Raw genomic sequence first — 273,306 nt, forward strand, 5'->3', positions numbered from 1 at the left:
GTTGCCTATTTTGTTATATCTTTTTACTGGCACTGTATGAGCATTATTTGCATTGTCTAAAATTCAGGCCTTAACAGAGTACTTTTGATGTTGAAGGCGGTTAAGTAAATTAGTTGTGTGTCGTTATTATAGTCGATGAAATTGTTCTAGGTAATGCTTAGTTCCTGGAAACTAGTCTATATAAAATTTTCTCGCTTGAGGGGCTTGCTTAGAATGTGCTACAAATGTGGACATTGTGCATTATGCCTGGAGGAGTCGTCTATTGACTAGTCATGCTATCAGGCACCTGTTCATATATTTTTTTTGTACTTTCCACCGATCATGCCAGTATATATTCTATTCATAGGCCTCATTATTATGTACAAATGCCTTAAAGATTATGCACACTGGTGCACTCGTGCCCTTCTATGCGACGCATCGACCCACTTTTCTTGGCCAGTCCTTAAAAGGGCCTTGCAACACCTTTCAGGGTTATCAGAGAATAACCGTACCACTGGACTCTGTCGCCTTGTGAATCTCCTGCTGCCAAAACTATCTTGAATCCATTTAAATATAAGCCAAGTTATCGCGCAAGAAGTGATGCAAAAGTGCTGTTTTGAGTGTGAGCTTGAGCGCTCTGTTCTGGCAGAGCTACGCGAGTACCTGGTGCAGGACTTTGCGCTGCACCCACTTGATTGACGAATAGTAGCTGAATCCATGTTGTGCACTTTGATGTGCTTCCGATTAGCCAAGTACGGTACAGTGTCTGCCAAAGTGTCTAGATCATGAAGCACTTAAAAGAGAGCCTGCGTGCACTGGCAAGTGCAACTTTTGGAGATGACAGTGCGCATCTGTAAGCGCTTCCACAGTGAGAATAATCGAGTGATGGACTCGGGCACGCAGTGTTTGAAAGATTGCGTGAGGTGCTGGCTCACATGAATGTAGGATAAAATGAATCATTAGGCAGACGACCATTGATTGGAGTGAGGTCGTTTCGGTATGACGGATATGTATACCTTTTTTTGCTTATCTGAAAATATTTGCAATAATACTGTTACTGCGGGTGTTCTTGTGATTGTGATGTAAGCCAATACCTGTTGGGCCCATTGGGCCCACTTGCTGCGCATTTTGCGACGATACTGCGAAGGAGAGATTCTTGGGATGGGGTTTGTGACAAGCAACTGAAATTCTCTGCTGCGTGCACTCCTATAATATTTGGCTCACATATTTGCAGGAGCCTTGGCTACAGGTCGTTTTCTCACAGTTTTCAAAAAGTGTTGCAGGGCCTCTTTAAGTACAGTCACAAAAGCTTAGAGGTGTTTATATCATACGAAATATGCGTGCTTATTGTCAACGCTTTCTGCACTGTATAACCGGGGCTCAACGTTTTTGTGAAGGTACTTTTTGCGCTTATGAATATTTCTTGTACAATTGCAATGATGTCACCAAATAGCCAATAGCAATATTATGCAAAGCCTTTTAATTCACGCCGTGTAAATGTAAGTTGCAGTTGTTTTGTTGGCAGTAGGGGAAGCTTCTCTCCACTTTACAGATGTGACCTCCACATGCATGTTTCTGAAAGTGTGTCTACATTGTTCTATCCAGCTACCTTGTAATTTTGTGTATATATTTTCTTTATTTCTGTTTCACTTTAGGAATTTGTTTTTGTTCAACGTACTGCACTCATGCCGGAAAGTCAGCTCGCTTTCAGCTCTGCAATGCTCTTGTTGATTTTTGTTTATTCATCACGTGGCTTCTCTTTGGATGTTACAATATTACTGCCATATTTTGTATGTATTCAGTGTGTTGCACCTTGGAAGTATTAGAACTATTGCTCATTTGAATATGCCACAAATATTTCAGCATTTAAAAAAGTGCATAGGACAGTTGTGCCATGTTGGTGACGCATGAGTTCTTAGAAATAAGATTTTTTTGTTATCATTGAAATATTTTATGGCCAGAGTAAATTTCGCACTGACAGGTTTCACCTTTCAATTGTGTTAGTAGCTTGTAGAGTGATGCTACAATTTCACCTCTTGGAAGTGAGTGAAACTCTCTTTTCCTGCGTATGATTATCAAATGATTAAATTTCTGCCTTTTCTATTAGATTGTCTGATGCTTATGGAATAGGCTGTTATGTTCATTTAGTTCCGTTTGAAATGGCGGTGAACGTCGTTCATAACAGTGAGATAGCATTTCCATCACATTATTCCTAATGTGGCGTACGGGAGGTGTAAATAGATGATTGTGCACATTCTCTGCGATTCCAATTGCTTCGTTGCACAAGTGCCACACTTGACAAAACTGACAACCATCCCCTTGTGGAAACCAGAGGATTTTGACCTTGATTCCAGCTGTAGTGAGCCCCAACTGCTCTGAAAGCGCTAGTGCATTGTTCGAAAGCTTCAGAGCCGATTGAAAAACTATAGTTTGCGGATAGATTTTCTTTTCCTACCTTTTCTGCCCTCGCTATATCTAGCAGTGTAGAGTAGCCGACCGAATGAACCTAGTTAATTTTTTTTTCTGCCCTTCTTCTCTTGTTTTACATATTTCTCTGTAATGGTTAAGAAAACCATTTCGCATAATATAATGGTCTACCATGCACACAACAACACAGTCAATGTTTGCATTGTACTTTCGCCGTTCTGTAACCAAAGAGCTTATTTTTATATTTGGTGTACATGGCATATGGCGAGTGTCCATAATAAAATGAAATGGAACAGTGCATTTGTTCTTGAATTCCTGTGCCACTCATTGAAAACAATGTGAGAAAACTGTGATATCGGATTCTTTGCAACGCACCGACACATTTTTTAAAAAATAGCCGATGTATCAAAGGGATACATATTACAGCAAACTAGGAAACAAAGACTCGAAAAAGAAGTATGAGAAAGCGGAAAGGTTAGGCGCTTTGCGTCCTAGTTTGCGCTAATATGTATCCCTTTGATGTCAACCAACCGGCCTGGCAACAAATACCACACAAGCTTGTTGGAGTAGCCATTTCCAAAGGCTGAAGTCTGGCCGACTCTTACTTTTCATTCTATTTTATTTCCATTTAAAATGTGCAACCACGCAAATGAATCAACCTTAATATGCCACGTGGCGTCAATTTGAAAGATGGCTGGTACGTTCTTGGGGACGTTTTCAGCAAACACGGGAATAGCTTTTCTAACACAACCTTTGAATATAATGGAATGAAAATTTGTTGCACTTGAGACGGGATCAAATCACGGCCGCGGCGGCCGAATTTCGATGGAGGCAGAATGCTAGAGGGCCCTGCGCTGCAGATTTAGGCGCACGTGCAAGAACCCCTGGCGGTGAAATCTCAGGAGCCCTCCACTACGGAGTCCCTCACAATCATATCGTGGTTTTGGGACGTTAAAACACAACAATTATTGTTAAAGAAATTACATAAAAACCTTGAGTGATTTCGCTATCACAGATTACTTTTACTAATTAAGTTTCAACTCATTAAGTTTATGTGTGTGTGTGTGTGTGTGTGTGTGTGTGTGTGTGTGTGTGTGTGTGTGTGTGTGTGTGTGTGTGTGTGTGTGTGTGTGTGTGTGTGTGTGTGTGTGTGTGTGTGTGTGTGTGTGTGTGTGTGTGTGTGTGTGTGTGTGTGTGTGTGTGTGTGTGTGTGTGTGTGTGTGTGTGTGTGTGTGTGTGTGTGTGTGTGTGTGTGTGTGTGTGTGTGTGTGTGTGTGTGTGTGTGTGTGTGTGTGTGTGTGTGTGTGTGTGTGTGTGTGTGTGTGTGTGTGTGTGTGTGTGTGTGTGTGTGTGTGTGTGTGTGTGTGTGTGTGTGTGTGCATAGCCATGCTAGCGCAGCTTTTTCCATGCTCTCCTAAAGTCACATTATACTCTCCCTGCGGCCGGCGCCGCTCCGCGGAAGCTCTCCGTAACGTCTGCTACGCCAGGGTATCGTCTTCTTTATTACTTCAGTTTCACGTATTCGCAAAGACGAAATCAGAGCCACGCGAACAACATTTTTTTTTTAAATCACGCGAACAGCGCAGAGTGATCGCGCATCTCGCGCGCCTCAAGGCGCGCGGTAGGTCATGTGACTTTAGGCCAAGTCCTTGCGAACGCCATTAAAAAAAAATTAGTCACGTAAACAATGCAAAGTCGAAGTGACCGCGCCGCAGCTCGCGTGCCTGGTGCCACGGGGCGCGCGCTTTCTTTCTCTTTTTTTTTTCGATTCATACGTTTTTAACATCAGTGCTGTTTATGCCGGCTGTAATATGTCCAACGCGAACACAAAAAACTCTGCACCGCGATGACGTCACCAAGCGTTGCCTAGCAACCAGTTGCACAGCTGCGCGCCTCCAGCCCACCTGCTGCCGCTCGGTCGGCGCGCAAGACGTGACGTCACGGCCAACTGCGCATGCGCTCCTTCGTTCTGTATAAAGGCGGCGGTGCGGCGCCAGACGCAGACATGGGGAGACCGAAGGTTCGCACTGCCGATGAGGAAGCCGCTAACCGTGAATCGCGGCGCTCTGCCAAGCCAGACTGCAGGACTCGACTCGTTTAAAGTAGTCCACGGCGAACTACGTCCGGAACGGCGAAAGGCGATCTGTGTTGGATTCGACTGGTACTTGCCATTACTCTTTGTATAACTTAGCATCACTTGGAATCACTTCGTATACCTTGGCATCACTTCGTATGGCCAGGACCAGCTGAGAACCGATCAGGTCCGCTGTGCATTTAGCCTTGCGCCACTAGTGCAAGCTACGCCAGGTTTTTTTTTTTTTTTTTGTACTACAAGCCGGCTTTTCCGCAGGTGACCCTTCTCGTCAGACATTTAAAGCTCTCGCTTTCAATAAAGCAAAATTCAGCAAGGCCGTCGAAAAAGTCACGCGGTCCCTTATGAATTCGCCAAGACGACTGGGAGGCGAAAGCCATCTCCTTATTTCGTTTCTTCTTCTGAGTCGATTGCATTGATGCATCCACCCTCCCCCGAAAGCTTTCTGCACCTATCGTGGTTTTGCATTGCCTCCAGGATCGGAGGCATGGCAGCGTTCTGCGCCTCACGTGCTTTTGAAGCACTGCCTCCGAGGTCGGCCCACGTTTAGCCAAGCGACTATGTCGTCTGATGACGCCATAATGCGACGTCACGTTATGTGAGGTCATTGTGACGTCAACATTCTACAAAACCGTGACGTCATATGATGACGTCATCGCATGATTTTCTTCATGACTCCGTGTAGACGCCGCCGACGGTGACTTTTGATGTTTGATGAGGCATCTAAGGCTTTCGCCTTAAAGGGGCCCTGCAACACTTTTCCAAGTTATCGTCGAGTGGCTTCATTAAAGGAGTTTATGGCCTCACGAATCGACTGTCGCAAAAACATTTAGAATCCGTCAAGTACGAGCGGAGTTACAGGGTTTCGTCGCACGCTTTAAGCGCTTTCTCTCTCCTCTCGTACAAGCGAGCGCGCTGAGAGCTACGCAGAAGGGGATGACAGGGGGGGGGGGGGGAGGCAAGAAGCTACGTCCGCTCGTCAACGCGCGTCATGACCTTGAGCACTTCCTTTTCTTTTTTTTTCTTCGAACGTGCGACTTACTTTCAGTGTGATCGCGAGCGTGCACGTGGCGGCATCCCGCGGCGGCAGCGTTAACTATGCAGCGCACTATGCTCAAATGAGCCAATGGCCGTGGACTTTTGGGTTTATGACGCGGTCATTTGGGTTCGTGACATCATTTGTCGAGAGAAGAGGGAGCGATTTCTTTCTGACTTTGAGAAGTAATCGTAAATTCCAGGCCGCGTGCTGCGCTGGAATGTTTGGCTCGCGTGTTCTCAGGAGGCTCGGCTACCGATCGGCAGCGTGTTCTGGCCACGCTCAAAAAGTGTTGCAGGGCCCCTTTAATAGACGAAAATGTAGACATGCGAAGTGATAGTAAATTACCTCAAGAAAAAAAAAAGCCGAAGTATTAAAGAACTGATTCCCGCTCCTAGTATGACACGAAGTGTACGTAATGCTAATTTCTCCTTATTTCTTCAGAATGTTTGTCGGTTTGCGAAATACACGTATCATTACTGCTTACATTTTATAATTTGCATGTCTTTAGTGTCTTATTGATTCTCGTGATATTCTTTGAATCTATTGTATATTCGTTTGTCTCTTATTGTTATCGCTGTACTTGCCTGAAGTGCAGCTGCAAAGTGGGCAAATCAGGATACCCACAATGTACAGCCTCCCGTGTCCCTTTTCTGGGCATTGTAAAATGCCCGAATAGAACGAAAAAAAAAGGCATTGATAAATAATAAAGAAAGAAACTCACAGGGTCCCTTATGCATGCGCTTAAGATGACTTGAAGGCCAAAGCCATTTTCTTTTTCTCAGTAGATTGTATTGATCTTCCAGCACCCGAAAGCCTCCTGCGTCTAGGGTGTTTTTGCACTGCCTCCGGGATCGGAGGCATCGCAAGCTTTCTGCACTTCACGTGCCTCCGGGATTAACGCATGTATGCCGATGCAGTGATGTCATGTGATGACGCCATCATCTGATGTCACGTTATGTGACGTTACATTGACGTCACTATTTTTGGCGATCTGCGACGTCACGATGACCTCTGGGGTGACGCCGTCACATGATTTTTTTTTGCAATCACTCGCGTTGACGCCAACGGTCACTTCTCGCGTTTGATGAGGCATCTAGGCTTTCACCTTAATATGTGCCCACTTTACAGTTTTAGAGGCCTTGAGAGCTGCAGCCTAACAGGAACTGTTCCAAGGTGACCACACAGATTTTTTTCTTTTTGATTTTTTTTTCTGCGGAGGTTCGAGCCCTGCGCTGTCGCGGTCTGTGCTAGGCGTCTGGCCACGGGGCTTCGGGTTGGGCGTAAACGGGGCCTCCCGGTGGTGGAGGGGGCCCCGGCATGTCCGGAGGCATCCATGCAACCGGCGGGGGTGGGACCATATCCATGGGGGTCATCGGCACAAGCACATTCGCTCCCTCTGACGGCGGCAGCGTAGTTGTCACGTTTGGCGTCTGCGCCGCCTGCAAGTCTGTGACTCCACGCTTTGCAAGGAACACCTTATAGGCGCGACGGGTCTCGGGGTCCTTGGGACCCCACGACGGCCTCGGCTGAAGCGCGCTGGTCAAGTCCTGCGTTTGAGATGTCGTGTATCAAACAACGACCGAATGCCGAGCTCGTTGATATGGGTACATCTCAAAGGAAAGTTAAACCGGGGTTCCATCAAGAATTTACACCGACGTCATTTCCGTCGCGGAAAGAAGCGCTGGAAAGCAAATGACGTCATTTCCGTCACGGAACTGCGAGCTCGAAAGTAATTGAGTCATGTCCGTCGTGATGCGAGTAATATGAAGCGCACTAGTATTTTTCAGCACCGGCGCTAGATGTCTCTTAGCACGCTTCCGGTTTCAACATCTCCACACACGGTTTCCTGTTCCGGTTTTTTCACCGACTTCCGGTTTTTACTTCACATTATATAACAAAGCCAAGGTAGGCGTGTTAACACGAGCTCGGTCAGAAATGATCGAACTCATCCGCCGCTGTGGTCCGGTGATTATGGTGCTCCACCGCTGACTCGAAGGACCAAATCCCGGCCGAATTTCTATGGAGGCGAAATGCTAGAGGCCCGCGTACTTAGATTTAGGCGCACCTTATAGAACTCCAGGTGGTCGAAATTTCTGGAGCCCTCTACACGACGTATGCCATAAACGTATCGCAGTTTTGGGACGTAAACACCCAAAATTGCATGGCGTTACACAACGACCTAATGCCGAGCTTGTTGACATAGATTCATACGAGAGAAATCTTAAGCCGGGTCCCATAAAGAATTTATACGACGCAATATCCGTCATGGAAAGGTGGGTTGGAAAGCAAATGATGTCATTTACGCTACGGAAATGCGCGTTTTTTTTATAGATACATTTCCGTCGCGTCGCGAGTAACTTAGAGAGCGCTAATTCTTTAGCACCGGTGCAAGAGGCTCCTTATTCACTTCCGGCTCCAACGTCCTGTCTCTTCATTCCCGATTTCCTCTTCCAGTCTCCTCATTGACTTCCGGGTTCCGCTTTACTTCCCATTATATATCCAAGTCAAGGAAGGCCTATAACACAATTCGGTCAGAGGTGATCGAACTCGCGTAGAAAATTTGGTTCCAGCGACATTTCCTGCCCAACGATTCTCTCATCACTTCCAAGCTAATTTCCCAAAACTCGCCTGCGGCCGTCGAAAAAATTACGCGCAGTCTAAACCGACTTAAGGTCGCGAAGGTTGGTTAAACAGGTGGCGCATTTTCTCCGCATTCGCCAACGCTCGGCGCGCCCTCCCTCCTCTCTCACCAGCACCACCGGTGGGTGTTCCAGCGCGCGCTACCATTGGTCGACTCCTTTCACTGGCACAGCCAATCACGCTCCCGCTCTTTCCTCCTCTCTACACCACCTGCTCCGCTCCTGCCATAGCTTCGCCTTTGCTCTCCTCCTTCCTACGCAAGTTCACCATCCTCACGTCGCTACCCTTTCTCTGCCAGGATCAACTCGCTACACTAGGCTTCCCTCTCACCCACTTAGCTTTACCCGTGCTCTCCCTTTCGTCAGGCTTCGCTCTCGCAGCTGGGCTGGAAAGTGCGGACGACGGATTCCCAGGTATTCACCTCGGCTTTAAACAGCTCGCCGTTAAAAAAAAAAAAAAAAACGCCGCAAAGGTCGCGCAACGCCAGCTCTTACCAGTTTGCAGCTGAGCAGGTGATGGATGGACATGATGACGCCGATGAGAACGGGAACGAGCACGAGCGAGACGGCGATCACCTGAGCCCAGCGCGGGTACACGTAGTCGCCGAAAGACAGCGGTTTGTACGTGAATAGCTGTGTCGACAGGATGAGCTGCGTGCGTCCGGCGTTGGATAGCGTGAGCTGGTTTCATCTTGTAGGAGTAAACACCTGACTACTTAACGAACGCCGGATGTACGGTGCAGTTGTAGGCGCAGTCATATACCGCATTTTCTCGTACATAACCCGCCCCAGCATTTAACCCGCACCCCTATCTTTAACTGTACAAAAAGATTTAAAAAATATTCACATAACCCCTGCATATAAATCAGACCCCCAAATTTTAAGCACATTTTCCGTACTTTGGTGCGAGTTATATGCTAGAAAATACGGTATGTACTCAAGTGCGTTGGGGCGCTAATTGGTACGGCAATGAAGCTGAAATGAAACTGCGCAGGGGACGGAACACAAGTAGAAGAAGTAGACAGGACGAGCGCAGACAGCTGTGCTCGTCCTGTCTGCTTCTTCTACTTGTGTTACGTCTCCTGCGCAATTCCATTTCAATCATCTATATGACTTTGAGTTCAACCAGAACGTGTGAATCTGTAATTACAAGGACGGGTATAAATATGGCATTGTTGGTTCATCGTAAACTGGCGTGTAGCATAGCGCTTGTGTCCCTCTGTTATTTCATCTTCGTCCTCGTTTGTTTCCGCGCTATGCTGGAAGCCAGCTTGTGGTTGCAACGGCGAGTTTTTATGGCGCTAGCGCGAAGTGACATCATGTTTCTCAAAGAGCACACCGGAATTCGTCCACAGCCATCTGGAAGCCGAATGTTGGCTCGAACGCTACGAAACCTCAATGAAAAAATAAAAATAAAAAACTCGTATAAGAAGGAGGCAATGCAGTTAATATAGGATACATGTGGTATCGGAGCACTAGTTTAGTAAAGATGAGGGCCGATTAACTGTCAGAATTATTAATTAAAATTAATCGAATGAGTTCATTCAAAGATCATACTGTTTTCTTGTGGGTATGTGCCATCAAGATTTCATTTTACAAGTGCCCGTACGATGTTATCATTACGTCCCCACTTTCTGCAAATCACTGCTAAGTTTAAAAAAAAAGAATAAAAAAGATACTTCGCACCTTTCGGAGAGTGTGTGTGTGTGTGTGTGTGTGTGTGTGTGTGTGTGTGTGTGTGTGTGTGTGTGTGTGTGTGTGTGTGTGTGTGTGTGTGTGTTACAACAACAATCGTCTTCTGGCTTGCTCGCGTTTCCTTTTTTGAAAACTCGGCGCTCGCCACTTTCCCGCCAAGAATGCTATGTCACGCTGATAACGCGTGACAATCGATGTCGAGCGTCGATAACAGGCCTAAATAGGTGCAGCCATCTTTGTAGTAGTTTGACAACGGTTCAACTATCGCGAGCTCGGCTAGCGTTCTGCCTGTAAAGCGTGCACCACCGCACAACTATGTGCTCCGCGGCAAAGCCAACATTGTACTCAGTGGGATTGTGAATTGCGGTGAAGACTACAATGATATCCGCGGAAACGGGTGTTCGCGTTCTGGTGTGTAATCTCTTGCTTGTACGAAAACCCTTCGGCGCTTCTTATGCACCAATTGTTACAGCGCAGCTTACTTTTAATGTTACATCCTGTCGCGCCAAACCAGCGAAGGAACACCGGGAAGGTCATATGATCACACGTCTTCTGTTTTTATGTCGTCTCATCATCATCATCACATTCGGCCTGTTTTAGTCCACTCTAGGGCGAAGGCCTCCCCCAATGGTCTCCAGTTTACCCTATCCTGTGCGAGCTGGTTCCATTTCATGCCTGCGAACTTCCCATCATCATCATCATGCTACGTCTCCCATCATACCTTGGCACCCATTCCGCCGCTCTAACTGAAAAAAACGCTTATCCGTCCTTCGTATTACGGGACCTGGCCAGGTCCAATTTTTCTTCTTAAAGGGACACCAAACAAAAAAAAAATCAATTGGTGAAGACTGCAATAAGCCGCGCAAGGCTTGAAACACCGGAACTGGACGACTATGAAGACTAATCTGGTTGTTTAAAGGATGTTTCTAGATCTCAGCTGGGTGACAAAGGTTGTTTTCAGGTTGCTTCTAGGTCGTTGCTACAGGCTTTAGCTAGGTGATGCTAGGTTGTTGCTATGTTGATTCTCAACGCATAGAGGTTCGAGTTAAAACTACAGACAGTCACAGACACGACACGAGCACGTCGTCGTTGGCGTAGGCCTTCCATCGTTTCGGAGTCTTCTCGCAGCCGCCGTTGCCTTTGGCGTTGGCTAGTATTCTATCGTTGTACTGCTCGGGGTCATCGGCTCGCCGCCGTCACTTCGCAGCCATTTCTTGGGCTAACTGCTGGCTTCATTTTTAGTGGACCAGTGGTGAGTAGTGGGATTTACCCAATGTCCGTGGCACATACCCTTTTATGATTATGATAGTTTTCTTTTGTGATAGGCCGCACAGTGGCTCATACCCGACAGGTCGCACAAATTAAGGCTAGCCTAAACAGCGTCGCAGTTAAAACGATTTTTCTCATATTAGTAAATGACTCTTCCACAATCCCAAAATCACCACGCTTGCCGCGAGAAGACGCTTGGTTAGCGAAAAAACGCGCAAAAAGAAAATGCGGGTCGCAACGCCACTTTGAGGTTTCCGCAACAAACACCGCGGCGTCATAGATATCGACGGCGTCTACGAAATCCTACACAGTTCCTAGTGAGTAAAAATGAAGTACATTATCCTCTCAGGGGGCCATAGACTGAACAAACCAAGTTTCAAGAAATTTCGTTGGGCCAATGTGGCAAAAATACGAAAAATACTCTTTACAATCCATGACGTCGCGCGCGGATATTTCAGCGTGAAATTTATGAATGAAACTTTGACCTTGATTTTATCCCCAATTAATGGTGAAAATAACGACATTGGAGTTCTTAGAGTACAATTTATCAAAACAGACTAATTAGTTGTTTCTCTTTAGTGTCCTTTAAATTGTCAGCTAGAAACGTCGGCTGCCCGTGTTCTCTTTATGACACATCAAACCTTTTGTTACATAAATAGTGGACGCGTTGTTACTCCATAAGCATGGTTAAATCGTTGAACTTAATGGTTAGGCTCCATTTAGTGTAATTCTAATTCCATGTTGGCGCAAGGCGGCAGCAGTCATTGCTGGTGAAGACTTACGGTTAGGACTATGGGACAAACAAATTGCCAGCAGAACTTGACTGGCCATCCTGGCACGCAGTTCAGCATGAACTCGACGTCAAGTGACAGCCGGTCGACGCCTGTGCGAGTGAAAAGAAAACGAAATATTTATGTAATCAGCTACTATATTAAATGAGCCCTGCAATACTCCTTCAAGAAATCATTGAATGACCTCAGTATCGGAGTTTATTGTCTCACGAATACTGCCGCAATAATTTGTAGAATCCGTCAAGTATACGAGCGGAGTAACAAGCTTTTACTATATTTCTGTGAAGAGTATATTATATAATCTGCTCTTTTCGGTTTCATCGTTGCTGACGCTTTACATATAGAGCGGCATACGAACAGTTACCGGAATATCTGCGTGTCCTCTCCAGATATTCCGGCAACTGTGTTAAAAGATGGCGACGCCTGCGCCGCTTCTCACGTCTGCATCTCCAGTAAACCAGCATATTCCTCGAACGGTACGCATAAACAGATGCACAGACAAGCCCCATCTCTGTAATACAACAAGTCCAGTGTTATAGACGATTTTACATAAGAAACGCGGTCGCCGCCACCATGGGCTGGTAAACGAATGTCTTCTTATTCTGGTATATCGCGACGTGAATTAGTGAGGTCATGGAACCTCGAGTGCACCAATCCAACAATTTTAGTTAGTCTGCCTCTACCGTAGCACTGTTCGTTTAGTTGTTATGTACAGGGCGCCCCAGCTATCTTTAGCCAGAGTTCAGAAATATGCCGACACACTCGATGACGATGCGACCAAGTGCATGTTGTTGACTGTTGCCTGTAGTACGCCAGACTATTTTTTGCGTTTTGATTATTTGCTTAATTAGGCCTCTTTAACTATTGAAGCAACGAAGCAGGGCAAAAAGTTCCAAAGGTGCAAGTTGTACATCGGTTTGCAAAACGTCCGATTAGACAGTTTCTAACTTTCTATCCATTAAGTATTAGTGTTTTTCTGCTTACTACAGGTGCCCGCGAAAAAAAAAAAAAAAACACGTGGCATGCCCGATTGCGCGCCTATGCGCGCCGTGATTTTAGTGCTGCCTAACGTTCCACGTCCAAGCGATATGCTTCCCTCGCCCCGGTTCATGACAGCGATCAGCAGACGCAGCGGTTATCGCTTGTGTTGCCGCTAGCAAAATGTGTTCGTCGCACAGCCACCGCCATCGTCGCTGCCCTGTCGAGGCAGCACAACCGGGCAAATGCTATGGTCGTTTGCATGCGGAACGTTACGGATCATTAGAATCATCGCGCGCAATGACGCGCAAGCGGGCGTGTCACGTGGTATTCTTTTGTATTTCGCGGGCATCTGTAGTAAGCAGAAAAATACCAATACTTGATAGATAGAAAGTTAGAAACTTCCTAATCGGACGTTTTACAAACCGATCTGCAACTTTCTCATTGGAATCTGTTGCCCAGCTTCGTTCATTCAAAAGTCACGTAATAAAAGTGGCCTAATTAAGCAATTAATCAGAACGCAAAAAAATTGCCTGACTTACTCCAGGCAATAGTCAGCAACATGCATTTGATCGCGTCGTCACTGAATGCGTCGGGATATTTTTAAATGTGCCGATGCACTCAAAAGATAGCTGGGGCACCCTGTACATAAAATTAACGGAAAGGTTAACAGCCCAATATGGCTGCACCGAAATTCATCCGTAAAATAGTCTACACAAAGACCGAGTATTCAAACAGTAACGTGCCGTCAATTCACGCACCGTAGGACAGGGACACCGCAATGGACTCGAACACAGCGATGAAAAAGAGCAGCTGGCCTCCGATATACGTGTCCAGGAGGTTCAGGATATACATGCCTCCCTGCGTACGCACAAAGCCTCAATTTCTAAGGCCTTATATCTCATGCCGCACGAGAACGTGACCTCGAACGAAAAGCCGGCGTGTCGTACAAAAAATATAATAAATAAAACAAAACAAAAAACAAACGAACCCGCGGTTCTACCCCAAGTGAAAGCTGCACGAACTGCGGAGCAGTGATTCGCCTGTGTTTCCGACGTCTTTTATCTTGCGTTTACGTGTTATTTTGTGTTTAGTGATATTTTTTTTGCTATTGATATGTAACTGCATGTTTTTTTCAAAATGTTGCCGTGATGTGCAACACGATGAGGAAAAGCAGGGAGCGCGCACACCTGCTAGCACACAAACAGGCTCTTGTTCGACCAATCGACAGCGCCTGCTCCTGGTGACGTCACGACGAGCGCTGGGGATATCGGAAAGGCCCGGAGAGGACCACGGGATTCTTTTTTTTTTTATTTTGTGGTACGGCCGAGGCGCGTAGCGCTGCCACGTTCGGCATTGTTGATCGTGACGGCATTCTGAATTCGATGCGCGTGTTTAGTTGAAATGTTGAATAAAACAACGGAGGTGGTCGGAGGTGGTTTGGGGGCCCCATACTCCGTTTCACACATCAGGCGCAACGCTGTGGAAGCTACGCGAGAAGTTCGGCCAGAAGTGTGTGCAAGTTCGCGCGTCTCACGCTTAGATTTCGTCGTTGTAAACGTGGCCTCCGCGATTGGTTCCAGCTGCATGCTAGCAGAACTAATCGCGGAGGCCGCGATACGAAAACAAACAGACGCTAAGTTATCCAGAACAACCTATCGACAACCGTATAAATAACGGGGTTTGTTTATTTCTAAGGCACAAAACATCTTCATTTATTACCCAGTCTACAAAAATCGCGTTACGGGTGGTAAAATCATTGACGTAGTATTTCTTGGTGCGAACGCATCTACTGATAGAAGTCTCACTAGCTTTCATAGCGTTGTACCTGATTTATGAAACGGAGTATAGTTTACACGCAAACCAAACCTTTATTTTTTCTAGAAAAGACGGTTCGCTTATGGTTGCGTACTCTTGTAGTCATCGGAATTCCCAGAACAAATCCCAGCGCGCAGACGAAGAAACCGAGCGCCGTCAGGTGTTGTTGGAGCACAGGGTAGGCATCCTTCAGGGGCGTCAGGAAGCCCTCCACCAAGCCGAACTGCGGGAAGATGAAAACCAAGAAAAATTTAGGCAGTTTAGACGTCACGTGTCGGGGTCGTTGTGAAGCTAAGCTTTCGTCAGCTTGTCAATCAATTGTTTGCAAAACTAAACGCGAAAAGCGAGCAAGCGTCCTTATTAACGCAAAAGCCATACATGCCTCATCAAACACGAAAAGTGACCGTCCGCGCAAACACGAGTGATGAAAAAATCATCATCACCATCATCATGTGATGACGTCACCATATGACGTAATCATCATAACATATCCGGAAAATTATGAATATGACATCGTCGCTTTGTCGTAGGTGGGCCGATCCAGGAGGCACGTGAGGTGCGGAAACCTTGCAATGCCTTCGATCCCGGAGGTGTTTTGCCTTTTTTGAGAGGGTATATTGCTCGAGAAAAATCTTTTCTTTCTTTTCTCTTTTTAGTGTCGCTTTATGGGTGCCCGGTAAGACTTTTTCAGCATGGTCAGAAAACGCTGCCGATCGGTAGTCGATGCTCCCGTGAACACGCGGGCCAAACATCAAAGCGCAGCGCGCGACCTGGAACACTTGCAACCAGTTATCAAAGTCAGCTGGAAATCGCTCGCTATTCTCTCGACAACCCCGCCACGGTGGTCTAGTGGTTATGGCGCTCGACTGCTGACCCGAAGGTCGCGGGATCGAATCCCGGCTGCGGCGGCTGCATTTTCGATGGAGGCGAAAATGTTTGAGGCCCGTGTACCTAGATTTAGGTGCATGTTAAAGAACCCCAGGTGGTCGAAATTTCCGGAGCCCTCCACTACGGCGTCTCTCATAATCATATCTTGGTTTTGGGACGTTAAACCCCAGATATTATTATTATATTCTCTCGACAAATGATGCCGTAAACCCAAATGACCGCGCTATATACGGAAAGTCCACGATCATTGGCTGATTCGAGCATCGTGAGCTGCACAGTTACCGCGGTCGCCGCAGGATGCCGCCACGTGCCCGCGCGCGCGCACTCGCGATCACACTGCGAGTAAGCCGCGCGTTCCAAGAAAAAGAAGTGCTCAAGGTCATGACGCGTGCTGACGAACGGCCATGGCTTCTTGCCAACTTGTGCCCCCCCCCCCCCCCTCACGCGTTGCTTTCAGCTCGTTCGCTGGCACGAAAGGAGAGAGAAAACTTAAAGCTGGCGATAAATCCCTGTAACTCTGCTCGTACTTGACGGATTCTAATTTTTTTGCAGTATTCCATTAGTGAGACAATAAACTCCTTCTATGAAGTCATTCGATGATTACGTGGAAAAGTGTTGCAGGGTCCCTTTAAGAAGTAACGGACACACGCTGTTAATAAAAGAGTGTATTGTAGGTGGCGCCGTTTTTATTTACCGCTGCTATTCGTCCCGCATACCAGCATTTGAACTATATATGATGGATAACAAACGACAAAACTGTTGGCGTAGCCAGGCAAGGGGGAGAGGGATTCAACCCCCCCCCCCCCCCCCCAGAATTTTTTAAAGTTTGCATGTGTATATACAGACGCACACATACGAACGCGCACGCACAAACGCCTACAAGTTGCGTAACCCCCCCTACCCCCCTTTCCCGAAAAAACAATATGTTCTGCCACACATCTGGACAAAACTACATAACCTCACGGTCGGTGCTCAACCGCCGTAGTGGTCGAGTGGTTATAGTGCTTGACTGCTCACCTGCAGGTCGTGTGATGGAATCCTGGCCGCGGCGGCCGCATTTCGATGGAGGCAAAATGCTATAGAGGACCATGTGCTTAGATTTAGATGCACGTTAAAAAAAGCACTGGTGATCGAAATTATCCGGAGTCCTCCAGTACGGCGTCCCTCATAATCATATCGTGGCTTTGGGGACGTAAAACCCCAACAATTATTATTATTAACGGTCGGTGCACGTAGGTTTGAATCGCGGGCGTGCGAGCGCACCTCCGAGTCGATGGCGAGGAAGAAGAGCATGACGAAGAAGGCGATGGCCCAGAGATGAGGGTAGGAGATCAGGGTCACCGCCTCCGGGTACGTTATGAAGGCCAGTGCGAAGCCTGCGGCATCGTAAACACCGCGACCCAAGTGGCTTAGCGCTCGTTTACGGAGCCGTCATAGCGGAGCGGTATTCAGAACAGGCAAATATAAACAAACGTAGAAATAATGGAATAAGTTGTAGCGGTCAGCAGCAAGCGCAAGTACGGTGGTAGAAAGTCCAGAGGAATATGGGGGCTGGAAATCATGCGGAATCGTTGAATACGGAATGTCGCGTTTCGACAAGCAGGAATCTTCTCCAGGACTCTCACGATGTAAAGTCTTCTTGACGGAACGTCCCTTCAACTTACATCGCCTAGCTTTTCAACGATTTATCATGGCTCCTCCTCCTACTGCTACTACTACTACTACTACTACTACTACTACTACTACTACTACTACTACTACTACTACTACTACTACTGCTACTACTACTACTACTAGTATTCGTAGTAGTAGTAATAGCAGTACTCCTAAGCCCTTACAATTCTTCTTTCGTTCATTCATAGCGAGGGTCTCGTTCCGGCACACTTGATGCCTTCAGGTAGTATGCGAGGGGCTTATTGGTCAGCTGCCAGCTCGTAAAAAAGAACACGTGCTACGTGACATCTGCTAGCAAAAAAGTGTTCCACACTTGCCGTCATGGCGACGAGCGAAGCTGATTAACGCACTAAGGTTTACGTGCACAGATACCCGATAAAGTGGACGGGAGGACGACCGCCGCTGTAATTGGTAAACCATCGGACGCGTTATCCGAAGGTTGCAGGTTCGGTCCCCGCCGGCGGTAAGTTGTCTTTTCGTCCACTTTAATTTCTTCGCATTGATATCGTAATTACTACAATGCAGTTAAAAGACTATACGAATAACGTCCGCTATACCTTCATCGGCTTTACTGTCTGTTGGTTATCATTAAATCACCACTACTACTACTACTATCACTACTACTACTACTACTACTACTACTACTACTACTACTACTACTACTACTACTACTACTACTACTACTACTACTAGTATAGTAGTAGTATAGTAGTAGTATAGCAGTAGTAGTAGTAGTAGTAGTAATAGCAGTTGTGGTGAATTTTACTATTTGTCATATTCTTTCCCCTTTCCCTCGGAGCTTCTTCACTTGGTCACTGTAACAACAGGTATGCCTTCTGCGCCGTTGAAGCATTAAAGGTATAAGAGCTTCTAAGTGATTTTTCAAGTGAACTTTGTCGTTCGTGGTTTATTTTTTGCTTGTTCATTACCGATATTTCTCTCATATATCTCAGGAGAACCAGCACTCTTTGAGACAAATAGTTTGAGCACAAGTGGAGAGGAGAGTGTATATACCGACCTCCGGAGGCGACGTTGGCGACGTCTTCTCCCAGCGTGTAAGCCATGTTTCCCAGCACCGAGAAAACCACTATGCCAGCCAAGAAGCTGACCAGCAGATCGGCCACGGCAATGATGTATACGTCACTGAACGAAGAAGAACAGAGAGAGAGAGAGAGAGAGAGCGATGGAGACAGAGCCATAGAAAAGAAACCACAGGTTCGCCGCAAGGGCGAAGCAATGAATGCGATAGCAACAAACTGGAATGTTATACGAAGTAATGCTAGCAATTAACTCGTTTCAGATCCGATCTCGCGTAGCTCTACGAAACGCTGGCGTAGAAGAATACGGCCGCTCCAGGCAGCGAAGCTGTTTTCATGCTGTCTGTCGCCTCTGCGCCAAGCGGTGAGAGAACAGCACGTAGAAGGGTATACGAGCCGTTTTCTGATGCCCGTTGAGATAGCACGCGCGCTAGCGCTCGCGACCGTGCCCTTATGATCAAAGTTCACACTTACTGCTGGAGTTACGCAGAGATTCCCCCTCCCCCTCTCTCTCCTGGCGTCCCTTCATGCTCCCTGGCCTGACGAAAGACGGACAGGGCGTTTACTCCATGCTTGAGGAGCAGTCGACGGCAAACCTCGCACACGGGGTGATGCTAACGAATGGGCCCTCCGTGCGACGGAGATGTCCGTCTCGTTTCATCTCTGCTTCAGCCACGTTCGTCGACAGCGCTCGCGCACTTTTACTCGCGGGTAGAACATAAGATGCGCGGGGCGATGCTATTTTGACTTTCGAGCTGTCTATCACTTCATCGCAAACAGAGCGGTGGGACCAGCATGTACAAAGGTATAAACCGTCAGCTGATCCCTGTAAAGATAAAGCGCGCCCTACCGCGACTGAGCATAGTGCGGAGCCATGAAACTGCACCCCCCCCCCTTTCCCCAATGGGCCGGGAGTGCCCGCATAATTGCCGTCACACACACACACACACACACACACACACACACACACACACACACACACACACACACACACACACACACACACACACACACACACACACACACACACACACACACACACACACACACACACACACACACACACACACACACACACGCACGCACGCACACACGCACACACACACACACAAAACAGTAAATTCGCTTGGTTATTCGCATTCAATGGTGACTAAAGGGAAAACACTAGATTAGCTTGGACTAATAAATTATTCTTCAAGAACTCTAACGTCGTTGATTTCGCGACTGTGGTTTCTTTTTTTAGAAGAGAAAACGAAGATCGAAGTTCATTTCTGCAAATTCGTGTCGTAACCCACGACGCCGTGACGTCACTGTGACGTCTCAGATTTCCAAGTGTGCTTTTGTATTTTGGCCACATTTGCTCACTATACGTTCCCGAAACGTACCACGTTAAGTCTGTCCCTCCGTTCGAACACAGTGTAATAAGCTATTAGGTAAGCTTTGCGAGTGCCGTCGAAATCTATGACGTCACGATGAGCTGGTGTGGGAACTTCAGTGCGGGAGGTTGAGTACGAAAAATTCAGTGCGAGAACTTTAGTGGGGTAACTTTAGGGGGAGCACATTAGGGGGGAACTTCAGTGCGGAAATATCTATGAATAAACTTACCGAGCGTGCTCTCGCGGTATCAATGGTGTACATTACGGAACTTGACTACTATGAGAGAAATCATTTTTGTTTCTATCGTGTCCCTACAGTTTCTTACGTGATGAGCCATATAGACTCCACTGCAGACCGCAGGCACTCTTAGCAAAACCTCACTTGTAGAGCGTGTTCCTGAAGTCGTTGTAGCTGCCGATGCAGATGATAACGCCCTGGCTCACGCTGAGCGAGAAGAATACCTGCTGCGCTGCCTTCTGCCACACCTGCAAGGGTAGATAAGGAAACAAAGGGTGACCTCAGAGATTTTACCAGAGCACGGAGTGTGGATCTCGGAGGCCACGGTAATATTCCGAAGTTTGTTCCCTAAATCACCAGAGGGAACCTTGCTGCTAGCATTTATACGAGGACTATAAGTTATGGAGACCGCCTTCATCGACAAAAGAGGTGGGGGAGGGGACTTCACTGCGGAAATCTCGGAGGCCACGGTAATATTCTGGAGTTTTTTACTTAAATCACCAGAGGGAACCCTGCTGCTAGCATTGATACGAGGACTGTAAGTTATGGAGATCGCCTCTATCGAGAAAGAGAGGAGCGACAAGTATATCCGCCTCCTTGAGGTGGCCTAAAGAGACACCAGGCCGTGGCCTCGCGCAGAGCTCAAACGCGCAGTGTGCTCAGCCCCAGGAGACCAGCGGCCATCCTGAGGGATGGCAGCGTCTCGTCATGTACGTTTTGCGGCCTAGCTCAGGCGGGACGGGACCATATTCTACGGAGATGCGACCGCCCTCTGCCCTCAAAAGAGCCCCTCTCACCCGATGAGTGGGAGAAAACGCTGCGATGTGGAGAACAAGGCTCACAATCCAAGCTGGTGGAATGGGAATGCACGGCGACAGCCGCGGCCTCTTGGGTCTCGACCTAGCATCCCCCTATGACCTGGCTCCCCTTTCCCCCTTCCCTACTATAAATTAAGGTTGTTTCCTCCTCCTGAAGAATACTCCAGTTCAAACAGAGAGGAACTGATGGATATACATGTATACAAGATTCACCGCCGACAACCAATTCTCATGGTATCTGTTTTGTTTATCGCAACGGTAAGCTTACCCGTCAGTGTCTAATCACGGAATGGTAATGTGGAAAACGCCTTGAAACATATATATACAGAATTTTACGATCTGCGGCGGCTATGAAGTCGTGTACGCACGTCACATGCCGCAAACAGTGGGAGGTGGACGCGAAAGTGATTCATGTTCGTTCTCAGTGGTTGGCTGCGCATGCGTGCACTCGTCGAGCATGCGCCATGCTTCGACATGTTCCACTGTTGGAGCGAAGTCAGCACCGCTTATTAGCGTGTAACTCCTTTTACCTCGTAGGCAGCACACAATAGAGCGGAGATGGATAATAATGTACATAATCAAATTTTGAGCACTAATTATGGTGCCCATAAAAGCTACAGACTACGTACAGCCAGGTGAATGACTCCATAATCCAGCTCTTCCACTAGGCTGAGCGACATACCGGTTTTTTGTAGTTCTTTGTGACTTTTTAACGCGATTTAAAAATATAAATCCTACTCAGACCGCGAAAAGAACACTTGAATTTGTGACTAGAATTCACGGCCTTTTCATTTCCATTAACATCTATTTACACGTTCTGACCAGTTATCGCACCCTTTAATTCTCACTCGCTTTTATTTGAAAAGTCTTTGTAGCTAAAAAGTATTTGCACTGTGCAACGACAGATGTCACTCACCTCGAAATGCAACATCTTGGACCAATCGGGAATGAAGTAGAACTGGAGCCCCATCGAGGCGCCGGGCAGCGTCACACCGCGAATGAGAAACGCGCCCAGGATGAAGAAAGGCACAGTCGCCGACACCAGCACCACCTGCCGCCGAGTGACGCAAAAAGATCATCACATTGCGATGACGTGACCCTACAACATCATCATGACGTCCCTATGAGAGCAAATCTTTGGGCAAGTTGGTGATCCATTATGTGACTAACAGCGCAAAAAAGGACAAGGGACCAGGAAGAAACACAGACGAGCCCTATACCACACAGCGCTCGTCTGTGTTTCTTCCTGGTCCCTGGTCCTTTTTTGCGCTGTTAATCCCATAATGTCCCCATGAAGTTACGTGATGTTATCGCGTGCGAACATCGCTTGATCAAAGATGGACCGATCTCGGAGGGACTGTACAACCACGTGAGCGGCAGAAGGCTTTTGGAGATGTGTGTGTGTGTGTGTGTAGAGGGGGGGGGGGGGGGAGGGGGAGATCAATACAATGAATTGAGAAGAAAAAAAAGATAAAGGAGGTATTGAAGAGCAGCGCAAGAAACATGTATAAAGAAGGCACATGTACACAGGACGGTCGTTCTGTGTCCATGTGCCTTCCTTGTCCGCGTTTCTTGCGCCGCTCTTCACTAGTCAAAGTATGGACCAACTGGCCCAAACAAAAGCTTTATTGCAAGAAGGGGGTAGTTTTCGCCTTCGAGGCGTCTTAGGGAGCATGTGATTTTTTTTTGTCGATGGTCTGTAGTCATAGGCGTGCGCACGCGGTGGTCAGGGAGGGGGGCAGCGGTCAAACTTGGCCCCTCCTAATGGAAGCCCTGCGCACGCCTATGTTTGTAGTGTCGACGCAAAAGGCAAAAAGGTGCATGTGAGGGGCGCAGTCAGGCTATGATTTCAGGAAGGCTCCGACCCCCTGTCTATGTACGTGTGTATGCTAGTATGTCCGAGTGTATATACATGCGTACAAACTGCGAATGACACTTATCCTAACTGTTCGGTTATCCCCTCTCAGATTGACAATCATATCGTCGGTTGTCTCTACACAAACGTATTCCATCATGCAGGGAAGCTATACCGATTGCATATATTAGGATGCGCGAGTACCCGGCCGTGCTCACCTTGCCTGACGACCTGATTCCCTTGAAGACGCAGAGGAAGATGCAGACCCAGGCGATCAGCAAGCAGACGAACAACTTGGGTTGCACGCCGCCCAGGTTTTCGATGCCGTCGCTCAGGTTCACCACGTGTTTCCTGGAAAGCGCACCGCTCACTCTGTGTAGAGGCTTGTTACACCTGCGACTAGCACCGGTCGCAAGGCTCTTTCACACTGAAGGCGGAGCGGCAGAAGCGGACGAGCGGGAAAGACGGTACGATTTTCCATGCGATGCGACGTCCGACGCGGCGGTGGGGAAACCGGAATGGTGGCCTTTGATATAGCATCGGACAGCCACCATTCCGGCTGCCGCACCGCCGCGTCGGCCGTCGCATCGCATGGAAAATCGTACCGTCTCCATGCGGCGAAAGCTGGCGGAAAACGAGGCGGCGCGAGCCCGATCGCTGGGGGGACCAATTTTTTCCGTCCGCCGTAGGTCTCCGCTTTGCCGCAACCAGTCACAACGCCATGCGGCGGTGGCGCAAACATTAGGTTGAGCCGGAAATGGCGCGAGATCTATGCAGGCAGCTTGGGTGGACAAGCAGCGCGTCGTGATGACGACACGTCCGCAAAAGCGCGAGATGCCCCGCCTCCTCGGCCGCGTGGGCAGTCTGAGCAGGTACGCGCACTCATCGTCCCACCGCGTTGAAAATCCGCTTTCGACGCTCCGCCTTCGGTGTGAACCGCTTTGGTCGCAAAGCGACAGCTTTGGCTCAGTCGCTCACTGCTCGATTTTTCATTCGCGCGACTGCAGTCGTAAACCTCTGAACCAATGAGATGCGCAGGAACAGGAAATCGGCTTATTTTACGGGGCAATGGCAATGCGAGCCATACGCGAGCAGACGTTAATTCTGTGCGGCGACGAGCATAAGTCAGACGCAGATGTGAACATCGGTCACCTTGAGCGCCTTGAGCCGCTTTTTGGTCGCCAGTCGCAAACGGTCACGCTACCGCTGCCAGTCGCGTGTGTTGATGAGCCTTAAGAATGGCTGTCTGGACGTGTCGGCTCAGCATATTTTGAAGTGTAAGGGGCGACGACGACAACGGACAAAAAAGGAAGAGCCCCTGCATGCCTGCATCGTAAATCACGAAAATAAGTACGTCAGCTGTCAGACGGGAGTGGTCCACGAGATTCCCTTGTCGTGTGGTAGGAAGTACGTAGAACTGAGCAATGTCTGAATGATAGACTGAGAGAGCACAGCAACAGTGTTAGAAATGGCGCAGAGGGCCGCCTGACAATTCATTGCCGAGATTGCCAATGTAGTCCGAATTGTAAATCAGCCCGAAGCCACGATAAATGGGTGAGATTAATCATTCAGGCCAAGAGAATAATCGAAGCAGGCGATAAGCGTGTTAGCGCGGCGCCAATTTCATTATCACCAAAGCAGTTGTTACAGTTGAATGCGACTTCGTATTAATGATCTGTGACAGCGCGTTGTGTATATATAGATGTATAGTGTGGTCCTTTCTGAATATACATTTGTCGTCGTCGCGCCTTACACTTCAAAATACGTTTACTCTAAACAGTGCCGTAGCCAGAAAACTCCGTACCCGCATTCTATGACGGGTTACGATGAAGAATGTTTCTGAGTGAATCCAGCTAACGTATTTACACACAGTGGCGTACCAACCTGTTCGCAAGTGGGGGGGGGGGGGTGCAAGCCTACCTCACACGGTACACACACACAGAAATATATATATATATATATATATATATATATATATATATATATATATATATATATATATATATATATATATATATATAGATAGGGCGATAAGGAACTTCATTCGCACTCAGTTTGATGAGATTTTTCACATACAGTGAGAGAATTTGTTTAGCCGTGTAGAAAAAGTAGCTGCAGTTTTGCGTAGCATACACTGGAACAGCCGTACATATGCGTGTTATGCATGTGATAGCATTACAAGCAGCACTTTTATACATTAACCACGCAACTTTATGCATGCATACAATTAGGTCGACGGCGGCTCTCCTATTAGACGTTTATCATCCAATGAAATTTCGCGTCCTAGGTCGGTAGCATGCCCAACGAACGCCAACGGAACGCGATCGTGCAAGTGCTCCGGCTTCGCATCGCCTCATGGTCCCCTTTGGCGGGATATGGTGTAATTTTTCGTTGTCTAGCTTGTTGCAAACCGCCACGATCGCTGCAAGCTACCATATGATAAGCAATGCGAAGCGGGTCGAAGCGGACGCTAAAGCGTAAACCGTTTTTAGCTCTCCCTGTTCGGCCCAACTAAAACAGTTAACCCTTCCGAACACTCATCGACTCACATCAGCTCAGCGGTGATGTTATTCCTTTCCGACGAAAGAAAATTAATTTTCTGAAACAAGAGGAGCGTTTGATCGGTCCATTAGGCGTTTACTGGTTCCCGCCCGTATTTGCGTCGTCGATTATGTGAATTCCATGCCAGGCAGAGCAGAATGAAAGCATGAGAGAGTGCTCTAAACGTTATGGAGCCGCTGCTCAGCGGTAGCCTCCTCTGCAATGCAGGAAGTAGCTCAAGGCGCTACAGCGTCGCATAGGCGGCCTGCACCGCAGAGAGCTACAGTGCGTATTCGCGAGACAAGGAGGACAATCACTGCCGAAGCGTAGAAAAAAATTTCGTTATATAATTACGTGATTGCTGTGTTGAAGGAAAAATTCGCCTCAGTTGTTGGTGTCCCAGTGTGCTTCCGACAGACCGCTGTCGGAAGTGGGGGGGCTCCGCCCCCTTCACTTTTCTGAGCGGGGGGTGGGGGGGGGGGAGCTAGCACCCCTATTATCCCCCTGCCCCTCCCCGGCAGATACACCTATGTTTACAAGCGTACTACCAGTAGTGGTAAGCACTGGCTAATGTGGGCTAGCTGTTGGCTAATGATGGCTAATGCTGGCTTAACAAGGCTATATGATTGCCAATGTTTGCCTGTGTTACTAACCTAAGTATTGGCAAATGTTAGTGTTGCTAATTGTTGGCTATCCGCTGTTAATAATTTCATTCATTCAAGATTATTATTACTACTACTACTACTAGTAGTAGTAGTAGTAGTAGTTACTACTACTACTACTACTACTACTACTACTACTACTACTACTACTACTACTACTACTACTACTACTACTACTACTACTACTACTATTATTATTATTATTATTATTGTCTCCCTCTAGAGTCCTCACCAGAAGAACTGCTGTGTGGCTGGCTCCGTGGCATTGGTGCAGTTTGCGAAGGCCATCGTGTAGGTAATGTTGTCCACCATGACCACTTTGCCGTCGTGCCTGACGGGCACGGCGTCCTTGGCGGTCGAGTTGGCGTGCTCGAACGTTTCGAAGAGCTCCCGGTCGACTCGGTTACACGGTAAGCGCTGCCACGTAGACGCAATAAAACAACTGTTAGCGTAAATGAGGCTTTTTCCCACTTAATACGAGCTAGAGTCAGTACCAGCAAAGCCGCTCGTTCGCTGCGGAAAAGTTCATTAACCTTACCCGAGCTTAACCGAAATACGAAGTACTATGAGCTTGGGCATAAACATTTAGAAATTAGACGGACAATATCGCGGCTTAACTAAAACCTACAAAACAATCCTAAAATGTCTTATATACGGTCCCTTATGCATTCGTCTAAGACGACTCGAAGGCGAGAACCATCTTCGCGTTGTTATTATTTTTAAGGCGAAAGACTTAGAGGCCTCATCAAACGCGACAATTGATTGTCGGCGCCAATAAATAAAAGGAACACGAGCGATGCCAAAAACATCGCGCTATAACGTCATCATGACGTCACAGATCGCGAAAGTTTATGACGTCATCATGACATCACTATGACATCGAATGATGACGTCATCGCATGACACCGTCGCTTGGTCAAACGTGAGCCCATCATTGAGACAGTACAAAACCAGGTGCATGAGGTGCAGAAAGCTTGCAATGCCTCTGATCCTGGAGGCAGTTCAAAACCACGTTAGGTGCAGAAAGCTTTCGGAGGGCGCCAGGAGGATCAATACACTGACCGAGAACAAAGATGCCTTTCGTCTTCGAGTCGTCTTCGGCGAATACATAAGGGACCCTGTGAGCTTTTTCTCCTCAGCCGTATTGTATTTATCGTGGCCTTAAATATACGTTGTAAAGAAAGCTTTTAAAAACGTACTTTTTTCAGTATTTTAAAAACGTACTTTTTTCAGTATTTTAAAAACGTATTTTTTTCATTTTTTTCACATTTTCTAAGCTCTTGAGGGCACGGCCTTTAATTTGACGCGAAGAAAAAAGCAACTGAAAGTTTTCTTGCTTGTACCTATACAAAGAAGCATTCTTACCGCGTTGGCGCCTCGCACGTAGCAGTTCTTGTCGGCCCAGGCCGGGTCGCAGAATGACCAGGGCAACACCTCGAAGCACGAGTAGTAAGCGTACAGCAGCGCGTACGCCAGTATGACGTTGTAGTAGATGGCGATACCCAAACACGAATACGGCATGGCAAATCCCACAGCTGCGCAACGAGACCCGCGTGTACAGTTATGGACAAACTAAACGGGAACAACATATTACAAGGCCCAATGGGTTTCGCGAGTGATAGCTCGAGGGCGTGCCGCCATCACGTATCGTTAAAGGGCCGTTAAGAACGGCCGAAAATACCAACAACAACGAGCGCGTTATTATCTTCTGGCGTTTCCCGTCTTTTCGGCCCAATTAGTGACGCCAGTAGTCTGTTCACGTGACGTCATGACGATATCAGCTCTCGATTAGTCCATATGCGAGGGATATCAGTCGTGAATCGTCTCCTACCCTGCCTCGTCATGCAGTCGCACGCCCGTTATGCATCGTCTCGCATGACTATCGTGCGCAATTAACTGATTTCACTTCGTTTTGTGCGTTTCCGACTGGACAAGCGGATATGACTAAGGATTTCTTTGTTGTTGCTTTGGTCTCTATGTGGAAATGCGACGATACAGGCACCGTGCAGTGCACTGTGACTGCAGTGCCATAACGCACAGCCTAGCGGATAAAAAAAAAACCCGCATTTCCCCGAAGGGGAGTATGAGGAAGTGCGAAGCACGGGGTGATGCTATGAGGGGGCGCGCGCGACTAAACTGCAGAGCCGAGCGAAGGAGACGGCAGCGAGAGAGCACGCGCCAGCCGACCCACGGAGGTCTGGCCGTTTTTAAGTGCAAAGCACTTTTACTGATGATGATGATCTGTCTTCCGAACTCGTTCCAAAGAACCCGCAACGCGTTCAACTTGTTGGCGGCGTTGCGCACGCCCGAGATGGGGCTCAGGTTGTTGTCGAACCACAGTCGATCGCACACCGCGCAGCTATATCCGAAGCTGCGGTCCAGGAAGTCTCGCTGGAAGCGCGCGTCCGGCCGATCGAATTCGAGGGCCCGCGCTCGCTCACGCATCGCGCGTCCCCGCGCCAGATCGGCTTCGGGGTGCTCGGCTCGCTTCGCACGCTTTCGTTCGGCGTCTCGCCGCCGGCCTTCATCACCACAGGCAATGCGCGGGGCGCGCGCAGTCACGTGGGGCGTGACGTCGCTGCGCCGTTGCTACTGACGCTCCTCCTCCTCTCCGCTCTCCGCGGCGTTGCTATGGGACGGCGGATTCAGGGTCGCTTATAAAGTGCATTCGCACTTAAAAAAGCGATATTGAGATGGGGCCGGGCGAAATGGCACGCGATATCGCGCGCGTATCCCCCCTGCATGAGCGGGCGAAATGTGGCCGGGCTAGAGGGTGGACCCGTGCGGCCGTCTTTCTGCGTGCACCTAGCGGTCCATGTCAGCGAACTTGGGACGGGCAACTGCGAGCAACGCAGCTCCCGTTGGTCAGTGGACGGTGCCTCATTCGCGACTGCGCCTGAACGCTACGGTAGCGTTCCAGTGCGGCCGTGGCCCATTCCACCCACCCACTCGCCCAAAACGTGTATAACTATTCCGGCTGCGTTGGAACGCAAGCAGCGCGGCTAGCGCTTCTGCTGTGCATGACATGCACAGCCGCGCTGGTAGCGTTCCACCGCGGCCGCAACTCTCGCAATGCCGTGTGAGAGGGCACGCTACGCAGCACTGCGTGGGTCACACCCATTGAGTAAATGAAGGAAAGGAAATTTGAAGGCTCGCTTCTTTGTTGGACACAATCCTAATAAAACCAGCAGATAATGAAGTCAAGGAAGGTATAGGGGACGCTAATTGTAGTGTTTTAAAGGCCAACTCCGGCGATTTTTTGGCCATGTCAAAGTAATGGTGCTTTTATGTTCCTGAGACGCTCCTGTTACGGGCCCGATAGCAGAAATATTCGGCAAATTGGAGAATAATTTTAAATAAGCAAAAAAGCGCAACACCGAAACCGAAACCCAACCGAGTGTACTGTCTACGTATGACGTAGACGTTGTTACGAACGAACCGGAAGTCGTGCAAGGCATGCCGGTGACGCCGGCGTGGAGTATGAAAACTGTGACAGTCGGGACGACCAGCGAAGCGCCGGCCAAACCAACGCTGTCTGTCGCCTTGTGCACAGCAGACGCTCGCTGTAGCGGCCGAAGCGCCGAAGTTAGCGGTGCCCTCGGCTGCGTCACTTCCGCCACCTTACCAATACTGACGTCACAGACACAATGTTGCCAACAATTGTGGGAAGCCAGGAGGGTGTTTGCAGACAATCTTTAAAATTCATTTGCAAACAATCTGCGCATGTCTCACGCCTGTAATTTGGCATAAATGACGGAAACGTGCAGAGGAACGTACCCAGCGAATTTCATTGAGATCCATCGACCTCGAAAAATCACCGGAGTTGGCCTTTAAGTGTATCGTAGTAATTGTGATACAGATGTGAAGAAATTAAAGTGGACGAGAAGGCAACTTGCCGCCGGCAGGGACCGAAGGTTGCAGGTTCGATCCCTGCCGGCGGCAAGTTGTCTTTTAGTCCACTTTACTTTCTTCACATCTGTATAATACAATATACTTAAAACAGTACAATCAACGTCCCCTATACCTGCCTTGGTTTCATTATCTGCTGGTTTTTATTAACCCTCTCAGTAAGATGTACAGAAGCGCCGACCCCGCCACCGTGCAACGCATTCGCTCGGGAGAAACCGTTTAACGCGGACCCGGGGGGTCCAGCTGTCGTTTCTCCGGCTGGCGTACTTTACTCTCTCCTTCAGTTGCAACTCCTATCCACGTTCGATCACGTGACCTTCCCTTCCCCCAAGAGGCTCCTCCTTTCCCCCTGGTTACTCGACCTGGTTTAGCTAACGCCGGACACCGGCGAAGGGTCCGCAAAGATAGCTCCGCTGTAAATACCTGTGCCCGCGTCCATGAACAATGGCTATGACGTTCATGCATACGCTTTGGTTTCGGTGGCGATGCCACTTGACGAGGATCTCGTGGGTGCGCGTACCTTTTGCGATGGGCATCGAGTCGAAAGCGGATATGGGGCCCCTGCTGGAGAACTGTCCTAGCACGAGCTCCATGTAGTACATGGGCCGGCCGATGGCAGCCACAATGGCGACGTACGGGATCAGGAAGGCAGCTGCATGGAGACGCAGTGAAACACGCGATCTATTATGTATTTCGAAGAGATAGATAGATAGATAGATAGATAGATAGATAGATAGATAGATAGATAGATAGATAGATAGATAGATAGATAGATAGATAGATAGATAGATAGATAGATAGATAGATAGATAGATAGATAGATAGATAGATAGATAGATAGATAGATAGATAGATAGATAGATAGATAGATAGATAGATAGATAGATAGATAGATAGATAGATTCAAATGAGCGCTTCATATTGAAGATGCTAGCTACTGAGAGTGAGTAGTGTAGTGTTGCTGCCCTGCAACTAACGAATGGCATGACAAAGCAAGGAAACAATCCCTATAGCTTTGTTTTGAGGGGCATGTGTTTGCCTTAATTTTCTTCCTTGGTTGTTGCACAGCTAGCATAGCGTTCCATGCGAACTTCTCCTATGAAACAGTGCATCAGAGAATAGACGGCCCCCTGGCCAAGGGGCTGCTTGTATCTCGCCCAGGTACCAGCGAGTCCGGCTGCGGGATTCGCACCTCGCACAGCCGAACCGGGAATCGTATGCACTGGCCCATGGCTACAGTTTACTAAGCAATTTTGTCCAGTATAGTGCAACCCATACATTGTCAGTTTTTATCAACAGCGAAGCGCTGGTGGGCTCTCCAAGACGCGGGTCACGTGTAGTAATATACGTCATGGATCACTTGCCTCCACCATTCTCGTAGACGATGTATGGAAACCTCCAGATGTTGCCCAAGCCAACGGACAGGCCGATACAGGTGAGCACAAACTCGAACTTGTTCGCCCAGCGCTCTCGGTCGGCTCCCATCTGCGATGACGAGAGAGCCATGTTGTATGCTAATCTAACATTTAACTGTATGCTAACCTAACATGTCATTAAATTATTGTACAACTCTATCTCCTTCCTGTAAATTTATGTGTTATAATTGCATGGATTCATACTAGCATTCTGCTAAGGATCCAGATGCTTGTAACATGTTTCTGTTTGACCATACTTCGTTTAATGAAGTTAAATTCAATTCAACTTGTTGTTAACCGTGGATGAAGGCAAATAAGTTACAACGCACTGAAAACGAAGACGAAGCAACACGTGGGCGCAACACAAGCGCCAATACTTTCACAGTGCCAAGGTGCCACGGCGCATGCGTCCTTCCCCTAGCGGCAAGGTCGAGAAACTATGTGGTAGGCTCTCCGCACGCCTTTCGATCTCGTCGGTTTTTGCTCGTACAAGATGTTTCTTTTTCCTCTTTTTTTCTGACTCTATGAGGTCACCTGTTGGGCCGATACTGTGAGAAAACGAAACCAAACAAAACAAGCAAACAAGAAAAAACGAAGGGAACAGATTCGAAGACAGCTTGGCTCGCGAGGGCTGGATGTGTGACGTACGTAGCGCTTTATTTTAGTTTAATGCCCTCAAGTCGAGCTCCAAAGTTTCAAGAAAGAGAACGCAAGCAAGCCAGCGTTTATCCTGAACCACTGTTTATAATGAATCACGCCTAGTTGTCAGTTTCTTCCTGTCACGCAGCTTGCTCGGTCTTCTCGACTTCCGCAGAACCAGTACTGCCATTACTGCCCAGGTATACGTCATCGTACAACTACGCATGCTTGGCGTGGCCGAGTCCTCGAAAATGGTGGATGAAAACAAACCAAAAAAAAAAAGCGAATGTTATTCACTCACGCTGAAACGAGGTTGTTCGGAAGGAATGAGATCAGAGATGACGCCTGGTGAAGCGTGCGAAGATGCACACTATGTTGACCGTTGGATTGAGAGGGGAAGACGACGATGATTATGCTGGTGATAATGACGATGATGATGCGTCCTTTCGTGGTGCGTGAGGGCCAAGAATCGTGCGCGGCAGGAGGTGCAAGGACGAGGAAAGCAAGGACGAGGAAAAAGCTAGGGCACAAAAACGGTGGTTTAGTAACTTCCCCTCTGTAATTGCACCAGCCGTTACGCCATGTGAACTGCGTAACGAGTTGGTGGCTGAATGCTGCCAACCTATTACAAGGGGCTGAGCGAGAATTGATCATCAACACAATCATTCACAGTATAAACAAAAACGCTGACCTTGAAAGCGCTGCTTGCGGTACAAAAGCTCAGGGGCCCTCTTAAGCTCCGATGATGATGACGAAGGCTTTCGCCTTCAAGTCGTCTTAGGCGAAGGCATAAGGCATTTTATTTTGTCAAGTTTCATTTTTATGTCAAAAGGGGCAGAAAACAGAAACTAAAAACATTTAGTAGATCCCACGCCTTGTGGGAATCGGTTTCATGCGAAGCAGTCAGCGAGTACTTCTATGCTGCTTTTTTTTTTTTTTGGCTTTGAGCCAAGCGTTACGAGGTGGATCAACGTGTTTTTGTAGGTGTAGTAGTTGAGTGCACATCGTGGGCTTACAAGAGACGTCGACAACACTGGCGTTTAAGGGGTAACTTATGGTCTGACGTAACCTCAGCACTCACGTCAGAGCACATACGTCAGTATTATCGAAACGAAGTGCACTTTACGGTGCGATGATGTGAATATCATACGTAACTTTCGTTGGCGCATTCCTCCGGGGTCGAGCAACGCTTGAATATAGCTTGCTGAATCATAGAAATAAAAATGTAATGTTTATTAGACTGCAATGAAAGCGGATCCAATACTGGAACCACAGACGTTAACCTGACATGACGCCTGTATCGTAGGAGTACGTATGTAGTGTTTATTGCTTTGCCATAAGATTGGATAGCCAGCACCACAACCACAACTGACGTAGCACCGACATTCTGCCTGCATAGGCTGTTTTTCCAAACCAGTTTATAGACCTGGCGTGGCTCTGTGGTAGAATACCCGACCGCCACGCAGAATGCTTAGGTTCGATTCCTGATGGGATCCTGATTTTTATTATTTGCATTCGTCGGGTCAACGCTGCCGATGACGGTTTTTCTTAACGCTGTCGCATTTAAATGACCAATGTCTGTTCTCGCCGTTCCTCGGTAGATATAAACTGTCAATCACTTGTGGCGCATACCCGCATACCGCGTCCCGTGGTGAACAGGTATGTGTTACATCTGTATGGTGAAAGGGTTTGACGACGTACGCGACAGGATTTTCACGTTATTCATGTCATGGCCAACTAGTCATATTCGTGAAACCCTTTTACCCTCACATACAAGGAGGAATAAACTTTATTCATAACAAAGGGGAGTGGGAATGGGGGAGCTAGGCTGGACGGAGGGCTAGGTTGGGACCCAGGGGGCCGCAACACTGGAAGACCAGTCCGCCAGCCTGGTCTGTATAAGCCTGGGAGAGGTCCTTGAAGGGGAACTCCGGCCACTTTTCGACATTCATCAATTTCAATAAAATTTTCACACATATTTTCTCCGGTACCCTGATGATATGGGCCGAATTATACAACCGTAAGTCAGTTTTTTAGAAAACGATTTTATAAATTGGTAGCTAATTCCGGAATCACGCCTTTAAATGCAGGCCACCCTGTGTACGTGAAGCATCGTTTCTATCCCTTTCCTATACCCCGCCTCGCGCAGCAGACGGACGCAGAGAGCTCCAGACGAACTGGAGCTCCGATTAACCTTTATCCTCCGATTAAGATATCCTCTGACAATAGTAATTATGATCATATTACCCGAAAGGGTGTGGTGCATACCCACTAATGAGGTAAACATACGCAGTTTTAGTAGAGAAAGAGGAATATTCCGGCAGATCCAACACATCGGGAATTGCCTTCATGCGAAGCAGTCAGCGAGCACCTGGGTATGCCGAATTTCTAGGCTTTGAGCCAAGTATTATGAGGGGGATCGAGGTTTTTCTGTAAATTAAGTGGTTGTGTGGATATCAACAAGTGCTTCATTTGGGCGAGTTGGTTTATTCTTTCCTCGTCTCTGTTTGCTTTCCTACATTTGTTGTGTGCATATCAACAAGAGCTTGATTTGGGCGAGTTGGTTCATTCTTTCCCCGTCTCTGTTTGCTTTCCTACATTTGTTGCGCCTTACCCTACGATATTTGTGTGCATATCGTGGGCTTGGCGGGCACGTCGACCACACTAGCACGTGAAGGACATATATCTAATGGTCCGACGTAATGTTGGCACTCACGTTACAGCACACACGTTACTTTTTATCGATAGGAAGCGTAAGCAGAGCTCACTGGCGCATTCCTGCGGGGACAGTGGCTGCATTCTGCCCTTACCAGAATGCAGCCACAGCGGCCGGGACCGAACCCGGGTCCTCGTGCTCAGTAGCCTGATGTCACTGAAGTTCCGCGGTGAGCAAGTGGGGTAATTCGCAACGTGATCGCGAGAAAGACAGTGTATATGCGTGGATAAAATAAGTCAAGCGATTTTTTTATGTTAGGCTAAAGGAATGGTTATCATTTGTTTTGCATTGTACGTGTACGTCCATCTTCGGCAAAATCGCTGTCATGACGTGGCCGCTGAGTATTTACACGCGGAGCCGCCTTCAGAGCAACGTCAAATGATTTCGCACGGTCATATTAAGTAACCGTCGTTTTTTTTTTCGATATTGTTTGTGCTCCCTTTGGTAAAAATAAAGTAAGTACAAATAACGATACAAAAATGGTTCTTCGGCTGGCGCGTTGGCCTGTACACCTCCGTCCAGGTGTGCTATACACATGGCCGAATAGTTCCAGTGACCACGACGCTACAAGTTGCGACGTCGGTCACTCGTCGTCCTGGCCGGACGATGTTGACGCCCGGGCGATCGCTCGTAGTCGAGCCAGTTCTTCAGGGGAAAAAGCTCCCGACTCGCCGGACGAACGAGCCGAGCGGCCCCCGGGAGGGCTGCCGCCGCTGGCCGCCCCGCTCACCGACGACCGCGTCGAGGCCCGGCGGTGATCGTACGGCCCGCCGACGGAAGGCCTGGAAGAGGCGAAGAACAGTCTTCGCGGAGGAAGTCCGGGACCGATCACGGAGGGACGCGAGGCGGATAGCTCCGGATGGAGTCCGCCTGAAGGTCCGACTCCGCTGGGACGTCGAGGAAGACCTTCGTACGACGAGACACTTTCCAGGCTGACGGATCTCCGAGGATCTGCTAGACTGGAAGAAATGCTCATGGACCGTCGCGCGTCCGACAAGTCCGGAGGAACGCTGATGGAAGGCCGACCCAGAAGGAAGTTCTCTCCGCTCACGGAACGGCGCGGTTGAGGTCCTCCTTCGGGCTGCGAGTCGGCGCCTGGACCGCTGACGGACATCCTGGACTGCATCTTGCGCATCACGGCGATGGACTTTCTCCGAAAGTCTTTGACGACCCTCCTGACCTGTTCGGCCGCTTGCTTCTCGAGGTCGGGATCGGACTCGGACACGGGCTCGAGCAGCGTCACCTTGATGCTAGGTCTTCGCAGAATATCGCTGTAGCCCAACACGGGCGGACCGTGGATGGTACTCCTCCTGCGCGCGTACGCCGACATCTTGGGTCTGTCCTCGGCGTCCGGCTGCGGCGTCGGTGCGCTGATGGTGATGTGACCCTTGGCCTTACGCTTGGCGCGACCGCCTTCCAGGTGCGTCGCTCCCGGAGACACGGTCGCGCTGACTTCGTGCGTTTCCGGAGCTGGCGGTGGGACGCCTATAGGCGGCGCCACCGGAGGAGCAACCGGTTCCAGCCGGATCAGCGGCGCTGCCGTCGTTAGCGATTGTTCTCGTTCCGCAGCGTCCGGCGGAAGCTCGGAGCGTTCCTTCGGCTCCGACTCCGTGGTTTCCGTGGCCAAACCGGCGGACGCGTTCAACCTGCGTAGTTTACGCAGCACCTCCATTCGCTTCAGCTCGTTGGGAGTGTGGCCTGTCGCCACCGACATGCGACGGATGGCGGCCTCTCGGAAGGGGCGCGTTTCCTTCATCACGTCCCCTTCTGACACCGCGTCCTCGGGCAGTGCGACTCGGACGGTGCCGGCTTTAACCGGTTTGCGCTGGTACGCAGCCGCACCGACAACCGTTTTCCCCGTGCTAATAGTCGGGCTGCCAAGAGGGCTCGCCTGGCAGGTAAAGGAGAGAGAGGCTCGTATTAGCCTACGGTGTACCACAGACAAGTTCATTACGCAGTTTTAGAATAGGGTACGCAGAGAAAGCGTTCGTTGGGTACGATACGCCATTTTCGTCACTTAACACGGGTACCCAAGGGGATAGCGTATGACGCATGCGCAGTGGCGACAAAAGCTAACGCGAAGCTTTGCGTACACTGTTCTAGAACTCATGTTGTCTACAGAGGAACGGAAAAGTTGACTCTAATACGGGTTCTGGTGTTTAATAACTGACAGTTTTAGTGTGGAGGAATGGACCGAGCACAGGGAAAGACACCGAGAGAAAGCGATATATAAATGCGACTTTCACCTTGCCCTCTAGCTGAAATTTCGCTCGCTCGCTCGCTCGCTCCCTCCCTACCTCACTCACTCACTCACTCACTCACTCACTCACTCACTCACTCACTCACTCACTCACTCACTCACTCACTCACTCACTCACTCACTCACTCACTCACTCACTCACTCACTCACTCACTCACTCACTCACTCACTCACTCACTCACTCACTCACTCACTCACTCACTCACTCACTCTCACTCACTCACTCACTCACTCACTCACTCACTCACTCACTCACTCACTCACTCACTCACTCACTCACTCACTCACTCACTCACTCACTCTCACTCACTCACTCACTCACTCACTCACTCACTCACTCACTCACTCACTCACTCACTCACTCACTCACTCACTCACTCACTCACTCACTCACTCACTCACTCACTAAGCCGATATTAGTTGCAAAGAAAGTGTTCAGCGATAAAGTACGATCGTTTGGCAGGGCTTCGACAGGTAATGTGGATTACGCTGCTGTCAAACCTCACATCTGCATTATAGAAGTTGAGAACACGTTTGCTTTGAAATATGTTACCATAAGATCATTCTTCGACACAAGTCACGTATGATACAGATACAGAGGAGTGACGAAATCAAGGTAACACACTCTGAATGTACGACACATTCTGTATAGCACAACAAGCTCTGCATACTCAGGCTGTTGAAGTAGACGACGGTCTTCAAATGATTCCACAGAAATCCCGTGTTCGACTTTAGCTGATCATTGCTTAGGTTAGTTAAGGTTAGATGTTTGGTTACGTCAGAGGTTAGGTTATGTTGCGTTTAGGTTAAGTAGGTCAGATTACGTTGGTTTAGGTTAGGTGTGCTTTCTGCGAGTACGCAGTTTTCTGAACGTTTGGGGAAGGAAACATTTTTCTTTTTGTTAGCGTGAAACTGTACGCCGCACCTTGGTGAGGACGGTCAGAGGAGGCGACATCATCGGAGGTTTGATGCCGCCGCGCTTTCCGATGAACGCCAGGTATCCCTCGAAAAGTTCCGGGTTGTCGGGTCCCCATATCAGCTTGGGCCGACAAACAGCACCGAATTCCTGTGCCATTCGGAGAAAGCTAACAGATTAATCGCGTGGTTTCTACAGCTTATTAAAAAATAGTCAATAGAGATTTTACGTATACCACTGTCTATTAATAAAGACTACAAGGCCAATAGCAACAGTGCATCTAAAAACGAAGTTGAAGGATTCATTAAGAAGGTGTCACGTGGTTTATTCACGTACAAACGTGAAGGAACGACGAGGAACGTCGAGGAACGTCGAGGGTCCAAAATCCAAGCAAGCGCAAGCTCGGGTCGCGTGGCTACCACTCACGATGTGGCTTGCTTTCTTGGCTGCTTCGTCGTCGTCTGTATTGTTCACTACATTTGCCCTCGGTGAATAGCGTAGCCATCCTGGCGACCTAAGGCGTTGTCAGTATGGCGGGATCATAATAGGGCTTGAGGCGACTCACGTGGACGATTTCCCTACCACGACGACGTAAGTCTTGGGACGGTGTCAAAGGCTCGACCTCATAATTTACTGGGGACGTACGAGTGAGAATGCGGTAGGGCCCGTGATATCGGGCCAGTAATTTCGACGAAAGGCCAGGAGTGTTCGGGGGGATCCAAAGCCAAACCAGGGCACCTGTCGTGAAAGTAGGGAGAGGTCGGTCGGTGTCGTGCCTTAGCTTCTGACGGCCTTGGTCCTCGGTTGTCAGCGAACGGGCCAATCGTCGGCAATCTTCGGCGTATCTGGCAACGTCAGAAATTGCAGTGTACTCAGATGAGTCAGGCGTGTAGGGAAGCATAGTGTCAAGCGTGCATGATGGATCGCGTCCGTACAAGAGAAAGAAAGGCGAAAAACCTGTGGTCGCATGCGTAGCGGTGTTGTACGCGTACGTGACAAACGGAAGGACGGTGTCCCAATTGGTCTGGTCTGATGCGGTGTACATTGTCAGCATATCGCCGAGGGTGCGATTAAATCGTTCAGTGAGGCCATTCGTTTGCAGGTGATATGCGGTCGTCATGCGATGAATGATGTTGCACTGAGCGAGCAATGCTTGAATAGCGTCAGACAGAAAAACACGCCCTCTGTCGCTCAAGAGTTCACGGGGAGCACCATGGCGAAGGACAAAGTTGCGTAAGATGAAAAACGCAACTTCTCTTGCTGTTGCTGTGGGCAGGGCTGCAGTTTCCGCGTAACGTGTGAGGTGGTCTACGCCGACAATTATCCACCTATTTCCAGAAGAAGTCGAGGGAAGCGGTCCGTATAAGTCGATACCGACGCGATCAAATGGACGCGCCGGACAAGGCAGAGGCTGAAGTGTACCGGCTGGGCATTCAGGTGGAGCTTTACGGCGCTGACAAGCAGTACAAGCACGTACGTACTTGCGCACAAAAGTATACATGCCGCGCCAGTAGTATCGCTGGCGCAGGCGGTTGTAGGTCTTGAGAGCGCCGGCGTGAGCACTTTGCGGGTCGTTGTGAAAAGCAGTACAGATTTCCGTGCGCATGTGTCGTGGTATCACTAGCAGCCACCTCCGACCATCAGACGCGCAATTCCGAGGAGGTCGTCTCGAATAGTGAAATGCGTGGCTTGACGACGGATAGTTCTTGAGGCCGGACGTGCTAATGGGTCAGTCAGAAAGTCGAGAAGATGGGAAATCCACGCATCCTTGCGTTGCTCCAACGGCATGTCTGCGAAGTCAATTGGCGTCAAGACAGCTGAAGGAGCTGACGACGAAGCTGTGTCAGCCGGTAGCGGCGAGCGTCCGAATGTTTGCGGCCGGATCGGTACACAACACGAATGTCGTATTCCTGTAGGCGAAGCGCCCAACGACCGAGGCGTCCCGACGGATCCTTCAGCGATGACAGCCAACATAGGGCATGGTGGTCCGTCACTACTTCGAAAGGGCGGCCATAAAGGTACGGGCGGAACTTGGCCAAAGCCCAGATAATGGCGAGGCACTCTTTCTCTGTGACGGAATAATTACACTCGGCTTTCTTGAGGGTTCGACTCGCGTAAGCAACGACGTATTCTTCATATCCTTGTTTTCGTTGAGCCAGTACTGCGCCAAGACCGACCCCGCTGGCGTCGGTATGGATCTCCGTAGGCGCATTAGGATCAAAGTGACGAAGTATCGGAGGCGACGTTAATAAGCGCCGTAGCGTCATAAAAGACTCGTCACACTCCTGTGACCAAGCAGACAGGCCGTTGGAGGCTGTCAGTAGATTGGTAAGAGGCGCGATAATAGAAGCGAAGTCGCGCACAAATCGACGGAAATACGAGCACAGCCCAATAAAACTTCGAAGCGTCTTCATAGAGTTAGGCTTCGGATATTCGGCCACGGCGCGGAGTTTCGCGGGGTCCGGAAGAACGCCTTCCTTGCAGACGACGTGGCCTAGTATTGTGAGCTGGCGCGCCGCAAAATGGCACTTCTTGATGTTAAGTTGAAGGCCAGCAGAGGTGAGACACGTGAGAATTGCACGAAGGCGAGTAAGGTGAGTCGGAAAATCGCGAGAAAAAACGACAATGTCGTCAAGGTAGCAGAGGCAGGTTTTCCACTTGTAGCCGCGAAGGATGTTGTCCATCATCCGTTCGAAGGTAGCTGGGGCGTTGCAGAGTCCGAACGGCATGACGTTAATTCATACAGCCCGTCAGGAGTGACGAATGCAGCCTTCGATCGGTCAGGGTCGGCCATCGGAACTTGCCAATAACCCGAGCGTAAATCCAACGACGAGAAATATTCTGCTCCTTGCAAGCAATCGAGAGCATCGTCGATGCGTGGCAACGGGTATACATCCTTCCGAGTTATCTTATTGAGGCGGCGGTAGTCGACACAGAATCTAATTGATCCATCCTTTTTGCGCACAAGCACAACAGGGGACGACCAGGGGCTCTGGGATGGCTGGATGACACCGCGCTTGAGCATATCGTCGACTTGTTCGTTGATAATACGCCGCTCTTCCGCTGAAACTCGATATGGTCGTTGGCGTAAGGGAGCATTACCACCGGTGTCAATGTGGTGCGTGATGCTCGTTGTACACCCCAATGATGGTTGAGCGCAATCAAAGGAAGAGCGGAACTCTCGAAGAAGGGCTAAGAGTTCGCGTCGATGTGTCGGCGATAGATCAGCGGAAACGGAAGGGTGGAAAATGTCTGGAGCGGAAGAAGTGACAACAGGTGGTGTTATGGCATTCAGCTGGAGGTCGGGTTGGTTTTCAGCAAACTCCAGAGAACGCAGCAGGTCAACGTCTTGTATGTTGCCCAAACATTCCCCGCGAAGTAATGTAACTGAGGATGTCAGTGAGTTCGCAACCAGCATAATTGTAGCACCCGATTCAACGGCGAGTACGGCAAACGGTAGTCGCAAGCCGCGGCGGCGGAGAAATACCTCGGACGGGACGAACAGAACAGTTCCGTCTGGAGCGGCGCTACAGGTCAGGGCTACCAGGGTGGACGTTTTCGGGGCTATATCTGTGTCCGCAGCAACGACAAGTCTGTAAGCGTCGGGAAGGGGATCCACCGAAAGAGCTGTTTGCAGCGGCGTAAGGGCGACTTCTGCACGGGAGCAGTCTATCAGGGCACGATGACGCGAAAGAAAGTCCCAGCCGAGAATAACGTCGTGGGAGCATGACGCTAGCACGAAAAACTCGATGACGTACAGTTCACCTTGAATAGTGACACGCGCGGTGCACACAGCAGAAGGTGCTATGTACTGTGAGCTGGCCGTGCGGAGCATTAGTCCCGAGAGCGACGTGGTCACCTTTTTTAACTTGCGGCATAGGTTCTCGCAGATTACGGAAACGGCGGCTCCTGTGTCAATAAGCGCCTGTGCGGCGGTCCCTTCAACATTGACGTCGATAACGTTTTGCGGCGAAAAAGATGGAGGCCTTGAGCAGTTCGACTCGCATGCAGCTCTTGCCTCCGGAACTGCAGCGATCAGTTTCCCTCTTCCGTAGTAGGTCGGCGACGCATTGGTGACAGGGAGCGTCGTCGAGGGGATGGTGATCGGTGGTTGGCGTAGGATCGTTGATCGTCAAGTGTGTACCTTGGTGGCGCCCTTGACGACGACGCAACAGGCCTGCCCACGGCGTCAAATGGAGGACATTGGCGACAGTAGCGGGCGACGTGTCCAGCGATACCACAGGCGAAGCAGATGGGCCTATTGTCTGTCGTTCTCCACGCGTCTGAGCGGCGGTAAAATTGAGTCGAAGGTCACGCGAAGGTATGCGACGCGGCGTTCACGGTCGTCGGCAAGGGATGGGGTGCCATGGCAGGTCGAGAATATGGCGTAGGCTGCTGCGGGCGAGCAGCGACGGCGGCGTAGGTAAGCGGTGCAGTGACGGGTGCTTGTTGGAGAATCGGTGGGAGGGCCTCCGCAACTTCGGTTCGAATGGCGTGTTGTAGGTCCGGAGCCAAAGCCTGCGCAGGCTCGTGCGTGAGCGGCAGTAATGATAGCTGGCGCGCTACCTCCTCGCGGATGAAGTCCTTGATCGTGGACAAAAGCGGCTGCTGATCGGCAGGACGGGCAGCTAGCTGCAAGCTTGAGAGCGTGTCGGGCGTCGTGAGGGCTTGACGGGCGATCGCGCGCTGTCTACGCAACTCGTCGAAGCTCTGACAGAGTGAGACGAGTGGCGCGATCGTGGTAGGGTTTCTCGCGAGCAGCATCTGAAAGGCGCCGTCCCCGATGCCCTTCAGGATGTGCCTGATTTTGTCCTCCTCGCTCATGGCGGAGTTCACGCGGTTACACAGATTCAGGACATCCTCGATGTAGCCCGTGTAGTTCTCGCCCGGTTGCTGCGCACGTTGGCGCAAGCGCTGCTCGGCGTGAAGCTTGCGAACCGTAGGTCGCCCAAACACGTCTGTAACAGCAGTCTTGAAAGCTGCCCAAGTTGGAATTTCAGCCTCGTGGTTGTGATACCACAGCTGCGCGATGTCCGCGAGATAAAACGTGACGTAGCCAAGCTTCACTTGGTCGTCCCATTTGTTACTGGCGCCGACTCTTTCGTACCTCAACAACCAATCTTCCACGTCCGATTCACCTGAGCCGGAGAAGATGGGCGGATCTCGCTGGGGATACACGGCGCCGCAGGTGACGTGGACAGCCGAAGGTCCAGCCAGAGGAGGGGTCTCGTTGGCCATGTTGGTGTCACGGACAGGGGGGAGCTTGCGAGAGCGAAGTTCCAGGTTCGTACGGAGAATCCACGTACCTCCACCAAATGTCACGTGGTTTATTCACGTACAAACGTGAAGGAACGACGAGGAACGTCGAGGGTCCAAAATCCAAGCAAGCGCAAGCTCGGGTCGTGTGGCTACCACTCACGATGTGGCTTGCTTTCTTGGCTGCTTCGTCGTCGTCTGTATTGTTCACTACAAAGGCATTAACAGCGCATAGATGATAAGGGTTCAACTTAAATTGAGGACGACGCAGCGAACGATGGAAAGGAAAATGATAGGTGTAAAATTAAGGGACAAGAAGAGAGCAGAGTGGGTCAGGGAAGAAACGGGTGTTAATTAAGGATAACTTGGCCGAAATCAAGAAGAAGAAATGGACATGGGCAGGGCATGTAGTACGTAGGCAAGATAACCGCTGGTCATTAAGGGTAACAGACTGGATTCCAAGAGCAGGCAAACGCGCGAGGGGGAGACAGAAAGTTAGGTGGGCAGATGAGATTAGGAAGTTTGCGGGTATAACGTGGCAGCAGCATGCACAGGACCGGGTCGATTTGAGGAACATGGGAGAGGCCCTTGCCCTGCAGTGGGCGTAGTCAGGCTGATGATGATTGTGATGATGATGATGATGAGACGATAAGGAAAAGAGACGAGAGAAGTAGGGGCAAAGAGCATATATACATGACGAGGGAAAGGGAACGAAACAGGTAAAAAAAATGTGGGCACCAAACCTACAATCACACTTGCCCCAAAGTCCGGCAAGGTATTCAATTTCTTGACTCGATAAAGCAATAGAGGCTGCGCTAACACACGTGTCATCCAGCTTATTTATCAATTGCGCTTCGATAATTTTCGCGCGTTAACTTATTGCATATTGGGTGCTCGCCTACTTCAAAAAATTATGATTTATGGCGTAGTGGGCACCTTGCAAGTGTACTCGTAGTTGCCCCAAGAGAGTTTACAACGGGCTTTAGAAATCCCGCTCCTCTAGCTTTCGCTGTGACTGTGCTGCGTGTTCCACGCAGGCCTGGCTCTTTTTTAAATTCTTAGCGAACCTTTGCCACTTTGAGCGTTTCTATCTATCTATCTATCTATCTATCTATCTATCTATCTATCTATCTATCTATCTATCTATCTATCTATCTATCTATCTATCTATCTATCTATCTATCTATCTATCTATCTATCTATCTATCTATCTATCTATCTATCTATCTATCTATCTATCTATCTATCTATCTATCCGCGTACGTCTGGGTGCTCTCGTGATCGCCTCGTTAACTTAGAGTAGACCAAAATGGGCATGGGAGGGTAAGAGGATTTGACGAATATGAATGCCCGGTCATGACATGAATAACGTGAAAATCCTGTCGCGTACGTCGTCAAACCCTTTCATCCAGGCACGTGTGGCACATAGGTACCCGCTTACCACGGTGTATGCGCCGCAGGTGTCTGACAGTTTTATCTACCCAGGAACGGCGAGAACAGACATTGGTAGTTTAAATGCGAGAGCGTTAAGGAAAACCGACATCGGCAGCGTTGACCCGACGAATGGAAAGAATACAAATTAGGATCCCAGCAGGAATTGAACCTAAGCATTCTGCGTGGCAATCAGGAATTCTACCACAGAGCCACGCCAGGTCTATAAACTGGTTTGGAAAAACAGCCCATGCAGTCGTAATGTCGGTGCAACGTCAATTGTGGTTGTGGTGCTGGCTATGTAATTTTACCAGAAAGCAATAAACACTGCACATGTACTCCTACGATATAGGCGTCATATCAGATTAACATGTGTGGTTCCAATGTTGGCTCCACTTTTATAGCAGTATAAATATTACATTTGTATTCCTATGATTCAGCAAGCTATATTGAAGCATTGCTCGACCCCGGACGAATACATTAATGAAATTTCCGCATGATATTCACATCATTGCGCCATAAAGAGCACTTAGTTTCGATAGCACTGACAAATGTACTCTAACGTGAGGGCTGACGTTACTTCGCACCACAAGTTACCCTTTAAACGGCAGTGTTGTCGACGTGCATGGTAAGCCCACGATGTGCACACAGCTACTACACTTACAAAGGCACGTCGATCCACCTCGTAACATTAGGTCAAAGCCATAAAATACAGCATAGAAGTACTCGCCGACTGCTTCGCATGAAACCGATTCACACAACGCGTGGGATCTGCCGAATTTTTTTTTAAAGCGCGTAGCGCTTCAAAGGCCCGACTTGTCAACCATCCAGTGTCTCATGTCGCATGGTCACGCTCAAAATCAAGTGGTCTATACAGGCCTTGAACAGGGCTAGCAATGCTCAAAACCTGATTAAAATAAACGAACAATGTCTCAAGTAATACAATGAACAGAAATAACCAAGAAGTAACCGCAGTACCTAACTCAAAAACGCTAAGAACGCTTCGGAAACACGTGGCTGACACCCGCGCGTCACCTCCTCGCCAGCCGCGTTTGCTCCTCCCACTGGCGCTTCTCGGGCGCCGTTGTTACGAACTCCTGCGAGGGATCATTCAATAGACAGAAAAAACGCAACGGGAATCACTGGGTGCCCGTGCTACGCCCTTCCTTAGGATTCACAATAGTGGAGCTGCATTTAGCGCAGGATTTAGAACTACAGCAATCGCTACACAAGAACATCACACAGTTATAGTTTAGCGTTAGCGTGATAGCGGGGGTTAAGGGAGTAGCGTTACCATGCCGCAAACGTTGGATGGGGACACCGCGTTTTAGTTTAGCGGGATAGCGTTTAAGTGCCCAAGCTGGGACGGTGGCGTCATCTAGCAGACGGTGGATGCGTTAAAAAAAGTGAACAGATAAAAAAAGTGAGAATGCTCGCCTGTATCCCAGCACGCAGCAATATTACTGCTTTTTTTAGTAACAATAAAGGTAAATAAATATGAACCACGCGCAAAAAGCGAAAATGTTTATGTTGCAGATTTGTTTACACCGATCTCCTAGTTAGGCATAGGGACGTTAGAAATGGGAAGCGATCTCAAGAACTACGCTAAGTTATCCGTAATACTCGGGCGTCGAAGCTACCTGAAGACAAGCGAAGCCATTCTATACGCGGTCGCTTGCTGCGAAAGAAGTGAATCCGTCCGCATCAACGCTAAATTCAGTTCGAAGCGGGCGTCCAAAACCGCCGCCATGTTTTACGCACACTACGTTCACCACGCAAAGACGGTAACGCCAAATCTGAAAAATAGCGTGCGTATGGTAAACCATACGGGTCGTTTAGCGTACTGCGCATGCGCATTTCGATCCCGCTATTCCGCTAAGCCCGCTAAACTATAACTGTCTATTAGCGCTGGATTTGAACTACATTTAGCGCTGTATGTGAACGGCATTAGTGCTAAGTAATGTTGCTTACGAAGTGCGCCTGGTAGAGCTCGGCGTACGCGAAGAGCGGTATCTGCAGCAGCCCAAAGGCGGAGACGCACCAGCCCATCATCTTGGCGCCCAGCGGGTACCTGTAGCTCTCGAAGTATAAGTCCCGCTGCCGGCCGAACAGTGAGAACAGCATCGCGAACTGCAACGCGCGACAGAGTGCGGCACCCGGGTTATTGCACAGTCGCCAACCGAATCACGGCTGCTCGATGGAAGCGCCTAGTGTGGACCACGCGAGCGCCTGGCGAAATTTCCGTCAGTGTAGACCTTTTAGCGGAGAGAAGGATCAGCTCCTTTCTAGGCTATTGCACGGGAGTACAAAAGCTGGCGTCACAGCCTAGGTAGTGCATTTTTGGAGGGCAACGCATATTAACAGCAGCCCAGAGAGGACTATGACGGCGCCCAGGGAACCTTCGTTGACAAGCGCCTGCTGTCGAGAGCACTGCTCTGGCGATTGCGCGGCCACAGCTATGCTCTAGACAGCAGACGGCTCGCCACTAGACGGCGCAGACGGCAATTTCGCCACGCGCTCGCGTGGTCCTTATTATTTTGTGTCCGACTGTACGTATGCATAAAGATTTAGTGCGAGAAAGCCAGCGGAGACTGGACACGAACGCTGTCGTTCTCTGAAATCCATGCATTAGCCGTCAGGTAAAACACGACAAACGGGTGACACCTAGCGCCGGAACGTGAAAGAATCTGGCTTGAAGCGACCGTACATAGACCATACATGCCTAAGTTCTTACATACAAGGCATATGTATGTATGTATGTATGTATGTATGTATGTATGTACGTACGTATGTATGTATGTATGTATGTATGTATGTATGTATGTATGTATGTATGTATGTATGTATGTATGTATGTATGTATGTATGTATGTATGTACGGTCACTTCGAGTCAGGGTTCTTCACGTTCCGGATATATAAATGTTTCCCGTTTGTTCTCTTTTACCTCATGGGTAATGTACGTATTTCAGCGAACGTGATTCAGGAATAGAGTGGATGGTCACGTACTCCGAGAACGCAGGGTGCGAACACGCGCAGGCAGAGATTAATGTAGCAGCACTGGCGACGGCCCGTCGCGAACTCGAAGTCTAATCCCAGCCTCGTCACTCCTGTAACACACATACGAAAACGAAAAAAAAAATCACAATTTCACCGCAACGGCGAAGCAATGAATGCGATAGCAACAAATAGTAATGTTACTAAGGCTGGCGGCTAACTCTTTTAGATCCGGTTTCACGTAACTCTACAAAACGCTGGTTTAAAGGGGCCCTGCAACACCTTTCTTTGTTATATTGGAATAGTCCCATTATTGACGTATGACTCTTCACGAGCCATATGCCGCAAAAATTTTTCGAATCCGTCAAGTCTAAGTGGTGTTACCAAATTATAGAGATCACGTTCCGCAGCCTTCTCTCTCAACTCAACGCAGCGAGCGCGCGGAAAGCTGCGCGCGGCGTGAGGGGAGGGAAGGAGGGCGGAGGTGCGAGGAGGCGACGTCAGCGCCGGCGGCATTTTTTTTTTCATTTTTTTCTCTCTGGCGTCTCGGCGCAACCACGTGGTCTGTGCCGCCACTTCCGTTCGGCTTGCGTCGTTCTCGTCGAGCGGAGTCGATCGCGCTGTGTATCGCGCGTGCTTGAAAACTGCGCGTCGGTTTGGTAATGTTGGGTGTGCACCTCGAACGCCGTAGTGTTTTCATCGCTCTGCCAACCATGGAAGCAAACGTGCGCGCTCGTTTGGAACGAATGACAGCTGAGATCAGTTTCGGCCCATACTCCGATACACCGCCTCGTAAGACGGCACTGGCAGACGACCCCGAAGCGCCGCCATTACCGGACGCCAGCATTGTTATCGGAGACACGCTGCGCCCGTGCCTCGGTCGGTCGTGAGAACGTGCCGACGATGCAGTTCTCAGCTGACGAGGCAACACTCGAACGGCTGCCACTCTCAACGGCAACCGGCGATGGTCAAAAGCACAGAAATATTCACGTTTTCGGCACTGCGCATGGCGAAGAAAACGGAACCACGCAACTACGAGCAGACGAGCTGTCGGTGAGACCGGAGGTGCTAATATTAATGTTTGTTCGGTGTTTTTAACGCGATAACATAACATAAACATACATATTATCTACTTATTGAACTCAAAATTAACAACGAAAGTAATAATGAGGGTGTTATCGTGATTATAACATCAGCCAATGGTGGAACTGCCGACAATCGCGTCATATTTTGCGGACTAATACATCATTTGTCGAGAGAAGAGGGAGCGATTTTCAGCTGACTTTGAGAATTTATTGTAAATTCCAGGCCGTGCGCATCGCTATAGTATTTGGCTCGCGTGTTCTCGGGAGCCTCGACTACCGATCGGCAGCGCTTTTTGAGCATGCTCGAAAAGTGTTGCAGGGCCCCTTTAAGAGAATACGGCCGCTCCGGGGAGAGAAGCGGTTTTTGCAGTTTCTTCGCGTTTAGAACGCAGCACGTAGATATACGAGCCGTCTGCTGATGCCTGTCGAGATAGCGCGAGCGCCAGCGATCGCGACCACGCCCTTATAATCAGTTCGCAGTTGCTGTTCGAGCGAACCCCCTCCCCCCGCCCTACTCCCACCCGCGTCCATTCACGCTCCTTCAAGACGGGCGGAAGTTTCCACACTGCTTAAGCAGTATTCGACGGCAGGCCTCGCACGCAGGATGATGTTAGCGTGCGCCCTCCGAGCGACGGAGATGGGCCGGCTCGTTTGATCTCTGCTTCAGCCGCGTTCGTCGCCCCCGCTCGCACGCTTTTACCCGCGGGCAGAGCTTACAATGCGCGGGGCGATATTATCGATTTGGACTTTATACGGGACATGACGGCGACGGGTTAAACCCATCGAGAGTGTCCAATGACATAATTGCTATCACAGTAAAAAATTAATGCTGCAGAAACTTCAATGCAGTTGTCTAACTCCACTTGCTCACCTCCTTCGTCTTTGATACCGTATATGCGTGCAAAGTTCGGGTTTCGAGTCCCTGTATGCATCGGTGGTCGAGGGTTCGATAACCTAGGCACTTTGAAGGTTTGTGGCCGCCGCTGCGCCCCCCCCCCCTTTCTCCCGATCCCGTCCCACTCAGAATTTTGGGTCAGAACGCTGTGCAATGATGGTGTGATAGGTGGGCGCCAACACCCACCTGTTCGCATGCCTATGATTTCAATAGGTGTTAAATCATGGGAAGAATTCAAGTAGGCGGCCCATGAATGCGATGCTCACCGTAAAATACGACAACGACGCAGATTTCGGCGAATGCGATCATTGGTACCAGCATGCCACACACGTACGTGTCGAGAAGGAAAGCCATGTAGATGCCGTTCTGCCGAAGAGAGAGGAAAAAATCGAGGACAAGAATTATGTTATTGACGAGGTACCGTCGTCAGTCGGTGCATTCTTTGGAATTTGACTATTCATACAATAATTGCAACACTGGCAAGCATTTCAAAGCAGTTCCGTCCATGTGATTCGAGTTGTCGATCAGTTCACCATCGCACTGCCAATCGAAATCATCCTGGTTACCTTACCTAGTAGAGTGAACGTCTCGAAAAGGCGTTGGTCCCGTGTTCGATCCCCGGACAACGACCAATGCCTCGTAAACCAAGGAGTTTTCTTTCGAGAAGTCCGTAAGGGCTTCCTTCTAGCTTTGCGCTACAAAAGCGTGGTTCTCAATTTTATCTTTCACTAGCAAACGTTGCATGCTATCCAAATTAGCCATAATTAGCGAACACTAGCCGACATTAGGCATAGTTTAGCCAGCAGTAAACGACGTTAGTCTTCATTTTACCAGCATTATCAAACACTTGCCTGTAGTGTATAAAGTTGCCTGTTTCGGGAACTGCAGTGGCGTACTTTCTTTCTGCACCAGCTGACATCGAAGACCAAAGTAAAGATGGGAACCAAGGGATGGAAACACAATATGCGATAACAGTTGTATAGACAGGACATTAAGTGCCTCAGACAGGCTGAGCATTTCGATAGGAGGACCTATCTTTGTCAAAGGCGCCTTGTCATCATTGGCCTACTAGTTTTAAACGGGTTTAGTCGATGACATCACGTCCAGTGATGTGGCTATTGGTGCTTGCCATCTGTAATTACTTGCTGCGGCAACTGTGCTGCCCTGCTTACCTTCTACGGGAATACGCCATTTTCATATAATATACTACCATGCATTCCTACAGTAAGGCGTTAAGTTATGGTCGGTCGCAGTTTTTTGACGGTTCGGCGTTGCGAACCGGTTCGCTCGAAACCGGTTGCGAACCGTTATGGATTTTTATTTTTCCGAACCCGAGCTGAAACGGAACGAAATCGTATCGCGTTGATACTGAACCGGAACAAGCCCAGCATTTTCAATTCGACACCATACGTATTAGCTAAGAATGTTTGGTTCGCGGTTGTTTTTAATCAACGCTGTATTGTTCGGCTGCGTTGCCATAGCTTTGCTTGCACACCGGGAGCGCTAAAACCTACCGCGCTCTCTGAGGTGGCGATCGCGTCTTGGGCTGATACTTTTCCGTGTAGCTCAATTCAGTTGTCCTTCCTTCACGAATTTTTGTGTTTGTCGTGCCTAAATAGTACTGATCGGTTCTCACCTGCATCGCCAGCGGCATGGAGGCGAAGAACCCGACTAGGCTACAGGCGAACGCCGTCCGTGGTCTTCGGGTGCGCACGCAGGTAAACCCGTCGCCGAGCGGCGTCAGCACCGACTCCACCACGAGACACTGCGCGCGAAATCGAAACTATAGCGACGCCTATGGTGGCTGTTCATGCTTATACTCATTGCGGTGGGTACTAAGAGGACGAAAAATGTCGTTCTTGTGTAGCGATTGGTGTATAGTTCTAAATCCTGCGCTAATTAATGCAGCTCAACTACTGTGATACCTGATGGAAGTGCGTAGCCCGCGTGCACCTAGCGATTCCCGTTGCACTGTTAGTCTCTGTCTACGAATGATCTCTCGCAGGAGTTCGCAACACCGGCGCTGGAGAAGCACCGGTGGAAGGAGCAATCGCGCGCTGGGCGAGGTGGTGGCGCCCTCTATTGCGCGGCGTGGGTGTCAGCCGGATTTTTCTGAAGCATTTTTAGCGATTTTAAGTTAATTATTGCGATTACTAATTGGTTATTTCTATTAACTATATTATTTTAGACCTTGTTCGTTTATTTTAACCGGTTTTGAGCATTGCCAGCCTTGCCTAGTAACTGACCTGTTGATTTCCAGCGTGACCATGCGACATGAGACACCGGATGCACGACAAGCCGGGCTCCTAAAGTGCTACGCACTTAAAACTAGCATCTAGCGCGACAAGTAACCGTGAGCAACGTTTATACTTAATGCGATAAAGTCGCGTCGAGTGGCTCAGCAGTTTAGCCTCGTATGCAGGTAAACCGGTCAGTGAGCGGCGTCAGCACCGAATCCATCCATAAGGCACAGCCCGTGAATAGACACTGTCTACGTCTATACTAGAACTAGACGTGAATCTACATTTTACTAGAACTTGGAGCGCACGACAACGTCCAGTAGAATGTACTATTAGAAGCAAGGCAAGAGGAAAGTAGAAGGAGGGCAGAATCGAATTCACGCTCACGTTGGAATCGAGCGCGATTATTACGAAGGCGCTGAAGAAGCCGGCGCTCCACACGCATGCGTAGTCCACCTCGGCCACGGCCTCGGTGAAGGAGAGGAAGAAGAGGCTCAACCCTGCGTAAATAAAGGAAAAATAAGATGACAATTTTTTATGATAGAACGAGTAAGCGCGACTCGACAGGGACGTAGAAAGAAAACACCATCTCCCGCTAAAGGGGACCATGAGGCGATGCGAAGCAGCGTTTCGGCCACGGTTTCGGCATGTCGAGCCCGCGTTTCAGAGGGGGAGGGGAGAAGAGAGCGGAAGTGGAGAGGGGGAAATGAGAAAGGGAAGTGGAGAGGGGAAAGGTGGAGGGGAGGTGTGGGGAGAGGGTTTGCGCATGCGCAGTAAGGGTAGTCACGCCGCACACCACCACCACCGGATTGAACTCCGCCATAAGATGCTTCGCATCTAACAGACAAGGACACAGCGCGCTTCAACAGTTTTTCAATTTCATTAAAAAAACACCGTTAGGAATTTTGTGTTGAACATCGGCCGTCATGAGCTATTTGAATACTAGTGAATAGAAGGCCTCACCGAAGCATTTTAGTTCGGAACCATCCCCTGTACATTAATAGTTTGTAATTTTGTTATTGCCCAAGTGAAAATCTGATTCTGAGAAAATTAGTTGCTTCAAGTAAGTGTATGTGGCAGAACGTGTAAGCAGTCACCTTCAAAATTCACATTATCAAATACGGGACAGAGGTAAGAGCAGGACAAGGCACTTCACGTGTTCATGCGATTCGCACTGACCGTGGCGCGCGAGTTCCTCGATGGGCGTGCCCAGGCGCTCTGATTGGCTGCCCAACACCGAGAAGACCACGGCGCCGCTCATCAGGCCTAGCAGCACTTCGGCCAGGGCCACGCCCGCAACTACCCTGAAAAGAGAGCGCCTAATACAGACGGAAACCTAACCAAACTTACATTTTCTTAATAAAAATTGGGGGACCCTTAAACTCCGCCTTTAACAGTTGAACACAATAGCGATATCCGCTCACACGCGCGCGCGCACGCACACACGCACACGCACACACACACACACACACACACACACACACACACACACACACACACACACACACACACACACACACACACACACACACACACACACACACACACACACACACACACACACACACACACACACACACACACAAACAAACACGCGCGCGCGCGCGACATAATTATATTATGGTAAATGTTTCTGCCCTCTTCAACCTTTACACGTCACGTGCCCGTCTCTCTCGGAAACGGTGGGAAAACAGCGCCGCACCATCCCAACGCCCCAAGAGATCGTGCGACCACACCGCGTGCCCGTCTCTCTCGGAAGCGGCGGCAGCAAGAGTCAAACGCGATAGCGTAATCGTGCCTAAACGGTGCCGCAAGGAAAGCCAAAGTGCGGACGCCCTCCGGCTCCTATCTATTTGCACCTACATCGAATTTTCGCGCACGGACAACGCCGATTTTTAGCTCACAACAAGAGACGCCAACACCGACACTGGAATATCTGCGAAACGAGCTCTTTAACACTATCGCTTTAAAATGCACCCAACAGAATACCCTGCGCGCTGCCCATGGTGCTCTGAGAAACCAACACTGATGCCCACTACGTGGACATGCCGGGCCATCCCCGGCCTGCCCCCCGTTGACCAAGCGAGTGTGGAGCTGTGGGAGGAGTTGCTGGCCAGCGATAGCATTGGAGATAAGATCAGTTTGATCGACAGGACACGCAGGGCGGCAACGGCCTGCGGCGCCCTGGACTGAGGGCAGCCAGCACCGTTAGATGGGACTTGCGGAACAAGCTGGCTCCGCACCACAAACCCCTTTCTGTGAATAAATGTTTTTTTTATTTATTTACCATATTTGTTCACAGCGATCATGTGTCATAGCTTGCTGTGGGCTTTGATCCTCCGCTAGGCGAAATGTTGCGAGCGCCTGTCGTCAACATAGCATGACGGTAGTATAATATTCATAAACAATCATAATTCCCACGGCGTAGCTCAACAGGACAGCGACTAAGAAGAAGACATATACACAGTGTTTACTTGCAACTCTTAAGGCTAATGTCGTAGATGCCTCATAAAACGCGAAAATTGACCTTCGGCGTTGGTGTCCCGCGGCGTCGGCGTCAACACGAGTGATGCAAAAAGGCGCATCATCACGTGATGACGTCACCATATGACGTCACAGATAGCAAAACATTTTGCCGTCATTATGACGTCATATGACGTGACACCACATGATGAATCGTAACCAACTAGCCCGGCAATGTGCCCTGGCACATAATCACCGATCGAGGAACGGAAGGGGCGGTGGGTATCGCAGCTATCCCACCTATCGGTGGGCACGTGCTGAAATGTTCCACAGACTCTGATAAGTAATTCAGAGGAATAGCAAGAGTTTTGGAATAATGTGGTTGAGGAACAAGAGGAGCACATATAAAAATGTATGTTCGTTACGAAACATGGCAGCATCTCGAATTGACAACAGTAAGTAGAGGGAGACAAAAGAAAAAAAAGAGAGAGAAACAGTATTCCGAAACAACTAAAACTTTTATCAGCATTCTAGAGGATAAAGAGTCTAAAGCCAGGCTGGTGCCATGTGGTGTTCGAGAAATGGCCAGGTGTAGACTTCCAGCATTGTAAATATCTAATGCTTTCTGCAGACATTCTATATAGACCCTTGTTGTGCCAGAGCACCTGAACAATGGGGAAGCGAATAAACACCTGCACTTCGCGGCCAGCGCACAAGCCCATAGCGGACAAGCCAACGGGGATGAACAGGCCTACACCTGCGATGGAAAGGTGGCTCGCATCACAACGGACTGGTGCCTTATTTAAGACCAGGCTGGTCCGTTGTTAAAGGCCAACTCCGGCGATTTTTTCACCATGTCAAGGTAATGGTGCTTTTACGTTCCTGGGACACTCTTATCACGCGCCCGATAGCAGAAATGCTCAGCAAATTCGAAAATAATTTGTAATAAGCAAAAAGACGCAATACCGAAACCGAAACCCAACCGAGTGTACTGTCTACGTATGACGTAGTAGTTGTTACGAACCGGAAGTCGTGCAAGGCATGCCGGTCACGCCGGCGCGGAGTATGAAAACTGTGACAGCCGGGACGAGCAGGCGCACAGTGGAGAGGTGTGCACGCCGCGCATCAGCTTTAATGTCTGCAACTGACAGTGCCGCGTCTTATAATGACAGTTAGCGGTGCCCACGGCTGCGTCACTTCCGTCGCCATAACAATATTGACGTCACAGACGCAATGTTGCCAATAATTGTGGGAAACCGGGAGGCCATTTGCAGACAATCTTTAAAATTCATTTACAAACAATCTGCGCGTGTCTCAAGCCTGTAATTTGGCATAAATGACGGAAACCTTCAAAGGAACATACCCAGCGAATTTCATTGAGATCCATCGACCTCGACAAATCGCCGGAGTTGGCCTTTAAAGGGGTGGTGCCATCAAATTTCGAGGCTATAACAAGCCTGTTATGGGTTTCCTCTGTATGCAAGGACATTCCACACGAAAGGTCGAACACAGCAAACGTTTAGAATATATTTTAATTCGCTGCCAAAGTGTACCTAAATGCCCATTCTCCCGATCGAAACCCATCGCTAGCGCGCCAACACTGACGTAGACCTGTAGGATAGGCAACGAAAGTTGTAGTGACGTCACACCAAATCTACTGCATTAACGTGAGTGACCTCCGGACCTCCGCCACTTCCGCAACGTACGTACCGGCTGTAGTGAACTAGAATACATTCTAGTTCACTATAGTACCGGCAAAGCATCGGTTGCTACATTACTCGCCGAGTTTCGATCGCTTCCTGGCTATGTGCGTCACAGCCTTGTGTGGTCACGTGACCACGCCTCCTACACTTCTACGTCACTGCCCAACCTCGGCGCCCAGAAACCGAAACCGAAAGTTGTCCACATCAAAAGGCGATATTAAATTATTCAGCGAGAATATATGAATCTTGGTGCGTGCATCATGCTTCCTGAAGCTATAGGAAACACCTACAGCAAAGAACGCGCAAGCCACAAATTTGGCGGCACCACCCCTTTAAAAGAGACGCCCCAGCCGACTTGGTCTAGCTGGCAGGCTCTGTACTGCTACAACCTGCTATAAACGTTGTTACCGTTTTGTAAAAGTTTGCCTCCTTGTCCTGATCCTCAGCGGTAGTCCGAGCTTGACGGCTACATCGGCTCGCCAGCCTCCCGGCTTTTATCGACACGCAAACCCCATTTCATAACAGTGGTGGCAGCGGTGGGATACGACGACCCAGTATCTCGGGCTGCGCACCCGAGGGCCCACCCTAATTCATAACACACTACAGACCCGGGGCCTCGTGCTCATTCACAATGCATTCCCGAAATGCACCAAGGCACTCACGTGTAGGTTCCGCTGGAGAAGTGGTTGAAGCTGCCCAAGTTGATGATGACGCCGGTGGAGACTCCGCCGCTCAGGAGGCTGTGCTGTACCGCCTCGTACCACACCTGCACGCGGTCGAGTGAGTCGAGAGACTTGGTGGAGGGTATCCACCGTTCGTCCTCCATAGAGTTCGTTTGTGTGTTCCCTTTGAGTGGAAAGTAACTACAGTGTCCCCCTTAACCCGAAAATCTCGTGCAAGCCCTCGGAACAAGCGCATACACACCTTGATGTTGAGTAGCTTGCTCCACTCCGGCTTGAGCATGTAGCGAATGCCGAGTTCGGCCCCGGGCAACCGCACGAGTCCGCGGCACAGGAGAACCGACAGCAGTGCGTACGACACGAGTGACGTCATGCACACAACCTGCGCAGCCGCAGAACCAGACGTCGCGCAATAGGCAACCATTGCAACGGTTTGCATTGCAATGAAACGATTGCATGTCGCACGAAAACGCAAATAGGTGACAAATTAGATTGTGCACGGTGCGGGATGTTGTTGATCTATGGATGTGTTCCAACGGTTACCGACCATATAGACGGCCAAATAGACAGCTAAGAGCCATCTTAAGATTTTAAAATTCTGTCGAAGCCGTTGAAGAAAGGCAGCAGTTTGCAAACACAAGCATGGAAGTCAACAAAGATGCAGGCTACTCTGTAGTCCAAACAAGGTGCCAGCTGAGTCGTACCATAGCTGACATCTACTAGAAATTTTGCTGTGCGCAAGGCAACGCCTTTGCAGGGCTGGGTTCAAAGAGCAACAAAGCGGAACAAACAGCCCAGAAACAAGGCGTGCTAAAGACGACAGGAAAAAAAAACAACGTTGTGTCGTTAGTCCTTACTACACGGCCGCACAGCGCGAATTGACCGAGGTCACAGGAGAGGGCACCAACACAGCGCCTGTGCCATGTCCTCTCCTCTGTCCACGTTCAATTTACATTAACCACGTCGATAATGAATCACCAACTCGCCCAGGACACCACTCTATCAAGTCCTCACCACGTCCCTTCGTTGCGCTTGTTATGTTAACAAGGTTGGAACCTTATGTTCCAACAGGCGTGCACAGTTCAGCACTATCCAAAGAGCCAAGGCACAGCGGACTATAGCGCCACAAATGTGTGATATTTCGATATCACAATCGACTGCGACTATTTTAGCGGCGGAGCTGTTTAAACTTTTCGTTAGGTCGTGCGGTGCGGACAGAAAACTGCACCCAGCTATGACGTCACTGAGCGATTCCAAGATAAGCTTAGCCAAGCCTACGCCTGGCTATGACGTCACCTCTCGAAGCCAAATTAAGCTTAGTAAAGACTAGCTCAGCCTGGTTGGGCGAAGTTAAGCACAGTTGAGCCCATTACGCCAAGGTTAATTAAGTCAAGTCTACTTAAGACTAATTAAGATTTACGAAATCTAATTAAGACCAATTAAGGCTAAGTCTAATTAAGGTACTTCTAGGAAGTTATGCGCAATTAATCTAATGTTAACTGAGGCTAACTGAGGCAAAATTAATTAAACTTAATTAGGCCTAATGATACTAAGCCTAACATATATACCTACACAGAAATAAAGATATAAAGAAAGAGAGAGAGAAAGCACAACATAGCCATGTATAGCATAACAGCAAGGGGGTAGGAAAGCGAAGTGAGGTTAAGGATGAGAGAAAGAAGGATGAAAACGCCACTAGCTTTCCTGTCTTTGCACCAGTAGAGCGTAGCTGCCCCATTTTTGCAAGGCACGTTAGAGAACACCAGTGACTTTGCATGCACCGGTGGTTGGGCGCACCTTCCTGGAGAACCGTATGTTCCCGGAGGCGCTCAAGTAGAGGAGGACCCAGCAGATGCCGATGCAGGCGAGCGTGTCGATGCGGAAGTTGCCAGCAACGTCCACGCCCTCGCTCAGGCCCAGGATGCGATGGCTGCGAGCAGCGTACACACACGCACAAGACGTGACATCTATGCAGCAACCGACACGCACGATAATAAAATAATTGGGCAATCAGACATTTCTCTATGCCACGTTCGATCTGAATGCCATTTATGTATGCCGTGTTTTAAACAATGCTGGCAAGTACCATATTTTCTCGCGCATAACCCGCATGCTCAACAACGAATCGCGAGAAATTTGTAAAAGTGATCACCGCTCGCCGCGAAGCTAGCTTCTTTGTATAGCTATGAAGCGCTGCCGTGAAGCCACCTTTGCGAACCGAAATTTACGTTTTTTGTTCTGACTTTATTTCCAAATAAAAAAAATTGTGCGGGTTATACGTGAGAAATACTGTGTATACGGGAGTTGCACCAACATCAAATGGAATTCGTCTACATTCAAAGGCGTGCGCGGTGTTTTCTATGCTACCTCTCGAGTTTTGAGCCTCGCGCGAACAGCCGATATTGCGGCGGCTATCGCGTTTTCGGTTTCGCTATAAAACGAATAAATACCACTGAAATGACGGGTTACGAACGAAAGTTCGTCTTCAGTTCGCTATAACTGATAATTCGTACATCAAAGTTCGTTATAAAGAGTTGCAACTGCACTCACAAGTAGAACTGCTCGGCGGCCGTGTCGGTGCCGTACTGGCATCCGCCGGTCATGTTGGTGTACACGCCTTCGGGCACGTAGAAGACCATGTCTCCGTACGCCACTTCGCGTCCCTTGGTCACGTTGGCGTGAGCGTAGTGGTCGTACAGCCACCGCGTCACGTCCTTGCAAGGCACCTGCGTTTTTTTTTTTCGCTCGACTCCCTGTCATGCGGCATTCCTTGTCATGCATCTTAAACTATCCCTTAATGGCTCTGCTCTGCGCTGTCCGGCACCGAGTAATAATAATAATAATAATAATAATAATAATAATAATAATAATAATAATAATAATAATAATAATAATAATAATAATAATAATAATAATAATAATAATAATAAACAGACCGAATTCTACCAGAAAAATAGCGCATTCGTAAATTAATGCGGTCGGATAGTCCTTGAGACCATAATATTACTTCACTAAAACGAGGTTCCAAACGCGCATTCTGAAGGAAATTTCAAGGGGAATTACAGTTACTTCGTTATATCGAATACTTCGTTATAACGATGCTTGACCGTCACTCTAAACTGACCGTGCCATCTATAGTGTGTCTTCTTTAAATTGGTTTCTTTGGTCGCTACCACTTCAAAGAAGTGGGCTGTGGAAGTGCGCACGGATATACGACGGCCAAAAATTTTTTAAACACTTTATTGAACAATGTTTTGATCTAGGTTGGCGTTCTATTTTTTAGTGGCACGAGCAACGAGTGACGCTCTCGTCTCTCTTCCAAACGCTTCCGGTCGAGCACTCACTTCCAGTTTTCCGATTATTCATAAAATTTGTTTCAAAAGTCAAACTGGTGCGACATCGATGGTTCTGGTTAGTGTTAAAAGTTATGTTGGATACATATAATACAGGAGCGCAAGTTTAATTCAGATAATGGCTAATTGACTCTCAGGACAATTAATGAAAATATAATGGAATGAGTTCACTGAAAGAGCAGGCGGTTTGCTTACGAGCAGCTGGCATCGTTTGGGCACCTGGCGGAGCAGATCTCAGCCACGCGCTTCTTTCTACCTGGCTTCCGAGCTACTCTTCGGCAAGCGCCGACGTGCGAGTGTCACTACCAGACACCTAAAGGACTGACCACATGTACGCGTTGCAGCGCGTCAGAGCGTGGCGTGTAGACTCGGCGCCGCGCCCTCTCCCTATGCAGGGAGAGGGCACGCGGCTACACGAAGCTGCGCCGTGCCTATAAACCACGCGCTGACGCGCTGCAACGCGTACATGTGGTCAGGCCTTTAAGTCAAGGATTAGCGTCGCTTCCGGAGTTTTTATCACCGAAAATGGAATTACGACTACGAAAATCTTATCTTTCTGTAGTCATGTTTATTGCCGCTACAAGCCTTTAATTATTACTGTTGACCTCAATATTAAAGCGAACGGCACCCTGTATGCAAGTGGGGCCGTACGTGGCCGCGCGGAGACGAAACAGCTCACCATTCCGGGCTGGCGCACGAAGCAGGCGGCGTCGGCGCCCCACTTCTCGTCGCACGTGGCCCACGGCAGCCGGTCGCCCAGCGAATTCCACACGAACAGCATGGCGTGCGCCGTGAAGCACACGAAGTACACGCTGATGAGCACGCTCACGTAGCACATGCACACGCCGATACCTGCATGCGTGAACAGCATATGTGGCCGGTGTACAAGAGACAGGCCCCTAAAGGGTGACGCGTTAGGCCCAACGACGGTATCTCGACTGTTGAAACGATGTCCGTCGATCTCAACGTTACTAGACTAATAGACAACGTTACTAAAACCTAATCTAGTGATGTTGCGTCGATCTGGCATCGTCTAACAGCTGAGCTGTTTAAGGTTGACCTTGGTCCGCCGGTGTTGGCAAAAGTTCGTCGAGCGATGACGTCACTGTGCGTCGCCTAGCAACGCGTTGGAGGAATGAAAGGAGGAGGAGAGGAGAACAGAAGTGGAGGGGAGGAGGAGAATAAGTAAGTGAAACAAAATAAAATCTAACGGGGTTTTTGGAAGTAATGCCGGCCGAGGATGGTGCATTACAAGAACTTTACTTCCCATATTTGCCACTGGGGAAGCCGGGGACCAAAGGCAGGCCGTTGCGAGAAGCACGCCACCGCACGACCAACGAGTGGGGGGGACGCTGCAGTGATAGTAACCCCCCCCCTTCGCCCCTCCCTAGTGGGCAACCCTGTGCACGTGTACCTTTACCGATGGGCGCGCATCGCCAGACGCCGACAGAGCCCAGGCTCGAGAACTGTCCCAGGAAGAGCTCCATGAAGAACACCGGCTTGGCCACGGTCAGCGACACCACCACGTACGAGACGAGGAAGGCGGCTGCGCATGTGTGTTTACATTGAACATCTTCAGGAACATAAACATACCGAAGGTACCGCAGCGGCACCTAGCTTATCATTTATGACACGTCATTGATCTTTGTATACATGCATGCCATGGCATGCAGACTCTAATGTATACTAGTTGGTTCGAGAAATGACGACAGCATCGTAGATAGATAGATAGATAGATAGATAGATAGATAGATAGATAGATAGATAGATAGATAGATAGATAGATAGATAGATAGATAGATAGATAGATAGATAGATAGATAGATAGATAGATAGATAGATAGATAGATAGATAGATAGATAGATAGATACTGTTCAGTGGCATTGGTTTTTGGTTCATCAAGAATCGCTTCACATTTAATCTTCACAGGGTATACTGCCTATTATAAACGAGAAAGTACGGCCGATGTTGCTCTCGCACCTCCACCGTTCGCCCTGACGAGCGACGGCATTCTCCAGAAGCTTCCAAGTCCCATGGACAGTCCGAGGCAGGAGAGAAACAGTTCGCACTGGTTTCCCCAAGTGGCGCGGGCCTCTCCGGGCAGCTCGGGCTCCTCCTCCTCCGAGCTGCTCTCGTCCTCACTCTCAACCTCGTCATCACCACCGGCTTTACCGTCCGGTACACGAACTGGCAAGGTACTGGTCATGGCCGGAACTTCCGTGCTGCTTACGATATAACGACAGAGAACACACGAATGGCTGAAATGGCGTGTTGGTTGCGTTGCATGTTAAAGCGCCTCTGAGCCACCTCCGATAATTACCTCTACTCCCCAACAGTTTAGTCTCCGTAGGAAAAAAAAGACGAAAAAAAAAACCGCGTGGGCAAAAACCACGTGGCCTGCAGCATGGATACAGCTCATTATTCCTTTCAGTAAAGAAAACTACAAAACAAGCATCAAAACCGCATGATGGATGATAAGGCGCCTGTAACAGGCGGCATGGCGCCAATACCCATACAAAATATAAACTAAAGCGCAGGTTTGCGACAGCACGTGACGTGACGTCACTACGTATTACATACATATAAAAGGGCCCGCCTAGTAAGGCATTGCATTTCTGTTGTGGCGGGGCTATATGGGAAGGCCACGTATAGCGAGGACTCCTGAAGAGCAACATGCATACGAGGAGCGGCGTCGAGATCAGAGACGACAACGTGAACAACGGCGTCGTGCACGTGCCACGGTTGAACATCGTGTCCGGGACGCTGAGCGTAAGCGACGAAGGTACAATGCTATCAACCGTTTCAAGGGTACAGATTCTAAGTTTATTAGACGTTATTCTCAAGAGTCCGCTCTACAAGTTCACCAACATTCGCTTCAACCCACAGACTTGCGTGGTTCCGGCACGAACTGCGTACTTCGATAAGCCGGGGGCGATCGCGCGTGCTTTATCTTGACAGGGATCAGCAGACGGTTCATACCTTTGTACGTGTTCCGTTCTCAACGCTCAGTTGGCGAGGAAGCGATAGACAACACGAAAGTCGCTTCGCTCGCTGCAGCGCACGCGTTTCCTTGCACCGCGGCGTTTTTGTTGAGTTACACCAGGTGGCATATATGCTAAAGGAGTTCGCTGATAGCCTTACTTCGTATAACATTTCACTTTGTTTCTATCGCATTCACTGATTCGCCCTTGCGGCGACACAATTTTTTCGTAACATGAGCATTGCAATCGGACCATCGGCTGCCGAACCATCAATGCACGAACAATAAGGGCATCGAATGCGTGGCTGTGCGTAGCGTCCACACCAAGACGATCAATGGACAGGTGATTGCGAAGGCACTTACGATCGCTGGCGAAAAACCAAAGGGTCGAAAAGTAGCGTTGCAAAATGACAAGCGGAATCCCTCGTGGCGTTCTTCTTCTTCTATGCTCGTACTCCAATTAAATGATGATGATCATAGAACTCAGTCCACGCGAGGGAAACTCCAGAGATCTTTTTTTAGGCCAACGGATCTCACGCATATTTATACTACCAGTTTTCTTCGGCACTCTGGTCACTTACGCGGCTACGTCAGGCAATAAGACGAAGATATTGAGTCCCGTCTAACTAAGTGTACATACTTTCGATGGAGGCGAAAATGTTTGAGGCCCGTGTACTTAGATTTAGGTGCACGTTAAAGAACCCCAGGTGGTCGAAATTTCCGGAGCCCTCCACTACGGCGTCTCTCATAATCATATCGTGGTTTTGGGACGTTAAACCCCAGATATTATTATTATTACTCTTGCATTCGCCCGGGCATGTGCTGCAAATGCATGTCTTTTTTTTTTGTCTCGCTAGACTGCGCGTGCATACGTTAGCAGCAGGGGCGTATGGTATGGAAAAACTTTATTTAGGTCCGTCGGGGCGTGAACTAGCACGTAGCGGGCCGCTCCCACGTCGGGACAGATAGGCCTAACCTGTCCGCCACGTCGTGGGTAGCCAGAAATTTTTTTCGTGGTGGGGCAGTGGGGTTGTTTGTCGTGCGTGCGTTTGTAAGTATATAAGCATGCAAAATTGAAAATTTTCGGGGGGTGGGGGGGGGGGTGGACCGTTCCTGTGGTGGTTAGCAGCTACTGTTCTAAAACATTGCTGAGGTTTAACTTTTGTGAACCTATAGTTATCACGAGCAAAATGTATGTTTCTTAGTTTTGAAAAGACTATGCACGCAGTGTTTCATCCTGCAGAAATCGTAGCTCGAATTTTGCGTTCGTGTTGCCGTCTCCCAACACAATGCGCAGCTCGTCGGTGTTTGCGTATTTAGGCACACGTGCAACTACGACAGCCATGACTTCTCTGACACTGGCGCGAGGGGCTACGTGGACTAGCCTCCGTTCACTCCGGCGTTTCAGCAGGCAACTTTGCCTTTGCTCGATGTTTCGCTGCCTGCCGTCTAGCTACATCTGCTGGAATATTGGATACAGCCTGCGGTTTGCGCTGGAGCGCACGCACAGACGAGCCAGCCGGGGCGCCATCCATGGCGACACTGAGCGACCAAGCACCGGAGAAGCAGCCGCTAAACCTTTTGCCTAGTCACGTCGTAACGCAGAGGCAAGGCTCCGCACGAGCGCAGCGGCGACGCCTCTCCGCAGCATTTCACGTGGCGTGACGTCACGCCTGCGCTCTGGCGGCTCAAGGTCACTGCGACGCAATGAACGACCTTGCGAGACTTGGCATAGTAGAGCGTTCGCTCTACAGTTGCTCTAGTGACGTAGCCTTCTCAAATACCTCCACACTATAGCTCATTTCCCGCATTTCACATAACTATAGGGAGTTTTAAAGGGAAACTAAAGGTAAGTGGTAAGTCGACGTTGATTGTTGAAATAGCGTTCCAGAAACCTCGCAGTGCTTGTTTCGTACCAAGGAAATGCTTATTTTGAATGCAAATCACGTTTTAGTGGTCCGCACAGCGTTAGCGCACTTCAAATCGCGCACCTGAAAAGGCCTCCTGAAGTAGCATTTGCCTTGCCCAGTGTTGCCCGCCTTTACTGCCCGGTATCTGCTCTCAAAGGCACATTGCACACCGTCACAGGGACACGGCATTTTGTCGAAGTTTCCGTTAGAGCGACTTTCATGAGCGTGCAAGGCACACGCAGTACGCGATATCGAAGCTACCCCTTTTGCACAACGCGCGCCATTCTCCACTGTAACGTCAAGTTCTTTTTTCCATGAATCAAACAGAAACGAACAAGCAGCATTTCATTACGTCTTGCAATGCTCGGAATGTTTTTTTTTTATCCTAAGTAGCTTGAATACTAGTGATAATTTGCACTTGGGACTCTTGACGTCATCAGGCTTGTTCCAAAACATGCCACTGGTGGCGCATATAGTGTCCTACATTTAACTTAATCTTTCAATTACTAGAGCACTGCTATTGCTAATATTGACATTTTAGACGCTCTCAAACACTGACCTTTCACTATGACAAATTTTATTTTATATGCCTTTAGTGTCCCTTTAAAACATGTCGACAACCGCGATTTTTGGCCAATGTGTTGGTGTCCTATATTCGAGGTCATCATATCTACTACCGAGCTGATCGAAGAGCGGGTGCCTGCAGAGTAGTTTTGTGCGAAAGGATCGTCATTAAAAACACCCACCAACTTACCTTTTATCGTCCACCAATGAAAATAAAAAATAATCAAACGCTCTTACTGGTTCTCACTGTACCTCGCTTGGCGTTCCATGTGGTACAATTCAAGCCTAATGAAAATGGTGAGAGCGAGGGCCCCAGCCCACGTACGTGATCCCATCAGTCATTTTCGTTCACGTGACTTCGCACAAAGGTTACACAATTATTTCTGAGAAATGTACAAATTTTTGTGGTCTCACTACTACGTACCACCATAGGCATTCGCAAGGTTCCTCATCAGGGGGGGCGAAGGTAGGCGAAGGTTCATCGCAGCGCCCCCCACCCTACTAAGTCAATGTATGGGGCAGATTTTGCGCCCCCCCCCCCCCTCTTAGGTGATTAAGGGGGGGGGGGCGGCCGCCCCCTGCCCCCCCCCCCCCCCCCGTGTGCGCACGCCTATGCGTACCACAGACATTTGCTAAAGCGGAGCAGGGTACTAAGCCTAACGTATTTTTTGCTGGCTGGGAGACTACCATGGAGTATTCGCAAAATCAGGAACTTCGTAAAATCGCGTAACAGCTTGCGACCCGATTTAACCAGCCGTTCGCAGCAAAACTTGTGTTCACAGACAAGGCCCTCGTCGACCTGTCTATAACCACGACAAATAAATCTTGCGCGCTAAATGCATGGTGCTCACATAGTCAAATGCGAACGATTCCGAAACTATACATCGATGCGTTGTTCGTTTGCAGGCTCGCCTGCAGGCATTTGTAAAAGCGGCTGGAGACTCCGAAAGGGACTACTTGATGCTTGGAATGGGGACGCAGTGCGGGAACACTTCGTAGTGCCACGCAGTTGCACGTTACAGGCGTTAACTCCTACTCAATGTGTTCACGTTTGTTTACACACACACACACACACACACACACACACACACACACACACACACACACACACACACACACACACACACACACACACACACACACACACACACACACACACACACAGGTTTGAGGTAAGGTGCTTACTTCTGCAGCTCATGCTACCCGTATGAGCTGTTAGGTCTTGAGAGAAAGGGAAAGATAGAAGAGTGTGGAAAGGAGAGGCCATATATGGCTAGTATCCACATACAGCCTCATCCACATATGGGTATATCAGAAATTGGGCATATCAGGCCATATATGGCACATATATGGGGAGCATTCATATATGGCTTGATATGCCCAATTCCTGATGTAGCCATATACGGGAATTTTTATACAGGTCCATATATGGCATTTTCGTAAGGGGAGTACCGTTAAGTATAGGCACGGCCGCTACATAAAAAAAAAAAAAAAACAGGCCGTGGTATAGGCATCACCGAGTGGCAGCCCGGGGTACTTCTCTAAAGAAACCGTCGGCTGCCGGGTAACACTGGGAACACAAGCAACACAAGTATCTCGGTCATTTGAGACACACACTCTCGCAAAGGCACTGCCGGCGTAAGCATGCGCGATTGAGGCCCAGGACGCATGGTTCTTGAATGTATCTTTATTAAACGCACGCACCCCCTTCCAAACAGCAACACACCCTGCTAGAATCGTAGAGAGCCTAGGAAACTTTCACCTCGAGCAACTCTGGCCACCATGAAAGAAAACTGCAAAAAGAGACAACTCGGAAACAATTTTAAAAAGATATTGCCAGAGAGCCCCTCATTTATCATCGAAACCGTACGTCGCAGCAGTGCCTGCTCACGTGCCCCTTTCTGTCCTCTTTACTATTTTTTTTTTCGGGTATAGCATTGAGCGCACTTTTTCATTATCATACACTATCACGACAGCTTCGCGCACACACGCCATCACAAACTCTCCTCCAAAAACACCACGCGTAGGCTTTTAGGGCGACAGCTACGTATAAGCACATCAATCACATCGGCTGGGAAGCAAGAACTGCACTCTGCAGCACGTCCCCATGACATGTCGGTGACGTCACCCCTTCTCGCGCGTTCTTGTTTAGCTGTGCAGGTGACATCAGGCGCACATCTTTCCCGACGTCTCACGTGATCTACGGACAGCCCAAGTCACGCAATAAGTCTAACAACTACACACGCAGTATACGATGTGCAGTCGAACGCTCCTTACGACGAAATTATCCATATAACGAAGTATTCCTTACGTACAGAGCGTACGCGGTGCGTACACAGAGCGTTTACGGTGCGCGACATTCACAATGGAGTGACCGGTACATGAAGTATTTTCAAATATCTCGAGCATTTCGTCATAAAAGCGTTCAACTGCGGTGCTGTCGCCCGTGGCTAGCGTTGGAACAAAACCTCGGCCATCTTAAATGTCTCGCGGCTAATGTGCTTTTATTCAAAGGCACTTGCCAAAGTGCTTGAAATCAGGCTTCCGCTCAACAGACTTGCACACTCCGTGGTAGTTTAGCATGTATAGGGTGTCGCGCTGCTAAGCTCGGGGGCGCGGGTTCAATTCCCGGCAACATTTCTATTGGGGCGAAATGCACAGAACACCCGTGTACTCCGATTTCGGTGCCCGTTGAAGAACCCCGGGTGGTCGAAATTTCTAGACATTGAGCCCAGACTACCCAGTATGCCGCTAAGAGCTCAAACGATGTTCTTTCGTTTCAGCCTTGGTTTGAAAACGATGCAGCGGTGATAGAAGCTGATTGGTCAAACTTCCTTCTTCAGCTAGGTCGAACTTCATTGTTGAGCCTAAGGTTTCGTCCACACAAACCACGGGCAACAGCTGATATTAGAATTTGACAATGCGATGAACCCCTACTGTATTAAAAAAAAAAAAAAAAACGACACCGAAATCACATGTGGGTCAAGACGACATGAACCCATTGGTCCACTGAAACGGATGAGTCAATGACTATCATTTATATAGTACTTCAATACAGGCATATCTTACAAGTAACCCATGCAGTATACCCGATAAAGGTAAATGGTGGGCATACAATATGCGTAGATACAGTGCATCGGACACTTATGGCATTGAGGATACAGGGAAAACGTTTTGGAAGTACGACTGGCTTTATATTTTTGCATGACTTTATACCTCACAGTGTTGTGCCGTAACATCCACGAATCACACCGACATAATATTGTCAGCGGCTGAACTTTGCTTACCAAAAAAGTCGTCACTCTTTTTATTAAGGTGTTAATGACAAGCTAATAAAGATCTATGCCTACAGGGCAGACGAAAACTTCGTAGTATATGAGGTGGTCATTACGTACTGTCACAGCGATACGGATTACACATTCTTGTAGCGATTACAGGGTCCCTAAAAGTGTCGAGAGCGTTTTAGTTGACTGTTAAAGATTCCTTTCTTCTAATTATTAAATTCGAAGTCACTATTTGATGGATGTGAGAAGTAACAACCAAGAAAGAGAGATGGTTGAAAAAAAAAAGTTGTTAGTACCATTTTCACTAACTATAGCTTGTGCCTCACTTGGAAAGTTTTGCAGAGCTCAAGTTTAAGAGCCACACACATTTCTTTGTCATGCGTGACCGTGACATTTCCGAGGGAAATGTTCTACTGTCCAATGAAAACGTCGCAAGTTTCAAGCGGCCAATGGGAGAGCTCCTGCAGCATACAAAACTGAGAGGTTTGTATGACATGTTCCCCTAAGCAACCAGAATGTTGGGAGGTTTCTTAAAACCAATTGGAGAATGCTTCTGCAGAAGACATAGCAGTGACGTTCGTATGAACTGCTCAGAGCAAAGTCTAACCAATCAAAATGTCTCAGCAATGTTTCGCATGATCAATTGCAGAAGACTTCTGTAGCAGATGTAAGAACAACATTCACATGAAATGTTCACAGCTCAGTATTCTAATAACCAATCAAAATGCAGCAACGTTTCTTACAACCAATGGTAGAGCAGTTCTACAGCAGACGTAACAGTTGTGCAAGAATGAAGTTACTGCGAGTAAATGGGGGCTGGTGCCTTCGCACAAAGATCCTCTCACTAGCATCAAACTAATTGTTACTACTTACAACAAATCCTGTATTCAGCAGGCAGATGGTCATGTATCGGTGGCTTCGTATACTACCTCTGTCCGCCCTCTATGCCCGAGCTTACTTTAGGGACCCACTTATTGTTACATTTTGAAATCTACAAAAGTATAGGGTCACATAACGGCAGCGGAGTTGGTGCCGTCTTCGTACATAAATAGAGATTCTCGATGTTTTGGGGCTGCAAAATAGCTGTGAAATCTTTTCAAAAGAAATGTTGCCTTCCCCGCGCGCTTTCTCGTCGGCGATGGAAGGGATCGAGGCTCTCAAAATAAAGGCTATTGCAGAAAAGTGCATCTTTTGGAGTTCTGCATAGAAGAATAGTTGCCTCTCACACAACTTGCAAGTGGTCTGTCATATCTTAATGATAAGCGTGGCATTAAGTGTGACTAACGCTGCAGATGCCATACAAATGCACATTCAATGCAAGCGGGCACATCTCCGAATCGCCTGCAGCACGAGCTCTGTAAATACACCATTGGGCATTCGTGTGAGGCAGAAGATGCGATACAATTGGGGCTGGTCATCAGGCTGTATAACGTTTCAAAGTGGGATGCATGCGTCGATAACCCAATGAAAATAAAAAAAAGTACTCCTGCGCTGCCTAAAAAGCAAGCCACCAGACTCCACACACCAAAGAAAGACCTTTAAGGCTCGTTCCCACCTGCGACTAGCACCGGTCGAGCGACTACTTGCAACTCAAAGTGACAGATGTTCACACCTGCGTACTCACGTCTACTCGCAATGCTATTGGCCCACAAAATAAGCTCACGTCTTGTTTAGAAGAAGTGAGCGCTGGGCGAGTTGGTATTGCATTCCAGATTGCATTTTGCGCGAAAAAACACGAACACGAAGGGAAGGACTACGAGACGAGCGCAGTCTCGTAGTCCTTCCCTTCGTGTTCGTGTTTTTTCGCGCAAAATGCAATCTGGAATCACATCTTGTTCCTGCGCATCTGATTGGTTCAGAGGTTTGCGACTGCAGTCGCAAGACTGAAAAATCGAGCAGCAAGCGAATGAGCCAAAGTAATCGCTTTGAGACCAAAGCGGCCATTTGTGGCCCTTTGCGACTAACTTGGTCGTGCGACCAGCGCTAGCCGCAGGTGTGAACGAGCCTTTAGGTCAATCATACATCACTTTCTAGGCACAGCCAGAATAGCCACCAACTCCACATTCAACTAACCTACTGTCAAAACCGATCCAGCAATTGCACAATCTTGAGTGATACACCAGTTGGCTCAGCATAATATGCTAAAGGTACCGAGTTTGCGTCATAACACATTGTATGTCCACTGGAAAACAGAGTTCACCTTTCTCAGTAAAAATATGGAAGTTTTGTACACCATTCTGTTTGACACCGGAGTTTTCCCGTAAGCCCTGCAATATTTTAAACGCCCAGATGTATATGCAAAAAACTAAACTTGCAGCTTACCACAGAAAAGCGATATATGCTCCACTAAACAATGTGGCTCATCACTGTACAGACGAATCAAATTTTATTTCGAAACGAAACATTTAAACAGTCATTTAACTTCCACTAAGTGCAACCATGAGTTAACGATTATGCGTGTTGCTAATAATTAAATATAACAAAAGGTATTTTAGCATTGCGAGTTTTGATGCATTAATCTAAGCACCCAAGTTGACGTTGCGTCTGGACCACCTCAAAAATGTCTCCAAACCACATTGCTTAAAAGTTGATGCAATCAACTATGATCAAATATAATGTGCCCGTAGTTCACAATGAACAGCAAAAGCCAGTGATGGCAGTCTACATCAATCACTACTCAACGTCTAGCTCTAATGCGAGAGAAAAAAATACTTCGAGACATGCGCACAGACATCCTCAAAGTTCCTAGACTACAGTTAGATGTAACCACAAGAACTCTGCTTTCCTTGTGTTCGAGCTTAGTGACCATGCTACTTATCACACTTGACGCGAGATTTAAGAGATATAGTTGGCTAATGTTACGTACGTTGTAGACAAGAGAGATATAAATATTGTTGAGCATTCTGTGGTTTACGTCGACCCCCTCAACCCTCGCTTAGCGCCTCCGAGCACGGCCTTCTTTCTTCCCGGTTGAATAACATTGCAGTGATGCCACGGCAGCGAATCTGAATGTGCGCAAGCACCGAGTGAAGCGAAAGCTTGCGTTGACCAGCAAGGCCTTATCCTGCGTTGCTTTGTACCGGTGTCAAACGGGCACCTTTGATCACAATCAGGGCCCATCCGGATCAGGTGCTGCTACACGGTCACTTTTTAATCGTGATCAGGCCCGATAGGGATCAAGACATCCACGATCAGCACATTGACTAATGTCAGCCCCAAGCTCGATACAGATCAGTTTGGATCGTGTAGCAGCCACCATTGTTGATTGCGATCAAGACGTCCGATCCGGATTGGCCCTGATCACGATCGAAAGTGTGCGTGTGACACCGGTATTAATCGCACTGTTTGCTTTTCAGGTGTTTCTACCCTGCAATGCCCAGAACATGAGTGTTACGTTAAATTCCGCCACGGTCACTCACCGCATCGTTATCTCTGAAGCCTTCTCCGAATGGCTGAAAATGCAAACATGGCCGAATTTTTGACAGTTTTGGCCAGTTTTCCCAGAGAAATTAGTGTTGCTATTGTGTACCAGAGCTGCAAATGTGTCAGAACGCATTTTGATAAGGAACACACTACGCTTCTGCAAATTGCTCTTTTTGCTACCTTTCCCTCGGAAGGATGGAAGGGTTCTGGCCATTGCCCGTGACTTCAGTGCCTCAATTTGTACGACGAAACTAGGTCTATTTGGTTGCTCAAGTGCACCTATCGAATGTTGCGTAAAGAGAATGCTAGGCAAGGGTAGCTCGCTTGAATTAAGCAATTTGCACCCGAATTTTTGTACACAGGGCCGCGTTTTAAGGTGGATGCATTTTAGTACCACAAATAAAACGCGCGGCTAATGTTTTTATGAACTGGCAAAACTCTGAAAGTATGAAGAAACCAATAAGATAAGGTGACTGGAAACTAGGGTAATGGCACTGTCTCCGTTATGTTGTTGGATGCTTCACTTTTTCCCAAGTTGTGCTACTACACGAAAAAGCATTATGCAACAGAACTTGTCAAGCTGCCACCTATTTCAATTCTAGCAGATGTTTAGATTACCACTGAAGTACTGTTGCCTGTCGCCTCTGGTGCTTACTTAGCAGAAATGGAATAGCGGCATCAACTCTGGCACTAAGACCAATTATAGTACACACCACATCTCACCCTAAAATAATGCATGGTGTTACTTTTATACACATGTTGCTCTATGGGAACATGAAAACTTCCGTAACATATGGCAGAGCATTGCAACATGACTTACAATTAGGTCAGAAATGGGAGAAACTAATAGAACAATTTCGAGTAATTGGAGAGGCGTATGAGCACCTGTCAGCTATTGGTTCCATGGGTACATTTCCGCTTTAGGCTGCTCAAAACAGTTACCGAGCTAAACAATCAATGAGCTGGTGACCGTAGAATCCATTCCCTACAATGGGACCGATAGTTGGGCTAGTTGGTATGGTAACATGTTTAGTGCAGCGCGAGACACGTTACGTATGTCGTATCCATTCTCTGCTTCAGCGGCGAAGGCCTGTTTAACCACACATTCGCGAAAGCTTGGGGCTCCCAAATTAAGCTCGCATGTACAACAGCGGTATACGGCCACGAGACGATAATGCAGATGCCTACACTAAAGGCACAAAGACATTGCGCTTGCCACATCGAAGCAAAGCTACAGGATTTGAAGCGGGGGGTACCTGCTTGGGATTACGAAGCACAAGCGCCGAGCGCGCCTTTGTGCAAGGCATCGATGTCCCGTACCATGAGGCAAATGTACATATGTTGCTGTATGCACGAATAACCATAAAAAAATTTCACAAGAAGAAAACTGTTTACAGGTAAAAGCATCTGTCCCATTCCTTCTTCCGTATCCTTTCTTGCATCTAAACAGAAGGGATGTAAAAGGAACTTATAATTTAAATGTCCTCGGACACACGTCTCGGTCAACAGCCCTGCCTTAAAGGGAAACTACAGTGACACAAGTTACTTTAGACTGATTAGTTACACCCTGAAAAACAGTAGTACCATTAACTTCACCACCATAGATTTGTTAATAGATAAGAAAATGAATGTCTAAGTTTAATTTTTAAATTTCCCGCCGATGGTGATGTCACAAATTTCAAAGTGCTTTTTCATATTTTGGCCATATTGGCTCAATGAAATTTCCAGCGATTCGGTATGTTAAGTCTCTGGTTCACCCAGAAGACAATGTACTTCGTTTTTACCGATCAGGAACCACGTAGGCCCTTTAGACACCGTCAAAATCTAAGACTTCACGGCGACTGGCGCAGGAACTTCAAGGTGGCGTCGTCACCTGCATTTTCTTTTTGGACATTTTCTTTCTTAGCAAGGGTCTTTCTCGCGACAAGAGTGGTGGTTTTAGTACAGCACTTGTTAATTGTTTTTCTTCTTAGTGTCCCTTTAAAAGCTCAAATGTTCAAGTTATCACGAATACAAAGGCACTCAAAACTTATTGCCCAGAGATGGTGAATGAGCAGTGCATAGAGCTTGTCAGTACCCCACAGAATGCAGCGATAAATTTACCAACACTGTAACTGCAAGTGTGAGTCAAGTGTACGCGGCTTTTCGGCATGCACGGTGAAAGTCGCTCATTTCTAACCGAAACGAAGTTTCCCGAACAGAGATCAGGGATTTGCGATTACAGCGACGGCATGATTATTAAACTTTGGAAAGGAGAGAACTTAGCTGTTTCAGCGTAACAAGCACCACGTTTATCACAACTAGGTTGCTTACAATGGTCTCAAACCTAAGCACATGTACCCAGAGAATAGCATTCTTCAATGAAACGCAGTCAATAAAAGAAAGCAAACAGTCAGTGCTGTGATAACAGAGCTTAGCTTGAACACGTATAAGTTGTAGAGCTTTGGGTTTTACGAGACAACTGTCAAGAAACGTGGAGACTTGTTTTTGAAAAGATTTCCAGGAAGACCTAGAGTTGTTAACGATGGCTCACTTTCGAAATTCTCAGCGCTGTATTTATTCCTCTTTTATTCTTTTAACTTATTCTTTTACCTCTGAACATATTTCGATTTAATGGAGCTGGCTGTAAAGGAAACGGTGAATTGGTATCGACTGGTATATCTGGTAATTGCAAGCATGACGGGAATTTGAAGAGCAAATCCTTTAGTCATTCGTTGGTTGAAGTACCCAAGCATTACCTATTTCTCTGAATAGTGAATACAAAAAACAAAACAAAACAAAAACAGTATAATGCCTATTGCATAGAGCAAGATCATGTTGGATAAAATACAGTACAGGCTGAAGTAGAAGTGAATTCCTTCCCAACGTTCTGAAAAACATGCGTGGCATGCCGGCTGGAATGCAGGAAAAAGAAAAAAGAAAGAACAGCAAAACAACAAAAACATTAACTGCATCTATCTTCAATCTTTTTTTATTCACATCCAAAGGCTTTCATCGGTCAACCGCCACATCAGTACGTTCCATTTCTAAAAAAAAAAAAAATTGTAATACATGCTTTAAAAACTTTTGTGTGGCAGACAAAATAAAACAGCACGAGTTTGGGCTTTGGACAACAACTGGGCTAAGTAAAAAAAAAAAAAAGAATTAAAAAAAGGAAACCGACAGTACTGGCCATTTCCGGAAATTGCGCGAGTGTCACCATCAGCATTAAAAATCAAGCGAATCATTTTAGACTGACCATAGAGCTTTTCAAAACTCTCTGCATATCTTTGCCCCCACAAAATAGCTGCTACTGAGAAAACGAAGAACCAAGGAACCAAACGACTAAGACATGCATCGACTTTGGAAGTCCTGCAAAGAGCTTAATTACACGTGCGAAATGACACTACTTATGTACTACAGAGTGCAACAGCTCACAGTAGAAATTCGTTCCCGAATGCAGGTTCGATTGCAGTGACCAGTTAGGTGTGAACTTTGCCCAGATTTGAACTCGTGCACAAATTTCATGTTAATGTACACATTTCACAAAAGAAATTTCATGTGAATGTGCAAATCTCTCGAAAAATTTCACGCGAAGTGCAAATCCTCAGATACCTCAAAGTAAAACTCAAATAAAAGTTGCCAATATCAGCATGTAGCAGACATGTATACGCTTATAATTGATAATGGATATAATGAAAAATTTTCTTAAGTGCAGCTATTATTGCAACGTTCAACAATCAATGTATGTAGAATTCAACAGATCCCTGATGGGCATTGTCATGATCAACCAGATTAATGAGGAGCAAAGCTGATAATTTAATGGTGTTCCTGAATGTTTCATTTTGGGTCTATCGCGGCTTGCGAAGCTTCAGCCTGTGGCAACACTGACCTACTTCGATGCACCGTGCGTGCAACAGCATATCTCAACTAAGGTCAGCACCTTCCCGCAACGTAAGGACAGCAATTATATGGACAGTCTCGACGGGTTTTTGCCATCACCGTTGCCGTTTTTTTTTTTTCAGACTTTACCGTCACGTGAACTACAGGACACAGCCCGTAAAAAAAAGTATGCGGGACAAGTAGCAGCTTGTATTAGAGACCAAGATGGTGACACGCAGGCTGATGAACCTAAAATGGTCAATACTGTGCAAAAAAAAAAAAAAAAAAAAAAGAATTTCATATTCAACAAAACAAGTGGAAAAAAAAAGCTCATTTGCACATGTACAATATTTACACAGCCTTGTTCGCAACCTATGTACAGGGCCAACTAAGGTCTTCCAAACCAATTAAAATAGACGTAAAAATTCATTTGCACAATTCTACGCTATATATATATATATAGAGAGAAGGCAAGAAAAAAACTTTCACACAGCCTAGCACGCTTTGGCATGTGACAAGGCCGGCAGGCGCGTTTACACGAGATAAATCGAAGGAACACCGAGACGTGCACAATACGGATACGCGTGTATATGTGTGTATATAGATATATACAAGTGCCGTGGCAAGAAAAAAAAAACCCTACGCCTCGACATTTATGTACAATCCTTCCTCAATCACTTGCATGAGCAGCAATAGCTTCGTCACAACACAGGAATATGCACACACGCCCTCGACGACAAAGAAGATGACAAAGGAAACGGAATTAAGTGACCACGTTTGTTCCATTGCTCGTCCGCGTTTCGGTTCTCTACAACTTCTCATCAGCGAGACTGAGGACCTCGCCAAACGACAAACGCGTGAAATGAAAACATTCACCTCCGCGTCGTTGTTTACTTTCCTAATGCCCGTGTCAAGCACGTTGCATAGAGTCTAGCGCCAAACCCACTCCCTCGCCCCTCGAATGAGAACAAGTCGCGGTAGTGTCGGCTTGCATTAAGTAGAGGGCGCTAACTACCAAAAATTGCTCCGATTTGGGAATCTTATATGAATGGCTCTTTCAGAATACTGCCTGGAGCATTCTCTAAGTTTAGTGAAGAGATATTCGATGGTACGTACCGTTTATTACTACTAGTTTTGATGTACCACTTCCTCCGTTCTGTTTGCACAAGTGCAATGTGCTAATTGGTGGTAGCGATAGTCGATGAGCGGTACAGGTTTTCGCATCGCGATGCCATCTCTCTTACGAACGTTAAACAGACCTTGCATTCGGTTTTATCCCGACAACCAGCTTTTACCTCACTGTGAGCGACGGCAACGATTTTTCCTTATGAGGGAAGCAGGCCAGTACAGTGTCCGAATATGAAAACCAAACAATATTCATACCGAGACCCCACCCATGCACTGCATCATGACACAAATGAAGTTTAGCTGGAGGAGTCGTTTAAACCAGACTACTTAATCTATGCAGCATTTGGCACGAAAAACCCCAAAAAAAAAAAAAACTTCAGACAGCAGCACTAAAAGACTTTCTAAAAGTATGCCTAGAAAATCAAGCCTGTCAAGGTGGTACAATATTTGACACGCTCACGAAGACTGCAACGCTGACAAATCATTGCAACACATGCTCAAAGCGCTGCACACACGGTGCAATTGTTAAATGTTACAACGGTGTCTCTTGCGCGAAGTCCCATCACACATTAATCGGCCGGTGAGTACAGTACCTCGGACCCCAAACTTGTTCGGCCAAGAGTTGCAATTTCGCGACAACTGTCCGCATGCCGAGTTTGAGAAAAAAAAAAGAAAAATGTTTCCCCAACAAGTTCTAGTCACAGGAAGTCGCAACAATGGGATGTAATTCAAAGAAACATTTTTCGTAGCGTGAGCGATGAACTGGTTGCTCTAGTGACCTGCAATGTCCGAGACGCAATAAGACCGAAGATACTCAAGTGGGTTTGCACAGCCTTGGCAGCTTTTTGCAACGCATGTTTCTTGTAACACGAACAACGGTAAATAAAAAGATTGCGCGAACACAATGAAGTCAGTTTTCGAAACGACAAAATGACAGAACTGACGCGGTACTTGCTCTGAAAGACTCCGCACGATCCGATGGGGTGTTGACAACGGGCAACTCATACTTAATGAAACAGGTGTACACACACAGGTATGTGTGTATACGTGACACGTACACTGTGGATGGTGAACGAAAAACTCGTATCCGACATGAGCAGCACAAACACGATATTGCAGTTTTTGAAAACTAGCAACAGAAGAGCACAAACATTGGGAAAAGGTGAGTAAAACAAGCGAGGAGACTTTCTGCAAATGACAAAGAGGTGACCCCTCCAGACAACAAGTTTTTGCAAGCACTATAAGTGAGATAAAAGACTTTATACCAGCCTGCTTTAGGCTGGGAGGCCCATAGATGAGAAGCAGTCGCGACAGTGAGCGTTCGCATCGCGACGGAAGCGTAAAAGAAACTAAGAGAACGTTATCAAAGAGATTAAGAGAACAACAACAAACAACAATGCTGGTGGAACGCAACGAGAAAAACAGCGCGCACAGTTAAAAACCCAGTAAACAACAGATAGAACAAAAACATGCAGACACACATACACACACACGTGCGCACACGCACGCATACACAGCATATGCAGCAGTAGCAGCAGTCTTCGGTGACACACAGAAAACCGGTGCAGCTTTTGTCATGTGACTTGGTGGCAGCGGGGGGCAGGCGTCGTGCGGCACGGCCGTCGTACTAGTCCGAGGCGGCGAATGTGAAAAACAGAAAAAAAAAATAAAAATAAACGAGAACACCTCGTTTCTCCACTCTCTGCAGGAGCAGGACTTGACGTAGAGGCAGAGAGGAAAAAAAAAATCTAACAGAACAAAAAGACGTTGCCGACGACGCGGTGGCCCCAGCTTGCGGTAGAAGGTCCAGCCTGAGGAATATTGCGCGCAGGGCAGCGGTCGCGCGCGAGGAAGTCGATGACGACGACGACGAAGCGACGCCCGCACTGACGAAGAACGGCACAACGAAAAAAACTGGTGACTCGTCGTGTGCCCAGTCACCTCCGGACAGGGAGCACTTACAACACTCAGTCGTCGCAAAAAAACACCCTTCGCAGCGTCTTCTCTCGTTCTGTTTTTTCGGTCCTCGAAGACGGGTGCCGGCACCTGGAGCGGGTAGGGACGACACCGTGCCACTCGAACGTGGCGGTGCGACGCTAAGTGCACAAATGCAGCAGCCAGTGGAAGAGTTGTGCGGTGAGCAGGCAAAGGCTGGGTAGTCTTTCCGTTTCTTGCAGCAGGCATTTTCGATAAAGAGGCAGGGCCCGCCGGTTTTGAAGACGAGGGTTGGAATAGCCCTGCAGAGACCCAAAAGGCAAGGCAGACACCACACGGCCGGTGCAGAGAGCACACTGAGAGAGCGATCAAATTTCACCACTCAGTCATCAAACGCACTCCAATGCTGTTAGAAGGCTTCAGAGAGCAGCTCCCAAATTTCGTCGAGCTCTTGCTGGTCTCGGCCTCTTGCCAAAGTTGCCTTCACGCAGTGGGTTTCTGGGCAAGATCAAGCGACTGCTGGAGGAAGAGAGCTGGTGATGTGCACTGCGTTCGCGTTGAAGAGCGTTCCAAAGTCGCGGCTGTACGGTTGCAACGCGGGAAAGACAGCTGCGCTATCACACTGCAGCCACGACTCGACAGGTACGCAAAACCATTCACGTACAGGCAGAACCACCTACATTCCGGCCAGCAGGCAACTCTTGTCAACTCACGTACCACAAACTTTAATCGCCGCTCGTGTCGATGAAGTTGCCTTTCGAAATTTCCTGGATGCCAAGTTCCGTATTACCAGGCGTGAATCCCGATTGGCTCCCTTGGTTGCCTCGCTGGGGATTTGAAGCAGGAAATGGGGGTAGTGGGGGAATTTAGAAACGAAGCTTGTATTCAAAGTAATTAATGTCTGCGCAGCGCCAATCCTGATGGCCTCTTGCCCTTTCGCCGGATGCCTTGTTCCCAACGGGTGCGTGCGGGTGGCGCATCTAGCCGAGCCGGGAGGAGTTGGATACATGTTGCGGCACAGCCCAGCTGTGATCACAGACGCCGGAGACGTCGGCGGGGGAAGTGACCTTAGACGAAACGCCGAGTCCCCCCCCCCTTTTTTTTTGCCCTCGGCCGGGAATCGTTCAGTTACCATGAGGGCAGATGAGCTTCAAGGCCTGTGAAACCTGGAAACAAAATTCATTTTCATTGAAACAATACGAGAAGAAAGTCGTTAAAGAAAGCTGCACCAGTTAGCATTTTCAACAGGCTCTTTTTTTTTCCTCAACTTACAAACGTGCCTATCAGCACTGAACATTCACTTAATCACAATAAGATCCCGAGCAAGTGTCCGCACCCCCTTTGAACAAGTCAAGATTAAAGGGCAAAGTGGAGGAGGAGGGGCACTTTCCCGGTACAGCATCGAAATCAAAGACGGCGGCAGCAAAGTTTTTCCACAAGAAAAAAAAAAAAAAAATATCGGAGTGCATGCAGACTTCCTCAGAAGACTTCTTGCTCTCATTCATGGCATGGCACATTACAACGGCAGTTCACATATGAGAAAAACAATGGCAATGCAATCAGACCATGGGAAGCATGGCATGGAAGCACCTCCAATGATGAGCGAACACAACAGCTCTAAGCACCAAACACAGCTCTCGGAGGCCTTGCTTTTGCCGACTACGTCGTCATAGGTATTACCTTGGAATACAGATCTCGAAGGCCGTGGTATTTCTCACAGGACCTTGAAGATTGAAGTTCGAGGTGTGATCATTATGCGGAAAAAAATAAATCAAATTTGGATGACAAATATTTCAGGCACAGGCGCTTAGGGATCGGGCTGCTAAGCAGGGTTGTATGGGATTCAAGCAGGCCAGTGTTGCATGGACACAGTGCATGCTTAGGGTGCGGAGCGGGAGGATCTGTGTGCATAAGTGAGGTTGGGGGGGGGGGGGGGTAGGGGGGCTTTCCTGGAAGGGCGTGAAAATGTGAAATTAACAGTGAAATTAAAGGGGGCACTGCTTGGGTGGGGTTGCTTGCTTGGAATTATACGGTAACAGTTGCATCCCATGTGTTCAAAGGAAGTTTAATAGCTAGCTACACGCTGTAAGACTTTTCTTTTGCCTGGTTTCGTAATTGCAGTGACACAATTTTCCGCATCATAATGCAAGCAAATTGTGCTGGCATGCTCTCCTTCAGAAAAAGAAAAGAAACTATGTTGCCACTGTCCATGATGCGACATTTTGCTGAAGATTGCCAATCTGCACTGGGAACAGAACCTGTAGCTTCACGCTTGTCAGCAAAGGCTGTGCAGCTACTGAATCACTCTGGCGGGTATTAATGTAAAAAAAAAAAAAAGGAACCAAATTTATGCATTCTTGACATAGGCCTAATGCGGTAATGTTAGAAAAAAAAAAATTTGACATTTTATCATGAGAAAACCGTGAATTATACAAAATTGAAAACAAAAAGAAAAAGAAAGAAAGCAAAATGAAATACAGCTCACGTTACGGGCATAAAAACAGATGCTAGTCCCTTGTATGACAACGATGCAGAGTGCGAGCTCAACATATGCAGTCGAACCCGAATATATCGAATCTGAAGGGGGATCACAAAAGAGCTCTATATATAGATAATTCAATATATAATATACTTTATACTTTGAAACTATATTTAACGGGATTTAACAACTGTTCAATACACACAATACTTCATTATATGTGGGTTCGACTGCATATCCAAACCTTGCTATGGCTTCGGCTTCTCACTGAAAGCTTGGGCCGATTATGACCACAACAGAGAACGACATGTTTGTCGAGGTTGGGTCCACAGTCGCAACTCTTGCAGAGCGAAGTAAGGACACCAGCAGCTGAGAGAGTGTGACATGGGCAAATGCTGAAACTGACTGGAGCGCGCAACGTACCTAGTGAGGTGCCTGCTGTCTTCATGAACCTCCATCTCCATGCTTTTGAATTCATTCAGTTCTTTCCTAATGGCAGCCTGTAACAACAACCAAACACAGCACCGAGCGAGAATCAGTCGCTGACAATGTACTTGAAACTTTTTATTTAGCCAAACATCTGTATAAAAAACATGGATGAAACAATACAACAGTACAAGAAGTGGTCTATTCTTCTTGAAGAACACAGACTGCTTGTAGAAACGTTGGCTCCAGCAACACTCCCTGTTCAAGAATATTTCATCTCAGCAAAATTAAATTTCTTTTTTGCCAGCTTTGGGATGCAAGTATAATGAATAGCGAATACTACCGTCTCATTATTAGATCAGCCCGAGGCATTTGTAAATCTAAGATCTTTAATAGGTGAACTTCTTACGCCCAGACAGAGTAAACAACACTATGAATATTAAGATACAGGTGGGCTTAGTCTATGAAATCTGATGTGTGGATGAAATGTGTCAGCAAAGCAGTGTACAATATGACAGTGGTACACAATCCAGTCTCTGCTGTTTTACTGGTCCTGACAAAACGCATCGTCACCTTATCTTTCGGCGTCAACCTGGTCCACGGCTTGTCAGCCCTGCGGTCGTAGTCTTGTGCCTGCGTCACCTCGACGTAGTCGTTGAAGCGAATGATCTTTCGCTCCTTCAGTTCCTCGATGGTCGGCCGGAAGCTCAACTGCACGATGCAAAACACGGGTGCTTCTAATGCTGACAAAATATAATACTTCCTAGGGTTTTACGTCCCGAAACCCCAATATGTACTATGAGAGACGCCATAGTGGAGGGCTCCGGTAATTTCGACCACATGGGGTTCTTTAACGTGCACCTAAATCTAAGCACACGGGCCTCTCGCATTTTGCCTCCATCAAAATGTGGCTGCCAAGGATGGTATTCGATCCCACTACCTTTGGGTCAGCATTCGAGCACCATAACCACTGGACCACTGTGGTGGGTTTCTAAAGCTGACAAAAGCTGTGCCAGGTTGTTTCTTGTCGAATGCAAACGTTGTTCTGGGTAAAACAGCATGTCCTAATAACTAGGCTTGTGCGAATATAACAGTATTCGAATTCACTTCAATTCATATTTAAATTAATTGGAAATTTCTAAGCATTCGAAATGAACGAATAGGTGCATCTTTATCCAAATGTAACCCCCCGTAAAGGTGGTTTCACTGCAGTGGAGGTGTGCTATACCGTGAATGCACCTTTCCAGGAAAAATCCGCACTGCCACAAAGCCCCACTTCAAGGTCATTTTTTAAGTTTAAAAGCTTGTTTATAACGACTTATATGCTCTAAGTATAGTTAATTTTAAAACAACATATTTTACAGGTTATCGTTTGCACTCTACCGAAAGTCAAATCCTGCTACTATTGAAAGTTGCTTTCACTTCCTTTGAACCAAAAAGAATGAATTTGCCCATGCCTTGCTTCAATTTAAAAAAAATATTGTGCAGGTTAACTGGGTCAACACAAATATGCTCACGTTTCTTTACAATATGTGATAATCATACATACTATTCGAATTCGATTTGAAATTTGACCAAATTATTATTTGCTTTGAACCTAAAATTTACTATTCGCACAAGAGTACTAATAACCTTTTTTTTCCTTGACTGTGAGAAAAGTACGAAGGCCCAATGCAAATTCTGTGGGCAATTACGACGTCACTAAGAGCCAGTGTAACTCTAGGTAGAATGAAAGGCTGAACGCACGTCTCTGTAAATATTTTTGCAGTGTGGTATATATTCTGTGACAAACTAGTTGACGTTTACCCGACAAATTAGAGCACACTGAACAAGGTGTGTAAGGTGTGTCCTGTGTGTAAGAACCTGTACCAAAAGTTTCAAGACATTCCTCCACAAGTGGGAGATCAGTACTTGAGCAATTTTTTTTTTTTTTTCAGGAACGGCTTTACACTCGAAGAAGAATTTTAGCAATCATTGAAAGCATCAGCATGGAAAGTTGTAAAGACTGAAGAAAATGATGTTACTTCAGGACATATGCATGAAGCAATGGACCATTTGCAAAAATCTGCAAGGCGGCTTTACTGCAAGGTTGTTTTCCAACCAAAAACTCTCCGTCGCAGACTGGTTTTCTCGCTCATTGTACTTTTACCGCTCCTAATTCCAGTGAAGGCACGCGAGTACGACAAAACGACCTCTTTCCCCAACAATTACTGTGGGGCCGCCTCGTACGAACCCTCAGCCTTCGCTAGGTGGACAAGGCAGCCGTCGTTCGCAAGAAAAAAAAGGGGGGGGGGGGAGGGGGTAGAGAAGCAAAAAGAGAATGAGCCAGAAAAGCAGTCGGGGATTGAGAGTTTTTGGTTGGAAAACAACCTTACAGGAAAGTCGCCTTGCAGATTTTTGCAAATGGTCAATTGCAAACGGCACCCCAGACTGCTTTTGTGTAACGACGTGACCATTGCTACATGCACGATATACACTCAAACCTCATTATAACAAAGTCGCACCTGCCACGAAAATAAGTTTGTTATATCCGAAAATTCGTTATAAACATTTATTTATAACACTGTAGCTATGACAAGACCATTCCTCATTTACTTCGTTATAACCGATAATTCATTATATCCATGTTTGTTATAACGAGGCATGAGTGTATGCTAAAGCCGTACACGTGACTAATGCTCTAATGACTGCATATAAGACTACAGCAATCACTACAACTTCCGCTACGACCATGACTACAGCTATCGGTGCGACCCGCTACCAGATACCAGTAGAACCAGGATCTATCGAATCTGAAGGGGATCACAAAAAGGTTCTACATACAGGCTATTCTACATATAATAGATGTTATATGTCAAAAAGATTTCAAGGAGATTTTATAACTGTTCGATGTACACAATAATTCGTCATATCCCCTTCAAGTGCAAATTATGATGCACTGTCTGCAAATGTGTCAAATTTGCAAAGCATTATTCCAAGGCACTAAATATTACATTCCAAGAAAGAAAATGAAGGAGTGTTGTTTTGAGCTAGTTTTAGTAATGAATGTTAATTATTGTGTGATTAAATAACTAATTATTACACAATCAGTCAGGTTCAATTCTTGCATAAAAAGAATCAAATATTAGGCCCGAAATGCATGCCAGTTTGTTTTCTGGTTGTATTAGCTTAGTTTCGAGCAAAGAAAAATAATACTACTGACGTTGGTCTTGGAATGCGGCACGTCCAACGATAGTTGAACATGGTAGTGTCTCCAGCAAAGTGATACTCTGCAGCAATACGCAGCACAATGAAGTTAAATGATCGCTAGTTTTCCACTCAAGAAGCCTGCACTAATGTGCACACCGTGTTTCAAGCCATTCAAAGAAACACAAGGTGCGTGACGTGCCTCCGTAGTTGATGTGTACAATCAATCGTACACACCGCCGCTGAAGGGGATATGTGGGTTCGATATATGTGTGTTCAACAGTACATCTCAGCCTAACCCTGGTCTGGGTTCAGTTTTTACCACAAGACCCGTTTTCCTTAGACCTGTGGTTCGACAAGCTTATAACGGAGTTTCCTAATGACATTAAAGGATTTAAAAAATTAAATATAGAGCCGGCGTGACACCTACCTTCCGTATTAATACTTTTTTCTTCTGCTCCTTCTCCTTCTTGAGCTCTTCAGCAGTCTGGACTGAAAAGCGAAACCGAAGCTCAGACCAGAACGGGCAGTGTAGTTTTAAACGGGTCTCAAGAAACAAAACACTACAACTACGAAAATTATCACAAAGAAAACCGAAGCAACTCACGCTTGAGAATATTCCTTTGTTCTAGCTCTTCAGGCGTAGGACGCAAACTTAGCCTCCTGTAAGGGTGCAAAGGAAAAGAAGAGAGCACATAAATTTCACAAGTGTAAGCGTCAAAGGTCTGATTCCCGCGACGTTCAGCACACTACAGTTACAAAAAAAAGTTGAATGCGTCATTAGACCCGAGGCCCCGAGTACAGCTAACATGGTCAGAGAAGTGTAAAGTATAGTCACTTGTACACTCGCTCCTCTCGCGTAAGCGCAAGTGTGAAAAAATGAATCGGTACTTTTGCATGGTGTGGCACCGTCCAATGTCACTACAACATCAGTATAACGTCAAGGTGGTGTACAGGATAACGTACAGTACAATGTACAGTACGTTCCTCATTTGCGAAGTTTTTTGGCTCCTGAGCTTCAAAATGCCAATCCCCTTCAATTCCCACTTGCATACGCAATTGTTGTACTTGGAAAAAATGTGACCGGGCGCCACAGACATTGTGTCACCAGTTGGCGGTGCTTACATCAACTGCGCCACGTTGCCACAAGCGTAAATACGCTATGCTATCTTGGATCTTGCACATGAACAGAGTTCTATGACATTTGCTCACACTTTGCCAACTTGCATCCAGAGCTAATGAGCGCAACGTATTCTGTGAAGCCCGCACAAGAATTTTGAAAATTTTAGTCTCGCCAAGATCAGCCAGGCACATGAATGCTATTGTAAGAAGAGAAGTACTGTTATGTGGTGAATACTATCAAATTTACAACGCATGGAGCCATGCAAGGAATGCTACTGCATTAAACAAGCACTTATGTGTCGAGTCCTATTAGGAATGGATGCGTTAATGAAAAAAAGCGCTGTACCATAAAAGCTCATTAATTCGACACTCATTTATTGGGAAAATCGGATAATTCAGACATGTTCTGTGGTCCCGGCTAGCGCATGCATTGTTTAATGGCATCAAATTCTTGTTAATTTGGTCATATTTGGCCGCAACCCAGTCAATTCGGACGACCCTCGAAGTACGCAGAGCGTGAAGTGCTGCATACGTGCAACGCAAAGGATCAAACAAGGCGCTCGCAAACAACCTAAACGGCTGCAGGCTTTCAGAAAGGTGTGGTCGCCTACCACAATCACGTTGTTGGCAGGTAATAAGGTACGGATTCAGAGCACGTTCCGGATTAAGACACGGAAGTCTTGAGCCGAGTTAACATTCTGAACAAAGTAGCTAATGAAGAAAATTGCAGGTTTTGCACTTTTCTTATGCTAAATATTACTGGGTTTATATATTCCTTAAAAAATTGGAATTGCATTGATGTGATACAAATGTATTGTTTTCTTGATAGTTTTGATAGTTTGGCATTCGGTTAATTTGACAAGTTTTTTCGGTCCCACGAAATCCTAATTAACGAGCTTTTACTGTATAGCATTAAAGAACAACAAAAACAAATCAGGTGTGGTGTAACAGCACACCTTGTTAATTTGTTTCCAACCGCCTCCCGCGACTCCTGCCTTTCGCGATCAGACTGCATCTGTAGGATGTTCTTGTCGATGAGCTCCTGCCGGTCGGGCCGCTGGGAAAGCTTGAGGGCCAGCGAGTCCTTGCGTGCTATCTTGGCGGCCAGGCGACCTGCGGTCGACAATCAAACACAGCTTGGTCAGACACTCTTCTGATAAACAGAACTTCCGACAGATGAAAGAAGTTGCGACGGTCCCTTTGAGTCTTTTTCAAAGAGATACTGAACAACATTATTGCCGCCAAGATTTTCAGCCCAATTGAAAGATTGGGTGCTGAAATCGGCAGAAACTAGAGGAAACTAGGCAGAAACTATAGGAAAATAATGAATTTAATGCGTTTTTCAGAAACTGCAGCGTGTAGCCTGCCGCACCGTGAGCTAGAGGAGGTGACGTTTGGCGACGTTTCATGCACTGGAAACTGCCATGCTAACAATGCCAACCGTCGCCGCCGTCTCTCAACCCCTCAACCTTGCCTATGGTTGCTAGAAACGCTATGAATGGCACTGGCAGTGAACAACGCTCCCGGCTGGGGTAAAGCCCCTAAATGGTGGGGCACACCTCAGCGCCTTTGTGGAAAGGGGGAGAGCGAGATGTAAAGGAGAGGTGGAGAAGGGGAAGAGGAGGGCAGGAACACGTGCACCCTGCATGCGCAGTGGTGAATGTGACGTCGCGGCTCTCGCTGGCGTGTTGTCGCTGCACAGTGACAATCCTAAAAAATACAGCCAACTGTTCAAAAATACAGGAAATAAACTGTTCATCGGAACAGTTGTGTCTTCCGTGTAGAATTTCGAAGTTTTTCGGAAGTTTTTCAAATTTTTGCTCAGTGTACTTTTAGAGGAAGTCTACGGTATAGAAGAGGACAAAGGTACGCAGGACGTCCCAGCAGCGACTGCTCGTAGTAGACACACCCACCTTGCTCGTCGTCGCCGTAGTAGTCGCGCCAGTTGATTGGGCCATCCTCGTCGGAGTCCGAGTGGCTGTCACCTCCGGCCGACGGGGGTGGGGGGGGCCAGTGGTTCTCCTTGTTGCTGCCCTCATGCAGTTGCAACCCGGGAGGCAGGGGACTCTGGGCCCCACTGGGGCTCAGGTGAATCCGCGTTGGCCGCAACCTGGATAACAGCGTGGATACGGGACACTTGTAAAAAAAAATAGCAAGCCTACTACTCGATATCGACACACTCAGAACTGGTAACCTAGCAATGTTGTCGATGAATGGATGGATAAACAGAAAGACAGTGATTCACAAGTTCAAATCATGACTGTGGCCATGAGATATGGTGTTCTTTGGCCTCATTTTGATTCAACTGCGTAGGTCCTTTTATGCGATCTCTTCTATAAGCAAGGTAGACTACAAGACTATCGCATATTACATGTATCTTCCAAACAGACAGTTGTCTCATGAATGCTCCTCTGCTTTGCAGGCTTTCCGCACAAATAATGGGCCATATCTGTGCGTCACTCTGTTGAACCCAAACTGAAGTGAAAGTATATAAAACTGGGCGAGGTGGAAGGAATTCATTATCAAATGTATTCAGCGTGCACACAAGAAACAAAGACGTCGGGGAAGAAGCACTGGTTTGTCTTCTTCCCTTATGTCTTTGCTTGTTGCACGAGTGGTGATTACATTGCAAACTGAAGTGTTTGAACCTCAAACTGAAGTGGTTTGCAGGAATTCATCGACCCTCAACGCAGTCGTCACCTGGCTTGTGCTGCCGTCAGCTGCTGCTGTGTCGCGTGGGCCCCGTTGACCTGCTGCTTCTTGAGTGCGCTCTTGCGGGGCAGGGCGGAGCTCCGCGGAGGCTCCTTGGCCGGGATCTCCTCGACGAGGGGCCCTCCGCCGCCGCCACCGTCTCCTCCGGCTGGCGAGGCTCCCGTCCGGGCGGGCGCCGCTGCCTCGCACATGTCGCCCGTCACCCCCGAGTCGTCCGAGTCGTCGCCCTCGGGAGGCATCAACCGGCGCAGCGGCAGCGGCGTCTGTTGCCGTGGCGGTTGCTGCTGCGTCGGGGGTGCCGTGGGAGACCCCTCCTGTGATGCAGCGGCGGCCGCCATCTGCCGGTTGCGCTCTGCCATGGCGGCAAACCGCAAGTTCAGGCTCGAGGCCACTGCGTTTGAAGACGGGAAAAGAAGGTTCGAAAACGAAGGGGCTCAAAAACGGTTCAGAAGGGAGGATATTTGGGCGTGTTAGTAGTTCATCGTACCTCACAAACCATAGTGCATTAAGAGAACACAGGACAAGATGAACACAGGACAAGCACTTACTCTCAACTGTGACACAAAGTGCGACGCGAAGCCACAGTGTCTTCCCCTTTTTAATCAGGCAGTTGTTCTGTATCGCCACTGCAGCAAGATTACTAGAGGAAGTGTTGAGGCGCCTGAGATAGCTAGGGCAGGAAATGAATGTGTCAGCATGCTGTCTGTTCTTTTATATCAAAGAGCTTGATTGTTTGGCTTAGTCGACACGTGTCAATTTACCTTTTGTCTCACTTGCGGTTTCAGATGTGTGTTTATATATGCTCAGGATCTGCAATATACCCTTAATTGAAAGTAAGCGCTCGTCCCGTCTTCATCTAGTCTTGCATTCATTTAGTGTGATATGGTTTCTGAAGTACTCAAGAACGGCCTGAACCTGAGAACTGCCACCATGGCGGCAAGCCTCAGGTTCAGGCTCTAGGTCACTGCTTTCAAGATGGGAAAGGAAGCTTCGAAAACAGAGAGCAGCGTTGAAGACTGCTTCGGCGTGAACGAACGAGGGAACGACAGAGGCTGTGTTCCAATTCAGGGCAGCATCATGCCCCAGTACTATGAGAAATTGGACGCTCCGGATGACGTGACGCCACCGACGCTACCTTGCGTCAGTAGAGAAAAGCAAAGAAAAACAAACACAATTGTTACTTCTTTAACTTCTTTCGTGCTCAAATCTATGCATCTGCTTGCGTGCAGACGACCATACTGGCAAAATCCGAGCCATCCGAGCATTATGCTGAGTCACCATTTTGTTTGGGCAACAAAGTAGCCTGCATTGTCTGTCTCCGATGCAGACTTCTCGAAGCTGTTTATTTTGCCGGCTATGCGGAAATTGGAACGGGACTTAAGATGGCCACTGTCCAGTTGGCTGTCTATTTAGCCATCTACGATCAGCATTGGAACACACCCAGAGTGTGAGGATGGAAGTGAGACTGGGACAATGCTCATTGAAGATTTATACTTATTTTATATATACATCTATGTGCTATGCAGTTGAACCGCTTTATAAGAAACACCAGTGCACCTACATTGAAATAGGAGTCAATCAGAAAATGAGAGCACTGCACACTGCTTATAAGAGACACCTCATCTAAGGGACAAGAACTGCTCCCTGGTGCATATCTCTCATAAAAGAGCTTAAATGTATATATCTATGTGTATGCATAAGTATGTATAAGTGTGTACATATATGTACGCATATGTCATGTTGCCTCACTGTTAAAGGAAAGGGTTGTAGACACGTCAAGCTGTTCGAGGACAGCGTTTATTCCACAATCCTCCCCCCCTGTATCTGCAGTTATACAGGATGGCAAAATTGAACAATTTCAATTTTTTCCTGACTTGGCAGGGACACTGCCACACGAGCGGTGCAGTTATGGAAATGCATTGCCCTCTGCATTTCCTGGTGCGGTTGTTTGTGATCCGCGACGCCTACATAATTACTTCATACCCCAGAACTATAAAACGTTACCTTCTAAATGCTAGCATAAACTGCATGTTATAAGCAATTCAGAAAGCTGGGGCTCTTATCCCTCTGTTATCGCCTCCAATGCCTGCATAGAAGTTCCTACTGGATTAAACGTCGGCAAACTGCGACCCCTGCATGGGTGACAGGTCATGGAGTATGTCCTAAATGATTATACTTCGCAGTTTCTCAGTTTAACATACCAGTTCTGATTATACTACAAGCTATGCTCAAACCTCATAACAAAGTCACATCCGACATAAAAAATAACTTCGTTATATCTGAAAATTCGTTGTAAATGTATATTCCTAACACTGCATCCATGAAAAGACTATTTCTCATTCACTTTGCTATAACCAGTAAGTCGTCACAACTATGTATGTTACAGTCGCCGACCGATAAATCGGACACCGATAATTCGGACATGCTCGGTAATTCGGACAGTCGCGCGGCACCGCCGATGATCCCATAGAAGTAATGTGTAAAGACGACCGATATTTCGGACAGCTGCGAGATCTACATTCGATAATCCGGACCCTGTCCGAGACTGTCGCGCACGCCGAATCGCCAGCCATTATCTCCTCCGGCAACCGTACCATACAAAGTATGGCCTCAGAGATCAAAACGAAAGCTAATTGGTGATCTATGAGGCTTTATTTCGATCGCTACTTTACGCCTCAGAGATTTGTGATTGGAAATGCCGATCTTGGAGGCACTGGTCCACTGTGGGAAATCGTATCGACATCGCGAACATTCTACATTCTGGTTCCTGTATCCCCGCGCTGCGCTGCTATCGCCGCCATTTTGTCGAATGCGTATGCGGTAAAGCGTTTTGTGCGCGCGTTCATTTTTATCTTGAGACTTGCTTTATTTTACGCTCTGCTGTATCAAAAGATCTGAGTTAAATGGCGCCAACGGTGCCCTCACAGCCAGCGCCGAAGGCCGCGCCGACGACAATGAAACGCGGCAGATACAGTCTACTGCCGATTTTTCGGATGCCCGATTTTCCGGACATGCTCGAAAATTCGGACGCTTTCGCGGCACCGTCACCAGCCCCATAGACGTCAATGGTCAAGAATGTCGGAAATTTCGGACGCTAGAACTTTTCGGCGTCCGATTTTTCGGACTTTCTGCCCAAATTGCAGGTCCGAAAGGCAATAATTGAAGCCCCCACCTCTGCCGCGTCTATCATCTCGTAGGTTCGAACCAGCGCTTTCGCGAGTCGACCTGTTTACGACAGTAGCAAAGTCCGAAAGTCAGCTTTGTCGCGATGCCGAAGCGTTATGGGGTGAAGCGGACCGGAAATTCAAAGGGGCCGCTATCACGGCACCGTGCGGCGACGTCTTTGCGGATAAGCAGTGGAAATGCACAGAGGCGTGATGGCGGCATGTGGCAAACGCACCAGTACGGCTCAATTGCTGACAAGCCTTACGATAAGCATCTTCAGTCAAATGCTCGATAGTGCATGTAGCCTGGTGCAGTTGCATGTGTAGTGCACGCATTTAATAGGCGAGAACCCAAACGTGCCGCGCCGCCATTCATGCTGCACCTTTGTGCGACCGCTAAGTGCGCCGCACAGACGCGTTGCCTTCACGAACGAAACCAGCTCGTCATCGTACAGCGATCACATCACACTGGCGGAGATACAGGCGGACTTGGTTGCACATAAGCGGAAGTGCGGGCAGCAACGCATTGACAACTTTTTTCGGCCACCGGGACCCTGAAGTATCAATAAAGGTTTTTTTTTTTCTGATGCATTCGTTTTTTCGGACATTCGATAATTCGGACTTATTTACGTTCCCCGTGGAGTCCGAATTATCGGTCGTCGACTGTATATGGATGTATGAGCACACATTGCGGGTCAGATAGCCAGCGGTCTCTCTTAGTGCCTCTAATGTCTGCATAGAAGTTCTCATCTGAGTAACCTTCGGTCAATTGGCACCCCGGCCTGGGCGACGGGTCTTGAAGTACGTTATAAATGATCATTGTTTGTAGGTTTTCAGTTTATACTGTTCCACATGCGATAATACAAGCTACATCGCGGGTCAAAAAGCTGGCTGTTTTTCTCTTAAAGGGGTCATGAACCACACCTTCAAATAATCATCGAATCACCTCAGTATCTGAGTTTATTGCCTCGCGAATTGATTGCCTCAAAAATGTCTGGAATCGGTCAAGAACGGGCGGAGTTACAGGGGTTTGTTGCACGCCTTAAGCGCTTTCTCTCTTCTCTCGTACAGACGAGCGCACTGGAAGCTACACAGGGAGAGTTAGCATGGGGGGAAGGAGTTACGTCAGCGCGCAACCTGACCTTGAGTGCGCGTGATGAAATGCAATCGCTCTCTCCCGTTGCAATCCCTGTGCGCGAGTGTGACTCACTGTGTAATGTTAGTAGAGTATGCAGTGCGCTGCCAGCACGTGGCAGCAAATCGTGCCCAATAGCATGCTATCCACTGTTTGACATCAGACAGCAGATGCAGGCAGCTCCGAAGAGAGTGAGTATGAATAGAGGGCACCTCAGAAAATGGCAACTTTGTGCTCAGATTCTAAACTCTCCTCGGCGCACACTACTGGAAGACTTGGCTGAGTGGTTCATAGTGTCTGCTATTCGCGCGATGCGTTTTTTTTCCAAGCCTGAGGGGTGGTTCATGATCCCTTCAATGCCTCCAAAATCTGCATACGAGCTGCCGTCAAGACTAACCTTCGGCAAACCGCAGCCCTAACGTGGGCGACGGGTTGGAGAACATTGGTGGGGGCGGGATGGGTCCGATCTCGTTCACTGCTATAGGAGGCTCTGGCAGTGCCGAGAGGGTCAGGAGTTCCAGGGAAGGGGGCTCCCCCCCACCGCCGCCGCTGCCACTCATGCCGCCGCTGTGGCCCACGGGGGACAGGTGCAGAGAGCTCATGTCCAGCAGGATCGGAGGTGCTGTTTTGTGTGGTGCCGTCAGGAAGGGAGGAGGGGCGCACACCATGCGGGGGGTGGCGGCCGCACATTCACACGCACACCCACAGACACGGTGGTGGTGAGCAGCAGAAGAGGAAGAGGAAAAAAAGGGAAGGAAGCAGGCGAGGAAGAAGCACACCAGTCAATCAGTCAGTCAAGTGCACCCAGTGAAAATGAATGTATTACGGCATGATTGTTTAAAAAGACACTAAAGAGAAAGGAAATCGGTGGTGACTGCCGAAAAGTAGTGCATTCCTTAAAGTAGTACAGGGGTGGTCAAAAGTTCTCAGGCCGTGCTATCCCGTGTACTGTATTTATTCGAATCTAAGCCGATGTTTTTTTCGAAAAAAAAAAAAAACAATGTGCGAAAGTGGGGAGGTCGGCTTAGATTCGAGTATGATGGTTAAGTTATTTTTTTTCTGGCCATGCAAATTTCGGGGGTCGGCTTAGAATTGGGGCCGGCCTAGATTCAAGTAAATACGGTAATTCTATGTCAGCGTGTCCTGGGAACTTTTGATCACCACTGTAAAGTTTCATTAATTTCATATAGAGTTGATTACTATAAGGTTGTTTAATTTGTTGAATTTTGCCTGGAAACCGTCGTCGGTATGTCAGTGTCAGGTCGAGAATTTCAAAACAATCTTTCATATTTGGGCCTTGTTCACTTTGTAAAAGTTAGTGAGACATAGCCAATTTCAATCTTTTGTATTTCCTTCAGAATGCAATGAAGTCCACTTTCACCATTTACTAGGCCTCATAAGAAGACGTCAAGATCGGACGTCTTGGTAAGCTGCTGTTGTAATTAAAGGGACACTAAAGGCAAATAACAATTTATGTCAGTGTGAAAGCCCAATGTATGACAACTTCTAAAACGGCAATATTATCAACAGCAGTGCTCTACTTACCGAGAAATTAAGCTAAATGTATCACATGGTGAGCGCCACGAGCGGGACAATTTCGAAGTGATCCCGATGACGTATGGAAGTCGGCCTACAATAAATCACTAGTAATCAAACTAGCAGCACTAAAAAAAGAACATTCCGAGCATCAAAAGACGTATTAAAATGCTGTTTGTTCGTTTCCGCTTGATTCATGGAAAACAAAACCTCCGTGGCGTTGCCATGGGGAACGGCGCGCGTGGTTCAAAGGTTCCGTTTTCGCCGAACTGCGCCTCGCCCGTCTCAGTGGTAGGTGGTAGTTTCGGGATCGCGTACTGCCGTGCGTGTTTTGCGCGCTCGTGAAAGTCGCTCTGACAGAAAGTTCGACAAAATGCCGCATGCGTGTGATATTTCCGGATGCCCGAATGGTGCACAACGCCAGTGCTGCAGCAAGGAAACCGGTGTGTCTTTTCACTGGGTGCCGCGGAATGAACCCTTACGCTCGAAGTGGCTTATACCCGTGTCACACGGGTGTTTCGAAGGCCATTGAACCGATGGTCCATTGACTCAACGGGCATGCACGCGCTGCCACACGGGCAGTTTCGAAGGCTATTGAGTCAGTGGCCCATCGAGTCGACGGAGCACTCCACAACTCCATTGAAATTTCGACGGCCATCGAGCGGCGGAAGCGGAAACAGCGTCACCTAGCCCTCTCGTTCCCAGTGTGCTCATACCCATGATTAGAAAAGGAAAAATTTAACGAGTATGCATTAAAAGTAGTGTGCATGGGCGTTATAACTTATTTACTAATTTGTGTCATTTGGAATGTAGGAATTGCGCATGCTCCCGATAACAGCAGCAGTGGTGCGATCTTGTACGCATTCCAAATAAACACGGAGGCGTGGCGTTACATCCAGCCGCACGCGAATGGCCCATGTGAACCGCGACAGACGTCACGGCCCTGCAATGACCAATCGCATGCGGTCACGTGCGGCTGGATGTAATGCCACGCCTCCGTGCTTATTTTGGAACGCGTACAAAATCGCACCACAGCTCATCCTCGATTCGTGTCCTCGATGGCCTCGGCTTCCTCTTCCGCCGCTTCGATCCGAACATCAAGCTGCATGATCACAGCCATGTAGAACACCATAGCGGCATTGTCATCTGTTTCGCGGTCACTCATGACGGCGGAACAAGCACGTAATGAAACGAAATGAGTACACGCAACCGCAAGACCAGGCAAAACGGCAAAACTACGTGGCAAATCTGGAAAAGCGGCGGGACGAGTAAAGCGGTTGTAACGTAGCCACAGTTTCGCTGTTCAACAAACTTATAACCTCCTCTGCTTATAACTAATAATGCACTTATAATTATGTATAAACAATTTCTTTTTATATTTTAGAACAAAACAACGTACAAATGTGTGCTTTTAAGTGGATTTATTTTAGTTCACTTACGACGACACGAGAACGAAAATAAGATTAGCAGCGCCACAAAATTTTTGCGACAAACACCTGAATCACTCAACGGCCGTTGAAAACCGTCGTGTGGCAACGCGAGAACTCCATCGAGTTCGATGGAGTTGTAGCGTTTCGATGGCCATTGACTCAATGGCCTTTCAAACATGCCCGTGTGTCACAGGTATTAGTGTCATGCCATTGCGCCAGTGTGCTAAACAGTCAAAACCTCTGCGTGTGTGCTCGCTGCACTTTCGTACTGAGGATTACGAGACCAACCGCAACTTGGTGAAGGCTTTGAATGTGCCCATCCGAGCAAGTCTTTGCCGCAGCGCCGTTGTTGCTACTGTGGGTCCCGCTACTTACGCTCGGCTGCTACTAGTGTCGGCGGCGGCGCAGTAAAAGCGGGCAACGTTGGGCACGGCAGCAGTGACGTATGAAAGTCGTATTTTCAGGCGGGAGATTTGAAGCGCGCTAACGCGATGGGGACCACTAAAAACGTGATTTTATTTCAAAATAAGCACTTCCTTGGCACAAAAGCAGTACTACGATGTTTCTGGACCGCTATTTCAACAATCAACGTCGACTTAATATTTGCCTTTAGTGTCCCTTTAAGATGGCGTTGCCACTTTTAAGCCACTTTTAATGGTTAAAGTGCCTTTTTTAACTTAGTAGGAGGGTAATTATCTAATACAGAATAACTATAGTATCTTTAGCATCTCTTTAAGGTGCTGATTAAATAGTCTAATTTGGTGGTTGTGCCGCAAGTAAGTATCAATATCTCATGAACCAACTTTACCTTCTGGTGCTATCCTTTCTTACAGCTTTCATAAATGGAAATGGTGTGTTGAGAAACGGTAGAAAAGTTTACACTCTGTTTCGCATTTAGCAGGCAATGCTACGCAAGTATTGTGGGGGTGCAGCCTCAATCTTCCCATTTTGCAGTGCAGTTTTCTGCTTTTATTTTATGTGCTTTCAATGAAATAACTGCATCACATACGATAATGGATGTTAGCTCAAGTCACGTATAATCTACACCTTTACACTTCCAGTATGCGACACCTTATGTTTCGGCTGCGAGCCTTAACGATGCACTATGGCCATAAGCAGGTTTAGATTTGCGATGCCTTTCACCTAATTATGCAACATGTGCCCAAGCCTTTCTTTCACACATCGCGGACAACTCTTGGTCTCAAACGTTGTCAGCGAAAGATGTAGTCATGGACAATTGAAATATGAATAAGTTAGGGTACTCTAAAAGATTATTGTGTTCTTGTTTCTCCCATTACTCTTAACGTCAGCATTATTTCGGCTTGCACACTTACTTAGAGGCCTAAATTACCCTTGGCAATGACATAATTAGTGATCCGAGACAGGATCCTCGCGTCATCACTTGTGAAGCTGCTCTACTCTACTTCCTCATACTTCATTAGTCCATGGCTGTACATCTCTCGCCTCTGTGGCATTGCCAACTGTCGAGTGAAGTGTCAGAAGTGTCACACACTAGCGGTGGTGTCACACTATGCTAAACCATTCTTACAGCACAGAGAAAGCACACGTCAGAGATAGGAAACACTCACAGACAAGTGGCAATGACCAAAGCATACAGCTGGGAATGAGCACAAAAGCGCGGAAGCACACTTCACCAAGATGCAGGTTCACACGTGGTGGGATACACACGAGGTGGTGACGCACATGCACGGTAACTTGCCATCGCACCAAGCTAGGTTCGCGGCGTGCCTCGACGGAGTTATCACACCTGCCATAAACCTTGCTGGCGTACTTGTTATGTCCCGGGTGGTGGAAATAAGCGAGAACTACTAAAGCCTGCACACAGCTCAGAGTTTTGATATGTTTGGTGGTGACATTCGTTGCGCTTCGGTTTGACTGTAGTCTACAATGTTGAACGAACTTTGGGACACACTCCACGTGAAAGCAGAATTGACCTGTTGGGATTTGTGCACATGGCAAAGCCGCCAGTCGGGACGTGGCGGGAACGCATTCGCACATCACACGTACGGTACAACAAAAGGCAACAACTGTTGGTGCATAACTATTAATGTGCATGTCACCCGGCTCTTTGAAGGGGCAATGTGTCTCTCAGGCAACGACCACGACGAGGAAGCCACGTCGAACGTTGCGACTGACCCAGTGCACTTGTAGTGCCATTTATTTTTAGCCAGCTGTGCTATGAAGGTTGCGAGTTAATCTTGGCACCGGTACAGACACAGACAAGCATAGAACTTATGAAATGAACAGTGCACAGCATGTGCATACACCACAAATTCCAGAAGCAGCTCCAGAGACTAGCTCTCAATGGTGTGCTGAACACGGAAATTCCTAAAAGATGCGGCAACTTTCAGACGCTGTTGTGTTCCACATGTCATAACAAAAACATACTCTAAAAGATACATCACAGGCTTTGTCTGCCTGTAACATATACACAAAACATATAAACAACACCACCTTGAAGAGCTCCGTTGAATGTATAAAGCTAACCATGAAAGATGACTGGGACACAGCAAAGAGTTAGCATACAACTCAGCCTGTTGGCACTCCCAACTGACTGTCACAGCTAATTTTAGCCAAGATTTAAGAAAAAAAAAATTGTAATGGTACGATACGAGGACATAAGACGTATCTGTTGTACAGCCAGTTCACACGACCCACAGTCTCTTACTTAGCAGAGGAACGCGTTAGCCACTAGGCAACCACTGTGGGTAGTCATGTGACCACTCAACACACGTTCAAGTCATTCAACACCGTAAAGTCACAAAGCAACACTAAAGGCGGACGTCTTCTCTGTGGGGCAGGGAATAGCTGTCTCTGCCACGCCTGCCGCGTGAGCAGCCACGGCTTGTGGGGGGTGAGATGTCGCCACCTACCTGTCGTAGGGTTTTCTGCCTCGGATGAGGGTGCTGCTGCCGCTTCGTCCCCGGTGGAAGCGGGGTCAGGGGAGGAGGCTATCACAGACGTGCTATCGGGTTCTGACGACTCGTCGGGGGACACAACCGCGCCGTTGGCTTGGGGGGGAGAGGAGGAGGGGGGCTGTGGGGAGGGTGAGGTCACAGTTTCTCCTGCAAGCGCCGCCATGCCGGGGCAGAGACAAGCGGGGGACAGTGAGGAGATTTGCCTACAAGAGGTGGGCCCCCCCCAGCATGCTACTGGGGCCACAACGCAAAAAGAAAAGAGTCAAAATAATTAAACACATGGGAGCACTATGGCCAGTGCAGATGAGTGACTAAGTGAGGAGTCGGCTCAATTGCATTTATGCAGCTACAGAATACCGGAAACGTGGGCGTGAGCAACGGCACTGCCATTCTGCGATGCCGAGTTCCATCAAGAGGACACAAAAGTTATAATTGCAATGACAACATTTTACTTTGCCACTGGCACGAAAGCTTAGACATCAACAGCCAATGGTAAACCATTTAAAAGACACACTCGCACCAGTGTGCCCTACGGCATGAACTAAATTAAGAACCGGGGGGACGGTAAAACCTTGGAATACCGTTGCCACCACTTATATGGAACCCCGTTTATACAATCCTCACTTAAACATTTTCTTGTGTATAATATTTCTGGCATCTGGTCCCAGCAAAAGAGTCTACAGACACCGATGTACTAGAATCTCCTTTTCACATATCGTTCCCGCAATGTTCCTGCCTGATACGTTGTGAAGTGTCACTGCGCCGGATATGCTGAGCATATGCGTCAATGAGTTTGGCAATGTAGGCTGCCACAAGACCATCCAAGTGTTCGACAGGAGTCTGGTTCTGGCAGAAGTGCAACAGAAATGCCAGACTTCCATCAAGGACATCTTTCAGTCATAAAATGATGAATAAATTCTTCTGAGCTGCAGCTGTGTGTAATGCATCAGTTTTATTATTCAGAAGCACTTATCCTCCATTTTAACCGAACGTTTCTACGTATTATGTTTTTCCCTGGCTACCGAGATGTTATTTTTCTTTTCTTTTTTCAGTCCCATGAAAAACATAAGAAAAACATAAGAGAGGTCTACTGCATACTTCTTGTTTTCCGGTATTTTGTAAATGCTAATGCTATAGGGCCAATGCAGAACTATAGAATGTATGAAACGCGAAGTAGAAGGGTGCAGAAAAAAGACTAGGATAAGAAAAGAGGAGCATCAATGCCAACACTGCCGCAGAGATAGACTACAGCCCTAGACTAAGCAGAGCTTTGCCGTTACACAGACTTGCTACAGTACCCAAGATAAGCTATCGGCACAGACACACCTTTACGACAATCCACTGTAATTGCTGCGCCTGTGAAGATATGTGCCGTGTAGGGCTCATCTGGTAAGACACATCACTTCATCACATGGAAAGAAGTGTGGGTGTCAGTGTGTCCTAGTAGGAGTGTTGTATTAGACTGGTGATGCCGCACGATTCAGAGAGCAAGCTTGAAGCAAAGTGGTCGATTGTTGTCATGGAAACTGCAGTGACAGAAGAGAAGAGCCAACTTCATCCATGAGATGATGCAAATGCACAAAGGCTATTTGCCTCCCAGTGCCTAGAACATTACCTGGTCACATAGGAGACATTAGCTTTGTCCCAGTACTTCGTTTCCGAGAACCATGCACAACTCCAAAGTGGTTTTCACGAAAGTGACGGAAATGAGAGATGGAAAACTAATGGGACAAACAAAATCGGTGAAATGTCGGTGTACTTGGAAGAAGGAAGAAGGGTAGTAGGAGGAGGCAAATTGTGATAAAACAACTTTTCGAATAGCGTAAGCAGCATTGCCCTTTTGGAGCATCCAACATGGTTCATGTAGAAAGCATAAAAAAAAGGAGCATCTCTAATGCTGAAGTAAAACAGAAGCTAAAGCTTGACAAGTATCTGGAGGAGCATGTCCAGAGAACATGTCAATTGTCATGAGAACATGAGAAAATGTCAATTGCAAAACAAAAGCAGTAAAATGCAGACATGGAAGGCGCCAAGAACAAAAAAGTACTGAAGCACAACAGGTGTCCAAGTGATGTTTAAAGTTCCATGTGCTAAGCAACCCAAATCAGTTACGAGACTGCACAAGGCAGCGAAATGTGGAGGCTACATCAAAAGCATGCCATGACTTTGGTGGATTGTGCAGAGTAGCAAACACAACTGGAAATCGTCAACTGGCAAGAGAGAATGCAGAGTTGTGAAAAAAGGCCGTTGTGAGCTGTTAAGTCACCGCCATTGAGCCATACTTCCATAGTGATGAGACAAATTTGTGCTGAATGTAGAACAATACACATTTAATAAGTGCATGCTCCTGGTAATTCAACCAAACCATCTAGTGTTTGGAACAGATATGCAAACATTCATGACAGTGAGTGAGGTACTACCTCGTGAACTATAATAACATGAACACCAAGGGAGAAGAAAAAGCTAGCCATAGCTCTGTTCTTCTAAACTGATATATGAACAGACAAACTTGTTCACGTATTAAAAGTTATTCAGTCCCACACTTAAATAATAAAAATATGTACTATGCTGCCAGAATGTGAAGTTTTTAATTCATCAGAAACCTATGAACAATCCCGACATTCACCGCATTAAAGGCCAAGGAATAGATGGATTCAGAAATGCACCAGTGATGATGAAGCACTTCTCAAGTACCCGGATTGTCAGTGGCGAGAAATGAGGCGACGATGCGCAAAACCGAGGAGACCGGCGTTGTGCCAAGACAGATCTGGCAGCAGATAGCCGCCGCGAGCCACCATTTTATACCGGGCGGCCAGACTGTAGCATGACAAGTGTTAAGGCGTTCCATGTTCACCATTAGCAAGATGAATGCTCAAACTGAAAAAACACTACATCACCCGGTCGTTGCACCAAATGCATCAACTACGCGAGAAAAATGCAGCAATGAATGAAGGAGAGAACCACAATCTCAACTCCAGGGCAATAGAGAATGCCAGAAGTGTTCTTGTAAGTTGCAGGTTGTCAAGGAAAACCAAGAAACCAAACTACGCTAAGCACGTTGACTATTTAGAAGATGGAAGGGTGTCACGGTCAAGTGTGCAGCGGGGGGGGGGATAAGAAAAAGAAGAGAGCTGCCTCGATCGGCACAAATCTATTTTTAGAAACAGTGAATGGAAAGGAAGGGGCAACGAAAGAACAGAAGTCAAACGTGGGGAGTGACGAACACGAACTACAAAGGTTAGCGCAAAACGAAAAAAGAAAGAAACAGAGGAAGATTGGCCTACCCATGGTCTTCTTGCAAAACTGCCCGCCTCCGTTCTGCATGTCGAAGGCGGGGGAGAGCCGAAATCCTCAAGAGCGTCGCATACTTGGCTCCTCAAACTTGTTCAGTTCGTCCAAGAAACACAAAAACACAAGCATGAACCGGCCGTCGTCGATGAAGCGTGTTAAGTGCGAACAACACAAACTCGCGAAGGCACCGCAACAAATGGGGCAAAGGGCCTCGAATTCAGCCGCGATGGGACAGCGTGGAATGGGCTCAACGGCTCCGGATGCGAGTGAGCTAGGTCGTAAAGACCAAAAAGAAAGCACGGCTGCCCGAGAAGACACCTCCCGAAGGAGAGCCCTCTGGAATCCCGAGTGCGCCGGAAGAAGCCACGTCGCCGACGATTTGAGAGTAGAGTGGAGAAGGCGGGGGAGGCAGAGAGAGAGAGGGGTTGGAAGAGGGCCGTGATGCGGGAGGTATGCATCCCCAAAAATAACCCATTGAGTCAAGGTGAGCGGCAGGAGCCCGCAAATGAGGACGCAGAGGGTGGGAAGGGCACCCAGCGCCACCTAGGAGGAGGAGGAGGCAGCGATCGTTTGTTAGAGGGGCTGGCACGCGTGGAACAGACAGCGGAGGCACGGTGGCAGAAAAAACGAAAAAAAGATGCGGCTCACTGCCACCAGCAGCACGAGAGAGGGAGAGAAAGAAAGAAGGAAAGAAAGAAAGGGTGCACAGGAGTGCCTGTTTCTCGTGCCGCCACGAATGAAGTTTGATGCGAATACCGCTGAAATTAGAAGGGGTATGCCGAAGGGGACATGTTAAAGTGCACTAGGTTACGGTTTGCTGAGCTTTGTAGTACCAGCTTTTGCAGACGCGGAAAAGGATAAGCAAAGTGGCGCCCTATTTGAGGCTGCCAACAACCAATGAGGTGGCGTGGTGAGAGTGTCGAAAGCTGGTTTGTTTTCTGTCACCGCTATTCTTGCAACCCCTGTAGTGCGCACACCTTGGGTGTTTTTGTTTACCCGCTGTGCCGCTCGTCAGAGCCTGCCTGCCCATTATCTGCGCCATGCCTCATTAAGCGCTGCTTTAAAGTAACGACAGAGGGAATAAGTGGAGAGTCCCCATCAAAGTGCAAACATAAGGTGACGAAACCTTTCGCGGCGATTACGTTGCAGTTAACTGGTACTGAATAAACATCTCATCAGGTTTTCTCTAACGAGAGATTGGTTTTGTAGTGATATTCCTCCGCGTGCTCAGGCAAGGAGGTTTGAATTGGCTTTGGAAACATTTCTAATTGAAAAGTCTTGTATGCAACAAAATTGCAGCTTCTCCACCAGATCGTGGCAGCAATTGCTACAATTTGCCTGAACAATTTGGGGCATCTTGGGCCCTAATTACTCTGAAGACAGCAAACCACTTTTAAATAAGAGATTGGATGCAGCTAGCAGGTAATTGAGGCTAAGGGAAGGGAAGCGGGGAGGTATGGGAACAGCCAACTGCCAAGTCAACAATGCACAGGAGAGGCAAGGGCAACAATTCGAAGCCTCGGCAAATCCTGTCCCCTCCCCACAACGACCACCCGTTCCGGTTATATTAAAAGCAGCGCGTGACTGTGTTGCCATCACCGCCGGGTCACAGTCTTTCCGGAGCTGCGCGTGGTTGGTTCAGGAGTGAAGAAAGGGGTAAGAGAGAGAGAAAAAAAGGAAGACTAGAGAAATGAATGGAGAAAGGTGTTGCGACGCTTTGAAAGTGAGGCCAGCAGCAGAAGCGTGCCAAGTGCGGCTCGCACGAGTAAGTGTCTGTCTTGCTTTTTCTTTGCGGAGTGCCTCTAGTGTTACTATGCATCTTCTACTGGCCCATTCCTAGTGAGCTACACTACATTATGCCAATGCAGGTGCTGAAAGCAATGTTGCAGAAATTCCAAAATTACAGTAAGGCGGGAACTATTGAGGCTAGCCAGGCTGGTAAGCCCATGCTTTAAACAGCTGACAACAAGGTAAGAGGGCAAGGTTGATTTAAAACGTATAATACGCGAGAGATCAGTGGCAATGTGGGTAAATTATCACCATGTCCTGGTTCAGTTCACCACCGTTCGAACCTTCACAGTGCTGAAGAATGGGTGCTATGCGTAACCCGACTGCAGTACCCCGTCTTTGAAAATAAAGGCTGCCGTCCCAAGTTTCGACACTACTACTACTAGCACTTTTGAAGTGTTGTACTTCTGTAGTACTACGAAAGTAGCCTTTTGTAGTGTTCATGAATTAGGTAATGAGCATTGTCTTCATACACATTAAAAACATGATGCATGAACAGCACATCTTGCAACAGTGCCTTTCGCATGTGTACCACAAAAAGCAGAGTGCTACATTCTTGCCAACCAAAAACGGTCTTGTGTTTTCAGATCAGTGCAATGAAAACTGAATTGGTTTTGGGACACTTTCTGTAGCGGCTACAAGCAAGGCCAGATAGGTGTAACGTAGGAATGTGACGTGAATAAGGCTAGGCCCTCTCTCCAACCAATTTGTGAACAAAAATCGCAAGAAATCATGCTAGAGTTAAGTGCCTTCAATACGCTCCATCTTCACTTTGACAATATTGAGAGCTTTCGACACATTTCTTGCTAGTGTATCACTGCCACGCTTACGCAGTGAAACGCCGACATATGTGAGCACAGTCATCCCGGTCCTTCTGGGTTATTTCAAGTCACAAGCTATCATTAGAGATACAATGCGCTGTAGCTGAATATAGCATCTACAGTGAGTACCCGTTCAAGATACTCGTACTTTAAAGCAGTGCTACAAAGTACAAACAGATACAGGGATGAAACCACACAGACGAATTACTTTCTAGCAGCTTGTCCCGAAATGTGTCATAAGTAAACATTTTAATGTCTTTGTATGACTAGCGGCAGTGTGACATGATGTTCCAAGAAGAATGAGCATAAAAAGGTGAAGACCAATCGAAATGAGATTGTTGCAAATTGAACAGCAAGGTAAAACATGTGAGATCAAAAAGAGGGTTGCACAGAGGAGCAGAAGAGAGAGAGCAAAGGTAGAGATAAAAGAGTCTAATCTTAGGGCAGAGATACAGGCATACATCATACATCTCAGTAGGGCAATTGATGTACACAGGATGACACGACACACTTGTTGGCGTATTACAATACTGAGGTGCGCAAATACTGCAAAAAAATTGCACTCTCTCCATACAATCTTGCACGCCTCAAGTAAACACTGCTTGCTTCGCTAACGTGCAGCACAGCAAGGAAAAGAAGAAAAATCTGATCTACTACGCAGCCTGACATGATGACAAGTGCCAGGTTCCACAGCAGGTCTTTCGTGATTGAAAAGAATTCATTTGCTACGTGTGACATGACCAGTTCATTGAAAGAGCAGCAAGTGTTAAGTATCAGTGTTAGCAAGCACAGGAAGTGAGGAGAACCCAGTTCATCAGCATCACAGAGTAACGAGATGATGTGCTTGAGTGCAAGGACATGGTATTTTGTTAACAACAAACAGTTTTCGCGATAGAAGACCACTACCGTCAGTAACCCACTTGCACACGGCTTTCACAGTCACAATGAGCAAGACTACAGCAAACCACCACCACCACCAACATCGTGACCACCGTCACCACCATAAGTCACCATAACCAACATCGTCACCGTCAGCACCTCGGTCACCATCACCACCTCCGTCACCACAATTACCACTGTGTCACACACAGTTGTATCTTCAGATGCACAGAGTCAAATGCTATTAGACCAATGTGCTACTTGCGTTTACCACCACCAGATATTAAACGAGACACAATGCTTATACTGGCAGGCGAGAAGAGAAAGGTCACAAAGGCCTCCTCGGTAGTGTTCAGACAATGCATTTTGGCCGAAATAAAACTTGCAACAATCGACAAACATTTCTGAGGTTGGTTAGGTCGACAATTTGCGCATAATCAAGGCCCATCTCAGCAAAAGTGTTAGTTGCCGAATAACCATGCGCGAGGACATGCATCATGTAAAGCCATGCACACATTCAGGACAATGCATGGCTGCCCATTCAATAACCCATGCCCTTTCCAAGAAACCAAATAATTAAGATTATCATATAGTACTAATTAGGATTGGTGACGCCAAAGTGAGTTCTCTTTATTGTTTGCTTCTGCTGACGAAAAGCTGTTGTGAAAGCATTGAATTTTGACCCGAAACCTGTAGTTACTTTATGCAAGTCTTTATGGCTGTCAAACACTGCACAGCTGCCCGATCCATGCTCGTTAATTTTGCTATCCTAAGCCCAATTGTGTAGCGCTGCATTTAAATACGAAACCCGCAAGTCATTTAGCATGCGAGTCTACGTGATCCATTATGCTTTGAAACACAGTGCCACTCATTAAGAGGCTTAATGAATGTGACAACTTGTATGACAACTTGTACACAGAAAAGTTAAAGTTCCACAATATTAAATTTAGCAAAATGCTTACATGCAAGAACTCCTTGACATGAAAGTTTCAAATGAAAGCTGCTAGGCATGTAAGGAATACACCTCCATGAGTCAATGTTTAAGTTGTAATTTTCTCTCTTCAGCCATAATTACTGTTGCTCCTTTTGGGTGTTCGAGTTACGGGAAGCCCTAAGTGTCCAAGTCTTTCCAATTGAAAACACTGTGCATGTCCATACTGTTCCTGATAGGAATGTATCTGGCACAGGTTTTATGAAAAACTACCCATATGAATAATCCCGATTGTCGCCTTGGAACGATGCTGCGCCGTAAGGAGTTGTCAAAGAGCCCCATCCAATTAGCATACCAGTTAAAGCTACCACTAGCTATGTGCTTATGTGACTTGCAGCGTATGCCTAAGACTAAGCAAATTAACAGGATAGCTGCGGCAAGAACCAAGTGTATGTACAGTTGCTGTCAAAGCTTTAGAGACCACCAGGTCCGAAAAAACTGTGAAGTTTTCAGCAATTTGCGACTGTATGCGGCCTAACTGCACAGTACGTGTTGTTAGCGCATTCTAGAACAGGCCAGGAATTTTCTTGTACCTTGTGTGTGTCTCCTAAACTTTTGATGCCAACTGTGCAAAGAGCTGACAACATAGTTATGGGGAGCCAAACGGTAGTGTTCGCTAATGAAACAAGCGTCATAAATTCGGCACTTGCGAAGACATGCTACTGGCAGAGCTGAATGGACGTTCCAAGCTGCGTGTGGCATGCGGGTCTCACCTTTCTGCGTGGGGCTTCCAAGCTCACGGTCAGAGAGCAGGACACCCCGCTGGATGAGCTCTTCTTTTGTGGCTCGCATTGAAATTTTGCGCTCCAAGGCTGTTTGTTGTCGGGTTTGGTAGAAGGAGATGGGAGAAAAGGAACGGGGCGTAAGTTGTAAAAAGAAAAAAAGAAATAGCGTAATGATCTCAAATGCAAGGCACGCCCCAATTTTCGTAATTTACGAATTCATGAATAAAACACTGTAGGTAGTGCTCTACTAACAACAGGTACAAAAAGGAAAAACCTGCCATTAGTAAAGTTTCGCGCACCTTACAATGACATATCATTATGAACTGGCCCGACCAAATTGTCTGTTATGAATCAGACTCCCTGGAATGTTCACTCACCAGCCGTCTTGTGGTAACAGCGGGAATTGAGCCGATTTATTCTACCCCGGAGAAAGAATATTTTATATGCAACTTACACCAACTTTGGTGTCGGTAATTTTCAAAAACTTATAAAGAAGGGCAACTACCTCGAAATGACAATCTGCAAAATACAGTCTTGCAAATTGTGACGTGGCCACAAAAAAGACGTGCGTGCAAGGGTTGAAAGTTGATCACCGAAGAGAAAGACTGAGGCATTGCTAGTTGGCTGCTGGCTTTATACGGAACATGTTTTTATCCGCGCATATTGTACCCCAGTCACAGTGGCAAATTTAGTGTCATTTTTAGTGAGTAGTTATGTGCACAGAGTGTCACTTTGGTGTTGTGCACCTACACAAGAAGAAGCGGACTTTTGATACGCTGGCAGTGAAAATGGGCACAGTAGCACAGCGTGTATATTCGTTATTTTAGGCAATATTTCGTATGTAATAATGTGCGCAGTTATAAACAGCCCATATAATAAACTTCTGGTATAAATGCAGCGGAAGCAGACATTGCAAAGAATGCGGTGTCGCAGAAAACTGCCCTAGAGTGGGTATAGTAAACTTTGTTTTTTTTTTGTAGTATGGTATGTTTTAATGCATAGCAATATTCCCAGTAACGAAAACGATGGTTTAAAAATACTACAAACTCAGCTTTCGGTATAGTAAGTTTACTTGGAAGCCACTGCTACCAAGGGCCACACACTTCGACACAGCGAAGAGAGTTCGGCAAAACCCACTTGCCAACAAGTGCGTTCTGCAGGGAGTGTCACCAAGTGTTCCCGTGTAACCGTGTGCAAATGATACTAGTGATAAAGTGCACACACTCAACGTGCAATTAAGTTTGCATGTGTGACTGGGGTATTAGGACGGGACCCAGAGTGAAACGTACAGAACGAACGTTGATGCAGAGCACAACTTCGGCATCCATCTGTGTTTCATGCTGCGTCCTGTCCCAACGCAAACTTATAAAACCATGTTCAGCAAACCACAAAGACTAGTCTTAACCACTGTAGTCAGTTGCAACCTATGAGAAAATGTAAGCTCAACCCACAGAACCACAGCGTGCCTACCCTTCACACGTGAAAGACAGTCGTGCTAGCTTGTTCCCGCTCAAACTGCAAGCACTTTTTCTTGGCTGACGTAAATACTACGCATATTAGGAGATAAAGGTTTGTCGTTATTACCTGAAACGCTGTGTTTGGCTGAGAAGTGATGTCATAATCCCGGACAAAATTTACCAGGACGTTCAAGTTTCTGACCTAACACCAGCGACACAAACGTGTGTCTGTATGGGAAAGCCAACTATCTGAAACGCCCAAGAAATGCTTGATGTCATGGAAATAAGTAGGCGCTAGTAGATGGAGCATTCATTCAACTTATCTGTGGGAGGAACAGCAATGACTGTGGGTGGAGGTGACATTCATTCTTAGGCTGTAACCGATTATAGTATGTATACAGTATGTAAGCGTACAGTATAGTATGACCATATACAGTGTGTAATAGACTTCCAAACAGCAACAGCAGTGACAAGGAAACGAGAAGGAAGAGACTCACTGCGTGAGGTCTGCTCAAACTTGTCGCTTTTCTTTTTCCGCTTCCACTTCCAGGGCTTGAAGAGGCGGCTCAGGGTGGCCAGCCGGCTGGCATGCTTGCTCACCTCCACCGCGCCGCTCGAGCCGCCCCCGCCGCTGCTGGCACCGTGCGGAAGCCGAGAGTTGGAGCCCAGCGAGCCGGTCCTCATGTTACTGTTCCCGCACTTGGGACCTGCACAAAAGGCAAAGGCGCACCATGTAGTCCAGTGGCTGACAAAAAGACTGTTCCAATCGATGACTCTCTCACGCCACAAGACCCATTACGGCAGAGCCGTGCAAAATATGGGACACTGAAACACACAGGACACAGTGCTGTGCATTTCATTAATGTTCACGAACCAACTATTGCAAGACCCATATTCGCAAAGCTTTTTTAAAATTTAAATTGTCAATTTAAACATCATCATCATAATATAAGAGGTGTTAATGATATGATATATAGAACAAGGACTACAAGTCCATGTTCTATCTATCATATCACAATTATGTATTTCTGAAAAAAGAAGCACATGACGGGATGTTGCCGAGCAGGGCTTGAGAGAAGTTTCTTAATGCAAATGAACTTTGGGGGTGTGGTTTCCCCAAACAAAACAAGTTCCAAGACATGCTGTCATGGAAATTTTAACCCTGAGACATGCTTTAACTTATATACAATTCCAATTACTAAAGCTTTCTTAAATGTCATCATAAAAACGAGGCTGCTGACGCTGCCAGCCAAACCCACAAACTTGCGATCAAAGCATAATGTATAGCCTTTAAGCCATTGCAGCATCTCATAAGAGTTACATTTGTGTTATCAGGTGCTTCTGCGATAGGTCATCGCATTGTTTCCATCGCAATCACAAGCGAAGGAGCACATAATCACCGATATTCATGAACAGGAGGCTCGGATTATTTATGAAAGGCGCAGTGGAGTCTAAATAACGAAATGGATTTTTGTAGAATACTCAAGCAGGCATTTGTAGGATGCTTTAAGTGATCAGGAGTGCAATACAGCCCAATATAAAGGGAACTTAAACATTGCCGCTGTGTTCGGCCCTACAAACTGACTGCACTCGACACTAATAGCAATGCTGAGCCAATTTTTTTTTAAAAAGAAACAGCTCCTACTATAACCAGTCTCGTTTTGACAAGCTTGTGTAGGTAGCTAGCTTGCCTGGCTGGCTGCCAGCCCTGTTGCGATGACACGATGGCGCGTTTTTGCAACATCAGCCAGCAACTTGTTTTTCCATCCGAAATTCTGTCACCTGATCACATGCCGTTTCGTCATACACTCAATGATGAGGCAACGAAAGCCAAAAGACAGCTTCAGTTCATCAGTAACCATGCAAAACAGAAATGTGCAGCTGGAATTTGATTACGAGCAGCCCAAGTGAAAAACAGTAATATATTTCCATACTACGATGCAACAGCAGGTCAATGTCACGGGACTTGGTTGTTTCAAAAGGCTTCTGTGTAGAAAGCTTGTAAATAACGGCAACTGTCGAACATGTCATTACATCTCATTAATGAGATATGACATATATATATTATATTAGACTGGTTGGTTTGTGGGGTTCAACATCTCAAAGCAACTCAGGCCATGAGAGATGCCATAGTGGAGGGCTACGGGTAATTTCGAACACCTGGGGTTCTGCAACGTGCACTGGAATCGCACAGTAAATGGGCTTCAAGCATTTCACCTCTGGCAAAATGCGAATGTCATGGTCAGGATCGAATCCGCGTCTATCGGGTCAGCATCCAAACGCCGTAACCAATGGGCCACCTTGGTGGCTGATGTATTAAACATAATATCATATATGTAATATCATATTTCTAGTTTACGTCTTATATTAGATATAGTATGTCATTACATGTCTGACATGATGTCATATGAATCAAAAACTGATTGACTAATTGAACTGACATCCCCTCAAGAAGTGTTATATGTAAAGCCGCATTCCATTTCCGGCAATGTGCCTTCACTTGACAAACTTGACAAATGTATTACGACACGAGAAACCACCTGAACACAAGCTCACGCTAACCACAAACTGAACCAGTAGGGCAAGGCATTGAGCTGACATATGCAGCACTGCTTGCACTAACTATGAACACTGATCACAACACTTGGAATCGACTTTTACATTATTAGCACTACTACTTGCACACTGTCGTCGGCCTAATTGTTAATGACCGCAACGTGAATGCCAACACAACTGACCTCCAATAATTCCTCCACCACTTTTATGGTGTGAATGACACCATAGCCAAACGAGCAAGTCACTAGATAGAACCACTTTGAAGTTTATCCCACATGTAATTGAAACTGTGACAGCAAGACTGCTTCTAAAGGTAAAGAAACCCAACAAGCAGTCTAGCCCTTGCATGGGTGACCTCCAATGACTCCTCTATTGTTTGCAAGACTGAAAGAAAATGCGAGCTACAAACACAGCATTTCCGTGTTGCTCCCTTACATCACTCATGCTGTGACATCAAAGCTACATCTAGAGCTAGACAGGCAAAGGGTTCAGCGCTTGCTATGCAAGGGTCATTAAACCCGGCATGTGTGGGCGCTCCCTGCTGTTCTTTAGGAATTTTCTTGGAACAGTGGCATGCACTCGGTAAAACGAAACAGGCGCGAGGCAGATGGCTGCCGAATGCGCGGGGCTAGGAAAACAAACGGAGGCGGATGGAAAGGGGGAGGTTGGGGCTGTAAATACCACCGCCGTTCCATTCACGGTCTACAGCAATGACCTCATGCTAAAACACCTCCTGGCAGGCGTTCCCCTGTTTGTTGTGACAGAAAACAGCTGCCTTGCGATTGCTTTAACCAGCCACCCCACACGCCTCTTGCCACCCCCACCCACCCCCTTTCACTCTAGACTTCTCCCATTTCGCGCAGCACTTCGACTTGTGCTTGGCTCCAATAAAACTGTGCAGTGCATATGCCACGGATGTCTGTGTGTGGCTGCTGCTGCCAGCCAATCATCTGGCAGAAATGTGCAAGCTAACTTGAGAGTAAACATGACATTCATTCTGGATGCTGCCCGCTGCAGTTGTCGTGGCACTCGAACAGTTGGGGATTTTTAGGACTATACCATTTGCTCAGGGAAGGGGGGGGGGGGTTCTGTAAGCACCACCGCAGTTCATTCACTGTCTACAGCAATGACCACACACTAAACCATCGCCTTCTGGTAGGCTTTCTGCTGTTTTTGCGAAACAAAACTGCTGCCTGCGACTGCTTTAACCAGCCTTTCTCGCCTTGTTTCACTTGAGACTACTATTTCATGCAATGCTTTGACTTGTGCTTGGTTCCGATAAAACTGCAAGTGCATATCCCAAACGCTCCAACTGGCTGCTACTGTCAGCCAATCATTTGGCAAAATGCGCAAGTTAACTCGAGAGTAAACATGCCGCTCATTCTGGATGATGCCCGTCGAAGATGGCGCGACACTCTGAATGGAATAAGAATTCCTGCCATCTTATCACTTGCCATATCGAAGTCCCGAGAAAGCTTGGACGATAACGAAATAAAACAAAGCGGATGAATCGCTGCCTCACAATAGTTCTGAAATGCAGCTCCATAGAGGGAATGAGGACACAGATGATTAGATAAAAAGACAGCTTTTTATGGCGTTATTGTGCAGGTCTCGACGCTTGCTCCGAGGTCATGTTTTAGTCTTGGCAGCACAATGTCGGCAGAAAGATGCATGCAGAGAAAATACAAAGGACAGGAGTGTTATATTTTGAGTCTTCATTTCTGTATGTTTTCTTCGACTTTGAGAGAGATTGTTGGGCTAGCTGGTCCAATGTATTAACCATGCAAAAACAAGTGTCAATCATGCAGAGGAAGGCACAAGCCCTTGTCAGTTACTCGTGTGTGCATAGACTATTCACTTACGTTTCCCAGCAATTTAAGTTTTGTAGCAGCAACATGAATGCAAGATGTAGCAACCAGCTGACACACTTTACTGCCTTGACTACATTAGGCTGTCGCATCCTGCATCAAGAGCTCACAGAATGAAGTTGAAATGGAAGAAGCAATGATACCAATGTTCCTATGCTCATCATGACATGCATGATAATCGAAACATCTACACAAAACTCGTGCCACACAGTGCTAGACCGCAAGCGGCTGCTTTTACCACCTACGCATTGTCGGATAAGACTGACTCCTACCGAGACCACGCAGAGGCGAGCTGCGTGACTGACAGTAGTCAGCCCATCATAAGCCGTTAATAAGTGATTAGGAAGGGGGGGAGGGGGTTGAAGGTGAGCAAATACTATTCTGCAACCCTTGTTGGGAACACGGCTCAGCGCTGATAAGACCAGCTACTGGTTCACTGGCCGCTGAGCTGCGGGTTTTCACAACAGTGCACGGTTCTAAAGGAGGCAGGGGGCGTACCACGTGACCAAACGCCAAATTCTGAGGAGGAGGAGGCGCACACGGGGGGGCGAACGACTCCTCCCCCGCGCGTCAGAATTCAATGACGTCACGACACGCGTAACGCGCTTTCAACCAATCGTCGTCAGCCTTATCGCGATGTCAGCGTAGTGGTGGCGAGGGGGTGGAGAAGAGAGAGAGAGGTAGAGGAGGCGCTATCGCAACGCGTGGAATGCGCGCGATTCTGTCATCAACAAAGGTGGGCGCGAATCGGCAAGAACCATTTACGTCACAACGAGATTCGGTCGACGCCCCGAGTGCGTGGCAGACAGGTGATTAACTCTTACGCGGAGGGGTTTAACACGAAGAAAAACAAGGCCGGGGAAGAAGGCACCGCGCGCGCCCTCTTGCCAGGTTTTCCGAGGAGAACGCTGGCGGCTGCTACGGCTGCGCAAGCAGATCGCGCAGTATCTGTTGTATCGCCACTGCGCGACACCACAGTATTATCAGTGCCTCAGAGATGCCCTACGCGGAGTTCCAGTCCCTGAGGCCAGGTCCGTCGTCGACAGCCCCAATTCGCGCGGGGAGAGAAAGAAAACACTCCCCGAAACACCGAGAACGAGTTAAAAAACGATTAAGAGGCTGTGACGAATAGGTGGCGTCCAAACTCCTACCCCAGATCCAAAGACGGTTTCTTCACGAGTTAACAGCCATCAATCGCAATGGCTATGCCTTTCGCTGTCCATACTGAGGGGGAAAAGGCGAAGAGGAGGACCATCCCAAATAGCTTCACTGGCCAAGGCTGGTTGCATTACGTAATACTATCTTGGGTTAATTTCTGCCTCCGTGACAGAACTACACAAGACTACGGACACCTTTCGCAATGAAAGCGAACTAGGGCCGGTTGGTACACGAGACCTAAAAAGGGCGTAACAGCGCAAAACATAGGACGTGGTTCGGCCTCTTGTTTTCTGTATTGCGCCTTTACTCATCAACTAATAACCACACTATTCGCAAAGAATAACGGAAGCATGCTGCAGGTCGATTACCGAGCGGCTGTGATCTGAATCGCTTGGCTGTGTACAAATACAAAACGGGGATAAATGACCCACGTGTTAAAAAACAAAACAAAAAAAACCATAAAGCTGAGAAGGCACATCGTTCACACTTTGAGGTCAATCGCGCAGGGGGGGGGGGTGCTTTTGTTTCGGGAGCAGCAAAGCGTGACGGAGCGAAATTACAGTTCCCGTCCGCTTATGCCTGCGCCGCTGTCCTTGGGACACGAGAGCTGGCTCAGCGAAAAACGAAACGGGATGTATTTTTGGAAAAAGGTGAAGGCCCTGTTCCACGTTCCTGTTCGATGCGCCAGAAATTGGAAAAAGAAAAATTCAGTCGACCCTAATCCCAGACTTTATACTCCGTTTCATACATTAGGTACAACGGTATGAAAGCTAGCGAGACTTCTTGCAGTAGATGCGTTTGTGCCAAGAAATAGTTCGGAGAGTATCAAACGCTCCTCCGTAACATATGACGAAGTGAATTGTTCGTGTTTGCTTCTCATTCCTCATTATGTTGCTAAATTAAGAGAAACACGAGAAGCGTGAAAAGCTGGGCCGGCTGGTTCATGATAGATGCGAAAAAAAACCAGCGTCGTCCTTGTCTTGAGTTTTCGCTGGTTTTTCTCGCCTCTAAAGCGAAACGTAATATTCTGATGTTTCGACCGGGGACCGGCATTTATCAGGGAAAAAGGCCGGTCCCCGGTCGAAACATCAGAATAAATGTCTTTTCGTTGTCGAATTTTATCTCCACACACACAAACACACACACACACACACACACACACGGACAACAGAAAATATTGGGAAGAGGCGACTTCGTTTTAATACGATGTTATGGCTGCCTCTAAAGGAACAAGGCGTAAAGAGTTACAAGCTGTCCATGAGATGCCAAAAGCGACTTTCAGCTACGTCGTTTTTTGACTCTGGAACGCGCAAATGGTATATACAGCTACACGCGAAGCAACAACGTGACGCAAACATGAAACGAAGCCAGGAAAAAAAACAGATGGGTTCTCAGGTGCTTGGCTCTTCATAGCATGCGTTTGCAATCGTCAGTCAGCCAGCTTAAAACAATAAAAGGAAAATAAAGATAAAGAAAAAACCTCAACGTACCCACACGTGCTCCGGACGAACATAATTATAGTGGTGCGGCAAATTTTCAGCGCGGATTACGCAATTCAGGATAACACGCAACAGGCCGCGCGGTATAATCTCGAATATACTGTCACGCGGTTGTGACGTGACACTACGGCAGCTAGCGAGACTTCTTGCAGTAGATGCGTTCGCACCAAGAACTAGTTCAATGATATTGCCACCCGTAACTTGTTCTCTTTTTTTTTTGCGTTTTTAGACTGCGTAATAAGTCAAGATGCTTCTTTGTGCCTTAGCCATAAACAAACCCCCTCTATTTATACGGCTGTCAATAGGCTGTTCTGGATCGCTTAGCGTCTCTGTTTTTGTATCGTGGCCTCCGTGATTTGTTACGGTAGGGCACAGCCGGAGCCAATCGCGGAGACCACGTTTACGAGGACGAAAATCCAAGCGTGCGACGCGCGGACTTACAGTTTGCGAACCGAACTTAGCATAGCTTCCACAGCGTTGCAGCTGATGTATGAAACAGAGTATAGTTTGCGGATGAAAATAAAACAAAACAATCCATCTAGCTTAGAGCGGCTTTCCGCTATAAGAAAGAAGAAAAAGAACGCCACCCACGAATGCTCGCGGTTCGCTTCACATAAGCGCGTTAATGGAGGAAGGAAAGACAAGGATCGTCATCCACTCAACGACTAAGTGACGCAACACACAAGTGTTGAGGGACAAAGTAAGATAAAAGCGGTACACGGCTTTACGCTAACTCCTCGTTGAGGCAGACGCACGGGCGCGGCGAAGCAGAAGTGCGGGAGCAGACGACGCACCGCCGCCGCCCGCAGAAGGCATACTGCGTCATCTGTTGCGCCACAGGCAAACACGCGGTCGGCTCGAAGGAGGGAGAGGGGGGAAGGCTTAAGTGCGGAAGGAGGGCGAGGAGGAAAGCGGTGACGCACGCCCACGCACACACAAAACGTGCGCAGAGAAGTGGCCGAAGGCGCGCGATCAATACAAGCGCTGGCTTGCACCGTCGGTTAAATTAGGAGAGCGAAAACGAAGAGAAAGGCGGGGGCTGGAAGACAAGGGGGGGAACGGGGGGAGTGGGAGAGATGCCCAAAAAAGACATTTTCCCGCGGACGCGACGGTACGAGGCAACTCGGGAAGTTGGGGGAGCCGTGCGACTGCCCTCGGTTGGGGTCGTAGCTAGTCGGCTGCCCTCTGCAGCTCTCCACGAGAGACCTGACCACGCCTCAACCCTTTTTTTTTTACCCTCTCTTCCTCCTCCCTTGTTGCGCGCCGTATCGGCGTAAACGGGATTACAGACTTTCCCCTCGGAGCGTTGCGTGCACGGCATGCGGCTTAACGCGACGTCGAGGGTCGATGCCTCAAGCCCTTATCAGGTTGTTAGGAAAAAAAAAAAAACAGAAGAAAAAGTTTAGGCGTAACAAGGTTAACGTCAGTGATAGTCTGGCTGGCATACATCGACCTTTTAGAAAGAATCTGTCCTATAGTCTACCCGTCACCCAGGTCACGTGACCAGAGCGGGGATTGAATAAAAAAATAAAGAAAACGAAATGATTATGATGCCGTGCTTTCTATACCGAAAGTCATCATCATCCCTACAGCTTCGGAGTGCGACGTTGAAATATCGCCCGTGACAGGTATGTCTTGTTTTTTTTTTTCTTTTTTTTTTCCAGGTCGATTATTGCCTGAAGAGGCGAACGTGATTTCCACTGCTCATCGCAACTTCTAGGTGGCAAAAATAAAGACTAATTTAATACTTCAACTATTATTCAGGTTTAGACATGTTGAAATTGCGATATTCATGAAACCGAGAGGCAGTGGAGTCGCGTGAAGCTTAAACAAGAATTCTGGGAGTAGAGATGAGAGGCATTTGCATAGATAAATAGGTAGGACACGCATAGTCAATGCATTCGGAGACCTTTATAATCGTCGCGGCGATTTCAAATAATACATATGTTGCGGTTTAACGTCCCAAAACCACGATATGATGACGAGGGACGAGTCGAGGGCTGCGGAAATTTCGGCCACCCCGGGGTTCTTCAAGTGCACCTAAATCTAAGCACACGGGCATCTAGCATTGTCCTTCCACTGGAATGCGACCGCCGCGGCAGAGATTCGATCCCGCGACCTTCGGGTCAGCGATCGAGCACCATAACCACTAGACCAACGCGTCGGATGACAATTAAGAAGGATATCGTTGCTCAGTGCCAATAACATCTGGGTTGATTTTAAAACCAAATATGCGCTAGGGATTTCGCTCAGGGTAACGTAGCAACACGGTACATCGCACAAAGGGGTGGAACGTTAACTTACTCACAAGCTAGATGAACTTTTGCAGCCTTAAAAGAAAAGGCGTAATGAGGGAGCCTTTCTGTCCCATAAGAATAATCGCCGTCTATCTCGCGTGGCGATAACGTCAGGTCACCAACGACGCGCGCGCTATCAGCTCGATATAAGGCATTCTTGATGGGAAATGTGCCGAGCGCCAAAGTTTTCAACAAAGCACACTCAAGCAGGCCAGATGACAATCAGCTTCTTCAAATGGACAGCCCTTTTTATCCGGTCACAGAAATACGTACAGTCAGGGACAAAAGTTTAGAGACCGCGAGACAACCAAGACAAAGCTGAATATACCAGCCGCTTCGGCAGGCAGCCTCGAATTTAGATTTTGTGGCCTGTTTATACAGGGTGTTAGTTAGCTTGCACCAAGTCTACTTTCTCATTTCGCGCAGTCTAAAGAGCAGCTAAAAAAAAGAAAATTGAACAGGGTAGCTGTTCAATTTCAGTCTTTGCATAGATGAAATAATCTTTTCAATCTTTGCATAGATGAAGTAATCTGACGTTGCTGAACAAACGAGACAACTTTTCTGCTGAATATTTTTTTCGTTAGATTTACTTTTCTAAAGCTTAAAAAGGCAGAAGTTCAGGGGAAGGTGGAAACTTGAGGAGATGAAAAATTTGTGAACAGGGGTGTCGCTGGAGCCGACGTTTCGGCAAGCGGACTTGTCTTCTTCAAGGCTGCAGCTGTTTTTAAAGCTTAGTTAAACTATCTTTGTTAATTACCGAGATTATCGGATTGGCTGTTATCTTTGCATGGATTAAATATTCGGACGCTTCAGAACGAGTGTTACAACTTCTGCATTGAAGACTTTTTCACTACAGTTACTAATTAAAAAAAGTTAATTAAGAAACATTTGTTAATTACCCGGCTTGGCGGATTGAAAGAATATCCCGATGCACTGCGTACGGCTCGGAACAATAGCCGATTCTACACGCATAGCGCATATATTTGTCTGTTTTTTTTAATACTAGGAGCAAGCTAGCTGAAACTGCATAAAACTGCAGGGAAATTCAAACGTTTCCTCAGAGGAAGTGGTCTCTAAACTTTCGACGCCAGCTGTACATATTTGGGACGCAGGCCGTTAGTTAGGCCCTCGCACGCCCATATGCCCGGCCCGCCCCGCGGCCGAGATTTTCGCCTAGCAAAGGCAGGCAGGCAATCTCCGCAGATGGGTCGCGCGAGGCATCGGAGCGCGAAGCCGGCCGGCAGGCAGGCAGGCAGATGGGAGGACACATTCTAGATCACAACAGCTATATAGCGCCAGGCATACACCCTTCCCACCTCTTCTCTCCCCCTCACCCGTACGCACGGCCTGGCGGGAATGCAGAATATATAACCTGGATTCCTCGAGGCGACTGACTATATACGACGTAGACGAATGCCCCACCTCCGCGTCGCTTCTATACGCCTTGTCATACATACGCGTCTTCTTTACGATCGGCCCCGTGACGTCGTGCATAAGCGCACAATACTAGATTTCGCGTAGCAGAGTTTCGCCCAACAGCGTTTTTCAACTAAAAACGAAATTAATCGGGCACGAAATAATCTCCCCGAGATATACATGCGCGCCCTGCACCACCTAACACAAATAATCGCCCCCTCTTGCACCCATCTTCATTGTGAACCAGGGATTCGTGGCGGCCCGGAAACGTCAATATAGGTGGCTTAAACTGACGTCACCGAGACAGCCACGTGGGAGCACCAACATGGCGGGACGCGAGCTTTGTGACGTCACGTTAGTGTTCTCAGTACATCGCACGCTAGTTCCTTCCGTTATTCGCGCACAGAGGCCTAATCACGTCCCAGCGACGTCGTTATCACACTGAATCACGTTAACCGCCACGTGATTATACTGCCTTGACGTCATCTATGCCACCATGCTGAAGCCATGTTGCGCGCCCATGACACCACGTGCACGCTATCAATACGGTGATGTTATACATAGGCGAGTGCCTGGTTTATTTTGTCGGGTGTAGAGTACGTATAGAAAACAACATTGGCTAAGCCAGAAAGATTGCGTGTGTGTGTGTGTGTGTGGGGGGGGGGGGTAGTTCAGGCTTCCCGAAATCTTTACATTTTGTACGTGTAATACAAACGCACCTACGAACATACATAAACGTGTGTCGACAAAGTTTTTCGTCAACTTGATAACAAAGTTCCTGTTGTATTAAGCTGATCGATGGCACGCTTACAAACGATGCGCCTCTCTTGTGCGTTGTGAACGTAGTCACAACAGCTTTATCGAATAGAAAAGCCTGACGTACAATTCTGCCCTCCCTCCTGTGTATCACCCCAAGCTGGTAAGACCAGACCTACTTTTTTCCATGCCGACTTTTCTTTTTTACATCATCACGCCATCGAGGAGGGAGTTTAGCCCGAGGGGGAGTAATTTTACTCCCTCTCCCAGCGAGGAGTTATCTTACTCCGCCTCCAATTTCTTTTTTTTGTGTGTGTGTGTGCCGGTCGTGTTCAAGGACGTGTCAATTACTCCTGGGTATCTAGTACACCCTACCCGAGTTTTCCCTTTCGTGAATGACACACACGCCTTGTCAAAACGGCCACACGCAAACTAAGCCGCCGTGGCAGCGGCTCCTGACTACTTGAAAACGTCAATTTCTGCGGCTACAGCTGTAAGAAAGCGTGTTACAGAACGTGAAAATGTCATTAACACGACGACCTTGTGGAGGAAGGCAAACTCTCTCCTGCTTCACAACTACGTACATCGGTATACGGCTGGCTTCGCAGTGCCCGCGAAAATATGCTGTCTGACGAGAAACCGGTTTCACTACAAACAGCAGCTATACACACTGAGATTATAAGGAATGAAGTGATGAAGGTGCTCACTCGTACGCAAGGACTTCGAACAATCAAGAACGGTATGCTTAAAGTGTCCCTAAATCACTCCAGTTCAATAATTAATTTTCACGGTTTTACGTCCCAAAACAACGGGGATGGGAGCGAGAGGGGGGGGGGGGGTGTCTGAGTGTTGTCGCAGACGTCAATCCCCCCAGGCCAGCTTTTTCTGCGCATTCCGGACAAATTGCCCTGCCAATGTGACGGTTCAATTAGGAAGGATACACTAACCCACCAAATGTCAGGAGTTTTAAAATTTCCGCCTGCTTCAATCGGTGCGCGACTGATGGCGACATTAACGACGCGTGCTCTTATTAAGTGTGTCACAGGCCGTATCGCGATTATTCTGTCTTAGCAACTACAGTTGCTTACAACGTAAGAATTAAGAGAAGCCCCACCCGCAAAACCGCGTTGCGCTTGTCAATCACATCTCCAAGACAGTCGTGTAAGTTGGTTTGCCTTTCGAACCAAAAGCACCTTTCCTGTGCTAACTTAAATACCACAAGTACCAAAATCGAAAGGTTCGTCGTTCCTACTTAAAATATGACCTCTGGCTATGCTGTGATGTCAGAATATTCGATGAAATTGGCTAGCACGTTCAAGTTTTCGACTTAAAACTAGCGGCATGAACCTGTCTGTACGGGTATACACGAACCATCGAAACACGCGAAGAGCGCCGTCGCGGAAATTAGTTAATGCGAGTGGATGAATCTACGAAAATTTTTTCTGGGTGGAAGGAGTGGTGGTAGTGGGTGGAGCTTCTATTTTTTAGGTTGTAGCCGACTATGGTATCTTGCGCGAACGGCACCTATACCACGGGCAACGAACAACCAACGCGGGAATAACCCGAGACATACCCTATACCCCTCCACCGAAGGGTTCAGCGCTCTTCGCGGAACGCGCAAGATGACTCAGCGTTTAACCCTGGAGATTCATCGCGTGCCGAGTCAATCCAATCGCCGGACACCACACAAGCACGCAAGGATTCGCCCCCCTAGTCTCCTCGCAGCAACAAGTCCGGCGTGCTGTCGCTGACCTTGACATCAAAGTGACATTTTGGTTACCTGCCACAGCAGACAACGCGGCCGCCATGAAAACGAAGGGGAAGATGACGGTGTACAGTCCGGCACACTCTTAAAAGGGGACAGTGAGCCATAAATAAAAGAGACGTAAGAATCATTGTACTCATAATATAATAATCGCGCCCGTATCTCAGCGGTACACCCAAGAAAAAAAAAAAAAAATCGAGCATTTGGGGAGTATTTCTGCCACACAACTATAATCGTCATCTAACCTCGCGCACTTTCCTTGCGTTATCGCGGTCCCGACACTTACCGTACAGTGTGCGCGCTATCAGCGTGACATAACATTCTTGATAGGAAAGTTACGAGTTACGAGATACGGGTTTTCAAGAAAGGAAACGCGAGCGAGCAATGATGATTACAGCTGTGTGGCGGAAATACTCCCCAAATGCTCGATTTTTACTCAGAGTGATAGTATCGTAGATAACGGGAACGAAACGCTGCGTGTTCCCTTTAACTTTGTACCGCAGACTGCAGTGTAAATGTACAGAAACAAGAAGACTGCACGTGAATTACCTCGTAGGCTAAAGGCACTGCGGCTCCGCGACACCGTCTTAGCGCGGCGTTCGCCCATCTCCGAGCGTCGGCGACGGCTGGCAACGCTACGACGCCGGCGTCACAGACGACAACGACGACGACGCTGACGCCTTCTTCAGCTCCCAGCGGCCGCCGTACGGTCGCCTTCGGCCAGCGGTCAGCGCTAGCATCGACGGCGGGCTCCGACGAAGATCGGCGGCATGCCGACGGATACGCCGGAGCGCAAAGCGCAGGCGCCATTGGTCATTTCTCTTTTGAAATAGAAACAGAATCTCGAACACACCGGCTGGGATGAAGGAAGACAACCGAGTAGTAGTATGCTACGAAGCTGTCTCCTTTGGGATCGGGGGAATGCGACGATGGGGCGGCAAATTCAGCGCGCGCACACACACGCAAGGGCAACAACGCACAGCACTTCAGATAGACACGACCGTCTTCTTGATCGGAGAGGAATTCCTTCGCAGCAGCAGCTGAGGAGGAGGGGCTGGTGTGAGCCCTCGAAGGCGGGGCGGACACGATCCGAAGAGGCACGGAATAAACAAAAGGAATGGTCAAGGAACAACACCAGCTCGTCGCTAAAGGCTCAGCGCGGCGGGCAGCGGCACTTGACACCACACTCCACTGGTACCACACGGCGCGCACGGCCTGCTGTCTCTGGGAGAAGCAGTCAGTCGATCGGATAGCAGCAGCAGCAGAGGCCGCTAGAACCAACGCATCGACGATGAAAATGAAGCCAGGAAAAAAACAACGCCTCTGAAATGCGCGTGAGGAGGTTGTTAGGGTGAGAGAAAGAGAAGGCGATGCGCTCTTTCCTCCTCTCTCTCGACCGCAGCGAGGATTGTGCGGATGCCGCATAGAGGGCGGCACATGCGCGGCTCACGTAAGCGCGCGCAGCGGCAGCTAGCGCAGCGTGGTTTCGGCGGCGCCGGCACCGCCCTAGCGAAGGTAGCGCCGCGGTCGGGAGATACGAGAAACCACAGCGCCCCGAGAACGATAACGAAACTGAAGGCGGAGCTGCTGGCAGAAGGTAACCGAGAGCGTTGACGCTTGGGCACGTATGAGCTCCGAGATCGAGCGGGACGGAAATCTCGGAGGCCGTGCATGGTGAGAATCTCGGGCGCATTCGCACGTTCCTCGTCGCCAGCACAGTAGCGGTCACGAGAAAAAAAAAGGACTCATTGACTGGCCAGGAAACTTAATCGTGCTGTTTTCCGCGAAAGTTTTGACGCCGAAGCGACAGTGAATTTTCGCTCTTCGGGAATCATTTGATCTTCTCGGGTGGTGCTCGACCACTAGAATTCGCAGAATACCGGTTAACCCAACCCACCCAACATGAACACGACAATCGAACTCAACCGCGTATTAGTGAATTGACATTTACACCACGGGTAGTTCCGGAAGACTCAGAGCTGGCAGGAATTGGAAACTGCAAAAGGTCATACTCGTAAGAAATGAAAAGAACAGACAATGCTTTGTTTGTGTTTCCGAACTCCGCTTGAGCGATCGGAAGCCACCTTTCGGAAACGTTGAGCAATAATTTCGTGCCGTGTTCAGCTTCAATATCTCGAAGTAAATTCACGCGTAAATAACGAAACAGGCGCCTACGCCTGGAACTTGGCCGTATGTCGTTTAGCGGTTTGGACTGTGTACGAGCCCTTAAACGTTTGGGTGTACATGCCTGCGTACATCAGCGTTTAGGGTATATGTGTCTGTCGTTCAACACTGTGTGTGTGTGCGTGTGTGTGTGTATCCGTGTCCTCCAGCACATTGCGTATGTGTGTGTATGTGTCCTTTAACACCTTGGTTCTGTGTGTTATCTGTGTCCTTCAACGCCCTGGTTATGTGTGTGTATCTGTGTGCGAGTCCTTGAACACTTTGGGTATGTATGTGTACGCAGGTGTCCAACGCTTTAGGTATGTATGTATCCCCTTAACGCGTTGGTTACACGTGAGTGCGTGTGTGTGTGTGTGTGTGTCCTTCAGCCCTTTGGGTAGGTATGTATGTGTCCAACGCGCGTGTGTTTGTGTGTGTGTCAATGTGCACAGCGGCTCTTCAACGCGGCAAACCAATCTCCAACGCTCACACAAGGACGGTCAACGTATAAGGAACGACTGGCCAGCTTGATGGAACAGAAAGGAGAGAGAGAGAAAGGGTATATATCGAAGACGCGAATGGAAGGGGAGAGGGAGGGGGTGTTCTCATATCGTATTCCAAGCAATGCCCCTGAGTTTCGGCGGCGGGAAAGAAAAGTAAGCCCGAGAGGAGAGATTGATCGAAGTCGAGTCCGGCGAGAACGCGTGGGCTTTCTCGGATACAGCACCGCGGCCATCTACAACTACAGCCGCCTCGGAGGAGAGACTACCGATCAGCCAAGACTGCGGGGCATTTACAAAGGCCGCGGAGAAGCACAGATACCGTTTTGCCTCGAACTTAAACGACCAGACACAAAAGGCGACTGAACAGATAGTGTGCCACCAGCCCCCCCCCCCCCCCCCACTTTTTTTATTTCGCAGTATTACACGAGAATTTTTAGCACAAATCTAGACCGGAACTTAGCGCCAATCAACTCTACCAGGTATGCAATGGCATATGCAGCGTGATAACTTCAATGCGTAGTACATTTCTTGGACAGATTCTGCGTATCATGCTTCCAATATCATTACTGTGACGGCTATAGGTAGTTGCGCGAGCTGGAGTCGCTTGTTAACGTGCGCACTGTCACACAAACACATACACACCGTAAAATCCCATAGTTTCGTTTTCTCTACCACTTCGCTTTTGTTTGACTCGCTTCGCGAAACTCACACAATCGCCCAAAAGCCACCAGACTACGACAGTCGTCCAGATAAGGGGACAAAACACGAATCGTAAAACAGCGGGCTGTACGTGTTTGGCGGGGGGGTTAGATCCGAGAAAACACGGTACACTGCGCGCACCCGTACAGCGGAACAAAATCAAACCGCAGCCAGTGAAAGGGCGGGGGGGGGGGGGGGGCAGGATTCGCTTATACATCGATGGCGGCGTACTTCCTTTCATGCCAGCCGTTGTAACACGCGGGCAAAGCAATGTTTTTATTTATTTATTGGCCGTGGAAGACGGAGCGGTGTGGCTTGTTTTCCTTCCTTGCATTTCTTATTTCTTCACTCACGAGCGCAGCTTCCTATTCTCCGCTGCACCACAATAACGCGGATCGAACACGAAATCGCTCTCTCCTCCTATATAAAGCGAGCAGCGGGCCGTGTTGCAATCGGGTCAATCCGAGCATGGAAGGCGAAGAGAAACAACAAACAAAACAAAACGAAGAAGAATGCGAGAGACGATCAACGGAACAGCAAAGAAATGTGTACTCTCTCTAACCCGTTCTTACTGAAAGACCAGCAGCGGCTCTTACTCAAACGCCACTGCGTCCCCGGCCGAACGTATTGTAAGGTTTAAGTACACAGTCCTGACGAAGACGAGTCATCTTGTCGAAACTTTATTGGCTTCTGCGAAAATTTTTTCCTTCGACTTCTTTCTTCAAGGCTCCAACTTCCACCTGTACTCATAGGTCGGCAAACTCACTCATGAGTCGAATCACTCAGACTCACTCAGACTCGTATCGAGACGTGAGTCTGAGTCTGAGTGAGTCCGAGTGAGTAAAGTTTTTGTGAGTGTGAGTCCGAGTGAGTTCTGTGGGGAAACATTTTCGTGAGTCTGAGTCCGAGTGAGTCCGGTTGAGGAAAAGTTTGGTGAGTCTGAGTCCGAGTGAGCCCTAAGGGCAAAATATATTGCATGAGTGAGTCTGAGTGAGCTCCACAATTTATGCCGACCTATGGTCCTATCTACTCAATTTTAGCATGCCTATCAGCCATATGTCAGCTCACGTTTACACTCCCGTATACTCCCGCACACTTCTACGCGCTACCATTCATACGTCAGCTCAATATTAGGCGTGATTTGAGGAGGGAGAGGGGGAGGAGGTGCCTTGACCTCCCATCGCAAACTTTTTCACGGGAAATTACTGATAAAAATATCTCGTGTGAGTCATGACTTTCAATAAAAAGGTCCTTATTGAACTGCAAACTCAGATAACTCGTATTTGAAGGTACGAGATCAAAAGGTGCTACGTAGCGCACCGATTATGCGAGATATTGGCGTTAAAGAGCATTGACATTACGGTAGAAAAAGGATAATTTAATGCTAACGGACTCACGAGTCGACTCACTCAGACTCACTCAGACTCAGATCGAGCCGTGAGTCTGAGTCTGAGTGAGTTCGAGTAAATAAAATATTGGTGAGTCTGAGTCCGAGTGAGTCTGGTTGAGAAAAATTATAGTGAGTCTGAGTCCGAGTGAGTCCGGATGAGGAAAAGTTTGGTGAGTCTGAGTCCGAGTGAGCCCTGACGGTAAGATATGTTTCGCGAGTGAATCTGAGTGAGCTCCGCATTTTTTGCCGACCTATGCCTGTACTCCTCTCGTTGTAAGGTACGTAGCCACATTAACATCAACAGTAGAGAGCTTCGGTTTGTCAGTGAACTTGTTGACGGAGAGTTTTAGTTTTGTCCGCAACTTTCTTTGCGTTAGCGTTATACCAAATACCGTAGCCGTAAACGTGAAAGATGGATGGGTGGCGCCATCTGGCTGGGGCCGAGAATAACCAGGAAAAGATAGAATCGTTACCGCAAAAAACCTTGAGCATTCTACTTCACCGCTGGCGTAAATTATCGGCAGCGCGCATAATACCGAATTGGTTACTGAACTTTTTTGTCCCCTCAGGAACAGTAGTCGAAAATAAACGTCTCCATAATTGTGGTAACACGAAGCGTCACCAGATGTCGATACTATCGTCCGGTAACTAAGGTCCCTCTCCGGTAACCCGGCATTCCGTAAACCATTTTGCGTATACCCCAATACCGGAGCCCTTGACTGCAGTGACTTCAACGAAAACGTAACGGGATATAGTCAATAACGCGGACGCAGTGCTATGAGCACAACACCAAGACCAGTATGAAGAATAAGCAGTACACACTCCGTTAGTGTTACTGCTATGGTACTAACTTCATCCACGAGTACTACGCCGTAGTGCGACAGCAGTACACTGTAGTAGTATAGCACCAAGTGGTGGTGGGGGGGGGGGGGGTACCTCGCATAGTGGCACTACACTAGCACGTAGTAGAAGTAGTACCCCGTCATGAGGCACTGGAAAAGCAACTACAGTGGGAATCAACCGAATAGGAAAGAAAGACAAACGAAAGGAAAGCCTGCAACGATGCGCACGAAAGAAGCGGGTAAAAAAGAAAAGAAAGAGAAAAAGAGAAAAGTTGCGCAACGCAGTTCACGAAGGAGGAATACTCCACGCTCTTACCGTAAAAGACGTACGCACCGAAACGAAAAACACACGAGTGAGTAACAGTGGAGACCGGCGAAACCGCGACGTATAAGCGGAAAAAGAAAGAAAGAAAGAAAGAAAGAAAGAAAGAAAGAAAGAAAGAAAGAAAGAAAGAAAGAAAGAAAGAAAGAAAGAAAGAAAGAAAGAAAGAAAGAAAGAAAGAAAGAAAGAAAGAAAGAACGGACAGCGAGACTTGTCCCGAAAGAGAACACAAAAGAAAAATCGAAACAACCGGCGTATACGTAGGTAGTGCCACGCGTTCCGGAATGCTCTCCCATGCGAGCTCAAAGCCGTATAAGAAAGCGGCAGCCGTGCTTCAAAAATACGTGCGGTGAGAAAGGAAGGATTCGCAAGGAACGCGTGCGTACGCACGAACGTGTACGCAGCTAAGAAGAAAATAAAATGCAAAAAAAAAAACGTTTCGCGTAAGACGGTAGGTGGGCGGGCGGGCAGGCGTGCGGTGGCAGGCAGGCAGCAAGCAGCGCACGCAAATGAATCGAAGAGGAACCGTCACGCCTACCGGCAAGGTCACGGTCGCGCTACAATGTGTGTAACTGGGACACCGAGAAGGAGGAGGAGGAGGAGGAAAGAAGGTCTGAGCGTGCGCTAACGGAGTTCTCTCTCGTACGCTCCGCGTAAGCCACCGAAACAGCGAACACAGCGTGCAGCAACGCATCGTCGTCACGTGCCTCACAGACACGCGCGAGAAAGCGTAGACGCGAAGACATTGGGACAAACTCGATACAGCGAAATTCGCGACATAGCGAACTCTCCCCTTCAACTAAGGCTGTTCGCTTGTAGAGCCGTTTCATTCCGATCCGCGGCGACCATACATTCTAAGAAAAAAAAAAAAAGGGAGTCATTTGACTCTTTTTTGCTACACATGTGAATCTCACGTGTATAACTCTCATTGAGGAGACATGAGCGACGATTGGACGAAACGGCGCACCAGGGCGCCCCGGTGCGCACCAGTGCGATTTGTCGAAGATGCCATAAGGCTGGTCGCTTGTAGAGCCGCAAACGCCGCATTGACCTATGCTTACGGTCACCAGTAAGGAATGATGATGATAATAATAATTAGTTCGAAAACAATGTATCTAACAATTCACACCAGATGCGTTCATACGCGCATTTCCCGTACTGACGTCACAGAACGGGCAGGGTGAATAGTATCCATTAAAAAAAAAAACACACACACACAGGGTCTCTCTCATGCATATCGCCTAAGACGACTCGAAGGCGAGGAAAGCGACCCGTTTCTTAGTCGATGTATCCGCCCCCATCCAAAAGCACTGCCTCCAGGATCGGAGGCATCGCAAGCTTTTTGCACCCTCGTCTGCTTTTTGCACTGCCTCCGTGATCATCCCACCTTTGAGCAAGCGACGATGTCACGTGATGAGTCACGTTATGTGACGCATGATGACGTCACAAAATTTGGTGACTAGTGAATTCGTGATGACTTCTTCACGTGATCGATTTTTCTTGCGTAACTCGTGTTGACGCCGACGGTCAATTTTTCGCGTTTCACGAGGCACATAAGGCTTTCCGCCTTGAGAAAATGTACTCCAAAAAACCACGCGCTCGTTTTCCACGCATACCGAAAAGAGACTGCGGGGAATCGAATGAAGCGATACCGAAGCCTGCGCTCGCTGCGTTCAGTAAAAGACTACTCTTGTCTGCGTGCTCAGCGGTACAGGTGTACGTACAGAGTGCGTCAGAAGTTCCCAGGTCACGCTGCCGTAGGAATACATGGGGTAGTGGCCTGGGAACTTTTGACGGACCCTGTACGTACCTACGCGGTAACTAAGGTCAAGTGCAGAGTAAGGTAAGCTGACAGTGCGACAACAGCACGTGGACAGGAAAGAGGAAACAAAAAAAAGAAAAAAAAAAGACGCGGGAATGGAACAATGACGCGCACCCCTCACAGAGAAAAAACGGGCGAAACAAGCCATGTTCGAAGTCTAGCTAACGTGTCAGCGGGAATACAATGGTGCGAAGAGCAAACGACAGATAGCGACAGCAAAACACCGGCGACAACAATGATTACAGACGGAAAAAATATGCAACGCGCGCGCGCACACACACACACACACACACACACACACACACACACACACACACACACACACACACACACACACACACAAATTAATAAAGGAACAAACACGTGCGTTGTCGAGCTCGTTCGATTCGTCACACTAGCCGGAAAATGGACTAAAACTACATAAAACAGATTAGGTTAGATTAGATATGTGGCGAGTTTGTGAGAAAGTTGGTTTGATGGATGCCAGCACGACCGCAAAAACGCACAAGAAAAAATGTGGATATATTTCATCGTAACAGCCAATGAGAACCAAAGAAGCGATAGGATAAATTACTCCACTGAAATAGCGAAATAATAAACAACGGCAATGAAAGTTGGGGAACAGAAAAAAAAAATAACCAGTCGTACGTGGGATACGAACCCACGTCTTGGCATTTCGCGTGCATCACACATGCGGGAAATTTTTTTTTTCGCCCACTTCCACATCGTTTAATTATCCTTTTTAAAAATTTCAATCACGTTACCCAATTTCACTGATGCTTTTTTTGTTGTTGTAATTCTCTGTTGGGTACATACATTATGCTGATGAAGCCAAGCCTTAGGAACGTCGGTCCACAGGTCGAAACTGTTGTACACAGATAACTGCCAAGTTATGGTTGATTTTATATATATATATATATATATATATATATATATATATATATATAGAGAGAGAGAGAGAGAGAGAGAGATCGTATGTACGTGTGACACCAAGAGGACGAGAGGGCTCGGCCTAAGTTACAAAGTGGGCCTCGTGTTCGCATGAATGAGACGGCGAGCAAGATACGGCACCCCATTAATCACGACCTCGACATGGAACGGCCGGGCGACGCACTTTCGGGTGGGCTCAACCTTGTATTAATACTGTGCAGTACGGTGGAAGCGACGCACCGCAAGCATCGGCCAATCAAAGGCCGAGCTCTGCAGTCATAACTGTAATTCTCGATTCGATCGACAGCACTAGGGTTCTGATATTACAGATATAATTTTTAAGTAACAGTAAATCAGTTTAGACTGACAAATATTCTTAATAAAGGTGACTTCGCGATCTGATCACGTGATCACCGTTGGAGGAGAATAAAACAAAGCTCTGAAGGTGTCTTTTTCAATGTTTCGCACCGAAACGCAAACGCTGGTATACGTAGTACCACACTATGACGTCACATGTCTCGTTACCTTGGTCACGTTGGCTAAACAAGCTTCCCCGAAATTTAACCGCGTTGAGTCTCTAACTGCCGTAGAACACAACACGGTCCATTTTTTTAACCGATAAAGAGTTCTATAGGCATTAGCGGACGCCGTAAAACGAGATCTGTGACGTAACGACGAGTTCGTGCGGCAATTTCCCACCGGCGTCGCCATTAGTCTTTTCGCCAAACCACGATTATGTATATACACGCATTTTGGCATTTCATGAGAGTTATTTTCAATAAAAAACACTTCAACGGTCAAAACATTGGCAATTGGACCACTGCCGAAAATTTGCACCACCAGTGAAGTAGAACACACGCGGTGACTGCGCTGATATTGTGTTTGCCTGATTCATCTCCGCACCGTCAGGTGGCGCCACCAATCCGGCCCTCACGTTTACACCCCGGTGACCCGTTAGTCCGCAAACTCAAAGGAGTTCACGGACGACGGCACACTCCTTATTCTACGGCAATCTTTTTTGAACGCATACTAAAAGGGGTTTACAGACTACGGCAAACTTTTTTGTCCGCAAACTTAAACTTGCGGACAAAATAGAAACTCTATTAAACTGTGTGTCGGTGAACTTTTTGTACGAACTGACTTGCTGTTTCTGTGGCAGTGAGCACCACAACGCACGTTACACACACACGCGCGAAATAAATCTGAGTTTTATGTTCTAATGCTCTGCTAATCTTTAGTGCGCTTTTAACGCCGCTAAACTATAGGAAGCCGACAGGCACGCGAACTTACTTCGGGGCACGTGCGGGCCACTGGAATGCGCGATAAAGCGCCAGAAGAAACACGAGAAAAACAAAGCTAATGACAAAACACCGCAACAAGACAAAGAACACAAACGTGGCTCGAGTTACCCAGCGGGGTTTTATCTTCATGCCGCATCGTAACGACCGCGCAGCCAGCCGTCTTAGCGCGGTACAGTAATTCCGCCACTGCTAGGCTATAAAACACGCTGACAGACGCTAAGGCTGTCCACCATCCTGCTATGCACGCTCGCACCGAGCTGCTGCCGGGGGTAATTACGAAGCGAGACAAACCTCAACAATTAAGCGTGAATGAACGGAGCGAGCTCCAACTGCGCTCAGGCACCGCAATGCGTCGTTATTTTCAAAGCTAATACAAAAGACAAAACGAAGCGCGTTTTTTTTTTTTTTTGACACGCAACGAAAACAGGCGACAGAGGAGAGTGATTATGAAGAAGTGTACGAAAGAATAAGATGGATGGATGTGCCTTTTTTTTTTCTTTTTGCGAGACGACCGTATGGATCCATGGAAAGCATAGGATACATTTAGTTTTCAATTGAAATGTGGCAATTATGAGATAACGGGCAAATGAAAGCGGACGGAAAGAGTTGTTGCCAGTGGTGACCGAACCCATAAACCTTCGGATTACTTCTGTAGCACTTTTGAAACGCAGTGCGAGTGTGTGGGTAGCACTTCTGCAATGCAGTGTGTTTGTAAGGAACGCAGCGTGTTTGTGTGGGCAGCACCTCTGCAACGCCGTGCGTGTGTGCTAGCAGTGCTTCCGCAACACAGCGGTGTTAAATCTCTCTCTCTCACACACACACACACACACACACACACACACACACACACACACACACACACACACACACACACACACACACACGAGCTAGCGCAAAACGGCGACGCCCATGGTTCGAAACAATCGCCATAAACACAAGAGCACGCAGTTTAAGATGAGTCCAAAAGAACGACGCCAAGACAAAAAAAAAAAAAACAATGAACAGAGATGGCGACAAGCGATGGCTTCTCGCTGGCACTCTCGAACGGGAACAAGCACACGAGAGAACGTGTGCGAACAGAAGGAAAACAGACGATACGCAGACGAAACTATAGTGAAATAGCGCGAAGAACAGAACGACATCATCTGTTCCGAGCGCGCACCTAACGCGCAGACGAAATAGCAGACAGCCACCATCGCGCGCGGATCTGCGAGGCCATTGAATACGCCGGGCGAACATCGTTTATACGTATGACCGGCATCGTTGCGTGGAATGCGCTGAAGCGAGGACAAGGGGCGTGTCAGCACAGCAGACACATCGCGTACGTTTGACGGTGTTTTATTTTTATCCTTTCGTTTAAAACATATACGCTGCGTTCCAGGAAGAACCGTTGCCGACATGACCGGTAGAGAAAGAGGCACCAGATATGAGGTACTACAGGCGCGTGCCATCTTGCGTAGCCTCCACACCCACCCAGCCGAGGAATGCTGGGATCCGCCCAATACAGATGATGCGCTCGGCGAAGATGCCAAGGCGACCGAGCCCAGAGAAAGAAAATGACCGATTCGGCAGTTAGCGACAAGCTGCAACGCTCGACTGCCGCTTTCCAGAAGCACACATTGCAACGTCGAGGAAGTCGCGTATGACTTCTCTTCCGCATCCCCCCCCCCAACCCCCCCCCCTCATCTGACATCCGTATAGTGAAATACAGGGTCGCAATCTTGTACACGTTCTGTGACAGAACGTTCTATCGCGCGTGCACGGGATTGGTCGAGCTTCGTCTGACGAGAACAGCAACAGGAAAAGGCAGTGCTGTCAATCATTTTGTCGTCTGCTATAGGCAAGGAACCCAACGAATGGCGACACCATTCCGAACGATAGAACAGATTATGGTGTACTATAGAACAGATTTAGAGCGGTCTCTGGACGATTTGGATTGGATCGAAACGTAAGCGCTCGGGCCGGAGAAGCGAATGAGCCCGCTTTGTGTCTGACAATAAAATGCCGCGCCGACAGTTTGCGAAAATGGCCACCATGCAGGGCCACCACCAAGCGTCTTGTGAAATTGCGACAGCACCTAGCTCCCAATCAAGACATTAACAGAAATAAACTGTTGAAATCATCACGCTCTTCAAGGCTTTGAAAAACAATGCTCAGATTTCTTGATTCAGTTATCCTTAAAGGGACCCTGAAACGGTTTTTTGAAGTTTTGTCAGCGTTTAGGCAGGGGCATCCCCAAATCATTCGCACCAGAAATTAAGCGACGCACTGTCTCCCAAGGCCGCTACGGAATTTATATCTAGACCCTCCTCCTCACCTCTGCCTTGCACCCTCAACTCACAGACACCCTGACATCGCCGGCGATCGCAGCGCTCTCATAAGCGCACTCGACGGTTTGGGCTTCCCCCAGTCATGGCCTCAGATATTGTGCGCCGACGGGTTGCGCGCATTCTCGGAGGCCCAACAAAGACGAAGCTCGCGGAGTGGTTGATATCTGCTCCGACAGGTGCCGCCCCACTACCAGCAGATCTTATTTTATTCTCCTGTACGGCGACAATGTGCAAAAGCATGCGGACAAACAAAAATAATTCGAGAACGATGACCGATACGCGTAAACTCGGGCAATGTGGTTGTGTCTTCAGAGGTGAAGTTACAGCCACAAAAACGTGGATCGTGGCGTTGAACGGATAGTGAGAGCGCGACGCTCATTGCAGCGACGAGCTGAAGGGATTCCGCTCGCCAGATGCCTCACGAACATTGCACGATTTCGCAGCTTTACAAGTCACCAATTGCTAGAAATTGCTAGATATGTGGTACACAACACGGCTAGGGAAATTAATCATGTCCAAGAAAAGAAACCTCGAGATAAACACTGTCGCTCAGCTCACGTCACACAGGCAGACGACGCTCGCTGCCCACAGGAGGTTCAATGACGTGTACTGGACATATCCAATCAGATCAGCCGCCTGCGTGACGTCGCGCTTCCAATACGACGCGCACTGGAAGTGGGTGGTTTGAAAACGCGTTTGGCTTGAGCCGCTGTGATCGGTGGCGATTCGCAGCTTCAAAGCCTTGTAATAAATTAAATTACACAGTTTACGCACAGAGCTTAATTCGGTCTGTAAATGATCCTTAGGACTTGCTCTACCAGTTCAATGTGTTCGTACAAAATCGTCAAAACCGTTTCAGGGTCCCTTTAAGCTTACCTAAAAAGTCAACTCCTACTGGCGATATTCGAAAATCTTAGAGTGGCACACGAAGCCCTTAACGACACGATGGGGACATGGAGTCGAGGGTCGGGAAAGAATTAAATACAAAATAAAAAGAATTACAGACAGCCATCGCGCTGTTTTCTTTTTCCTGTCAGAACCGTGGCGGGGGCATCCATCAAGTCGGGCGCGCGCCAGGCAGACGCGTGGCGCTATTTTTACAACGCGAGCGTCAACGTTCGTAACGCTAGCCCCGCATATCTGTCACGCGTCCATCGGTTTCACTAACGCAACCAAGGAGGTTACATTCCACACTAAAAGAAAAATAAATAAATAAATAAAACAAAAAAAAAAAGATTAGAAGGAGGCTGGGGATGAGGTAGAAGGGGGGACAGCAGTTCATGGAAACCTGCACAGCCCTGGCGCCAATGCGCGCGAAAATAAGAAAAAAAAAGAACACCGAAATGTCAAGAATTTTCAGTCGCGATTAAGCGGTAATTGAGTGAGGAACACGCTAGCGCATTACCCTTTGGTTACCCCTAATCCGCCTTTCTCACGGTGCCGCTATAGTTACAGCTGAGAATATACAAGGACACTAGGTGCCACGGCGCATGCGCGCCCATCCCCCAGCGGAAAAGGCGCAAAAGGTTTCGGTATATGGTTTCCGCACGCCTCTCGATCTCGGGGGTGTTCGTTCTGGAGATCCCAGCTGTCCTGGATCCCAGCTGTCCTGGACGGGCTCTATATGCCAGGGCATTATAGAGCCCGTCCTCATACGCACTAACCAAAAGCGGCCTCCGAGCGCAGACACAAAGCCACTCCGAGACGCCGGCGGCAGACCGCGGTGCGAACCCAGGGTCGAACGACTAGATTAGGAGAGAGCAGTGGCCGTTGAAGGAGGGAGAAGGCTGCAGAGACATCAACATCAACCCCCTCCACCCCCACCCCTTCCCTACACACACACACAGGACCCTCTTCTGCCGCCGCATTTATACATTCCCAGTCTGGCGTTCCATTTTTAGATGCAGGTTCGGGTCATGACCGTTGGATGTGGATAGGAAGGGGGTGGGGTGCGTGTGTCACGTGGCTACTTCTGAAGGTCCCTCTGTTTGTAGTCTTTTCGGCGAGAGAACATGATAATACTTGATCAGTGGAGTCATGGCAACATTTAAAGGGACCGTGGTACCCAATTTTCGATCATGCAATCTGTGTTATGCGCGTTACATCCTCGTGCGTTCACAAACAAGCTGGCGAAATTTAGGTGCATTCGATCGAGCAATTAACCTTACAACTGAATATTTTCATAAACACGCGAGAGGCCGCGAGTCGGGCAACAGTGGCGCACTCGTGAGCCGTGACGTAACAACCTGCTTGCTGTGCGAGCCTGCGATCGAGCGGTTCCAGATTTGTTCATTTTGGCACTGAAATTGAACGATTTGCAACGGCTGAAACTTTGATAGAAGACGACGGCTCCGCTCCAGGCAGCACATGACGTCACAAAGTCCATCACAAAATGGTGGTCGCCGCGGCGATGGGCGGGGTTAATAAGTGTTGGGGATTTAACGTCACAAAACCACGGCATAATTATGAGGGACGCATAATATAGTGGATGGCTCCGGAAAGTTTGACCATCTGGTGTTCTTTAACGTGCACCTAAATCCAAGTGCACGGGCCTCAAGAATTTTCGCCTGCATCGAAATTGCGGCCGCCGCGGCCGGGATTCGATCCCGCGACCTTCGGGTCAGCAGTCGAGCACCATAACTACTACTCCACCGCGGCGCGCGCGGTGGGCCGGCGACTTCGAGGGCTTATTTTGCACTGAAATATTCTTTCACAGTCCATTCTTATACGTGTATAGGCACAATGGACCTTTTACTTTATCTTTCGCTGAAGACCGCAGACTCTTTGGTGACCGTGCCATAGCCCCTAAGCAAAAATCAACAGCATGCACGGCCCGAGCCAGGTTTTAATACGCAAGGTTTGGTTGTAGCGCCAAGTAACAAAGAGAAAAAAAAGTTAGAGAACTTTTTTTTTGTTTCATTTTGTTACTTGGCGCCACAACCAAACCTTGCGATGAAGTACCAACTAGCCTGCATCGATACCCTTGTTCAGTTAATATGCACCTGTCGCCCAATTTATCTTGGTTTCGATGCACTGCGAATAAATTACGGCGTTTATACTATAAGCCCAAGACCAAAATATGCCAAAGCGCACCACAACAACAATAGTGAGTCTTCAATCGAACCCGCGCCCTCGAGAATAGCAGTTCGACGCCTTCTCTGACTGCAAAGCTATAACATACCACGCCTGGTAGTCGGCGTACTGCAAACTAAAACCAGCGAACTTGCCATAGCCACACGACACGATGATGACACGCCAACGTTCATCCCCAGTCTTCCCGGCAAAGCGTTGCGCAAAACCCGGGGAAACGGAGCGCAGACCTAAGAAAAAAGGGTTCTGGAATCTCGATCCCATCTTCCCCGTATCCTGGATGTCGAAACCACTGGTGTACTGCCACCGCAAGGACTATGCTGTACTCGGGGACAGCTCATCTTGGTAGTGGAGCGAAGACCACGGAGGCGGGGCTTCCGCACATTCGTGTTATCCCGCGAGTAGTATAAGGCAGCTTGCGGCAACACACGCATGAAAAATGTGAAAGAGAGAACTAAGCGGCGTGTTTGCGGCCGCACACTGACCCACACACGTCACGGGCGCCATGTTTGCTTTAGAAAACATGGCGCAATGAAAACGTGGTGTTCTCTAAGAACGGGAAAGAAAAAGTAAGACATTCTTGCGAAGTGATAATAACCGTATTTGATCTACGACTTCCCACAACTGTGAGTCTCATAATAGGGAAGTATTCATGTCAGCAGGGCACAAATGAGAAAATTATCAATAAACTTGGGTACTATTTCTTGGCTCGCTCTATAGCATGCAGCATACGTTTCGGTTCTGTTGCGTCCACAGTAGACTGCTAGGAAAAATTGTCCCCGAGTATCGGTACGTTGGGTGTAGTGAGCGTAGACGTTGGCGCATCTCTCGACCGCTGACCGCGTGGCGTTCCGAACTTCCCACGCACTACATACTTCATCGCGGTGGGAGATCGCCCGGGAAGACAGACACTCCTCCCCCCCCCCCCCTTTCGCTCCTCTCAAAGCAAACCCTTGGTTACACGCTACCCCCCTCCTTCACGAATGTCTTTTCAGCGGTGTCGAAAGCTGCGGCTGGCGCCAGGCACGACGCAACGCCGATTGGCAACGGTGCTAAAGCTAGCCACGGAGTTATAGATAAAAAAGACCGAGACACTCCGCGTGATGCTACGATGAGACGACGCGGTGTGTCGCCACGAGCGCGCTGACGTCACGGCACTCGGAAGCTATATCGGCACTTTTTTGGTCAGGTGTGCCGATCCTGTATTAATGGTTTTCGTTCCCATTTAACGTGATTTCCTGATTTTGTTGTGTGTAATTCCCCAAATTTTAAACTGCTATTAAACCTTTATTCGCTAGTATCGACAATTCGATAAATAATTCGTCACAAGTCCTTCACCGTCTCCGTAGGCTCATTGCACGTCAAACGTCACAGACAATGCCGCTCGACCTTCTTCAATTCTACTAAAAATAATAATAAAATAAATAAATGAAAATGAAAATCTGCACAATAATAATATCTGGGGTTTAACGTCCCAAAACCACGACATGATTATGAGAGACGCCGTATAGTGGAGGGCTCCGGAAATTTCGACCACCTGGGGTTCTTTAACGTTCACCTAAATCGAAGTACACGGGCATCGAACATTTTCGCCTCCAACGAAAATGCAGCCGCCGCGGCCGGGATTCGATCCCGCGACCTTCGGTTCAGCAGTCGAGCGCCATAACCACTAGACCACCGTGGCGGGGCAAATTTGGACAATAATTTTACTGCAATATTTGCCCTAGTGACATGAATGACCCTGTATTGACAGATTAACTTTGACCTTTTCAGATTCTTTTAACATACGCCTTAGGCTTTGTGGAAATGAGTTATTTCTAGCTCTTTTTCTTTTTTGAAGGAAGACCGGAAATCAAATACCGCGACATATTGATCGCACGTGTCCGGGGTATGACGACATATGACGCCTATCAAATGACATCTAAGTCATGCAACGGCGTGAGCAGCGATTCGCTCGGACCCTGCGAGTAGCACGTATGTGTCACTTTCTAAATACTCGTATGCACCGATTACATTATGCGAATTAGCTCAACGAAGCTTCCTGAAACTTTGTACGTTAACAGGGTGGCCCTCTCAGAGGACAATGTACTTCACATTTTTACCGATTAAGAAGAACTACGTAGGACCTAATGGACGCCTTCAAAATCTCTGGCGTCACGGCGTTTGGTGCGGCAATTTCAAGGTGGCGTCGCCACCCGCATTTTCTCGCTTACCAAGCGTCTTCTCGCGGCAAGCGCGGTCAATTTGGAATTGTGAAAGAGTAATTCACCAACGCGACACAAATCGTTTCTCTCTTTAGTGTTCCTCTAAGTGGCCGTGCTATCAGCGTCATTTCGACGATAAAGCGGGGCTCGCGCTCTCGGCGTATGACGCTCGACATAGACCGTCGCGTCTCCGAATCTGAAATAAACCGCATTACTAAGTAAACAAATAACCTCAGCAGAAGCAATAACAAACAAATCTCATTCCTCCAGTAGAGAGCGAGCGCGTTAAAAGGCGGTGCTGATTTTTTTTTTTTTTTTTCATCGCGCCTAGCGAATTCCTTCAGCACCCCCGAAAGAATCCGGCGGAGAGGAAGAAATCCAGGGGGAAACGAAATGGCTACGACCGAAAGGGTTCCAACCCTGGCCCAAGCCAGCGGGCGACGAAAGGGAGTCAGGGTCGTAGTCTGGGAGGCCTCACGACAGAGAGAGAGAGATGGTTCCCCCTACCAAGAAGCTAGAGACATAGCTGAAGTTCTCGCGTGCGACATCAGATGAAACTGGAATGTTTGTTTGCCTGTTTTGTGGGAGCAAAAGCGACCGAGGCGGCAGCCACAGGAGAAGAAAATCACAGACAAACAATGAAACAGAAAGCAAGCAAGCGAGAGAGAGGGTGAGAGAAAGAGAGAGAGAAACCTCTTAAGGCGAGAGCCGTGCCCGGAATGCCACGTTCACGTTTATAAATCGGGCTAGCTCTGCAATGCTCCGCGGGTCCTCTCGAGAGACTGTGCAGGCTTGATGCGGTGGCGATCGCGACAGAGAGAGAGAGGGAGAGAGGTGAAAGGAGGAAGAGGATGAGGAGGATGGAGAGCACGGAGCACACGACAGGGAGCGCCTGTCTCCGTTTGGCAGCGTGTCAAGGTTGGGCCGCTCTGGCTTTGATATGAGCGCAAGCGCGAGCGCAGGAGACGCGGACACTTTTTCTTTCTTTCTTTCTTTCTTTCTTTCTTGTGGTTGCTTTCTTTCTTTCTTTCGTTCACCTTCACCGCGGAGACCGCAGCGACAGAGCTACGGCCTGTGCTACTACTACTGCTTGTGTGTTGCTTGTTGTTTTGTTTCATTGAAGGCGCAGCTATATCTGCACCCTGTTGCCCTTCTTTCTTTGTTTCTTGAAACCTTGTTCTATGAGTTTAGGTTGAAGGAGCAGCTGCCGGTGTGGTGTTGCCCATTTCTAACATTATTTTCTTGAATTTTTGAAGGGTTTGCTTCCCTTTCAACCCTTTTATAAAACCAAGTCTCGCCTTGGCACTTTCTTTTGGGGCCGACGGCCCCGGAGGCGCTATAATTTCCCGCCTGCACCGCTGCATTGGAGGGCCCTGGCGAAAGAGATCGCGCTTGCGCTGCTGCTGCTGCCTTGGCCGATGTTACAGTCTTCCGTTGTGAGCCAGGATGTAAGGAATGAAAAAGCTTTTTGGCGAGGACGTGTCGATCGGCTCCCTCGATGTGGTCGGAAGTGGCGGGGATAGAAGAGGGGTCGCGAAGAAGATGAAGTACACACACAAACACGAATGAACGTTGTAACTCGCGAGTCGAGGGAGATTTTTGGGAGCTAAGATGGCGCACAGTCAAAGAAAAATGGTTCTTGGGTGGGCTAGTTGGCTCGCGAACATTGTGGCAATATAAGAGTAATAATTGTCGGGGTTTAACGTCCCAAAATCGCGATATTATTATGAAAGACGCCGTAGCGGAGGGCTCCGGTAATCTTGACTACCTGGGATTCTTTAACGCGCAGAATGCTAGAGGTCCGTGTACCTAAATTCAGGTGCACGTTAAAGAAACACCAGGTGGTCAACTTTTCCGGAGCCCTCCACTACGGCGTCCCTCACAATCACATCGGGGATTTGAGACGTAAGACCCCAACAATTATTATTAATATAACTCTAGTCCCAGCTATAGCGTCGCAATACGAGTTCTCCGCCAAAGAGGCCTATCCACTACACCTCGGATGCTTGGAGGAAGATGAACGCAAGCGAGCACGCGCACGCAAACAAGCCAGTTCGCACCTTGGATCATTAGTAAGCGTCACACGACCACTCCGGTGCATGTGTGCACATGCCTGTACACTACGCGCGCGCCACCAAGGACAAGGCAGCGAGAGAGAGAGAGAAAGCGCGTACAAATTGAGGGAGAGGAAAGCGCATACAATTTGCACGCTATACACCTCGGCCAAGTTCCGTACACAAGCACCCATGGATACACCTCAGGAGGCCTTGCTGCAGCGCTTATCAATTTTCGCGGCCACTTCGTTGCGCGAGGGCGGACTGGAGGATTCCGTCGAAGGTCCCCCGCGCGCGCGGCAGCAACGATTTCCTTTGAAGGCGTACTGACGCGAAACTTTTCGGTTCTTTTCTTTTTAATAACTTTCTTTTTGGGTCAAAGGAACGGCAAAGCCCTCAAGCGCCAAGGAAATCGAATGGTAAGCGTGAGTGTACCCTGAAAAATTACAGCATGCTTTTAAAAGCCTTAAAAGCTAAGTTTGGACGAAGAAACAGCGCTACAAGTTGAAGACGAGAGGACAAACACGGCGCTGTGTGTGCCCTCTCGTTTTCGTCTTAGCGTCGTTTCTTCGTTCAAATTCAGTATGTACCAATCAGCCCGATTCAATACCAACACAGTTAATTTTAAAAGCTAGTTTCGGTCCCTACTGTACCCTGCCGACAGGACACTGAGCTTCTCGTCACGGACTCGCGAAAGATATCGTGACGTTTGGACGGCCGCACCGCTCCGTGGCTCCGTTGGGGGACGCGAAAGAAGCCGTTTTGCACACGTTAGCAACCTGACGTGATTACAACTTGCCATACTGGTGCGTGAAGTCACCAGAATCGGTACTATAGCCTGACGTCACGCTGGTGTCGACGTCAGCAGGTGCGAAAACTGACTTTATAATGCCGGAAGTATAGCATTTCCTGAGCTTCACACTCGCTCAGAGCCGTCTCTGAATACAGGAGATTTGTACGGCGGAGTAAATAGTTCTGAAAATTAGTGAGAGTACCACTTTAAAGGGTCACTAAAGAGAAACAATGAATCGGTTTAGATCGATAAATTGTGCTCTGAGAACTCTAATGTCGTTAATTTCGCCATCGTAGGTTTATTAATAGAGTAGAAAACTCAAGTTCAAAGTATCATTTTTGAATTTCGCGCCGAAAATCTCCCCGCGTGACGTCACGGATTTCGAAGTGTGTTCATCGTATTTTGGCGTCATTGGCTCAACAAAATTACCCCAAATTTGGTATGTTAAGTTTATGGCACCCTCAGAGGACAATATACTTCATTTTTACCGATTAGGAACTACGCAGTCTCTAGTAGGCGCTGTCAAAACATGTGACGTCACGGCGAATGGTGCGGAAACTTCAAGGTGGCGTCGCCACCCACATGTTTTGGCGTGTTTTCTCGCTTACTAAGCGCCTTCTCGCAGCAAGCGTGGTGTTTTTGGTATCGTGAAAGAGTATTTTAGTACTAATGTGAGAAAAGTCACTTTGCTCTTTAGTGTTCCCTTTACAAGGACGGGGGGCAACTCGCTGAGATGAAGGACCATCGGCGAAAGCGAGCAAGCCGCGCGTTTACTGCAGCTAATACGATAACATCGACCTTGTCCCCGATACCGTTCAAGTTCGCAGGCAATTCGATGTTTTCCTCCTCTCTCACTCGTTCACCGTTGTGATCGCGACGGCACGTGATATGAGCGTGATCGAACTGCGTCCGCGCGGCGGGTGCTGAGAGGCCGAAAAGAAACAGCTGCAGATGACTGAAGAATTAAATTACGGCGCTTAACGAAGATATACGACAGTAAGGCGCGCCGTAGTTCGGGCACTATACGGATTAATGTTGATCACTTGCCGTTATATTTAACGTGCCCCAAAATCTGCTAAGCACGCGTTTTTTTTTGTTTTTTGTTTTATTTTAGTCAACGAATTAGCCAACACATAAACCAACCCAAATATCGCACACAACATTCAACACAACAGCGAACACAGTAGCCGGCATTTGCTCTCATTTAGCCCAGGCTACAGTCAGCGATAATCAGCGCCAGCAGTACGCGAGCAAATGCGGTAGTCCGCGGACACCACCGGTACGCCGTTCACGAATCGTGGGCTGCGAAGGTGTGCCGAAGTTATTTACGCTCGAGCAAAAATGAAATAAATAAATAACTAAATAAATAAATAAATAAATAAATAAATAAAAGGAGCCGGGGTCATTTGACGAAGCAAGCGCGATTCGCGTTTCCAGCTACGAAGGCTCTTCTGTCGTTTTCCAAATGTTCTCACGTCACGAGGGCCGATGATATCGAAGGCGAGGTGTCCGATGAAGCAGGTTATAGATGAGAGAAGGAAGAAAAAGAGAGAGAGAATCCGCTTGGCACACACATACACACATACACGAGTAACTGAACGACCCGTTTTACGGCGCGCAAGGTCCACGTGGTGATTCATCGTAATGGCGCTCCACGGGGGAAAGGGGGGGAGGGGGAGTGAAAGTGGAGAGGGAAACACAGCCTCGTACGTCTTCTCCTCGCACTACGGTGGACGACGACGACGAGATGGCCGTGAACGAGCGTAAAACAAGAGCCGTAGCGCAGCACGACGCTCTGTCGCTCGCTCGCTCGCTCTCTCTCTCCTTTCTCGCGCTGTTAAAAGCAAAATATTTCCGCGTCGGCGGCGCGTGCCACTGGCGCGCCGTCAGCGCCCAATCGCGTCGTCAAGCGGATGCGGTCGGCGCGTTATATAGATGACGCGAACGCGTGTATAGTATGTTATATACGGTGGTACACGGAGGCCGCAGAAATACTCCCACCCAGGGCCAAGGGGGAGGAGGGAGGAATTAAAAAAAAAAAAAAAACAGAAGGGAAGAAAGAAGAAACTCCTGACCGACACCGCCAGCATTACGACCAACCCCGACATTACGCAATCGTAGTTTAACGAACGTTAATAATTGTTGGGCTTTTTTACGTCCCAAAATCAAGATATGCGAGAGGATAGAGGCCTGTGCACTTAGAATTAGGTGCACGTTAAGGAACACCATATGATCACCGTATGAACAACATATGAGCCCTCCGCTACGGCGTCCCTCGATCATATCGTGGTTTCGGGACGTAAAACCGCAACAATTATTATTAAAACTACGATATGATAATGAGGGACGCCCGTAGTGGACGGCTCCTGAAATTTCGACCACCCGGTGTTTCTTTATGTGCACCTAAATCTAAGTGCACGGGCCTCGAGCATTTTCGCCTCCACCGAAAATGCGGCCGCGGCGGCCGGGGTTCGATCCCGCGACCTTCGGGTCAGCAGTCGAGCACTGTAACGACTATAGACCACCATGGTGGATTCGCACACGTATGTTATTCACGTAGGTATATACCGGAGGCACGGCCGCTATATAAAAAAAAAGAAAAAAGAAAAACAGATGTAGCGGCCGTGCCTAGGTGTCTCAAGCATGCGACCCGCGGACCTTTCGCTAGCGGCCCGGCCCGCACATGATTGTTTTCGTCCCATATTTTTCTTCTATTTTGTCAATAATTATGTTCATAACCTACACAGCTCGACCGGTCTCGAGGTTTTTTCTTTTTTTTTTCTTGAGGCACCCCATGCGATCATTATGTGTTAAAACAGAACCGTGGAACAAAAACTATACTTCAGAATAGGCGCGCCCACATTTCAGTCATTCAGATCAGTATCGATATGTTTCTGGAATCCTGACGTCAAATCCTCTACAGAAATAACTCCTATATGAGATATGGGGAAGGCCTTTCTTTCAGATGGCAACGTTAGCTGACATTTTGTTCAAACCGCCCCCCCCCCCCCTCACTCACTCCCTCACCCCCCCCCCCCCCCCCCACACACACATACACACCACCGCTCTTATCCTATGCACTGTTCCGTCACTTTCGGGAGACTAGATTTCGTGCCTGCAGCCCGATAGCTCACGTAAGTTTGAGACCCCTGGTGTATACGGAGATCGCAGAGGGACGGACACCCTACCCGCCAGGGCTACATGAAAAAAAAAAAAAAAAAAATAACACACTTCCGACACCACCCGCACGAAATTAGACACCGGACACGTTTCGGTGTAAGTGACAGGTGCACCGTACACATTTCAGGATTTGCAGAGATCGCTGCAGGTGCCACTTATATTTGTGTTGTTGACATTAGTTGACCTCACGCGGCATTAACGATGTCTGCGCTATATGAAAATGCCGACGCAGTCCTCCCGTCGCCCTGAAATCACACACACACACACACACACACACACACACACACACACACACACACACACACACACACACACACACACACACACGAAAAAAATACAACTGACGGGTGGCCGGCCTTCGGTGGAGTGATATACACACATGAAACGGTAGCAATATATATATAGTGTGTGTGTGTGTGTGTGTGTGTGTGTGTGTGTGTGTGTGTGTGTGTGTGTGTGTGTGTGTGTGTGTGTGTGTGTGTGTGTGTGTGTGTGTGTGTGTGTGTGTGTGTGTGTGTGTGTGTGTGTGTGTGTGTGTGTGTGTGTGTGTGTGTGTGTGTGTGTGTGTGTGTGTGTGTGTGTGTGTGTGTGTGTGTGTGTGTGTGTGTGTGTGTGTGTGTGTGTGTGTGTGTGTGTGTGTGTGTGTGTGTGTGTGTGTGTGTGTGTGTGTGTGTGTGTGTGTGTGTGTGTGTGTGTGTGTGTGTGTGTGTGTGTGTGTGTGTGTGTGTGTGTGTGTGTGTGTGTGTGTGTGTGTGTGTGTGTGTGTGTGTGTGTGTGTGTGTGTGTGTGTGTGTGTGTGTGTGTGTGTGTGTGTGTGTGTGTGTGTGTGTGTGTGTAATCAAACAACGCAGAGCACACAAGATGGACAGAATTATACGATTCGAGCAAGAAGCTGGGCGCCGCGTCAGCTCTGTCGGGGTGTTTGTCCTCAGAGCGTTGTTTGATAGGCTCTCCGTCCTTATCGCGTCCTAGCCTGCGGTCTAGCGAGGCCGAACTGACTGACCTCGCTTATATATAAACACGGGCTGGGTCAATATTTAGGTCAACTCCGTAATTGCTATAGGAAGAGGTTAGGTCAATCAATAAACACAGCATCCGCCTCCTGCTAGAAACCAACGCAGCACCAACGTGAAGAAGACAAAACCGACGTCCTTGGTGTTCATATAGACCGAACCAGCCGCGTTAAACGTCTTGGACCGAACAAGGAAAAAAGGTCGAGCACTTGGCTGACCGGCGGTCGTTATTTGATCGGCGAGACGGAAACATTACAGATGGCATATTGAAACCGGTAAGCGCACCGAGACAAGGACAATGAAAACGAACACACAGTGTGTGTTCGTTTTCTGAGAACTCTAACGTCGTTAATTACGCCATCATAGGTTTATTAATAGAGGAGAAAATCAAATTCAAAGCCATTTTTAAATGTCGCCCTGAAATCTCCCCGCATGACGTCACTGATTTCAAAGTGTATTTATCGTATATTGGCGCCATTGGCTCAACAAAAATTACCCCAAACTTGGCACGTTAGGTCTATGGCCATCCTCAGAGGGCAATGTACTTCATTTTTACCGATTAAGAACTACGTAGTCCCTAGCAGGCGCCGTCAAAACATGTGACGTCACGGCGAATGGTGCGCAAACTTCAAGGTGGCGTCGCCACTTACATTTTGTTCTAGCGCGTTTTCTCGCTTACTAAGCGTCTTCTCGCAGCACGCGTGGTGTTTTTGGTATCGTGAAAGAGTACTTTACTAATATGAGAAAAATCGTTTTGCTCTTTAGTGTCCCTTTAAACCACCCGCTCGTAGCGCAATTCCCATGGTGTGTCGCCTGGTGAAATTCTACCTTCTGCCACGCAATATTAAATCTCGGACTGCATGACGCGTGCACTGGCGTAAATGTAAATCAGGGGGAAGTCAGTAAAGTCCTGCCCCCCCCCCCCCCCCCCCCCACCTTGTGTTCACGATGAGGGAGACACCCCATTGAAGATCAAGATTGTAAAGACAATAGTCTTTCTTGAGATACTTGAACGCAGAAATTTTGGACTTCTGTCTTTCGGTCTGTCACGCGATTCAGCCACCCGGCCAAAGTTTAAGCCCTTGCTGAACGACCAGCCATCTTGAACTGGTAGCTGCGTTTATACATGCGAACATTGCCGATCAAAGAGCAAATATTACGCATATCTGAGGCGCAACATCAATACGCAAGTATTAGGTGGTGTGTTCCTTTACTAGAAAATACATAGATACGTAATTCTAAATACCCTAGTGTTTCTTAGGCTGCGCTGAAAATGCGACGCTGTGCACGAAAAAGCCCTCTGCCGACGATATGGTGCTGCCACCTGGCAGTGGCCCTGGGTTCTGCACAAGCTCATGTTTCCCGACGCCACTGTCAGGTGGCGTCCCTATCTCACGCAGAGCCTCCTTATTTTATCAATGCCAGCCAGATGAGGCCGATTCAACATGGAGGAGGCGCTGTCTGAGGCAAGGCAAAACATTAGTGCGAGAAGACTATCCTCTTTCGACGACATTTGCAGCGAAGCATGCAGATACGCGGCCAACTTTTTTATTTTATTAATTCATTTGCATCTACCTCCATTTTTAGCCCACAACCAACGACGCCGGACCGACACCGGAATTTCTGCGACACAAACTCTATGACGCTATCGCGCTTAAAAAAAAAATGAGAAAAAACACGCTGACCTGAAAACAGCTTTTTAATCGTTAGTCTACTCTGCATGTGTATTACTTCGCATTAATAAACAGGAAATAGGACGGAACCATCCATCCCACGTGATAGCATATACGACTCCCCGACCTTGAAAGCTGCACTCGAGCGAGCGCATATTACGAGAAAACGGCGCACGCCAGGTCATGCAGTGGAAGTCGCTTAACGAGGGAACCACCAGCGAGTGCCACCACCGCACCGCAAATGGTGTTTCGGCCATTAACGTTCCAGCTCAGCGCTGCAGAGAACCCCCCCCCCCCCCCTCCCCACGCGCGGCCGAATCACCCGAGAAATTTTTGTTTTTCATGGAACAGCGCGCTTCAGTTGCGCGTACACAGCTTCGCATGGCCGATCCTTCGTCGGCGTCACCGTGTCAGGGTTAAGTGCTACTTCTAAATGTCACCACGCGCTTCGTCATTTGCGTGCTCCCGATGTACCGCACGGGTCGCTGGTTAACCAAATATAATAATATTGCTACGCTCATAAAAAAAAAAAAACCGGCAAAATCGACTCAGGCTGTCGTGTATATGCACCATAAAGGTCATCAGTTATTAAGGAACAACGATGCTTATTGGGCGAGTTGGAACAAGTCAGTCGTAATGGCATTTAGTGCAAACACTAAACAACAGAGAAAGGAGAGGACGTAGACGCGCATGCGCTGCGTCTACGTCTTTTCCTTTGTCTGTTGTCCAGTGTTTGCGCTAAATACCATTATGACCATTATTAAGGAAACAATAATTGCCTGGGTTTTATGTTCCAAAATTACGATACGATTATGAGGGACGCCGTAGTGGAAGGGCTCCGAAAATTTTCACCATCTAGCGTTCTATAACCTGCCCCTAAGTCTAAGCGCACGGGCCTCTATAGCATTTTCGCGTCCATCGAAAGTACGGCCGCCACGGCTGGGATTCGATCCCGCGACCTGCGGGTCAGCAGTCGAGCACCATAACCACTAGACCACCACGGCGGGTAAACAGAAAAAGTAGATGGATGGCCTTCGCCCTCGAGTCGTCTTGGGCGAATACAGAAGGGATGCTTGTGAGCTTTGATCTGCAATGCAAAGCAGCTCGTGACGACAAAAATCGGTTGATGAGTGCCGAGTTGTGACACGTATCTGAGAAACAGCTATAATTTACCCACATCCAGCCAAAGCTGTAGCCGACACTAACGACCATTTAAGCCGACATCAGTCAGTGCTAACAGGTACTACAGTGAACTAGAAGGGACTTATAGTTGCGATCATACGAATGCCCGTAAACAGGGCGCGCAGAGACTTTACTACCCAAAACGTTCACCGCACGCTCCATAACGACCGAGGGAGGGGGTACGTTAAGACAATCTCCTGCACAGAAAAAAAAAAAGTGTTAAGGAACGGGAAACGACGGTGCTATAGCGTCGGCTTGTTGGACGGTTATGGTGAGACGCCTGCTCTATATGTAATTTTTTTTTCTGAGAAGATGCGAGAGTTAATATGCGTGACCCCTCATCGTGGCAACGTTACGGGGGCAGCGGTCATTTGTAACGTAACCCGAGGCGGCGCGTTATCTTAATACACACCGCCAACCCCCCCGCCCGCGGTTAGTTATCAAGCTTAACAGCGGTGGCGCCGCGGGTAATTGGACCGAAGGTCATTAGCGCCACCACCTCGCGCCGAGTCGATCAGGTAAGAAGCGCAAGCAAAGGAAACGAAGGAGAGAGAGAGTGAAATAAGAAAAAAATAATGGTTATTAAGCAGTTCCTGACGCTGCGCGTCTTCCAAGTCATAATAACTTCGAGGATTAAGACGCCCCATGAAGAGAAAGGCAAAATGAAACAGCATTCATTCATTCATGCATTAGGTTATTATCCGCATTCCAGTCATTAAGATATGCATAACTCTGCACGGACACAAACTCACATTTGGCCACTGAATTAAACACATTACGTACATTCGTTAACAGATGCACATATTCACAAACGCGCGCAGACTCCTTGCGTTCAATCAGTGACAGATTACGTACTTCACATAAGTTATGTAAGTGATACAATGTATCAATGACTGAGTGAATCACCTAAATTAGCCAGCTGTAGTGATAAAAAACGTCATCGCAGGACACCGACTGTGACTGCACATAGAATCCGCCCCACTTTTTTTTCTGTCGGGTAGCTGTTTCAGTCCTTGCTTAAAGGGACACTAAAGGGAAACAATAATTAGTTTAGACCGATAAATTATACTGTAAAAACCTTAGTGTAGTTAATTTCACCACCGTAAGTTTATCAATATAGAAAATCAACGTCAGAAGTTTCACTTCTAAATTTCCCACCGAAATCTCCGATTGCGACGTCATGGATTTCAGTCTTTTTTTTTTTTTTGCATTTACTGGCTCAACGAAATTTCCTGAAACTTGGTACGTTAAGTCCCCGGCTCCAACAGAAGACAATGCACTTCATCTTTATCGATTAGGAACTACGTAGGCCATAGTAGATGCCGTCAAAATCTATGACGTCACGGCGACTGGCGCGGGAATTTCGACGTCGCTACCGCACTTTGTACGCGTTTTCTCGCTTACCAATTAAGCGTCTTCTCGCAGCAAGCGTGGCGTTGGTATCGTGAAAGCGTAATGTACTATACTACTGTAATGTTCCAATACGAGGTGTAATGTATACGTAATGAACTATACTAATGTACTATACTGTACGTAATGTACTAATACGAGAAAGTCGTTTCGCTCTTAAGCGTCCCCTGTAAGCGATAATTACAGCGCCAAGGTCTCAAGTGGCAACGCGTTCCTTACTGGCCGAGGACAGCTGCTTTATATATATATATATATATATATATATATATATATATATATATATATATATAAAGCAGCGCCGGCAGTTCAACTGCGTACGCATTTAACGCCGTCGGCTTGGAGGTCCCCGCGCCGTCGAGACGAGTGCCCAGACGTGTCGCGCGACGCCAAAAATAAACCGCGAGTCGCGTGAACAGTGCTACGCAATGTCGTCGAAGAGCGCCGGCGTGCGCGCGTGTCGCCGTATTTCCAGTTGCACGTTTCTGTCGAGAGCTACAGCAGCAGACGAAGTTTTATGAAACGTTACATTTTATAAAACATTCTTCTTTTCTCTGTCTTTCTGTGTCTGTACAGTGTCGCATGTATGTGCGAGTGTATGTCAGTCTGTGTGTCTTTACAGTGTCTGTATGAATATGCAAGTGCAGCTGTGTAAGTGTCAATACGTCCGTGTGCGTATGTTCTGTGTCTGTACGCGTGAGCGTACGTCTGTGTATGTTCTGTGCCTGTACCTGCAAGTGTACGTCTGTACGTTCGCCTGTGTATGTTTTGTGTCTGTACCCGTGAGTGTGTCTGTTCTGTGTCTGTACCTAGGAGTACATCTGTACGTCAGTCCGTGTGTTCTGCATCAGAACCCGTGGTTGTACGTCTGTACGTCCGTCTGTCTGTGTCTATGATATGCGCCAAAACCTGCGGTTGTACGTCTGTATACGTCCATCTGTGTCTATGTTCTGCATCAGAACCTGTGGTTGTACGCCCGTCTGTGTCAATGTTCTGCGTTAAAACACGTGGGTGTACGTCTGTACGTCCGTCTGTGCCTGAACCTTTGAGTTTACGCACGTCTGTACGCCTGCCAGTGTCTTTACGTCCGTTTGTCTCCATGGGTGTGTCTCTGAGTGTGCCTGTCGATCAGTCTGGTGTCTGCGCACGCGTGTGTGCGTACACAAGCGAGTAAAAAAAAAAAAAGCTGGAACAGTCGAAACTGAAACTCAAACGGGATAGAGCACGAAAACACGCGCTTACACGAGCTAAAGAAAAGCTAAAAACAAAAACGAGAACTATCAGTCTTGTGACATCCCGCGTCAAACGCTGCAACCTCTGTCGCCCAGCTATACGCGCCAAAAACACGCACGAGCTGAAAAAGCAAAATGAACCAGGCGAAAAAAAAAAAACCCGTCGAAAGAAAAAAATACAAAAGGAAAGCCCAGGTATGCGCGGCCTGGGTATCCGTCATTTTGCCTCCTCGCTCGCAGAGCCGATGCTCAAACGGGACCAGGAGAGAGCGTTTCGCTTTTTACTATGTGAGAGAAACACACGCGCGCGCGCGCGCGCGCGCGCGCACGCACACACACACACACACACACACACACACACACACACACACACACACACACACACACACACACACACACACACACACACACACACACACACAACGAAATTTAAAACTAAAACAAAGCCGAAGCTTCTAAATAAGTTAAAAGGGTGAAAAAGTGGGGAGGGGACAGTCCAGGCGCCGGCGCGGCGGCCGACGCGCGTGTTTTGAGTTCCAACGTCGGCGGCGACGGGCGAACAGGCACGCGAGGCCGGCGGGCAAGCAAAGCATGCGACGCAGGAATAGACAGGCGGGACAGAGCGGGCCAGGGGCTCTGGACTATACGCGTTCTGGCGGGCCCCTAGTTTCAACGAACAATTTCATAGTTTTAAGGCGAAAGCCTTAGACGCCTCATTCAAACGCGAAAATCGACCGCCGGCGGCATCAACATGTGTGATGCAAAAAAAAATCACAATCCCGCGATGACGTCACCATATGCCATGACGCCGCGGATCGACAATATTTGTGACATCATTACGTCACTTTAGCGTCGTCAGGACGTCACATGACGACGTGAACACGTGACATCGGCGCTTGGTCAAAGGTGGGCCAATCACGGAGGCAGTGCAAAAGCAGGTGAGGTGCAGAAAGCTGGCAATGTCTCCGATCCCGGAGGCAGTGCGAAACTACGTTACGTGCAGAAAGCTTTCGGGGGGGGGGGGGGAGGGATCAATACATCGACTGAAAAGAAAAAGGAGATGGCATTCGCCTTTAAGTCGTCTTAGGCGAATGCATTAGGGACTGTGTGTCTTTTGAAGACAGTGTTCCTATACCTCTAACAATGCCGTTTTCTGACGGGCTATGATATCACTTGCGGTGTACAATTTTTGGGGGGAATAAACAGCAAGTAATCTAGAAGAGGAAACAATCCATAACAGGAATGAGCGGGACATAGCACAACCCGTGCTGCTTCTATTAACGCAAGTGACCTCGTTTTTGCGCTTCAGTTGTGTTTTCTACGTCCCGACTCTTGAGTTCCGGAATGAACTTCCGGTGTATTAATCCACTTCCGGCCCGGGCATCGGTCTCTCCATTCACTTCCGGCGTCCAATTCGGGTCTCTTAATGCTAAAGAACAAGTGGGAGCCACACACACACAAAAAAAAGCTAAAATATAGCATTCTCTTCTTTCAATGTCAATTCGATGACTGGATAACACATTAAAGAAACGGATGCTTTAACAGAGAGAAAAAAACAAAGATTGTTCATCTCTCTTTCGTAGGAGCCGTTCATAACACCAAAGTGAAGAAAGTCCGCACAATAGTAGTTGCAGCGACGTCTTAATCGTGTGCCCTGCTACTGACGTCAGTTTCGTGACGGATATGACGTGCGTCAGTTCTTGGTGGACCCCAAGCATTTCGTGTTAAAGAAATAAAGAAGAGATAGTAAGGCCGCTGAACTGCAGTGGATGGAGCAAACCCTGATTATAACAAACAGCGCTAGGCGACCACGAGTCGCGATCCCCGCTTCAATGATGGCGCCAATAAAGACCATCAGCAGCAGGAACAGCAGCAGCAAAAACGCTCCGGAGTAGTGTCACGGACACAGCGGCTTCGCGGACATAGCAACAGGACGGGGCCACTCAAGAGATTCGCAACTTGGCACGCGCGCAACTCTTCAGATGCGCGACCTCACATTCCCCCCCCCCCCCACCCCCCCCCCACCCACCTTTCCGACTTGACTATCTTTTTTTAACGCCATTCATCTCCCAAGAGAACTGGGCTTTCGTCACAAACCCCCGCTTTGCATAGCTGGCACTGCAGAAAAGGGACGACGCTATAGCGTTAAAGAAAGGAGATTGACGACAAGAAAGTAGTCACCAAAAGGTATAACAACACCAAAAAAACAAAAGTATAGCAGCACGAGAAGCGATGGGCGATTGCAACGGAAACGCCAAGAGCTCCTGCCAAAAACGCGAGCACGTGGAAACAATAAATACACACGGTCAATGGGTGTTACGTTTCCAATATAGCCTTCCGTTTCTCTCTCCCTCTTTCTGTGTTCGTGTGTGTGTGTGTGTGTAAGGGGTGAGTGCGTGCGAACGTAGCCGTTATCGCGCCAACAGGCGCACATGTGCTGTTATTCCTAATACAATAAATAAATAAATAAATAAAATCAGCAGCGCATGCTTATGCAAGACGGGAAGACATAAGATTACAAGTACGCGTTGCCAGGGAAATCCAGCGGAAACCTTCCGCGCTTGAAGCTGCTGCTGAAAAAAAAAAAACACAAAACAAAGAATATTAAGGACGCGAGGTTGCCAGGTAAGCAGAACACGACGACGGCGCGGTTTGCAGTTGAAACAAACGCGCCTTCAGTGGCCCATACACGATTTTACGGGAATAAACGTTTATTCGCTGGGTACCTGTGCACCCAACAAGCACGCGCACGTGTTGATGTTAAAAGACTGGGCGTGCAAGCACGGACACAAGAGCGGAGTCAAGAGAACACAAACGTTTGTGTTGCCTTGACTTCTCTCTCTTGTCCGCGTTTCCACGACCGGTCATTTAACATGAATACCGACCAACTAGTTCAGCTTTCTGTTATTCTAAGCACGTTTTGCGTGTGAAGATGTCTCTGTAATGTGATTGTTAATGTAAATATACAGAACTCGGTGCTTGCGTGCGCGTGTGTCTAAATCCGTGCATCTCTTTACACGTACCCCACCTATTCCCGATTACACACGTATACAGCCTTCTAACGATTTGCACTGGATGCAGATACCACACCCACGCCACGCCCACAAGCACATACGTGCGTGCGTGTGTGTTTGTGAAGTGTGAACGTATGTGTCTGCATCGCAGTAAGTGCACGCGTGCGCGCGCTTGTGCATCTCGTATTTGTTTCAATTTGTCTGTGTGAAATACATATTTATTATACGCATACGAGATCGTACAGGTATAAAATGTACCGGTTATTCACTGCCTACAGGAAACACTGTCCCCCATACAAACAAAGGCCGCGTGTGCACATAGACGTGCACATATGTCTGTAGCCCGAATGCCATTGTGCTTACACCACATCGATTGCTCGTACGGGTGCATGCATGTGCGCGTTTACTCGTTCAAATCGATGTGTTTACGTGCGTGTGCGGGCGCACGCGTTTATGTATTCACGTGTATACAGATGTGTTTGTGTGCGCGCGAGTCCGCACCCTGTACTTCCTCTCACATGTTTAACACGTTTGCATCTGTGCAAGGCGCAAGTGCGTACAAGCTTACACGCTTTATTGCGTGACTTGAGTGCGAGTTTGCATATACGCGTCCACAGTGTGTGTTAGCGCATCGTCCTCTCCCTCTAAACAACCAATGCACGTTGAGCTTATAGAGCAACAGGGCGCGGCGTCACGTCGACATTCAAGCGACAGGGCGCGGCATATTCGCAGGCAGATATATAGAGAACGAATGTGCAGCGAGGTTTCAAACACAGCGAAATGCAATCTAAGCAAGGCTTACAATGTGGGCTTTTTGGTGAATCATTTGAACAGCTTTAATGTGGAGCGAAACAAAACACGGACACGAGAAGGCACATAAGTGTGTAATGTCTTTATGTGCTTTCCAGTGTCTAAACGTGTTTCTAAACGTGCTCTATTGTCTAAACGTGTTTCGTTTGGCGCTACGTCAAAGCTGCGCAATCTCAAGAAGTATAGAAAGAAGTACTATACACGGCAAGCGAGCCCCAATGAAACGAGCTATCCAATTCAACACGGGCAGCGCACGTAGCAAAAACGAAAGGCCACTCAAAAAATATGCAGCAGCGCAGCCGCAGCACGAAAGCCGCAGAAGCGCGCGGGCGTGTCGCCAAATATACGATCTCGGCGAAACGGAGCAACAAGCAGTCTGATTTTTCTCTTATTTCGTGCTTCTTTCTGTCTTTTTTTTTTCACTCCTTGCATGCATACTTATTCTCTGCGTGCACGAACACCTCGCAGGAAGCATACACACTGGCGTGAGCCCAGCCACCCCAATTCCTGCAGTGCTACCATAATACGAGGTCCGGTGATCGAAGTCAGTGCGTGCGGACTTGAAAAGCGGAGCGATTTTTCTTGGCCGCGCCACAGCCACTGCGAAGTTTGAGCCAAGCCCGACCACGCCCCCCCCCCTCCTTTCTTCCCTATCCATTTCTCTCTCTCTTTCTCTACAACAAGAGCCAATGGCTAACGAGGCAAATCGAAGCCACACGGCAAAAGAAGGTAATACGAAGCCAGGTATACAGTGGCTTCAGAGTGTGCGTAGAACAGGCCCGACGGAGCGAGCATACCGCAATTCCTCGCGCTTACGCCACGAGCTTTGGGAAGGCTTTTGGAACGACAGAAAGTAGCTACAGAGCCCCAATGTGGGCTAGTAGGGGTTAGTTCGTCTTAAGATGGATCTAACTGTGTTATAAACACGAACAACAAAAGACGAGAAGACAACTCGTGCGGAGTGTTTAAGACTTAGCTATAGACGCTGAATATTAGTCACAGAACACCAGTAAGGCGTGCACACACAAGTGAAAGGAAACAAACTGGGAAACAAACAATGCAAAGTACGGTGCAGAAAAACTCTAATACTAAAGAGATAGAAAGTTATAAAACTGCGTAATCGGACGTATCTACAACTTTCTAACTGGTATATTACCGCTCCAAAAGCTGGTTAACTAAACTTGCCTAATTAGACAATTAGGCAGAACACAGAAATGGTGCAACTTCGTACACGTACGCAATAGTATAAGCAACGTACATTCGTACGCGTGGTCATAGAGTGCGTCGACACATGTTTAACATCTGGCTAATGTTATCTGCGGCACCCTGTATAAACCACTAATCCACGCTCGTCTGCAACGACCACTGAAAACGAAACGCTATCGCAATAGAAATCGGCGAGCCTAATTGGCCTCCTTTGTTCGAGAGCTCGAGTAAGAAGACAGCCAAAGGGGCTTCCGGAATTAGATCGCTTAGTTCAATTGTCCTTGAAAGCGACGACAGTTTGTGCAAGCGACAGTGGTGCAGATTGCAGGGTAGACGTTTGTCGCGGGGTGTACTGGGACGAGACGGCACAAAGCCCGAACGAGGAGATGCGATCGTATTACGGCTCACATTGAGTCGAATAGTGCTTGAAGAGGGGGGGGGGGCGAAGGGGGTGGCGAGGGGGCCGAGGTTAAACCCGGCCTCCCCTAACGCACGCTTATGTTTCTTCGTGTTATGAAATACCACGCATGAAGCGTATAAAAACATGCAGCTAACACGCGAATCGACACGGTACGCACGGGCCGCGCAGGAAAAAAAAAAAAAAAAATGGCCGGGTCCAGCTGGCTCGACCGCAAAGGAAAGCAAGTTACGGCACCGGCGGCGCCGCTCCCAGCTGTTGCGCACATGTAGAGCAGCGATCGGCCTACAGCAGCTGCTAATACAACGCGGCCGCAAGAGGCCCTGCGGCGCATATCGGAACAACATTAACGGCACGCTCCGGATCCAGATACCATGGGGTGGCACGAAAAAAAAAAAAAAAAAAAGCGGCCTGTAGAGAGAGGAGGGTGGGCTCTCCCGTTACGCAATACTACGACTGGATGCGGGCAGTATACGGTAACCCGTTTCCTCCAATTTTCCCAGCGCGGTGAATGCACGAAGCTACACTTGTAAGCACTGTGTATACAGTAGTCGAGGTTTCGAACGGGGCTTCACGGCCAAGCAATGGACGTATACACTTTCAGGGACGGCTACATGGAGGTGGAGGGCACCAGAAGATATCCGCCAGGCGATATCGAGCAATTGAACGTACCAGTGGTTATACTAAATGTTTGAACGACGCGGCACAACTCGCGAGCACTGTATACTCCGGTCAGAACACAGTGATAGTGCGTTGTGACGAGTGCAAAGCGGTGACGAGTGGTCACTGCACAATGCAGGCCGTCGACTGCAGGCTGCCCGTTAATTTGTTGGCACGCTGCCGCACTTTTGTTACGTCATCCGGGATGCCTGCCAGCTAAGGCCTGTTTGATCTTTTTGTTCGTTGCACGCACGATCTATGCGCCGAACCTAATTTTTTCCTTCCTCTGAAGCAAAGACTACGACTACGATGGGATCAAGGCTGGCGCAACCTCGTAGGAGGAGCTGGACTGTGTCCGGCATTCCGGAGCTCTGAGCCATGAGCCACAGCACGCACTCGCGCTTCTGCGGTGGTGATGAGAGCGTCCAAGAACGGCGCGTAATAGGCGGAAATGAGTAAAAAAACGCGCGCCCACGTGCGCGCGTGTGTTTTTGAGCATACAAACATGTGTGAATTGCGGTGAAATCCGTTGGGAAAAAACAAGAACACTTCAAAAAGCACGCAACTAGTGCTCTCTTCACAGCCGGCGCGCTTCAGCAGTCGACGAGTAGAAGCACAGTCATCTAGTGGTAAAGCGATAGCAGCTGTCGCGGAGCTTCTCCATCGCGATTTTGTGACATTCAGAACGCCTTTCGACGCCGTTAGCCCTTTGCCATTGGTCGAAATTTCCGGGTCGAGCCTTTTTGAGAACTTAGAAACAACGAACTGTAGATTCGTACGCAAAGACGAAGGAAGTGCACGTGACAATGCTTTCCTTCTGTCAATTTATTGTTGGGCACGAACACCAACTCACGGAGAATTGAACCTTAATGATGCCATCGAACCCAACGAGGCTAAACCTCCATCTTCTCTGGTCCCTCAGTGGATTATCGAGAAGGGATCCACCGGTTTTCTCTATATATCATATACGAAGAGCCAGTGGCTAATAATAATATCTGGCGTTTAACGTCCCAAAACCACGATATGATTACGAGGGACGCCGTTGTGGAGGGCTCCGGAAATTTTGACCACCCGGGGCTCTTTAACGTGCACCTAAATCTAAGAACACGGGCCTCAAACATTTTCGCCTCCATCGAAAATGCAGCCGCCGCGGCCGGGATTCGATCCCGCAACCTTCAGGTCAGCAGTCGAGCGCCATAACCATTAGACCACCGTGGCGGGGCGGGCCAATGACTCCGTTACCTTGGTAATTCCTTAGGGTACTGCTACAGCGTTACAACAGCCAAGAGACGCAAAAACTACACATGCGTGACCCGTGACGTCACAATGACCTGTACCGAAGCTCGGAGGCGCACGCCCCCCCCCCCCTTTTTTTTTTCTCCCTTTTCGCTCTCCTTTTGCTTTGACCACTGTTCCTCAACGTAAGCCCACACGCAAATTCATCAACGCTACCCCCAATTCAGGTCAAATTCTCCTTTTAAGCGGGTAGAAGTTACAGCCTACGAGTCGATCATCATTTTCATCGTAATCATCATCACCATAGCACCTAACGGAGGCCTTTCTTCTTTCGCAGGTCTACAGCCGACGAAGCACGTCTGGCACAGCCGGTGCCTTGAAAACGGCCATTAAAATAAAGGAAGAAAAGAAAGGTGTGCCTATGTATGAAAGGAAAGCCTCCGCCCCTGGCGCCTCGGTAAAAAATGTGGAGCGATCGAGCTCTGGGATAAGGACCACAGGTTTTTTAGAGAGAGAGAGAGAGATCTAGACCCGCCACAGCGCACCTCCTTACGAGCAGCAGAGAAGCAAAGACATTGTACACACACAAACGCACAAAAAAAAAGGAAGTTTTCAGAGTACAGAGACGTGCAGAGGAATGATTATACACACAGAAGAAAGACGACAAACCGCTCCCCTTTCGAAGAGAAGCCGAGATAGGAATAGACTGTTTTCAGATAACGGCAGGCAATAAAAGGTTTAGGGCGCGTGCGCGGCCTGGTAATAACGGCATGTAGCGGCGTTACGGCAAAGACTTTGAAGACGAGTGGGTCGTTCTATAGAGAAAGCAGAACGGAGCGAGGTGAAACATGGTAAGGGCTCACTAACAGATTAGATAGCTTTTACATTACCACATAAGTATTACCCAGCACGGAAACCCGCGTTACCGGGGGGGGTGCATGGCTATGGTCGCTGCTACTGTTATCTCTTTTGTAATCCTCAGTTAAACTTCGGCCCCCTCAAGATGGCGCTACTAACGCAGATGTCCACATCTACGTCTCGGGTAGCCCAGGTGTTAAAATAAATGGTAATCCTCTCCTCACGCGTAATACTACAACTGTCCGACAAAACATGACACGGACGCCGAGAGTACACTGTTCTTGTAAGGTACTGTGCGCAGTTTACGGGAAAACGAAACACCAGTGACGCGGACGGCAGCAGCGTAGAAGTGAACGGCAGTAGTGGCCGAAGAGGGGAAGCGTGAGCGGATAGCGGTAAGCTTGATATTGGAAGAGCGAAACACAGGAATGCGTGTACGGACGAATGAAATATATAATTGGAGGCCACCCTAATCCTGGACTTAGACATCTGATAGTGGCACTCACACCGCGGCATTTCTATTCTTTTTATTTTTATTTTTTATTAACAAAATACTGCAGGCACAAACAGGGGCCCCAAGCAGGAGGGGCAAAAGTACACGAAAATAGGAAAAAAGAAAATGAAGGCAAAGAAAAGAATAAATAAAGGCACAGCAATCGCATACTCAGCAGAAAATAACACTGATAAATGTTTAAAAAAATGTTATCTGGTGTATTCCTAGGGTTAACATTGAATGAATGAAGGAAGGGAACTTTAAGGGCTCGTTATTTTTGTTTGACACAACCCTAATGCAAAACCAGCAGATAATGAAGCCAATGAAGGTACAGGGGGGCGTTAATTGTGCTGTTTTAAGTGTATGGTAATAATCGTGATATAGATGTGATGAAAAGAAAGTGGAAGAACAGACAACTTACCGCCGGCAGTGACCGGACCTGCAACCTTCAGTCCCTACCGGCGGTAAGTTGTCTTTTCGTCCGCTTTACTTAGTTTCTTCGCATCTATATCACAATTATTACAATACACTTAAAACAGCACAATTAACGCAAAAGAAATCGTAACGTGAAGAACACGTACTTATAACCACGTTCTGGCCAACGTAAAAGAAATGACAAACAAAGAAACACACAAACAAACAAACAAACAAAAACATACGAAGGTCAAAGCGGCTATGATCATAAACGAGAAATCGAAGTCATCGGAAGGCCACCCACGCTCACTGATGAAAAAGGCATCGAAAAAAAAAGAGGAAAAAAGAGAGAAGCCGACGATCGAAATGAGAGCTAGCTCATCATCGGAAGGCGTAGGACCGGAACTCGAAGAGGAATAAGAAAGCGCAGAGCACTGTCACCCGAAGCGCCGGAAGACAATCGCATTAAGGAACGATGACGACACGCGGACTGCGCCAAGAGAATAGCGGACGACGAGAGGTTCGAGCCCCTGGATTTATGTACTGTCAACAACGAGACGGCCGACCGAAGCCAATCCGGGCAGCCAACAAATAATGACGTACACACACTTGCGTTAGCACCGAAGAAATAACGTGGCCGCGACTGAGCCTGTATTAAAAAGAAGAAAGAAAAACAACCGTGGCTAACAACTAAATCATTAAGTTGAGATTGAATGACAAGAATGTTACCACACAGGGTTGCCAGCATTGACGGTCGTACAGCCAAGACTAGCCACTTCTCAGCATCTGCCGTTATGTGACAAGATTTAAACAGCATTAGGATTCATCTAGCCGAGTTTTGTTCCGTCAGCCGTTACTTCACAATTCTGGTAGTGAAGAAACGATGATGGCCAGGAAGGTCCGTAGCGCAGGCCATCGATTGAAGAAAAAAAAATTCAAAATCGGGGTTTATCCCACTGGGAAAGATTACACGCCATGCTCCCGACGTGCTATCGAGGTTCCTGCCCCCTGGTGCGGAGGAAGTCCTTACCACATTACCTGGGGCAGCTCAAAGCATCCCACACAAGTGACAGACGCAGAAACGGCACCAACACACATGTTCGAGCAGTGGGTGGTGCAACGGTCCAGCTCTGACTTGGCCGACCAGCAAGCACAGGTTGAACGGACGGCCACTGGGGCCCTGCTCGTCCCATAGGAATTATTTACATTTCATTAAAGTTTTTCTGTTCTGTTCCAGTACTATTCCGAGTAAATATGGTACTCGAATTAGGTGACAAAAGTATTCATCGTACCAGCGTTGAAAATTGGCCCAAGTATGAAATCACGGTCTTTAACGCACACGAAACGCAGAAATAAGTACCGTATATAAGTCCAAACAGCAAAACAAAGGCCAAAACCGTACTAATATAACGCAGCAACATCATAAGAAAAAAAAAACGGCAACAGCTGCTACCACCGCAATTGACCCAGAGAGATACAACGCAGGATACACGTACGAAGCAGTCTAGCCAACAATAAAGCCGCGGAATCCAGTGTGCAACGCGACTATAGGGGACACAAGACGAAGCAGGAAACGCTTTAGTAAACGAGTGGGCATAACAGTGATCGGAAAACACGCGGGGAAAAACAATGTTATACATCCGGGGCAAGCAAGCTACGCGGTCAATCGGGCGACAAGGAAGGAACGTTACACTGCAAGGACGTCCCCAAACACTGCAGTTCCCAATTACCGAGTGACGTGCCGCCCACGAAACGGGAAATGCGAAGCGACCGGCGGAACAGTCGGATCATCCTCTTCTTCTTCGACGTTTATATCTTTATATTGGCGCGAACACCGATTCAGTTAGAAGACTGAGCATAATTAGATGGCACAAGAATATGCACAAGCAGGTACTAGAGTTATATTGAATTTCGACTTCTAACAAGCACTGGAAAAAGAACGTAAGGCTCCATACTCCCCCGAACTGTTGTCTTGTTTGTGTAAGGGTGCTATTATAGCAACATATAAGCAACTGTAGCAACAGCACTGTCTAATTTAAAAACCACCCTGCTTTCCAAGTTAAATGCCACCGAAATTAACGAAAGAAAAACAAGAAAGGAGACGTTAAGAGGCACAAAAATGGAGGAGGAGGCGGCGGCTCTGGGAAACAAAGCAAGGCATTTTGTCAGGACGGGCAGGTAGTGCAGGTAGTCGGCAGTCGCCAGCTAGCTGGCAAACTGAGACAACTTACAAAGGTGAAGAAGAAGAAGAAGAGAGAAGAAGGCCGCACGCTGGGGACCGTAAGACAAAAACAGGCAAGCAAATAGGCAGGCGCGCGCGCGCACACGCACACACACACACACACACACACACACACACACACACACACACACACACACACACACACACACACACACACACACACACACACACCGCGAGGTGCATCTTCCAAAAGACGTACAGGATGGCCGGAATGGGCAGCGCTTCTTTCACGTGGCGGCGGCCGAGATGGCGTCAGAAAATGCGCCGCACTTATCTGACTCCTCCCAGCCCCCTTTGCAACACCACCTCTTTTGTCTGGGTTGTTTTTCCGCGCTTTGTCCGCACACCCCACACGCAAAGACGACTTCCTCGAAAGAAAAAAGAAAACATAAAAATAAAAACAAAGAAGAATCGCCTCGTGGCAGTCGTAACGGCGTTAACGTCGGGGGTGGCGACGGTAGTAGAGTGAGGGAGGACGCTGGCGGCGCTCGCGACGATGAACAACCGACCACCGCGAAACTTAGACTCGGTACAACAGGAGGCTCGCAACAATGGATGCTCCGAAGGATGGAGGCCGCTCGGAGGTAGCGGCGAACGCAAAACGGGAACAGGCGGCACGGTTTTTCTTTTATTCGTTCGTTTATTTTACTGACGTGGAAATCTCCCAGTAACTGGGAACAAAGAAAACAAAGCAACGAAGAAACAAGCTGCGGCATTCCCTCTTTTTTTTTTCTCTCTCTCTCTTTAAACGGTGGACGTCTTTCACTTAGAGGGCAACACCTCCAGGCACAGAAAGAAAAAAAAAAAGCTTGTGTAGCGATTGGTGTAGTTCTAAATCCTGCGCTAAATGCAGCCCCGTTACTGTGAAACCTGAGAAAGTTCGTATAGCACGGGCACCCAGCGATTTCCGTTCGTATAGAGTTCCCACTACTCCGTAGCCGCCGATGGCGCCAATGTTTGAGGTAAGCACGTAGGGTTTCCCCCGCACGAGTAGAATCTCGTTAGGCAGATTCGCAAACTCGGCGTGCGACATGCGCGCCAATTTTCGCTGCGCTTTATCGACTTCCTGCCTGTGACGTGGCCAATCCCCCTCGTGGGTATGAGCCAGTCCCCTTAAGGCAAACAAACAAACAGACAGACACCTGAGATACGTGTCGTCTGCAGCGAGCGCCGTCAGGTTGTTACCCCCTTCCGATGTAGCGACGATGGCGCCGGAGAAGCGCCGGTGCGAGGAGCAATCGCTCGCTCGGCGAGGCGGTGGCGCCCTCTCTTGCGGGGCGGGCGTCAGCCGCACGTTACTGAAGATTTTAAGTTAACTACTGCAATTACTTCTTTGTTATTTTCGTTAACTATATTATTTTAGACCTTGTTCGTTTATTCTAACCCGGTTTCGAGGATTGCTAGCCGTGCTTTAGGCCTGTACTGAGCACTTGATTGTTAACGTGATCACACCGCATGACATCAACGGACAAGCCGGGCCCCCAAAGTGCTACGCACTTCAATATTCAGCAAGTCTACGCCGTGAGAACAGTCGGCCTACGAAGCTGCAATGATGACGCCTTTTGGGTACAGAGAGTCATCACCACCATCATATCGTTTAATTTATTTGAACAAAAAGCACCATCACCACCATTTCGATCATCATCCCCATTTCGCCTTATTTCTTCATTAAATCCTCCCTCTGGTCAAATGACTTGCATGATGACTACTACTACAACTACTACTTACTACTGCTGCTGCTACTACTACTACTACTACCACTACTACTACTACTCAGAAGACGTCGACGACGCCAGAGGGTAGACTAAGACAGCGTTGCTGTCGAGTGAGAGAGAGAGAGAGAGAGAGAAACAAAACGACAATAACAAAATGAACTATGCAGTCGTCGGAGGAACAAAAGAGGCCGGACTTCCGAGGGACACAAGACAACGGAAGGGGTCCGCCATCTCACTGTTTCTTCCTTTATAGTCTTTCGCTGCTTCTTGTTTTACTTCGCATCGACCGAAAGACAACAACAACCGCCTGTTGCGAGCGGCCACCCCCTTACGCAAGGCCATAATGGGGCGACGGAATCGAAGACGCAGAAGAAGATGCAAGAGAACGATTAACGATGGCCATACACACGACGATATCATGGACGAAGCGAAGAATGGCTCCCGGAATGGAGGTATACGTACAACGTTCGAGAATACGACTGCATTCGTTCAGAAAGACACAGAAGAAATGTTCGTAATGCTAGACAGATAGACAAAGAGAGAGAGAGAGGGGGGGAGGGAGAGGAAAAGGAAGAGACAGACAGGTTATATAGCGACCCCATTCGGGCGCAGTTGAGATGTCATAAAAGGGAGCGGAAGCCATTACTGAAGCGTGTAGCCCGTGGGGTTCCGCGATATCCGTGTTGTTCGTATTACCGAGCACCGCGGGCTTCCCGAATTCACCGCCAGGGGAGGGCGGGCGCGAGGCCTTCACGTGGCGCCGCGCAGCGGGCACTGGAATGCGTACTACGCTAGGGTGGCTAACTACGCTACCCAATCAACTGTTTTCTGCGACGTCGTATAAGGGTAAGATAAGGGGCAACGTTTAGCAAGATAACTCGCACAACACAGAAACGTTACTGCGCAAAACGCCGCGTAAATAACGGCTACATTTCAGAACGGCACAAAGGTTGCACGATAGTTTACCCATGGAGGATACCTTGTTAAAACTTTTATTACGGTAATAACGAAAAGATTGCAACGCCTCTGGGATCGGATGCATTGGATGCTTTCCACACCTCACGTCGTTCTGCACTGCCCCCGTGATCGGCCCACCTTTGACCAAGCGACGATGTGTGGTGACGTCATTGTGACGTCACAAATTTTGGCTGTCTGATACATCATGATGTGACGTCATCATTCTGCCAAGGACAAGCGCGTTTTTGGCAAGACCTTGCGAAACCTTCGCGTGAGTGCCAACATAGCCATTTAAGGCTTTCGCCTTCAAAACAACAAGGACCTCGATCGATGTCGTCTACCATTCCACGTCGTGGAGGATTGCGAAAGAGAGAGAGAGAGAGATCGAAGTGCTCTCGCACTACCAATCAGTTGGTGATGCCGACCAGTGCACACTGCTAGAAGAAAAAAAGAAGAAAGAAGAAATAGATAAGAAAACATTCACGGAGGCTGGAGTTGTGCAGTGAACGAGAAGGCGGCGGCGTACATGAATGCGGGGGAGCTGGGTTTGCCGAGCCAAAAAGGGTACCCGGAAAAGGAGATTGGACGTCACACGAAGGACACGTCCTCGTCGTGACGCGAAAATAGAAATACGACTACAATTCCTTGGGCTGAAAGGAAGAGAAGGAAGTTAAGTTTGTTTTGTTTTGTTTCTTTCACTTCCGATTTCGAGGGCCCATGGCCTCACCCCCACGAGGCGGATTTAGGTGTCCGTTACGTAATTGCGCGTAGATGCTCGTTCTTCATTCCTATGTAGTTTCTTTTTCTTTAAATCGAACGCGAACGAAATTCGGCGATAGGCGTCAAATGTAGCGCTTTCACGAATAAGTGCAGCAACGTCCTATCCAGCTCTCCAGATTGTTTTTTTTTTTATAAAATGTTCAATGGAAAAAGAAAATTCACAGGGTTCCTTATGCATTCGTCTAAGAAGACTCCAATGCGAAAGCCATCTTTTTCTTCTCAGAGGATGTGTTGATCCAGCCCCGCCACCCACCGAAAGCTTCCGCGCCTAACGTGGTTTGCACTGCCTCGAAGATCGGTGGCACCTCACCTGGTCTTGCACTGCCTCCGTGATCGGACCTCCTCTTACCGAGCGATGACGTCATGTCACGTCATCATCTGGGTGTTACGTGACGTCATGACGTCACACATTTCGGCTGTGACGTCATGGTGACGTTATCACGTGCTTTTTTTGCATCACTCGTGTTGACGCCGCCGACGCGGAACGGCGTCAATTTTCGCGTTTGATAAGGCATCTAAGGCTTTCGCCCTAAAGAAAAAGAGAGAGAGAGAGATAAAGAAAATCAGCAACAAAGATTAAAACACGCATACATAATAAAGACAGACGTGGAGAGTGGATGGGTACGGTGGACCAATAGGGACGCCTCAAAGCCCTAATAGTTCGTCGAAGGAGCGAATAAACAACGAACACGATCAATAACAAAAAAAAAAACAAACAAAAAAACAAAACGAAACAGCAAAAGGGCAGAATTAGCTGTGGTCAGGGCAAGAACTCCCGTTCTCTTCTCCACAGATACATTACTTTTTGCCTTTTTCCTGGCAAGGGCTTCTTTCGCAGTTTGTGGGAGGGAGGAAGTGCAAATGTTCTCCCATCACTTCTCCATCTGCGTCCCCAAGATGGCGCGCCAACCCGCCCACGACTTTTCCTCCCTTCCTCCCTTCTCCGCCCACTACTTCCTCCATCAGAAGGCGACGCCCAAGTCGTTGTCGCTTGACCCCCGAAAGTGACCACTGAGTCCGGCGCCGTTCTATGGCCTCTCTGACGTCGGGTGGGCAGGGGCAAATGACCACGATATCGACTTATAAACGCAAGGCGAGATGAAAAACTTGCGCCGGTACAGCCACGCTAACGCTCGAGGTCGCATTTTTTTTTCTTTCTTCGAATTTCACGGGTCTATTTCAGTATCCAATGGAAAGAAATTAGGTAAGACGGTGCTCCTAAACATACAAGATTTTTAAAACAAGGCAGAGACAGGCAATGAAAAAGTAGAGATAGTGAACTTCGAAAAGCAAGAATTCAAGGATGAGACGATATATAGTGATCGGTCGATAAACGACATGATGAAAATAAACAAAATAGTGATCATGGCGCTCGAAATTCATGGTGACTTGTTTGTACCGAATGTCATCATCATCACCAGAATTACAACAATTTCGCTGTCCGATGGCTTGCGCGGCGTGGAACTGGCGGAATATTTCAACCAACCATGTCTGTTTGCTTGCTTTTTTTCTTCTGCGTACCACTGCTTCTCTGATATGCCACAGTGCCGCAATTACACTATCTATCTATCTATCTATCTATCTATCTATCTATCTATCTATCTATCTATCTGTCTATCTGTCTATCTGTCTATCTGTCTGTCTGTCTGTCTGTCTGTCTGTCTGTCTGTCTGTCTGTCTGTCTGTCTGTCTGTCTGTCTGTCTGTCTGTCTATCTATCTATCTATCTATCTATCTATCTATCTATCTATCTATCTATCTATCTATCTATCTATCTATCTATCTATCTATCTATCTATCTATCTATCTATGTGTGTCTGTCTATCTATCTGTCTATCTATCGATCTGTCTATCTATCTGTGTGTGTGTCTGTGTCTGTCTGTCTATCTATCTATCTATTTCAGCTTGCGCGCGCGCATAGACGTGTATACATCGTCATTGTCTCCTGAAGACCATACGACGTCTACAACCTGTGACAATCGCTGAATAAGACAGTGACATCACGCTACATAAACCTTATCGATTCTGGCCAAACACGCGAGCGACACGGATCACTTAACCTGAACCCTATAACAAGATACAGCCCACAAGACTCGACGATAACCGAGACACGGCGATACGTTGCGAAAGCTAGCAGAAGCAAGTGTGGAGGATGGTATAATCTCATAGAAAGAAAGAAAGAAAGAAAGAAAGAAAGAAAGAAAGAAAGAAAGAAGAGATCGTATACAGCATAATGAGGCGGCTCGAGTAAGAGCCGACGGTCAGCGTTCCGCGACGCTGGCTCCAGATCGACCGGCCACATCGGAGAGAAAAGGACCCGATGTACGCTTTGCTTGTTGCATCGATCTACGCAGCGCGCAAATAATGGCGCACAGCGCGGGGCCGATGCCGCGTACACGTGCGCATACACCGACTGCCCTTCGAGCGACCGACAGCCGCCACTCATGCTATGTACACGAGATTATGCGGAGAGGCCGCCCCGTGTTGTCGCACACTTACACGCTGTTATCTTTGCCTCGGACGGTATAATGACCCGTCGACGGCGGTACGAATTAGGCACAGAGTGTACGCACACTGAACCAAGCCACGGCTGCTTCGTTCACGCGCGCTGAGATAACACAGGCTCGCAGTATCAACAGAGCAGATTGGTATTGCCCGGAAACCTGTTACCAGGTTTCAACCGCTTGCGGACAACGTTTACCGGTATTCCGTTAACTTTTACCTGTAAACCTTTACCGGTAGTCCGCAAAAACTAAGACCGTACCGGGGGAGTGAACGTGAACGGAAGGGTCGGTGGCGCCACATGGCGGCGAAGAGATCAAGCAGGCAAACACCGCACAATGTTGGAGAAATCAAGCGAGTTTTACCTCACTGATTGTGTTAATTGTCGGCAGCAGTGTAAATGTGAACAGGTTGCCCGTTCAGGGTTTCCATTTTCTTCAAGGACACTCGGCGGAAATGCACACCCACACACACGAAAAATAACAGTTGATAGTTGTGTACAGACGAAGCGTCACAAGATGTCGATACCACCATCCGGTGACCCAATCTGCCGCAAACTCATCTGCGTACACTGGAATGGCGGACACGCTCAACCATCCTATAAGAATCCAGAAAATCGTAAAGTTGTGTGACGTCATAGTGACGCCACACGATGACGTCATCAGGTGACATTGTCACTTGCTCAAAGTTGGGCCGATCCCGAAGGCAGTGCAAAACCACGTTGGGTGCAGAAAGCTGCCGAGGGAGGGAAGGGGAGGGAAGTGGCAGCGCCCATATGCCTTATGTAAAATCGTCCGTAGGCGGCGACATGAAGGGGTATCGACGAGCGCTGCCGTTAACGCGATCGTCGTATCGATTCAGCGACAATCGAATCGCCATCCCAACCGAACGTAAAGCGTCACACCGTATCGGGTTGCTAATGGGAATACCAATACGCAGCTCGATAACTACGACGAGAGAAACAAGCGCCGCAAACTCGGTCGCAGAATCGAATTGGCTTTCGTCGACTGGAATTCCAACAAGAAAATCTGTGGCGGTTCAGCGGTAAATGCTGCAGAAATGAGCCAGAATTACCGTTAATTATCTCGATTACTGTCAATTACCTTCATAACCAAGACTAGCCAACACAAGGCGACATAAGCAGTCACCAGCCCCCAAATACTTGTCAATTGGCAAACAGTACGGGTTACACGAGAATAAAAGCGATATCGAACAGCGCTGGTATTAGGTGTTTTACCAGTGAGGGTGATACCGTACCGTTAAGGCCAGAGTATCACCGTTCCGTTAAATGTATAGCCAGATGCGAAAATGTTTTACAGTGACTAATACAGGTCCTGCAGATTAAAATAGCGACGTGCCAACTACAACGGTACGGTACTGTCGTACGGCAGACCGGCACAACTAAGACACTATTACGCGAGAAAATACGGCATTATACGAGTAACAATCGCTCGGCTTCACACTATGTATGGTAAGCCTTATGTTTTGTTTCACATTAGCCCTCGTGACACGTGACAATATTGACAAAAATACCAATACAGCTCGGTGGTCAACAACAGCAACATTTACAATGAGCGGTCGTCAAATCTGATCGATGAAAGGGCAAAAAAAAAAAAAAAAAAAAACTCTGGCATGTCAACTGGAACAAACTCTGGCAAGTTTACGCGTAAATCGAGCGGGAACAGATAACACGTGGTCTATCGCAGCACCAACTAGAACATTATATAAACGTGCAATAGGGGATCACTTGCGGACTAATGAGATCAGGCGATGCGTGGGCACCGTGGCGGTAGACGTTGTTGTTGACGCCAGGGAAGCAAAAGGTAATCGGAGGGCTTCGGGAAAGAGATCCCCTTGTTTCGGCGCGGCAGGAGTTAATTACCAATCCGTGATGACAGTCACCACGCTGCCAACCTCACGAAATATAAAGAAACAAGTCAGCGAAACGCAATCGCCTAATGAGGCGCAACTAGGAAATCCTCTCGTTACGCTGGTAGAAAAAAGAAAAAAAAAAACGTAGCGTCAACAAGCTTCCCGCTAGATGCGCGATCCCGCATAATACGACCGGAGTCACAGCGTGCGCGCGCATGCGTAAAGGATAACAGGCGCCAGCAAGGTGAATACAGGAAACAGTCGATTCAAAAAGTTACGCGGTCCTTTAAACATATGCTTAAGATTACTCGAAGGCAAAAGATATTTCTCCTCTAAGTCGATTTCATTGAATCCCCCCCCCCCCCCCCCCCCGCACTTCACGTGGTTCCGCGATGCCTCCTGGATCGGTGGCCTTGGAAGCTTTCTGCACCTCACGTGGTTTTGCTGTGCCTCCGAGATCGGCCCACATTTGACCAAGCAACAAACAATGTCATGCGATTACAACCATAAAGTGAAGTCAGGTTATGTGATTCACAGCGTCGTCATCACATCATTCTCTTGCATCCCATCGTGTTGACGCCGACGTTCACACGGTCGATTGCGCGTTGTCTAGCAAATCTGTGGTGCAACTGCCGAAATGAATGCAGGAGACGAATTGATTGGCTGACTTGTTCCTAGACCCGAAATCGACGCTACAACCCATTATAGAATGTGGTTGGGAAAGGCTCGGGAAATGTCACCTTACTGCAACTGTAAACCCATCCACCCTTACCCCAATGCCCTAAAGTAAACTAAAGTTTATACTACTACTAGAACCCCTTCTTTAGCAACCATGAACCAATTGCAGGCCAAGCCTCTACCCTATCACGCGAACTTTTCCCGCGCGCTACTAATTTTGCACACGGAACCACCGCAAGACAGCGCTCGTTCCCGCCAGCGTCGGCGGCCAGGCGGCGCGTCGGTCGCCGATTCGCGCGCCGCAAATGGAGGAGACGTTTTCACTCTCCTTCCGGTTTTGCGAAATCAATCGATCACGATAAAGACGGAAGGACGGCTCGCCTGGGGCTCCTCGTTCGGGGTCTGGTAAATAAAGAAAGTCAGGATATAGGAACTGATAGAGTGCACGAAACATGGCTGCGGCGAGGGCACGATGAAGGGGGAGAGGGGGAAGCGCTGAACTGACTGGGCATGAGGAGCATGACTGGGCACCGTGACGCAATAGCAGCAACGACTTGGTGATGGAACTAGCTCTACGCCGCAAGCGCCCGCAAATAGCAGTGTCCGCCACGGAGAGAGAGAGAGAAAAAAAAAGGATGCATCAGGGAGTGGTGGAGAGCAGCGAGCGTAGATCTGCAAGCTCAGCTTGTCTTAACTGTACGATTGACAGTGACAATCTTGTTGCGCTTGTTTAGTTTCGTTCTCGACGTCGTTCGTGTGTCAGTGTTATCTGTTTTCTCTATCATCGTAGGTAGCGCAACACTTTACGAAGGACGGATACGGAAACGCCGCATACAGGATACAGAAAGGACGGATACAAAAAATGTAGCCGCGCCTTTCGTAAAGTGTTGTGCTATCTACAATAATGGACCATTACCAACTAGCCCGATCAGATTGTCATCTGTTCTCACAGCTAGGGCGCAGAGCTCACGTCCAGCCAGTTCCAAAGGGCGAAGCCACGTCAACATCATCACGTACAGAGCTCATATTATGATTTGTAACTAATATACATTTCTTTGCCTCTACGTGATCTGATGCGCTGAGTCCTATTATCCGCAGTATGTCTTGCTGTTTGGTGCTATTAAATTTTGTCGCTTTATCTGTTAGTGTCGATAGCACAAGATAATTATTTTTGTTGCCAGAATGATTGTTAGTATATTTCTTTTCCACTCCTGAAATAGCCATCTGCTAAGGAATCGGCAGTATCTGCTAAAATAAATCATATGAAATGGATAACCGACAAACAAGCCACATAGCCACAAGTAAATCCGTATAGATTTCCTTGCGGCTTCGTGCTACAAACAGGTGGTTGTCAATTATCCCCCTTTCTTAAACCCTTCTGCCACCTTGCGGGATTCCGCGGAACTAATTCTCAACATCACCATAGACAGTACAGCGAGTGACACTGTCCAATTTCCCAGAGGCCATATACCCTCGAGACGGAACTCTGCGGCAACGATGGGAGACAATAATAGAAGGTGGAGAGGAGGAAACTAGCCACGAGCTCGTCATTAAGCCCTCCCCCTTCCTCGCTCAGTCCCGAAGATGCCCCAAAATTCTCGCGCAACCGAGACTTTGTGAAGTGAAGGTGAGGGAGAGGTGTGAGAGTGCGGAGGATCGGTGATGTCACGAAAGCGGTGCGTGACGTCATCGGTTCGATGGGAGCCAGGCACGGCAGCCAGCCAGCAGGGGTGAACGCCCCTAGGGGCTGGCATGCTGCGATGGCTCCAGACCGCGGGGGGCTTGTGATGCTGGGAAGGAGGAAATGGGAAAGGAAGGAGGCCTCCAAGACGAGCGACAATCGCAGCGGACGCAGCCCGTACGAAACGCCCACAGCTTTAAGTAGGAAACTGCTCGCTAACACGCGAACAATAGCTCCCGCTGAAAAGCGATGAAGGAATGAGCCGTTACTTTGGCGGGTTGGGACGCCAGGCTACCCACAGCAGTCGACGAGTCGAGCCGGTTATAAGGCTATGGCTCGTTCGCCCTTGGGGATAGAATGCAAATGAAGGTCCTTGACCCTGTTAGTAATCGATCTCCGTTAATACAGCATCCCCGCGCTGGCCGCCCCGCCGATTTCGTGGTGTCGCTTTGAGCCGCAAGTCGCTGTGATTGTGGTGGCAATTCTTGCATCTCGAGTCCATAATAATTAGTCATTGTTGGGGCTTTACGTCCCAAAACTACGGTATATAATTACGATATTATATACTAAAGTATGCGCAGTGCAAAGACACGAAGACAAAGGGAAATAACAAACGACACAGAGTGCCGGCACTGCTGACGACATGCGCGCATTTAGAAAAGCTGGCTGCGTGCTTTGAAATAAATGTAGTTGGAAATAAAGCGCGCCAGTCTATGTTGTTCATGTGTCCTCCCTTCATATTCGTTTGTTCGCGCTGCACATAGCATACATCAAGACATGTGCCAACTAGATCACCAGCGGACGCCTCTAGCATTTTTCCTCCATCGAAGCCACATAACACAGAGTGTCACTGAGCTGCACGCAGCGTGGCCTTATTAAATACCCGGTCATTTCGATCCCCGCACAGCCATCGATTTCGGAACCAAGCATCGCGAACAATGCACGGGGATACAAACGTAAAAACGGGCTCGCGGCCCGAAGTTGCGAACTACCGGAAAGAGCCGAGGGCAACCGGCAGGTGGCGCTGCGAGCGCTAACCCCCCCCTTTGTATGCCCTGTGGCATTGTTGCAGTATAAGGTTAACATATAATGACATCTCCAGCGATGAGGCCTGCTTGCGGACGTAGTTAACGACCCCAACCACCCGCCCCTTTCACCCCATCTATACACGCCACGAATGCTTCAGACAGGCGAACAAACACCCAGAAAACAAAGCGAGACTCCGCTCGTGCGCGGAGCAATCTTGCAAACAATGGCCGACTTAGCGATGGCGGTTTCCACAACGCGGCTCAAAAAAGTTTTAAATAAAACGTAACCGACGTACCTGCGCTGTGTGCAAGCCTGATAGTTAATGTTAACCCTACAACTGCCGTGGGAAATTAAGAGGACAACCTGATTACGGTAGTCTAGTTGGATTGCGCCCACCCGTTGTTGTGTTTTCTGTGCACGCACACACACACTTTAGTCTGGAGACTGGCTTGCGCTAGCGGATATCGCGAATAGCCACGAACGAAGGTGGATTTGCGAGATACGGTCGTAAACGTAAGGCCTATCCGGCGAGTAGTTCACGTTCCATAAAAGTCTACGTTCCGTAAAGGATCGCGCATGCGCAGATCCCAACCGGTATCCCTAGTTCTTTGAACGCAACGTAGCGTGTCCCTGGTCGCCAAAGGTATGGGACAGAATTGGCGCCCCCTTTAGATGACCAGAAAGGGCGGCCGCCTCCCCCCCACCCAGAGCGCATACCTATGCCTGGAGACGTAGCCAAAGAATGGTTATACATACTCATTAAAAGAAAATCCTTTGAAGGCGCGAATGCCGGGGAAGATGTAAATGGCCGCTCTAACGGTATAGATTGGATAGCCGGCTCGAATTGGATAGCTAGCTACGCAATTACGTTAGCGCGATCGATCACAACAAATCGCCACGAAATCAAGCTCGCCACGCGTTAGCGAATTAATGGAACGGCGCAGTTCAGAAACAACATTCGCGCGCCTTCATTAGGGCGCACGATGAAGCTTCCACTACTAACTAACGCGCATGCGTGGACGAAGAGAAAAACAGGAGATGAAGTCTGCGATGACTGTATCAGAAGGAAACAAGTGAAAAAAAAAAAAAGGGCTACCGCAGAGGAAGAGGGTCAGCCAGAACTCGACGTAAAGACACGCGTAAAACAAAACAAAACAAAACAAGGAACTTTTAACACAATCAACGTCAGCTTCCATGAAAAATATGACGCAAGAAACGCCATCATTCAGCTCCATCAGGATCCATGTTAAGTGACTGATTAAATCACCAATTGATTGATAGGTGAAGAATTGATTGATTAAATAACTGCCGGATGGACAGACAGACAGACAGACAGACAAGATAGATATATAGATAGATAGATAGATAGATAGATAGATAGATAGATAGATAGATAGATAGATAGATAGATAGATAGATAGATAGAGATAGATAGATAGATAGATAGATAGATAGATAGATAGATAGATAGATAGATAGATAGATAGATAGATAGATAGATAGATAGAGATAGATAGATAGATAGATAGATAGATAGATAGATAGATAGATAAATAGATAAATAGATAGATAGATAGATAGATAGATAGATAGATAGATAGATAGATAGATAGATAGATAGATAGATAGATAGATAGATAGATAGATAGATAGATAGATAGATAGATGCACTCTAAAAAAAAAAGAGTGACTTTTTGTGAGTTCCGACTTGTCACGTATATGACTAACTATCTTAGGAGATCACTGTTTATTCATTTTACCCTCAGGGTACACGTGCCTATTTCAGAGGGGAACGGAGAGCCGTGGCGCACCAAGAGAGTTAACGTTTGTCTCTTTAAGCAGAGACATATACGTGGCAAGTCTCAGGACTCGCCCCCCCAAAAAAGTAATACACGAGACTAGGCAGGCACTTCGCAAAATACACCAGACTAGGCACCTCGCAAAAAAGAAATATATATATATATATCAACAGAAAATCGCGTAGACCATCCACTAACGCGCCTTGGTTTCGCATAGATGACCCAAAGGAAGGAAGGAAGGAATCCCACGCACCGAAGCAGAAGCCAGTACAACACAGTCAGCGCAGCGCTTTCGGGATTCCAATCCTGTTTCGCCCATAATTTCGCGGAGATACCCCATTTCACGTCCAAGCAGTCGCCACGGAAGTTAAGCTACTATATATACAAGCTACTCCTCGAGACGAAGATCTTTCGAATTAACAAACCGAAAGATAAAAAAAAAAAGAGCAGCTTCCTTCCTATTCTAAGCTTGGCTGAGTAACGAAGTTCCGAGGCTTTATTACTTTTCTCTCTGTCTCTTTGTAGTTATTTCTTTTAACCCGGCAGGGAAATTTCGAAATTTCGTCCTCGCGACATCGTTTCTACCCAACGAGAAAATAAGAGGGGTCGGATTCCTCGCTCCGGTTTTAAAACAACTTCCAGACAAAAAAGAAAAAAAAATATTACGACCACATCCTATGGCACTGCTTCCACGTAGCGGAATTGGCCAAGAGCCGGGCGGGCACGCGTGCACTCAGGGGCTGACACCGCAGGCGCATTAAAGAAAAATGGGGGGGGGGGGGGGGGGGGGGGGGCTGGGACCACAAGTGCATTTGGGTGCATTTGCGACCCCCCTCCTCCCCCCTTAGGAGCTTAGGAAGTGCCACTAGGGGGGGGGGGAGGGGAGGATGACACCGGCAGGAGAGAAATATCGACGCCGAGAGTACTCTGCTGGCGGCGTCTCAGTGGAATTACATCCATGCCGAGGTACGGAAAAACCAGGAGACCCACTTTTGCTTGAAACTGCTTCGAAAAAAAAAAAAAAAACACTGTATGGATGTCATGTAGTGGAAGGAGTCTCCTTAACGCATGTAATATTGCGTGGCAGAAGCGTAGAATCGCGCCAGGCGTCGAAACATGCGAATTGCTCAACGAGTGGGTGTCTTAAAGGCCCGCCCATTACAAAGCGCTATGACATGTTTAATCATCATCAGCTGCAAAAGCATCGACAAAGCTAGCGGCTACGTTCGCGGGTTGCCTTACGGACGCGTATGGACCCTTCTGATTCGCAAAAGGAATAACTGCGCCGTAGTGGGCACTTAACAACTGTACTTGCAGTAGGTATTTTAGGATAGTTCGAAAACGGCCAATGCTACGCGCACGGTCATTCGTTTCCTCACGGCACGGCTGAGGCATGCACCGAGAACCGAAGCCAGCTGGCTATCAATTCAGAAGGCGATGCGCACGGGGCGCGATTACGCTATCGCGTTTTATTCTCTTGAAGGCAAAGGTCAAGCGTCCTCCAAGTTTTTTCTGTGTTTCCGATCTTTTAGCACCCGCCACGGTGGGTCTAGTGGTTATGGTGCTCGACTGCTGACCCGAAAGGTCAGGTTCTAACTTTACGTTGTAACCGACTATGGTCGGTAACAACCGAAGAAGAATGTGAATATGGTATGCAATCACATTCAAGACTCCGAGCTTTCAAGTTTATTTTTTTCCTCTCCCGTGTCTGCCTGCCGCTAATTTTCTTCCTGAAACTTTTTTTTTTTTACATCAAGCCCAAAACTAAGTCTCTATAAAGCGAAATGAGCACATGCGCCGCGCGCTCGCGAAACTGCGAGATTTAAAAAAAAAATAAATAAAAATACAGAAAATCAAAGAAAAGGGAAAAAAAAAAGAAAAGAAACGCCATTAGCGAGGCCTCGGGCTTAGTGTCCGCCAGGGCGCCCGACTGCAACCTCCAGATTTGGAGCCCCTAAACGACCAGCCCCTCAAGCAATTCTTGCCACCTTTTTTTTTTTTTTTTTAGTTCCATAACGCCGTTAAAACTCGCGCGAGACCATGTGCATACCGCGGGACATATCTCGGACGTTCGAGAGGCTTGAAGAAACAAGCTAACAAAAAAGCAAAAAAAAAAAGAAAAATAACGAATCAAGAAAGCGAAAGAGCCGCCGGAAATTGCCACTCGGACCCATCTCTTTCTCGGCCTCGGCGCCAAAAAATCTGGGGAAGCTTAATTCGCAATCGCGCCGCGTGTGGCGCTTGTTCCTTCCTTCGCTTCCTGGTCGTGCCTTGGTGAACTTCGTTGTTTTTCATTCGCGAACTTTGGCGGAAAGAGTTGGAACGAGTCATTTCGTATAGATAATAAGAAAGCAGCGAACTATACATTCTTAACGCGAAGAGAGTATGCGCTGTGCATACACGAGGGATACATGTTTTGACAAATTTTTTCCTCCTGCCTTTTTTTTTTTTTTAGGAGAGCTCACCTAAGTGAGTATCAACATGCAACGAGGCCCTAGCTCTTATTAGTGACACAAGAACCGAGTGACACCCTTGTTCCTTTTCCAAGCACTTCCGGTCGAGCACTTACTTCAGGGTTTAAATAATATTCACAAAAAGTCTTCTAAAAATAGAAATCTATAGATCTGGTTCAACTTGAGGGTTATGTCGGACACACACGATACCGGAGCACACGTTTACTGAAGATTAGGTTAAATTATCCGTTAGGATAATTAATAAAATATTAATCGAATGAGTTCGCTGAAAGAGGAGACGGTTCTCTTGCGATAAGATGGGACCGTTGCGTCACCTGGCGGAGTAGATCTGAACCACGCGCTTCTTTCGACGTGGCCTCCGCGAGCACCTTTGGAAGCGCGATTAAACGCAGCCGAGTTAACCCTAAGGAATACGCGAGGGCACACGAACGTCGAGGTGCGAGTTCGACCACCAAACACCTAAGTCAAGAATTAAGCTCACCAACATTTCTTTGTCACACCGTCCGCTACAATAATAACATGCAACACGACGCTAGGTTTGATTTATCTGGCTCCATTACTCGATCGCAACAAGATTGTAACATATAAAATAAAGTGTTCTAGCATCTGAATGTTGTTATACTCGGAAGTACGGCATGGTCGACGACTGAATCTGTATGACCCGCCACAGTGGTCTAATGGTTATGGTGCTCGACTGGCGACCTGAAGGTGGCGGGATCGAATCCCGGCCGCGGCGGCCGCGTATTTTCGATGGAGGCGAAAATGCCAGAGGCTCGTGTGCTTAGATTTAGGCGCACGTTAAAGAACACCGGGTGGTCAAAATTTCCGTAGCCCTTCACTACGGCGCCCCTCATAATCATACCGTCGGCTTTAGGACGTTAAACCCGGCAATTATTACGACTAAATCTATACGATGCGGTCAGTTTGATCCGCCCAACTTAAGCGACGATAAGTACAGGTCATAGGCATAACTGCACAAACTGCACGACGGCGGGTAAAATATGTACGATGCGATCGACATAATTTTCACAACTCGTCGCGAAGATAGGCGTTCGGCCCCATCTGCGAAACTAAACAAGCGAACAAACACAGAGGAGAACATACCAACGCACAACGGAACAGATCAGAATGATGGATCAAATAAAAGAAGGATCGCGAAGCAACAAGGGTCGCGGATACTGTTTACAGCTCAACGAGGTCGACGTGACATGGTTAACAGGTGAGTGCCCTTCAAAACATTCTCGTAGTCTCTCGCATCGTCTTTCTGTGTACTCTGTATCCTCAGCATTTCATTTTCTTGTTACCTGCCTGTCAAGCGGACAGAATGTACGCGTCTAAGAAACAAAAGGAAACAAAAAGACAAAAATAACGTGCTTGCCGTTTTTTCAGCCGGCGCCGCCGTCTCGCTCAACACCACCTCTTACATTTGCGTAAGAAAATAATATTAATAAAAAAAACTCTCCTTCCGTCGACAGAGTGCGCCTAAACAGATGCTTTCAAAACGAGCCCGTTTCGCCTCCTTAGGCGAGCGCAAACAACGCGATGCATAAACATCGCTCTCAGGAACCCACTGACTGGCGTGCCTTTGAATTGCTTTGATTGCTATATATCTTTTTTCTGTGGTGCCGGGGCCACTTAAGAAAGAAAGAAAGAAAGAAAGAAAGAAAGAAAGAAAGAAAGAAAGAAAGAAAGAAAGAAAGAAAGAAAGAAAGAAAGAAAGAAAGAAAGAAAGAAAGAAAGAAAGAAAGACCTGGCAGCAACTGATTTCACTAAGTCGCTCTTGCATTAAAGTTAAGCAAGAGAAATTGACGACCACCCGTACGTAGCACGAAGCTACAAGGCTGCGTTGTTCCACTAAAAGTCACGTGTGGCAGACACCCGAAAACCCCGGGAGAGGGAGAGAGAAATAAACGCTTATTTTCGAAACAGTGTTCCGAACGATGCCCGGTATCATCTTGAGGTGAGAGGGCTGTCTGTCCAGGAACGCTCTGGCTTCGAATTAGAGTTAGTTAAAGGTGAATCGAATGCCAATGTTACAATGTAGGAAGGTCACGACAAGTGATTGAAGTGATAATCAGGAACATAAGGTGAGCGAAACGTGAATTAAATCAATCAATATGTGAATTATTGTTAATTAAAGGTGAATTAACAGTGCGTCAAACGCGAGAGCATAGGCCCGCGATCTCTCCTTGGCGTTAGCTGAAGGGCATTTTTTCGATGCATCAGGCGACCTCGCGGTATACAGTCACGTACACCGCCCCACTCGAACTGCCACTGCTACGACCGAAGACTTCGCGGCACGGTCATCATCGCTCCGAATAACAGTTCCGGGCAAACGACAAGCACGTGTCCATCAAAACGACGCGGACGTCTCGTTGCCGTCGTACTCGTCAAGAACACATCACGGCCCCGGCCGCACAGACGGAATCGACGTGTCTGTAAAGCAGTGGCACGCTGCTCGGAATTTATCAGAGACAATGAGTACGAGCGAGAAAGAGGAGGTGGAGTTTGAGTTGCAGAGCGTGGACGTCACAGTTCATCGAGCACGCCTGCCTGCCTGTTGGAAGACAGCAGCTGCAAGACCCGAACGAGACGCGAGAGAGCAAAGTACGGCCGAAGATCGCACGCACTATAACTGCAGAGAGACACCCTGTACGCGTTCGCCGCCCAAAGCAACCGACATTAGAAGTTTTGACAGCGGAACTTCTAATGTAGGCCGAATTTTTGCCGTCCGGTGTCACCCAGGAGTAGAGTCACATATTGATTGATCTATTTTCCGAAAAGGGAAAATGAGAAGAACGTGCTCCTAGGCAAGTTGGTGTCGAGAGCAGACTGCTTTCTTGGGAGCCGCTGGGATCGTTGCGGCATCTGTCGGAGCAGGCCTCAACCATGAGCTTCTTTCTGCGTGGCCTCCGAGATCCGGTTCGGCAGTGCCACGACACACAAGGTTATCCCGAGGAACACAACAGAAAACACGAACGCCGAGGTTCGAGAGCCACCACCAGGCACCTAAGTAAAGAATTAGGGTCACCTCCGATGTTTTTTACCAGCGAAGCTGTTAGGCACGACAGAATAAACGGCTGTTCCCCGCAAGAAACCTCGCCGCGCCGTTGCCTAGCAACCATCGACGCCACAGCTGCGCACCACCTGGGCTTAAACCTCGCCTAGGCGCGCATGCTGCGCCGAGGAGCAGCCACCGCCAAGCCACGCCCACCGACGGAGACAGTCCACTCAGTCGCCGCGCCGAGTTTGCCCGGCGTGGCGCGAGCCGAGTACGAGCGACGAAAGGTCCGCGCTTCTACCGGAGGCGCCACAGCCAGGTTTGCACGCGAGTTTCTGGCGCTCGAGTTGGGACATTCTTGCAAGGTCTGCGACAGGCTGTGATTCGACTCTACTCTGTCTACGCCAAGACCTAGCATCAGCCAAGGAGGCCACGTTAGGCCCCTAAGATCGACCAGCTTTTTTTTTTTAAGCTTTACACGGCTATTGTAAATTTCTTTTTTTTTTCTTCTCCTTCCGCCGCATCTGTAAGTTTGCAAATGGCCTTTCGCTCTTTACGTCTCATCACATCCAATCTCATGCACCGTCCATGTTTTCTCACACGACGACTCCGTCCACGGTCGTCGCTCCCATAAAAATAATCTGAGCCGTCTGCTGAAGGAGGCGAACTCGGTACGTTGCACGCGCCAATCTCTCGCGCGCAGAGCCACACGTCATCAGACCAGATCACTCATTAGTCTAATTAGCAAAAACCCCGGCGGCGGCCGCGTCTGCCAACGCCACCGCCGCTAACTTCATTGCTGCCATCTCCATATGATGGCCGCAGTCGCTTCCATATGCCTCGCATGACGACTTATTAGGGAAATGAGCTCCCCTAATGAAGCTCGCAATTACGAAAGAAATTTCCGTTAAAGAAAAATGCCGTGCACTGATTATCGATGTGGTGATAAGTGCCCACGGAAGCTCAGAGTCTTTGCACAACTTCGAACCGTGCCGAGAATGCTACATATGTAGACCTTGGCCCATCGATTCGCGTTTATTATATGGTTTTCTGTGTATTATTATATTAGCAAATTCATAATTTAAGAAGAAGCATGGGCAACCACATATTTCGGAAATTAATATTAATCAAGGACAGGCGCAACCGACAGAGAACATCAATGTCATTTAATGCGCGTCTCTCACACTACGGCTCGCTATGCCTTGCAAGAAGTCCAGTCCTCAATGGTGTAGACAAGCGTGCAGCAGGCTTTAGCCTTCAAGTGTTACAGAGAGTGTACCATGCTGCCGAACTTTTACAGCGAAAGCTGTTATGAGATCGTTTCACCGGCCGTTTTTGGCGCCGTAGTCGTCCGCCGACGCCGGTGTCCGTAACCAGTATCGCTCGAAATAAGAAAAAGAAAACGGAATAAGAAAAATTCCAGGATGGAACGAGGTTCGAACCTGGGCCCTCTGCGTGGGAGCCCAGTATTCAACCTCTGAGCCATGCCGGTGCTTGAAACTGCTTTGCAAAAAGGTCCTATACAGGCTTCATGTCGGGAAGGAACCACATTAGCATATGCAATATAGTGTTGTAGAAGAGTAAAGTAAGCACCAAGCGTCGCACAACGCGAATTCTGTAACCAGGCGTCACACAATGCGAATTGCGCAACGAGTAGGCTGTTGAATGCTTCCAACCCATTACAAAGGGCTCTGTCATAATTCTTCATCGTCATCAGGCACAGCGTCAACAAAGTGCGCATAATGCCTTACATGCGTTTAGCAGGTACCACGGCTCTCCGTAGAATGACGAAAAATGGCACAGTGCCTGCTGCCCTACTTCTCAAAAATTACAATGATATATAGCGTAGTGGGTTCCTCGCAAGTGCACTTGTATTGATTGCTAAGGAAGCCCATAAACGCACGATCCATTTACTCGGGGTCTCAGTAAAATTATAATGATTTAGAACGTAGTGGGTTCCTCGCAAGTGTACTTGTATTGGTTGTCAAGGAAGCCCATAAGCGCATGATCCACTTCCTCGGGGTCTCAGTAACATTACAATGATTTATAGCGTAGTGTGTTCCTCGCAAGTGCACTTGTATTGGTTGCCAAGAAAGCCCGTAAGCGCATGATCCGTTTCCTCGGGGTCTCAGTAAAGTTCTTCGCCCCCCCCGTCCCCGTATCTCCCACGTCAACATATGTTATACAGCATGACGGGAGAGGGAAATAGCGACCGGGCGTCACATAATGCGAATTACGTAACTGGTGAGCCGTTTAAAGCTTCCAACCCATTACAAGGGCTGAGCCACAATTCTTCATCGTCATCAGTCGTCACGCAAACAAAGTGCACATAATGTCTTACAGACGTGTAGCTGGTGCCTCGCGTCTCCGCAGAATGACGAATAATGGCTTAGTAGGTGCTTCCCAACTTCACAAAAATTGTGATTTATGGCGTAGTGGGTACCTTGCTAGTGTACTTGTATTAGTCGCCCCAAGAGAGCTTACAACGGGATTTGGAAACGCCGCTCTTCCAGCTTTCGCTGTGACTGTGCTGCGGTTTCAGCGCAGGCCTGGCGTTTTTTTTTTTGTTGCGGTAATTTGTGTGCCCGTGTGCGTACGTGATCAGGAGGAGGAATAAACTTTATTGATAATGTCCTGAACAGGGCTGGAGAGCCCGCCTAACTACTCCCACGTTGGAACCGGGAGGTCAAGCCTCCTAACCCTATCCTGGGCGTACTGGACAGCTACGACTTGCTGCCAGTGGTCTTGCGACCTGATCACGCTTGAGAACCTGTCACGAGTAATGCCAGGGCCAAGCGACCCACACTCCCAGAGCAAATGTTCTAATGTACAATCATCTACCTTGCATGTTTTACATGTAGTATTCATGCCTTGAATGTTATGTCACTCCTTGTATTGTACAGGTGGGTGATCGCGTTTGTAATTGTCCAAGTGCCACTGCTTGTGCTTTGTTAAGCTTGAAGCGTGGATGAGAGAATAGTGTCCTGCTCATGTAATATTGTTTCGTTAATTTCGTTGTGTGTCACGGGGGTATCTCCGGGTGTATTCTCAAATCCAGCAGAGTCGAGGCCATTTGCAAGAACGCCCCGGCCAGTGAGTTCGCGGGCAGCGCTGTTCGCCGACTCATTTGGATTGATGGGGCACCCTTCGATATTGCCCAAACGAGCTGGAAACCATTAAACATACTTTAAGTCTTGTAACCTGGATTTCTTTGATTATCCTGGCCAATTGCGGTCCTATATTTAGTACAAGGGGGCTCAGTTACAGAGTAAAACAAACAAAAAATGTTAAGTTTCGTGCCCTGCACAGATTCTATATCACGATTCAAAACTATATACTTTTTGTTTGTTTTTTTAACATAGCACAGTCATGCCTGATCAGACGTACAGTTCCTTCTAATTCGTGACTACAGGCGTGGACTAATGACTATAGTCATGCTTGTGTACATAGGAAAACGATATGCCACACTGGCGCACCGCCATTACACATTTGCAAGAGATGACGCACATCGAATCAGCAGAATTGCGACTCACGTACAAACACGCACGAGTGGCTCGTCGAAGCAGAACAGTAGTGTCCTCGGATCAAGACGCTTCTTGGGGGGGCGACAATATGGCGGCGGACGGCGGCGTATCCATAACCGAGAGCCATTAGGCGAAGCAATGTAACCTTGCTCCCGCACAACATATGCACTTTCCTTTTTTTTCTTACTTTTTCTTGCCACCAGCGAGAAGAGAGTATCGGGGAAGCCGTTAGCCCGAGGGCCCTCGAGGCGTCGTCGCAGAACGACCGTCCATCAGACATGTCGACCGCCTAGGAAACGATTGGGGCACGCAGAAAGAGATAAAAAAGGGGGGATATATGTCATGGCGGCAGCCTAAGGACAACGCGGCTGGCAACAAGGCCATATGATGCATGAGCAGAAAACACAACTCATTCAATAATAATAATAATATCTGGGGTTTACCGTCCCAAAACCACGATATGATTATGAGAGACGCCGTAGTGGAGGGCTCCAGAGATTTCGACCACCTGGGGTTCTTTAACGTGCACCTAAATCTAAGTACACGGGCCTCAGACATTTTCGCCTCCATCGAAAATGCAGCCGCCGCGGCCGTCAGCAGTCGAGCGCCAAAACGACTATACCACTGTGGCGGGGCAAAACACAACTCATTCGACGACGAACAAGATTGGACGAACAAAAACTCACAAAGATTTCTTACGCCTTCGCCTAAGACGACGACTCGAAGGCGAAAGCCATCTTTTATTGCTACTCAGTCAATGTACTGTCCCCCCCCCCCCTCGAAGATTTCTGTATTTAACGTGGTCTTGCACTGCCTCCGTGATCGGCCCACCTTTGACCAAGCGAAGATGTCATTTGATGACGTCATCGTGTTGCGTCATGACGACGTCCCAAATTTTGCCGTATTTGTGACGTCATGATAACGCCATCATGTCACAAGTTTTTGAATCACTCGTGTTGACGCCTACGACGGTCAATTTTTGAGTTTGATGAGGAATCTAAAGCTTTCGTCTTAATAAAAAAAAATGTCGAAAAACAGATTTACGTTATGGCGGCAGCCTATAAGGACAACGCGGCTGGCAACAAGGCCATACGATGCAAGCGCAGAAAAGACAATTCAGTCGAGGTCGTGCAAGATCAGACTAAGCACACGAAGATGTCTCTTGGCTGCAGCTACATACGTCCCATACGGCGTGTCCTTACATCGAAGAAACGAAAGATCGGATATTGCGAAACTGCCGTTTATACGATCGCCTCTCGCCTCAGAGCGTGCCCGATTACATTGGGGACAGTGGTGTGGTGTGTGGCTCACGTCTTAAAGACACACACACACACACACACACACACACACACACACACACACACACACACACACACACACACACACACACACACACACACACACACACACACACACACACACACACGTGTGTGTGTGTGTCACAGGCGATACGTGCATATGCATACACATACCGGCTGTCACATCACGAAGACAACGGCGCTGGATAGAGCCAACGTTAGCCAGAGGTATAGCCACAGCCAACATTCGTCATCATTAAGCCAACACTGACAGTCATCACTTAGCGACACTGCAATCGGTTGCAGCCTAAGAAAAAGAAAAAAATACAAGTTCTACCAACAGCCAGATGCCATCCTACGCGAAAAGAATCCTCACAGAGTCTTCATCCAATTACGCTGGCTCGTTATCGTGAGCGACGTCACGGATATCTGCGTGATTTTAGGACCGTCGAATTCTGTTGTAAATAAGTGAAACATTGGTGTCCTTGGCTTTGAGATAGAGAAGTTAAACGTACCGATTCATTTTATCCTCAGTAATCCTGACGTCAGTGCCCGGCCAAAAGAAATATTTAAATCATAACATGGAAAATTTCACATTCGAAAATGCGAAGTATTTATATTAGCGGAGAGATAAAACGGACAATACCCGATGAAGTGGACGGGAGAACGACCGCCGCAGTAGTTCGACTGGTAGAGCATCGGACGCGTTATCCGAAGGTTGTAGGTTCGGTCCCTGCCGGCGGCAAGTTGTCTTTTCTTTCACTTGAATTTCTTTACATTTATATCCTAATTACTATCCTACGGTTAAATGACTACAATTAACCTCCCATATACCTTCGTTGGCTTTACTGTCTGTTGGTTTTCATTAAACGGACACTAAGAGGAAAAAATTTTTCTCGCTTTAGTAAATTACACTTTCGCGACACCAAAAACACCACGCTTGCTGCGAGAAGAAGCTTGGCAATCGAGAAAACACGCAAAAAGAAAATGCGGGTGGCGACGCCACCTTGAAGTTTCCGTACCAGCCGCCGTGGCGTCATAGATTTCGACGGCATCTACTAGGGCCCACGCAGTTCCAAATCGTTATAAATCAAGTACATTGTCTTATGAGGGAACCAGAAACGTAACGTACGAAGTTTCAGGAAATTTCGTCGAGCCAATGTCGCCAAAACACGAAGTAACACTTTGAAATCCGTGACGCCACCAACGGAAAATTCGGCGCGAAATTTAAAAGTGAGACCTCTAATATAACAATAATAATATCTGGGGTTTGACGTCCCAAAACCACGATGTGATTATGAGAGACGCCGCAGTGGAGGGCTCCGGAAATTTCGACCACCTGGGGTTCTTTTTTAACGTGCACCTAAATCTAGGTACCTCCTTTGAAAATGCAGCCGGCGCGGCCGGGATTCGATCCCGCGTCCTTCGGGTCAGCAGTCGAGCGCCATAACCACTAGACCACCGTGGCGGGGCACAAAAAAAAAAAAGGTGAGACTTCTGACATAGGTTTTCTCACGTATTAATCAATCTAAGGTGAAATTAACGACAATATAGTTTTCAGAGTATAATTTATCAGTCTAAAATTATTTGTTTCCCTTTAGTGAGGCTGCGTTTAACAAAGAAAAACGAGCCCTTGACAAATTCCACTTCTTCCGTACACACATATATATATATATATATATATATATATATATATATATATATATATATATATATATATATATATATATATATATCGGTGAAATTTAGACCACTCGTCGCAATAGCGGGCTCTACGTACAACAATTGCGGCTACGCACTCGTGCGTTACCGCAGGAATGACGTACCCCGGCGTTTCTAAATTGCGAAGCTCAATAACCGCGAGCGCTACGGACTGAACGCGCGCTCGCATAATAAAACACGGACGGCGTGGGTGGTGAATTGCTCGCCCGATCCGCGTATCTGGCTGCATTTAGAGAGACACTATAATATAGAAAAAAAAAGGGGGGGGGGGTATAGTAAAATTGCCATGGCGCGCTGTTTCAACCTCGATTTATTTTTAGAAAACACCGCAGTACCTGCTAGAAAACACGCGCGTGTATTTTATTTAGTATAGATACTGCAATCGCACGCGGGGAGATTATAGCAAGGTGGAAATTACAATCGCGAGTATTGCGAGATAAACAGGGAAGCAAAATACATTCAGAGGAATACAAAATAAGAACTCTGAATGACCGGTATACAATATTTAAAAAAATACGCAATCAACTATGGAGACAAAATACAATTACAGACAGGGTACAACAAAAGTGGACGGGAGGACGAAACCAACTCGGCGGACAGTTAGAAACACAGAGCAAATATTTCGAAGGCTTTCTTGAACATATTCAGGTTTTAGAATAACATCGACGTTAATTACACACAATTTCAAAACAAAAACCAGCGCAGTTAAAGACACGAGGCAAGCACTTGAAGAGATGGCTGGCTAACAACGTCATCAGTTGGATTCATTCATTCCACGACTGCCCTCGGGAAAAACAAATACACAAAAACAATCATTGCGGGATCGAAAGGGTATGATAATGAGATCATGACGTCGCCTTACCGCATACCCAGATGAGAATGATAATTTGCTAATGTCTATCTTATAGTTCTTATAGTGCTTCTTAATTAACTTAAGATGCTGTGCATCAGTGTACTTCTTGCAATATCTGCGCTAAGAAAGTTCTTGCTACGGAATACTAACTAGTGCGAACCAATGCCCTTCTCAGAAAACGCCACTGTTTCAAAGGTACCGTCCCAACCCCCTTATAGAAATTATGCATGGAATTGAAAAGCATCTGTACGTACGTTCTATGGAATGCGAAAGAAAGACAATTGAAAGGCGATAGTACGCTCAATCATAATACATGTAAAGGGTGGGCACTGATGCATAAACGAAGTCATTGCCCGAAGGTAAGAGTTGCTGACACTCCTGAAATAAAATAACGAAAAGCTGTTCTAAAAGTATTGCAATGACTTTCGATAGCCTTCTATAGACTTTCTTTAGCACAAACTATAACTTCATGAAATGTAAGGAAGGAACAAACGGGTAATTATATATGTGCGTGCGTGCTCAACACGTAATTCCTGGCAAATGAAGTAATATTACGACAGCTTTAGAATTGCGCGTACGACGCATGCGCAGTGGCGAAAAACGCTAACGCAAGACTTAGCGTACTATATTCTAAGACTGCCTATAAAAGCAAGCTTAGCTTTATAACACTACAAAAATGCGCCATTCCTCAAAGAGATACTCTAAGTTCAAAATTTAATTCGTGTATGTGGAAAGTATTATTTGTGAATTTCCCCAATGGTTAGCCCGTCCAAACAACGGCTAATGTCTTAGCACACTGGCAACATCTTTCAACTCGAATAACATCATCGTCTTGTTTTCGTACGAACGTACTTTCCGTGAAGGAAACAAAGGTAAAAAAAGTTTTTTTTTTCCCCGCCATGACGCGTAATGTTGTTCGCGACTTCCCGGTGCGAGCATCGTCCGTAAGCATCCTGCATATTCATGAACAAGCGCGGGCATCGGACGAGACGACCCACACAATAGGCACGTCAGAACAACCAACGCGGGATGTGTACGACCCGACTCGAAGCTTACGTAAACTTTAGCGTAGTGTAAGCGTTATTCTGAATGTTATACTAAATTACAAAGGTAAGCGACACTTTACAATAAGCAAAGAAAGGGAACACGCCGGTTGGAAGTTCCGGTTAGATTTAAACTCGAAGGCCGGTATCGATGTCCCAGAAATTTGAATTATGTTACGTCACGCATTGTCTGTAACGCGACAACAGGTGTCGTACATTAATTATCGTAGGAGTATTGGTTTTACGTCCGAAAACTACGACATGATTATGAGGGGCGCCGAAGTGGAGGGCTCCGGAAATTTCGACCACTTGGGGTTCTTTAACGGGCACCTAAATCTAAGTACACGGGCCTCCAAGCATTTTAGCCTCCATCGAAATGCTGCCGGGATTCGAACCCATGACCTTCGGGTCAGCAGTCGAGCACCGTAACCACTAGACCACCGTGACGGGTTATTGTCACACACACACACACACACTGATCAATTGATTACGCTGCTCGGGGGTTATTAGGACAAGCTTACAATAATAATTATTGTGGTTTAACGTCCCAAAACCACGATATGATTATGAGGGACACCGTAGTGGAGAGCTCCGGAAATTTCGACCACCTGGGGTTCTTTGACGTGCACCTAAATCTAAGCACACGGGCCTGACAAGCTTACAGACAACGCCACAAATACACTGGACACGTGGGGGGAAAAAATGACACTTGCCGTTGTTAACAAACGCTGGCAGTTCAGGGCGTCCGGGAGGTTGCAGTTCCACCAGCATGCAGGTCATGGACGAGGAGCCCTTGAACACGAGTTTAGAAATGTCGGTGACCGGGCGCAAGGGGGCGCGCGGGCGCCTCCTTTTCCTCGAAAGCGTTTGGACCTCCGCGATGACGAACAACAACAGGACTGTGAGGTCGCGTCGCTTTATCACTCACCGGACACACAAAACACTCGTGACACAGACGGTAACTGGAACAGGCAACCAGGAAGAAGGAGAAATCCGGAGGGCATCAGAGATACCGATAACGGAGTGACGAACCGTGGACGCGGAAGACACTTCCGTCGGCGCAGCGTTCATACTATAGCGTCAACGCGCAACGACTTCGATGAAAGGCTTAGTTATCGCGCACGCGCACACCACAGTAGCAGACGACGACTGCGATGCCGAAACAGACGGGGCGAGAGGACGACAAACCTCTACGATACAGACGAACTGGCACCTACCGGATACTAGAGCGTCAATGCCAGAACACTTCGAGAGAAAAGATTGGCGACCGCGCACGCGCACACGTACCACCGTAGCAGACGACGACGACTGCTGCAGCCGACACACAGACCTGGGACACCAGACGACAAGTCGCAACGTTCCAGACGGACTGTCACCTAGTGGCGAGGAACGGAGGCACTCCGACGCATGCGCATTGTCGTGTCGGAGAGACGACACACTTCTGGCGCTAGCAGACGACACCTCCTGCTCCAGCAGACAGACCGCAGAACCAAAACGACGCGCGCCCACTCACGGCAGAAGCGTGGCAACGGCAACTATAGTCACACTAGCGGACTGCTAGCAGACAATGCGCATCCTTGACGACGATGATGCTAGAGATTATGGCTTGCTTCCTTTTCTTTCTCAAGCTCTTGTGGTCACTGTTCTCTCCTCCGGCTCGATTCCACTGCGGTGCAAGCGTTACCTCGACGGCACGCTTCAGTTTTTCCAGAAACGTGAAATAGACGGCTCGGCCGTGATTCGCACCCTCAGGAAAAACGCCGCGCAACGCAGACGCAATCCGTCGTCGTCGTCAGCCTTTAACGACAGCGTCACGAACACCGGCGGCGCCGCAAAGCAAAGAGCACCGGCGCGGCGTCAGATCGCCGAAAGGAGACCGACCATGCTGCTCACGCGCTCGGCGAGCAGCAGACGACAACGGCGCAGCGAGCAGACGACGACAGAAGCGCGCCTGCGCGCCCGGCGTGGCCAGACGATCAAGGCAGAAGAGAGTGAGAGACATGTCGGCATCCGCGTAGAGAAAGAGAGAGACAAACCACGTGGAAAGAACGATAACAAAAACATGACAATAAAGCCTCCCAACACCTTTGTATGAAGCTGGAGCGAGAGAGCGAGTTAAGCAGGAAAGGAAAAGAACTGAAACTAGCGCAGCCGCCGACCGTAGCGCCATCTGGCTGCGGTTAGCGCAAGCTGCAAGGCGCGAATTAAAGCGCACACGAGGGCGGCCTTATGGAAGCGAACAGCTCCGTATTGACTTGAGAAAAACATTCGGCATTCAGGACGCAACCAGGAGGGAAAAAAAAAAAAAACGAAAACAAATGTTGCCCGCTTTTCAAAGGCCGCGGAAAAGTGGAACGCCAATTTGCGAGAGCATATTTCCACAGAAAGTTCCGACTAACATCAGCCGGCTTTGTCGGCACAAAAAGACGATTCAATACTTCAACGTGACCAGCATTTATATTTGGATCCTAGTTACACCAAAGAAAATATCTTTCTCTATGGGCATCTTTTCCACGTCCGTTCTGTGACTGTGTAGGAGTCTTTTCATCAAATTCAACCCCAGTCAAAAACATTTTTACAACGAAGTGATGGGTTCCTTAACGATATTCGTTATACTGCTAACTTCGTTATAAAGGTCGCGCACCCTAACGCCAGCAATACAGATGAGACTTGTTCTTCGTTATATGGGTCACTTCGTTGTAGAGGCGTCCTTATGCTGCATTACTCCCGTACTGCTAAGCCCTCTTCGACTGTCGGCTTGCAATGGCCAATTTAACCTAATAGGCTACCCGCTGTTACAGCAGCAACACTGCACTTATTTAAACTTAATGTAATGAGTGAGTTTCCTACCAATTTGTTATCACCTGTAACGGAGATGGTGACTGCTGACCTGAAGGTCGCGGGATCGAATCCCGGCCGCGGCGGCCGCATTTCGATAGCGACGCAAATGCTTGTGACCCGTGTACTTAATTTAGGTGCACATTAAGGGACCCGAAGTGGTCAAACTTTCCGGAGCCCTCCACTACGGCGTCCCGCATAATCATATCGTGGTTTTGGCTAGTTAAACCCCAATAATTATTACTGTCAATACCAAGTTTTACCTTTTTCCAAAGCGCCTTCAACTTGTACAAGCAACGCGCTTCATGAGACGTAGGTGTGTGTGTGTGTTGACGAAAAGTACAACGCATGCATGTGAGAAGACTGCAACTAAAGGCGACATTAAAGAAAAATAAAAGCTAAAAAAAAGTGGAACGAAGAATGGACGTAAAAAAGCAAGTGTGTTACTTGGTGACACACATATCCGCTCGGAAAGAGACGAGAGGACGAAGTCGACCATTTGGGTAATACGCCCGAACGGCGCCGTACGGTTTTCCAAAGTGGCAACAACGCAATGCTTACAATGAAGCCCACCGCACGTATTACACTGTTCACGTACACTTTGGAAACGACCCTGACCCCGTTCCTTCAAACCGGCAAAAGATAAGAGAAGAAAAAAAAAACAAGAAAAAAAAAGTGGTGCGAGAGGCACCAGCGGATGAAACGAAACGCTAAAAGCAGACAGGAAAGAAAAGGGGAAAAAATATCAAAATAAAAGGCTGTATAGAGGCACCCACACTTCTTTCAATTCAGCGCCGTTCCCGAATATTGGAGAAGCCGAAACCAGGTCATGATCACACACACAAACACCGTTCGCGTTTATTGACGAAAGCAACGTCGAAGGACTATGTAGCGGGGCACTCAATACTGAGGGATCGGTTTATTTTTCTTTTAATTTTTTTTTCAGAAACCGACGAGGCGTAACAGACAACGTGACCAAAACATCACTTCCTCGATAGTAGCAGTTATAATTATATACAGCCTTTTCTGGGGCCGCCTTTATCAGTAGTCGGGATGGGTGGATTGATTGACTGATTGATTGATTGATTGATTGATTGATTGATTGATGAATACTCACGAAACAATCGTTTGTCCTCACCGACATTTTTAAGTGTACGAGTGTGCAATATTCGATGTATTACACCGGAACCACTAATAATATAAAATGGCGCTCAGACAAATTATACAATGCACGGCATCATTAGCCTCGAATGCTAAATTATCACCTGAAATCGGAAACTGACATTGCGAAGATCACATTCACGCGAATAGGCACATCGTTTAACAATTGAAACCGCTGATTATCTAACGTTTCGTAAATATTTTTTCTTGCAAAAAGAAATGCAACGTGCAAACATATATTGCCTATGCACATATATATATTTTTCTGTTTCTCATGTATGTTTATGCTTTTTTGTTACTCTCATTGTATAACGTTACCTACAATCATATCCACCTATTCTGTCACTTTTGTAGATTGACTAATACACGTTGCACTGGACGTTGCAACAATGCGAGTTTAACTCATCCCGAAAACGAACCCCAGATCTCAAACCGGCAAGGTAACGGCTTGATTCCATTCGCAATAATGTCGACTTGCAACTACTTCGCAAGGAAAACGAAATGAATGAATGACCAATTTATTTATTTATTTATTTATTTATTTATTTATTTATTTATTTATTTATTTATTAAAGATACTTTCAAGGCCCGAAGGCACTACAGAAAGGAGTGGGGAAAACATTTACAAGTGCAGTTAACAAAAAAAAAAGAGAAAAGAAAGAAGTTACAGGGCATCTTGTACGGCGAGCTTGAAATCTTTTTCGTCCGTTATGCAGGCGATGGAGGCGGGAAGGCGGTTCCAGGCGGCGCTTGTCCTAGGAACAAACGAGTCATTGCACAGTCTGGTGCGACAGGATGGTAGGCCCACCTTATAGCGATGATCAGTCCTCGGTGATATGAAACGAGGTGGATGAAATAGGGCGTCCTTCAAATAGCTGTTGTAATGATAGATTTTGTGAAAAAGGTTAAGGCGAGACAATCTGCGGCGCAACGAAAGGTCAGGCAAGTTTAGGGTGTTCTTCATGGATGTGACACTGGAATGACGTGAATAATTCGATAAGATGAAACGCGCTGCGCGATTTTGAATGGCTTCGAGAGTTTGAATGAGAATGGCATGGGTTGAGTCCCATATGGCGCACGCGTACTCTAATTTTGATCTTACCAATGTTTTGTATAGTGTTAGCTTGATGGACGATGGGGCAGAGGAAAAATTTCGACGCAGGTAACCAAGCATGCGGTTAGCATTGTTACACACATATTCTACGTGCATATTGCATGAAAGATTAGAAGATATATGAACAAGATATTTATCATTTTCAACAGATGGTAATAGAATGTTATTGAGGGAGTATGTACGCGAACAGTGGGTAGTGGTGTGGCGTGAAACTCGCATGCTCTTACATTTAGTAATATTAAGTGTCATGAGCCATTTCTTGCACCATTCATATATTGCATCTAGATCGCGTTGGAGGTTAAGATGATCGGCATGGTTAGTAATCTTTTGGTAAACTACGCAGTCATCTGCGAATAGTCGGACTGTTGAGAAAGAAACACAAGAAGGAAGATCATTAATATAATTCAGAGGACAGAACGGTCAGCGTTCTGACTTTCCACTCCGTAGCTGAAACTTCCGCAGAGCTACATCACAGGTTCACTATAAAGTACGCGTCAATAATTAGTGGTTCTATAAACGGCGTTCTAATGAGCAAATTACGGTCGTGGACGTGAGCACCCGCATTCCTTAATAGCTGTTCGTCATTCTGCGACGCGAATGGAAATTTGTACTGCAGTCCGAGATAAAGCAGAAATGTGGGGACAGACGTACGTGAGCAGCATATGGCAAACGCGCTGACAAAGAAGTTATACGACCGACGTACATGAAACAGGGCTCATCGCAGCCTTTTCACTGAATACGGATTCGCCCATCGGGTTGATTAGTAACTGTCCTACAGTGCTATATATAGCTTTAATAACTTCATGAATGGACCTAGCAACTCATGTTGCTAGATGTACGCACACTGGTGTGTGTGTGTGTGTGTGTGCGTGCGTGGAAGGGGGCGGGGCCAAAGCCGTGCAATTTAGCAAAGCCTCTCGGCCCCGCTGCACTCGACGAGTGACGTAATCACAAGAAATGGTTTGACGACGTCACAACATACCCGACGTTCCTCGAATCCAGAACTATAGGTATAAAGGGGTTGAATAAATAAGCGAATTAAATATCGAAACGAAATGGCCAGTTAACCCCAGAAGAGCCAACAACTTTCAGCACAGACAGAATATGCTGTCAGAATTCGTGGTTTCATCGTGGCCACTAAGTCTGCAGTGTAGACTCAGCGGTCACAATGCTATACTATATACACACACACACGTCTAATTTAGTTAGGCTAATAATTGACACTGTTAACAAATAAGATTACACGGCCCCTTATATGCATTCGCCCACGACGACTCGGAGGCGTAAGCTATGTTGTTCCTGTTCAGTCAAATGCATTGGTACTTCCCTCACCACTCTCCTTTTCCCTCCCACTAATAAGTTTGGAAACTTAATTAGCAAAGGTTTTGTAATACCGCCCACCACCCTCCCCTCAACCTGCAATGCTGAGCAGCTTCTGAAGAGCCAGCCCCGCGGAGCAGCAGACCATAGGCGATCAGTACACGTCAATCACGTTGCAAACACGACACGAAAGCCTGTTATTTCCTCACGAGTACATCACGCGGCCAGAAAAGAAGGGTACTCCATAGTACCGTCGACGGTTCCGCTTTTCACATATAGACGAGATAGCTCGGCAATAAATACATCACGAGACAGACAGGAGCCCCAGTGGAAGGCGCCAACATGTGAGTCAGCGTCCTGCTGCAAGAGTGAAGACCGCAATTCCGGAAGCGGAACTTTTTTTGTATTATTATTCCTTTTATTTTTTTTTCTCCTCGCTATCTGCGCGGTGCGCATCACACACGAGAGCAGCCAATGACGACACTCCGCGGCAACCTCCAAGGGAGCGCCCGCTATCGAACGCAAATGTTTACACAACACCGCGGTAGCTTGGGAAAAAACATATAAGCGGGGGAAGAAGCGCATAAAGCCTCGACTACTACGCGTACGCGCCATAAGCAAACGCTGCAACGACGTATGAACAGCCAGCGTCAAACGTTTAGGAACCACACCGCGCAAGAAAAGGCTGAATGTTAAGGCGAAAGCCTTGGACGCCTCACCAAACGCGAAAATTGACCGGCGTCCCGCATCGGAGGCATCAACACGAGTGATGCAAAAAAAAAAAAAAAAAATTCACCATCACGTGATGACGTCATCATAACGTCACAGACAGCCGAAATTTGTGACGCCATCATGCGACGTCACCACATGACATCCTTGCTTGGCCAAAGCCGGGCCGATCACGGAGGCAGTGCAAAACCAGCCTAGGTGCCTCCGATCATGGAGGCGGTGTAAAACCACGTTAGGTGCAGAAACCTTTCAGAAGGTAGCGAGGCAGGATAAACGCATCGACTGAGAAGCAAAAGAAGATGGTTTTCGCCTTGGAGTCGTCTTAGGTGAATGCATAGGGGACCCTGCGAGTTTTTTTCATCTTCAAATTTGCGCTAAGCGAAGACAGACACAGTACAAAACGAAAGAAATACGGGACACCCGACGATTTTTTTTTTCGTTCTTTACTGTGTGTCTTGTGTTAGCTTAGCGAAGATGAATGAACAACCAGCAGACCTTATAGCTCTTCTCAAGCTGAATATGTCCACTGCTTCGACAGCAAGCCTCGAATTTAGCTTTCCGGCCTGTTCATAAAACGCGCTCTCTACGTATACTGTGCAGTTCGACCGAATACAGTCCAAAATTGCTGGGAAACTCAAAGTTTTCTCAGGCGTATAGTGGTCTCTAAGCTTTTGAGGCTGACTGTACGTACTGTCGTGAGCAATATGAGCTCGAACGCGCGACCGCGTGGCAAATAGCCTCAAAACCGAGATAACGTGATACGTGGATGACGCTGCCGAAACCGGAGCGGAAAGGAGGGGCGCTCTTCCGCTAACTGTTGGCACTCCCGCTTCGCTAGCGTTGCTGCGAAATGACAGCTGATTCAGTGCCATCGACCGCTACCAATGATAACGCCAAAAAAATTGCACGAAAAACAAAGTAAATAAACGAGGCGTATCGAAATGCCCAGCCAACACCACAAAGTTATAATACAAGCATGACCTGTGCATTACGGCAGGCTACGTCACAACTGATATCTCAGCAGCCTGATGGTTCAATGGGTGTGGCTGTGCGCATTGATGTGAATTCATATCCCTTCTAGTGGCCACTGACACGCTATCAGCTGCCGTTTTGCAGCAACGATATATCGCGGCGGGAGTGTCAACAGCTAGTGGAAGCGCAGCGCCCTTTCCACTTTGTTTCCGACAGCGGCCGCTGCGAATCGGCCGAGGTAGGGTTCGAGGCTATTGGCCAAGCGCTCGCGTGTTCGAGCTCATATTGCTCACGATAGTACGTCTGCTTCTGTACACGGAAGCCAGACGACGCGCACGAGGAGGTACTCGCATGACGTCACGTGAGTCATCTTGTAGTCGACATACGCAGCTCTCAGCGCGCTTGTCAATAAACCGAGCACTTTCACCGCGCTGGACGCAATACGACACCGACGAGCTTATTTGGTGACGTCAATGCAATGTTTGCCTAGTGTTGTCTCTTGCTGGCTCAATTCGCTCACTCACTGAAAAGGTGCTCAGCAACACAAATATAGCATTTCGTTTTCGTCGCTTTTTTCTTGCACCGTGCAACGCGACGATATCGTTAGGCAAGCTAGAGTGCCGAGAACGAAGCAGTTGTAATTTTAACTCAACAGGGAAGCCAGCTACTGCTCGAACTGCAGACACACACACACACACACACACACACACACACACACACACACACACACACACACGCCAGTGCTATAGAAGGCGGTCGAAAATACGTTGGAATACCAACGTGCCTAAGCTCTAACGTTCTTTCAAGAAAATACGTTGCAAGGCCCCCTTCAACGAGCACTGACGTCAAACGTGCACTGATCTTGCCTCAATCAAGCCAATCAATCAACCCAAATGAGTTGCCTCTGTCTAATGATCGAGTTGCCAATGATTGAGTAGAAGGGTGGGCGAACCTAGCCAGACTCCTTCCTACGTAAACACTACTAACGTTGAAGTTCATCACTACACGAACCTTGTATCTGAGTGGAAGCAGGAGAAGAAGAAGAAGAAGAAAAAAAGCAGTGAGGCTCGACGGGTCCTCAACTTACACAGGACAACGCGTACGCACGCTGGAATACATCCTCGCATGCAAAATAAAAATAATGAAAAGAGAGAGAGAGAAACAAAGGAAGACACGTCCTAGAGAAGCTCTTTCGTCAGATGCGAGCTCGCAGTTAAGCAAAAAACGAACTTTCGAAAGCCTTCAGTCATGCATGGTGCAACTTCTGAAGACAGTACAGATTGAGAAGCGAAAACAAACAAACAAAAAAGAAACACGTACGGTAGTTTAACACGCTCGATCCGAAATCGACAGAGACGTGTCCCCCGACGCCTGAGCGACGGAAAAAATGTTCCGGCATCAATACGGCGTGAAAACGTTCGTGAAGTGAGAAAACGAAAATGAGACGAAAAGAATAAGCAAATAAAAAACGCGAGAAACGCGGGAGATGATGATCGTCATCTATTGACGTGAGACGCTGCTTTTCATTCTTTTAGCTTACTCGGTAAAGCTTTCTTGCGCATCTTGATGCGCTCTGAAAAACGTTTTCACTTGCAAAACGAGACGAGACGCGCGACAACAATACGACGACGTGACGGTGCCGCCCCCTGCTGACAGGATGTGTCGAAACGACGTGCGTGTGTTGAGCAGGGGTAGTGAGGGGGGGGGGGGGGGGGAAGCGGTATGGGGGTGTCAGGAAACGCGGGATATACGACACGAGATTGCAAGAGAACAGCGATTGAGAGAGAAACACTTGTCCGGAGATCATATTAAAAGCCCCGCCCAAAACAGTTTATACTTTCCACTAGAAAGTGAAAGGGGGCGGGGGGGAGGGGCTGTCGGAAAACGCGGGATAGACGATAATACACGAGACTGTAAGAGAACAGCGATGACTGAGAGAGAAACTCTTGTCTGTGCATCGTATTACCAACCCGCCCACGCACCACTTTCCGCTAAGCTGAGAAAAAAAGGTACAATCATTTTTTTTTTTTTTTTGTAAAATGGGTTGAGGAGTGTCGAGAGGGCGGTGACCGGAAGTGGGAGTGACAGCGATAACAGGGAACAAAAAAAAAAACAAGAAGGGGGGGGGACGTTTTTCAAGGTCACCTTGCACTACACGGCCTCCGAATCTAGCACGTTCGATGTTTGCCGCGCTCGATCTCGGAGTTTCACGAAACTTCAGAGAATCTGACGAAATCTCAAGTCCGACCGGAGAGAACATCGTGAAGAGAAACGAAAGACACGCCTAGCGTGATGATGAAATTATAGAAAAAAAAAGAAAAAAAAACACAAGAGAAAACACCTTTTTGGGCCCCAACACTGCAGTCTTGCAAATAACACCCCGCATTACCCCGCAAGCTTTTCCCGCGAGGGTATGTGTACGCTTAGACCATTATTATGCTTATTAAATACCATCCAGTACCTGATAAGTACCCGTGTCTGATGTAGCTGTTGTACTGATGTATCTGATATATGTGTTAAGTGAAGCCCCTCTCTCATGGTGCCTTTATTTTATATTCCCTTTCCCCCTGCAGGGATAGCTCTCAGTCCGGTTAACACCTCTTATTGCACTCTATCGCTCTTTCCGAAGAACTAAATGTACAAATAAATCAGATGCAGCTAATACTGACGTTACGCCAACAGTGTCAGTCCCCACCCCTACTTTCATTAAACCTTCCCATAACGTCCGACAAACAATCAGCTTCTTTAAAGGGCCCCTCACCAGGTTTGACAATTTTGAGCTAACGAGCGCAATGCATACACTGGGCGTCCACGATCACGTCTGCCAAAATTTGCGACGCTACGCGCCGCGGAAATGGGTCAAATTTCAAGGTGAACGCTGCTTGCTCTTCCTCTCGCGGGCGCGCGCTTTAGAGAATGAGGGGATGACGTACATGAAAAAATGGCCCTACGTAGATGGTAGTGCTGTGACGTCGCTCCTCTACGTAGACGACTGTGCTCTGACGTCGCCAACAGTAGCACGTGACGCTGCGATAATTATTTGACACGACATGTGTAGTTTGTGTAATTTGTTGCTTGAATAGATTAATAAAACTTGAGAGAAATAATGAGACACACAAAGGGAATGTGTGCGTCTTTTTCATTTTTTTTTTTCGTGAATTGCAGCGACATGCGGGGCTAATGTGTCTTCCTTTTCCATGCGTTCGTGTCCCCGCGGTTAGCGCATCGAGCAGACGCCAGCCCTGGAAACGAAAGTAATGTTCTAGCGCGTTTCGAGCACTCATTATGCTCGTTTATTCTACGGCGTCCAAGGAAACGTTTAATGCGGCACTGGCTCATGATACCGCCACTCTCGTGCCCGTACAAATGTCCTCAACTTTCATGCCCGTCCCGCAGAGACAGGCAGTACACCCACAGAGAACGCCGACAAAACGGCCCATGGCCGCTACATAAAAAAAAGGTAGCGGCCGTGCAACGCCGCTCGCGTGCTCGGGCTGGCTCGGGCACGTCATGCGCACGTGACCGTGCATGCGCATGACGTGTTCATGCGTATGTGTCAAGTGAAGAGGGCAGGGAAGGGATTTGGCTTGCGAAGGCTACACGGGGCGAGTGGCCAAGGTTCTAAACCCCGCCTCCTCGCATCATGGTTCGCGCCGCTAGAAATTATTGTTTTTCTCAGCTCGTAATGAACCGATTTGAAAAATTCTTGCGGCATACTGCTCTTCATTCGGCACACATTAACTTCCGGCGTCTAACTAAAATTTGCTATGTGGCCTGGTGAGGGGCCCTTTAAACATCAAAGGTAACACTGATGGGATTCGGCCTTTAATGGAGCACTAACTAATTTTCGAATCTGACTTCGCTCCAAAATACAATTCTACAGAGGCGGTCTCGGCCTTGCACTTGACGAAAAAAAAAAAAAGAAATTTCGCGTCCGAACCCCCTTAACCTCTATGCCGTGTATTGCATTTTGTCTATAAGCAGAAGTAAATGAAAATGATGAACATATAAATCAGATCCACCTGCTTCTCACGTTGCGTCCGCCGTGCCAAAGTCCCCCCCCCCTCCCCCCTCATATCCCCCGCACGTTTTTACCCCTTCCTTAGATGTCCAACAAACAACAAGCTTGTCATCTAAACTTTAATGTCTGAGGCGATTCACCCTTTAAACTCCAACCCGCTGCACCGCCCCGCTCAGAACCTCGAATGCATCTGACCGAGCCGCTTAAGTGGACTCTCGACAGAAGACGCGCCGCCCAGCCGCTCCTAAACTCCAAACGCGATGCGCCAGACCATTGTATAAGTGCCCACCAAACACCCCGGTGCACTTAAAGCGACAACACATGGCCTAACCTTTTCAACGGAGTGAGTGGCGCGCGGCGCTTGATTGTCATGCAAAAGTGGACGGGCAGAGAGGAGGGGACCGTCCCTTTATTTTCGCCGAGACAAAAAAAAAGACCTATACCGGATTTGCGTAGGCGTGTCCCCGGCTAAATTCGTAAACAACGCCAAGGTTGGAGCAATGCCGGTAACTTATTATTCATTTAATTGTTTAAAAATACCTCACAGGCTTCAGACGAGGAATTGTGTGAGAAAAAAAAAGCGGAGGGGGGGGGGGTGCACATAAAGAATGAATATTGTTGGGGTTTAACGTCCCAAAACGACGATATGATCATGTAGGACGCCGTAGTGGAGGGCTCCGGAAATTTCGACCGCCTGGGGTTCTATAACGTGCAATTAAATCAAAGTGCAGGGGCCTCAATCTCTTTCGCCTAGATAGAAAATGCGGCCGCCGCGGTCGGGATTCGATCCCGCGACCTTCGGGTCAGCCGCACACAAAGTGAGCGCGCATTATACGTTGAATACGCGACATACATACGTGAACGGCAGCATTATCCACATAGCTTACAGAGCACTATCAGGCCTAGTAGAAATGCAGACTGATCTGGGCCCCGTATCAAAAATCTTAATTAAAAAAATAGAGAGGGTCCAAAACCTGCTCAGAAGATTCATTTATTCTAGCTACTCTCGTTTTGCAAGCGTTTCTGCCCTTCGCGAGAAGCAAATTGAAGACACTCGCTCATCGTAGAAAGTCTTCGATTGAAATTCACCTATCAATTGTACCATGTCAATTTAAAATCCCACCCAATCGTTACATAACTAACCCGCCCGTGGCTTAGTGTTATCATCATAATAAGACAGTTAGACAAACCATTCAGTCATTTAACGTTCATCAGTACTCATCATTCCCCATGCTTTTTCATTATGAATAAGTTACCTCAGGAGACGTTAATGCGGAAAATCAATCGTTCGCCCATCTCGTCAGACCTAGCACTTGATTTTTAAATTGTGTTCCTCATAAGTGCTGAGATTTTTTGTATTTCTGTATGAATGCCATTATTGCTAGTATTAATTATATTTTTCCCGATGTTGAGATGTTCTGAAATTTCGTATCTTGATTGTATTTTCATTTGTTTTTTATTTATATATGAAAACGGCTGTAAGAAATCATAGACGGTGAAAACGAAAGCACCGTAAACCCAGCCACTGCGACACGGTAGTTTTAGAGAGACAAAATGCGTTCCCAGGAGGGTCTGCTACACTAAAAAGGGCCTCTAAGAAACAACAAGAAAGAACCGAGAGGGTTGCAGGCAAACATAGCGGTTCATTCTATTCTACACAAGCAGGGAACTATATATATAATTTAACGCCGGGCTCCCCCCCCCCCCCCCCCCCCCCCCCCCCCATTTACCAACATCAAATGTCGGATCCGAAAGAGCTTCAGGGCCCAGATGAGAATTCGTTTCCAGAATTGTGTGAACTTAAAATGTAACGCAAAACTGCCGGAACGAGAACGAAAAGCTGCTCGTAAACCACTTCAACTTCAATATACGCGCACATTTCCCCTACTGAGCGCGAAAAAAATTGGATACAGGTACGTCAGTTTTTTTCCAGTAAGGGCGACACCGCCGGATGACATCAACTCGAAATCCGACGATGCAGCGACGCCGACGCAGAATTTCATTTATTAGAATATATATATATATATATATATATATATATATATATATATATATATTTATACACACACACACACACCACACACACACACACACACACACACACACACACACACATTTTACGACGTGACAGCTGTTTACTATGAGGCTCGTTTATCCCAGTACATGTCTGAGCGACAAAGCGCTCTCAAAATTGCATTACGAAACGAGACGGAGCCAATATTTCCGAGTAATCCGAGTCCCATTCAATCAAGATTTCACTCGGAGGTGCACCAGACGCTACCCGCCTGGCAAAAAAAAAAAAAGAAGAAATATATCTCCAGTTTCCATTTCGATTACACCTGGACCTCCGCCCCCCCCCCCTCAAAAAAGAAAAAAAGAAACAGGGGAGGGGGAATTCTTAACTGGAGCAACGAAGGACAAAGCTAGAGTTATATATATATATATATATATATATATATATATATATATATATATATATATTATATATATATATATATATATATATATATATATATATATATATATGCACACACACACATACGGCTGGGGGACCGGCCTCTGATGCCGGTCCACCAGCCGTTCCGCCGGCCGTAATGGTAGTAAACGACTTGTTTTGTTTGTTAATTGTCTAAGTTCACTTTCAGATAGATTAGATTAACAGACAGACTGACAGACAGATAGACAGACAGTCAGATAATACACAGACAGACAGACAGACAGACAGACAGACAGACAGACAGATACGAAGAATGAAGGGCGACACGGCTTCAAAAATGACAGCATCAAAAACGAAAACGGGGGAAAAAAGCCTAAAAATGCACAGCCCGCAAAGCCATTGCCGCCGCGGCAGTAGCGCAGGTAGCAAGCTAGAGGCCCCAATCACCGTCGCAACCGCAGTTAATGGGCGTAAACCAGCTCCGAGCTGCCGAGGAGACTATGAAAAACGACAGCCCGCGGCAGCGTGAGTAATATAAAGCCCCCCGCCAGCTGAAGCGCAAGAAAAAAGTCAGAAGAATAAAATGAAAGAATCGGTGGCTTTTAAACCGCAGGGAAGATCTCTCGAGAGCCGGTGGCAGGTGCTTTTAATTTTAGAGCCCGATGAAAAAAAAAAAAAAAAAAGAAGAAGGAACATGAACGAGATTAAACTGTCGTCTCGCCAACCTCCTCCGATGCAGTTCGCCGAACGCTACGTGTCGCGCCAAGCCAACGAACGAGTCAACAATTCCATGCAGTGCGGCCAAAGCTACATAGAAGTATTATGAGTTAGGACTGCTGATTTGGATAGTTAAATGCAGTTAACGGTAAGAAATAAAAGCTGGAAGAAACCAATCAGAGCCGTTTCGCTTCTACCGGGGAAAGAAAGAAAGAAAGAAGAAGAAAGAAAGAAAGAAAGAAAGAAAGAAAGAAAGAAAGAAAGAAAGAAAGAAAGAAAGAAAGAAAGAAAGAAAGAAAGAAAGAAAGAATAGTATGTCAGCCCCACCCCCCCCACCCCCCCGACAAGCTTCACTTATCCCCATTTTCCTGACAGAACAAAGGATCCCGATTGTTTTTTTTTTGTTTTGTTTTTTACGCTACGGATCACGTTTACGAGAATCAAAAGCTTCAGAGACCTTAAGTTCAGTGGCGATATCTCGTTAAATGCGTGAGCAGTGCTTCGGCATGTCTTTAGTTACCTTCAATCCGCCTTTTTTCCCGACGCCCCTGCGCATGCGCGCTTCCCTAGCGGAACAGTCGCGAAACGTCTCTTTTATCTCGGAGGCTTTGCTTCTGGGAATACCGGTTGTCCCGCACCCTACCGAACCCCTACCAAAACGGCACAGGGCAGCACCGGAAAATGAAAAAGGCGGACTAGCTTGATAGCCAACCCTAGCTATCAAGTGCTCTCACCTTGCCTCCGACGCCTATCTTTCATGCCAAGCGCCAGTTGCACGGGATTATCAGGCACGAATTGGCAGCGGACAAGATTCAGCCAACCCACGTTCTAAAGCCTACAGTCTGAGCTTCCGATTGGTAAACACCTTCGGTGTGGTACCTTTAGTACAGCACCTTTAGCAGTGCTCAGCAGTGTACTACTAAATGTGACACCTTTATTAGTATGGCACTGTATTCGGCTGTACTGCACTGAATTGGTGAGACGGTTAGAAGTGCACAAACCCCAAATCGGAGACCCGTTATTTTTATTATTAATTCGTTCCCTTCGTTACGGTTATCTTTTTAATCTGACAATGATCCATTTTTGTTAGCTAAAATCAAACACCCATGCAAAAAGCAAGCTGGATGAAAGTGGCTTAGAGTAACTTCTTCCTTACATTCCCTACGCACACCTACGGACTGCAGGGCTCATATACAATCAATCTTAATTTACAGCCATGCATGGATTCAATTCGTTTTCCATTCATTATCATTTGCTTCGTCCTCAAGGCAAGGATGGATTTATGACGCCGACCGCGAGAGATTGTGCAGCACGCACAGACCAGTTGCGAGGTTTGAAAATCCATTAGCATGATTTCGCCAGCGACCACCACCCCCACTCTCTCAAATGAAACACCAGCTTGACTGAAGAATAATGAACATGAGCGGAACCAAATGTTCTGCGATTGTTCTGTGCCTAAATATAGCAGAATTATTTGCTAAGAGCTCTAGTCATGACCAAATTTCAATTAATGGAGGCAATACCGCAATTACAAACTACAACTAAGTATCGATAGGATGAAGTGACAAGGCACTCCTTTATTGAACAATTCTTTCATGAGCATGTTGGCTCACGTGAGGCGACATTTGTCATATCGATCAAACTCCCCAAACGCATCACAAACTGAAAAGGTGTCTGCATAAGACGCCTATGCAGTTAGCACTGCACTGAGAAGCCCGACATCTTATCACAATAACTCATTTAATGTTCCATTGTAGTGTTAGTAATTAAAACCTTTTGAAAAGTCAGCAGCACTTACTTTTCTTAATTCTAGACACATGAATGATGAAAAACGTGACTACACGCATATGTGAATGATGAAAAACTCAACTCAGATTTTACAACTTTGCCTCAGGCCAGCAGACGTACACGTAACCGTGCAAAAAAAAAAATTGTCTGTTCTAGGCTTATTCAATGCGACAATACCAACTCTCCAAGTCTAGAAACAAACATGGCCTGAAATAATGAATTAAAGTTGAGGAATGCAACTGCATGAATGTGTGTCATGGGATGTGACAGACAGTTAAAACTTCCAACCTAGTTAAGGAGTTTTCACGTATATCTTTGAAAAACAAGAAACCATTTGTCACTGTCTGCAAGCCTGCTACAGAGAATGCAAAATTTATTCATGTGCTCACACAGAGCAAACTTCAACGGAATCTATGTACAAGCACGCCTGCACAACTTGATTTATGCAGCTGGAAAGCATCCGTAAAAATTACACTTCCCTACAGTAACATAGCCAGTAAAAAGATGCAAGAACATAACTACGCAACGGGGTATGAATGCAACGTTGCAATCTAGAACTCTGCTAGCAAACAACATTCAGGCGGGCGAGGCTAATTAGGAGGCTCAGAACTAAGGCCATATTTAACCGTCACTCATGGATGAGGGTTTTGTGTGGCTTCGCATCCCTAGCAAGGTTTCACGGTGTTATTGCAAACCTTCTGGTCGAAAACAGTCCTGAAAGCCTAAATATAGTACACAGGATAACGGCTGTTTACACTCTAGGCAAACGGTGTTTGCGAGCACACCATGTATGCTCCTTTGCGCAAGGAACAGCTGCTGAATCGCTTAGAACCCTAGACATTCATGGAAAAGCTTAATTGTGGGAAGCAGCAGGAAAGGAACGATTATCAAAGCTCGTAAGCAAACTGCGATGGAAAATACAGTTGAACGAGAAGATCCTCCTTCCAGGCTTTAAACTGCCGTGAAACGTGCTGCAACTTGCGAAACACGAAATGAACACAGAATAACAACAAGACAGAGAGAAAACATCAACACTGTAGATGAGTTCTCTTTGAAAATCGCCCAATTTTGCATGAGCATTGTTCATGAATCTAGGCAAGCTGAAGTAACTCCTGCTAAATAGATCTCAATGAGATCTATTTAGCATCTAGTTGTCGTCAGCGGCTTGATGACGCCTAGCAATAACCAACTAGCTAGCTTGTCTAACAGTGTTAGTTAAACACTAACACTGTTAAGAAGAGTGACTGGTTACATACTCAATCTTCTTTCCCTGTATCAAAGTAAAGCAGCAAATGCTCCTCTCAGCTGGTGCTTTTAAAGCATTGGAAGTCCAGTAAGTGCGAGAGGAAGGCATGAGCACATAAATAAGCTAGTACACCACGAGCAGCAACAGCTGCGTCAGAACTCTGGCTTGCTGCGCACGATGGAGGCTCAAAAAGCAGCAATCGTACGCAATGTCAATGAGGACGCAAGATACGACAGCCAACGTGCAAAATTTTAATAGGAATGAAAAACCAGAGGTGCAATACGTCTGCTCAGTAGTCATACAACAATGCACACACGAGAGTGTAGAACAAGGAACGAAAAACAGCATTCACCAAGTTTCGACCCAGCACAGATCAAGATACAAAAACGTTGCTAAAGGGTTTGAAACGGGTATCCAAATACGTGACACGAGTACTTCTTGCAACAAACTGTTCCTTTCAAGTCGAGCAATCGTGTACAATGGATTTCAACGAGAAGCACAATCCGTCATCCAACAATGCAACGGCCGTCTGAACTGTGCACCTCAAAGCGAAACCCTCTCTTGCGTATAACGAGAGCACGAGTAATATCAGCTGGGGTAGTGGAAACCAAAGTTCACGCTCCAGCAAAGCAGACAGAGCAAGATTAAGATGTTACTATCCTGGCTGATGTGAAAGGTACACAAGAGTCACTAGACAAAAAGGCAATGGCAGGCTGACAAATGCGTCCCCCCCTTTGTTCGTGCTTCGACGACGTGCCCCACCGAGATATGCGAAAGATAAAAACCGAAACGACATCGAAGTTAAAACATACGGCTGATTAGCGAGAATGACGGCCCAGCTTAAAGAATATGCAAGCCCCTCGCAATGAGTTTCACGTCAAACCACAGGACACGGAAAGGCCTTCAAAACAATAACTCGATGCACAGATCTGCTTGACACAAGATGAGAGACTGGAAGAGTATTGTATTGCCAGCTGGCAACAACGAAGTGCTCCCCACTTGCCGTCATGGCTGTGAGCGGCGCTTTCTAACGGCCCCAGGATTACACAAACATAAATACCCAATAAAGCATCGGATGTGCTATCCGAATGTTGTAGGTTCAGTCCCTACTTGCGGAAAATTGATTTTTCATCCACTTTAATAATAATAATAACAATATCTGGGGTTTAACGTGCCAAAACCCCGGATATGATTATGAGACGTCGTAGTGGAGGGCTCCCGAAATTTCGACCACCTGGGGTTCTTTAACGTGCACCTTAATCTAAGTACACGGGCCTCAAACATTTTCGCCTCCATCGAAAATGCAGCCGCCGCGGCCGGGATTCGATCCCGCGACCTTCGGGCCAGCAGCCGAGCGCCATAACCACTAGACCACTGTGGCAGGGCCATCCATTTAATTCCTTTCCACATACAGCATACTGTATAACTACTCTAACAAAAAGAAACAAGCCCTTGATAAATCCTCCGTTTTTCGTTCTTGGAATAGTGCTATGTATTCCACGATGATGCCCACAGCACGAGTGCATACAAAATAATGGAAAGGAATTGCAGAGACAAGCGCTGACTGCGAAATGAACTTCACTTTCATAAGCACATATCGTATGCCTACATGATCACGGATGCAAGTGCCAAAGCGTGCTCACAAAGGCAAGAATGGACATTTCAGTAAGGCACACTATCAAAGGTTAACACAGCTAGTCACCTTCTGCACATCCTAGGTAAGTTATGTTTCAGACAGGGTGACCGAAGGTCTGCCAACACAATTGTTTTTAGCCATTGTTGCAGCTTCAGTCTTCCATTGTCCGTTTCGCGCCCTGTGTGCACATTGCACCCGAAAGTTTTGTCGCGCCTTCGAAATCCAAGGAAATGTACTACGGTGCAATGCTGACAAGGAAGAACAGAAGGTATTGCACAATTGCGATTCGCATGGCTGATTCATAGGCTAAAATTTATTGAGCTAGAAAACTATGACTCACAATGAAGTGTTCACTAGCACGTTGGCATTAGCATGAAGGGCTCCAGATTTTGAGATGCACAGGCGCTAAAGGTGCCCGAACAAAACTGGCAAGACGGGGCTAACGCACAAAAAAACAAAAAAAAAGTGCTAAAGGACTGGGGATGCAAACACAGACAACATAGAAGTCAAGACAACATTCAAGACAACTTGACTTCTCTCTTGTATCTGTGTTAGCACTCCCAGTCTTAACATGAATACCAACCAACTAGCTCTGCTCTCTTGTTCTAATGCCACACCTTGCATAATAGTTATGTGCTATTCTGATACCTAGCTATTGCTGGCCAGACGCCCTGGCACCTATGTATAATGAAATCGCCTGTCTGTACAAAGTTGCGCAACAAGTTAAAAAAAAGCAAAAAAAAAGGCGAATGCCATTCGAGAGAGAGCTTAGCCAATGTCCAGCGTCGCGACGACGCGCGAACCAACGGAATAAATGAAACAGTACGCGCATTTTCAGGTAGGTGCAGAAGACGTAAGCGATAACTTCTGGCGATCCGCCAGAACATCGATGTACGCCGCCCCTGCCTCTACAGATTAAAAAAAAATAATAATAATGAAAAGTTCGTATGTTGGGGTGTGGGGAGAGGAGTTCAGTTGAGCGCGCGCCTGTTCGGATTGCGAAAAAATAATAAATAAATCCAACCCACGTATTCGTAGAGAGAGACGTTAGGCGTCGGTATCCGCCCTAATCGCGGTCGAAAATCTTCCAAGACGTAATCGGCTCACCTGCCCACAGTGAATACAGCTTGCAGCCCTTGGCATAACGACGAACTTGCGCCGATTCCTCCACATCTCCGCGAAACACGATCTTCGGTGAACACTCCATGATTACTTTTTATAAGGAATGAGAACTTCGTACGTCCGACTCGCAAGAAGCCCCACGACGAACTGCCAATTTTGTTTCTTGTTTACTTCGCTGTAGTGAAAAGGAGGGGGGGGGGGTCACTCGAATACTCTGCAAACTTTCGCCAGAGTCACCGTTCCGAGATTACGCGGCGCGAGCTTTTATCTCGAGGCACAGAGATAAGGTAAATAATGTGTTATCTCGGAAAGCACTTCTACTATCTTGAGAGATTCCCCCCTACTCTCAGAAGTGCAACTTGCGTTATAGGCCAGTGAGGTAGGAACATGAAAAAGAACCTGAGGTTTTTCGCCGCGAAGGCGGCTGCGATGCCCGCTGATATCAGCCTATCAAAGTTAGAACACCGGCCGCTCAAGCGCACTCACGCATACAGGAAAGACGGCTCGCTTCTCGAAACGCGGTACGCGAGTTTCCGAGATGCTAAACAAGAAGTTATAGCGCGCAGTATTCAACAAACGCGTCTGTAAAGATGCGCGACGCAGGATTTGCTTTTTACCGCGACGCCCAACATACGAGCGAGCACGAGTGCAAACAAAAACGGAGAAGTGAACCGAGCGTTGCAGGTTGTAAACATCGAAGCAGTGCACACACATAAACACGACTCTCGGCGTCACATTACTTGACGCCGCAGCGTAAATTTAGGAATGCGGCGGGGCTAGAGCTGCGAAACAATGCGCAAACGTGCGCCTCACAGCGCGCAGCTCGCAAAAAAACACACCTGCGTGCGAGCAGGGGGCCGGGAAATGCAAAACCCGAGCCGCCGATTCACCTGTCAAAACTCGTTAAGCCTAGCATCAACGAGTCCGTTAAGAAGCCGACGAAAACGCTCGCGAAACTACAATGCGCGGGCCGGTGAAGGCGCGCGGGATGGGTGTTGGAACGAGGGCTCACCATCTTCAAGGCGAAGTTGGGCTAGGGCTTCGGCGGTCGCCTGTGGGTCCGAGTTGCTGCGATGTCGCCTGTGTCCAAGTTCACGCACCTTCAAATATCCGCTGCCCGTGGCAGACATTACAGTCCCCCGAACCCCACGCGAAAATTTCCGGAACCTGCCGAAGTGAGCGCCAGAGCGCTGCTGCCATCTACCGAGTTTGTTAGCAAGCACTGCAACAATAGTTTTAATAAACAACGCTAGGTAGAAGCACAACTTTACTTACCTGTTACAAAAATATGTCAAAACTTGTAAAGGATATGCTACATAATTACGTAACACCTAATTTAACACGCAAAGCGTGATCAAAGCTTGCTCAAAAGTTGCGTGTGCTATTGCCGCTGCACCAACGTCGAAAAAACTGTAGCGTCATCTGGGTTTGTTCGTAAACACTTCAAGGGTAAGTAATGTCTAAAACGTTTGACAGATGGCACGACATTATGTTTCATTTTACGCGGGTTGTTTCAAATGTGTTCTCATTGCTAACGTAATCCGTGGCTGCTATGAATCGTCGTGTTTGTTTTAAAAACCAGCTTGTGTAAAGTCGAGGCGTTAAACTTATGTGGAGACGCGGGCTGGTGTTGATTTGAACGCAACTAGCTCTTCGTTCTGTGCCCTGACATCTCCGCGCCGCAGTAAAACGTACTTTTTACGGAACGGTTCGTTACTATAACAACTGCGTCCACGCTCACGCTTTCGGATGTGATATATGTGCCCCGTAGTCATTAAAGCAGCCTTCGCGCAGCTAACATCGCATGAGACAAGCGGGATTACACTGACAGTAATGCGAGTCCATCTAGTGAATATAATTGCGATAACAGTCGCAAAGATAGGGATGAACGAAATAAGGGATCGTTTTTTTCTTGTTGTTAGACACAACCTTAATGAAAGCCAACAACTGCGTTTTCATTAAAGGTAAGGATGAGAATATTTATTTGCACAAAAAGGGGCAACTGTTGACAGCGACAGCGCGCAGCTACACGAAGCTGAGCGCCCTCTCTCTCCATAGGGAGAGGGCGCGGCGCCGCGTCCGAACGCCACGCGCTGACGCGCTGCAACGCGTACGTGTGGTATGGCCTTAACTGTATATATGCCGGCCGCCAACTTGTATGCGCACTCTCGGATATTATCATGAAAACGGCGTGACGGAAAGAGACTAAAATACTGAAAAAAAATCAGGAACATAAGTAGTTGTGTTGTTGCGCTTTTCAGCCTTTTCATCACACTTTTCGTATTAGCGTTTTCATAATAATGAATCTGTAATAGTTAAACCAAGCACACAATACAAAATTTTGGCGTCAGTGCTCCTTTAAAGGAGCACTGACACCACTTACACCAAAATTCTTGTTTTTTCGGTTGCAATAAGTAGCTAGCGACCCACTTATCGCGGCTGGCAAGCTCGTGTGCTCAAGCTCGCGACCATTAATTATTTGGAGACGGTTTAATAGCGCCCACTCACAGTTTCGGTTTCTGAAAGCGCCGAGGGAAGCGGGACCCAGAGTGGTGGCTATGTAAACATAGCTGGCCACGTGAGCCCACAAAACCACGTGCACATGAGCACCGCGTCGACAAATCTTTTCAACGAAGGCTCCCTAGTGCTGTAAATATGCGTGACCCTTCATAAATCGAGTACATCAGCCTTTGTACTCCCGCGCAAGTCTTCCCGCTCGTTGAAAAGGTCTGCTAGGAGAGAGTAAAGCACTGTAGTAAAGTACCTAGATTTTTTCCTTTTACCTAAGTACCGACAACTGCTTCCTTTCCCGGCCCTCTCGCGTGCAGCCGGCGTCTGCCGCCATTTTCTTACTAACTTGGAAGATTTACAAAGCCACGTACGTCAAAGTACATTAGCCACGCATCTTTCAGCGGACAATATGCTAGCGTGACGCGCCATTCTCCTCCCGCCAACCCCCCGTCATTAGTGAGCGGGGGATGCGTTTCACCAGGTGCTTGAAAAGCGTTAGGATGGCTACCGAAAACGAGCGTTAGCCAATGAGATTGGTCGGCGGCGCTTCAATGGTTGTCGGTACTTAAGAAAGAAGAGGGAAAAATCTAGGGATCTTAGGAGAGAGCGCTCGCAAGGATCGCGGTAGCCAACACAAACTCGTGACGCAGGTGGCGGTTGGTTGTTTACACAAAAACTAAAGGCGCGTTTCGCGTTCAGTAGCGCGACACGCACTTTAAAATTGTTCTTAAATATGTTCTATATAGGCCTTATTATAGTTCGATATTTCGTAGAAGATGCGTGTGGGTCAACACAAATCTATCCCACGAGTTATCTCGCCCTTAAAATTTTGTGTCGGTACTTCTTTTAAGTGTCAGCTCATACCACGAGGGAGATTGGCCAGACCGACGATTATAAAGGGAAATGTAAACGATATGAAACGTCAAAAAGAAAGACCGAAACGAAAGAGGCTCTTGACTGCCGGTTATGACGAAGAAGAAGGTTCAGTAACACGCACTTTTTTCATGGTCAATACATCATAATGTGTATGTGCTGCTGGGCCCATCGATATACGTCCACATATCTTGCTTTATCTCGCTTTTTCGAACACTGTCTGAAACCATTGTTTGTAGCTTTACAATACAATGCTGTTGCAAACACATCTAGCAGGTTGCACTTACCAAGAATACCGGTACTGTTGATGTTCCTTTATGTCAATTGTCCTTCAGTTGCAACTTACCTTTACTGATCTCGTGATTGAACATCGACTGTCTGTTTCTTTTCTGAAATTTGTTCATGGAAGTGACACTGTTGCATGTGCAGAAACTTTCATGTTTAAAGATGTGGTCAATCAATCCAAGTGGATATATGTGCCGGGTTTAAAGAAATCCACATCAGCATGAACAAAGGGCTCGTGCCTCGAAGAGAATGACGGGCCCCTAAACGATTCTTGCGGAATACACGCGCGGCCACACTCCGGAGGCCCCCGCCCTAAATTGCTGCTGACTATCTCAAATTTCGCGTGCACACGACGCGGTGAGTAAAAGTGCGACACGCATCGCCCAGGCAGAGTGTCGGAACATTCCCCGATAGCTGTCGAATCGAGTTTGCCATGCCTTTCAACCCGTCGCGACGCGAGGAGATCTGCCGCCTGGCTGGCCAGATCAGTTGCCAGTCTCTTCAGCTCAGGGACATCGTCGGCAATATCTACCAGCGCGGCCAGAGCCCCGCGAGGCCTCCCTCGGCTGCCCCGAGCAGTCCTCCGGGATTCGAAGTTCGTCAGTCGGTATCGGGAGGCAAGTGTGGCGGGGGCCGAAAGGCCTCAGCCGCTCGACACAAGGGCTCGACGAGCCAGTTCCTGACGGTCCAGGTGCCCGTCTCGATGGCGTCGCAGTTCATGGCCACGCAGAATGTGGACGCCGGCGAGCTGAGCGCGCGCCAGTCCGTGTCCTCGTTGGGCTCTGACGAGGGCCCCAAGATTCCCACGACGAGTCACATATCTCGGAGGCCCAAGCCTCGGCCGCCTCCCAAGCCAAAGGCAGAGGAACCGGAGCCCGCGCATCCGCGGCCCTACGAGGACGACCCCATTTGGGGGGTGTGGGAGAGCAACATGCTGCGCTTGACCCAGCTGCTGAAGATGCTGCTCCAGGAACTGCGCTCCGTCTCCGACTACACCAAGATCGACGAACCGACGCTGATGGCGGCCGCCAGCGCGGTCGGGAGCGGCGTGCCTCTGGCCGAGGCATCGGCGGCGGACGCGTTCGCAACCAAGGTGGCGGCGAGCAGCATCATTGGTGGCATGTACAACCGGGAGAACGTGAGCAACGCGCTACACAACCCGGCGCCCTTCCAGCAGCTCTACGCGCCGCCGCCTCAGGTGAACGAACTGTCGTCGACGGATCATCTGTCGTCGGAGCCGGTCCGCGAACACATAGACCTGAGCGTTTACTTCAGCAAGCTTGCCTCCCAGATGGAAGCGCTGACGCAGGCACTTAAGCCTAACCCCTTCCCGCCGCACGCCGGAGCTCCCATGGCGGATAGGTACGATGCCCTTTAGATACTTTGCTTCCGAGTATCTGTCTCCGGTTATGTTTCCTTCAGTCACGTGTACTAAGTTCGTTCATATTGTCCCCAGACTATTGTGCCTTTCTTGTGATGATTTCTTATAGTTGTCCATTCCGTGAAGCATTGTGGATAGTTTAAAGGGACCGACAACTGATTTTTCTCGACCCATTTTTTTTACGGCGCGACAGAAAGTTCATACTTCGCAGTGTTTGTAGCTGCGGTAGTTAATCCCAAAAGCACGTAGTTATTTTACAAACAGTATTTTTCGATCTGAAAGGCTCTAAACACGGACGCACTTTCCTCCAGCAACGCTGAGAATTCACAGCGATGCCGCCAGCCATTCTCGCGATTTGTGAAAGCTATCGTTGTTCTGCTTTCGCGGGAGTTCCTGTAACTATGCTTAACCACCTTTATTTAGAGCTTTTCAACTATTTTTGAAAATAACAAGCTGTTACAATGAGACGATGTGGCATTATACACCTTCCCTGTATTTGTACCGCGTTGTGTGCGCATGCGTCCAAGGTTGCCGGCGCCTGTGTCATGGGTGGCTTGTCCCGGCGTCGTTACTCTCTCGATGCACGAGCCAAGTCAAGTCATCGAAAACGTCACGACGCATATGCGCGCCCGCGCCGTGTAGCAGCGCGCGTCATTTCTGAGACGAAGTGTAGGTAGCAAAACTATGTCGCTCCAAAATCTTAGCGACCTGGAAACTGCGTGCACGGTTGCATGAGCACGCTGAAAAGTTGCTCATGACGCGCTGACGAGCATGGGATCATTACGTCACGCGAAGCCTGCGCCGCTTTACTGCATACTACTAACGCAGGCCTATATGTACATTTTTATGGAGTAATAGCTTGTAATATACAGAAGCGAATAATATTTCAATACCAACAAAAAAATCGTCGACCGTGTACAGCAATCAACGGTCACTTGGCCGGGTTCTTCGAATCGTTCATGTTTTTGCCGCCAGAGGCGCCACAGGTCATTTTTAGCAACTTTCAATTAATAAAAATATAAATCCACCTCTCACGAAAAAAAAACAGGGTTGGTTTGAGTCAATGCGACGGACAATCTTTCCATCAGTGGAGTCATTTCATTTCATGTTCTGGGCAGTTGTCGGTCCCATTAAGTATACTGATATATCCCGCAGTCAACTGCGCTGTTTCTTCAAACAAAAGAAAACGAGTCCCCCACTAAAATCCAATGTTCAAGTTCATTTCTGGCTGCATGTATTACGTGAGAGGGAAACAGTCTTGTCACTGCTGTCGAGCACCCGAGCGTTGGGTTGGCTGGGCACAAGAAATAGGCGCCCATCTACTCCCGTCCATTATAGGGGATATTTTCGATGTGCGACATACTGCGACGTATGGGATTTTATGCGATCTTTCTATAATAATAATAATAATAATAATAATAATAATAATAATAATAATAATAATAATAATAATAATAATAATAATAATAATAATAATAATAATAATAATATCTAGGGTTTAACGTCCCAAAACCACGATATGAATATGAAAGACGCCGTAGTGGAGGGCTTCAGGAATTTCGACCACCTGGGGTTCTTTATTAACGTGCACCTAAATCTAAGTACACGGGCCTCAAACATTTTCGCCTCTATCGAAAATGCAGCCACCGCGGCCGGGATTATTTCCCGCGACCTTCGGGTCAGCAGTTGAGCGCCATAACCACTAGACCACCGTGGCGGGCGATCTTTCTATATGTCTAGTGATAATTATTGGACACGGTGCGTTCGGCATTTTGTAAAGCGAGTGTTAGCCCTTGCTTAGACAGGTGGTGAATTGGAAACGATGCATACTTAAAAACAGAGCGACAACCGCGGAGAACACACAGAAAAAGGACACAGGACGAGCACTCGTCCTGTATGTGTCATTTATCTGACTGTTCTCCGTCGTTCTGGCGCTGGCTTTTCAAGTATACGCCGGGAAAGCTACAGCGTTGAGGCGGAGCAGGAGGAATTGGCGGTACATATGCGACCCACGTGTGCGCTGCCTAAAAGATGAAGAAAATAAAAACGCCATTTAGGCCTCTCCTTTTATTTCTTTCCTTCGTCCGTGCTCCGTAGGCTGATCCCTCTCGAGGAAAATGTCGGCCGTCTCGCGCACAATCTCGCCGATGTCTCGAGGGCCATCGCGAGACCCGTTGACCCACTCGATGTCCTGATGTCGTCCAGGGCCAAAAGCCCGGCTGGCCAGCCGATGCAAGTCCGTGCCGAGGCGCAGGTGGACAACGGCGAGGGCGTCAGCATGGCGAACCGGGCCAACGTGAACTTCCAGCTCGACGGGTCCGCGTCCTCGCAACCGTCTTCTTCTGCTGCCAGCGGCGGCAAGGGCGGAGGAGGACTCGTACAGACCGACGCCATGGCGTCGCTCGTGGCCAGCGTCAACCAGCTGACGAATCACATGACCCAGGTGGAAGACCTGTTCCGGCGCGCCATGGGCGCCAGACCGGTTCCCAAGAGGAGAGAAGGCCTGTCCGTCTCCGAGGAAGAGGACCTGCGCTACTGCCTATCAAAACTCACGGACAACATGGCGAACATGTCTCGCGACCTGAAGAAGACCCTGGGCGAGCACACCGTGGTGCCCCTGAGCCGGCTCATCGACGATTTGGACGAAAAGACGGACGATTGCTGAGGGCAGAAAACTCCGGGCTTTATCGACCAGAGTTTGGCATAATGTAGCGTCGAAACTGGTTGCATGTAAACGGTAACTGCTCGCTGACCTGGACATGTTCTAAGTACTGAATAAGCCTCGAAATGGAAAAGACGGGCTCCTATATCGGAGGCTGAGTGTTCGGCTGCTGTCCCGCGGACCTCCGTAGTGTGACTACCCTCCAACAACGAGTGGTTGGCGGCGCGATTACGTTGATTAAAATATTTCGTGGCTGACGTCTTCATAATGAAATGAGCTTGGTTGTGCAATTTGCAGCGACTGATAACTTAGTGTGCAAGTTCCACAGTAGCGATGTTTCTCACGTGTGCTCTTTACCGTGCGAGCACAGCTTATAATGCAGGTATTAAAACGCGCTCTTATGATAAAAGCTGCTTAGCGGCAGCTCGTATGGCCCTATACCTACTAAGCTTGTGAGTGAATATATATATATATATATATATATATATATATATATATATATATATATATATATGGCTTTTTTGTGCTTTTTTCCCAATTTACGAAATAAGGCGGATTATTATTACAAATTTATCGCGAAGCATATTCATCCGACGGACGCCAGAAAACATAACTGTAGGACAGTGACACCATAACTATCGGTGCAGCAACAAAAAAAAAAAAAAAAGAGAAAGAAAGAAAGAAAGAAAGAAAAGAAAAGAAAAGAAAAGAGAAGAAATACCTGGACCATTGTAGACGCTTCGGTAGCCATTTGTTTCCGCGGTATGATTTTCCCAGGGAAGCGATACAAAAAAAAAATAATGTTTTCCACGTAGAAAAACTGACATTATAGCACACTGTAAAAAACACGAAGGGAAGAAAACACTATAATGGTTGCACGCTTTACGTTGACGGATACGGTCCTAAAAATTTTGTTCGCTTCGACCTACACGCGGTTTCTCAGTATTGTCACAGGGTCGTGACGTCGACGCGAAGGCAGCAGTCAGCGTGTCCGAGGTAGCCAGAAATTTTTTTCGGGGGGGGGGGGGGGGGGGGGTTCAACCATACTTTATGTATGTTCGTGCGTGCGTTTGTATCTGTGCGTGTATATATACGCAAGCAAAACTGAAAAATTTCGGGGGGGGGGGTTTCAACCCCCCCCCCCCCTTGGCTACGCCCCTGGTTCGAGATGAAACCTGGCCGAACTTGTGGCCGGGAAACTGAAAGTCAAACTACAGCAATACACACTGTACACTGATAGCGGCGAGCAGAGCGTCGGCCGTCGAAAGACTGATGATCGCTGGGAAGCGCCGTCTTTTATACACCGTACATGGAACTTTCCAGCCTTATCACTGGGGGCCGCGCAAGCTCTAGAATAATCTTGACTATTCGCGTCATGTGCTCAATCTTAACAAAATGATCTACTACATTGGTAAATCTCCTAGAACACTGCCGCACGGTCAGCGTCGAGCGTTGCTAACCGCCCTTGCGGGTCAAACCCGAATACATCAAAATAAAACAAGAAGCGGGCGTGACAGTATATTAACCGGTTTTCAAAATAACGCACTATTGCACTGGCAAGAGTGTGTAAAAACAAGACCTTAACGATGAGTCTCGTGAAATACTTCGTGACTCAGAGAACGATGTTTGTTTACTTTATATCGTTTAATTATCTTATATATAAATAAATCAAAATCTAAAAACTAAGCGACAATGAGTCTACGCGGTGAGAAAACAATTGTGTCCCTCTTCAAAACGGGGCGGCGTCTATCTTGTGCCGGAGAAGATGTACACCTATCATAACGAGAAAAAAAATTTCTCCGGATCTCCAATAACATGTTACGACGGCATGGAGGGCCATGCGATGATAAGAAGTGACACATATGATCATCTGAGGATACGCGGTTATGTAAAACGTTATGATCGTATGAAACTTATATAGAATTTTCTTACGATAATATATGGTTATTGAATATGGGGATCTGAGACATGGAATTAAAAAAAAGGAAGTCAAGTCTAAGCTTGCACTAAACCGCGCAAGGCTTAAAACGGCGAAACTGGACAATTCTGAAGGCTAATCTGGTTGCTTCTCGGTTGTTTCTAGGCCTGGAGCTAGGTGATGCAGGTTGTTTCTATAGATTACTTCTATATGGCAGTTTGCACTACGCATGGCAACTCGTTATTAGGATACAAATGAAGCAAGCTCACGCAGTTGAGGAAGAATACGCCTGAATCCATGCCAAGGGAACTTGGGGAAGACCAAAAAAAAAAAAAAACGAAATGCAGCTCCACAACTGTGAAACCTGAGGAAGTGCGTAGCACGGGAACCCATCCATTCCCGTTCGTAGGGTTCCCACTGCTCCGTTTACCAAAGCGTCAATGACGCCAATGTATGAGGTAGGCATGTAGGGTTTCCCTGGCACGAGTACAAAATTGTTAGGGAGATTCGCAAACTCGGTGTGCGACATGTGCCCTACTTTTTGGTGCGCTTTATCGACTTATTGCTTGTTACGGCTTAAGTCCCTCTAAATCTAGGGACTTCAGTTACGGCAGTTGAGATACGCGTCGTCTGCAGCGAGTTCCGACAGGCTGTTTCCCCCTTCAGATGTAGCGCCGTAGAGAGCCTGTGCGAGGAGAAATCGTGCGCTGCGCTAGGCGGTGGCGCCCTCTCTTCCGTGTCGCGGTTATCAGCCCCCTGTTTCCGAAGCGTTTTTTAGCGATTTTAACTTAATTATTACAATTACTCCTTGCTTATCTTTGTCAATTATATTTTTTGTAGACCTTGTTCGTTTATTTTAACCTGGTAGCAAGCATTACTAGCCTTGTTTTAGGTCTGTATTGAGCACTTTATTGTGAGCGTGATCACACCACATGAGATCTACAAACGACAAACCGGGCTCCTAAAGTACTACCCACTAAAAAACTCACAGGGTCCCCTATGCATTCGCTTAAGACTACTCAATCGAAGGTGAAAGCCATCTTCTTTTGCTTCTCAATGGATGTACTGATCCTCTCCCCGCTCCCGCCCCCGCCCCTCCGAAAGCTTTGTGCGCCTAACGTGGCTTTGCACTGCCTCCAGGATCGGAGGCATTGCAGGCCTTGTGCACCTCACCTAGATCACGGCCTCAGTGATCGGCCCACCTCTGACCACGCAACGATGTCATGTGATGACTTCATCATGTAACGTCACGTTAGGTGACGTCATAGTGAGGTCATGCTAATGTCCCAAAATTTTGTCGATCTGTGACGTCATAACGTGATGATGGTTTTTTGCTTCACTCGTGTTGAGGCCGACGGTCAATTTTCGCGTTTGATGAGGCATCTAATGCATTCGCCTTAATAATGCAGAAGTTAGAAATGTACGGTTAAGTTAAGAGTACGGTGTCTGTGTAATGTGTGATCTTGTTACAAGAAACTTGACGCATTAACGTTTTTTTTTTCCCATGAGGAATAGACGCACGGACGTTGGGACACCACTCGGAAGTAACACCGATAAAATTTTCTACAGGGGTGCCGCAGAGTGCGAAGCCTTCGACCCCAGCCAGAGGACACATAGCTCAGCTGCGACTGGCCGTGAAACCTTTTTTTTTTCGTCTTTTGCCTTACAGTTTACGACTCCACCTCCAAAGCGTCCGCCAGTGACTCACGTCGTGGCGCCGCCTGTGTCGGGAAACGGAAGTGAGTGGTCATATCGTATTTCAGTGGGTCGATCGAGTTGCACAGCTGGATCACATCATGCACCCACGTTGCTGTGGGCCTCCGTGTGTCCCCTCTACGCATAGAGTCAATAACCGGTCACTGACGTTGCTGGCTAAAGCACTGTGATGTACATGAGGGGTGAGCCACCTTCGGCTTCGGTTGTATGATATATAGGGGGGGGGGGGGGTGCGAGGGTATACTTACAGAGATTCATGGTTTGGATGGCGTCTTATAAACAACATAGACACTTTGAGAAATTGTTAAATTTTTGGAATTGTACATATTTCGCTTTACTCTTGTAAAGGGCCGGGAAAGGAGGAGAGGAAGTGGAAAGGGGAAAGCGATCGAAAGACAGAGTATGAATATGAACATGAACAACCAACCTGTCCAAAGAATCGCTCTCCTAAGAGAGTGGGTTCCGGATTAACATTTATCACCTTTCTATCCACTGGCGTAGCCAGGGATGGGGTTCAACACCCCCCACTTCCCCGATATTTTTTTAAATTTTGCATGTGTATATATATACGCACACCTACAAACGCACGCTCGAACATACATAAGAATGGTCGAGCCCCCTGAACCTCGAAAGAAGTATCTGGCTACGCCACTGTTTCTATCCTTTCTTTATTCGTATTTTTCGTCGGAATTCGCCCTACGCGGTCGGGAATGGATGGGCACGGCACAGAAAATAAAGAAGGCTGACTTACCGGAGCGTAGAGACTACAAATTGCGGAGCGCACAATCTGAACCCTCCCTCAACGAAAATCCGGCGTCCTATTAGTGTCAGCTAGGGATCCTGTGCGGGCTAGTGACTAACACAGTACAATGCGGTGATCCATGCTTGTTAGAGCATTCCAGCAGTTCTGCAGTAACGAGAAGGCTACAGCTAAGGCGTATATATACCGCGCATCGCTTGGAAGCGCCAGTACGCTGCGCATGCGATGTCTGACAACGCCTTTCTCAGGTAAATCTGCATATTTATTTATTTATTTATTTATTTATTTATTTATTTATTTATTTATTTATTTATTTATTTATTTATTTATTTATTTATTTATTTATTATTGCGATAACAATTATATGGACACTCTCGACGGGTTTTTCCCGTCGCCGTCATGTATCGTGTAAAGTCCAAATCGATAACATCACCACGCGCATCGTATGTTCTAACCGTGGGTAAAAGCGCGCGAGCGGGGCCATCGAACGCTGCTGAGGCAGAGGCGAAACGAGCCGACCCATCTCCGTCGTACGGAGCGCGCATGCGATAACATCAAACCGCGTGCGGGGCGGGCCGTCGATTTCTGCTCAAGCAGAGGGGACAAGCCCCGCCCACCTTGAAGGAGCATGAAGAAACGCGGGGGGAGGGAGTGTCGCTCGAGCAGCAACTGTGAACTCATTATAAGGGCGCGGTCGCGATCATTGGCGCTCGCGCTATCTTGGCAAGCATTAGCAGACGGCTAGTAAGCCCTTCTACGTGCTGTGCTCTCAACGCGAAGAGACTGTGGAAAAACCGCCTCTCTCCCTGGAGCGGCCTTACTTCTTGTAACATAACAAATTGTAGCTATCGCATTTATTTATTTATTTATTTATTTTGTTACCCTCAATCGCCGAAGCTTTACAGAGGGGAGCGGGTTACAACATGAAAAATACAAACAACGAAAAAAAAAACATGCTATTTTATACGTGAACAAGACTAAAGCAAAAAACATCTCTACTCAATGAAACGCAACAAAAGTGAAACGTAAAAATAAGCAATTACATTGCGAAGGTTACATTGCTTCGCCCTTGAGGTGAAAATGTGATTTTTCAAGGTCTTCACAGGCTCTGAGGTGGAATATTGCGTGAAGGGAGGTTACAAAAGGTTACACAATGAAAATGAGCAAGAACCTCGTTATACATATGTTCATAGTATGGTAATGGGTCTAATACGATTGTTAGCGGTAAAGGTCGTATGTAGTTTGTACGATTCGGGCTGAGAGAAAATTTTAAATGTACAGGTAGATAAATTTGAAACACGTTCAAATGACATGTTCGCATAAGCAATTCCAAATCAATAATTAAAAGTGCTGTTAATTAATGTCTAAAAATCACGGGATTAACAACATTAGCTTTCTGTGTCTGGACGACAATTCCAATATTCAATAGCCTGCGGCAGAGCGGACGAATTAAACGCGTTAGCTTTGCTAAAGAGGTGCTCAGTGTTGAAATGACAAATTCGTGAACACGGGTTGTCGCCATGGAACCACCATGGAGTTGTTGCCATGGAGGCAACAACTCCCAACCAGGTTTGCTGCGTTGAAGAAGACAAGACCATTTGTCGGAACGTTTACCCTAGCGACAACCCTGTTCAAAAATTTTTCATCTCTTCGGGGCCTTCATCTCCTCCTGAACTTCGGTCTTGTTTCGATATGTGTTGCTGGTTACACAAGCGGCAGGGTCTTCAAAGTCTATAGTCGCACTGATTGGGAACAACGGCCATTCTAAGAGCCCGATTTCTTTCGGACTGCCCAACGGTACAGCTGAACTAGACAACTTAACTACTACTTCGCGACACGCAGAAAAGTTATAGCTGGGTCCTTCGATACCTTTCTACCTGGTTATAGGAGGCTATGTGCCGAGACTTACTCATCTAAACTTATGTATTTGTTTGTGCTCGCCGTCAGGTCAGGTCCTCTTTAAAAATCTAGCCCCGCACTGCGTCACGTGGCTACTTCAACACTACTTTTTATTTATCACTAGTATTGATTTATAATCAGTTTATAATCAATTTAAGTTAACATATACCTAACATGAGATGAATATTACGAATTCCTTTTACAAACACCTATTTGCATTTATTTTACGTACTTCGTGAACGTTGCCTTCTTAGCGATGCTGAAATTTCATCGCTGCTCGTCCTCTAGCATTATTACTTGCGAAATTCAATGCCTTGCACTCAGTTGCATTCTTGCGTAGCAACGCGGCTTAGCCAGACCACCGGGAATGCCCTTGGAAAGCGGCCAAAATATTTACACATTTTTTTTTTTTTCAATTTTGTTTTATGAAGCTGCGCAGTTGTCTGGGTGTGCCTCGGGACATGTGGTCTATCAACATCTACCGATTCTTCAACGCCTCCGCACATCATCTTCATTCTGGCTGATGACATTGTGAGTACGTGCCCTCATTAAATCGCGATGTCCAACATTCGTGGTGGCGGAATCTTCTTGCCAGTTTCGTCTCAAGTAATGCACGACGAAGAGAAAAGTATTGTGAACTAACCATGAGAACTCGGAAGGAATATTTTGGTAACTATAGTTTGGTAACTAGTGCGGTTGGTTTCGGTAACTAGTCGCGAGACATCGCGAGACGCCGCTGTCTCGCGATGTCTCGCCAAATCTCGAAATTTCTTGATTGGATGAGACGTATAAGGCTTGCGCCTTAATATGATCCGATGTTACTGACTCGAAGCCCTCCGACGTGCAGGGCTGGAACGACGTCAGTTTCCACGGGTCTCGACAGATTCCGACGCCCAACATCGACGCCCTGGCGGCCACTGGTGTCATACTGCAGCGCCACTACTCGGCGTCCACCTGCACACCCTCGCGGACGGCGCTGCTCACCTCTGTATATCCGGCTCGCACGAGTACGTCTTCTATGTACTGCATTACGGTGTTCTGTAGTGTCCTACGCTGACAATAATCTAATCTAATCTAAGGAAGAAAGAAGATGGTGCTATTTTCGCAAGCCTGGCTCGATATTTAGTGTAGGAAATGGAAGTGGGTGTAAAGAGATAGAGCAGGAAATAATTATTAGTACGAATATGGCGGTTGTGGATAAAAAGTTGATGACTCTTCAATGTTCGATCCAGCGCAGAAATTTGATGGGAGCTTTTAGGAGCGAGCGAAAAAGGATGCAGTGACGACTTTACGTCGATGCACGCCTCGTTCGTGTGATAAGTTGTCTAATTTGTTTTCCTCCAACACGCATACTGATTGCCTGATTCGATGCAGACGTTGGCTACGTGGCGTACCCCCCTGCCTCGGAGCAGTCGCTGTCGCTGCGCTTCGAGCTACTGCCGCAATGGTTGAAACGACTCGGATACAGCACGCACATGATCGGCAAGGTACGCTAGTGTGATATGCAATGTCATTAGGCTTCTTTAACCGCAACGTGTGTGCGTCAAATGTAAGCTTGCAAACAGATAACTTTTAGTCATGGAATTACGGGTTAAGTATGCATAAAAAAGAGTATCTATCTATCTATCTATCTATCTATCTATCTATCTATCTATCTATCTATCTATCTATCTATCTATCTATCTATCTATCTATCTATCTATCTATCTATCTATCTATCTATCTATCTATCTATCTATCTATCTATCTATCTATCTATCTATCTATCTATCTATCTATCTATCTATCTATCTATCTATCTATCTATCTATCTATCTATCTATCTATCTATCGTTTTGTGTAGGTACAGCAGAGGTGACATTGCATCATCGGAAAGCAGCTTGAGTAAATTAGTGAGGCGATAGATTTCTGTGTGGTTGATATGCTTTCTGACCGATTGACCGATCAATAAATCAATCAATCAGTAAGTCAGTCAACCAGAAAGACCAACAGTCAATCAATCGCTTATATAAGTGATTTCCTCTAGCTGCTTTTCGACGACACAATGATGTCACCTTCCCTGTCCCCATTGACAATTAGGCATGATGCTGCAACAAATGACCCACACGCAAGTTACAAATATATCTAAAACACGCAGTGGCACCTGGGGTACTCGAGCGTCGAGCACACGCCCACTTGGCGCGGCTTCGACACGTTCTTCGGCTACTACAACTTCGGAGGCTTCTACTTCAACCACAGCGTCGAATGGGTGGGTGCCCGAAATGTACTATTTGGTCACAGCCGATTGGCGAAGCCCTGTTCTGACAATTTAAGATTCATTCAGCATCTGTTGAAAGTTATGAAGCGAATTTCAATTCATTATCGTTGTCCACTAGTCAACAGAATGTTGGCAATAGGTATTTAGGACGTTTATAAATAGGGTAACCAGTTTTAAATTACCGTCCGTACGTTGTATCAGCTTTTGCCAATAAAAAATTTAATGACGATTAATGCGAATTTTATAAGGGTTGGTCGCTTTTAAGAGGTAAGTGTTTTGGCTGTTCGTTATTGGTCATTCGATAGCTCGCTGTTGGGTCATTCCACGCCAAACGTCCCAGCCATTTTGGTGACCATCTCAAATGTATTCGAAAAAAAAAAATATTTCATGGAAAACAGCGAACTGCCTGGGTATTTTGGAGAGGAAAAAAACTTTTTGTTAATGGGAGCCTTCCGTATTTCGCAGAATCTCGTCTGAGTGTTGTTTGTCAGACAATTTATTCTGAGGACATTTCTCGGTTAGATACCAAATTTGGTTTGCATATTAAGCAAAGGCGGTACATTGAGGTGTTCAAAGCTAAATATATTACGCATATTTTTCTGCCATATACGCTTCCAGAAATTTCTCCGAAATGTTCTGTTTTGCATTTTTGCTCTTGCAATACAGCACTATGTATGAATAACTGAGTAATAAAACTTACTTTGCGGAAGGTATATTTCGCGTTAAAATATTGTGAGACCACTGAAGTTTCTCAATTTTACACGAAAAAATCGCGAATTTCAGAAAATCATCATATTGGTCCATATTGAGATGCAATTTACACCACGGGGTGCTCAAACTTAAAATCAGCTTTATACCTGTATAGATCGAAAGCAAATAAATAGTTTCTATTCTTTGGCAAGTTCTATCATTCATTTTTTTTTGTTTTAAGGAAAAAACTAAGTTTTCAAGTTCTCCGTTGACGGCTATATTCACATTTGTTCAGGTATACGGCAGCTTCCTTATTGAAGTTGGCCATTGCCATCAATGAGGAATTTACATAATAATATTGTTTCTTTAAAAATATGTAGTGATAAAACTTGCCATAAAAGAGGAACTATTTAGTTACTTTCAATAGAGGTATAGAGCTGATTTTTAATTGGAGCACCACGTGGTATAAAGTGCATCCCAATAAAGACGAAAATGATGATTTCCCCAAATTTGTGCTTCTTTTTCGAAAAATTTAGCAAGTTCAGTGGCCTGAAAATATTTTAACGCAAAATATGCCTTCCGCAGAGGAAGTATTTATTACTCAGATATTCATACATAGCGAGCGCAATATTAGAATGTAAAAAATGAAAAAAATAGAACATTTCGGCCAAATTTCTGGGGGCGTATATAGCGGAAAATTTTCAGTAATATTCATTAGCTTTGAACACCTCACACAAACGCCTTTGCTTAATATGGGAAAGAAATTTGGCATTGAAACGAGACTCGATACTTTAAGAATAAATTTTCTTACAACACTCAGACGACATTCTGCGAAACGTGGAAGGCTCCCACGTGACCAAGAGCTTTTTCTCCAAGATATTCTGGCCATTCACGGCTTTCAATGCAATAAATCAGCACGATTTTTTTTTCGGATACATTTGAGATGGTCACCAAAATGGCTGGGACGTTTGTGAGTGGAATGACCATGTTTTAGCCATTTTCTTCGTTCGTTTAAACACAGACAATAACCACTATGGTTCAGGGGCGGATCCAGGCGCTTGCTTTGGGGGGGGCGGTTGGTTGTTGGGGGGGGGGGGGGGGGGGGGCGTTGCCCAACTTTAAAACTTCACGTTAGTAGCCAAATGCTCATTATTTTTGTTCTCAGTTGCATTGCTCAGTGCCATTTCATTATCTAAAATTTCGCATATTTCCGCTAAACATTGGGGAACACGTATCAGTGTTGTTGGTAAGAGGAGGGTGAAAGAGGGAAGGGCAGGCCACCTGCTCGATAAATGAGTATTCCCACAACGGCAAGCTCTAGTATTCCTTGAACGTAGTTTCGGAGTAAGCCTCCCTTTGTTACCCCGCCCCCTCCTCCCCATTGCCTTTTTTTCTGGCCGGTCGTGTTGCCAGAAAATGCCCTTTCTATCTCCGCAGCCTAAGGACGGTCAAACGGAGCTTTCGGAGTCGCGCTCGATTATACCCCGCGCACGTGCTCTCGGAGGCTTGCTCGGTACTTCGGCGAATATAATTCACAGCACCACTGCCTGCCTTCCTTCTTTTTTTTTTTTTGGACCAGCCGCTGAAGGTTGACTAAAAGGTAACTTGTTCTGCACGCTTTGTGGGACCACGGCCGGGCTAGACTGCACGTGCGCGCTCAAGCGCGCACGTGCAGTCTAGCCCGGCCGTGGTGGGACGAAAGATGCCAGTTTGAATGACACAGAACAGACTCCTGTCTCTGAGAAAAAGATGGGAGAATTTGAAGACCCCTCGCTTTGCTGAAGAGCTGATGGCCCTGGGAGTGGGGAGGAAACTTTAGCTCGCTTCCATAAAGGCAGCAGTTGCTTTAGCAAAATAGTTGAGGCTTGTGCTCGTCGGTGCCTATTTGAAAGATGCAGGACGCAGAAGAAATCTTTTCTAGAAAGCCTGTTTCGCTCTTAACAAAAGCGCTGGGCTGTGTGAGGGGTGCTTCCCTAGTCTCGGATTGGGATGTGAGGTGAAAAGCGGGGTGGGGGGGGGGTTGGGTTGGCTTATAGCTTTGGGGGGGGCGATCGCCCAATCGCCCCCCCCCCCCCCTGGATCCGCCACTGCTATGGTTCCGAGTACCTATAAGCCGTAACATTACAGTCAAAGTTGTTTAAAACTTAAACTGACATCCAGAAGATGTGATAGTTGTCAGTTGCCTTCACTTCGTCGTAGAACAAATCGTTTTCGTTGCTCTCTCCTCGCACGTCACGGATGCTGCCGGATGACCTGGCCTTGTGGGTGACCTGATGCAGCAAGGTCACTGCGGCGTTGACCTCTGGCACAACGTTGGTCATTCAATGCAGCCCGTCACCGACCTGAACGGCGTCTACTCCACGCACGCGTTTACCCGTCGGGCCACGCAGATCATTGCCGAACACGATCTTCGAAAGGTCAGCCTGTCAATTTCGATTTATGCGTTAGCATTAGGAGTGCCAATACGGAAAGACTTGTACAGTGGCGCTCAATGTGATTGCATCACGGTGGCAATGGTTGAAGGGATCCCAAGCCCTTACTGTAACACCGGCGAACGTGAAATTAGTTTTGGAAATACCAGTAGTCGAAACATTGCTTATGTCCATGATTTCTACGTCGTCGCCACCGTGCCTTGTTGGCTTTTACCACGGGCAGCATGTTGCAACTAATATTGGCAGGCACTGTACGTGCGCAATGGCGTACCCAGGGGGGAGGAGGGCACACCGGGCCCGTGCCCCCTCCCCCCGATATTTTTTTCTTCCATCGAATACACAGCACAAAATGACACTGGATCCCACTTACCTGCCCGGAACCCACGTCGGATCAAAGGCGTGTCGCCCCCCCGCCTCCCCGATAAAAGTTTCTGCCTACGCCACTGTACGTGAGTTATCGCGGTGAAACCTGCGCGAGGTTGAGGTGATGTATATAAAAACATATAAAGAGGTAAATGCTAAATGAAGTTTAACTAAGTTCAAACCAATGCATTATTTCAATGATTCTAACCGGAAGAACGTGCTGACGAGATTCAGCTTAGGTAGAAACCGGAAGTGGAATCAGGAAGTGAACTTAAAGCCGGAAGTTGGAAACGGAAGTGAAGATCTGCAGTGGGAATAATAAGTGACATTAAGACAAGAGTCCGGTACCCAGAAATCACGTGACGAACCGGCAGTGCTATAACGGCACTGGGGTGTAATGCTGAAATCACGTGACAGAAGCGGGAGTTACGTCAAAGGAGGAGAGGGAATATTTAAGTCACGTAATTGAACATAAAGAGGACCGACTTAAAGGGATACTACAGTGAAACAATGAATCGGTTTAGATCGATAAATTGTACTCTTAGAACTGTAATGCAGGTCGTTTCACCATCATAGGTTTATTAGTATCGGAGAAATTCACGTTCAAGTTCTCAAGGTCAAAATTCGCGGTAAAAAAATCTATGATGTCACGGCGTTTGGTGCGGGAATGACAAGGTGGCGTTGCCACGTTCATTTTTCCCTTTGCGTGTTTTCTCGCTCCTCATAGCGCCTTCTCGCGGCAAGTGTGGTGACCGTGGAAATGTGAAAGAGTAATTTGCTAATATAAGAAAAATCGTTCTTCTCTTTGTTGTCCCTTTAATGCTTACGTATTTTTCTCGCATTTAACTTTTTTATATATATTTTTATTTGTGACTACTATCCTCTCCATCAGAGACCATAAGAGAAGAGTGAAGCATCTACGTGTGATAAGTAATGCATAGAGGAAATATATAAATTGTAAAAGAAATACGATAAATAATAGCGCGTACTATATTTCTTTGTTCCTCCTGGGCCCACAGCCGCTGTTCCTGTTCCTGAGTCACCAGGGCATCCACGCCACCTGTGACAACTGCACCACCGAGGCGCCCCGGGAGAACACGGACAAGTTTGCCTACATCGAGCAACACAATCGCACCGTATTGGCCGGTGAGTTCGTTGCTACTGAGCCATAGGCGTGAGCAGGGTTACCCGTTAGGGGAAGGCCAAGTTTCACCACACCCCTACCCATCCCAGCTGGACGATTCCGAAAGAGAAGCATCGCAATGGATGCTGAACTGTGAATGGAGCGATGAAGTGCTCCTCACAAAAGCCTACCTTTGGTCCGCGACTGTCCGGGTGTAACGTTAGGAAGTGTATAGTTCTTGGAATGCAACTTTAGGGGTCCTAGGCAGCCATTGTCGTCAAAAACCTGCATGGCCATAACTATGCGCACTAAACAATGAGATTAAGGGTACGAATGAGCGAAGACATGGGGCTGACTTCCTGCCCCTCTTAGAATGACTGAGGGTGGGGGGGCACCCCTGGCCCCCTGTGAGCACGCCTATGCACTGAGCAACCAGTACGTCCCATTTGCTTACTAGAACTGAAATCTGGGCGAGTTTGTCGGAATTCATATTCAACAAGTGGCACAAAAGGCAGGGACACAAGAAAGAACAGTACTCGTCTGGTCGTCCTGTGCCTTCTTGTGTCCCCGTCTTTTGCTCTACTTGTTCAATATGAATGTGAGTTCAATACGAACATAAAGAAGGAAGATTCTAAGGGCTCGTATTCCTTTGTTAGACCCAATATTAATGAGAACTAATAGACAATAATACAAACAAAAGTATAGAGGGAATGTTATTTACAGTAATTATGACATACATGTGAAGAAAGTAAAGTGGACGAAAAGATAACTTGCCGCCGTCGGGGTTCAATACCTTTTATTAGATACGGGAGTTACCCGCAGTGGTCTTTTCTGGCGTGAGATACGTGCTGAAGGCCTTTTCCATTTCTTTTAGTTTTCAAAAAAAAAAAAAGCGAGTTACTAATGCAGCTAAACGGAAACTTCTTTCGGACGTCCATTTCACGGCGCATGCGCAGGAGCCCTGGACGTTCTGGACGAGTCCGTGGGACAAGTGTTGGCGGCCCTGCAGCAGCGGGACATGCTTGCCCGCAGCGTGGTGGTGTTCGCGAGCGACAATGGGGCTGCACCACTGGCAACAGTGAACAGCGAACTGCCCAACGGTGGCAACAACTGGCCTCTGCGAGGGACCAAGGAAGGCGCCTGGGAAGGCGGGGTGCGGACGACGGCGTTGCTGTGGTCAGCCAGCCTTCGAGACACTCTGCCGAGACCACCCTCCCAGCAGTTGATGCACACGGTGGACTGGGGACCAACTCTTTACGCAGTCGCAGGTGCCGTATTTAGGCCAAAGGGAGACCCTCCTTCTTGCATGGAAATGAGCCATGTGCAAATATTATGTGTGCATTTTGTTGTTGTAGTTGTTGTTTGTAGCTACCGTTTACGCTAACATACGCGTAGGGTGGCCAGGACACCCTCAAGCTGATTGTTCAGCTTTTTACCCCTGGTATCCCGCAACATTCTTGTTGTAAATAAATCAATCAATAAATAAAATAAATAAAAGAACGGATGTGTCTGTATGTAGCGTTAAATACACTGGCCGAGGCGGAGCAGTTTCGCGTGGCAGTTGGAGAGCCGTGCTGCGCATGCGCGAGGACCAGTGACGGCACACGGCGCACGGCTGACCCACCGGAGCCGCCGCCGTGCGCGCCGCGCCGGTCTGCGCATTCCAGAGGAGTGACGTCATAGCAGTTGCAGACGCATTGGCGCGTTCGCATTGGCGCGCCCAGCTGTGCGCCTCCGTTGCGCAGTGGCCGTCTGACGCTGCGCTGGAGCCGCTTGATAGCGGCTCTCATTATGCGTGCATACGCAGACGTATCAGTGGGGGTATACATATAGCGGGGAGGAGGAGGAGGAGGAGGAAAAGAAAAAAGAAAGGACAGGGAGGTTAGCCAGTTGTCAGACCGGCTGGCTGGCGTTTTCCAGTGTGGTATAGCCATGGAGAAGGAGAGCGCAAATGCTGCTAACCGGCGCAGAAAAGCGGAGAAGCTTGACAACCAGGAAATTTAAGCTAAGAATAATCAGCTGAAACTTAGCTAACGCTACATATATCCTGGCATAGCCGGGCTAAGCCACTGTAATTTTTTTTGTTTGAATCCGTCTATGTCTTCTCCATCTTAGTTTGCAATTTTTTGTTTTCTTCCTTATGTCTCTCCTAGGTGGCAACGTTTCGGAGCTGGGTGACGTAGACGGCAGTGACCTATGGTATGAGCTGTCCACAGGAAAAGGCGTAGGACGCAGCGAGGCTCTCCTGCAGCTCGGGGATCGGGACGAGCTGTCGGCCATCATCTCTGGCAGGCAAGAACTCAAGCTTAGAAATCCTTTCCCCGAAATCCCGCTAGGTGGAGGATGGGTCACATAGGGAAACATTAACATTGTAGTCCACCTCTTTATATACTACAAACGAAAAATAGCTACCAGGAATGCATGCTAACAAAAAGATGAGATACATTTCATCGTAGCAATGCAGCACGGCGCATTTCTTGCGCGAAAAAAAGAAGAGAGAGCGCAAGGGAGCAAGAAAGAGGAAGAGGGAAATAAAAACAATACAAAACACCGTAACTGCGGGGAAAAAACGAAATGTGAAAAAGAAAGCATTTCTGCATGACACATTACATTCAAGGCACAGGGGTCCGAAATTTATGTTAGTGCGTTTGCGCAACACGGTACGGCATCCACTTGCTGAGGCTTGCGAATCTATATGTCAGTAAAACAAAATCAAATGAACTTTCTCTCGAGCAGGTACAAGCTGATACAGCGTTCCGAAGGACAGGTGAAACCGCTGCTTGACGAACACGTGGCGCTGCCGAAAGGTCTACCACCGGCAGAACTCGACCTGGACGCCCTGATGAGGGCTTCGCAGGCCTGGCAAGCACTGCAGGACGCCCTCAACTCCACGGGAGGGCGTTCCATGCCGCTGGACCCACTGCCCGAATGGCGCGAACAAGCCACGGTGCAGTGCAATCGCAAATCGGACGAACCTGGCAACTTTGACCCGCACGGCGGTGTCTTCATGTTCGACATAGTCAACGACCCGTGCGAGACGGACAACGTTGCGTCCTCCCATCAAGAGGTGAAATTAATTAATTGTTGGGGTTTAATGTGCCCAAACCACGATACCATTATGAGAGACGCCGTTGTGGAGGGCTCCGGGAATTTCGACCAAGTGGGTTTCTTGAACGGGCATCTAAATCTAAGTACACGGGCCTATAGCATTTTCGCCTCCATCGAAGATGCGGCTGCCGCGGCCGGCATTCGATCCCGCGACCTGCGGGTCAGCAGTCGAGCACCATAACCACTAGACCACCGTGGCGGGTATCAAGAGGTTGAAAACAGCAGTTCAAGTAGAAATCTAGACTATTTGGTTTTGGTTGGTCTGACTCAATAAGAAGCGTCGGAAAAAAATTAGGAGCCCTTGCGTTATCGAAAAAAATGTTGCAGTGGCTTAGCTCGGCTATGCCAGGATAACGTAGCGTTAGCAAAGGTTCAGCTGATTGTTCTTAGCTTTCCTGATCGTCTAGGATTAGCTTGATTATCGTGCTTACTGCTGCTCCAATGACACACACACGGTATACGTATTATGTGGCACATGTATATTTATTTTGCCAGGCAACTACTTCGGGATCCGATGAGTTAAGCTTCTCCGCTCTTCTGCGCCGTTGAGCAGCATTTGCCCTCTCCTTCTCCATGGCTAAACCACACTGGCAAACGCCAGTCAGAGGCGCTATCAAGCGGCTCCAGCGCAGTGTCAGACGACGACTGCACAGCGAAGGCGAATAGCTGCGCGCGCGCCGGCGCCAGTACGTCTACCTCGGCTACGACGTCACTCCTCTGGAAAGCGCAAACCGGCGGAGTGCGCGGGAGGTGCCGGCTCCGATGCGCCTGCTGTGTGAAATCACTGATCCTCGCGCATGCGCAGACGGCTCTTGAAGAGACACGCGAAACTAGCTCGGCTAGGCCAGTGACGTGCGAAGCTTGGCGTGTGCGTACGTGATACACCAAGCACGGGTATCTTGGCGGCTAAGGTGGTGCTCTGCAATGTCTGAGCACGCGGGTTCGACTCCCTTCCACGGCGGCCACATTTGGGTGTAGGCGGAATGCGAAAAAAAAAAAGAAAATGCCCTTGAGCTTAAATTCAGGTGCGCGTCAAAGAAACCCGGATGTGCAAAATGAATCAGGAGCCCTCCGCTGCGACGCGCCTCATAATCATATGACGGTTTAAGTACGTACAATTCATAAATTTGGTTATTTTAATTAAGGACATCACAAATGTTTGTTCAGTTTCACCAAATAGATTTCAGCGCTTCGGTATGTGCGCTGCGTCTTGATCATTTCGCATATCTCTTTCAGGAACGCGACAGGCTCCTGGAGAAGCTGAACAATTACAGAACCCTCCTTTCTCCGGGACAAGGCGACACGAAATCCGACGAGCGGGGATATCCGGAGTACCATGACTGCCTGTGGTCCCCGTGGGTGAACGTGACACCGTCGCCGTACCGGAACTGTCCCTGTTGAACATTAAAACCGTGCCGTTCAGCGCTAACAAAGTCTCTTTGATTTTATTCTTGAGCAGTGAAGCGTACTGACGAGAGTGTGCTGTGGACCTTTTAACTTCGGTGCAGTTTAAGGGGACCGTCCTGTCGTGGTCTAACGTCTCGCGTTGGCGTCACGCATGTCACACGTTTGATACACGTTTGAGTCGAGCGGGCTGCACGCTTGGAACGCTAGGGTCGCCGCAGGGCTAATTCGTCTGCCCGAGGTAGCATAGCAATGCGACAGTGAAGCGCCAGCGCCTGGAGTCAGCCTCACCGCGCTCCGAGCAGCTAACAGCCGAAAAACAGTAGAATAGAGACCAGAGAACAGAAAATCGATAACCGCAAGATAAATCAGATAATCGCAAGAAACGATCAGAAAACCACATAATATATAACATAATCACACTGAAAGAACAGAAAAGAGCAGAGAAGATAAGGGAAAAACAGGCGAATCGATGCTCGGCAGTTAGTACAGCTTTCAGTTGGGGTGAAACAGGCTTTGATGATATCTTTTTTTTCTTTTTCGACGTCGAGGAGCTCAGAAGCGCGACACCGTAGTCGCAGAGGTGCCGCGGTGGCTCCAGTTTCTCTTCCACACGGGAAGTGTTACCGTACGCCAGATGCATAAGGTGTCCAAGTGGAGGACCCATAAACGTGCGCAGGGTCCTCTGTTAGGGGGCGCTGGTGGGCAAGGTTTCACCGCAGGTCCCCTCCCCCTTCTCTCATTGGTCGAGTCCGAGAGAAAACAATTGCTCCGCATTAGAAGCAAAAATGAAAATGAAGCGATGACGTCCTTCGCACAAAAGCCTGCCCCTGGTACTCGGCTGTCGGTGGTAAAAGGTGTAAAGTGCAGTTTTTGGAATGCGACGCCAAGGGTCCTTGACCGTCAAAATATAAACTGCATGGCCATAATTCTGCACATCAAGCGATGACGGCATAGGTCCGTCCGAGTAAACCTATGGAGCAGACTTGGCGCCCCCGTTAGATGAATAGGAGGACAAAACCCCCCTCCCCCTACATCATACTTCGAGCACGCATCCGGCAGATGTCTCTTCGCACAGCCAGCTCTGACCCTTCGTCGGGGAGGGTTCGCTGTGAAATTCCTTCCCGGTTTAGACCGTCACTTAACCGACACAAGAAAATTACACACTTTGGCGTACCCACCTGCGGCGGAAGCGATAACTATCTGACGCGCGTCAGCGAGCCGCAAGTGGCGCTTGATTTGTAGACAGGACATACCCTCGATGACGCCTGCATAGACGTTCGAGAGGGGAACACTTGCAGCAAGGATTTGCGGATAGTGTACGATAGCTTTCCGGGTGCTGTACCTTTTGGACAGACAAAGGATGGCGTGGGAATAGTAGCAGATCAATCAACGAGGGTCCCGGTACGGGCTGCGTGCCTTGCTATGACGTGGCATACCCTCGAAGCAGCGACACCACTGGCATCCTCGACAAACTGCTCCGGAGGATCGTGATCTCTGATATTTGTTCGGGCGCGTGCTGCTGGAGCTGATGGTGGAGACAACGGGAGAACAGCCTCGGTGCCCCGTTTCATCCAATCATCGTCTCACCTGAGCGCACGGCTGCGGTACGTCGAAGGTGCTATCAGTCCTGCGTCGATTGTCCCCTGCACACGTGGGCACCTACCAGTGACCTGAACCTGCTTGTCAATTGGACGTCACAACGCTTAGTCATAGTCTGTATGTTACCGTAACGCAGTGGTAGACTAGTGATCTAGATCCGGTCTTAACTTGAGCACTTGTTTTTGATACCGTGGAATTGATTTTCGAACGCTCTCTGGAGATGTCTATTTGAACGTTATGGAGTGACCTGAAAATTGTATGGTATCCAGGATTTGGAACGAGTGATCCAGACTTGGGATGTCCAGGAACGCCTGGTTGAGGTGATTGCTTACAACAATCTAATTAATTGTCCTTAATTCTGCGAGATTAGTACATATCGTGTACACTTTCATGGGTGTACACAATATCTACACGTTGTCAGTGTCCCTGTAAAGCGCGTATCGCTGTTTGCAAATACTCGCAACGCGATGAGAACGACGTTTTACAAGTCCGATTTCTGTCATCTTTAAAGTGTTTTATGGACGAATGTTTACGTCGAGTGTTTAGGATACATAACACTGAATGTTAATTATTAGCTAAAGTGGACGCTCAGGCGAGTCGGTGGTCATTGCTGTTTTCTGTGTATTTATTTGACGAGAACTACGTCTCTCGGCCTCTTTTAAATTTCTAGTTTTCATTAGACCTTTTGTTAACAGAAAGGGCTTACCTACTTTCTTTACCCAATCGTAAAGGGGCCCTGCAACACTTTTCGAGCATGCTCAAAAAGCGCTGCCGATCGGTAGTCGAGGCTCCCGAGAACACGCGAGCCAAATATTACAGCGATGCGCACGGCCTGGAATTTACAATAAATTCTCAAAGTCAGCTGAAAATCGCTCCCTCTTCTCTCGACAAATGATGTATTAGTCCGCAAAATATGACGCGATTGTCGGCAGTTCCACCATTGGCTGATGTTATAATCACGATAACACCCTCATTATTACTTTCGTTGTTAATTTTGAGTTCAATAAGTAGATAATATATATGTTTATATTCTGTTATCGCGTTAAAAACACCGAACAAACATTAATATTAGCACATCCGGTCTCACCGACAGCTCGTCTGCTCGTAGTTGCGTGGTTCCGTTTTCTTCGCCATGCGCAGTGCCGAAAACGTGAATATTTCTGTGCTTTTGACCATCGCCGGTTGCCGTTGAGAGTGGCGGCCGTTCGAGTGTTGCCTCGTCAGCTGAGAACTGCATCGTCGGCACGTTCTCACGACCGACCGAGGCACGGGCGCAGCGTGTCTCCGATAACAATGCTGGCGTCCGGTAATGGCGGCGCTTCGGGGTCGTCTGCCAGTGCCGTCTTACGAGGCGGTGTATCGGAGTATGGGCCGAAACCGATCTCAGCTGTCATTCGTTCCAAACGAGCGCGCAGGTTTGCTTCCATGGTTGGCAGAGCGATGAAAACACTACGGCGTTCGAGGTGCACACCCAACATTACCAAACCGACGCGCAGTTTTCAAGCACGCGCGATACACAGTGCGATCATAGTCCCTCCGCTCGACGAGAACGACGCAAGCCGACCGGAAGTGGCGGCACAGACCACGTGGTTGCGCCCAGACGTCAGAGAGAAAAAAATGAAGAAAAAAACTCCGCCGGCGCTCTTGGGCGGAGCCTCGCTCCTCTGCGCTGCCTCCCTCGACTTTTCCGCGCGCTCGCGGCGTTGAGTTGAGGGAGAAAGCTGCGGAACGTGATCTCTATAATTTGGTAACACCACTTAGACTTGACGGATTCGAAAAATTTTTGCGGCATATGACTCGTGAAGAGTCATACGTCAATAATGAGACTATTCCAATATAACTAAGAAAGGTGTTGCAGGGCCCCTTTAAAGCAGCGTCGCTGCCCCCCCCCCCCCCCCTGCATCTGTTTGGGAATAGGCCATTCCTCATTCCTGCACGGGTCCTCCAAACGTCCGCACATCATCCTTTTGCTAGCGGATGATCTTGTGAGTATTCTAATATATATACGTTATAGATATATACAATGCAATACGCAATAGGAGTCTGAGTATAGCTGATGGCACGATTGCGCGTGTGACGTCATCGACAAACAAAAGTGGACGTACTCCGTTGTTTTGTAAATAGAAACCGTTAGCCTCAAGCAGAGTCTTAGTTTTTTAAATTTTATTATCTTATAGCTCTGCTTCGCCGAATCGCAAAATGAACAAGTTAGTGAATTATTGGGTTATTAATAAGGAAGGCTGCGCTGGTGATGATGACCGCCATAGAAATCTTAAACGTGGTGGCAGCTCTGCAGTCAGGGGTGCTGGTGATGCGTACGTTGTGTATTTCCACGCGTGCTTGGGCCATACTGGTCTGCAGCACTGTGAAATTAATTAATTAATTATAGTTTAAATATGATAAAAACACGAAAGGCGAAAGTTGAATGGAAATATTATTTGCTGAAACGTTCGGTTCAACAAAGAGGCCAATATATATGTATATATAATATACTTTTTTTCGCAAAGTTGAATTGATAGCCTTCACTGCCTAACATACTGCATGAAGGGTTACCATAATCTTATCAAACATACGTATCTTACGCAGCTTACTGCGAAGTTCTGTAGGCCACTACACAGCCATATTAAGCATACCATACAGATAACTAACTATTCCTCTCAAACTTAAAAGCATATCGCTTCGCGCACTTTGCCCACACCAGACCCCGTGCCACTAATATTCATAAACCATCATGATCAATATAGCGTAGTGAATAAGGAAATGTGCATAAAGAACTGACCTTACAACCAGTATACATTTGACTTTCGTTAATACTTTCAACAATTTGCATGATTTCGGCTACTGCACACTTTATACGTGGTGTGCACCATCTTTGGGCGAGAGAATTAGCAGAGTTTCAAAATGTGTAGAAGCTTCAGAGCTATACTGCTCGTAAAGAGGTGTACTTCATGTACACCACGTTTTTCCGCTGGCGTTTAAATCGTTTCGCATTCGCACACAGTGCAGCGCGACCAAGCAGAGCTGTAGCAAAGATACGGCTGAGTCAGACAGGAACATGATTCTGCTAACAAATGCGGGTTCATCGCACGCTGTCGGCCCATGTGTAGGGACAGTAGTAAGCAGAAAAAGAAGAAAAAAAGTTAGAAGAAGAATAGAACAACGAGAAAAGAAACGAAAAAAGAAACCATGCGTCACTAGTCAGCTGTCCACATCTACTTTCACTATACAAAAAAAAAAATCCTGTTTTCTCATGAAAGCTCGCTTCGCATAGCTTGCCTAGCTTGAATTTATTTGAGCGCTACAGTACTCTCTTTTTTTCATATGTGATTCACCGTGCACTGTATTTCAATCACACGCAAATATTCATGAGCCATATTCCACTCTGTGAAGGTGGATTGACCTGCGCAGCTGTTTAGAACACGACACAGACGTGATAGAAAATTTTGGTAAGGTTGCAGACACATTTTATTCTCTTGAGCGCTGGCGGCTGTCATCAGGACGACAGGCACGCACGCACGCACGCACGCACGCACGCACACACACACACACACACACACACACACACACACACACACACACACACACACACACACACACACACACACACACACACACACACACACACACACGCACGCACGCACGCACACGGATGCGCACGTTTATTTTTGATCGGTGGTTATTACTTGTATTCATCGGCACGTTGCTTCCCGAGAAGTGCGCATTACACGCGGCCTCCCGATTGCAGAAACAAGTTAGTCATGGAGAACGGCAGCATGTCTTGCTCTTGAGCAACCGGGCAAACTACCGAGACAAAGACAAAAGAAAGCAGGACGAACAAGGCGCATTTCCCACGCTCGCTACGGCCGGGAAGAGAAGGGCTGCCTGGGAAACCCCCCTTTCCCAGTTCGCTCTAGCTCTGGGCGAGCTGCAATGTGCGTTTACTTTTGTTGTTGGCTCTTTCACTCTCTCTATTTTGGGGAGAGTACTCCCGCGCGGACGCCATAAAATCCGGGATCACAGCCATAGTAAGCTTCGCTATAAAATTCCTTTTATCATCAGGGTTGGATGTTCTCAGCAGTGGAGATATATCTTGAAAAGTTGCCCGTTCGTTGACGCACTGTTAGGCACCCACACCAGGTGACACACATTATTGCTCTTCAGTATGGCCTGATGTTATCGACTCGAATACCTCCAACGTGCAGGGCTGGAACGACGTCAGTTTCCACGGGTCTCGGCAGATCCCGACGCCCAACATCGACGCCCTGGCGGCCACTGGTGTCATACTGCAGCGCCACTACTCGGCGTCCACCTGCACCCCCTCGCGCACGGCGCTGCTCGCCTCTGTATATCCGGCTGGCACGAGTACGTGTTCGACGCTTTACATTACTGAACACTGTAGTGTCCCATACGCATTATGCCATCATGTTGCTTCGTGTGAATGTAAAAGGTACATCATAGGTTTTCATATTATATGGACGCTCCCGGCGCATTCTCGCCGTCGCCGTGAGGTTCCGTATAAATTCCAAGGGCGATAACAACGCCCGCGCGTCGCATGTTCCATGTGCGAGTGAAAGCGTGTGAAAGGCTGTCGACGATAGCGGCTAGACCGGAGTGGGAACGCGCCGGACGTCTACGTCGCGCGTAGGGCACATGGGGCTGTCCCAGGGGTGGGGAGCTGCGTGGTTCTGGCAGAAACTCTCTACTTTCATCGGCCGGGCGCGGTCGCCTTACCTTGACAGGGATTAGCAGACGGTTCATACCTTTGCACGTGCCGTGTTCTCATCGCAACGTAACAGTTCAAGCCACGGACAGCACGAAGTTCGCTTCATTCGCTGCAGCGGCCTCGTTCCCTTACGCGGGCGTTTTATGAGTTACGTCAGGTCGCATGCTAAAGGAATGAGCCTTACTTCGTTTAACATACCTATTTGCTGCTCTCGCATTCATTGTCTCGCCCATGCGGTGAAACTGACTTTTTTTGTATACGAGAGGGCATATTTTTAGCGACCCCTCCCCCATCCCCCAGAGCGATGTGCGAATGGCTAGCGGTTGTGTTCTGACCTAACGTATGTACGCGCACACTATCAGCACTGATTACCACAGGCTAATGTCGGCTAGATCTTAGTTTACTATCATATTTACTAGAAGGAACTGACCAACGGCTATAGTATTGGCTAAATAATGGATAATATCGGTCAGCTTTGGCTATCTGCTGTTATAACAGAGAAATAGTATCTCCAAGAGGCCTCCCTATGTTTCAGAATTTCCGCACGCAGTTGTATAGCTTAGAAAATACGTCATGAATAGGTAACATCCTATAAACAGCTAATGTATCACAGACGTTGGATACCAGGCGTTTCCACCAGCCTCGAAGCGGTCCCTGTCTCTGCGCGTTCAGCTGCTGCCACAGTGGCTGAAGCGATTGGGATACAGCACTCACATCGTGGGCAAGGTAATTAAACTCGGTTACTGAAAAAGAGACGCCACATCTGCATCTGGAGCAGGGTAGATATTCTATAGTATCGCCTGCGCGTGATGCAATGCGCAGTGGCACCTGGGATACTCGTCCATCGAGTACACGCCCACTTGGCGTGGCTTCGACACGTTCTTTGGCTACTACAACGGCGCCAGCTACTATTTCAACCACACATTATACTGGGTGAGTAAAGGTTTATCTCAAGACCGTTGGAAACAAACGTAAGGGGAACACACGTGCATTGAGTAGATAGATAGATAGATAGATAGATAGATAGATAGATAGATAGATAGATAGATAGATAGATAGATAGATAGATAGATAGATAGATAGATAGATAGATAGATAGATAGATAGATAGATAGATAGATAGATAGATAGATAGATAGATGCTGACAAAGTTCGAAAAACGAAACTATGCTCGAAAAAATCTGGTCATCTTTTTGCGCCAGGTTTTGTAAGCAGGCAGCTTTCATGAATTGAGTTCTCGGCGGATTTTAGGCGATGCCTCTTCTGCTTCTGTGATGACTGATTATTTAAGTTGCCTAAATTTGGCCAGAAGGGGGCGTGTACCGTATCACGGAATACTGAATACTATTCTGTGTTGGCCCTCCCTGATCGGCAATTTCGAAATACGTCAGGGACCCCTCATGAGCAGCGTCCGCGACGCGAAGGGTGAGGGCACGGAGCAAATTGAATAATTTACCGTATTCTGTGGTGCGGTATAGGCCCTTAGACATCTGATAGCTGTAGATGCCTACAATAGCAGTACATTGAGAACGGTCCATCCTGGTACCTCAGTCGAAGTTTCTTCTATACATGGTCACTGAAAGGAGAAACAATGGTGCAGAAAGGACACTGCGGCTTGGACCTTTGGCGCAACGTCAGAAATAGAACTCGACCTGTCACAAATCTCAAAGGAGTCTACTCGACGGATGCTTTCACCGAGGAGGCCGAGCAGATCATTCGGAACCACGATGCACTGAAGGTAGGATATTGTTTTAAACTTTCTTTTATCTCATTTAAAATCTTTTTTTATCGCATACTTTCGAGTGCTTCCTGTACTCAACACTTCGGGAACATTCGGCGCTTCCCTGCATGAAATACCACCGACATTTCGCGCTTTATTTGACGTTACGATCGTAAAGCGCTCTGCAACCACTAGCGTTCGTTCATTCGTGCGTTCGTTGATTCGACAGAGGAGGATATGCCTGTTCTCGCTCGCTTGCCCGTTATTCGGCACATCACGGCAATGGCGAAAATGCGCACCGGGCGTCGATATAATCGAAATATAAAGTTTGCTACGACAATCACTGGCATAATACTGTAATGGCCGCGATGCCCGTTTGTTTGGAAACTTCGACAGCCGTTGTTCCTGTACTTGAGCTACCAAGGTGTGCACAGCTCCTGCGATGGCTGCACGGCGGAGGCACCTCGTCGGAATGTGGAAAAGTTCCCCTACATTACAGCGTGGAACCGTACTGTACTGGCCGGTGAGTGTTCATGCTATGAATGGAGTTTAGCGAGCTGATGCGAAGCTTTACCCCACTAAGCTCTAATATTTCAGTTTCTATTTCCTATAAAGCTTCGTTTTGTTTTGCAACCCTAAGAAAGTCTACGAAGAAGATCAAGGAAACCCCGTCAAGTCTAACAAAGAGTAAATTTCCTAATAACATTTACGCGCATAATCTCATAATGAGGCCTTTGTGATTTTTTTTCTTCTCAATCCTCTTCATTTGAAGCACACGTCGCCGAATAGCTCCTCTACTAATGTACGCGCCCACCCCTCAAGCAAAAGCCATTGGGGCCCTTTGAGGCATCGGGAATCACTTTATTGATTGATTAAAGGAAGGTTTACATGCTTCTCAATTGCTAAGGGAACAATAAATGTAACAAACCAAACAATTATAAAGATGATTCAATTTAGTAAGAACTCACAGGGTCCATTATGCATTCGCCTAAGATGACTCGTAGGCGAAAGCCATCTTCTTTTTCTTCATAGTCTATCTATTGATCCTGCCAGGCACCCTCCGAAAGCTCTCTACACCTATCGTGGTTTTGCACTGCCTCCGGGATCGGCCCACCTTTGAACAAGCACCAATTTCACTCGGCGACGTCATCACGTGACGTCATAGTGACGTCACGAACTGGCGAGCTGTGACGTCATGATGACGTCACATGGTTATGTAATCGCGTGAAGATGTTTTTTTGCAATACTGGTGACTCTCCGACGCCGACGGTCAACTTTCGCATTTGATAAGGCATCTAAGGTCTTTGCCTTAATAATGACGCATTGATATTCGAAGATGAATTCTTAGATCGATTGGTAAAGATATCTGATTGCAGGAGCTGTGGATGCGTTAGACGAGTCCGTTGGGCGTCTCCTAGAGACGCTACAGTCGCGCGGCATGCTTGCCGCCAGCGTTGTACTGTTCGCCAGCGACAACGGCGCGGGACCACTGGCCACTGCGAATGACGAGCTCCCGAACGCGGGCAACAACTGGCCTCTGAGAGGGGGCAAGGAGGACGCTTGGGAAGGCGGGCTCAGGACGCCGGCGGTGCTGTGGTCGGCTAGTCTCCGAGATCCTCTACGGCGGCCGCCCTCCCAGCAGGTGCTGCACATGGTCGACTGGGGTCCCACGCTTTACGCAGCCGCAGGTGTGGTGGGCCGAATCTATTTCCCAGAGGCGATACAAGCCCTAAACAAACTTGCGCTTTTGTTAGTCTTTATAGACTATTTCACGAGGACAGCTTCATGCCACCATCTTGGACTCGATAAATGCTTACACATCACGTCTGGTATTGTACATTAGGTGTGTGAAAACTGACGTGCGCGCGCGTTGGTTGCTTCATGATAGCACTAACTTGACATTTTATTGCACAGAACTGACGAATAGTTCACGTAATGGTTGTAGTTCGCGGTGCCCCCTTACCGAAAGTTGAGTTCAGCGTTGAGTTCAGCGTCGTTATTTGTACGCGTGTCACACTTAAGGTCTACTACAAGATCTAATGTACAAACATGCGTAGCAAAGCCTGCTACGCCTTTTTCTGTGTCTGACGTCAAATAGAATACGTCAGTACTAGTACTGAAACTCCCATGATGGCGTCCTACTTCCTCCTAAAAAGGTGTCCACAGCACAACTCAGTAGTAAATAAATTACTTTTGTCCTTTCTTCTTTATGTTTCCACAAAGGATTAGAGCAATGGTGGTTGGATAAAGCGTCAATCGATGGCGACACCAGCGAAGATGCTGCCATCGGCGCATGCGGTGTTCGTAAAGATAGGGTGGCTGGAAGTTTTAGCCATTCCAGTCACCCTAGTAAAAATCTAATAAGCTTGCTGCAGGGGAGGCGCCAAGGGGGAGAGCACGGAGGTGTGGCCGCCCCTCCCCCCATAAATATCTCCTGCCTCCTCCCCAAAACAAACAATTCAAAACAATACGCGTAAGATTTCCCGCCCCTCTGACGACCCCCCCCCCCCTCGCGGAAGGAACTCGCTCGTTTATTGTGCGTGCCCTTCCATTAAAAATCCAGGCGCCACTCCCAGTTTACTGCCACGCTACAGTCGCCAAGTTTTGTCCTGTCCTCATTTATATGTATGCTCACACGTGTACGCAAGGTGGTGACGTTTCGGACCTCGGTGACGTGGACGGCAGGAACTTCTGGACGTCCCTGACAACCGGCGAAGGCGAAGGACGCGCCGAAGTGCTCCTGGAGCTTGAAGGCCAGCGACAGACGTCAGCTCTCATATCAGGCAGGTACGCATGCGCGAGGGGAAACAGTAGCACTTACAAGCAAGGAGATCAAAAAAGCCAATTGCGCCGCAAGGGGCAGACGAAACACTCGAGCACGTCTTGTGTGTACGCCCCGCGTTTCAAGCTCAACAAGCCGCCTTTATCACCGCACCCCGCCGCCAAGGTTTACCCGCGGCTACACAGAAGGGACTTCCTGTTCCCTGGTCTGGCCACACCCAGGTCACAACCAGGTCTGGCCTGGCCACACCTAGGTCTCCAAGGCAGTTCATCACTCCCTTGGAGACATTGGACCTGACAACTGGCTGTAGAAGCCGCCCGCCGCGTCCTCGGCCATGGGCGCCACTCTCCTCTTCTCTTCTCATCTTTATTTCTCTCTCCCCTGCAGACGCTGAGACGTGCTTCCATTTAGGGTTGCAGAAACAGCGGTCTTTTCCTCTCCTCAACCTCTCCTCCTCCTCCAAACAATGAATGCGGTAACAACAAATTGGAATGTTATACGAAGTAAGGCTAGCACCTGACTACTGTAGCATTCAACCTTGCGTAACTCAACAAAACGCCGGCACAAGGAAATACGACCGCTGTAGCGAGCGTAGCGACCTTCGTGTCGTCACATAACCGCTTCACCACTTAATCGCAAACCGAGCGGTGAGACAAGCACGCACGAAGGTGTGTCTTGTGCTGGTGCCTGCAAAGATAAGCGCGCGCGACCGCGCCCGGCTGAGCAAGGTGCTGAGCCATGCAGCCGAACCTCCCACCCCCATGGGCCTTTCGTGCTACGAAAGACGGCCGGTGCGTTGCCAATCCACTAGACAAGCATTCATCGCCTACGCTCGCACATGCGCATGGAACATACGACGAGCGAGGCAACGTTATCGATTTTGATTTTATACGGAACATCACGGCGGTGTCGACGCCAACGGCAAAAACGTGCCCAGAGTGTCCGTTTAGTTAATATCGCTATAAACATGTCGCTGCAAACGTTTGCGTTAACGCACAATTGATGGTTTCAAGCCCATTACACTGCCAATGAAGAAAAATGCATATTTCACTGCACCGATCTAGTTCAGCAAGTGCATATACAGAATTCCACACACGTGTTTCTGTCTACATAAGGGAGCGCTAATTTCCTGGTACATACGAAAGACGACGTTGTTCTGGCGCATTTGGCCTTCAACCATTAAGATTTCCTTTCTGTTTTTATGTAAGCTCACTCGTAGCGCTTTCTGGTAGTTGTGATGTGAGGCTTCAAGTTTTAGATGGAACGTTATTGTTCGGCTTACTACTCTTGATTTTGGCCCGAAGCGTGGAGTATTGGCGGGAGGGTAGATCGTAAAACACAATATGAGAAATGAATGAGGAAGCACAATCTACATAAGCGTTCATGTTTTTTCAACATCGCGGACCACTTGATGACTTGCTTCAATACCAAACGCATATGTCAAATGAAAAATATATGTATATCCTAAACATTACCCATAACCGGTGGTCACTGTAGGCTAAAGTGTAGGCTAAAACACTGATGTCTGTTGATTTCGCGTCATGTCAACCTAAGTTTCGTGGCAAAGCGGTGCATATCTGGTGACCTGGGATATCGCGTATCGCAGTAACAGACCACTCAAAGCTACAACACGATCCGGTGCACTTGGGGTTGCAGGTACAAGCTAGTGAAGCGTCCGGGCGGGCCCACTGACGAATTACAAGATCGTCAGGTGGCGCCACCTAGGGGACAGCCTCCAGACGACTTGGACCTGGACGACCTCATGAGGTCCTCGGCAGCTTGGAAGGCCTTGCAGGCAGCCCTCAGGGCTTCGAACAGCACGTCGACCTCGACGTCCCCGAGACCGAATTGGCGCGCAGAGGCGACCGTTCGCTGTGGCGACGACAACGGGTCGACTGACGCCGCGAGAAACTTCGATTCCTACGACAGTGTGTTCGTGTTCGACATCGTCGGCGACCCTTGCGAGGCTAGGAACCTGGCGTCGTCCGAACCTGAGGTATACGAAGGATATAGAAGAGTGTATCGTTGCGTAGGTTTTAGTAGGCGGTATGATGGCAAGGAGTTCGACGACACGGCACACATTATTATCATTGCTATAGGCGTGCACAAGGTTCTTTATTATGAAAAAGGTAGGTGGGTGGGGGGGGGGGGGGGAGGGAGTTTCACCGCAGCAATGACAGGACGGGCTCAGTAATGGTATGGGGCGGGCTTCACTCCCTCCTCCCCCCTCCAGATGTTTAGGCTAGGAGAGGGGGCACTTCCGGCCGCATACGCGCACGCCTATGACCATTAATTGAAATGCAAACATACAAAGGACACAGGTGAAATAGGGGAATGAGCAAGCTGACAACTGCCATCGAGATAAACACAGCGCCTGCCTACTCTTTCCAAAGAAGGAAATAGATATAGGAGGTGAAGATAGGTATAATGAGAGATGATACAAATAAACAGATGATAGGAAACTTAGCTCAGCTGAAGATAACTGTATTAACACGAAAACGAAACTATGATGACATTGAAGGTTACATAACAAACGGCGCGAAATGCTGAAAAGTTAAGATATCCGTATTTCTCAGCGGGCCTAATGTGAGTTTGTGGGGCTGCGGGAACGTAATGGTGGAGTGATACGTGTACGACACAAAGAGTGAAGTGGAATGGCAGGCTGGGCGGGTTGGTTGAAATTCACGGTGCTTTAACAACAGCACAAAGGACGAGACGTTTGTGCAGACGCAATCGACGCTGTTTTTGCAACTGAGTTTGTTGAAAGAAAGATTTTAGCTTTTAAAGCCAGATAACAAACATAAGCGCATACTGATTGTAAAACACATCGGTAAGTACATAAAATCACAAAAAAGCACAAAATGCCTTGTCTCATACACGCACGTGCGAGACAAGGTTTATCTATCTATCTATCTATCTATCTATCTATCTATCTATCTATCTATCTATCTATCTATCTATCTATCTATCTATCTATCTATCTATCTATCTATCTATCTATCTATCTATCTATCTATCTATCTATCTATCTATCTATCTATCTATCTATCTATCTATCTATCTATCTATCTATCTATCTATCTATCTATCTATCTATCTATCTATCTATCTATCTATCTATCTATCTATCTATCTATCTATCTATCTATCTATCTATACAGATGCGAGAAGAATTGCTGATGAAGTTGGCTGCGTACCGTGAAGCCATGTCTTCCATGCCCGGTGACAACACGACCGATGAACGGGGATATCCAGAGTACCACAACTGCCTCTGGGCTCCGTGGATAGGCGCGAAGCAAGCTTCGTACCACAAGTGCCCCTGCTGAAAGAGGCAATCCCACGAACTACGCAATGTACTTGAGCCGTAATTCAAGGATTCAGTGGCGAAATATACGCCCAGCCGAACAAGCAGTACATACGCGCTCTTGGTTTAGGTAGGGCCCCATAGCTCACCAATCATGTATGCTTTGTTGATTGACCTTCTTGCGGTTAAGTGATGCTCGATGTCGAACGCCTCCAGGTGAACTCAGAGAAAATAAAACTCATTTCGCAGCACACTCTTGATCCGAGTCGTCGCTCTCGGAGTAGAGGTGAGTAGTTGGTCGTTGTGATGAGTCGATTTGTGCGTGCTTGTTGATATGCTAGATGTGGTATGCCAGCAGCGGCCATTGTGTACGGCGTAGTTCTTTCGGTGTAGTGCCAGCCGGACTCGGCAAAATAAGATGAGAGTCACATGGCTCGAGGTCATGTGACTCTCAGGAGAATGTTCTAGGTTCCAGGCGGATCTAGCCTTGCGAGATTTGCAGGCAATTGCACCGCCCGGTTTCCTCCTTTCACGTAATGTTGAACACATGATTATCTTTTAACAACGAAGCGCTTGTACGCGCGCCAAGAAGGCGCGCGTAGCGCGACGCACCAATGCACATTCCGGTGGCCTATGCGCTATGCTGCATATACGGTGCTGTGCCGGGCTCCCACATCACCACACCAAACCTCAACATGAGTGTCACTCATCACCAGTCTCATACGAGGTTTGTAACGTTTAAAAAATTCAAGAGTAGTCACCACACCTCCTTTCTGAATGACAAGTGCCCACGTGGAAACACCATATCGTTCACACTGCCGTGTGGCGAGCCTAAACGTTGGAGTGCTGGAAAGAAACGTTGTAGATCTTTATCAGGCTCTCTGCACTTGGAACACAAACCAACGAAGAAGACTCCTAGAGAACCTCAGCGTCTTTTAAGACGCTGTAACCAGGAATTTCCATTCTTTATGGCTGACACCTCACCAACCATGTGTGACAAAAAGAAAAATTCCAGGCAAAAGGAAAAATACGGCGAAATGACAATAATGACATACAAAACGCGAATGGAAAGCATGTTTATTTTCAGCACGCATGTCACAAGGTCTCAATTTATTGACATAGGTTAGAAGAAATAAAAAAGATTCTTCAATGCGGCATTTGGTGCTGAACATTATTAGCCAACTCGCAATTGTCTACATTAAGGTTGCTCACCGACAGACGCAGAAAGTCGTGGAGGTGTTCATCGATTAAATTAGGGAGATGGGGGGGGGGGGGCGGTCTGACGTCGTGCCGGGGGCCGCATAATGCTACCCTGCGTGCCACAGGTTGCCGACCCCTGTCGTAGTGGGTAAGTGCCATTGCTTGAGAACAAGGAGAAGAAGAAGAGGCCAGGAAGTGTTCGCATGCCTACAGCCACGTCCAACCAACCAACCAACCAACCACGTCCCCAGCGAGTTCACCAGCGAGAGACCGGGACAGAATTGTCATCTTCGCCAGGCACCATGGCAGTCACGGGTAAGAGAGATAATGTGCTAAGAAACGGCGCTTTTAAGCGGGACGAGAGGCGAGACAACAAACACGCACAACCATCCAAAATCGGTGCTCTGAACGCCTGAATACAGTCCCATATTAACTAAATTCTTGGGTTTCACTTGTCAGAACTGCAACATCTGATTGCGAGACGCGCCGTAATGAAGGACTGTGTTAATTTTGACTGCCCGAAGTTATTTTGATGTGTACCCACATCTCACTATACACGGGTGCCCTTTTTGTATTGCGTCCCCGTCGAAACGCAGCCACCGTGACCGGGTATCGAACCCGCTCCCTCGTGACCTTAGTGCAACGACGCAGCCGTTAAAGGGACACTAAATAGCAAAACGATTTTTCTCGAATTAGTAAATTACGCTATCGCAATTCCAAAATCACCTCGCTTGCAGCGAGATTACGCTTGGTAGGCGAGCAAACGAGCAAAAAGAAAATGTGGGTGGCGACGCCACCATGAAATTCCCGCACCAAACACCACCACGTCATAGATTTTGACGATGTCTGCTAGGCCCTACGCAGTTCATAATCAGTAAAAAAAATGAAGTACATTGTCCTATGAGGGTGGCATAGATTTAATATACCAAGTTAATGTTAGATTTAATATACCAACCACCCTTTATGCATGTTCGTGCTTGCATTTGCATGTGTGCCTGCATAAATACGCATGCAAAATTGAAATATCCTGGGGCAGGAGGGGGGAGAGGGGGGTTGAAGCTCCCCGACCCTCCCGCCTCCCTCCTGGGTATGCCAGTGCTCCTGAAATATAGTTTTGGCACTCAAAAGCTGTGGACCGTAAGAAACAATATTCATATGGCTCTTTACAATGAGTTCTCGGTCTCAGAAATTGATACAAGCCCCCTCCAGGGCATGGAGTCCCCGTGTTTGTCAACTCTTTGGTATGGGAACTTTCGAACGAGCCTTCAATAGCCGTCTCGCATTAGAGCACTCTAGCCGTGTTAGCCGTATATTGTTTTTGTCGCGAAGGTGACAATCGTTCTTCTACTTCGCAGGTAAGCCTACTTTCGACATATTGTCGATCGGTAAGTCAACACACCCCACCGTTCTCACGTGTATTGCTATAGCCAATGGCGGCACGGCGATAGGTGTTTCGGACACGATAAAGCGGTGCTCGCATATAACCGCACATTCTGGTGAACCAGTAATGTAATAATAATCGTTAGGGTTTTACTTCCCAAAACCACGATATGATTACGAGGGACGCCGTAGTGGAGCACTCCGAAAATTTCGACCACCTGGGATTCTTTAAAGTTCACCTAAATCTAAGCACACGGTACTCGATCAAGCATTACGCCTCTATCGAAATGCGCCCGCCGCGGCCGGGATTGGATTCTACGGCCTTTGGTTCAGCAGTCGAGCACCATATCCACTAGACCACCTTGGAAGCTAGGTGACTCCAGTGAACGTACGAAAAAGATGTCAGTAGCAATTCAGCGGTGAATAGGAGATGAATTACTAAGCATTACCTTCAAGCTCTTCAGTAACCAACAGCGACCGATGCCAGCCAACTGTATAGGCCCCACTAGCCGACATCAGCGTACCGCAGCTAACACTACTCAAAAATTAGCGTACTGCGGCCAACAGTAGCCTTTATTAAACCACCGTGGGAAACTCTATAGCTAACGCTAACGAGTGCCGGCATTGTGCAAATAAAATACGATAGGCATAACACCAGCAGGCTTCGGGCAAACTTGCGCACTCTTTCGCAAACTAGTACTCTGTTTGAGAGCATTAGTACGAAGCCATGTCTTCAAAGTACCTTGACAGGGAAGCAAGACAAGCATTGGAAACCGAGGACTGAATATCACTTAATCGGACACAAAAGAAAAAAAAAACTATTTTTCTCATATTAGTATACTTGCTCTTACACAATACCAAGAACACCACGCTTACCGCGAGAAGACTCTTGGTAAGCGAGAAAACGCGCAAAAACAAAATGTGGACGGCGACGCCATATTCACGTTACCACATCAATCGCCGTGACGTCATAGTTTTGACAACGCCTACTAGAGCACACACAGTTCCTAATCGGTAAAAAGTGAGTACATTGTAATCTGAATGAGCCAGAGACTTAACATATTAAGTTTCAGGAAATTTTGTTGAGCCGAATTTGGTTAACGTACATAAAACACTAAAATCCGTGACCTCACCATCGGAGATTTCGGCGGGAAATTTAAAAGCGAAGCATTCGACATTAATTTTCTTATCTATTAATAAACCGATGGCGGCGAAATTAACGACGATAGAGATTTCAGAGTATAATTTTTAGTCTAAACTAATTTATTGTTTCACTTTATAGCGTAGCATTAACAGCAGTTTCGAGTATTGGCCTTGGGGAAATCCGTCCTGCCGCATCCGTTTGCGTCTGAGCTAAGAGCCAGCCAGTTTAAAGTCGATTATTAAAGTTTCAAGGCGGGCTTGTTTTTACGGCATATTAGGATAACAATGGTAGCGAAAAGAGACAGGACACCAGAAGGCAACAGAGAGACACTCCCACAGCGCTACACTCACATAGCGCTACGCGTGTTTATCCTTGTTGCCTTCTGGTGTCCTGCTTCGTCGCGCTACCATTGTTAACCGAAGTTTAAAGTTAGCTCTGTTTAGTTGTCAGGTCCGATTTAAGCATTCAAATGCACGTAAGATGAAGAAGTCACTTAACAGCTATCGCTGTCGCTGTCACAGCTATCAATGCCGTATGCTATTGCTTAGATATTGTAGCTGAGAATTCCGCATTGAAATATTCAGTCTTTCTTTCGCTGCTAGACGCTAATGAAACGGGAAAACATGGTAAGTCTACAAAATTCCAAGCTCTTCTTACCAAATAAATTACGTGGCTGGCAAAAAAAAGCTTGATAGTTATTTTTATTTGTTTATTTAACATAACTGTGAGCCTTTGCGCAGGCCCTTACAGGAAGTGAATAGTAAAAATGCATTTGAACGTGGGCGTAAGAGAAATAAAGAAAAGAAAACGTAAAAACAAAAAAGGAAATGGGAAAACGACCACTCTGGCAATTAACACTTTTTTTTGCCTACAGAGAAAGAAGAAAAATACTGACCACAATTGCAATATTAGTCGTATGACATCATTGTCGTTATAATATTATGAATTTAATAATTATCATTCTACAGGACACTGCAATAATGACAGCAATATGTACCATTCATTTAGGCGTACTCTTTTATTGAACACGTGCCTACAACGGGAAATATTGGGCAGTTTGCGCCCCAATGCTTTTATGCGCAATAAAAAAAATGGTTCCAATTTTGCGACAAAGCTATCCACAGAATGGAATTCAACAATTTCATTTGGCAACGTATTCCAGGTTTCAATTGCTCATGGAAAAATAATATTTAAACTTGTCGTACTTTCTCACATACGGCATGATGAGTTTATTGTGACAGGTTCTTAGTATCAAATCCGACGTTTCGGGTAAAATTCGCGTTCTTTTGTGCGATATTAAACTCGCAAACATGTCAAATTCACAAGACACAGTAATGCTGACAAGACATAACTTAAAACATAACCCTATACATCATCGGCGCTGAAAGTAAAATCCACGACTTCCCGATTCCACGGGCAACCTTCAGCGATGTCTTCAATTTATACATCCCTCAATTTTACGACTATATGAAAACTAGGAATGAAGGAAAAGAGTATAAGAAAAAAATTATGTCATTTTTCATCGGAGTGTATCGCTGATTAGACAGCCTACATGCACATTCAAACTCTAAATAGTTTGCAATGGAAAATATATACATTATAATTCTAAACACACTATATGTCATTTCTTTTTCCTTTTCGGAATGTTCAGCTGACGCAAACGGCAGGCTGAGGTAAGCGCACTGCAAGCTATTGGCCCCCGCAGTTTAAAGCAACTGTCAGGCGTTAACAATGCGGTGACAACACCAAGGAAGATGAACACAACAGCGGTTCGTCTGTTGTTCTATAGTTGCACTTCTTTGCCAGTGTTGCCTCCACGCTGTTAGGTATCGACATTTATCACCTGCTACGAAGAGGCTATGGGCGCGGGCAGGGCATGTAGAGCGAAGGCAAGATGACCACCTATCGTTAAAAGATTCGTGGGAGAAAACAATTAATCGAAAGTGGCGTTATTTTAGTCTAGAATACGATTTCGGCGTTCCTGTGCACTTTGATTATAAACTGCGTAAATAAATGACCGCTTCGCGACAACTTGCAAGGGACTTGTGCTGAAGCGCGTAAAATATCAGCCCTCCCCTCCCCCCTTCAGACCAGAGAAAAAAACAAAGTACTCGCATTCATATGTGCTTTCTGTTAATACATCTGTGCGGTGGTATACCTGTACCCAGCCAAAGTGTTTTCTTTCTTGAGTTATCTATATTAACGTCTGTTTGCAAATTTGCACAGCAATATTGCACTGTGCGCCACTGGCGTACCCAGAGATGGGGGTGGAGCATTTTGAGGAGGGGAGTGCAAACCACGGAAATTTATAAATTTTCAACGTGCACATACACACGCACATAAACAAACACACGCACGAACATACGTAAAGCGTGGCTGAACCCCCCTCTCCGAAATAAATTTACGGCAACGCCCCTCCCCTGCTGTACGCGTTGTTTATAAATGATATTGTAAGCACCTGCGCGTGCTTGAACAAGAGGGAAATCAGAAAGAGGCGGGCGACTGACACCGACATACATACATACATACATACATACATACATACATACATACATACATACATACATACATACATACATACATGCCTACATGCATACATACATACATACATACATACATACATGCATGCATGCATACATACATACATACATGCATACATGCATACATACATACATACATACATACATACATACATACATACATACATACATACATACATACATACATACATACATACATACATGCATACATACATACATACATACATACATACATACATACATACATACATACATACATACATACATACATACATACGCAGATAGATAGATAGATAGATAGATAGATAGATAGATAGATAGATAGATAGATAGATAGATAGATAGATAGATAGATAGATAGATAGATAGATAGATAGATAGATAGATAGATAGATAGCGTACATAATAGGGAAATAAAACAAAGTTTGGTATTTACTCGCGGCAACGTTGATCCGGTGTCAATCTTCGCCTCAACATGAAGCCGACATTACGCGCTCCTATCTGCGGCGTACTTTCAAGAGCTAAGCAGACAGTTGTTCACCTATAGTGCCATTCTCTTCGTCGCAGCGCGAAATCCGGATCGTTTCTCACCGTGAATGTCCTCTTTTGGGTAACCCTGGTGGGCATCGTCATCGGATTTCTCTTTCTCGTGAGCTGCTGTGAGTATTCTCGTCGTCCTACTCGTTAAACTTGCCGCCGCGTTCCGTTTACACCGATCGAAAGCCCTAACCACACGTACGCGTTATAACGCGTCAGCGCGTGGCGTGTAGGTTCGGCGTCGCTTCGCGCTCCCTCATCAACATGCGATCCGGCCTCCTCGGCTGGCGCTGACGCTCAGCATCGCGTGCTGGCGCGTTCCAACGCGTGCGTGTGGTTGGGGCTTAATGCATCGCTCAGACAAACGAGACGACGCAGCTTCGCAAGTGGGGCTGTCGAAAAAGGTTTATGGCGCTTAACCAAGGACGTTTAAAAAAAAACAAAACAAAAAGCAAATACCGGAGCGGAAGCTCCAGCATATTTTTAAGGGAACAGGATCACGTGATATAGAGTAAGAGGCAACTCAAAAATACTGTACAACGCGTTCTATCATTCTTGTCCCCGCTAGTGCTTAATGCAACAATGATTTCTGCTTACACAGTTAATTTGAGGCGTAAGCTATCTGTGGCAACCACGTGACTAGCGGTCTGAGATAGGAATTTCACTCGCAAAACCCATTTTAAAGGGACACTAAAGAGCAAAACAATTTTTCTCATATTAGTAAAGTACTATTTCACGATACCAAAAACACCACGCTTGCTGCGAGACGACGCTTAGTAAGCGAGAAAACGCTCAAAAACAAAATGTGGGTGGCGACGCCACCTTGAAGTTTCCGCACCATACGCCGTGACGTCACATATTTTGACGGCGCCTACTAGAGACTACGTAGTTCCTAATCGGTAAAAATGAAGTATATTGTCATCTGAGGGGGCCATAGACTTAGCATACCAAGTTTCGGGTAAATGTGTTGAGCCAATGGCACCTAAATAGGATGAATACACTTTGAAATCAGTGACGTCACGCGGGGAGATTTCGGCGCGTAATTTAAAAATGAAACTTTATTTTCTCCTCTATTAATAAACCTATGATGGCGAAATTAGCGACATTAGAGTTCTCAGAGCACAATTTATCGATCTAAACCGATTCACTGTTTCTCTTTAGTGTCCCTTAATTTGTTTACGACAGCACAGGTTCATTGGATATGCGCTGGAAAGCAAGTTTTTCTGAAATTTTTCTTCTTTTCCCTCTCTCTCGCTCTCTTTCACGCACATGTAAATTTATAGCAGAAAGAAGGTCCCGGTAAGTATACATCGAACAGACAGTATTTTTACCTGCTCACGCTTCGAATCTCGATGCAGCAAGCTAAGTAGAGTGGCTGGAGATTTTTGTTAGGACGAAAGCAGCGTCAACGCGAGTGACGCAAGAAATCATCGTGTGATGACGTCACCGTATTACGTCATCATGACGTCACACATCGCCAATGTTTGCGGCCTCATCATAGCGTCACTTAAAGTGACGTCACAGGATGACGTCATCACATTACACCGTCGCTGGTTCAAAGATGGGCGGATCACGGAAGCAATGCAAATCCAGTTGAAGTGCAGAAAGCCCGCCATGCCTCCGATCTTGGAGGCAGTGCAAAAGCACGTTAGGTGCAGGAAGGTTTCGGAAAGGGGGGGGGGGGGGAATGGATCGTTACATCGACTGAAAAGAAAAGAGGAGATGGCTGTCGTCTTCGAGTCGTCTTAGGCGAATGCATAAGGGACCCTGTGAGCTTTTTGTCCAAACCGGAACTTAGTGATAGGAAAATGAAGCACGTTGAACCCGAACCGAAACTAGTTTTTTTTTTGTTCGACATTTTGGATGTGATATATTCTGGTCTGTATAGATGGCTTACACTCACGTCACTGAAACAGCCAGGTTGGAGCACCAACATGGCGGCATGCGAACTCTGTGACGTCACGTTTATATTATCAGTACCTCGCATGCTGGTTCGTTCTTTATTGACGTGCAGAGGCCCAATAACGTTCCAGCGATGTCGTTATCACACTGCATCAGGTTAATCACCGCGTGATTATGCTGTCATGACGTCGTTCAAGCCGCCATGTTGGAGCCATGTTGTGCGTCCATGACGTCACGTGCAAGCTATGTATAGTTGTGGACACGGTGTTAGAATAGTTTAGGTGGAGCGACGGTGCATTGGAATGAGGAGAAATCGGGGACCTCTTTCCCTTTCTTGCCGAAAGGAGGCGCGCGCGGGACGGTGGCCATCTGGCTATAACAGCACACACCTGACGCTTCTAATATTCGATGTTTTAGCGTGTTTAGCGATATCGCAAGGCCCTGTGAGGATTGTGTGGTATTGTAATATCATATACATAAGTTAGATATAAAGACTTAGTAGTGTTTTATGCATGACGGTTCGGCATGCGGCGTGAAGCTCATAAACATCTTCGGCCTCGGCAACACCGTAGCCTAGGCAATCGTGTCTGCATTTTGTCTACAAAAGTAAATCTGCAGTTGCGTGACGCGTGTTGAATTCACCCTTCATTTGCCCTCGAAAGATTATTTAATGTATTTGCGGTCAGCATCATATAAAGAGCAGGTATCATGTTAAGGGCCATTTCGCATATCAGATCAAGTGAGCCTTCAGAATCTTTTACAACGAACCGCTTATTTGCAAATTCTGTAAACATTTGCGAGAACACGGATGCTTTGATGTAATGGAACAAAATAACTCTATTTAGGTCTTTCGGGGCGTGCACTAGCACGTGACGCGCCGCTCCCACGTCGGAAAATACAGGATTGAAAGAGAATGCAATGAAGTGGGCGACAGCTTGTGGCCGATGACTATGAAGCCGCTCTTTGACATATTCAAAATAAATAGACTGCAAGACATATACGGTATGGTGCGCCAAGAATTTTATCACAGTATTGGCACGATCTACAAATTTTACATATTTTTGCCTGGAAAAGCTGCTATAGATCGAGTGCGGCTAAATGATACGAAAGAATGTTTCCTCACAAGAACTCTTCCTTTTAAATAACGCTTCCCATGATTTTGTGACAAATCGCGCATCAAAATGTTTTTCACAAACAAAATCTGTTGTTTGCAACTCGCGATCCTTCGTGGAATAGCAGTGGCCACATTTTCAAGCGGTCACTATATCCTTCGGAGCAGCGAAAAAGCAAACTTTCTCCATGCACGATTTGTAGCCCGAGATGTATCGCGGCACAAAGCACTTCTTGCCCATCTGGACAATATAAGTTGTGTAAATAAGAACACGATGAACAAGGATAAGCTATTTCAAATAGGCTAGCATTTGGGCGGCAGGCGTTTCGACTGGCGAACGTATGTGCACGAATGGGGCCTCGTCTGGTTTAGCGTGTTAGTTTAACAGGTCAGACAGTCACGTCACGGAATATGGTGTCACTCTCAACTCCTGTCATTCCCGAAAGAAGAAATTGGAAAGCAAATGGTTAGGACGCTGAAAAAGAAACGGGCATCACCATTTCACGTTTGTGCACCAAGAGCAGGGCACAAAGTTCTACTTCTGCTACTGCAACAAACAGCATGTCTGTGACGAATAACGAAAGGCAGAATTAGAATGGCACATGGTGAGTCATGATGGAAGTGGTCGGTAAACGGACGTTAACCTTCACTACCACGCGCGAGCCAGCACGTGTAAACGTTGCAAAGGCGGCTGAACGGCTAACACCGTGGGCGGCTGCTTGAATCCATGCGATATGGTGCATGCACAACGACAACCCATGAGAGCGATTTCTAACCTATCATTGTCAAATGTGTTGCTTTCTTCTTACAACAATCATATAGAGAGACGTCAACACCCCCCCCCCCCTCGCACCCGCTTTCTTTTTCAGGGAATACCTTTTTCTTTTTGACTAACTGTGGTTAAGGTGCCTGGCTGCTGACCTGAAGGTCGCGGGCACGGTGTTCCGTTGTCGCGGGGGGTTCGATTCCGGCCGCGGCGGTCGCATTTCGATAGAGGCGAAATTGTAGAGGCCTGTGCGATGTCAGTGCACGTTAAAGAGCACCAGATGGTCGAAATTTCCGGAGCCTTCCACTACGGCGCTTCTCATAATCATATCGTGGTTTTGGGACGTAAAACACCAGATGTTATTATTAACCCAGTTCGTCACGGCGGCCTGAACCAATTTGCTACGGTGGCCTTATTTGTACACGAGCTAAAATATTTTTGAAATTCGTGTTCACCTGTAAACTCATTATCGCTGTCCGCAGAAGCTATAGTGTCTATGTATTTCCATCTGTTGGCTACTGCCACTGAATTTCTTATGTTGTGCATTTACTTTCAAATCAGATTTGATATGTGCGGTTGCCCTGATAAAAAACGAACGGCCAGCTGTTGAAGAGTTGTCGTAAATGCAGCTTTGTAAGCGACGCGGCCCCCGTTGAAGCGGCTGACCTGAAGCCTCGATACACCCAGCGCCGCCTGTCGGAAAAAACGCGAAGCGCGTCCCCGTGTTCGACGAGGAGGCTGCGTGGCGGAGGCGGAACGTCGGTACACCTAAACTATTCTAACACCGTGGTTGTGGAGAAAGCGCATGAAGGAAATTATCGTAATCAATGACTTCTTATCTCCCTGTAGGCAAAGCAACAACCTCGTGACGACGTTATTACTGTTATCACCTTTCATCCTGGTGTTCGTGATATTTCTGTTCTCCATTGTGGGAATCATGGCTTACGGTGAGTCATACTTGAGCGTTCTGGCATGCGGCTATGTTGAGTAAACGAATCAATCAATCAATCAGTCAATAAGTCGGTCTGTCCGACACACACAGATATATATATATATATATATATATATATATATATATATATATATATATATATATATATATATATATATATATATGTGTGTGTGTGTGTGTGTGTGTGTGTGTGTGTGTGTGTGTGTGTGTGTAGCGTTCCTCTAAAGTAAATTACTGAGACATTGAGCTAGAGAGAGACGGATGTATTCCGCCATTTATTATCCCTGTTCTCCACCTCTCCTCTTCTTCTCCCTGATGCCTCCGCGTTGATGCTTCAGGCACAGACCGCTTCAATATATATATATATATATATATATATATATATATATATATATATATATATATATATATATATATATTGTAGTGAATCAGACAGACACAACACCCGTTCCTGGGCCAGCTGTTCTAATCTGAACCTCTTCTTCCTCTGCCTCCATCAGCTCCCCGCGCGCCCGGACCCCAGTGTCGTTCTTTGTCATCACACTCGGCCATGACTGCGAGCGCGCGGAGCTGTTGACAGTGCCTCTGGTGGACGGTGTTGGCTGCATCGCGGTGGACGGTCCCAGCCATGCTGGAACTCGGTTTGGGGATCGGCCAGAAGTGTCTCGGGTGGGCGACACTGGGTGTGATGCAGTGGTCGTCGCACGCCTAGCAGACGATTATACCGTCTCAGTTTGGTTGCGTGGTGTTTATCCATGCTTGCATGCCAAGCCGGAAAATACTTGCGCAACACAGAATGCGTGTAAGCTCGGAGAGACTGCGGGATGTGATTATCGTGATGCGACGCAGCTCTCTCTTCCTTGGTGTCATCGCCCTTCTTTGTTCTGCGGTCACCACAACGAAAGATGATCTTTGGTGGCTCCGTACCATATTTGTACGTGTGAACGCAATCATTACTGGATCCCACGCCGCAGTCGTTGCAGTTGTTCGCCGGAACCTCGATGCTTTGGCCGAGTTGGTCACTCTCCGAACGATGAGTGGTTAGTTCTATGGCGACGAGAACACATTCGTGGTCTTCAATGCGGCGTTCAGCTGGCACTCCGGGAGTCAGAATGGCGCGCTTGTCATCTTCAGGAAGCTCGCACACCATGTAGCCGGAATGGTCGGTGCCGGCTCCGTCTGCCGAACCGCTCCCACACTCGGCCAGTGACTGCCGCGAAGTCTGCGGATGTGGCGCCAACTGGTCAGAGAGGATGTTCCTGCTATCTGAGTGCAGGTCAGGTTGTGGTGTTGGAACGTCCACCCGGTTATGAAAATTCATTGCGAAGTCTGATCTCTGTAATCGTAGTTGTACAGGCGGTCGGAGCTCCATGTCTACGAGCGAAGATAAACTGGGGGACCGCGACTCCGACAGTTCCGACTTTGAGGTGGTATTGGTCGCTTGCAAGGATGTTCGTGAGGTGGATCCCGATGCGGAATGTGAGATCCGAACCGCGAAGCCCACCTTGCAGCATGTTTCTGTGCCTCCCGCTCGGCGGAACGCCAAGCACTCCCTGGAGGTATTGCAGGGCACATCTGCACAGTCGGGAAGGTTCCCGGCTGATGCGTGGTCGGAATGACGCCCTTCCCGAGGTCCGTATTGGGTAGTGGTCTCTGGCTGTGATGAACGCGTGTCGGATACCGACGCGGAGCCTGAATGCTCAAGTGGTAAACTGAAGCGCACAGCTGAAGCATCGAGGTGAAATCTCTCCTCAGCTCCGTCGGCGGTGGAGGTCAGGATGGACTGGGTGGTGGCAGAGAGGTGGTTGGGATTCCTGCCAAACGCAGCAATGAGCTTGAAGCTCCACTCCGCCCAGGACTGTTGCCTCACGCCCTCGTACCTGTGCCACGCCGCGGCACCATTTCGAAGGTGGTCTATGGCTACACACCACTTCTGCTCTTCCGTCCACGCCATGCGAGCTCCGAGAGCGTTCACGGTCGCTACCCAGTTGTTGGCGTCCTCCTCAAAACCGTTGAACTCCTGTAGTTCGCAGGCAGCCGGCGGTGGTCGGACGGCAGGCGAAAAACCTGAGAGCGCGGACGCTAAGCAGCCCAGTTGGTTAGAGAGCTGCGTGAGAGTACACCGGAACTCACTGCGCTGCTTGGGCAAGCTCGCCTCAAGGTCGTGGGAGGCGGCTATATCCAACATAGCGTTGATGGCGCACAGTTCCGGCACGATCGCAGGAAACAGCGCAGAGCTCGACGCTGTCAAGGCGTTGACCGTGACGCGGAGACGCGCTATAGTACGGGAAAGCTCGGCGGCGCTTTCAGGTGATCCGCGCGCGGAGCCAACGGTGACGCCCGAGGAGGTAGTGGTCCCTGTGCTCACTGCGGCGGGATCCTTGCCAGCGGGCACTTGGTCAGCACCCCTCAGCAGCTCAGGTGCCGAGGAAGTCCTGAGCGACAGGTTGTCGCCACGGGAAGCGTGAACAGCGTTCCCGGGCAACGGGAGGCCGTACGCTGTCGTGACGGCGCCGGGGTAAACCTGCCCCTTGGACACCGAGGAGGCCTGGACGCCGTCCTCGAATGGTGGCATAGGTTCTGCCGGCAGAAGTAGGGTCCTGGTGTCCATGAACGAGGAAGCGTGAACGGCGTTCCTTCGATGGAGACCCGCAACGCCGACGGCCTACGAGCACTTACAGGTGGCTTCAGTAAGGTTCAGTTGTCGTAGACTGCGCCATTGTAGTGAATCAGACAGACACAACACCCGTTCCTGGGCCAGCTGTTCTAATCTGAACCTCTTCTTCCTCTGCCTCCATCAGCTCCCCGCGCGCCCGGACCCCAGTGTCGTTCTTTGTCATCACAATATATATATATATATATATATATATATATATATATATATATATATATATATATATATATATAGGCTGGCTGATGGACTGATTGACTGAGAAGTCAGTCTTATTATTATTATTATTATTATTATTATTATTATTATTATTATTATTATTATTATTATTATTATTATTATTATTATTATTATTATTATTATTATTTGAAGGCCCAGATTTGCCTTCAAGCGAGGTGACTACGTTGGCTTGTACCATGACTTGTCCACCACAGATTGGTCACTGGTAACTGACAAACCCAATGTTGATGATCAAGTCGATCAGTTTACGGAGCTTATCTTGACCAGCATGCACAAGTTCATTCCTCAGTATACACCTCATCATTGTAAATATCCCTCCTGGTTCTCATCAGAACTTATAAGTGCACTGAAACATAAAGATCGTGCACACAGGAAGTATAAACGTTCTGCATCAACTCATTTGAAGGAAGAATTCTGTCGTTTTCGTACTCTTTGTAAACGCCTTTATAAACGGGATCACAGTCTATATATTTCATTTTTAGAAAAAAGCGCGTCTGACAGGCCGGCTGAGTTTTGGAAGTATGTGCGCAAACGGTCGAGCAAAAGTGACGAGTCCTTCAGGATACTGGACACAAATGGAGTAGAAGTTCAAGCCGTTGCTGACTGTTTTGCCATGCATTTTTCATCTGTCTATAAGTCTCCAGCCTCTGTAGCTAGTAACGGTCGACATGTTAAGGCAGTTGGCGCAGCTGATGCTGTGTCGCTAGATGAAGATTCCATTTCAGAATGCATTAAGCGCTTGAAACCATCCTTTTCAGCTGGCCCAGATGGCATCCCCTCTGCCATACTAAAAGACTATGGCTTGTCCCAGTATTGACTACCATATTTAATAAGTGTCTGCATGCTTCAACGTTTCCTAGCATGTGGAAAACTGCTCGTGTTTTCCCAGTGTTTAAGTCTGGCTGTAAAAGTGACGTCTCGAATTACCGCCCTATTTCCCTTCTTTGTGCCGCATCCAAAATCTTTGAGCTTGCTCTTCACAAAATATTGTCTTTTGATGTAAAAAATTCATTGATTGTGAATCAGCATGCGTTTCTCGCTGGCCGCTCAACTGTCACTAATCTTGCCAGTTTCATGATGCAAGTCTCCACGCCTATTTCGCAGAGAGGACAGGTTGACGCTATTTACTGTGACCTTAGCAAAGCTTTTGATGTTGTCAGCCATTCGCTGCTTGTGGATAAACTTGCACACTTTGATGTTGATTCTTCAATTGTGAATCTTCTTGATAGATTATGTTACGTTGCCGTTAATGGCCAAACGTCCTCTTTGTATAAAGCTACTAGTGGGGTTCCTCAAGGGTCGGTACTGGGCCCACTCCTCTTTTTAATTTATGTTAATGATGTTTCTTCTGTCATTCGGAATTCTTCTTTCCTTTTGTATGCCGATGACATAAAGATATTTAAGGAAATTCATTCAGTTATCGATTGTCGCTTGCTGCAATCTGATTTGTGTTCTTTTTCTGAATGGTGCAGGAGCAATAACCTCTCCCTAAATATTTCAAAAACCAAGGTAATGAGTTTCACTCGAAAAACATCTAGTGTGCCATTTTCATATTCTGTCAATTCTGTGTCGTTGTGTAAGGTATGTGAGATCAATGATCTAGGTGTTCTTTTTGATAGCACCTTACACTTTTCTGCTCGCGCTAAGCGTGTTGCTTTGCGGGGTCTTCGCACCCTAGGCTGTGTTTGCAGAATGTCTAGAGAATTCCGTTCTCCTGTGCCCTTCCGAAAATTGTACACCGCGCTATGTCTTCCTCAACTTGAGTATGCATCTGTGATCTGGAATGGCATTCCTAATTCCAGCAGCAACGCCATTGAGCGAGTCCAGAAAAAATTCCTAAGCATTTACAACCATCGTTTCGCTAGAAATGACTCTGGATCTCGTTCTAACGCTGCTGGATTATTATCACTGCCATCACTTTGCTGCCGACGAAATCGCGCTGATCTGTTATTTCTTTACAAGCTTGTGCATGGTATCATATCCTGCCCTGTACTGGTCAACTGTCTTATTAATTTCCGAATTCCACGTAAGCTGACCAGAGAGAATAGACCTTTTCATGTAACCGCCTGCCTCTGTGAACATTCGATCATTGGCAGGATACAACGTCTTTACAATGCTTACTTTTTGGAGCTCGATGTTTTTCACAGCTCCCAGTCGTTGTTCTGCTCCGAGCTTTGCACTGTACTTACATAGCCTTGTACACTGTTGATATTTTTTTTTTCTGCCTGCGCATAGTTGTATATGTGCAATTTTGTAACGTTTTTTATCCCTGATATTTTATTATGAATGTTTCCTTTGTGTTTTTTTGTTTTTGTTTGTTTTTTTGTTTTTTTTTCGTGCGCCAGTACAAAGACCTTACGGTTGTTCCTGGGCACATTAAATAAACGTTTGATTGATTGATTGATTGATTGATTGATTGATTGATTGATTGATTGATTGATTGATTGATTGATTATCATTATTATTTTCATACGTACTGTCGCAAGGGTGTTGCAAAAAAACAAAAAAGGCAGCCCACCGGTACCCTTTAAAGGGCTGTAGCAGGGTTCTGTTTGTGAACGCATGTGCTTACCAAAAAACCATAAGGTACATAAAAAAAACGCTGGTACAGCGAGCATTTGGTTGATGCTAAAGAAAGAACGAAAGAAAGAAAGAAAGAAAGAAAGAAAGAAAGAAAGAAAGAAAGAAAGAAAGAAAGAAAGAAAGAAAGAAAGAAAGAAAGAAAGAAAGAAAGAAAGATAAAGAAATGCGCGTTGTTTTCAAAACTAAAAGCTAGCCATTCGCTGCGCGTTCTGCGGTGTGACACCATGAAATTTTAACGTAACGTTGCGATGCGTCTGTGCTGTAGAAACCGGGAGTCAATTTTGCCGACTAGTCTTGATACTAGCCACACACACAAATTTTTTCCTGCCTATTTGCCATTCGCTTACGACGGGGCGCCTGGGCTGCCGCTCAGAAGTGGCGCTACGCACATAACCCCGCCGGTTGAGTTCATAACCGCGTCCAATATTTTGCCATTTTTTAGTATATATACACGCACGCATACAAACGCACGCACGAGCATTCATGAATTATGGCTGAAACCCCCCTCCCCATACGCCCGAAAAAAATTTCTGGCTATGCCACTGGGCCACTCGTCATTAATATCTGCGTATAATGGCCAAATAACCCATGTTTGTGCGCGACTTTTAATAGAGCGGTCTTCGGTAACACCGATGCAAATTCAATTCGACGCGATTCGATAGAGTCCAATTCGATTCGATATGTGTTCCAGACGTGCATGGTGCCGTTTCAGAACGCTGCCCTGTTGCGCAGGTAGTTCGACGTCCGACTCCGCCAACTCCGGTGGGCATGTTCGCCGTCGTAAGTACGAATATTTTCTTCATATTTAGGATTTAAACAAAAATAATTAAATGTGGGCAGCTCGCGCTAGAAGCGCAGTAATGAGTCACGGCGGAGCTGGTGATCTCCTAGCTAGTCCTGGTTTGGCTCAATCTCAATTAGTCTTAATTAGGACTAGTTAGCACAACTAGGTCACATGAAACTCAAGCAGCTCGAGTGGGCTTGGTTCGATCACACACAATCTAATTAGCCCTAATTAACACCGGTTAGACTTAAGGGGAGACACTGCTCTTAAAAATATTTCTTTATTTCTTGATTGATTTTGATCAAACTTCCTGAGTTTATGTATATTTGTGTGCTAATTTCAAATATGCAATTATTTTTCTAGTATGATGTGCAGTTTTTAAAATACAAAATATTTCATGTGCCTTTTGGGGAGGAAGATTTTTTCTAAACTGAGTTAGTTACAAAGTAAGTCAGCATATCACAATAATCTGCAATCAGAACTGTGTGCAGTGCAACAAAAATGGATGTTCTAAACCCATTAGTTATGGTACGTTGAATATTCGCGAGTGAGTCAATTTCAAGCTAGAATTTCACTCGTGAATGTTCAACGTACCGTAACTTTTGTTCTAATGAGTTTAGAACACCCATTTTTGTTGCACTGCACACAGTTCTAATTACAGATTATCGTGATATGCTGACTTACTTTATAACTAACTCAGTTTAGAAAAAAACTTCCTCCCCAAAAGGCACATGAAATATTTCGTATTTTAAAAACAGCACATCATACTAAAAAAATAATTGCATATTTGAAATTAGCACACAAATATACATAAACTCAGGAAGTTTGAGCAAAATAGATCAAGAAATAAAAAACTTTTTTCCAAGTGCCATGTCCCCCCTTAATTAAGATTAATTAGGATCGACTCGGTCAGTAGTAATTAGTATTTTCCTGAGCTTGGCTTCCCTAGCCTCATTGGGAATTCGACTTGGATTTCCCGCTTTCTGTGGCCCATACCCTTTCCTTAACACTTTCTCAACAGCGCAAAACGATAACACAACCCCGCCCACTCCTCCGAGCAAGCCGACCCCTCCCAGCAAGCCGACGGGCTCAAGCCCGGATGCCGTGCTGTTTTGCGTGTTGGGACACAGCCTAACGGTGATGGTCCAGACGTGGAACTTCTACTGCAACTACATCGTGTATCCGGACGTCGTGGCGGTGTCTTCGGACGCCTTCGCCGCTCCGGACGGCGTCTACTCCTGGAAGGAGTTCTTCCGCGTGAGTGGTCGTGCGCGGCGAAAAACAAAGGATGTACTTAAGGAAGTACCGTGACACGAATTTTAAACATTTTTCGCGTGGTTAATGCAAAAAGAAAGACCTGTCGAAAACCCTAAAACACATCAAGGATATGAAAAATGTCCCTTCTCAAAATCGTGTCACTACTCCTTCAAAGGGCCCTTAAACAAACTCCGGAAATACGAAGAACGACCTCGTTATTCTCTCCTGGAGTTTCCGTCTCTTCGGCACAGTTAGTGGCTCCAGCAGCCAGTCCACGTGACATCATGAGAAAATGACCTCTTGACTGTTCCATTTACGAGTGATATCGATTGTGAATTGTCTCCTATTCTGCTTTGCCATGCAGTCGCACGTCCGTTCTGCTTGTTTCACATGACAATCGTGCGCGATCAACTGATTTCACTTCGATTAGTACGTTTTCGACTGCGCAAGCGAAGATGACAGCGTGCGGCCGGAAAACGCGACATCCCGACAGGCTCGAAACTTAGTGATGACGTTGTCCGCGTGTTTTATGTAGAAATAAGCGGCGGGTGGTTAGAAGCGGAGGCCCCCAACATGGCGCCCCCCTTAACTGCAGGTCGCCAAGTCGATGCCGGACTTCTATCGCGGTCTCGCCTTTTCCGTGCGCGAGGCGAAACTCCAGGACAGTACGGTGGGTCGCATTCCGTCCATGAAGACGGCCCTGGACGCCATGGTCGCCAAGAACGTCGTCGCCATGGGTGCGCTCAACTTCACCATCGGCGGCTCCTCAAACAGTGCCTCCTCTCTACTCAAGAAAATGTTTCAGGTGGGTGACTTGTCAAGACGAATTTTTGGGCTGTTTGGTTCATACTTGCAGTAAAACAGCGCCAGCGAAAACGAGCTCCCTGTGTTCATGTCATTCGTGTCATTCATCTTCGTCTCCATAGGCGTGCACACAAGGGGGGCAGGGGGGCGCACCCCCCATTCTAATCACAGGGGGGCGGGAAGACGCCAAGTCTGCCCCACTGCTTTATTCAGTCGGACCGTCCCTGTCATTCCACACATGTTTTTGACGATAATGGCAGCCAAGGACCTCTGATATTCCATTGAAAAACGAGTTAGTTTCCGCTTGGGCACACGGCAAGCTGGGGACCAAAGGCAGACCATTGTGAAGAGCACGTCATCGCTTCATTTTCATTTTCCTTTTTGCATTCATTACGAGGCTTATTTTCTTTCGGCCTCGACCAACCGAGGGGGGGGGGGGGTTGCGATGCACCTTGTCCCCCCCACCTAACGAAGGATCCTGCGTACGCTGTGTTCGTCTCGTCCTTTGTTTTCGCTGGCTCTGTTTTACTGCAAGGTGCGAGAGATGTGGTATACCTTTACAGATACGTCGCCACCACCCCCAGCACCAACACCACCATAATCATAATCATTATTATCATAAGCCTAACTACTACCACTGTAGGGAAAAGGCCTCTCCCATGCTCCTGTTCCTGCTATTAAACCGGTGCCGTGCTAGCTCGGCCACGTCATCCCCGCAAACTTATTCAAGCGAAACCTGTGTTGACTGAACTGTGAAGCTGTTGATAATGGTGTTCCGAGAAAAAAAAATTCCACAACATATCCACGCGGTGAATGATGATGAGTGGGGCGAAGCTCTCGTACGGCAGGATCTTGGCGGCGGCGTCGCGCAGCTTCACGCCCAGTACATCATCAACGACGTGAGATAGGGCCGGTTTATACTAAGGGGTCGATGAGAGTCATGGCGACTTGCAGCTCACTTTAATTTTACACGTACGCTGTGAATTTTTATTGTTTAATCACGCGCAGGAGAAATCTCACCAGGCACTACCTTGGAGGTAAACAATGGCTGCTAATGGGGAACGAGAGACAGAAGAAGTCGGCTTTTAGTTAACGCGCACGCTGCGAATTTTTTCTTGTTCAACAACGCACAGGAGAAATCTCCCACCGGCACCACCTTGGAGGTCAAGATCTGGTACTAGCGTTAAGACTGGTTACGCACTACGACGGGGACGAACGGGTGCCGCTTTAAGGAGCTTCGCCCCTAAAAAACCTCTTCTCATCCACAGCTGGCGGGCACTGCAGAAATAGTAAATAAAACAAAAAATTATTCTGGAGCTGGGGCTTGAGCCTGCGTCCCTCGTTCCCACAGCGAACGCCTTGAACTCTAGGCCACGCGCCCATGCTTGCCCAAAACGAACTGAACTGAAGCACACGAATACCTTCTATATTTTCTTTTCTCCATGCCTTCTACCGACAATGCAAAAAAAAAAGAAAAGGAAGATGCACACTTGCTATGGGCGCTTCATTGGAAATACTTCGTGTCGGCGGACTAATGGCGCGTTCACACTGAGACATTCGGCGGCGACAGCGCGCGGAATCCGCTTCGGCGGCAGCGAGATCCGCCGGAAAAGCCCGTTCCGCGCCGATCGGTCCTGGACCGATTTTTGCGGAAGCTGCCGCCGGATTCCCTCACCGCGAACCAATTGGAACGCGAGTCGAACATTCAAAAAATGGCGGTGCACTTGTTATATCCCAGTCGTCGAAGCCCACAGCAACGCGAAGTCTTTCGTAATCATCCTGTAGCTCTCGATAACTGCCAAGTGTTGTCGCGATGAGCATCTTTGCAATACATCATCACGATCTCGCAAAACGGGTAGCATTACCTCGGCTCGACCAAGCTTCTCGCGTCTTGCAAATCAGGACGAACCAACCACAACTGCTTGCGTCGTTTCTTTTGTTCGGCGAATGCATGTTTATCCTCGTCAGACATCGCCAGAAAGTTGCTTTGCAGCAGGCCTAGCAGTTCGACAACCCTTCTCCTGTTTATGCGCTTCGCCATAACGAAACGCGTACACAACGCCGAGCGCGTCGATGCCAGCGTGCCTTCGCGCGAAGGGACGATGACAACTAGACGCCCTAGTTTCGGCGGTGCGGTTGCTAAGTGGTGTGAACAATGT

The 273,306-nt window shown here is 47.7% G+C and overlaps 6 protein-coding genes across 10 annotated transcripts; 3 read left to right on the forward strand and 3 right to left on the reverse strand.

The window, feature by feature from the left end:
- Positions 1-6,638: 6,638 nt before the first annotated feature.
- LOC119372380 (sodium- and chloride-dependent glycine transporter 1) lies at positions 6,639-31,231 on the reverse strand. The gene is made up of 14 exons (XM_037642851.2): positions 31,090-31,231; positions 30,246-30,377; positions 27,182-27,351; positions 26,049-26,233; positions 22,832-22,964; positions 21,675-21,809; positions 20,085-20,188; positions 18,308-18,432; positions 16,879-16,991; positions 14,822-14,950; positions 13,671-13,770; positions 11,923-12,023; positions 8,672-8,827; positions 6,639-7,084 (listed from the first exon to the last, which is right to left on the reverse strand). The coding sequence occupies exons 1-14, from the start codon at positions 31,229-31,231 to the stop codon at positions 6,785-6,787; spliced, it is 2,025 nt and encodes a 674-aa protein (XP_037498779.1). The 3' UTR covers positions 6,639-6,784.
- A 3,847-nt stretch (positions 31,232-35,078) lies between these two features.
- Positions 35,079-61,982, reverse strand: LOC119372381 (sodium- and chloride-dependent glycine transporter 1-like). Its single transcript, XM_037642853.2, has 15 exons — positions 61,754-61,982; positions 61,187-61,318; positions 60,452-60,624; positions 58,970-59,145; positions 58,217-58,349; positions 56,664-56,801; positions 56,402-56,505; positions 52,753-52,877; positions 51,961-52,073; positions 50,970-51,098; positions 49,600-49,699; positions 47,366-47,466; positions 46,330-46,488; positions 37,681-37,821; positions 35,079-36,386 (listed from the first exon to the last, which is right to left on the reverse strand). The coding sequence occupies exons 1-15, from the start codon at positions 61,977-61,979 to the stop codon at positions 35,079-35,081; spliced, it is 3,258 nt and encodes a 1,085-aa protein (XP_037498781.2). The 5' UTR covers positions 61,980-61,982.
- A 12,907-nt stretch (positions 61,983-74,889) lies between these two features.
- Positions 74,890-212,931, reverse strand: LOC119407172 (phosphatase and actin regulator 4). 5 transcript variants are annotated; one of them, XM_037674044.2, is made up of 13 exons: positions 212,776-212,931; positions 109,437-109,646; positions 107,471-107,569; positions 98,943-99,134; positions 93,480-93,704; positions 88,772-89,174; positions 87,985-88,181; positions 87,028-87,184; positions 85,557-85,612; positions 85,380-85,441; positions 82,337-82,474; positions 81,761-81,837; positions 74,890-80,024 (listed from the first exon to the last, which is right to left on the reverse strand). In XM_037674044.2, the coding sequence occupies exons 1-13, from the start codon at positions 212,891-212,893 to the stop codon at positions 80,009-80,011; spliced, it is 1,950 nt and encodes a 649-aa protein (XP_037529972.1). In that variant the 5' UTR covers positions 212,894-212,931; the 3' UTR covers positions 74,890-80,008. The 5 variants fall into 5 exon arrangements, with proteins under 5 accessions (XP_037529972.1, XP_037529973.1, XP_037529974.1 ...); XM_037674045.2 differs by lacking the exon at positions 212,776-212,931 and adding an exon at positions 211,749-211,888; XM_037674046.2 differs by lacking the exon at positions 212,776-212,931 and adding an exon at positions 122,804-123,349.
- A 2,934-nt stretch (positions 212,932-215,865) lies between these two features.
- LOC125760151 (uncharacterized) lies at positions 215,866-219,493 on the forward strand. Its single transcript, XM_049419885.1, has 2 exons — positions 215,866-216,794; positions 218,911-219,493. Exons 1-2 carry the CDS (start codon positions 215,866-215,868, stop codon positions 219,476-219,478), a joined length of 1,497 nt encoding a protein of 498 aa, XP_049275842.1. The 3' UTR covers positions 219,479-219,493.
- Positions 219,494-221,833: 2,340 nt separating this feature from the next.
- On the forward strand, positions 221,834-234,989 carry LOC125760152 (arylsulfatase B-like). Its single transcript, XM_049419886.1, has 10 exons — positions 221,834-221,851; positions 223,063-223,132; positions 226,208-226,299; positions 226,616-226,775; positions 227,143-227,255; positions 227,906-228,016; positions 230,995-231,132; positions 232,530-232,656; positions 233,554-233,901; positions 234,787-234,989. Exons 1-10 carry the CDS (start codon positions 221,834-221,836, stop codon positions 234,987-234,989), a joined length of 1,380 nt encoding a protein of 459 aa, XP_049275843.1.
- A 360-nt stretch (positions 234,990-235,349) lies between these two features.
- On the forward strand, positions 235,350-252,950 carry LOC125760153 (arylsulfatase B-like). The gene is made up of 12 exons (XM_049419887.1): positions 235,350-235,700; positions 236,978-237,131; positions 240,665-240,732; positions 242,950-243,109; positions 244,084-244,196; positions 244,293-244,403; positions 245,071-245,208; positions 245,587-245,713; positions 246,567-246,878; positions 247,839-247,977; positions 249,629-249,968; positions 252,936-252,950. Exons 1-12 carry the CDS (start codon positions 235,350-235,352, stop codon positions 252,948-252,950), a joined length of 2,028 nt encoding a protein of 675 aa, XP_049275844.1.
- Positions 252,951-273,306: the final 20,356 nt, after the last annotated feature.

Source organism: Rhipicephalus sanguineus, chromosome 10 (genome assembly GCF_013339695.2).
Source record: "Rhipicephalus sanguineus isolate Rsan-2018 chromosome 10, BIME_Rsan_1.4, whole genome shotgun sequence".
Taxonomy (NCBI): domain Eukaryota; kingdom Metazoa; phylum Arthropoda; class Arachnida; order Ixodida; family Ixodidae; genus Rhipicephalus; species Rhipicephalus sanguineus.

What these genes read in the sequence shown, in the direction of transcription:
- LOC119372380 (XM_037642851.2), bottom strand. Translation starts at nt 31,231, where the DNA reads ATGGCTCTCTCGTCATCGCAGATGGGAGCCGACCGAGAGCGCTGGGCG. An exon ending in TTTGTCCCATAGTCCTAACC is followed by an intron (nt 8,828 to 11,922) that starts GTAAGTCTTCAC and finishes GGACGCACGCAG; the next exon opens with CTCATCCTGTCGACACAGCT. An exon ending in ACCTGCTCAGCTGCAAACTG is followed by an intron (nt 7,085 to 8,671) that starts GTAAGAGCTGGC and finishes TCTCAAACGCAG; the next exon opens with GACTTGACCAGCGCGCTTCA.
- LOC119372381 (XM_037642853.2), bottom strand. Translation starts at nt 61,979, where the DNA reads ATGACCAGTACCTTGCCAGTTCGTGTACCGGACGGTAAAGCCGGTGGT. An exon ending in CGAGGAACTCGCGCGCCACG is followed by an intron (nt 52,074 to 52,752) that starts GTCAGTGCGAAT and finishes TTATTTACGCAG; the next exon opens with GGTTGAGCCTCTTCTTCCTC. An exon ending in CTCTGACCGTCCTCACCAAG is followed by an intron (nt 36,387 to 37,680) that starts GTGCGGCGTACA and finishes TTTACCTGCCAG; the next exon opens with GCGAGCCCTCTTGGCAGCCC.
- LOC119407172 (XM_037674044.2), bottom strand. Translation starts at nt 212,893, where the DNA reads ATGTCTGCCACGGGCAGCGGATATTTGAAGGTGCGTGAACTTGGACAC. An exon ending in CCAACTTCGCCTTGAAGATG is followed by an intron (nt 109,647 to 212,775) that starts GTGAGCCCTCGT and finishes CCTTTTGTGCAG; the next exon opens with GTCCCAAGTGCGGGAACAGT. An exon ending in GTTGGAAACAAATTAACAAG is followed by an intron (nt 85,613 to 87,027) that starts GTGTGCTGTTAC and finishes GCACCCTTACAG; the next exon opens with GAGGCTAAGTTTGCGTCCTA.
- LOC125760151 (XM_049419885.1), top strand. Translation starts at nt 215,866, where the DNA reads ATGCCTTTCAACCCGTCGCGACGCGAGGAGATCTGCCGCCTGGCTGGC. An exon ending in GGAGCTCCCATGGCGGATAG is followed by an intron (nt 216,795 to 218,910) that starts GTACGATGCCCT and finishes CGTGCTCCGTAG; the next exon opens with GCTGATCCCTCTCGAGGAAA.
- LOC125760152 (XM_049419886.1), top strand. An exon ending in GCCTGTGTCGGGAAACGGAA is followed by an intron (nt 223,133 to 226,207) that starts GTGAGTGGTCAT and finishes GAAGCTGCGCAG; the next exon opens with TTGTCTGGGTGTGCCTCGGG. An exon ending in TGTATATCCGGCTCGCACGA is followed by an intron (nt 226,776 to 227,142) that starts GTACGTCTTCTA and finishes GATTCGATGCAG; the next exon opens with ACGTTGGCTACGTGGCGTAC.
- LOC125760153 (XM_049419887.1), top strand. Translation starts at nt 235,350, where the DNA reads ATGAACTTTCTCTCGAGCAGGTACAAGCTGATACAGCGTTCCGAAGGA. An exon ending in GAACCGTACTGTACTGGCCG is followed by an intron (nt 245,714 to 246,566) that starts GTGAGTGTTCAT and finishes ATCTGATTGCAG; the next exon opens with GAGCTGTGGATGCGTTAGAC. An exon ending in TCAGCTCTCATATCAGGCAG is followed by an intron (nt 247,978 to 249,628) that starts GTACGCATGCGC and finishes TTGGGGTTGCAG; the next exon opens with GTACAAGCTAGTGAAGCGTC.